Source organism: Podarcis vaucheri, assembly GCF_965113315.1.
Source record: "Podarcis vaucheri genome assembly, chromosome: 7".
Taxonomy (NCBI): domain Eukaryota; kingdom Metazoa; phylum Chordata; class Lepidosauria; order Squamata; family Lacertidae; genus Podarcis; species Podarcis vaucheri.
In genome coordinates, this window is record NC_138765.1 from 50,494,634 (window position 1) to 50,771,287 (window position 276,654).

Genomic DNA, 276,654 nt, shown 5'->3' on the forward strand with positions numbered 1-276,654 from the left:
TTAGCTGGGATTTTTATGTGGGTGGCTCAAGGGGCCTGAGCCCTGGATAGTTTGCAATGAGCCCCAAACTTTGGTAATAGGAGGCTGGGCATACTGCAAAGTGCAGTGCTGGTGAGATCCCAGTCACCAAAGGCATTTATACATGTACATTAGCATATGCCAATTTGTGCCATGGGTCTGTAGCCTAGCTCCTGCTAAGCACTGGCGGAGGAAGAGGAATGCAGGGGAAGTGCACTGCCCCCTGCAGCGTGATCCCAGTGGGGTGCCATTGTGGATGCCCCCCCCGCCCGTGCTGGGTGCCACGCCCCCAGGATGCACACCACACCCCGTGATGCATGCCAGCCCCGCCCCCACCTGCTCTCCGGTGCCGGAGCATGAAGCTCCACCACTGCTGCTAAGTAACTTGCACTGCCCCTGTTATTAATTAATTTATTATCATTTATTTATTGCATTTCTGTATCCCACTTTTCCTCCAAGGAGCTCAAGGAGGCAGACATGGTTTTCTTCCTCACCTTTTTATCCTCACAACAACCCTGCGAAGGAGGTTAGGCTGGGAGTGAGGGATTGGCCCAAGGTCACCCAGTAAGCTTCATGGCTAAGTGGGGATTTGAACCCTGGTCTCCCAGGTCTTAATCCAACACACTAACAGCTACAATGCCTTTCTACATTAAATTAAGATTAATTTGAGTCAGGTCTCATGATATTAGCCAGATGAGTGCCAAGGTTCAGGCTTGTAAGTTGGGGGTTGCCATAGTGTTGTATGTAGCTGCACATGTGCCTACAGAAGACTTCCTGGCTTTCCTCCTCCCTGCTGAAATGAGGCTTGAGGTTGTTGTAGCCTATATACGTAGTAAGTTACAGTGTTCTTGGTTTCCATGTGTGTGTGTGTGTGTGTGTGTGTGTGTGTGTGCAAATTGTGCCTGTGGACCCAATAAGGCTGCTAACCCTCCTCACAAATTAAAAACCAGGCAACTCTGATCATGTGCAATGATTCTTTTCCTCAGTGCACTTTTTTCAGGGCTTAGGTTTCACACAAGAGCACAACCCTGAAAAAAGCACATCTTTGGGGGCCACAATCTCACGTGGGTGACATGACTTGTGCAGAAGGATGTTCCCGGAAGAAACACATCATGGTTTTTCGCCTCGCATGTTAGAAGGTATGCATTTTGAAGGTCATCCCTGCTCTACACGTTTAGGATTATCATGCAAAAATTGTCATATAATCAAGGCCAGTAGGACCACAAGCATCTATCTTGTTAGAAACTAGTAATTGCTTATTCACTTGGATTTTATTTTTTAACCTAATCCAGTCCCCAGAGCTGCAGGCAGATAACAATATATTAAAAACACACATACAGCACCCTTTTCAATAGGAATGGAAACAGGCCAAACGTATTTAGAGTCAATCAAAAGCACAACTGTGCGACATACTTTTGGAGAAGAAGCAATGGCATATCAAGCTGCAATCTGAGAGCATGGTGTATCTCAATCCTCACAGGATCAATCCCCCTTGGGCAAAATGTACTCTTAAACCAACAGAACAAGTAGCCCATCATATTAGGCTAATGGATTGAGGTTTATTCTGTTTTCATGTTGACATAGGATGTACCACTGCATGAACTCTTAATGCTGCCCCCTCCCTGAATGCCTGGCCTGCTATTATTTCTAGTGTGTTTGAAATTATGTGCATGTAGGGAAAGCAAGTGAAGTGGGAATGTCTATCTCACTTTTCCTCTGCGCATCTGGGCAGTGTAGAGTTAACTTTTGGGAGAGCAAGGAATTTGTTTTTTTGCTGAGGCACTTCCTCTCAGCTAACAATAATAAAAAACCCAGAAGGAGGGATACACGTGGGATCTGTGCAGCAGATAGAGGCCGGGTGACCCAGTCCAGGCCAAGAGGAAGCCTCCTGCATTATCTGCTGTTCCCATTTGGTCTCCTTGGCAAACTCTCAATCTGCAGCGGCTGCAGAAATCAAGATGTGCTTCCTTCCAAACAAGGCCAACACTCCCCAAGGCTTGTATCTGCCATGGCAACCATCCCCCCCCCCCGACACACACACACTCAATATACGCGCATAACACATGCAATGCTATACTGGAGGCCAGATGGACACAAGTTCACACACGCTTGCATTCAATTCACAGGAAAGCCGTTTCTAAAGTGATACTCATCCCTGCAACTGGGGTGGTCCAGACAACAGAACTTGACCAGATGGAGCAGGGTTCAAGAGCCCCATGTGTTCATGCCCAGGAGCAACCTTGGCAGTCAAGTGTTCTCTCATATGCCCTAACATTTGACAAAGGAAAAAATGGGCACTGGTTTTATGTAATTAGGGAAGGCCAGCATGGGTTCTTACATGAAGGACAGTCAGAAGGTTCAGTTGAAGCTCCAAAATAAAACAGCAGAAAATAATTTGGAGGTGCTGAATTTGGTGTCTTTTCTAGGGAAAAAAATGTTTGTTGCAGTTCACGGATTTGTGATGTAATTAACAAACCGGTCTATAGGTCTGCTGTCATGACCCACCAAAGCATTATTAAACATATTCACAGGAATACATATTTTTACAAAACCCATAATATTAAATGCGCCACATCTATTAGTTTCTTTTGACAAAGACAATACACCCCACTTCCCCAAATGCCACAATGATCAGAATTCCTCACAAACTGGGAAAGTTGTGAAGTCAAGCTCCCAAACGTCAAACAGCAAGATAACCATAATGGTTATGAGAGAGATATATGCCACAGTAAAAATCAAAAAGTAAAAAATATACACCAACCACCTGTACAGATGAGGAAAAACAAATATGTCCTTTTTGTACTTTAAGGAAAAATAAACTATATCCTTTCAATAAACATCACTTTCATATATGTACATGAAGAAAATACCCCTCAGATAGCAACATTATGAACCCCAAACTATGGTGTTAGATTTAGGACGGGTTCAAAAATCTGTTCCACAATTGTTCCAGAGCAATTCTGTTGTACTTCACACTGTGCTCTTTAAGCTTCACTCCTATGGATACCGAGATGAAGATCCATTTCGGTGGCCCATGCCCCTGTGGTATAGGACCTATTCTTTAGCATTAGTGAGGTTTAATGACTGAGGGTTGGCACCTTCAAATCACATACTCACCAATCCCAGAGGTTCAACCCAGAGGCTAGAAATCTAGTTTAATCCTGAGTTCAGTCAGACCTTGATCAGCTGCCTTGTCTGGCCATCCGGAGCTCTTCCCTGGGCTGGGTGTGTTAGCTAAGAATTCCCTTCCCCTGATTAAACTGGGCAGGCTCAAAGAGTTTCCTTGCATACTTATGACCTGCCTCTCACTTGATGCTCCACCTCCCACATAGCGGCTTCGGCTTTGACCCTGTTAATATCAAAGGGACATTTCCTGTCAGGACTGCGTAGAGTATGCCACATTTTTAAAAATCCTTTTTTGTTCTCCCACATAAGCACATGTCCACTCCTAATACTTTGTTTCAGATTGCCTACTGCAAAGCACATCACACTTACAGGAGCACCCATCAAGCCATAGTTTGTATGCCAGTGGCATGCAAGTGAAATTTGTTACACGTAAAGGCAATGAAACATTGATAAGGAAAAATAAGAATTGCAGAGTGGATGTGATATGCCTTCTCCTGGAGTCACTTGGAGGACATAACCTCCAAGCTGTGTTGGGAGAGAGCTGGTTCATCAAGGAGCCACAATATAGTTGACTGTGGCAGCCACGTTTGCTGTTCACATGTTCTGTACTCTCTCCTTCCTTCCACCATGGTCAGGGGCGGAGCAAGGTGGGTGCAGTGGATGTGGTTTGCCCCAGGTGTCACCTCTGAGGGGAGGTGACAGAATGCTGTGCAGGACTCAACGTCTGCGAGAGACGCTGTGGCTTTGGCGCACGCAGGCCTCTGGCTCCCCCCCCCCAATATGAAATAAAGTAAAACCATTTTTGCCGGCAAAAAACAAAAATCAATGTGGGAAGGGGTGACAAGAAATTTTCCGCACCAGGTACCACCTGACCTTGCTACACCACTGACCAGAGTTACATCCTTGCTCACTGGTATGTGGCTGGGAGAATACTGCCTGAAGTGATTGGTCACAAGGAGGAAAGGCAAGGATAAGGACTCAGCTCATGCCATCCTTGTGCCTCATTTGATCTGACAATTAAAACTGCCTCATCTCTCTCTCTCCCCCCCCCCGACACACACACTTGTATGTACATGTACATACAGGCACATTTTAAAACAAAGTTAGCTTGGTCCAAAATGTTGCAGTAAAGACACAGGCCCAGGTCAGAGCTTTGTGAGTGTCATCTGAGGGAACTGAAAGAAGGGAGGCAAGAATCAAAAGGCAACATGGCTGCTGTGCCACTTCTGGTAGCAGAAAAATGGCCTCCTTGTCTGGTCCAGCAGAACAGCTATGTTGTTGTTGTTGTTCCTATATTAGAAATATAGATGAAGAAGGGCTGTTAATCCTTTAAAAAGCTGTATAGTATTATAGTACCCAAAAGGAAATGGTCAAGAGATGCCAGGGCATAGGAAAAGACTAGTAATTTCAGGTTTTCCCAGGGCAAGGGGCATCTCTGCTCCCATTAACTTATCTGATACGGTCTCAAATGCAATAGCATAAGAACTATTGTTACTCACAATGGTGTCATCAGGGCAAAAATCTTGGAGGCAGAAGTTGAGCTCTTCGCTCAGAAAAATTAGGGCTTCATTTTGAAATGAAGTAACACACATTACCATCTAAAGAAGAGCCCTCTCCCCAAGACAAACCAGTTTCCAAAATTGCCTAACAGCCCCACTAGTTATCCACTGGGATGTGTGTTCATGTTTTCCTAAGTTCTGAAGGTGTGACATTAAGGATGGTGGGAAGCCCCTTTCTCTGTTCTAAAAACAATAGAGTCATTTCCCTCCCATGTCCTCTCAGGATACAGTAATGTCAGCTGGGCCTAACTGTGAACAGCAAGTGGGGGTGGAAGGTCCCCAGTCAGAAAGCTAAGTTATTGCAAGAGAAAGAGAAATGCCAGTGTACAACATCAGACATGTGTAAGAAGAATTTGTTCTCAACATGCAGACAGTGTAAAAAGTGAGTCTCAAAGCAGCCATTGGAACACAATATTGCCCCATCCATGCTAGACATGATCAATGGCCACCATACCTTTCCAACATATTAGTTCTCCCTCCTTTATTTACCGTATTTTTCGTTCTATAAAACGCACCACACCATAAGACGCACCTAGTTTTTGGAGGAGGAAAACAAGAAAAAAAATATTCTGAATCCCAGAAGACAGAACAGCAAGAGGGATCGTTGTGCAGTGAAAGCAGCAATCCCTCTTGCTGTTCTGGCTTCTGGGATAGCTGTGCAGCCTGCATTCGCTCCGTAAGACGCACACACATTTCCCCTTACTTTTTAGGAGGGAAAAAGTGAGTCTTATAGAGCAAAAAATACAGTATATCAGGGATGGGAAGCATGTGTCCCTCCAGTCAGACCTATGCAAAGCTTGTGTAAGGTCTGTGAAAGGACTCTTGTTAGAATAAAGTTATAACAAAAAAAGCAGCTAGTCCCTGGCAGGCAGCCCCAACCAGCTTAGTCCTCTAAGGCCCAGGGCAAGTGTACCCAGCTGCCGCTGCACCCTCTGCACAAGCCTGCCTCCAGTTATTGATGGATCTCCTTGGACCCAGCCAGTAAAGCCAGTACTTGTAGTCTGGGATACAGCTGGGTGGCGGTAAGGTTGGAGCTGTACAGATGCACTGGTGGAGTCAATATGGTGCTCCCACCAATGAACCTGTGGTGTCTTGTCCTCACTGCCACCTTAATCTGGTAAATGGCAGTGATACCTCTATCAGGACCACAGCAACGTGCCACCCCACTTCACCAGCCACTCCTATTTGTAGTCCAGCAACATACAGAGGGTCACATGTTTTCCATCCCTGAATAGGGGCTCTGTTAATGGAAGGGAGGCACCAAGATCCCTAGCAGTATCTCTCATCTAACAAAACAGAATATGGTACTGTGTACTGTGTCTCTCTCTTTCTGCATACGATGTATACTACAAATCTTTACTTGAATTAGATGGGGAGAAATGAAATGGGGATTTTGTACTCCATATCTTGTTTCCAAAGCATCACAAGGAAAGTGGTGCAAGGAGAGCAGATACAGCTGTTGGAGAGAGTAAACCAAAACTTACCAGAAACTGAACTCTAGCATGTACGGGATTGCATTGGTAGACCTGGATGGCCTTTGAAACAGCTGCCAATAATACAACATACGGAGTTTTTAGTGTAGCATAGTGATGAAGAAGTGTAAACTGGCACCCTCCAGTGCAGATGCCTCTGGACCCCATCTCTAGTATGTGGATAACACTTTGCAAGATTGCGGATAATACTTTGCTTGCTTGCTTTGCAGGTTTGTTGCAATCAGAGCCGGGATCAGAACAGCTGCCAAGGCCCATTGGTGATGCCTGCCTTGAGCCTTCCTTAAAAAAGAAGAACTAGGCAGCTGGATAGCCACTTCTTAATTTCCTCCAATGTCAGTGACCTGGCATCACTCAGGCATTATGGGAAATTAGGATGGCTAGAGCCAGCCAGCCAGCAGTGTTCATAGTGCTGTCACCATAGCAGGGACCATTGACATAAGAAAACACTCACCAGAGGACATTTTGCCACTGGCCATGTTGGCTTGGACTGACTGCAGTTATAGTCTACCAACAACTGGAAGGTCAGAGGTTCCCCATCCATACTTTACAATACCCCAAGATGCCTCTGCTGTTTTTGCTATAACAGATTAGCAACATATGAGTAATTTATTTTGAAATTACTACGACTTGGAAATAACACACTCCCACTTTTGACCCAGCTGAGTCAAAAGTCCCTTTAGCAAACAGACACAGTCCCATTAGCAGACAGACAGAAAACACTACCTGGCAAAATTTCTACATCAGAATTTCCAGTCGCCTCCCCAATTCATTGAAGTGCATTTTATTTTGGGGATTTAAGGTGATATTGATACCACCATGTGGTAAATGTGTATATTGCAGTTTAAAACTTTATGCAAGTTTTCAGCAGAGACTGAAGCCTTGATGTAAGTCACTATCTATTTCTCTGGTCTCCATGTTGCCCAGATGTCATTAAAACACTGTCCTTAGTGAAAAGCTAGCAGAGAGAAAACTAGGCCCAGGAACAAGACTGGTGACCAGATAGCTCGTTTTATTTAGTATTTATTTCACAGATTTATAAACCACTTCAAAGTCATAGAATTGTAGTTGGATGGGACCCTGAGGGCCATCTAGTCCAACCCCCTGCAGTGCAGGAATCTCAGTGAAAGCATCCATGACAGGTGGCCATCCAACCTCTGCATAAAAACCTCCAAGGAAGGAGAGTCCACAACCACCCGAGGGACTCCATTCCGCTGTCAAAACAGCTCTTACTTTCAGAAAGTTCTTCCTGATGTTTAGTCAGAATCTTCTTCCGTGTAACTTGAACCCAATGGCCTACCCCCCAGAGCAGGAGAACTCAAGCTTGCTCCATCTTCCATGCGACAGCCCTTTAGATATTTGAAGATGGCTCCTATACATAATAATGGCTTACACCATTGCCAGACTTCAATAATATCTTAAAAGACATTCTAGTCTGTGTTCTGCTCATTTTAATGGGCTGCACTTTTTGCAGCTGCTTTTAAATTTCTTGTGAAGTTGATGGGGTATTTTATTGGTGTAAATCAAGAATGGGAAACTTCCAAGTCTCTGGGCCAAATGCAGCCCTCCAGGCCTCTCCTTCTGGCCCTCAGGAATCTCCCTAGTCACATCCCTCAGGAGCCCTGCTTTGCAATGTCCTTAACTGTTTTTGCCTGGCTAGAATCCTGCCCTTCATCTGATAGTGCTTCTTGCTTGCCTCTATGGAGGGTAGAGAGGGGTGTGTGAGTGTGCACATAGAAACCTTTGCTTCTGGTCTCACCCACCACTGGCATGTGTCCCTCAGAACACAAGGCAGCCCTCAGGGTGATAATGGTTCTCCATCACCATCTTGTGAGGGCACTGCATCCTGAATGGCAGGCTAGAAATCCTTTACATAAATGAACAGTTTGTTCTAGCCATAGCGTATTTCACTTCTGCCAACTTGCTTTCAAATAGCTGTGGAATTAAACCATTATGTTTGAAAGCGAGCTGGGAGTTAGCCAGTGTGGAAAAGTAAAGGACTCTAGTGCTGAAGTTGCAACTAGAGTAAACTATTGCATTTTTACAGCATTGGTGCAAACGTACTCCCAGATGCGTAAGTGAAAGGTATTCTCACTGTGAGAATACCCACTGTTACTGCGGTTTAGTACCTTAACTGAGTAAGCAATTGAGATGCAAAAGAGGTAGGGAACTGGATATTTTGAGCATCCAGGTCACCAGTTTTTTTCATCCCTTCCTTTAAACATTGTTGGCTCTTGTAACAGAGGATCTGGGAACAAATAGCTGGACGGATGACAGAGCAACTGCGAAATCCCACCAGAATATTGAAAACAAGTGTTTAATGGGCCTCCAGAGCTTAGATTAGGAATACTTTACTGCTGCATCCATTATTTCTTTTACATTTTTACATTTTCCATTTTCCACATCTTTTACATTTTCCTCTAAAATAATCCAACACAAATAACAATAACAAGATATTAAAATATTAACACAATTAAATATTAACGTAATTAAACACAACATAATAGCAATAATGCAACAGGGTGCTATTGGGATAAAATACCAAAGATACAGGCTCCTAAAACAGTAAAATCATATTTAAAAATTTTTAAATTAATATTTCAGTAATAATTAGGTTAGCGATACAGAGGAGGGAGAAATTAAATACAGGTTTTTTTAAGCCTACTCTATCAAATTCTCACTTTCTGAAACAATATAACAACTGAAACATGGCCATTTTTCAAAATTTTATCTCATCTGAATATTGAAATGCAGTTCTACAACCAATGCTTATATATGCAAATAATAATAATAATAATAATAATAATAATAATTTATTATTTATACCCCGCCCATCTGGCTGAGTTTCCCCAGCCACTCTGGGCGGCTCCCAATCAGTGTTAAAAACAGTACAGCGTTACATATTAAAAACTTCCCTGAACAGGGCTTCCCTGAACATGAAGTGGAAATGAATATACAAGTGAAAATAGCATACCAAAATGCATTATTTCAGGAGAAACTGCGTACAAAATTAGACTTATTTGCACCAAAAGAGTTGAAGAATTTCTATTAGGATTTCTTGGGAGGGGGGGCAGGGAATTACTAAAGGCTGCAGAATTGTGGGGAGATAATTTAAAGACTGGAAGAATGAGAAACTAGGATAACTGAAACTGAAAAATCTTTCCAGCCCAAGTGAGGGAAAGCTTTCATAATTACTTTATCACTACATAGCAGCAACTTGTCTACAAAGAAAAACAAACATTTCATTACAGAGGAAGGTATATTAATACAGTGAGAAATGGCACCCACCTAAAAGTGATTTTGGCACTCAAGCATTGCTGCCTTTTCAGAATTTCTTGGGCGTTTTGAGCATCTGCCTTGGTAACTAAGTGTAACATTGTCCAAATCTCAGCCTGTTACTGATCTATTGAAAGACCTTCACAAGGAAGTTAGTTTCCCTTCCAGTCAACAAAAGGACTGCTGCAGTGGCGTAGCGTGGGTTGTCAGCACCCGGGGCAAGGCAAGTAATTTGCGCCCCCTAACCCGTGGATTTGCGCCCCCTAACCCTAACCCCCAGATGTTGCGCCCGGTGCGGCCGGGCCCCCCTACACCCCCCACGCTACGCCACTGGACTGCTGTGTTCATCACCAGGATTGAAAAGCACATGGAGAATCCCTCACATGTTCTCCTCTACAGTCAGGTCAGTCTGCAAGTGATGAGCAAAAGCAGGGTGAGAGGCACAGGCAATGGCACTTCTCTCTGGATGGTTTTTCTATTCTCTCATTATTTTGATTTATAGCCTTCAATTTGTTTATAGCCTTCAATCAATCTGGTTCTATTAGGCCTGTTACGGAAAATCTGGGTGCATGTTTACCCTGCCACCCAGCCAATCGGACCGAGTCCGTGGATTCTAGCGGAAGAAAAGGAAGCTCAGCCGGACGCAGAAGCAAAATGCGAAGATCCAAGTTTATTGCGCAACAGGTTCAAGGCGAGATTGAACCCCGAGAATGGGGCGACATAAACTTTTAAAAGTTCCCTCCAAGTCCCATAACACAGTGCGCGAAACGTCATGAATACATTATGGGAAGGTTGGGTTTCATGGATTACATCATGAATACATCACACACGTCATGAATACCTCAGAGAAAGGTGGGGTTACACTAATTTACATTTGAGGGAAGGGAGGGGTGGAATATGCAGAGCGAGGGTCATACACAAATATACATTTCCTGAGTACCGGTGGCGGTGGGACAATGGGTTACTGATATGCGCCGTCTGCCACCTGGTATTGCCCGGAGGAAGGGCTGGGCAGAACGATCTGACGGGATTAAAGAGTTCCTGTGTACGTGACTTGCCGTCTCGGGGATCATGGAGTCCGGGCAGCATCACGGAGTCCTGGGGAAACTAAGTCGAATGACACCAAGAGCAAGAAAATCGGAGCTGTGGTTGATTTTATATGAATTTTGAAAGGTTCCGATGACTTTCAACCTGTTCCGTAGCTTAGATCAAAAGCGGAAGCAGAATGTATCCATTCTTGTAAAAATGGATACATTGTAACAAGGGTTTGACAGTTTTACGAGGTCAGGAGTTTCAGTTCTATTGTTCTCGCCGTGGGGGGCCGTCAGCAGCTCGTCAGGAGGTTAAATGAGGCGTGCAAGAGCTCCCTGAGCTCGCCTCTGCAGGATAAATGCATGACTGTGATTGGCTAAAACGCCGGCATAGGAATAGACGGAGAAACAGGGACACCCGGTCTATTCATTCTAAGTATAGAGCGTAAACAGGTATAGGGAAAGATAGAAGGAAATATTCATAAGCGAGCTTATTTCGCTCGTGATAGGAAGGAGTAGAAAGGGGTTACGGGAGAAGTGTGGTGCTTGTGTAACGGTGGGGGGACTGAGGGGTGGGTGCACCGCGGGCACCCTCGAGGTCATCGCCTCGGTTGCTCAAAGGAGAAGGCGAAAGGGGGTACCCCCCCTTTCGCGGTCCGTATCAGTCCCCCATTCGGAGATAGATTTGCATTAAAGTTCCGAAGGAACTTGCAAATCCTTTCTCCGCACCATAGAAGCGCTAGATTTCAGTGATCTCATATTCCCCTTCCCCCAGATGCCTCATCTGTACGTAGTGTGGGAAGTTAGTGTGTTGGGAACGGGAATAGGCTCGAAGAGAGAATGAGTCAGAAGGAGCAGAGTGGCGGAGGAGGGAACAGCAGGGGCTAATACAATGCACTGTACAACATAAGATGGAGACACAAAAAACAGCGGTCACGATTAAGAGCAGTACGACTTTCAATAACTGTCGGAGCCATCCCAACTTGGGTAACCATCCCCACAAGTCCAGATCGGATAGCCCCTCGTGTTGGATATTGTGTAGCCTCCCCGCTAACTCGTGAATGTTGTTTAAATGTCCGGTTATGTTCAAAGTCTGGTCGGTCACATATGTGCAGCATTCTGTACCTATTAAGGCACAGGTGCCTCCTTGACTGGACAAGAGGAAATCGGTCGCAATCCTCGTCTGTAGGCTCAACTGTCTTACCTCGGATAGTTCGGACATGAGGGAATCTGTGATCTGGGTCGCCTCCTGCATGAATTTCAGGAGGATGTCGGTGAGTCGGAGAATATCTACGTGGTTCGACCCAGCACCGTAGGCGGGGAAGAGTGCTCGGCCTACGGTCTCTCCATTCGCAGCAACGTCTGACAGGTCTGACAGCTCCCTTTGCTCCCTTTTGTTCCGTTGTCTTCCAGGGGGTAGGTGTGGTAATATTCTAATTCCGGGAACGAAGCAGGATCCGGACATGTGTGGGCTCACCCATGTATAAGCGCGGTGCCCACACACCCAGAATAGGCCGCTGAGGTAAGATTCCATTCGGCCTGAAGCAAAGGTTTGCAGCAGCATGGTGTCTGTGGGTTGTGGCTTCCAGTCCAAGGGATGTCCGACCGCAGCGGCCCAGGCAACAGTAAGGTTAGGAAAAGTTCGGGAGTCCCTTGTGTTAGAGACAGTGACCAGTCCAGTTGGTAGGATTTCCAGAGTGTTGGTGCATGTACTGGATCCGATGAAGGTTCCTTCCCCTGAGAAGCTGCGGCAAAGGGGTCCTTTCGTAGGGCCGGTGAGGTAGAGGTATTGATGTGTTAAGTTGAGTGCGGTCAAGTTCCAGGAGGTAACATTTCCGGAACGGAACTGTTCTAGGGTCACTGGTACAGGGACCAGTGGGAGACTCTGTTGGAGATGGCTAGGTGCGTGAGCGCAAATCCAGCAGTCCGGGTAGGGTGACTCCTTCGCCACCTGGCTGAGAAGCTTAATGTAGGAGTTTTGCTCCCAGGATGACAAGAGGTCTTCTCCCGGGAGTGCCGAGTCAGTGCCGAATTGTCGGGGTGCTGTACCAACCGGATGGAGGGGGTCGGTGGTGTTCAGTAGTCGCCTATCCCTGGCGATACCGCCGCATCGCAGGGGTCCGACGTGGTCCCATGAGGGGGAGCGCGAGGGGCGTAAAGGATGGTGCCACCCTTCGAGATATTCAGCCCCTTTCCACTCATAAGTGACCCCTAAGTCCCATAAACAGCAGAACCGTCGCAGGCAGAGTCCTTGGAGTTGGGGCTTCCGGGTTTCTGGGGTGGAGCGGAGGCACTGGAAGCCGAAAATCAAGTTTCCAGAGGGGTGGCTTGATTCCGTATAAGCGTGAGTAGCCCCTCCTGTCTCGACTTCGGTCCAGTTTGGGGTTTGCGAGACCTCTCCACTCTCGTAAAGAAGATAAGTCCCATTTCTGCAGGTCAGCCGGTAAGAGGAGTGGTCAAGAGTGAGAGCCGCAGAGCCGATACGGTGTAAATCCTTGTTTCGGATGAAAAGTTCCCAATATTCGTTTTCGGCGAGTTGGGGAACTAGGGAATGGCGCAGCAAGGTCCGGGACTCAGGAAGGCAGAAATCAAAGTCCCCCATTCGATCAGGGTTAGACCTTCCCGTCTCGACCTCATGATAGTCCAAGAAGTGGTAGTTCGTTCGCAAGCCTGTGCAGTGGTCTGATGAGGTGGACGTGACCCAGGATAAGGCGGCGAGGAGAAGGGCGGTGGTAGCCAGACGCATGGTTTGGATGCGTGTAGGGAGAGCGCAAATGGTCGAACGAACGAAGGTGTCAGATAGGGCGAGGTTGTAAAGCGAAGCTATCAAATGAAGCTGTTGAGTGGAGCTGTCAGATGGACTGTCAAAAGGCGAAGCTGTCAACGAAGCAAGCTGTCAATGGAGCTGTCAAACGAAGCAAGCTGTCAATGGAGCTGTCAAACGTGGCTGTCAGGTGATCTGTCAAAGCGAAGCTGTCAACGAAGCAAGCTGCCAATGGAGCTGTCAAACGAAGCAAGCTGTCAATGGAGCTGTCAAACGTGGCTGTCGGCGCGTCTGAAACGTAGCTTGATGGTGTTGGTATCTGGGATGATTTCGGACGTCCAGTTGGGTGTCGCGGTGTCTGGTCCGGTCTGTTGGGCCCGACCTTGGCCCCGATCTGCTGGTCCGGTCTGTTGAGCCCGACCTTGGCCCCGATCTGCTGGTCCGGTCTGTTGAGCCCGACCTTGGCCCCGATCTGCTGGTCCGGTCTGTTGAGCCCGACCTTGGCCCCGATCTGCTGGTCCGGTCTGTTGGTCGTCGTCGTCAATATATGAGGTCGGTGGAGCAGGTGGAGTCGAAAAGGTGAAGTCCTCGCCGTTGCTTTCTTCCATCTCCTGTGGAGGGGGTGAGGACTTGCACCTAGTGTGATGTAACCAAGAATTCTTCTCACCTATTTTCACAGCGGTTGGCGATGTCAAGAGTACTTGGTAGGGACCTTCCCATGCGGGTTGGAGTGGTTCCTTCTGGTAGACCTTGACGAGGATCCAGTCACCAGGGTGGAAGGAGTGAGCGTGGACGTCGATGGGCAGGTTCTGTCCCTCGATGGCCGCGTAGTGGTGGAGACGCTGTAGCTGTGTCTGGAGCTGAATAACATAATTAGTAAGTTCTGCCTCCCCCAGCTCCAGTTCTGATAGTGGGAATAGAGTGTTGTAGACGGGAGGAGGTCTCCCGAATAAGAGTTCGAATGGAGAGAGTTTCAAACGTCCGGTTGGGGCGCTGCGGATGTTATGAAGAACCAGTGGGAGTGCATTCACCCATTTTAGGCCAGTGAGCTCGCAAAGTTTGCCCAACTGTATCTTTATTTCCTGGTTCATACGCTCCACTTGGCCAGAGGATTGTGGGTGGTATGGAGTGTGGAGGTCCCATTTAATTTGGAGTGTTTTGGCCACTAATTGCACCACTTCTGCAGTAAAGTGGGTCCCCCTATCGCTGTCTAGGCGACGGGGTATGCCATAGCGGGGAATAATATCCTGTAGGAGGGCCCTGGCAACTACGGATGCGGTAGCTTTTCTGCAAGGGAATCCTTCCACCCACGAGGAAAATTGGTCAACTATAATCAAAGCATGTTTAAAGCCTTGGCATCCGGGCAGATCAATGAAATCAAGCTGCAAGTTCTCAAAAGGGACAAAGGCCCATGGTCTGGCTCCTGGTGGCCTCCTGGGTTCACGCTTGGGATTGAAGCGATGGCAGGTAATGCAATTCTTTGATGCTGCTGCTGCAGCGGCAGCTATCCCGGGTGCGTACCAAGATCTAATTACATGTTCCATTAATCTCCCTTTTCCCCAATGTGTCCGCTGATGAAGAAACCTCACTACTTTTGGAGTCCAGGCCTTTGGAAGGACGGTTCTTCCATCGGGGAGGACCCAGATACCCTGTTGTTCGGTGGCACCTATCGATTCCCACGTAGCCTTTTCATCCCCTGGGGCAGATTTGTAAATTTCTGTGAGGTCTAGGTCTGCTGGCAGTTGGAGGGCTTGAAACTCGGATTCATTGTTAGGGATGCGTAAGGCCGCCATCTGTGCGGCTTTGTCGGCTCGTCTGTTTCCTTTAGAAACTGAGTCCCTGCCCTTGGTATGGGCCTTGCAGTGGACAACGGCTATAGCGGCAGGTAGATGGATCGCTGTGAGAAGTCGCTCAACTAGGGCGGCGTGCGAGATTTGAGACCCGGCAGCGGTTAGAAAGCCTCTCTGGAGCCAAATTTGGCCAGTTGTGTGCACCAGGCCGAAACAGTATTTACTATCCGTATAAATGGTTATCCGCTTCCCCTCACCAATCTCGCAGGCACGCAGCAGCGCAATTAGCTCGGCGGCTTGGGCACTGTACTGAGAGTTGATTGGGTTTGACTCTAGTACTTCGAAGTCGGAGACCACCGCGTACCCAGTCTTCCTAACCCCGTCGATTACTTTAGAGCTACCATCAGTATATAATATTAGGTCCGGGTTCTCCAGGGGAAGATGATCTAAGTCTTCCCGGGGCTTTTCGGCTTGCCGGACTATAGTGGTGCAGTCATGATGCGGGGTGCCATCATCGGGAAGGGGTAGTAGGGTAGCGGGGTTTAGCGAGTTGACACGTTTAATGGTGACATTGGTTGGGGTTAGTAGGAGGGCTTCGTACCGGTTGAGGCGGGAGTTTGAGAAATGGTGACATCCCTTTAAGGTTAGGAGGGTTGATACTGAATGGGGAACGTGAAGGGTGATTTCGTGGCCCAGAACCGTTTCTTGGGCTTTCTCGAGGAGGACAGCAGCGGCTGCAATGGCTCTGAGGCAACTGACAGCCCCTTTAGCGGTATTGTCAAGTTGTAGACTATAATATGCTACTGGCCTCTCTTGATCGCGGAATGGTTGGGTTAGGACACCAGAGGCTACCCCCATTTGCTCGTGGATGAACAGGTTGAAAGGGATTCGGTAGTCGGGTAATCCTAGGGCAGGAGCAGATCTGAGTTCCCGTTTTAGTCGTTCAAAAGAGCTGTAAGCTTCTTCCTCCCAGACCAAGGTGTCTGGGTGGTCCTGACGCGTCATGACAGTTAAGGGCTTCGTTATTTCACTGTAACCAGCGATCCATGCCCGGCAGAAGCCGGCCATGCCAAGGAAGCCGCGCAGCTGTCGCTTTGTTTTTGGGAGGGGGATTTTAGTGACTGCCTCAATCCTGTCAGTGGCTAGACTTCTGGTCCCTACTCCCAAGATGTGTCCCAGATACTTGACCTCTTGTTTACAATATTGGAGTTTCTTTGGAGACACTTTATGTCCCTTCCTTGCTAATTCTGATAGGAGGTATTTAGTATCTATCTTACACGCCTCCTCACTGGTAGAACACAATAAAATATCGTCCACGTAGAGAAGCAAGGTGGAGCTGGCCGGTAGGTGGATGTCCTCTAAGTCCTGATGTAATACGGCCGAAAAAATTGCGGGTGACTCTACGTAGCCTTGGGGCAGTCTGGTCCAAGTTAGTTGTCCGGGCCCCCAGGTAAATGCAAAAAGGAATTGGCTGGCCGGATCCAGGGGTATACTGAAGAAGGCAGAGCACAGGTCCGCAGCGGAGTACCAAGTCGTCCCTGCTGGAATGGCGTTTAGGAGGGAGTTCGGGTTGCCAACTACCGGGTGTCGGGGTATCACGAATTGGTTCACTAATCTCAAGTCCTGCACAAAACGGTACCGTATAGGTGCCCCCTCCTTAGCGGGCTTCTTGACCGGGAGAACTGGGGTATTACAGGGTGAAGCGCATGAGACTAGGATCCCCTTTTCGAGGAAGTCCTCAATCATGGGTGTTAGGCCTTCTATGGCTTCTTTGGGCAGAGGGTATTGCTTGGTGCACGGGAAGGGTAGGTCGCTTCAGTAAGTGATCTTGACCGGAGTGGCGGAGAGTAAGAGCCCTACTGAGGTTGATTCAGTGCCCCATAGGGAGGGGGGCAATTCGTTTTCCAGGTCTAAAGGGAGTTCGGGAAACTGTCGGTCCGCTTTAGATTCCTGGATGATACCCTGGAACATGGGAATAGAGTTCCCTGGCATATGTAGGTAAATGCCATCCGGGGAGCATCTTATGGTGGCGTTAAGTTTGCAGAGGAGGTCTCTGCCGAGGAGGTTGACAGGGCTGCTTGTTAAAAGGAAAGTGTGTTCCGCTAGTAATGGTCCGAGGGTGACCTTGGCCGGTCGCGAGAGCGGGCAAGTGTGGGGTATCCCATCCAGTCCCATTACTTTCTTGGTCACTGTCCCTGGTTCCAGGTGACTGTCGGTTAGGGTGGAATAGGTAGCCCCTGTGTCCAGTAGACATTGGTAGGGGTGGCCGTCTATCTCGATAGTACAGACCGGGTCCTCAGGTGACAATGCAAGGACAGGGCAGATGGTTTGGGTCTGACTGGGATCCCCTTCTAATTGTCAATAAGTGTCCTGATCATCGGGAGGTGGTTGGTTTGGAGGGTGCAAGGGAGGAGCAGTAGCATTCGCCCAAGGGTGGGCAGGCTGGTCTATGGCCGGCATTTGGGTCCGGGGTCCCGGTTGTGGTCGGGTTTGAGGTATCGGGTTCGAGACCGTCGGTGGGGCATAAGCCGCTGGGTTGTGGTTGCTGTAGCCTGGAGTTACGTTGGCTTGCGGGGAGAAAGGGGGGTGGGTAGTCCGAACAGGGAAAGGCTTAGGGTCCTGTCCCCCGTAGGGTGTCGCATTTAGGTAGGGGCAGAATCTTTTTATGTGTCCCTCTTCCTGGCAGTAGTAGCATCCTCCCGTCCCCGGTCCCCATTGCCTATAGGGATTTGGGGTTCCTCCTCCACGGATCCCCTTTCCTCGAGGGAGTCCCCTGCCTCGATTAGGACCATAGGCAGTTTCCATGCTTAAGGCTAGTATTTGTTCGACCTCGGGTTTTGTTTCCTTCTTCTTTCTTTCATCCCGAGAGTTGTAGACAGATTTTGCGATGGACAAGATTTCACTTACGCTCTTTCCATCGTATCCAATTTGGAGATTCAGAGCTTTTCTGATATCTGGGCAAGCCTGATCCTTGAAGAACCCTTTAACGATTACTTCATACTGTGGGTTTTCGGGGTCTATTCCTCCCCATGTTTTAATGGCAGAGACCAATCTAGTGTAATAATCGGACGGGTGTTCGTTTGGTCCCTGCATGACCGACTGGACTTTGGTCCAATTAACGGTGCGTTGTCCGGCGGCCTTTACACCGTCCAAAATGGCCTTTTTAAATAGGTTTAAGCACCAAATACCGTTGGTGGTATTATAGTCCCATTCTGGTTCTACTCTGAGACATTGTGCTGTGAGCGCCTGCAATCCCTGAGGCCGTCCCCTTTGGTAGTCGGGTAGTTCTATGGCTTCCCCGGCTTTAGTTAGAATGTCCGCTTTCTCCGCCTCGTTGAAGAGGGCATTCAGAAGGACGTGGACATCTGGCCAGGTGGGATTGTGTGTGGAGAAGATAGCGCTGACCTGGCGGTGGCATTTGTCCGGGTCGTCCCTCAGTGAGGGCATCTGATTTGACCAAGTTACCAGGTCTGAGGTATAGAAGGGTTGATGCGTGTAAACCATCCGCGGGGGCCCATCAGGTTCGAGAGGAGGAATGGGCAGGGCCCTTAAGGGCATGTGGACCGCAGTAGAACTCACGGTGGAGCTTACTTGGTCAGAAGTCCCCTGAGTCTCTTTATCGCAGCCCAGGGTCCCCTTTACGGAGCCATGAGGTTCCGTGGGAGCGGGTTTATTCCCGATTTGGGTAGAGTCCTTAATGGTGTTGCGGTGAGTAGAGGAGGGGATTTTAGTTTTAGCTTGTCCGGGGTTTTTAACTTGTTTGGCGTCCCCCTTGTCCTTTTTCGCTTGTAGTCGTGTGACCCTCCTATTTTCAGTGTCTTGGGCCTCATCCTCCTCCCCCGTTTCCTCCCCACTACTAGAGTCGCTGTCGCTGGATGTCGGGGCTCGCGGCGGTGGTCCTTGATAGTAAAAGGGGACCAGGGTCTGTCGTACATCGTCATCTTCGTAAGGCGGGGGCATTGGCTGTCGCCCGGGATTTAATATAGGCAGTTGGTAAGAGGTTGTTCCCTTTGGGGCTTGGAGCATTCTCCTTACTGCCTCAAAGGTGGCCAGGTATTCTAACTGGCGGGGTTTTTCTTCTATCAGGGCTTTCCTTAGGTGGTTCAAGCGTTCTTCATTAAACGAACCCCCCGGTGGCCACCGCAGTTCAGGTTTGGCGGAGGCAGTACTGGCGGGCCAGGTTTCGGAGCAGAGGTCCTCTAATTTTTCCTTAGATAACAATTTGTGGCCAGGAATCGACTTCCAACACGTGATGACGAATTGAAGAGGAGAGTCGGGATCCTTCTGGGAACGGGATGGCTTCTGGGAAGCCTTCCTCCCAGAGTGAGTCCGCTCGTGTTTGGAAGCCTGGGTACCCATAGTATATCTCACGCGTGTCTAGATAGGAAAGAGGAGAGAGGAGGATTTGTGGGTCTAGGGCTGTCCGACAAAGGACTTGTAAAAAGAAAGGTCTTTAGTCGCTTGGCAACTTCCTAGGGAGGTTTTAAAGAGCTCTAGCTATCCGGTATTCCTTACTTCCTTTTTCCTTAACCATTCACCTGGGGTCCCTTTTCCACTCTGCCGGTCCCGCCCAATTCCTCATGGGCTATTCCCTCCTGGCAACCTCCTACCTATCGTCAAACTTCTCAGGAAAAGGGGCCCTACTGAACGCCCGCGCTGTGCGGTGCCAGATCGGGTGATCCCTGGACAGAGTTTTGGGTCGAAAATCCCCCTTGCTTTCGGAAGCGGGCTTACGATACACGTGGTACGTAGCCCGACCGGTGCGGCTGGGATTGGGATAGAAAGCAAGACCACTTCCTGCCCCCTAGAAAGGACGCTCGGGAAGATCGGAAAGAGAGCTCCAACCCCTTGCTTTCAACTGGGATGCCCGTTTGCGGAGAGTCGGCTATCTTTCAAGTCGGGTCTCTCCGTCTTACCCTTCGGGCTCCCAATTGGTGCGGCTGGCTGGAGAGTTTAGATAAAGAGATAGAGCTCAGAACCCCCCTTTCGGGTCGAGCAGTGGTCCACGATCTCTCTCACTGACTGGACCAAGAGAAAGGCAAGAAGGTACGATAGAGAGGAGGGCAGAGAATTCAGTTGCCAGGAGACTTCCACCCCTTCCCACCAGTGCACTGGATTTTCCTATACTCACGCGTCTTCCATGTCGATCCGATCCCGGGATCGATGAATAAGCCGGCTGGATCCCTTTTGCTCCCCGGCTGAACTCCTGGGGCTCCTGATTACCGCCCGGGAGATGGCCGGAGGTCCAAAAGGGTCTTCTCGGGCAAATTGGCCCGCAGCCGGCTGAAGAATTCGGGGCCTCCGGTCAGCAACCCGGGAGAACCGCTAAGCCCCACGTTGGGCGCCAAGCTGTTACGGAAAATCTGGGTGCGTGTTTACCCTGCCACCCAGCCAATCGGACCGAGTCCGTGGATTCTAGCGGAAGAAAAGGAAGCTCAGCCGGACGCAGAAGCAAAATGCGAAGATCCAAGTTTATTGCGCAACAGGTTCAAGGCGAGATTGAACCCCGAGAATGGGGCGACATAAACTTTTAAAAGTTCCCTCCAAGTCCCATAACACAGTGCGCGAAACGTCATGAATACATTATGGGAAGGTTGGGTTTCATGGATTACATCATGAATACATCACACACGTCATGAATACCTCAGAGAAAGGTGGGGTTACACTAATTTACATTTGAGGGAAGGGAGGGGTGGAATATGCAGAGCGAGGGTCATACACAAATATACATTTCCTGAGTACCGGTGGCGGTGGGACAATGGGTTACTGATATGCGCCGTCTGCCACCTGGTATTGCCCGGAGGAAGGGCTGGGCAGAACGATCTGACGGGATTAAAGAGTTCCTGTGTACGTGACTTGCCGTCTCGGGGATTATGGAGTCCGGGCAGCATCATGGAGTCCTGGGGAAACTGAGTCGAATGACACCAAGAGCAAGAAAATCGGAGCTGTGGTTGATTTTATATGAATTTTGAAAGGTTCCGATGACTTTCAACCTGTTCCGTAGCTTAGATCAAAAGCGGAAGCAGAATGTATCCATTCTTGTAAAAATGGATACATTGTAACAAGGGTTTGACAGTTTTACGAGGTCAGGAGTTTCAGTTCTATTGTTCTCGCCGTGGGGGGCCGTCAGCAGCTCGTCAGGAGGTTAAATGAGGCGTGCAAGAGCTCCCTGAGCTCGCCTCTGCAGGATAAATGCATGACTGTGATTGGCTAAAACGCCGGCATAGGAATAGACGGAGAAACAGGGACACCCGGTCTATTCATTCTAAGTATAGAGCGTAAACAAGTATAGGGAAAGATAGAAGGAAATATTCATAAGCGAGCTTATTTCGCTCGTGATAGGAAGGAGTAGAAAGGGGTTACGGGAGAAGTGTGGTGCTTGTGTAACGGTGGGGGGACTGAGGGGTGGGTGCACCGCGGGCACCCTCGAGGTCATCGCCTCGGTTGCTCAAAGGAGAAGGCGAAAGGGGGTACCCCCCCTTTCGCGTTCCGTATCAGGCCTTATAAGATCATAGCCAGAAGGCAGCCCTGCTTGGCTGAGGGTCCGTTCCCTTTCCCCCCTAGTGCTGCCCACTGGAATTTAAACTATTGTTGGCCTTAGGCAGCATTGCCCACTTCAGATCTTTGGTTTCTGCTCATAGCATTTGACCTAACTCTGTCCTAGACTGCACTGCTGATTTCCAGCCCAGTCTCTGCCTGGCAACTCCACCCCCCTGTACACCAAAGCAGAGATTGAGAACTTGTGGTTTTCTAGAGGAATTAGAATCCAACAACAATCATCCCTGACCATTGACCATGCTGGCTGAGGATTATCCAAAATGGATTCCAACAATGTCTGTAGGGCCATCAGTTCCTTATCTCCACCCTAAATTATGTCTGGAGCCCCATTTTTAAAAAATAAAAATCAGTGGACTCAGTAATGCAGGCCTAACATCTGGTGATTCTCCATTGCAGCTCTAGGCTAGATTGGCAGTTTCATGAGCCACCCTGTTCACCCAGCAGTGGTTGAGGTGTATTTTCTCACCCAAAATGACAACTTCGAGGGTGAGGTTCTATAACAAATCTTGGCACCATGTATCATGCAGCAAACATTAACCAGGGATTTAGGAATACAGTACTGTGTGTTGATACCACCATGTGGTCAATGTGTGTATTGCACTTTAAAACTTTATGCATGCCTTCAAACAAGCCTGCAAGCTTTGCTGTAGCTCCATCTGCATTTATTAAAACACTTTCAGCTATGGGCTTGTCCACACTGGAGTCTACCATGTATTTGCAGCTATTTGTGTTCCCATTTAATTTGCATAGTCCACATGATATTACCCTCAAACAATACCAGTCTCAATGCTCTCCACCTGTAGATTTGTGTTAATCCAACATGTGGACAATCCGAGAAACTAGGCTTCAAACTGCTCCACTTAAGTTTGCAGACGAATTGTTTTGATGTTTAGGTGAGGGTGGATCAACTGTCATTTTCTGCTATTCCCCTTTCCACACCCACTACTTCCTCAATGCTTTCATTTCTTTTCCGGCAGTGTTATTTCCAGGGTGTGCCTGCACAATACCAGAAGATTGCACAAACAATTTTACAATTGCCTGTGCCCCGTTCCACACTTCCTGGGTGGGATTTAAACAAAGAAACAGAAACAAAAAACAACAACAAGGCAGCACACATAGTTATCTGTATGCATGCTCTGTTGCTACTTAGTTGGCAAAGTAGAATTAACAAATTAGGACTTATGGGGAAAATACAAAAGCGAATTGCTGTGGGTCTGAACCAGAAAGGCCAAAGTTGCTCCCTGTACACATTCAAATGTGTGCAGGTCTAATTCAAATGGGGCAGGGAAAGTGGACAAGGCCAAAGAAAGAAATCAAATCAAAACTTTATTAGCAAAGCCAACAGGCCACAGCTGTACAAAAGTTAAAAATGAGAATAGGGATAAAAGGAAGAAAAGAACAGACAAAAGGAGGTCCGTCGGGTGAACAGGTCTGTCACTCAGATGGTGGCCCTCAATTTCACAGCTCTCTCGATGTACCTCGCGACCTTCTCTGTTATCTGACTGTTCGTATCAGATAATAGAAAATGCAGTGTAATGTCTGTTGAACGGCCGGGGTTGGAGAGAATGAGTGGAGTAATAATCTCATTCCTTAGGTCTTTGTAAAGAGGGCAAGAAAAAAGGACGTGGGACACTGTTTCCGTGTTACCATCTCCACATGGGCAGAGTCGTTTTTCAAATGGGGTCTTTTGGTAACGACCTTCGAGTACAGCAGAGGGAAGAACATCCCATCTAGCCAATGTAAAGGCACGTCTGTATTTTGGGATGGTTAGTTTAGACAAATATGAGGCTGGAGAGTCAAAATGAGAAGGGGGAAAGTAGGTATACCATGGGCACAGTTTCTTTAAGATAGTCAGGTTGTTTTGTCGTTCGATGTCTTTCAGGCGCTGGCCTATTAGACTCTTTGCTTTGATGAGGCCCATTGATAGTAGGGACTGTGAGTGCAGACCGCATGTAAGGAGTTTTTTATGCACAGTTTTAAACCACTTGCTTTCGTGAGGGTCTTGCATTACTAACGGCAGTAGACCAGGAGGATTCAGATTAAGACGAAGCCAATAATTAAATGTTCTCTGCCAGGTCCGAGTTTCCACAGATGGAAGGCAGGCCTCGAGTCGCAATGCTGCGTTTGGAACACAGGGGGGGACACCGAGTATTTGCCTTAGAAATTTGGACTGGACAGTTTCAAGACTGGAGCAATGGGTCCCCGTCCAGATTTGCGCCCCGTACAATAACTGCGCCAGAGGTTTTGCTTGATAAACTTCAAGGGCTGCTGGGATGTATCTGCCCCCCTTCGTATAGAAGAAGTGGGACAGCATCTTGATGCTTTGAGCAGCTTTTTCTTTGGCACATTTTTGGTGGACATCCCAGGACCCGGTCGACTGGAAAACGATACCCAGATATTTGAAGGCTTTGACTTGTTCAATTGTCTGGTTATCCATCCTCCAGCTGTACTGTCTGTGTTTCCTTGCAAAAACCATGATTTTGGTTTTCTGATAGTTTATTGCAAGTTGCTCTCTTCTACAGTATGCTGAGAATTCATCTATGAGCCTATTTAAACCTATTCTTGTTCGGGATAGGAGTATCGCATCGTCAGCGTACAAAAGCACTGATATTGCTTTGTCAGCCAGTTTGGGGGCGTGGAAGTCCGGAGATGACAAACAGTTAACCATATCATTGATGTAGATGTTGAATAGAACTGGAGCCAGGATACAGCCTTGCTTGACCCCCTTACTGACAGGAACTGGTCCTATAAGATGGCCATTTAACGAAGTTCTTACATGCAGCACCGTGTCTTTGTATAAACAGCTGATCAGAAATAATAGTCTTTTGTCTATGCTAGAGGTGCTCAATTTGTCCCAGAGTCTTACACGTGGAATTGAATCGAAAGCAGCCTTTAGATCAATAAAGGCTGCATATAACACCCCACGGGATTTTTTGGCATATTTGTCAATTAAATAGGCTAGGGTGAAGCAATGGTCTATGGTGGATCTGCCTTGCCTGAAACCCGCTTGCTCTTCCGCTAGAATAGCTTCAGTTTCCAGCCAGCTAGTTAGCTTGGTATAAAGATGTTTGGCATATAGTTTGCTGAGTATAGGCAGAAGGCTGATTGGTCTATAACTCGCCGGATCTGTCATGGGACCTTTTTTGTAGATTGGGATAATTATTGCCTCAGTCCAACCATCTGGGAGTAAACCCGTTGAGTCGATCCAAGAAAATAAAGACGCCAGCAGGGGGGCCCACCAGCCAATGTTGGACTTCAGAAGTTCGGCAGGGATGTAATCATTCCCTGGGGCCTTGTTGTTCTTTAATTGTACGATTAAGTTCTCAACTTCCTTCGGAGTTACTGCTGGCCAATGAGGTAGGTCCTCCAGTTGAATGCATAGTTTGTAATGTTGGGCTTCCTGGTCATAGAACAAAGATTGAAAATGGCGCAACCACTCCATTGGTTCCACTGTACAGATGGAATTAGTGCGCTCCTGGTCCAGTAGACCAGATATGGTTCGCCAAAAGCAAGTAGTATCTTTCTCGTGCGATGCCTTAACCAACCTGTGCCATGCGGCTCTTTCAGCTTCCAGTTTCTTTCTCCTTAATAATTGTTTATACGACCGTCTCAGATAAATATAAGCATTAAGTAGGAGAGCAGTCCCTGATTTCCTGTATCTCCGGTAGGCTGTTCTCATTTGTCTCCTTGATTGCCTGCACTCCAGGTCAAACCAGCTAGCTCCGTCCTTTGCCCTCTTTGTAGCGGAGCTATGTATCACTGTTGTTAAATGGGGTTTCAATCTTTCCAAGAGTAATTTAAAGCGTTCCATAATCGCAGCTGCTGAATTTCCTGATACAATAGCGGAGCGAATAAGCTTTAACTCCACTGACTGAAGAAGGAGGGTTAGGTTTACATTCAATATTGGGGACCATTTGAGTCTTTTGGGGGCTGGTATATCCAAATTTACAGAAGGTATATATTGTGGCTCGGCAATAGAATAGTCAAAAGGCCCGCCTGCAAGCTCTAAAATTAGAGGTAGGTGATCACTCAGAGTATTATGGCCCACTTGAAACTTCCTTATAAAGCTGTGAGCAAATCTTGAGATTAAGATATAGTCTATAACACTTCCCCCAGCCTTGGAGAAATGGGTATATTCCCCGGGGCGGTCCCCCTCTATATTGCCGTTTAATATCAGCAGTTCCCTCCGTCTAGCAGCCTGCACTAAGCAGAGACCTGGGAAATTACTTCTACTATCTTTGGACAGACGTGTCGCGCCAATATCCGTCTGTTCTTCAGTGTCCAAAAATTGGTTGAAATGAGTGTGTAGACTGTTGTCATCTGTTCCTATACGAGCGTTGAAATCTCCACACACAATGGTCAGGGCAGACGGGTAAATAGATTCGAGTGGCTCTAAAAACGCCTCTAGCTCAGCCCATGTAGCCTTAACAACGGGTTTTTTTTGGCCTGGGGGGATATAGACATTGACCAGCAAGAGAATAGTTCTCTTGAAGCTAAGTAGGGCGGCTGTTGCTAAAGAGTTGCAGCTGGGTAGGGCTGTTAGGGAGTGCGCTAGCTCCGTGGAAATGAAGCAAGCTAGGCCACCACTAGATCTGCCGCCCCTTTGAGATGGAGAGGCAGGCAGGTAGTGGCAGTTATACCCATTAAGAAATATAGGGTCATTCTGCCATGTCTCCTGAAAGAAGATGATGTCAAATTGCTTAAGGTAACACAAAAATTGTTGATTATTTTTCTTGGCGTGCCAGCCCGCGATATTCCAGGACAGCACTTTTAGGCCCCGGGCCCTTCGGGGGGCTGGATCTATGTCACCACCATGTCCAGCAATTCTTTGGTGTCTAAAAAAACACACCCGTTGGTTCTTTTCGAGGCTGGCTGCTTGGAGAGAGTGTAGTGATCCTCTTTTCTTGGTGATTTGGGGCTAGATTTTGGAGTTGGGGGGGAAGCTAATTCATTCGGAGACAATTTAAGATAGCTGTGCCAGGAGCTTTGAGGTTTCACACCTTGCTTTGGTCTTACTTTATTGTACATCACAGGGGGCTCTGATTGTAATTCCACGTCCACACATTTAAAGGTGCCTCCCACTGTCTTCTTATCCACCAGACATTTGGGAGATATAGGCTGCACATAAGGGTCCTTCATTGTCTCACCTTGATCATCCTTTTTTTCTAGTCTGCTTCGAAGTAAATCAAATCTTTTCAGGATCTCAGTTTGAGCTGGAGAATGCAGTGACCAGAATCGCTTTATCAGCGAGAGTTCTTCCTCCCAAACGGAGTCCTCACTGTCCCACGTGGGAGGCTCGACGCCAGTTGGGTGTGAGGCTTCCTTTTTTTCATTTGGTGCTGTTTGGTGGGGATGATCCTGCTGGAACTTATGCTTTCTATTTCGATGGTTTTGGTGGTTGGTTTTTTCCCTTTTGTGAACTTCCACTCCTATGCTCTTGGGCCCTATCAGAGGGGTTGCAGGTGCTCTATTTTCAAATATTCTTAACAGAACTATTCTTTCTTTTTTGAATAGGTTTTTAGCTCTAAAAATGAAACTGGCCAGATTATGATCTAAAAAAGTAATCAGTGCTCGTACCGAGCAATCATCTTGATGTAGATACTCTATAGCGGCTATGTCAGTTGCTTTTACTACCCCCGGTAAAATGCCACTTATAATAGACAAAAAGTGGTCTGTACGGTCCAACCCTGCGTAAAATCTAGGCGGTTTAGGGTAATTAGCAAAGACAAGCTTTTGTGGGATTAGGACTAAACTCCATTCTCTTTTGGGACACAACATCTGTCGAACTTGAGAGGAGTGGTTCCCCTCGATAGTTTGGGTCGCCTGCTCACCTCTGTCTACTGATTCTGTGCTGGCCATGAGAGGACTCTGGGGCGATATGACTGCAGATGGATCAGTTCCTTTGTCCCAGCTCGGTGTTGATTCTTCAGAACTTGATTTAGATTCTTTTATGGGAGTATCTACTTTACGTGTCTCTTTGATGGCACTCGACTTGGATTTGTTTTTTCCACTTGTAGAAAGGGATGGAAGAAGGTTAAAGAGCTTCTGCCAATATTTTTTACAGGTACGGTGAGTTGTCTTAAGCCGCCTTAGGTTTTTCATGTTTTTGCTTTTCTTCCTCTTAGGCTCAGCTTTTTTCCTCCGGGGTCTACTGGGGAGAGTTGGATCCGGGCTGGCTAGGGGATTTGTATTCTGGTCTGAAGCGCTCACATGTTGTTTGAAGTTATCCACTAGGGTCAGGAGCAGCCCGTTTGTTATCGCTAGAAATTTTTTAACGTTAAGGAGATCCTTAGAGATCTGGTATATCTGCTCCTGAAGATGATCACCCCACATTTCTGTTCCACAGTCATTGGCTTTCACCCAGTGGGATGAAAGATTACCTCCAAGTTCCAGCGGTGACAAATGAGGATTGGCATCGGATGTGTTGGCTGTGTTAGCCTTTGTAGCATTCTCTGCTATGGCAAGTTCTTGAGCCAGATTTGTTGGATGGTTTGTCCACTTGTTGTTTGTTTGCAAGTCCTTTAACTGTGTTGACCAATCCAGCACTGTAAGTGGCAAAGGCATAGCTACATCTAGGATACTCTCATTCAGAGTTCTCTTGCTCGAGTCTTTTTGGGGAAAGTAGCTGGTAATTTTACTTTGTCTCCTTCGTCGTTCCATCGGCCTCTGTGGTGAATTAGGCAGAATTCCTTGGTCCTTGTAATTTTTCCTGGTGAGGACCATAGTGGGTATATGGGTATATATGGATATATAGTAGGGGGGTGCTTGCTTACCGGCGGCTTATCTCCCGCTCCAAGCTGGAGCAAACAGCAGCAGAGGCGCCGATCCATGGAAGCCTACGGAAGTTGCCTCCTGAACCTCCCCAACCTCTCCAACCTGCCCAGCTCTCCAGCCACTCACATCGGGACCCGTGAGGTATCAATCATTTGAAATGTTAGAAAATATTACTGGTCTTAAGCTTCTATATTGTGCCTTGTTTCGTTTAAAGTTCAGCTAGGTCTTTCTCCCTCATTCAACAACCTCACGACGTAACCAATAAGGTAGCTAGGCAGTATAACGAAGCAGAAAAAAGAAAACAAAAGTCCCTTGTAATAATTATCGGGTTGAACTTGCCTTGTGTTTCTTGGGGTTATAGCAGCTTGACAAGGCCAAATATGGAGACAAGCCCTATTTGGGGAGGAAATTGGCTCTGCTTGTGTACCTTTTGATGCTTTGTTTATTGTTTATTGCTACTACTTATTACTACTTTATTACTACTTTCACTCTGGAAAGGCGACACACAAATAAAATGATTGATTGCAAAAAGTGGTATGCAGTCAGTGTATGCTGCATGACCGTAGGGACAATGAAATACCAGCAGGTATAAAAAGGTATGCATTGTTCCAAACTATAGTCTCTAATCTACTAAAAGCTTCAAAAACACATTCCAAGTGGCAGTTTGACTAGCAGAATTATCACTGGTGGTTTTCCCCACTCCCTCTCTACTAGATCACCCCATCCATATACTTCTCAAAGAACTCCAAAAGGTTAGACAGGACTTAGCTTTGCAGAAGCTATGCTGATCCTTCTTTAGCAAATCTTGTCCTTCTATATCGGAGTGGGGGACCTCAGGCCCAGGGCCGAATGCAGTCCTCTAGGCCTTCACGACTCTCCCCAACCATGCTCCATTCCACACCCCACCTTTCTGTAGGCCTCCTCCACACCCTCAGCTGGTTTTGCCGGAACTGTGTCCTTGAATTTCATTAATGCCTTTTGCTTGCCTTGATGGAGGATGGAGAGGTATGTATATGTCAACCTGTGGCTTCTGAATGGCTGGTATGTAGCCTATTGTACAAAGGGCAAGAGACACACCCATTGCTCTGCCCACTTTTGCCTCTTGCCTTGCCCACCACTGGCATGTGGCTGCCAGGTTACCCCTGAGGGAATGTGGCCCCTGAGTTGAGAAAGGTTCCTCCCACTTGTTCTACATGCTTAGTAGCTTTCCCTTTATTCATGCATTCTATCAGTTTTCCCGGAAGAGACATTAAGCCAACTTAATCTAAAGTGATGAAGTAAGCAGAGTGAAAATTAGGCCCAGGAACTAAGCTTGTGGTAAGATTGCTCCTGTGTTAGCAATGAATATCAACATCAGGTCTACAAAGTGATTCTGGCACTTGAGCGATGCTGCCTTTCCAGTATTTATCGAATGATCTGAGCATCTGTCTTGGAAAAAGAATGTCACCTTCTCTAACTCTCAGGCTGTTACTGATCTGTAGAAATAGCTCCACTGTAGTATCCCATGGGTTTGGGAAGGGTGTGAGGAAACTTAACAACAGGTCTGCCCTAAGATAAAGAAGCAGGAGAAGCCAGGAGAACTTCAATAGTTGTATTTATTTGTGAACAAATATCAACAATTCAGCATAGCAGATACATAAGCACGACTATGTTTCCACTAGTTCCCACTCACCTATGGAGGGAACCATACTCATGAGGGCAGAGAAGTTTCTACTAGAGACTCAGTACATTCACCAAGGTAGTTTCTTGCCCTTCCAGTCAACTAAAGTGCCATTGTGCTCATCAGCAAGGTTAGGAAGCACCTGGAGAATCCCTCGCACGCTCTCATCGACAGTCATGACAGCCTGCAAGAGACAAACAGCAGTGAGAAGCACAGCCAATGGCTCTTCTTTGTGGACAGCTGGATTTATCCTCCTACATGTTGGGTGGGAAGGAATCATTCATTCATTCATTCATTCAGTCATTCAAACATTTATAGCACCAGATTTTGCTCTCAGTTGTCTGACTCCAACGACCAATCTGGCTATAAGAGGATAAGCAGCTAGTCTCACTGGAAAAGGCCCTGCCTGGCTGAGGGCCTGCTCACTCCCCACAAAGTGCCGACCTCCTGCCAGCCTTTGACAATATTGACCACTTTGAGTCCTTTGGTGCACTTTTTCTGTGTCAAGAACTTGACCCTAACTCTACCCCCTTCAACCCTGAATCAGGGTTTAATGTTGGGTGTCTCTGAGTTTTGTACATACCTTGGATATATTTGATAATGTATGTATCATGATAAATGGTGCAGCTTTTATCATAGAACCTCACTCACAAGGTCTGTATGGGTGGAAAAATACACTTGTGGCTCCTAGACCACAGTGGAGAACAGAGCAGCCCATGAAAACTGCCAAATCTGGCCAACCTAGCCTACAACAGGCATGGGGAAACCACCAATCTGTGAGCCAGACCTAGTCTGCATCACCATTCCATCAGCCCACTGTCTCTTACTTTAGATCCTACCGCATGTAAGCCCTTGACTTCACATGCTTCTTCTGCCATGACAAACAAGCTCACATTTTACTGCCTGCTGGTCTTTCTGCTCTGGAAAACAACCTACCTGCACTATCTCTCCTTTTCCTCTGTGAGACGATGAAGAGAGAGACTGCCTGGCAGGTGCATTCATGAGCTTAGAGGTTCAACCATGGAATGTATCAGCTCAGCTAGAGCAGTCTCCTTGGAAAAGACCCTCTAGCTGCCATATCCATGGTATGGCCTTTGAGCCATCTGCTACAGTATGAGTGTGCATGTGTGTGAGAGAGACATTGACTAAAAAAAAAAAAGTTGAGTTTTGCCTCTGCTGGTTCCAGCCCTTAACCGGTTTGCATCAAGGGAATGCATCCTAAAAGGGGTTTTCTTCCCCCAGTGATCTAGACAACTGCCTCTCTTATGTGAAAGTAACACACTTTGTGAATACTTCCTGGGAGTGGGGGTGTCTAACAATCTTCAGCAGTTTTGTTTTTGTTATTTAACTATCTTTTAAAGGAGCTCCTCCCAAAAAATTGGTACCCACCTCCTGGGTGCCCATGTCTGTCTTCACCCACCCTGGGTGAACTGCAACACACAAAATCCCATCCTCTTTGTAAGTCAGAGACTGGCACTTTGTCAGCATGTTGAGAGCAGCCTGAAAGGCAAAGAGAGAGAAAGTGGGTAGCGAACATCACCATGGAAAGGTTAAAGCCCCCGTCTCGGAAGCTGCTGCAAATTATACATCCCTGATAATTCTGACTAGTATTTGCAAACCTGGGCTTCTTAAAATTCACATATATAGAATGTGATGTGGCCCAGTGTCCTATATTTGCAAAAGAAAACTAGGACAGTGAGCTCCCTTAGATACAGTCACTTATTTGGATAGGGAGTGTGTCCAGTAGCAGGGCAGCCAACCTATGACTTGGGTGCAAGAAATGTCACCTACCTTGCTGCAGCGGTAGGCAATTACAGGCTTGGAATAGGTTGCGGGAACTAACTCAATACAGCCTAACAGAGAGGAGATGTTGACAATAGCTGCCTTGCTGCAGCTCAGCCCTTTCTGCGAACTTCCTTGGGCTGCCTTCCTTAACAGAGGCAGAAAAGCCTGGAATGAGGAAAGAGAGGGAAGAGAGAAAATAATCCAGGAAAACTCAGTACCCACTTCATTTACCTTATGTATTTATTCTCGTGTAACAAGCTACACTTGTATTATAAGTAATGCCATTTTTACCCCACCTCCCCCCAAAGAGTTCAAGCCATTGTTAATGATTCCTCCCCCATTTTGTTCTACCTCCTTCTTGTTCCCAGAAAAGATGGAACACTGTTGTCTAGACGGTGCACTATTCTGCCATTTTATTCCCAGCAACACTTCATCTTCACTCATTCAAATCCTGCATAAAACTCAGGTGACACAAACTTCTCAGTTTGCACAACGTGTTACATCTGTAGAATCTGGAAAAGGGAGACAGAGCACCTGCAGGCCAAGGAGCTTGATGCTAATTTTTGTGTGGTTCAGCCAGCAGCAGTTCTCATGCCACTGTGGCTCCAGTACATTTGACATTTGTGGAGACTCCTTCATTAGGCAGTGGATTCAGTATGTCAGTGGTGGCCCCTCCTACCAGAATTTTCAGGAATCGTACATCTCTTTACATTTAGAAACCAGTGAAGAGTACTTTGATTACCCGGACACTCTACTGCCAACTTGAATGCTGCAGTTTGGTAGTTTTAGACCACAGACTTAATGTAAGGGGAGCTCTTTCAATGGCAACGTGCATTACTACACTTGCTTCAAAATATGGTAAGCCAGCCCCACTGACTTTTGGGTCTCTGCTGTTCCTTCTGCTGTCTGGAGCCCCAACGCCTGACCCTGATAGCATCCCTGTTAGCACAGTTGTGATGTTTGCATAGGGACAAATAAGTGCTATTGTGAATGGTCATCATGCTTATTTTACATATATTTAGGACAGGCTTGTCCAACTTCCAAGAGACTCTCACTATAAAAAAACTGGTAGTGATCTACCCACTGGATTGACCAAAGTTGTTGAGCTTTTTTGGAGGGGGGTAGGGGGGTCCCAAGATCTACCACAATCTACCACAGGCAGCACGCGATGTAGATTGTGATCTACCTGTTGGCCATCCCTGATTTAGGATATACCTAACTGATGTAGAGACGCGGGTGGCACTGTGGATTAAACCACAGAGCCTAGGGCTTGCAAATCAGAAGGTCGGCGTTTCAAATCCCCGCGATGGGGTGAGCTCCCGTTGCTCAGTCCCTGCTCCTGCCAACCTAGCAGTTCGAAAGCACGTCAAAGTGCAAGTAGATAAATAGGTACCGTTCCAGCAGGAAGGTAAACAGCATTTCCATGCACGGCTCTGGTTCGCCAGAAGTGGCTTAGTCATGACCCAGAAGCTGTACGCCGGCTCCCTCGGCCAATAAAGTGAGATGAGCGCCGCAACCCCAGAGTCGTCCGTTACTGGACCTAATGGTCAGGGGTCCCTTTACCTTTTAACTGATGTAGCATGCATTTCTTACTTTTAGTGATCTTTTGACCCAACTGTTTACACTCCCCACACCCTTGGATATATTTATCTGGAAAGGGCACTTCATGCATCACATGAAGTGAATCATTTGACTGCTCCAAGCCTGGCATTTGCACCCCCAAGCCCCTGTACCTTGCTCACTAGCAATGGCCCAGTCACATTGGTCTTGTATACATCTTCCATGTCTTCCTCGCTCACAGTGTCTAGCGTCAAGCCTTTCAAAATGCCAGCATTGTTTATTAGCACATTCAGCCCTGTGTCTTTCAGGTGGTCCCCAACAAATGCTGCAGCTTCCGTAATGCTCGCAAGATTTGTAGCATCTGCAAAAGCAGAAACAAAAGAGATGGTTAGAAGCAGGAAGAGTTGGGGAGCACTGGGAGCAACTGTGACTGTCCTAACACCACCTACAAAATGCAGGGACAAAGTATGAACTTCAGCTACAGCAATACAAAAGAAAGAATGGTTCTCAAAGTGCTCCCAATAAGTTCATTGTAGTTGTTAACGCCCAACTTCAGGAGGTAATCTAAACTACACAGAATTATACATTAAAAAAACCTGGAAATGGTCTTTAAATATTTTAAAAACACCTTAACAAACACATTTTAGAACAAGAGTGGCCCATGTGGTATTACAACACCTGGAGAGCCAACTCCCATCATCCCTGACAACTGGCTGTGCTTTGGGGGCTGATGGGAATTGAGAGTAGCACAGTATTCAGAGGGCAACGCATTGGAGACCCCTGCTTTAGAATAACCAACTAAACCTTACACCTCTATCTCTAATTCACATCTGTGCAACTCAAAACCATTATTAGTATAAATAAAACCCATTAACGTAAAGCACACAGTGTTAACGAACCCAGTTATATTCGGAACTACAAATATGCTTTTTTAAAAGGGTAAAACTTAGTTGGTGACAACTCTTTATCCTTTCTTGGACAATGAAGCACAAGCCACGGGCTTCTTGATGTTTATTGTCAGAAAAAGTGACGCAACAGCAATCTGCTTGTGATCAGGATCATCATCCTAATTTGAGGGAAGATCAATACATTGTTAGTCAGAGAACCGTGCGCTGTTAGTAACAGACTGGCAAGAAGAAATGGTTTTTCAAGATCCCTTGAAAATGCAAACTCCTGTATATAGTACGTAAACTCGTCTGTCTTCCTGTATGGGCAATATTCTACATTTTCAAAGGAGGCTGGAATTAGGTAAATGGTATTGTTTATTGAATCATATGCATAACAGTACCCTTATTTAATGCTACATAGAATCATAAGGCACTATTTACTTACACTGGTCTTCAGCTTTGTAAAGGATTTCGTGAGAAGCAGTGGCGTAGCGTGGGTTCTCAGCACCCGGGGCAAGGCAAGTAATTTGCGCCCCCTAACCCGTGGATTTTAGCACTCGAGTCTCTTCCGCGCGCCCCCAGATGTTGTGCCAGGTGCGGCAGCCCCCCTGCACCCCCCACGCTATGCCACTGCTCCCACCACAAGTCTTCAGGACAGCCATCCGAAGGCTGGCGCGGGGAGAAGGTCTCTCCGCCCCACCGCCAGGCTTCGGAGCAGCCTTCCGAAGGCTGGCGGCGGGAGGAGGTCTCTCCCGCCTTGGAGAGGTTCCCGCTTCCTCGAGGGGGGCCGGCCAAACGCGCCCCCCCAAATGTTGCGCCCGGTGCGGCCGGCACCCCTGGCACCCCCCACGCTACGCCACTGGTGAGAAGGAGTGATTATCTCTTCTCTGATTAGCCTATATCACTGGGTTTATCTTTTAAAAAATCAAGAATGATGCCTGGTGTTCTGCAGCAGCAGGTTAAAACCTCCTGTTCTAATATATGAAGTCTGGAGTACTCATAAAAGGGGTTTATGGCAGTGAGGGGGCACGATTGTGACTATCGTGATGGGACCCTGCACTTCTGAAGTTTCCACTGTACCCCTGACACTAGGTAACAGAATTATGAAGAACTACAAATTGCAGAGGGAGGATCTGCATTAAACTTCCTCCCTCTATAGCAGCCAATGCCATATTCTAGCTAAGATGCAAATGGCTGAAGAAATAGGGCACAGATCTCTAGCTACCAGGATCCAAACCAAGAGGCTATTTTCTCCATCCTTTGGGATGAGAAGATGGAATGATGCAGAAGGGTTTGCTGCAAAAGAAGGGAGAGGAGTGAAAGTGAGAGAGTCCCACGAACATATGCTGGCTGTATGAAGGCTAAAAGGTAGAGTGGGAGAGAAGGCATACCCAACTTCACCATCACAAGGTTTGGATGACTGGAAGCCAATTTCCTCAGTTCCTGGAAAGACATAAAGAGAAGAACAACAAATATTAAGAAGTAATCAGGTAGGCTGCTGTCGGAATATACACTATTACTTCAGGATATTGTTATTTTAAAAAAGAAATACTGAGCATGATCCAGCCACATTTAAGCACTCATTGGAATAAGTGGGAATTAAAACATGTTTAGACTTGTTCTGTCCCTACTGATTCTTCTTGAAGTGGGTCCAAGTGCTCTGAAAGGATTGGAAGACTGATGGGCATAGCAATCTTTTGCATTCAAATAAAATACTGATCATGAATATGGTAATTTATTTTGCATTGGCAGCTGGGAGGTCAAGACAATTTTAGTTTAACGTTGACATAAGAATGATTTGTGGATAGCCAACCCTTAATGATTTCACACCTTGTTTCATTACAGATTTGCCTTTAATGACGCTATACGTGTGAGACCAGAAGTGAGACTGATCATTATCTAACTCAGTACTGTTTTTCTCAGTATAATACAATTACTGACCAATAACTCTCTCTCCCTCTGTGTGTGTTATATATATATATATATATATATATATATTTGCTTTCGTAGATTTTCACGGGTACAGGAATGCAGGTTTTGGTGTCTTCGGGTGTCTTCCCGTGTAAGAGTCGGGGTGTCTGTGCGACGTTTCGACGAGGTCTCACTCGTCATCTTCAGGCTGGTGCTTTCGGCTTCTTGTTACTGGAACAGAGCAGAATCTGGTGTTTGAGTTCCTATAAATACTGTTGAGGGGTGTGGTGTATAGCCTCCAACGTTCTGGGCAGAGAGGAAGTTCCTAGATTAGTGTGCCTTTTCTTCTTTTGTTCCTTAATTACTAGAGGGATATCTTGAGTGATTTCATGAGTGATATTCTGAATACCACTGGGTGGGTCATTAAGTGTAGATTAGTTGCTAAAGCTTTCGTGTCTTGACCTCTTGAGCTTGTGAAGAGTTTTTCTGAGAAGATGGCTGTGCTGCATTTAGTTGTGCTCTGGCTTGGCTTCGTGTATAGGGGCGAGCTGTGGTTTTGTGCTTCGTGCCAGCCAGATCTGTGTAGGGATTGCAGGGGGGTGCAGCATCCGGAGGTGCCACTATAGTTTGGCTACTGGATGGAGTCTGTAATATGTCTGTGGAGAGGGTCTGGGTTTGGGTCTGGTGTGGTTGATTGGTGACGGCGTTCTGTGTGCCTCTGGTTCTGGTGTCGGTTTTTGTGGGGAGGGCTAATTTCCAGATGTCTGGCAGGCGGGACGTGTCGTCACGCTTGTTCATGTTGTGAGGGTGTTTCTCTATCTCGATGGCTTCCATGATTATTCTCTTGTGGTGATGTTCCATGTTAAAGAGCAATTTGGAATCTGCAAAATTAATTTCGTGTCCTGTTTCTTTCATGTGTTGGAAAAGAGAGGAAGTTTTTTCTTCTTTTTTGACGGCACGAAAGCTTTAGCAACTAATCTACACTTAATGACCCACCCAGTGGTATTCAGAATATCACTCATGAAATCACTCAAGATATCCCTCTAGTAATTAAGGAACAAAAGAAGAAAAGGCACACTAATCTAGGAACTTCCTCTCTGCCCAGAACGTTGGAGGCTATACACCACACCCCTCAACAGTATTTATAGGAACTCAAACACCAGATTCTGCTCTGTTCCAGTAACAAGAAGCCGAAAGCACCAGCCTGAAGATGACGAGTGAGACCTCGTCGAAACGTCGCACAGACACCCCGACTCTTACACGGGAAGACACCCGAAGACACCAAAACCTGCATATATATATATATATATATATATATATATATATATATATATGGGTTCTAATGAACTATGAAGATTATAAAACCATGGTCTACTAACAGTGTAGTTGTATGCACATCTTACTCCAAACAAAGCCTCATTAATTTAAATGAGACTTACTCATTGGTGAAGTGTATAACGGATTTCAGCCTAAAAGTGCTCTCCACCCTGGCTGGTTCTTGGCCACTTTCCTTGCTATAAATGCATTCAATCAAAGTCTCATGCCAGTGCTGATGAGACTGAATATTCAAGGTTCAAGGTTCATCTCCAGTTTTCTGCTCAAGCTCAAGGTCTGTACTCCAGAGCACTCAAAACTGATGATTTACTTTATACCCCTCTTCCTGAGTGAGCTCTTAGCTAACCTAGGAGTTTAAAGAAACACAATGAGTAGTGATTTCCTTCGCCTTTGGGGGTGAAAGTTCCTACCTAACACGCGACAGCAATAACTGGTGCAAAATAACTTCCTGACTCCTCCGCTTTGATTCCCAGAAAGTGCTGCTCTTCCTCCTTCCCTCAATTCCCAGTCACCCGACCAGCCCCAATCTCCACCCGTTTGCTGGGAAATAAACCCTGCTCAATTCCATGGGGCTTCCCACCGACCAAGGCTGCAATGCTGCGCCGGCTTACCGGGGACGAAGCCCCAGGGACCAGAGCGGGACTTGCTTCCGAGAACCCTCCTCCGTCCCCCAAGCAGCCCATGTTGGGGCTTGAGCCTCTCACCTGCCCGCGCTCCCCGTCCGGAGACCGGCTGCAGGCAAAGAGCCACTGCGGCGCGTTGGGCATCTCCAGGAGCTGGCGAACCAGCTCCAGGCCGATGCCGCGGTTGGCTCCGGTCACCAAGACGCTGCGCGCTCCCAAGCCCTCCATGAGCATCTGCTGCACCGCCGCCCCGGGTCTGCCTCTGACAGAAAACTTGCCTGTGGGGCAACACCCTTCGCACCCGCCACACATCGCCCCCCTGCGGCCGCTTGCGGGAACTGGAGCCTTTCCTCGCAGCCTGATGACTATGATTTTTTATAACAGTGTAAAAGTGCACTTTGCGGAAGGTCTGCCTCTGTGGCAGAGCATCTGCTTTGCACACAGAAGGACCCACGTTCAGTCCCCGGCATCCTCGTGTATGGCTGGGAGAGAACCTCTTTGAAATCCTGGAGAACCGCTGCTGCCAGTCAGTGTAGACAATACTGAGCTGGAAGGAGAAACACTGTAAGATAGTTTCCTGTATAGGCCCAGCATGGGTGAAACAGCTGCTCATGCCAATATATCATGGGTAGGCAAACTAAGGCCCGGGGGCTGGATCCAGCCCAATCGTCTTCTAAATCTGGCCCGTGGACAGTCCAGGAATCAGCGTGTTTTTACAAGAGTAGAATGTGTCCTTTTATTTAAAATGCATCTCTGGATTATTTGTGGGGCATAGGAATTTGTTCATTTCTCCCCCCCCCAAAAAAAAATATAGTCCACCCCCTCACAAGGTCTGAGGAACAGTGGACCGGCCCCCTGCTGAAAACGTTTGCTGACCCCTGCAATATATTATCTAAGGCTGTTGCTGTTTACTTGGACTCTAACCTGCTCCCACTGTTGGTGTTTGAAGTTGTAGACAATCGCTCTTTCCTCCTGTAAGTTTGTGAGATATATTTCTGTTCAGTGTGTATTCCTCAAACCAGCTTCCATGGGCGTAGCCAAGGGGGGGGGGTGCCGGGGGTGGCAGCTGCCCTCCAATCAATAAAAATCAATAAAAATACATAGCCAACTCAGGTCCCCCCCCCAAGAAAAGGCCTGCTTCCCCCCAACAAAAATCCAATTTGAAACTGTAACCTACATCTACTTTGAGGTTAAGGTGTGTACATTTGGGACCTCCATTGCAGGTATGTATATTTGGTTTTCCCTCCCCTGCAACACCTCCCAATAGGTAATTGAAGACACCTCAGCCCCCTCACTGGACAGCAGTGTTCAAATGCAACTTGAAACACAGCAAGCCCCCCAACCCCAACCGCCCCGAATAATCTCACTGTTTTAAGCAACCCATGTGTACATAAGCAAAAAGTAGAGGGAAGCATCTTCTAAGAATAGAAGGCAATATGATCCAACATCCTACTTGATGCAACCAACGGGGATTTGTTTGAAGATCTCCAATAATCATGATCTCATTCACCTCCTTTGGGAATAGGTTGCATCTATTGTCAAATGGCTCTTAACTGTTTAGAATGTGGGTGGGGAAACTGTTTAGGGAGGAGGAGGACACACCCATCTCAGCAACCTTCCAGAGGGCAAAGAGTATCTTCTTGTTAACATGACGTTTTCACAATAGATTTCATATAAGAACAGTATATCTGGCTTGGTTTTGTTTTTTTAAAAATAAGACTCAAAATGTGTTTTCTTTTAATCAGTGAACCCAACCCCCTTACACTAAATGTTTTTATCTTATACAATGATGTCATTGTAACAAATCAATTTAATCTTTCCGATCTTTAGCTTCAATTCATATTTTAAAAGTTGTTGTGTGCTGGAGATAATTTGTGTGATTAAATCTATGTTATAGCCAAGTATATAAAATGGTTCATAACTCATTTTGATACCATGCACCCTGAACAAATGGACACTTCATAACCATATCTAGACCTCCCCCATGCTCCTTTGCTCCTCACCATCTCCAGACCTCACTGTTTAAGAGATCACCATTTTACAACAGCACAACCTGGAGGCAAAACGTTTTTGAAGATGAATTGGTGAATGTTCCCTAAATGTAGTGGAGAGAGATGCTGTTAACAGGAATAAAAAGAAGTGAACAGAGAAACCTTCTTAACTAGAGACCAGAGGCAACCTCCCACTCACCCTACAAACAGTAAACATATATATTACAATAAATAAAACTGCCATTTTGCAGACAAAAGCTCAGCAGAGAATACAAGTATTAGTCCAAAATAACAAAGTATATTTTAACATCTGATTCTAACAAGGAAATTGCAATTTTCAGTTTTTATTTTACATTTCTTTTTCTTTTCTTGTCTTTTGGAGTGTTAAGTCTCCAGTCAAAAATATCTGCAGCCTCATCTTGTTCTTAGCAGCATGTGTCATGGAAGACCACAGCATAAAAGGAAATCCACATTTGTATCTGATGTTAGCCTCACTAAGTTTAGCTGTGCAGAAAAACAGTGGATGTCTTTTTTGCAGTCATAGGTTTCAAGTTTTGATAAAGTTCAATCTATGTCCCCTTCAGCTTTATCTGGTCAATTTGCCTAGTGAGTTTCAAGATATTCCTTTATAGCACTGTTTGTGAATGCATGATTATGTCCTATGTGGGAAATCCTTCTTTAGGCTTTGGGGCCAGGGCTCAATGGGTATGTTCAATTTGATCTACAGTGAGACGAATTTCAGGGAATTGTTTAGAGAACCAACTTGCTGAAAAGCCCATCATATTTTGTTTCTCCAGACATTCTTCATCCCATCTGGCCTTCAAATTTGGACTCAGATCTGTTTTCCAGTTACTCAAGCTGGGCATCTATTTAATATATAGCCTCTTCCATTTAAGAAAAGGCTTTTTTGGACTTCATGAACATATTAAATGCTTCAGAAGCTGTTTTAGTTCTTTTATCTTTCCTGTCAGTTCTGTCACTTTTTCTTCCAAAGATAAGTCATATTTAATTTCTATTTTGAGAGCTTTTTTTTACTATAAATAGCTGCAAAGTGAACTTATGAGGAGCTCTTGGCTATTTTTTGACAGCTTTCTGTATTTTTGGTGCCATTGCTAGGTCACTGTCAAATCTTTCAATGAAACAATCAGACTCTATCTGTCCTTTCTTTAAAATATATCTCTAGGCTAACTTCTTTAGAATTTAAATAGTACCTTGCATATCCTGGAACAAGTCAACTTGCTTTTCTTTTCTTTTCTTTTCTTTTCTTTTCTTTTCTTTTCTTCTCTCTCTCTCTCTCTCTCTCCTTTGTTCTGTTAGGCTGTGAAGAGTGAAGTCTGGGCAATTGTCCCCATTGATTCTAAATCTAAAAAAGTGGGGTAGCCTGTGTGAAAAGAAGCCTAAATCCAACCATCTTTTACCAGTCCTGTAAAACCCTACTAAACACACATGATTACCGTATTTTTCGCTCTATAACACGCAACAGACCATAACATGCACGTAGTTTTTAGAGGAGGAAAACAATAAAAAAATATTCTAAATGAAATAGTGGATATATGATTTTTGTGGTTCATGCTGTGGCCACAGACATGTGATCTGACAGTGAGTTTGGAGTAGCTCAATGCAAAAATCCTGAGGATCCATGTGGATCCATGCTTTGTAACCACGGAGGAGGGAAGGAAGGGGAACCATGGATCCTCTGCTCACGACTGCAGCAGATCCCCCCCCCCGCCACCCCTAGGCATTCGCTCCATAACACGCACAGACATTTCCCCTTACTTTCTAGGAGGAAAAAAGTGAGTGTTATGGTGCAAAAAATACGGTAAATATTTGCCACTTCACTGGTGGCCATAGCAACACCGTTCAAACCACCAATCTTAAAGGCAAACATTGACATTTTATACCTGTAATTATGATGGAAGTAGAAAGTAGATTAGCAGCAGAATCTTGCGCATGTCTGCTGAGAAGCAAGTCTTACTGAGTTCAATGATGCTTAAGTTATGCCTCAGCAAGTGGTTATAAAATTGCATCCATAGTCTCTTTTCATTATCCAAGACTGCAGTTAGCTTTTGGTTTTATGTCTTATTTTGTGTTTTGTGTTTTGTTTGTTTGTTTGTTTGTTTATTACTGGAGTGGGGAGTCAATGCATCACATCTCTGGTGCATGTACACATAATGCACACAAACCACTAAGGCACCTTGCAGTGTACACCTTGCTGTTTCACAACCTGCATTTGCTGGGGTATACATTTTAAATCATTAGCCTCTTGGAGGACATTCGGTTTTTCTAGTACTGTATGGTCTTCTTCAAGTTGGTGCCTTCCAGGTGGTTTGGAGTCCAGCTCACAGCAGCCCTAATCAGCACAGTCATGCACCTGCAGGGCACCAACTTGGCGAAGGCTGTTCTTCTTATAGATATTTAACAGCTCCCCTGGGTGTAATAGTTTTGCCTCCTCATACTGTTCATGCTACAGAATGGTCCCTACTTCTGCATCACATGCTAAAGGACCATTTGGGGCTGTTTTCTGGGCTGTAGGCTTTGTGTTACATCTGTTACAGGCATCCTGCTCTTTTTCCAAGACAACATGCTTTGATCCACATGATAATCCTGGGAACTAGTCAATGCCAAGAGAGTCTAGCCTTAAAGGCTCAGTGGGCATTTAATCCTAGGATTCCTTGATCCAGGTTCAACTCTCTGTCCAGTGCTGAAATAATGCAGGAAAACAGAAGTGAGTGTGTACAAGCCCTATTTGGCCAAATCAGAGTCCTGTGTAGCCTTCTCAAGAGAGGGGCTGAAGGGACTGTCAGAAAATATAATGGGGGCAGGCCCATTCTGCACCACCTGTAATTCAAGGATGGATTATGTCCACTGCACTGCAATGTCTCTTATGTATTTTGTATGCTTGAGTGACGGGGAGTGGATTTGTTAAAGCAGGAGCAGGGAGCAGAATCTGGCCAGCAGGGCCAGATCCTGTGTTCCCTCACTCCCTGCATGTCATGTTGACGGGTGAGTGGGAGGGTTCTGGTAATGCATACAAGGTAAATTGAAGAGAGGCAAGGCAAGAGTTCAGGACGCAAATAGCATTAAGCTGGAGGCTAAAATGTCGCTCCAGAAATAGGTAACCCCAGAATGAGCGTTAAACAGAGCTGCAGCTCCACCTGGGTGGCCAACTCTGCCTTTAATGAGAGAAACCTCTTCACTTAAAGGGTGACAAACCATAGACTCTTGATGGTGAAGAGAGATAGTGGTTCTGCTGGGCCTTCTGGTTTGGAGTCAGATGGGGGCAATGCAATCTTTTTGTTTAGAGAGATGCTGACAGAATGGGCTCCTGTTCTGTTGTTGCTTACAGTTGAGCAGGGACATTGAGGGCTGGCCCTGAAAAGTACCTCTCCAATCTGATGCCTCTTCCAAATGCATGGATTCATTTCCTCAAAGATGGGAAGTTGAACCACCGGATCATTACATCAGGAGGGAGTCTTATACCTATCTCATTCCTGGGGGCAACAACTGCCTATTCCTGAAGTAAAGCATTGATAACACCCTGGACCAAACTGCTCAGAGTAATCCACCTGGTAAACAGTCAAGTGCTCACATGGTTGGCTGAACACTTCCAACACTGCATGCATCTTATGGCTGGTACACTAAATCTCCAAGTGGGTGCTTGGGTAAACAATCTCAAAGGCAACAACTGAACTTTTATATCTCATTAAAAAGGAACAAAAGATGGTGGCAGATTAACCTGGGTCCCTTGCCTTGTCTAAAAAACCAGTTCCCAAACTCCTTTTCCACTTCAGAAGTAATTTAATCTATGAGTACTTTGGCATAAATAAGTGAGCAATGTAAGTCAAAAGTGCTAAACACTTATGCCCAATATCTTTCCAAAATGATTATAACACTCCTTTTTCCTTCTTAAGATAGTCTTATATGCACGTCACTGCATTAATTTGATCATCAGATTTCTCTGTCCTTAAAGATCTAGCAGCATTTACCAATGGCTTTTTGCTTCTTCAGCATTCTGCATCAAACTAGGTTTGTGTGAGAAATTTTGTTTTTTCTGATATCCAGGTTTTATGAAGCACGGCCTTAGGTTTTCTAGAATATATAAAATATAAAATATAAACTAGTTACTTTTCTTATTTATGAGTTAGCTTAATCATGGTCTGATTTCCTAAAATCTGCCTTATTTTACCTGCCACAGGTAATGTCCATCTAATATGTCTTCCCCAATGCAGACACCTTGCATAGGATGTGTGGCAGTGTACTGTTTTCTGCTCTTTATGTAGCCTACCTATACCACCCATGAAAGGTGATTACTATCTGCCTGGTCTTCTAAATAGAAAGATTGAACTTTTGAAATATATAAAAATTCTCAGCACTCAGAACTCCCTTGATCATTTAAAACTTTGTTGGTTCAAACAATTAAAGCATTTTTTTTATCTGCCTTCAGCCCTTTAAGGATTGTCTCTTCTTAAAACTAGAATGTAGCTCACACACCAGATGTAAATTTCAACTGGCAGACAGAGAAACCTCTCTCTGTTCCAAATTATAACCATTTCAAAGATAATTAGAGAAAGGGAAGCTTTTGTGCAACCAAAGCCCATTACAAGGGGTGTATAGGGGACAAGTAGGAACTCTGGTGACTCCCACCCTATGACGACATACAAAAGCATACCTTCAAGTCTACTTTGGGGGGGAAGGATTGTTACAGATCTAGAGTTAGAAATTAGCAATGTGGTAGCATTTAGATAATATTTGGGACATGGATGGGAAAATACAGGTTGTAGCAGTTCTCCTGAACTGTGCCAAACATGGAAATTCCTGGGTTTAGCCTATGCAAACTAGCCTGCCCAGAGTAGCTGACTGCAAGCTAATATGAAACAATGTCATCAACACATAAAATAAACAATCTTTGGGTCTAGGCAAAACAGAGTTGTCATGGTTCCAGTGGACAGAGGAAGGTTTGTGATTGAAAAAACGTCAGAAGGCAAGCTGTGCCAATGGGGGGAAAGTGTCATTTTACACAGAAGCTTAGAACAAGGAGTTCTGGGAATGAGGAGGAGGAGATAGGTAGCACTCCAAGTGGGGGCTGAGGGGCAGAATATTGGCAGGCTGGCTGAAGGCAGGCTGAGACCGAGGCATGGAGAACAAGCCCCCCTTGTGATGCAAATGCTGTAACCTCTGCACTCCCTCCACTGAAAGCTTCCAGTGCAAATATGAGTAAAAGAAACCATATTTCTTAAATACATAACAGTCTGTGCCACGTCTTGAATTCCCAATGGCAACACGACCCTGGGTAAATGCCTGTGTTATATACTGCAGTTCTCACCCTGGGACAGCAGGGGGATAATGTAGATAGTTCAGGTCCACATATGCAAATAAGGGGTCGAAAGTGACGTTCAGTGATTGGATAGTTACAGAATATGGTTACTGTTGCGTTCTAGTGGAGCTCTATATAAGCAGGCTGGCTGAACCCTTCAGTTCAGTTCTGTTCTGGCCTGTGAATAAACACGAGCTGTTTGAAGAATTGCTGTGTCATCTGATATGTTCACCCACAACTTAACCCTGGAACCCCCTGGATACTTGCTACTGCTCAGCAGAGACTGAGGTGGTGGTGCACAACCTTTGTATGTGCTGGGCATAGCACATTCATAGCACATACAAAGGTTGTGCACCACATTTACAAAAAAAAAAAAAAAACAAAAAAAAAAACAGCAACCCTGCCACTAATTTTATGGGAATTGTGCATATTGCTAGGGATCTGTTTGCATCCTGCTAGTGACTGTGGTAGAAGCTGAAAGATGTTTCAGCAAAATAGCACTCCTGAGAAACTGCTGTCATTCTTCTGCAGAACAAGAATGGTTAAGACATCTAGCAATTGAACCTGACTTTCCTGACTTACAGCTTTAGGAGAATGTTAAAGATGCACCTCTTTACCCTGGCTTTTGACCCCTGAGGTGTATGTTTTTGGGACCCACCTTACTTTTACGGTTGTGGGTTGTTCTTAATTGTTTTTAATGTTGTTTTAATGCCGTAATCTGCCCTGAGACCTTATGGTGAAGGATGGGTACTAATAATAATATTCATGATTTTCAATGAAAAAGGCCAGAAAACGAACCTGTTAATTGGTCTATTGAAAAAAATGTTTGTAGCCATGTTGAACAACAGTAACAACACTGAAAGGACAATGCCTTTAAACTGGAACCAACCAAAAGATTATAGAAGAGTCAGTAGCCTTTGTATTTGCCCATTGCCTCATAACATGAGAAACCCCCCAGCATGGGTCATCGTATAATTTCAGAAATGTAGAAAATAAAATTTCAGAATTAAAATAGAAACTTTTCTTTCATGACTCAGGAGATGGTTTGCATAGGATGGGATTGTGGCATATGTGTGTGGCAGGGGACTCAAATTACAATACTTTTACCCCCCCCACACACACAAAAAGCCCTATGATACAACCCATCATAATATTGGGAGGGACAATGGGTTTGGTTTTCTTTGGAAGAGAGATCACTGGAGTCTCACTGCATTTTTAAAAAAGTACTTACCGATGAACAAATTGTTATTTTCTCACGCAGATTGAATTTACAACATCCCAGCGAAGGTGGAGTGGGAAAGATGCCAGCTTCCAATTTTCTCTTCCAATGGGACAACAGTGACCACTTTTGAGCAATGAGCCAACAATCTCCTACCTAACAAAAGGAAGTTTATACAATACAATGTGATCATATATCATTTTTGCATTGAGATACCAGCCCATAATCCTTTACATTAAACCTTGACAACTTTGCTCAAAATTGCGAACCAGCTTCAGTCCTGATCTCTCCAGCTTCTTTGCACCTGTCAGGTCCTGGCTTTGAAACACACCACACACTCAGTTGGCAGCTGTAGCCATGATTCATATACTCATAGTGTATATTTTAAAGCATTTTGGATGTCTATCTCAAAATGTAGTGGAACTACTATGCCAACCCTAAAAAGCTGCAACTGGGCACAACAGGAGACATTAACCTCTGCTCTGTCCAAAGGCATCCAGGAAGCCAACACCAAAGGACTTCCTTCCTTCCTTCAGCAGTGGGCACATAAGGGATTTTGAGAAAGTGCCAATGCTGTAGGCATGCCCTTTATCAAGCGGGGGAAGACACCTACATCAGCCACCACTGCTCTTTTCACCTCTCCTTCCCAAAGTGTGGTCCACAGACCAGGAGTGCTCCATTACCTTCATTCAGGTGGCCTGTGGTGTGTCTGTATGAGCACAGTTAAAAACCATACAGCTGCTAACACAGTGCATTACAATTGCTACAACAGGCAGAATAATCATTAAGTGGTCCTCCAAGACCCCCAGCAATTTTCAAGAGGCCAGTACGGGGGGAAAGTTGGGAGATCACTGCCTTATATGTTGCATAAACTTGTACTACCCTACCATTTGAATAAGTGATAAGCAAGCAGGGCTCAATTTCCCCATAAGCCTATTATCATTTCATCACCCTTCCTTTATTCTAATCATTCAACCAAGTAAACGAGTCACATAGTCTCAAAAGCCATTCTTGCATAGAGGGTGGGTCAAACTTTCTTGTGGACCCAGTGCCCCTCCCGCCTGAGGATGCAGCGCTGCCAGCCTCAGACTGAGAGGACTCCATCATAGATACCCCACCAAGACCAGGATCTCTCCTGCTCCCTCAAAACTGCCCCTTATCTGATCTTGCTCTCCTTCAGTTCTTTTACCCAAAGGCATTTCCTGTCCCTCAATGTCTCGTCAGCAAATGTACCTTAAGAAAAACATACAGCAAGCAATGGTATACAGAAGCAGATAGTTGATGCTTCTAATTTTTGTAACAGTGTGCAACCTCAGTTTGCTGGTACTACCCTGGTAGAAACATGAAAAGTTTTACTTATGATTTATTCAGTCCTCATGGTGAGAGACAAAAAATCCAGACATCCCTCAATGATGGAGTTGTTCACTCTGGCTCCTCCCCCTTCCCTCTCTCCCAATAGCATCTGACCCTCTGGTGGCCACCTGTGGTCAAATGCATCTGCGTCCATTGCTCTTGCACTATTAACGAACACCAAGTTCTAGGAGACGGTGGATCATCTACGCCACGCATGGCCAAACTTGGAACTCCAGCTGTTTAGGACTGCAACTCCAATCATCCCTAGCTAGCAGGACAAGTGGTCAGGGATGATGGGAATTCTAGTCCCAAAGCATCTGGTGGGCCAAGTTTGGCCATGCCTGATCTATGCTGTCTAATGAAGTGTCTGCTGGCTGCCCCAGCCTCCCATCTCCTTCTCTTAACACCTCATAACTTGGCTGCTTGCTTGTCTCTGAACTGTTGTCTCCCTCATAGTTCCGCTGTAATTCAATACTGCTTCCCTCTTCCCTGGCAGCTACAGGAGAAATGGGGACGATCTCCACCATTCCTCCTCTTCCTCTTCATTCCAGTCTGTGGCAGAATGTACTGTTGCGAAATGCAGAACACGGACCAATACCAGAGCCAAGAAAATTATATAATCCTGGTTGGAGAAGCTGAGGGCTAAATTTAGCGTTTGGGTTGGCAAAGACCTTAATCAGTTTGGCACAGGCTAGGAAGAGAGATGGCTGTGCTGAATGTACGCAGTGTCCTGGTGACTGGGTCCAATCGGGGTATTGGCTTGGAGCTGGTCAAACAGCTAGTTGGGAAAAGCAACCGGCCAGAATGGATCTTTGCCACCTGCCGGGACCCAGAGGGACCACGTGCCCAGGTGAGCTCCAGGGTGGAACTTAGGGTGGGTTTCCCTTTGATGCCAAGGAGATTGTGCCCTGGTCAGTAGAGGTGCCTCACAAGGCTCTTTAAGTGCCACATTGCTGGGGTAGGTTAAGTGGCTTGGAGATAGTTTGCATGTCGGCTCAAGCACAGATTGTTTACCCCTTTTGGGGTGCCTTTGCTGAAATTTTTCCTTGCAGAGGTAGGAATGAAAAGCTGGAAAGAAGTTAATTACTCCCACCTGAAGAGCATTTAAACAGAGAAGTAAATATCCTGGTGGGTGTTGGAGATAACAAGAATAACTCCAAAGCTTCTGAAATACATATCATGGGATGGAGATTACTAAGGAGTCAATTACATTGAGCAGAGTGATTATTTTTTCTGAGTCAAAGTGTTTAGGATTAGAATATCACTAAACATAATAATTTGTATTGAAACAAGAGTGCCAGGAAACTGATTTGTGAGTCCACATATTAAAGTATAACACTCTGTTTTTCATCTGGGGAGTTCCTCTCCCCAGCTAAGCAAGAAGCCCTCTTTCTCCAGCTCCCTGCTAGGCAGTCCTTCCTAGGGACTTCACAAGAAGCCACAAACTCCTCTTTTGCTGTAAACAGCAGTGTAGCATTGCAACATAGAAATGCAGAACTGAGAAATGATTGCAAATATGTAGTTTTGTACTCTCCTGTTGCATAAACAATAAACAAGTTTATTTTTAATCTCTTGGTTGGAATAGTTTGTTCTTTTAATTTAGAGAAAGAAGTGGCTTGGAATTGATTTTTTGGTGGAGAACTGCATGCAACCAGAAGCAAGTGTTCCTTGCGATCTTTTCTGAAAATCCTACTTGGACCCTCTTACATGGAAGCTCTTTCTCTGTTCATATATTAGAGAATAACACTGTTTTTCATCAGGGTTACTCAGTCATATATAAACACATGCTTGGTAGCCAAAGGCAAGAAGGAATTGCAAGCAGGCAAGTGAGCGCTCTGTGCTCTATGCCTAACTGTTAGAGGATAGAAGCCACAAATTATATTGGGTTAAGACTTGTGGTTCTCTTGGGGGAAGCTTGTTTTATCTCTAGTGGTGAAATCTGCTTTCTCAGAACTGCATGTAAAAAGTTTGAGTTTGGAGATTGCTAAACAATTTTTTAAATATAAGTTTGTATATAAGTAGCACAAGGAAAACAAGAAAGTTGACCAATTAAATGGGGAAAGACAACAATGCTGCTCTGTCAAATGACTGAGTGCATGCTGTTTGCGACAAGAAAAACCTAAGATCATTACCGTATTTTTCCGCTCCATAAGACGCACCTGACCATAAGACGCACCTAGTTTTTAGAGGAGGGAAATAAGAAAAAAATCTTATGAATGAAACAGTGGGTGTATGATTTTTGTGGTTCATGCTGTGGCCACAGACATGTGATCTGATGGTGAATTTGGGGTGACCCAATGCAAAAATCCTGAGGACCCATCCTTTGTAACCACGTTTTTGCGCCATTGTGGCCCCACGCAACAGTGGGTGCATGATTTTTTTGATGCAGGCTGTAGCCATGGACATGCTATGTGATCTGATGGTGAATTTGGGGTGACCCAATGTAAAAATCCTGAGGATCCATGGGCTTTTACCTCCCCCCTCCCAGGCAGCCTCCGCTAGCGTCCCTTATCCCTCTTCCAATCCCACTGATCAACTGTTTCCTTTCAACACTCCCTTCCCTCTTGTTTGCCTTAGTGTCTTTTCCTTAGCTGGAGCAGTTTTTTGCTCCTCCTTTTCTTCTAATTTCTCTCCTTATTGCTTTAGTCTTCCTGTCCCCCCCCCTTGCAAGTTTGCTATCTCCCAGGCAGCCTCCTTTATCTCTAACATCCCTTATCTCTCTCCCCGATCGGCAAACGTTCAGCGGCTTTGTTTCAACACCCACTTCCCCTTTCAAAAAAGAAAAAAGAAAAAAAGCATGATCTGCTTTTTGCCCCTGGTTAATTCGGCTCCAGGGACCACACATTCACTCCATAAGACACACAGACATTTCCCCTTACTTTTTAGGAAGAAAAAAGTGTGTCTTATGGAGCGAAAAATACAGTAAATGATTCATATATCATGCAGACACGAATTCCATAACTACTGCACTGGTGCACTTAGGGAGTGTTGCAAATTGTTAGCATTGGTATAGGTGAAAAATATTGCTTTAAAAAATATGAAGCCCATTGGCCTGTTGGCAGATCAACTTCTGCATGACATGAAGGCTGGCAACATTAACCCATGCTATGTGAGAATCCCTTGGAGACAGTCAGGTTGTATAGCTACTGCAGTGACCAGAGGAAGAATGGCTGCTGAGAGGAATGCAGAAAGAAGAAACATTCATGGTACACCTGCATCAGCAAAACAGGATGCCTTCATTTGCCCCCACTGCAACAAAACATGTCTCTCCCATATTGGACTCTACAGCCACAGCAGGCGCTGTAACTCTCCAAGGGTCTGACTGCATCCTCGAAGGCGCACTCTTTCACCGACAGTTGGTAACTGTTACCAAACATGAAATTTCTATACTGTCCTTCACCCAAGGATCAACATGCAACTGTGAAAATTGTATTTTCTATCTGCAATAATTGATGACAGAAGAAAATTATTTCTTAAGAAAATTTGTGTGAGGGAGATTCAGAATTCTAAGTTAGTTTTAGGCTTTTTTCATTCTGGTTATACATAATTCTGTTCAGATCTGCATAAATTCATACTATTTCATTCATTTTTATATTTCCTTTCACTGTTTGTAAAGAGGAGAAACCTTTTTATAGGGGCATGTTGTGATTTGTCCAGGAAATTCAGCATTCTAAGTGTGTTTATTTTGTAGTTGATTTGCTTCCAAGTTCACTATTTCTATTTCTGCTACCTTGCCTTACCGTTAATCTTTGTTTTCTAATGATCTAATGACTGGGGACAAATAAATAAATCTGATATGGCAATCAACCATTTATTGGATTACTCTTACTGGTCCAGTTGCTCCTGTGGTTTATCGTGACTTAGAGTTTGAGTCCCAAATATCTGTTCTTTGCTGTCACACAGAAGGAAGAAACACGGTAACAACGTGAATGCCTAGTGGGAAATCACTCTCCTCTTCCTATCCTGTCTCAAATAATCCCGTATGCAGGACGTGAAGTTCTATTCTCTCTCTCCTTTTTTTTAATATTTCAGGAATTGAAGAATTTGGCTGCTAAGCACCAGGGAGTAGAGATTCTTGCATTGGGTAAGTGCCTGCTCTCTCCACCCACCCCACCTTAAATTCCCTCATCCTAAATTACTGTCTACAATAGCTAGAATTCAAGGCCATCTCATTCAAGGTATTTTGCAGGTTACATGTGCATTGTTTCTCCAGTGCTCACTTAGGGAGCTTCCAGATGGGGGCTCAATACTTCAAATCAGTCATTTAAATGTCACAAACAGGTTGTTGGCTGAAATAAGTATGGTTGGTTGTGTTTGTTTGCTTAATCACTTGGATTTTCCACAGAAAGGGGAAAATCTAGACTAAATCAGGTAGTAGCAGGGGGAGGGGGGAAATGCAGACTGGCATTCTGATGCCAACAATGTCATGGAGAAACTGCAGAAAAAATTGCATGTATGAGGAGTTCTAATGCCACAGTAAATGCCTTCTCAAAACTACTTTAGAATATAAGTGTTGGATCCAGGACCAAAGCAAAAAAGCTAATATTCTGCCAGGTAGATAAAAAGAGAGAGAGAATATGTTCCTCTATTTGGTATAAATTCAGTATGTTGCAGCAATTGGCATGCTTAGTAAGTAAATAGGCAATGTAATAGAACAAACACAGGGAGTACTGTAAGTACTGGCAACCGTATAGTCAATGCCTGGCCTTGAGCATTCTCAATTCAACACTGAGAGTTTCTCAGAACAACAAATATATTTTTTAATTATATAAAAAAGGGGAAAGCCCAATCACCCAGTGAGGACTGTAGTTGTAGAATGTTGTGTGTCAGTTAAAAGTGAATAACAATAGAAAAGAGACCTTTTTCACTTTCACAAGTATAGCAACGCCTATAAAAACACTGCTAATGCCATGACCCCTGAATCTAGTAGTAAGCCAGACACAGGTTGGGAGGCTGCAAAGATACCAGCTAAGGAACTGGACAAAGTTCAAGTCTCTGAGGGGCTTGTTGGGGACCAGGGAACATTGTGCCTAAAGCCAGGGCACTTATGAGTGTCTTTCCCTGAGCCTGAGGAGCCAAATGCCTCCCACCACACTTTGCTGGTCCAGCAGTGCACTAGGAGGCTATGGAACACAAGAGAAGTGTCCATCTTCAGGTCAGAAGGATAGCCCTTTAAGGCTCTGAAGTTGTTCACAATGGGGTGGAATGGGCTAGAAAAGGTAGTTTGGAGGTCAAGATTTAAAAGGTTTCAGTCTGGTCCTAACCTTCATCTGAGCAAGTAGGTCACCTAGAGCTATCTGTGGTACTATTTCTGTCCAACACATGCAGACAGAAGTTGTTACTTAAAAGTAAGAAATATCTTTATTCAGACAAATAATGGTGCAGGCTCAACAGCAGAAAAATTACTCGGGAGTCATGATTCAGAAGTTCAGGAACAACAAAATAAATTCAGAATTGGACGGAAGTGATGAAGATGTCCCAACAAGTTTCCATGCCCCACCTACCAAGCTTTTAAAGACTAAGTGTGGTGCATTTACTCATGGCACTTGCTTGCCTTGATAGAATGTTGGGTTTGCAACCATGTTTTCATTGGGCTGGGCGAGTATGCTCCTGTCTACAAAGGTGCCACACCTGGTTCTAGCCAACAAGACTGCATGCTCGGGTTCAACTGCTGCTTCCTCTGTCTTTGGTGGCTCACAACCCTCCCCAGCCTCAACTGGGAAGCAAGGGAGAGCCAGCACCCCTGCTTCCCCTTCTGAAGCAGCTGAGACTGGGGTGGAAAGGGGAAATCTCCCGTCCTCTAACCCAGGATCCCAGAATTCAGCCCCTCCAATTTTTCTTCTTCCCCTTGTGTCAGGGCTTGCTGTCCCAAGCTCAAACCCAAGGTGCTGCAGAGCTCATGACACCTTGTTGCCTTCTCTGTGGGACACCTGTACAGTTCTGGCAAACATGTGCTTGTCCATTACGTCCATTTTATCCGCTACACATAATATATATGGCATGTATGCATAAAAATGTGCCAAGTAAATTGATCCATAGTCTTCTGGATTTCCAGAGCAAGAAGACTGCAGGTACAGAGCAATAGGAGTGCTGGTGAGGTCTGCAGGGTTAGATCTTCATTCACTTTCATTTCCTTCAAAATATTTTTGCTACTGTAGATACTTCCGAGCCATCTAGGGTCAAGGCTGCTGCAACCCGAGTCACAGAGTGGTTGAAGGGAGCTGGGCTAAATCTTCTGATAAACAATGCTGGGATTTTAAAGCTAAGCACTCTGGAAACAGAGACACCAGACAGTATGGCTGAGGTATACAAAACCAATGTGATTGGTAGCATGTTGGTGACTCAGGTAAGACTCTTTGTCTCTTTGTTACATAAACTTTTTGTTGCAGAGCCCTTGACTTTGGAAGGTCATGATGCCATTGCTTTCTGGCTTTTGGGGTGATGGGTCCGTGTGCCTTTTGCATTGAGAACATATGAACAGCAGGAACTTTTTATAGCTGCATGCCACACCAAAATTTAACAGATGTGGTATTTGCGGTTATGGAAGTAAAGTGATGAGAGAAGGTTGCCCTGATGAACAGCTTCTGTCTGGGTGAGCTGCAAGAGAACTTTGGCATGCCACTGCATGCAACTCCTGGGCTTATGTTTGTCCTCACAGTGAGAACGTTGAACTGGAGAGGAGATACACTGACCTTCTCACTGACATAATTATCTAGATCTACTCCAATCCAAGTTCAGAACTTGATTTGCGACTGGATTAGCCTTGGTTATCAGTAGAGGGTCAGAGAGAGTGCAACCCTGCTGCTCCTGCTTGATCTCTCATGACCATAGATGGTCTATGGGAGATTGGTACCAGCAGCACTATTCTGCAGTAGTTGCAGTCTTATCACATTATTCTTGAGCTATGGAGTGCTGCAGGACACTACATGTCTCCAGAGTTATTTAACATCCATATGAAACCTTTGGGTGTGGCCATATGGAGATCTCGCACAAGGTTCAGCTCTATTTGTCTGTAACTTCAGAATCAGGAATGGTGGAGCAGGTCCTAGACTGGGGTCTGGATGTAGAGATAAGCTGGATGAGGGCTAATTGAATCCACTTTATTTTTCTTGCACCTAGGAGCCATAGCCACATGCCTCTTTGTTCCAGGAAGCAGGAGAGAGAGAAAGGGAGGGAAGCAAGGCTGCTGGAGCCACACCCACTGGCAACTTGTGCTCAGGGCTAAGGATAACCCTTTCATGCATACAGGCATGAGTCAATAATTGAATATCACAACAGAAGTCTCTTTCTTAAGTATACATTTTTTATTGGTTTTAAACCTGTCTTTTGCTAGTTGGAGGGGTGACTGTTTGAAAACCATTTTTATCTGTTTTTCTGGTATGTTTGTCAATTGCCTTTAGATGAATGGGAAATTAATAATAATCAACATTCATTCTGCCCTTCCCTTCTCCAGGCATTCCTGCCCTTGCTGAAGAAGGCATCTCAGGAAAGCTCCAGGAAAGGGATGAGCTGCAGCAAAGCTGCCATTATCAATGTATCCAGTGAGGCCGGTTCTATTAAAAATGTCCTTGTATGGAATGAAGGCCAAATCATTGGTTACCGTTGTAGCAAGGTATGGAGGTAACAGTGGTTGGCTCTGCAATCCAAAGTTTGAAAGTAGCTCTCAGTTAATTTCACCTTAGGGTGCTGAAAAGGTTCTTAGAAAATCCATGCTATCTTGACTGTACCCATTTTTGTTAGCAACGTTCAGAAACTTTCATCTGGTTAGAGTTAGTGCATGCTGGCCTATTTATTTAATTTAACAGAATATAGATTGATAGATTTAAAAAAAATCTCTAAGCACATTACATAAAACAATAGATTTAAAAATAAATATATAACATTTATTTAAGATACTGATAGCATACTTTTAAGACAAACTGACATAATTAAATAGTTGTATTTGAAAAAGAGTATAGATAATTTATATATTTTTAAAAAAGTATACATAATTAGGAATGGACATATGTCACTAATTTCTGGTTTCTCGTAGCCTCTCATTTTCCCAGCCTTAAATTCAATCATCTTCCTTTCAGCTGTAATGTGATTTTTTTGTATTAAAAATCCTCTTGAAAATATAACTCCGAATTTCTCTTAATAGACACATTCTTGATGCAGTTTTCACTGATACACGTTTGTATGTTATTTTTACAAATATAAGAATTTTATGTGCACTTTTCTATGTATGCTATATGCTTTTTGTACACATTGGTTCAAGAACAGAGCCACAAAATTTAGAGAAGTGTAAATTTCGAACAGAGATTGTTGTATTTCAGTTTGTGTATTGGTTTGAGTAGCTTCTCATCAAAATATAAACAGAATTGAATTTCTACCTGCTTCTGGTATGTCTCTCTCCTAGGCTGCTCTGAACATGCTCACCCGGTGCCAGTCCCTGGGATATGCCAAAGACAACATCCTGTGCATTACATTGCATCCTGGGTGGTTACAGACAGACATGGGAAATAAATTGGTATGTGATTCATGTATGGGATGTTATGAGTAGTACCTCTGGTGGGGGACATGTCATACTCCTTCTGGACTAGTTTGTCCACCTTTGCTCCCCACCCCACCCTGCACTAAACTCTCACCTGTGGCTCCTAGAAACTATCAGCATGTGACCTGACACATATAGACAATTGCAAAACAATAAGGTCTGTGCTGCCTTTAAAAGTTTTTTTGTGCTTCTGGAATTTGCTTCCTTGCTGTGGGTGGGTGTTTTAAACTTCTATTCCATCCACTCCTTTTACTTTCCTAACCAATTCAGCACTATAAGGCTTTCCATTATTAAGAATCTCACACAATGGCAGCCCCTCTCTCAGCCATTCAGATACCTTGTATTATTCACTTCCCTCTTTCCAAGCAAAATGAAGCAGCTAAAGGCTTGTCACTTTACAATTTCCCTATAGTGTTCTAAACCTCTTTTAAGCTTCATTATAACGTCCTTAGGAAAAGCAAAGCGTGCTTAAAAACAAACAAACAAACAAACAAACAAACAAACAAACTGTAAACAAATGCAGATTGCTTTTCTTCAATGCATTCTGTTCCTGGAGACCTGAGTAAATTCTATATTTGCTCACAGCAGAAATTTCCAGCATCCCAACTTCCTCCACCCTTTAGTTGCGGGAACTATCAATATATCCTTAGTCTCTGGTTCCCCTTAACCAGGTACTAATCAATAGGAGGATGTGTGCTCTCTCTTGACTTATCCATGTTTGTCTTTTTTTTTCCTCACTGTGCAAGACATTCATTTATTTTGCACAGTACAAGTCACTCATCTATTGTCTTTCCAAAGCTGCAATGACACTCATAGATTTATCTCCCATGAATTTGATTCCCCTGGAAAAACAACAGCACCTGTAACTGAACATCAAATTTTGAGGTCCAATATAGGTTAGCCCTAGGATCCTTTGGTGGCAGACTTTGTGAGAAACTTTTTGGACGTATGTAATGTCTATCAGACCAGCCTTATCAATGCATAAGTAGAAGAGCTATCAAGAATATTTCTCTGTTTTCCTCTCATAGGCTGTTATGACGGAAAGCTCAGGTAGACCAGAGGTCTGGTGGGGCAGTTGAATTCCCCTAGAGTGGTGTGGCTCGCAGAGTACTGGGCTGGAGACTCACTCTGATTGTCTGCGGGTACAGCTAGCCAGAGAGGATTGGAGACAGCACTTTGTGAGAGAAAAAGGAAAGGAGTGGAGACTGGGGTTTCTGGTTTTCAGCTGGATAAGAGAATAGTCTCTGAGCTTTGTGTGTAACATCCATTCTGAGGAAAAGATCTACAACCAGAGAAATAAGTTTCTCAGCTTGGATCGAAAGACAGTGATTAGTGTCTTTTGAGAGTATACAGACAATTCCTGCTTTTCTACTGGTGGTACTCAAGGGTACGCAGTACCCGCAACTTTTTATAGAAGAAAAGCACAGGTTAAAAGTGTGGCATTTACTGTAACAACTGCAACCTTTTTTTTCTAGAAGAAAAGCACTGCAGACAAGTGAGAACTGGGTAGCTGAATTTGAGACAGGAGAAGTGGAGTTGTGAAGGAACACTCTGCTTGGGTCTCAATTCAGTAAGAAGGGAACAGATCTTCTGGTGAGAGAAGAGTAATCCCAAAACCAGCTCGGAGGGGTGTAGTGGTGATCCTCTGGTCTGGTATACTAAAAGAGGAGCCTCAGGAGTGAGATTTATAGGAGGCTGGGAAAATGACAGAAAGTACCACCTTGTTTCAGAACCTAAGCTTTAAGACTTAAGCTGTAACACTTCAGTAAATAGTTTAAGAAATTGAAGGGGAGGGGAAGCTGTAGATATACCATCTTGATTAGAAGCCTGTAACATCCACTGAATTTAATATATAGAAGTTTACTGTTTCTTGGTAAACTTGGTAGTCTCGGTAGTGGTGCCCGCCCTATGGAATGCCCTCCCATCAGATGTCAAAGAAATAAACAACTATCTGACTTTTAGAAGACATCTGAAGGCAGCCCTGTTTAGGGAAGCTTTTAATATTGGATGCATTTTCATGTTTTGCTGGAAGTGCCCAGAGTGGCTGGGGAAACCCAGCCACATGGGCGGGGTATAAATAATAAATGTATTATTATTATTATTATTATTATTATTATTATTATTATTATTAACCAGTTTTACCAATTTTGTTTGTAAAATAATATCTTTTTCCTGTTTAATTGCAAGTCATTGTGTCACGTTTCCTATTCTCTTTCCAGGGGCAGCCCCCACTGACTGTGGACAACAGTGTGCGAGAAATCCTGAACACCATTTCCTCTCTCTCTGAGAAAGACCATGGCACATTTGTGAACTTGGATGGGAAAGTCCTTCCCTGGTAAAACACGAAACAACCTGTTTGTCTGCACTGCAGAAGGAACCCCTCACTATCACAGCCAACATAAACACCTGAGAAAATATGCCTTTTTTCCTACTTCTTTAAAAAATACATCTTCAGCTGAAACTCTCACCATCTAGCCTTCCTTTGAACTATTCTGTGTAATGAGGTTAATTCCTAGTGGCTTTTGCAGTCTCACTTGCTTGTATTTCTTTTTAACAGTGCAAGTCATCAATTAACTCATTTATTCACACTTTCAAGATATAGGCATCAAGGGTGCTAGTTAGCCTCCACTGCACACATGTTATGGATGCTTCCAGATGTGGGTGACCTAGCAACAGCCAGTGGTTGCTGTTCTGCTTCAAGCAAAAAGCAGAATAACAACTATTCACTGAGATCGCTGGAATCCAAATAACATTGTTTGGCTGAGTAGATAGTCTCCTTTCCCCCAGCCTCAAATGTTTGGAAAGGGTTATTTGGGTGGACTATGGCATGTGGAGGCTAAACCAGTCAATGGGGCAGTCTTCCTCTTCCCCCACCAAAGCATTTGAAGGGTCACAGCTAGAGATTTGCTATATCTAATGCATATATTTGGAGAAGCGCTGTAACAGCTCAGCGGCAGAGCCTCTGCTGTGCATGCGGAAGGTTCTGTGGTCAACCCTGATTCCTCCAAGAATATAGAATCATAGGAATGCCCCTTGTTTGAAAATCCAGAGAGCCTCTGCCAGTCAGTGTGGACAATACTCAGCATGATGGACCAATGGTCTGACACGGTATACCGCAGCTTCCTTCCTATGTTGCTCCCTCAGGGGCTGGCCCAACCGTTTGGCAGAGGGAGGCAGCAAGTAAACAAAGCTATGTGAGCAATTAAAATCATCAAAATGAATGCAAGGAAGAAATAATTCAAGTAGGCTAACTGTTTAAGTATGAAATGGTTGATTGCAGTAATAAATGATTTTTTGAATATTGGATAATTTTTAAATTTTAGTAACTGTAAAAAACATGATTGGAACTTACTATGATTTGCAATTTCCTAATATTGTAAGCTATTCTTTTTGCATTTCAATAAAGTAGGTTTGCCTATCTAATGACCTGGCATTTATCCTCATTAAGTAATACTAAACTAAACAATACATTTATTATGTTACTATTCCATGTAATTCAATATGCTATGTTTCCTAACAGCATTTGGGGTGTGGTGCAAGAGGAGGCCCCCAGGGCTATGTTTTGGCCATAGCCAAAGCTACTTTTGTTCAGCCCAGCATCATAGTTGTCTTTCTCAAAGTGGAAGGGTTAAAGTGGACTGCAAAGTATAAGAGCTATAGCTGAGCATAGCAGGAAGAGCCAGAAACTCCATTCTGTCCAAAGGTCACCCAGAAAGCAAGGTACAAAACAATGGCTTTTCCCAACTTCTCTCTTTAAATAGGCAACAAGCCAAACTTGTAAAGCCTCTTGCTAAGCCAGTGCATGAAGGGAGCTCCCAACAAATCTCTTTCTCATTATTTCTTGTCATGTAGTATCTGGGCTGCTGCCAGTCTGCCTGCCCAAGGAGCTGAGTGGTAGAGCTGCTCCATCCATGAGGCAAGGTTTGGTGACCACCTTGGGTAGCAGGGTCCACAGGGGCAGCAGAGCCAGACTTAGGTCTTTATCCTCTCCCGGCCCCCTTGTTCCTGATGTAGATCTTTACTCAATCCTCCTTCCCTGGCAGGGAGGGGAGTGCCATTTTGTCATTCACCTCAGGTGACAAAATGTCTTGGGCCAGTCCTGCTAAGTGGACTTAGCAGCAAAGCACTTCAGGGAAGAATTGCACACCACCCAACACTCCTCAGGTGAAAATAGGGACATTCTAGTCTACATCAATAATACTTCATTCCGCCCCCGCCCCCCCCCACTCCAGCACCAGATTTAGGATGGTGCAGGTAGTTCAACCACACAGGGTGATGAGCTCAGCCAGTGAATGATGATGATGATGTCTCTGTACACCTGGGATGAAGAACAGGGGTCAGCAACCTTTTTCAGCCATGGGCCGGTCCACCATCCCTCAGATCATGTGGTGGGCCAGACTATATTTTTTGGGGGAAATGAATGAACTCCTATGCCCCACAAATAACCCAGAGATGCATTTTAAATAAAACGACACATTCTACTCATGTAAAAACACGCTGATTCCTGGACCCTCCGCAGGCTGGATTGAGAAGGCAATTGAGCCGCATCCAGCTCCCAGGCCTTAGGTTGCCTACCCCTGATGAAGAAGGTGGGAAGCACTTCTACGGATGAGACTCTGGCACTTCCCACTTTAAAGGACCAAGGACTTGTGCACCCACTCCCAGCCCTCTTTGTCCACCCCCACCAACCCCCCTGGCATCCATGGCAATGCCTCCCCCCATGCAAAACACTGACAGGGCCCAGGAGGTGGAGGTGTGGGGAACACGCAGGCAGCCAAACACAAGTGCACACTCCGGGATCACTGGGCGGGGTGGGTGGGTGGGAGTCCAAAAAGCAGCAAAGGTTGTGGAGAAGGGCTTCTTGCAGTGGCGATCAGGGAAAGCCAAATGATGAATGAGAACAGGTTGAGGGAAAGGCGGAGGCACTTGGTGTGTGGCATGATCCGCTCTGGGATCTGGGACTTTCAGGACAAAGTCACGGAGTCGTGATGGCTGCAGTGTTTCCGTGGTGATCCCGGCAAAATCAGGGCAGTTGGATGGTATGGAACTGGGTGTCAGAATCGGCTATCCTTGGGTGCCACTGTGTTTTCTTAAATGACTGCTGTTTCTGCCCTGTCAGCTTCCCTTCCCCACCAGGCAACAAGACTTGTTAATCTGTTCCTGCCTGCTAGTGGCAAACCCCAGCTTCTTTCCTTTCTCCTCTGCATGAAGTAATTTGAACAACACTGGATTTTTGCCAAATGCAGAGCACACACTGATAACAGCCTTGCTGGAGAAACTGAGGGCTGGAGTTAGCACTGGAGCTGAGCCAACAGAGGGCATTGTCAGTTGAGCACAGGCTGGGAAGAAAGATGGCTGTGCTGAATGCGCGCAGTGTCCTGGTGACTGGGTCCAATCGGGGTATTGGCTTGGAGCTGGTGAGGCAGCTTGTTGGGAAAAGCAACCGGCCCGAATGGATCTTTGCCACCTGCCGGGACCCAGAGGGACCACGTGCCCAGGTGAGCCACAGGATGCACACTGGGATGAGTACAGAAATGAGGGTGGTGCCAAGACACTTGTGCCCCAGGCAAGCTTGTTGCACTTCCCATTCCCAGGGTCTGACTGCTTAAACACAATTTAGTGGCCCCCTTGAGTGCTTTGACAACCCTTTCTTTTACAGAATTAGGGAAGAATGAGTAGGAAAGAGATTTGTTATCTCTCACCCCTTGATCTGAAGAACATTTAAAGGAAGAAGTGATTATGCTATTGAGGGTTGGCTATTACAAGAACAGCTCAGATTTTGAAACAAATAACATGAGTTAAACATTACTAAATAGTCGCTTGAGTGAGGATTTTGTCTGTGTCAACGTGCTTACAATTGCAATGTTCGTTCATATGCAATTGGATTGGAAGAGTGTGGAAAAAGAGCCTTACAACTTGTCAAAGAAGTAATGTATCATTTAGCTTGCAGGTAGGTACTGTCTTCTTATAGTGGGGTGTGGGTTACGGATTCCAAGCCCCAAGATATGTCTGATCCCAAGGAAAGCCCCTGGGGTTAGGGGGTGGAGATCCACCCTCTGAAGGAGACTCAGGTAAGCTCTCAGAAATGCCTCCCTTTACCTCCCTTCCAGATATGCCCCCCTTGCTTCTCCACCTCTGTCACTTTCCCCTATTATGTAAAAGCCTCCCCCTTCAGGCAAGGCTGGAGGAAGTAAATTGGATACTGAGCCAGCACCCACCCTGCTTCCGTTGCCTAGGACAGAGACAGCAGTGCTGGCCCATCCCGACCTTCAAAAGGAAGGTGCACAAGGCATGTCCCTTGTTGGTTCATAGCTTGTGCTTAGCCAAGTCTTTAATCTCTTATGTAACCCACCGATCCTTGCAACCTGTGACTAATCTGAAAATAAAAGCTAAAACCACAAGTTGCAGTTAATTGGGTGGGGAGAGGCAAGCAACACTTATGCAATCAAAATCAAAACCAGGACAAAAATTATTCAGTAGATCTTTGTTTGTGGAACACATAGAAAAAACAAGTACAGTGGTACCTCGGGTTACATACACTTCAGGTTACAGACTCTGCTAACCCAGAAATAGTACCTCGGGTTAAGAACTTTGCTTCAGGATGAGAACAGAAATTGTGCTCTGGTGGCGCGGTGGCAGCAGGAGGCCTCATTAGCTAAAGTGGGGCTTCAGGTTAAGAACAGTTTCAGGTTAAGAATGGACCTCCGGAACAAATTAAGTACTTAACCTGAGGTACCACTGTACTCAGTTCCCCTTGATTCTTTAATAAAATGTGGGTTTGCAGCCTAAGCCTGTGTATACACTATACCTTTAAAGCACCTTGAAGTTCTCCCCCCCCCAAAAAAAAAAAATCTTGGCACTGAATTTTGTAAAGGAGCTGAGAACTGTGGTTCTGTGAAGGGTAAACAACAGCGGCCAGAATTCTTTGTTTGGTGCTTCAAATGCCTTTCAAGGGTATAGAGTGTTCACAGCCATGGCTTTATCACCACTTCCTTCTTGATTATCTAACCAAGGAGAGGTATTTCAAAAGCATATCTTGTAACCACCTCCACCTTTGTGGACAGCAGGATATAGAATCAATCTAGGCTAAGGTTACCAGATTTTTTTTCAATGAATCCAGGGACACTTTTCAACTTCCTGTTAAATAAATGGATTTTGTCAGGGGACTGATTTGTAAATCCTGGGACTGTCCCCGGGAAACGGGGACATCTGGTAACCTTAATCTAGACTGAAAACTGTTTGTTAAGAATGAGAATGAATTATTTCAGATTATGGAAAAACTACATTTTTGTGTTACGAATGGGTTAGTGTGTACACAGCCCAAATCATCTACTTTCTTCTCTCCAATTTTAAATATTCCCACCTCCAGGGCTTGATGTTGCATCCTAAATCTATGGTCTGTGCATCTTCCAGGTCTTGAAGGATTTGGCTGCCAAGCATCAGGGAGTGGAGATTATCCCACTGGGTATGTGTTTGCCCCCCACCAAATTGCCTTGCCCCCCCCTTCCCACATTGCCAGAGACAAGCGCTGAGATTCAAAGTCATTTCACAAGACTACTTTCCTGCAGGATATGTTCTAAAAAACAACTTAAATATATAAAAGTCAACTCCATTGTCAACAGTTGCTGAGGGGCATCCTCACACTGAGGATTCATCTCTTTTTCTTTAACTCTTTCATTTCCTTTCTGCCACATCAAATGATGAACCGCATGATGTGAGAAAGGGCCATTCTCCTCACGGACTGTAGGCAGAACCCCCAAACAGTCCGAGCACAATCCAGTTCAGCTCTAAATAGAGAGCAAAACTCAACATCATTGAGCTTTTCTATTTGCATTATAACTTTCAATTATATGACACACTATTCCATATCTAGGCACCTTTGTACTCCTGGCGATGACTCCACCTCTGATATTATGAGTAACTTGTAGGTGTTGCAATATTGACACAAATTGTTTTTATACTAGTTCAAAGAGTTTTGGGCCTCTGCCAGAAGACTGCACTTTAATCCTTCGTGGGATTGTTGCTATTGGGTAGCTGTGCATTGCCTTTAGGCAGCTACAGCTACTGAAGAAAAAATATGTGAATAAAAATGCTATTTCATGCACCCCAGTCTCTGAGCAGTGAGAGATTCCAGGTGTTCCAGTGCTTTCCTGAGATTTGCTTTTTTTGGAATGAAGGTCAACTAAAACTGTGGTGCCTTTAACAAGATTGGCTCCACTATTATCAAATAATGGAGGTTTTTAAACAAGACAGGAAAATTGGCTTCCAGGTGGAAAAATCAAAACTTGAGACAGAATTGTTAGAACCCAATACTAAGAATTTGTCAAGAATGTATAACCTGCTGTTGAAATGGAATACACAAGACGAAACAGTTAAATCAGTTATGATTAAGTGGGCACAGGACATTGGTCATAATATTATGTCTGCTGACTGGGAAAGGTTGTGGAACACCGGTATTAAATTTACGGCATGTAGTGCTTTAAAGGACAATGTGATGAAAATGATCTATAGGTGGTACATGACCCCAGTTAAGCTAGCAAAAATTTACCATTTGCCTGATAACAAATGTTGGAAATGTAAGGAAACTGAAGGTACTTTTTATCATCTTTGGTGGACATGCCCGAAGATTAAGGCTTTCTGGGAAATGATATATAATGAAATGAAAAAGGTATTTAAATATACCTTCCTTAAGAAACCAGAGGCCTTTCTCTTGGGCATTGTCGGCCAATTGGTGCCAAAAAAGGATAGAACTTTTTTCATGTATGCAACAACAGCAGCAAGAATACTGATCGCAAAGTATTGGAAGACACAAGATTTACCCACCTTGGAAGAATGGCAGATGAAAGTGATTGACTATATGACATTGGCGGAAATGACGAGCAGAATTCGTGACCAGGGAAAGGAGACTGCGGAAGAAGACTGGAAGAAATTTAAGATTTATCTTAAGGACTATTATAAACTTGATGAAGCTTAGAATGTCGAGATTTTATAGAGAGAAAGGGTTGCAGTAATATAAGATTAGATTAAGAAAGGACTATGATGAATTAGGACGGTGTCGCCGGAAACCCCCCCCCCAACTCACTGACACGTGTTACACAAGCACCACACTCACACACGCACGCAACTCCCCTCCCTGACCCTGGAGATGTCTCTTCTAGAGGGCCATCCCCTAAAGCCTTCCGTAAATAAGGAAGCGCTGGCTTGACAGCTTCCCACCATAGCGCTCCACATAGCCCTATTTTTATTGCGAGTAGACCGGCCGACCGAGCTCTGCTGTCAATCGGCGGCCGCCTCAGCCAATCAGTGTTACCGAACAGCGCCCCTTGCGGCGGCCACGCAGGTACTGCAGGCTACTGCCGCTCTCTTCCCTACCTTTGACAGCTCTTGATACAAAGTTTCCGGGTTCAATTGACCGTGACTGATTTAATCAAAATGTAGCAAGCCACTTCCTGGAGGCGAAAGTGCTTTGAACTTCAAGGACAATATTCTTTATAAATCCACTAAAAATCAACCGTACTTCGGATTTTCACCGGACCACTTTTATTCTACTGCATACTACAAGGACTATCAAAAGGGGGTGGCCTGATATCAAGCGGCCATAATCCCTTCACCGAGCAGTCACGTACTCTGTGTTCTTTCCTAGTGTACGTGACAACCTTGATAGCCATCGGTGATGGGCTCAGACAGAAGGCTATCAGGGACATAATGAACTGCATATCATAGTGTATTCCGCGCGGACTCTTACAAAGGACTGTGACCGGATTCCCCTCAGGGGGCAGGAAACTTCGCCCTTTTCCTTTGTTCTTGAATATGACTCATGTAGGGAGGGGGAAGGAGGCTCCGGCCAGGTGTCAGGACACTCGAGTTACCTGTGCAGCTCCTCCCCAACTCCTCCTATTTTTAATATAATCATGATGTAAATATGATGTAATTCTGAGGGTGTAGCTAAGGGGATTAGCAACTAATAAAAGTTAGGGTCTCCCTTTGTTCGGGGCTTCCATCTTGCTTCACATCGTGGGCGGTGGGAGTCCTGTCGCGACAGTCTTTTCTTGAATAAAGACCGAGCCTACTGGCTGCTGTTTTGCTCTGACTTGCTCTGGTCGGTGTCTTCATTTGCCCAAGAGGACCCTTGATTTTCCGTTAACAGTTGGCGACCGCGACTCAGGGACACTTGGTTCTCCTGTAAAGGTGAGAGGGGAGATAGAGGGGATCGGGCGCCACCGGCTACTTTAGCCCGGGGATCCTTTTCTTCCTCTCCCTGCCTCCTCTTTGCGGGCGGTAATCAACCGTCACCAGAAGCCCAACCAGAGAGAGCAAAGGCGAGGTAAAGCCGGCTAAGGAAAGATCCCGGGATCTACGAGGGACATCAACGGACGTGAGTATGGTACTGAAGAAAGTACATTGGGAGGAGGGTGGAAAATAACGTCTCCACAACAGCCAAATCTTTCTCCTTTATTTCCAACGTTGCATCTGCAAAATCTTGAACCTCCTTTCCCTTTTCTCCCCGTTTTCCCTTTCGGAAGTATGGCCAGGAAAACGTGGTGCTTATTGTTTCTCTGACGTCCTTTTTCGGAGTCGGCCAAAGGCGTCCCTTACAAATCTCTCTCTCTCCTTTTCTCCCCCGTTTTCCCTTTCGGAAGTGTGGCCAGGGAAGCGCGGTGCCTGTTATTTCTCTGACACCCCTTTCGGAGTCGTCCAGGGGTGTCCTTACAAATCTCTCTCCACCTTATCTGCCTGTGCAAATGAAGCCGCCCCTCCTGCCCGGCGACCTTTGTTAGGGATGACCCGGGTACGTGAGAACGCAAGGTCATTTGCTTCCTTTCAAACCTTTGTTTTTCTCGGAACCCGATCTGGCACTGCACTGCGCAGGCGTCCAGTAGGGAAGCCGAATTTAGTTTAAAGGCTAGGCAGGGGGCTGTTGTGGAGGATAGAGGGGAGGTTCACAATTGGGGCCCCACACTAGGATTAGCATTGAAACAGTACTGTGGTTTAGGTTTCCGGACAGAGACCCGTGGTTTAGGTTTCCGGGCAGAGACCCGTGGTTTAGGTTTCCGGGCAGAGACCCGTGGTTTAGGTTTCCGGGCAGAGACCCGTGGTTTAGGTTTCCGGGCAGAGACCCGTGGTTTAGGTTTCCGGGCAGAGACCCGTGGTTTAGGTTTCCGGGCAGAGACCCGTGGTTTAGGTTTCCGGGCAGAGACCCGTGGTTTAGGTTTCCGTTCAGGCTCGAGGTTTTAAGCAAATAGTTCGTGGTTTAGAAATAAGTAGAGATTACACTAAGATAAGGACATTCCAAAATACTGAAAGGATCTCTTTCTACCCCTTTCTTCCCAAACCCTCTTCCCTCTTCCCTTGTGTGTGTACGTTCATCCCTTTCTGCCTTTAGCATTCTTCGCTAGCGAAACAACAACCTGATAGAGAAGAGAGGATGGGAGCCCAAGCTTCCAAACACTCAGACTGGGCTCCTCCCGGCGACAAGGCTTCCGCGGAGCCTTTCCGCCACAGGGAGGACTCTGATACCCCTCTTCAATTCGTCCTCTTAAACTGGAAGGAACTGAAAGGGAGAAAGGGGCTCTCAAAGTCCAAGCTGAGGGACCTTTGTAACATCTCGTGGGTTGCCTTTACCCACCACCTAGAGCCAGCTTCTAGATGGCCATGCCACGGCTCTTTCAATCTTCAAAAAATGCAAGCACTTAAAACTTACCTGGCTGACGAGAGGCCCCAACAATTGTACTACCTAAACGCCTTTGCCGAAGCCCGCGAATTATTTCAACGGCAGCAAGCCCAAATTGTCCGCCAAATGGCTGTTTTAAAAACAAATGGACCCCCCCCCCATACGATGAGATTAGAGCTCAGGAGGAACAATTGGATCGAACCCTCGTCCCCTTCTACTACCCTGAACCCGAAGCACCCCGACAGCCAGGGCCCGGTGTAGGAGGCAGGACAGGAGCCGGAGGGGGAGGCGCAGCAAACCCACCAGGCGCAGGACCAAGGGGAGGCGCAGCAAACCCACCAGGCACAGGACCAAGGGAGGACGTAGCAAACCCGCCAGGCGCAGGACCAAGGGAGAATGTAATGAACCCACCAGCCACAGCCACTGCCCCTCCCCAAAGCACACCTAATACACTGCCATCCGATCCTTCCTCAAGCGCATCGAGCTCGGCAGTGAACCAGGCAGACTTGGACCTTGGGCTTTTGCTCAGTGGGCAGCTCCTAACTGAAGGAAGAGAGGGACCTGTTTCCAGTAGGACCAGAAACAGGGACAATCTGCTAAACGGAGAAATAGAAGGTGCCTTTCCACTGCGTGCATTACCTATACCTCCCGTCAGAGCAGGAGACCCTCCCCGTATGGTTTTTACCCACCAGCCCTTCCTTACCTCTGACCTAATGAACTGGTCCGATAAGATGCCCTCTCTACGAGACGACCCAGACAAATGCCACCGCCAAGTGGCTACCATCTTCTCCACTCACAACCCCACATGGGCGGATGTGCACATGTTGTTGGGAGCCCTCTTTAATGAGGCAGAGAAGAGGGAGATCTTAGCAAAGGCGGGAGAAGCCCTTAGCCGGGAAGGATACCAGCCAAACTGTCCCACCTCAATGACCCCACTGACCACTCAGACGTTACTTAACGACCCTGACTGGAACTATAACACTACCGATGGCCAATGGGGTCTAAAAATTTTCAAGAAGGCCATCCTAGATGGCATTAAAGCTGCAGGACAGCGAACTGTAAACTGGACCAAAGTCCAAGCGGTCCTTCAGGGACCTGACGAACATCCCTCTGACTACTATTCACGGCTAGTCTCCGCTATTAAGACCTGGGGTGGAATAGACCCGGAGAGCCCACAGCACGAAGTGATAGTCAAAGGTTTTTTCAAAGATCAAGCCACCGCCGACATCCGAAAGGCATTAAATTCACATCTCGGATACGATGGTAAAACCATAAACGAAATTCTTTCCATCGCAAAGTCCGTTTTTAACTCGAGGGATGAGAGGAAGAAGAAAGACCAGAAACCAGACCCTCCCCGAGTATTAGCTTATGCGGCCGCCGTTCCCACCTTCAAAGAAAAATTTAAATCAGGCGTACCGGAATTACAGGACGAACGCGTCTGTTTCCACTGCGAGGAAGTCGGACACATAAAAAGATACTGTCCCCTTCTGACCAAGAGGTCTGAATATAAAAATCCTAAACCATACAGGCCAGAATACAAAGAAGGTGCATATCCTAGGAGTAGGGAACCTATCTCTTCCTACGATGCGAACCGACCCCCAGCCCAAATGCAACCCCGTGCGGTACCTCCGCAACCGCGGCCCCGAAACCTACCCTACGGCGCCACCAACCCCTTTAGCCAAGGGAACCATCCTACAAACCCAACCCACGAAATGGTGATGGAAGAATATCAAGAACATTGACAATTAAAAGCAGATCCCGCCTCTTTCTCATTTCTCTGCCCAGTTTTGCAATTATCCTCAACAGACCCCATATGCACTATGCAAATCGATGGACAGTCCTATGACTGTCTCTTGGACACTGGAGCCACTTACTCCACCCTCACTAACAGCCATTTAACCCCAGGAGAGGAAACCAAAACCGTAATGGGGCTCGATGGGATCCCCCGAAATTGCCCTTTATCCAAACCTGCAAAGGTCTCCGTCGGACCGTTATCAGTTAAACATACTTTCCTATTGACCTCCAGCCCGGTCAACCTTCTCGGTAGGGATCTGCTATGTAAACTAAATGCTACTATTCAATGCGGCCAGGAAGGAATTTACTTACATATGCCAAATGATTCCATATTCAACTTCCAAGGAGTCCTGCAAGAAGCTAACAACACACCCATTGATCTTCCTCCTGAACTTCTGAATAGTGTCCCTTCTTGGCTATGGGGAACTGAATCGACCTCCGTTGGACTTCTAAAGTCTGCAACCCCAGTAAAAGTCAACTATAGGAAAGACCTGCCCTTTCCCTGTACTAAACAATATCCCCTACCTCCCGAAGCAATCGACGGTCTCACTCCGATGATCGATGAATTTCTAAAAATGGGAGTTCTAGTTCCCTGTGCCTCACCATGTAATACCCCCTTACTTCCAGTCAAAAAGCCGAATACCAACCCCGTAAAATGGCGCTTGGTGCAAGACCTTCGATTGATTAATTCCTTTGTTATTCCCAGGCACGCCGTGGTGGCGAACCCACACCACCTTTTAAGCACCATCCCGGAAGGAACTGTAGTTTATTCCGTAATAGACCTGTGCTCCGCTTTCTTCAGTATCCCCGTGGATCCAGAAAGTCAGTTTCTCTTCGCCTTTACCTGGCAAACAGGCCAATTAACGTGGACCCGGTTACCCCAGGGATATGTAGAGTCCCCAGCAATTTTCTCCTCCATATTACACCAAGATCTCCTTGATGTGAACCTTCCGGGTGGCTCCGCCATCAGACTTTACGTAGATGATATCTTACTCTGCGGGCGAGATTTGGAATCCTGTAAATCAGATACTATAACTCTCCTGACAATATTAGCACATAAAGGCCACAAAGTATCCCCGAAGAAGATACAATACTGCCAAAAGGAGGTAAAATATCTTAGCCACATCCTCGGACAAGGTACCCGTGCCCTCACCACCGATAGGATCGAGGCCATAACAAGATTGCCCCTTCCAAAAACCAAGAGACAACTCAGGGGTTTCATTGGAATGAGTGGATTTTGCCGAGCATGGATCCCCCGTTATGGCGAGTTCACTCGGCCCCTCACTGCAATGACGCATGATAGCGCCCCAGATCAATTGCAATGGACTGCAGAGGCACTCGAAGCCTTTGAATGCATCAAACGGGAATTAAGGTCTTCGCCCGCTCTTGGACTCCCAGACTATAGGCTGCCCTTCTCTTTATTTGTCCACGAAAATAAAGGGGTAGCCTCAGGCGTCCTTACACAACCTTTTCAGGGAAGGAATAGACCCGTGGCGTACTACAGCCTTCAACTAGACACCACCATAATGGGGACTGTTGGATGCCTTAGAGCAGTAGCAGCTGCAGCACTACTCCTAGAAAAGGCTCAAGAAACTGTACTTGGACATGAGCTAACCTTAAACGTCCCCCACGCTGTCGCTACTCTTCTCAGCTTGCAAGGGTGCCAACGCTTCACGATACAAAGACTCAACAAATACGAAGCCATCCTCCTCAGTCCGTCTAATGTTACCATAAAGAGGGTGAATTCCTTAAATCCCGCAACCCTCCTTCCCCTCCCTGATGACGGCACCCCACACCATGACTGTAGCCAAGTAGTACGACATGCAGAGAAACCACGAGAAGACCTCGACTATGTCCCTTTAGATAACCCCCACTTAGTACTGTACACGGACGGAAGTTCAAAAATAGTAGGAGGAGAGCGAAAGAGCGGATATGCGGTTGTTAGTGACACAGATATCTTGGAAGCGCGTCCTGTTCACGCCAAGTATAGTGCACAAGCAGCCGAACTCATCGCTTTAATTCGAGCATGCGAGTTAGCGGCAGGAAAAAGAGTCACAATCTACACAGACTCCAAATACTGCTTCGGTTTAGTTCATGCCACGGGACAAATCTGGCTGCAGAGAGGCTTTCTAACTGCTGCGGGCACTAAGATCGCCCATGCACCCCTAGTACAGCGCCTAATGGACTCCATACACCTCCCCGAGGAAATAGCGGTAGTCCACTGTAAAGCTCACACCAAGGGGAAAGACCCAATATCCACAGGGAACCGATGCGCAGATCACATGGCACAGGAAGCAGCCCTCCAACCACTGTCTTCAGATAATGAATTCCAGGGACCCCAAGTTCCATCTGACGTAGATTTTGACCTGATGTATAAAACCGCCACCCCTGAAGAAAGGAAAGGGTGGGAAGAACACGGAGCCGTCCTTGAGAATGGCATCTGGTACCTTCCCGACAAGAGACTTATAATGCCCAGATTATGGGTGCCCAAACACGTAAGAATTTTGCACCGGTGTACCCACTGGGGAAGGGACAAGCTTATAGACTCAGTACAGCGCTGCTGGTATGCCCCTGGACTAGCCCTTGCCGCGAAGACGGCAGTTAAGAACTGTCACACTTGTCAAACATTTAATCCCAAGCATACTGCCAGAAGCCCACCCGGGGCCAGACCATGGGCTTTTGTACCTTTTGAAAGTCTTCAAGTGGATTTCATAGACTTGCCCCCCTGTCAAGGTTACAAGCATGCCCTTGTCATCATTGATCAATTGACCGGATGGGTGGAATGCCTCCCAGCTCGCCGAGCTAATGCCCAAACAGTTGCAAAGACTCTATTGCACGAAATAATACCACGCTTCGGGGTACCGAGACATATAGACAGCGACAGGGGCTCCCACTTCACCTCAGAGATAGTTCAGCAAGTCGCCAAAGCCCTAGGGATCAAATGGAAGCTGCACACCCCATACCATCCCCCATCCTCTGGCCAGGTTGAAAGAATGAATCAACAGCTGAAGTCACAACTAGGGAAGCTCTGTAAAGACACCGGAATCAAGTGGATTAACGCTCTCCCCTTAGTTCTACATAATCTCAGGGCTTGTCCCCGGGGAAACTTAAACCTATCCCCCTATGAAATACTCTTTGGTAGACCCTCCCCGGTATATAATACCCAATTTCCAACTTCCGAGTTAGAGGTAGGCGAGTCAGAATTGACACAATATGTGATACACCTACAGAGGCAACTCATTCATCTCCACAGATATGCTGCCTCAAGCCAAAACATCCCTCTAGATGAAAACATTCACTCGTACCAACCAGGGGACTGGATATTAGCAAAAACATATCACAAGGTACCCCTACAGCCCACCTGGGAGGGCCCCTACCAAGTACTTTTAACCACTCCAACTTCTGTTAAGGTAGCGGAAAAGACTGCCTGGTTGCATCATACCCGCTGCAAGCCGGCTTTACCACCCGAACCCACACCAGACGAGTCACCCTACCACGTCCCACGCCAACCAGCAGACGACGACAGCTACAACGACCAGAAACAACAGACCGGACCAGATCGGGGCACGAATCGAGCCCAACAGACCGGACCAGATCGGGGCACGAATCGGGCCCAACAGACCGGACCAGATCGGGGCACGAATCGGGCCCAACAGACCGGACCTGACTCACCTCACACGTCAACGCTTTGGTCCTCCGAACTCATCACTGCAACAAATCCAAAAGGTCAACCCCCCATCCGTCTGAAACTCCGGAAAGCAACACCATCTCATCGCTCCCCATTTGACAGCTCTGCAGTTTGACAGCTTCACACCATCTCATCGCTCCCCATTTGACAGCTCTGCAGTTTGACAGCTCCACACCATCTCATCGCTCCCCATTTGACAGCTCTGCGACTTGACAGCCCCACACCATCTCATCGCTCCCCATCTGACAGCTCTGCAGTTTGACAGCTCCACACCATCTCATCGCTCCCCATTTGACAGCTCTGCAGTTTGACAGCTTCACACCATCTCATCGCTCCCCATTTGACAGCTCTGCAGTTTGACAGCTTCACACCATCTCATCGCTCCCCATTTGACAGCTCTGCAGTCTGACAGCTCCACACCATCTCATCGCTCCCCATTTGACAGCTCTGCAGTTTGACAGCTCCACACCACCTCATCACTCCCCATTGGACGATGGCCACCGCCGTACCGACCCTGCTCCTCCTTCAACTCACCGCCGTATTTTCCCAGAACGCTACGATCACACATTCCTATTGCCCTGGATTACAAACTGAATACAAACACCTAGACTATGGGATTGTCGACATGGTGAAACAAGGAAAATTAGACCGCCTTGGAGATTTTGAATTCTGCCTGCCAGAGACCCGCGTGCTCCTTCGACACTCCATCTCACCTATCCTCGCCACACACCAAACCTGGGAACTCTTTGTTCGCTCACCATCTTTCACACCTCTAGGGAAACTCGTCCTCACCAGGGACGGCCCCTGGAACCGTGCTCATTACCTCAATGGCTCTTACGTGCTTTTTTCTGACGGTACACCTCAACAAACACTAAACTGGACTGTCCTCGACAACGGTGGCGGAGAGTCAGTTTATACTGACCAGAACCACCCCACGGATCGGTTGATCCACGGATTTTACTGCCAAAGGGTAGATTCCACCCCCCGCCAAACCATTTTACAAGGCATCTGCCTCCGAAGGTACTGCTGCGTCTGGGATATTGGATTAGCCTCCAATTGGGACGGCAAGGCATACCTAGAAGGATGGCATTATTCCGTACCTCCAACAACAAAATGGGACACCACCGGCCCCCAGAGATGTGGAGGCCTTGCCACAAACTTAACCTACCTGTTGCGCCAAGACCCCCTTCATCCGGCGGGCACTGCACCTCGACAAAGGGGGGAACTGTCAACGTCCCAAGACCCCAACAACAACTACCTCTTGTCCACCTGGCATTCCAACACCTATGTAAAACTGATCTCCCAAATTGCAAAACGAACAACCGCCAACGAATGCTGGATCTGCGCCAATGCTCCTTCACACCTCCACAGTGGCATACCATTCCTTGGAGTGCCCCTCACTTTAGAACAACACCTTTCCGCTGATGTACGGTCCTGGAACCTGACCGCTGTGAACTTAACCCACCAGTACATCTACCTGACCGGACCCACAACAGGCGACCTCTGCCGGAAATTCAGTGGCAACGACAAAGTTATCGGCGAGAGCACCTGTAAGTACACCCTTGATATTACCTTAAGCGGCAGGATTACCCTATGGCACCAAGGCAAACCCTCCACCCACCCTACCCTATTGTCCGCATGGAAACGTGTGATGAACTTGCCTGACCCCTGGGACCCTTCCCCGATTTCCCAGTGTTTCTTCCGCACCTTCCATACCGGGCGCATAGACTCGTGCCTGCAGGGGCTGTTCTGGATTTGCGGCCACCGCGGCTATACATGGGCCAGCCCCCACTCCCGTGGCACCTGTTACCTTGGACTAATTTTACCTGGGGTCCGCGTTACCCAAGAACTCCCCCCCGGAAAGAGGCGCAACAAGAGAGCGAAAAGTTTGGCAGAACTCTCCAATGTTGCAGCCAACGGGGAAACTTACGGCCGGGCCCTCTTTCCCGCATATGGGGCCGGCTCCAACCACGTCGATATCCTCAAGCTGACCGACATACTGCTAAACTTTATGGAAGAATCCAACGCAGCTACCCAATCCATCTTAACTGAATTAACGGAGGTCAGGCAGAATTCGATCCAGAACCGCCTTGCTTTGGACTACGTACTCGCCTCAACCGGAGGGGTTTGTGCCCTCATAGGAACCGAATGCTGCACGCACGTCACTGACCAGACCTTGAACATCACAGGACACCTTAATAACATCTACAAACTGACCGATAAACTTAGGGATATCCAACATGAAGGTCTGTCGGACACTCAATTCTGGAACTGGCTGCCTGGGTCGACTTGGATAAAACAACTTCTGGGGAACGGCCTCTTAATATTGATCACTGTTGCCATCTGCGTTGTTTTCTTCTGCTGCATGATCCACTGTTTCCCGATGTGCTGTCAAACCTGCGGCTCTTGTCTTCCTATCCTACGTCCGCGATCGACCACCATCTACCGACCACCGACATCAGAAATCCAGTCAACCCCCATCGAGATGGGACCCTTGCACCACCTCCGGACCCTGGACTCTAGGTATGACATGTCAAGCCTCTATTGATTATGCGGAGAAAAGGATTGCGCGGTTTCCCTACCTTCGCAATCTTATCTCCGAAGGGGGGAACTGTCGCCGGAAACCCCCCCCAACTCACTGACACGTGTTACACAAGCACCACACTCACACACGCACGCAACTCCCCTCCCTGACCCTGGAGATGTCTCTTCTAGAGGGCCATCCCCTAAAGCCTTCCGTAAATAAGGAAGCGCTGGCTTGACAGCTTCCCACCATAGCGCTCCACATAGCCCTATTTTTATTGCGAGTAGACCGGCCGGCCGAGCTCTGCTGTCAATCGGCGGCCGCCTCAGCCAATCAGTGTTACCGAACAGCGCCCCTTGCGGCGGCCACGCAGGTACTGCAGGCTACTGCCGCTCTCTTCCCTACCTTTGACAGCTCTTGATACAAAGTTTCCGGGTTCAATTGACCGTGACTGATTTAATCAAAATGTAGCAAGCCACTTCCTGGAGGCGAAAGTGCTATGAACTTCAAGGACAATATTCTTTATAAATCCACTAAAAATCAACCGTACTTCGGATTTTCACCGGACCACTTTTATTCTACTGCATACTACAAGGACTATCAAAGGGGGGTGGCCTGATATCAAGCGGCCATAATCCCTTCACCGAGCAGTCACGTACTCTGTGTTCTTTCCTAGTGTACGTGACAACCTTGATAGCCATCGGTGATGGGCTCAGACAGAAGGCTATCAGGGACATAATGAACTGCATATCATAGTGTATTCCGCGCGGACTCTTACAAAGGACTGTGACCGGATTCCCCTCAGGGGGCAGGAAACTTCGCCCTTTTCCTTTGTTCTTGAATATGACTCATGTAGGGAGGGGGAAGGAGGCTCCGGCCAGGTGTCAGGACACTCGAGTTACCTGTGCAGCTCCTCCCCAACTCCTCCTATTTTTAATATAATCATGATGTAAATATGATGTAATTCTGAGGGTGTAGCTAAGGGGATTAGCAACTAATAAAAGTTAGGGTCTCCCTTTGTTCGGGGCTTCCATCTTGCTTCACATCGTGGGCGGTGGGAGTCCTGTCGCGACAGTCTTTTCTTGAATAAAGACCGAGCCTACTGGCTGCTGTTTTGCTCTGACTTGCTCTGGTCGGTGTCTTCATTTGCCCAAGAGGACCCTTGATTTTCCGTTAACAACGGGAAAAAACATTTATAAGTTGCTATAAAATTTGGACATGAGGATGCAGAAAGGGGAGGTATGGGGAAGTCCGAGGAAAGAAGTTTATGAAAGGACATTATGAAATTATATTTGTTTGTTTGTCTGTTTTCTTTATGTTTGTTTGTTATAAAAACTTTTGTAAAACCAATAAATTTTTTATTAAAAAATAAAAATAAAACTGTGGTGCCTTTGGGATATATGGTTTTATTTTATCACACATATATACAACTTGAGCATAGGATGGATGGGCTCGCAGTGTTAACACTCCACAGATCTGGCCTCCCCATTAGGTTTCCAGGAAGATTGTCAAGGCACATCTTTGGGTCCAGCGCAGAGCAAGGCAAGCCTCTGTCTCCAGCTTCCAGTATCAACCAAAACTCTCTCACACAAAGAGCTTCCCTTGGCCTATTGTTCTCCATCCATTACTGAATTGCAGCTGGCAGCCTTCTCAATGAAGAACCTTCCAGGCTGACTTTGCCTATCCTAGGCTCTCTATTGTTACTAAAGGTCAAGGGTGCCCAGCTGTGGTTTATTATGTTCATTATCTTTGAAAGTGCATGTTGTTCTTAAATCTTTTCCAACATGGGCTTCTTATATTTAACACAGGTAACTTGCACCTTATGTGTGCTTAACATGCACAATTTGAACTTTCTGTGATTGAAGGCCAGCTGGTTGAAATCACACAAATTAAATGCACAGAAGGCAGAGAGCTTAAAATCTCTTTTTGTGCAGGGTTTTCCCAGCATGGAAAGAGCTTTTAAGCTCTCAGACTTGCCTTCTGGGTGGAGGTTATACTGTTTAGTGTCCTGGCTCCAAATGTAAGGTTGCTTGCGCAGAGGCAGCTCCAAGGGTGTATATGTGTTTTTGTGTATACACATCATCCCTGGAATGTAACCCCTGCATAAAATGTGAGTTACCTGTATCTATTGTCTTCCAGTTTCTGGCAATTAAATCTCAGGGGGTGGAAATGGAACAATATTTGATGCATATCAAATTCCAATTCTTCCTTCTAAATATTATCATAAGAAAAAGGCTTATAACGTGTTGATTTGTAGTGAGAGAAAAAGTTGGACTTATGAAATTCTTCTCTTTGCTGCTGAAGACACTTCTGAGCCCTCTAGCATCAAGGATGCTGCAACCAGAGTCACTGAACGGCTTAAAGGGGTTGGGCTGACCCTTCTGATAAACAATGCTGGAATTGCAAGGATAAACCTAGTTATGGAAGCTGAGACACCAGAAGACATGTCTGAAGTGTACAAGACCAATGTGATTGGGCCCATGATGGTGAGCCAGGTAAGGCTACCTGGTGGTTTCCTCCTTCACAGAGATTTCTTGTCCTGTTGCAGATCCCTTAATGTTGGAGAAGTAGGTGGCCTGATGTCACTGCTTCCTGGTGATGGGGTGATCGGCAGCTGTGCCTTTTTCATGGAGAAAGGATATGGAACTAAGCTTGTAATAGCTGCATGAGAGAATATTTAACAGTGCAACCTTCGTGGTAATGGAGGTGATGGGGGAAGATTGAACCTGTTGAAGTAGGAGTTGTAGCTGTTATGTGCCCCCTTGGCTCAGTGACCTGTGTGGAGGGAACTGCCTGCACTACAATAAATTTGGCACTATGGCCAGTCTTCTCTACAGCATGTGCTGCTGTGTGCAATTCTTTTCTCTTCTTCTCCAGGCATTCCTGCCCTTGCTGAGGAAGGCATCTCTGGAAAGCCCCCAGAATGGGATGAGCTGCAGCAAAGCTGCCATTGTCAACATCTCTAGTGATGCTGGCTCCATCACAAATCTCTTCCTGTGGGAGAATGGACAAGTTGTCAATTACCGTTGCAGCAAGGTATCAACACATCACAGACAAGTAGTCAGTTTTGTGCAGTGTTCTTCAACCTTGGGACTTCAGGTGCTGTTGGGCTTACAGTGCCCTGTGCAACACTAATATCCAGCAGGCCCCACCACCTCTTGCCTTCCATTGGATGTCATTGCGGCGCCTAACATTCTGCACTCGGTGCAACTGAACTGGTCATGCTCCCCTAGATCCATCTTTGTCTCTGACAATTGAATAAGCAGGCTGAGGATTAAAGGAGTTGTGGTCCAATAAAATCTGTGCATCCAATTTAAGGAACACTGGTTTAGTGGTCAGTTATCCAAGGGGCATGTTTCTTTTGCCTTGAAGGTGCTGGCCAGGTAATTATACATTTTTATATAAGTATTTATACAGTGGTGCTGCGCAAGACGAAATTAATTCGTTCCACAAGTCTCTTCGTCTTGCGAGTTTTTCGTCTTGCGATGCACGGTTTCCCATAGGAATGCATTGAAAATCAATTAATGCGTTCCTAGGGAAACCGCCTTCAGACCAGGTCCGGGGACAGTCTGTCCCCGGACCTCTTCTGAAGGCTGGGGGGGGGGGGACAAGGGCTTTTCTTCCCACCCCCAGCATTTTAAAAAACCCCGGGACAGCGGAGGACTTCTCTGCTGTCCGGGGCGATTTAAAAGCCCCTGGGAAGGAAGGCAGGGTGGACAAAGACTTTCGCCCCCCGCCCGCCTTCAGAAGGTATTCCCTCCCCCCCCCGCCCAGCTTCGGAGCAGCGTTCCGAAGCCGGGCAGTGGGGGCAGGTGTTCCCTCCCCCCCGCCCGGCTTCGGAGCACCGTTCCGAAGCCGGTTGGCGGGGGCAGGTGTTCCCGCCCCCCCGCCCGGCTTCGGAGCAGCGTTCCGAAGCTGGGCGGTGGGGGCAGGTGTTCCCTCCCCCCCGCCCGGCTTCGGAGCACCCTTCCGAAGCTGGTTGGTGGGGGCAGGTGTTCCCGTCCCCCCGCCCGGCTTCGGAGCAGCGTTCCGAAGCGGGGCGGTGGGGGCAGGTGTTCCCTCCCCCCCGCCCGGCTTCGGAGCACCGGGAGAAGCGATCTCCCTGCAGCCCCTTGCTTCAAAAGAGGTCCGGGGGCAGCAGGAAGCGCTTCCCGCTGTCCCCGGACCTGGGGCTGCGGGGAGAAGATCGATTCTCCCTTCGCCCCTTGCTTCAAAAGAGAAGACCCGCTGTCCCCGGGGCAAGCTTCGTTTTGCGAAGCAAGCCCATAGGGAAATTCGTCTTGCGAGGCAACTCGAAAACGAAAAAACCTTTCGTTTTGCGGGTTTTTCATCTCGCGAGGCGTTCGTCTTGCGGGGTACCACTGTATATCTCCTGACCTTCATGACTACGGGCCAGTCTCCAGTTGGCTTTTTTTTGGGGGGGAGGGGGAAGTTTCTCAAGAACCAAGAGGCTAGACAACCTCAGAGACTCATGGATGAACATTATTATCTGGCCCATTTTTGGCCCATTTTGGGACACTGCTTTGGCTTTCCTGGCTGACTATCTTAGCAGGGTGACTGACAGAGTGACTATTTTGATGCTTCTGGATATTTCTGTGTTTTTTTATGATATTGTTGGTATTTTGCTTAAAAGACAAATAAGTTAAGGTATAATCATAAAAAGTGAATTCCCTGGATCACTAGATCCAGGTTTGGGGCAAGTACTCTTTGGTGAGAGAACCCCAGCATGGATTTAAAATAACAAAATATGCAGTAAGGTAAAGCAGGGAAATATAGGTTGTTAGACCTTTAAAATACCCCCTTCTAAGTGGCTTCCAAAGTTCCCCACTTCCTTTAGCATAGAAAAGACCAAACATTTGGTAAGTTAAAAATGGTTTACTTATAACCTCTTCAAAGGTCAGATTCATACAGCAGTAATAACACACAGGAAGTGAGAATTAGGTTCCTAAGTGGTGAGAGTTTCTAAATTATTTGTATAGAAACACAAAAGGTGGCTTGCTTAAGCCACACAGTCTGAGCTTGAAGCATCCATCTTAGACCTCCTGACTAGTAGGTGGAATGGGGGAAAGTGGGAGAACAAAGAGCTTGATAATTCTTCCTCCCAAGGAGTGACCTAGCTAAGCCTGGCAGGACAAGTTTCCTAATCTAGAGAAGGTCATAGCTGGTAAACCCTCTGTAGATGGAAAGCGGTACAACTAGCCACAGAAACCACCTGTGTCTTTTGTGAAGGATTACATTGCAAAATCTACAGAAGTGCAGCATTTCAGTTGAATATTGGTTTGGGAAATGGAAATAAGATTGGTTCAAATTAAAATACAAAAGGGGGGGAAATTATCCCCCATCCTTAGCTGTATCATTCAGCTACATGCTTCTGGTATGTCTCATTCTTAGGCTGCTCTGAATATGCTGACGCGGTGCCAGTCCCTGGGATATGCTAATGACAAAATCCTGTGCATTGCACTGCATCCTGGGTTTGTGCATACAGACATGACAGGTGGAGGGGTAAGTTATTTGTGTCAGAATCAGATCACCATACAAAGAGCATTGCAATTATCTAACTCGTTTGACCTACATTGAAATAAGGGTCAGGATGGATAATGAGTTTATTGACTTGTTTGTCGTTTCAAAAGAATTTTAAAAGACATTCTCTAGTAATATTAGAATAAAATTAAAAATAAGAAAGCCTTTGGTCTGGTGATCCAATCCAGCAAGAAAATAGTCACACACACTGGTGGGCTACAATCCAGCATTGTGTTAGGAATGCTTAAGCCATTTAAAAATTCAACTCTCTGCTGAATTGTGGCTGGATCCACAACTCTGACCAGAAAGATGCCCCCGATAAGTCAAGAATCAGTCTATGGACTCAGCTACATTCATCACAATAATGTGATTTGAATGTGTTTTAAACATGCAACATCAGATGGTGCCAGAGAGTGAGAATTGTTTAACTCTCATTGGAATTTTTTTCTTTTGGTGAAAACAATCTAATTTCTGACTCATTTACAGTGTTGTATTCCTGTGTTTAAAAGGGATGCGGGTGGAAAAGGGTGGCGCTGTGGGTTAAACCACAGAGCCTAGGACTTGCCGATCAGAAGGTTGGAGGTTCGAATCCCCGTGATGGGGTGAGCTCCCGTTGCTCGGTCCCTGCTCCTGCCCACCTAGCAGTTCAAAAGCACGTCAAAGTGCAAGTAGATAAATAGGTACCGCTCCAGTGGGAAGGTAAACGGTGTTTCCGTGCATTGCTCTGGTTCGCCAGAAGTGGCTTAGTCATGCTGGTCACATGACCCGGAAGCTGTACACCGGCTCCCTCAGCCAATAAAGCGAGATGAGCGCCGCAACCCCAGAGTCGGCCATGACTGGACCTAATGGTCAGGGGTCCCTTTACCCTTTACCTTTACTTTATTCCTGTGTTTAAATCCACCCTGTGAAAGGTAATGCCAATTCCCTACTATTTATTTCCAGAGCTAATTGTCTGGACAAGGGCTATTGTGGCTGATAGCAACTGACAAGCGTTAAAAGCATACAGTGTTTCCTGACTATCATCATTTTGTGGGAAGGATTCAAGCACATCCCAGAACTCTTAGTTCTGATTAACTAAAGCGAATTAAAGGGTTCTGTTGTTCTTGTGAAACATAATCACTTAAAAAAAAAAGAATCTGAATGTTTGTGGTTTGGAAAGTGATGGGGAGGTGTATTCAAAAGTGTGTGATGAATGAATGAATAACTGTTGGGAAGACATCTGCAAAGGAACAATATTACCAAGCTGAAGGGTTGGGCTTTGGTTTCAAAGTACAGAAAGTACAAAAGGCCATTTGATTTAGCATTTGTTTTTCAAGGTAGTTATTGACAGAAGAAAGTCTAGCCCGGTCTTGCTCAGAACTAAGTTCCCATTGCATTCAATGGGGCTTACTCCTAGGTAAATGGGGTTAGTGATTGCAGCCTGATTAGCTGGAGTGGGGATATTAGAAGTGCATTAAGAGGAGGGGAAGAAGACAAGGCAAGGTATGACAGATCTACTTAGGAGTATGCTCAAGTGAACACTATGGGAGCTGACTTTTGAGTAAAATAGTAAGGAAGGGAAGGGAAAAGAAAATTTCTAGTTGACTTCTAGAAGCCTTTGGTGTTGTTGTGAAATGCTTGTGGAGCTAAAGGTGGTATGTGTGGTTCTTCCTCTCCTCATTTAATCCCCACAATAACCTGTGACGTAGGTTAGGTTGAGACACAATGAGTGGTCCAGTGATCTTCATGGCCAAGTGGGGATTTGAACCCTGATCTCCCAGGTCCTAGCCTGACACTCTCACCATTGCACCACAATGGGTCATTAATGTCTTATTGGATTACCCTTATCCACAGATATAGAGAGCAGGCCGTCCAGAATGCTTCTCTGTTTGTGTTTGATGGACGGTGTGTGAATGTTGTCCCCTGTACTCTCAGTTGATGTTACTTATGTTTTTTGACACTCTTTTTTCTTTTCTTTTCTTTTACTCACAAGTCCCTGGGTCACTGTTCTTTCTTTCCAGTTACTCACAGTGAATGAGAGTGTGCAAAGCATCCTGAAGACCCTTTCCCATCTCTCGGAAAAAGATACTGGGACTTTTGTGAATTGGCAGGGGGATGTACTTCCTTGGTAAACCCAATATATTTAGCTGCCTGATGTGGAGTAGCAAAGTGCCTCAGGGTGCACAGTCCCAAAGCGGATCACATTATTTTGACACCAGAGGCAGAAATACCCACAAGCTCCTCTCTGTCTCCCCCAGCAGTAAAAATGCAACAATAATAATATCTTTTGCTTTTGTAGTTATATCAAGTTGTTGTTGGGGATTGGTTATTATCTGGAATGCTTGCATGGGCAGGTTATAAATAATAAAATTATTATTATCATCATCATACCGAATTGTTGTGAAGTTATCCTTTTATTTCTGATCTGTTAACAACAATAATTTATTCATTAGTTTTTCCAATAGAATGATATCCCACACACTTTGTACCAGTTGTCTACATTCCCCCCAGAGAGATTTTTCCAATGTCTAGCTGTAATAAGAGTAAATTCTACACAAATTCAGTGGGGAGTCCCTAAAGTGTTTGGATGACACCTTGGGTTACAGATGCTTCAGGTTACAGATGCTTCAGGTTACAGACTCCGCTAACCCAGAAATAGTACCTTGGGTTAAGAACTTTGCTTCAGGATGAGAACAGAAATCTGGTGGTGGCGCAGCAGCAGCGGGAGGCCCCGTTAGCTAAAGTGGTACTTCAGGTTAAGAACAGTTTCAGGTTAAGAATGGACCTCCAGAATGAATTAAGTTCTTAACCCGAGGTACCACTGTATGTCTTTTTCCAGAAAGTCCTGCAGCCAAGCTGGTGTTAAATCTATTGCTCTGACTTCCTTTGGACCACCACCAGTGAGGCTGAGAGGGGATCTTGTCATCTGGGCAGCCCAGAACCTCCATACACACTGCCCAGGTTTGCACCCTGAGGTCCCTTGGGCAGTAGTGAAGGGAGACAGAGGCAGGGTGCAGCAGGTGCTGGGGGATCTCAGGGTGTCATGCAGGGTATGTAGGGTGGCAGGGGAGCTGACACTTTCCGTCCCTCAACAACTTTGACTGATCTCCTTAAAAAAGCTCAAGAACTTTGGTCCCCTAAAAATCCCAACTCTGTCCAACATGTTAGGGGGGGGGTTGAAAGCCACTGCTGGCCTGGACGCTGCTGACTTCACCCCCGGAAGTGCGCTCGATTGTCTCTCAAGACAAAAAGATGCCAACAACAACAATTTTGCTGGATAATTCGCCGCAAAATTTGGAGAAGGGCAAATGAGCAAGAACTGTGAATTAGACCATTTATTCCCCATCCCTACCCAGCAACACACTTGAGGACAACCTAGCTTAGCAGGTGTAGGCAAGGTAGTTTAGTGGGCCCAGGGCGAATGGCAGGACTGCTGCCATCAACCCACCCACAGCATGTGCCACTTTAAGTGGCTGCCTCATCATGTCTAGTGTTAAGTCCAGCCCTGGATGTATCCCTCAGCAGATTACCGTATTTTTCGCTCTATAACACACATCTGACCGTAACATGCACATAGTTTTTAGAGGAGGAAAACAAGGAAAAAATATTCTAAACGAAGCAGTGGATGTATGATTTTTATGGTTCATGCTGTGGCCACAGACATGTGATCTGACAGTGAGTTTGGGGTAGCCCAGTGCAAAAATCCCGAGGATCCATGTGGATCCATGCTTTGTAACCACGTTTTTGCACCATTGCGGCTCCATGAAACAGTGGGTGCGTGTGCATTTTTTGGTGCAGGCTGTAACCATGGAAATGCTATGTGATCTGATGGTGAATTTGGGGTGACCCAGTGCAAAAATCCTGAGGATCCATGTGGATCCGTGCTTTGTAACCACGTTTTAAGTGGGGAGGGAAGGAAAAGCACTCAAGGGACAAGGAGCAGCGTGGGGGGGGGTGTGTGGAGAAGAAGCTTTTCAGGGAGCTGAGCGGGGAGGAGGGAGGGAAAGAACACTGTTGCTTTAAAGGTATACTTAAGGTATTTGCCCTGTGCCTGGGGTTTTTTTCCCATTTAACAGTTTGCAACCTTTTCCTTCCGCTCCTTGTTTTGAGGCAGAATAGATTTGAGCAAGTGAGGAGGACTTGGATTGCAGTGGATTCGCCATTAGCTGTGTAAAAGCGCTCCTCCTTGCAGCCTGAATGATAAGCAGCCACCAGCAGCAATAGAATGGAGCACAAAAAAGCGGTAGGGGCACTAGGACCCAGACAATGCTCAAATCTATCCTGCCTGAAAACAAGCTGCTCCGTCCCAGCGGATCAGCTGAGACGCAGGGGATTTGCGAAGTTCTCCCCTCTCCCTCATGACCTCCCCAGCCTTTTTTTTTTTACTTCCTGGTTTTCACTGCGCTGGCTCAGAGCTCAAGGTTGGTTTTATTTTGCTGCTGGTTGCTTAAATTTTATCTTTCCTGCTGTCCCTCTGCAGCCTCATTGCTCTGTTTAGAGAGCGTGTGGACTTTTGCTAGCGTCTGTCCCTCCTCCCGTGTAAGCAGCTGCTGCCGGCTTTGCTGCCATGGCTCTCCTTCCCTCCCTCCTTCCCGGCTCCAGGTCGCTTTAAAGCAAGCAAAGTGAGAGCCTCGTAGAGCGTGTATGCGGCTCCCACTTTGCTTGACTGATGGCAGCCATGGCTCCGATCCGTGCATTCGCTCCGTAACACGCACAGGCATTTCCCCTTACTTTCTAGGAGCAAAAAAGTGCGTGTTTTGGAGCGAAAATTACGGTATTTCTTTATTCAATACATATTTTAAGGCTGTCTTTTAAAGGTTGTTCATTATATCTCGTATCGGCAGCATGAAAAGTGTGTTATTCCATGCTGTCACAATGTAAATAATATGGAATTTATCTCATAACTGCCAGCATGTACTGTATATAATTTCTGTTGCTTATCCCAAGCTGCAGGTGTGAGCAGTAGACTGGGGAAAACCAACCCTGTCCAGCTGTACTGCCACCACCTTTGTAGTTCCCCAGTCCTAAGCCGGGGGAACTTAGGCTGTTCTGGACAAGACAAGACAAGACAAGAAAGACAAGAGCGAGACAGTTCACTCACTGTCTTTTGAGCCCCAAGCCACAAAGGAGTCAGTAGTGTGCAACCTAGAAGCCAAGGTACCAGATTCAGAGCTTACATCAAGAAGTCACACAAGGAATAAATGGAACACTTTATTAAGGAGGTTACAAACATAGAATAAGAACTCTTTATCAATAAAATACAGTTAAGAATGTCCAATATAAATATATATTTGGAAAGCCAAGTACAAAACGAAGTAAGAAAGGTAGCTTGCCTCATCCTAATACTTACAATCAGAATCACAGACTCCACAAGCAAGCTGTTTCCAGGCACACGTGGTTCTTGCAATGCATGATTCTTCATCTGAGCAGGGCCATTAGACCCATGTCAGAGACAGGTTTATATACAAAAAGGCCTGCATACAGAGGGGTGGATTTTCCTTCAAATCTGGCCAAGTAATGGAATCTTCTCTCAGCAAAAAATGACAAAAACTACAATATTCATGTCACAGTTGGCTGTGGTGGAATTTAGGGAAGTATGTCCTCATTACCATTTATTTCAATGCAAAGGAAATGCAATGCAAATGGAGAAAAAGTGTCATCCCCTGTGTATTGTTTGTGAAGTGAAAACTACAGTGAATACAGCTCAGATTTGCGGAAATGATTTCCTTTCCAGACATGAGACAAATAAGCAAATATTGGCCAATTTCCACTCCCATTTCCATTTCCATCATAATTATTCAATATCCTGTCTCATACTGTACATTTTAAAGCACCTTGGATGTGATGGTTAAAGAGAACTCCAGGAACCGCGTTATGATAAGTTGCCTATTCTAAAAGGGTTAGCTGGGCACAACAAGAGGAGCCACCTCTTTTCATCTGTTGGGTTGCAGATCCTTCCTTGCATTGTTTAGTCTGTAATCAGCAGGTTAGGCACTGCTTTCCTTTTGAGTGAAGACAGAGGCAAAGTAGGTGTTGAGCAGTTCCGCCTTCTCTCTGTCATCCAAAGCATTTCTCCATCTTCTCCATGCAGAGGACAGACTACTTGCTTGTTCTTCTTCTTGCTTCAAACATAGCTGAAGAAACCTCTTTTTAAAAATTAATTTTAACCTATCTTGCAAGCCTGGGATCATTATGAGCTTTGGCCTGCCTGACATTTACCCTGCAACTGTTGGCTAATCGTGTATACTCCTCCTTCATGATTTCTGCTTTCTTCCATTTCTTATACAAGCCCTTCTTAAATCTTAGCTTATCTGCAAGCTCTGTATGCAGCCACATTGGTTTCTTTAGATGCCTCCCACTTTTCTTTCTTATTGTCTGCAATATTTCACCCATCCATCTGGGATTCCCTCCTCTCTGAGTATTTCTGACCGTGGGATCTCACTTAAGCTTTTTGAAATCAGCCTTCTTTAAGTCCAGAGTGCATGTCTGACTGCACTCTTGTCTTTTTGTACCTGGTCTGTTGCCAGTTTGTCAGACACAGGATCTGAGCAGAGTCAGGGGGCAAGCACTTTATGTAACCTTTAGGGGGAGGACTGGAGTGCTTAAAATATCCATCCTTGGGTGACACTGAGCTTTCTTAGTCAGACACAGGAAGATGAGAACTTCTAAATTCAGTCTGCCAACTTCCCTCCCCCATTTATCCTGTTTCCTTCTATTACTGTGAGACTCAATAAAAACCAGTCTGCCAGGTGGGAACTTGGCAAGTTACTGGGCTGTTGCCAAATGCAGAACACGAGCTGACAGAAGAACAAGCAGCTTATGTAAGCCTTGCTAGATAAGTTGAGAGCTACATTTGGTGCTGTGGTTGGGCTGACAAAGGGATTACTCTGTTCAGCGTAGGCTGGGAAGAGAGATGGCTGCGCTGAATGCACGCAGAGTCCTGGTGACTGGGTCCAATCGGGGCATTGGCTTGGAGCTGGTTAGGCAACTGGTGCGGAAAAACAACTGTCCAGAACAGATCTTTGCCACCTGCCGGAATCCAGATGGACCACTTGCCCAGGTGAGCCCCAGGCTGTGCATTGGGATGAGCATAGAAACAAGGGGATTCCCCATGATGTCCAGAAGATAGTGCCAAGGGCAAGGCTTTTTATATTTTCCATTCTTAGAGTGAGGATGGTACCTTAAGCACAGATTAGTAACCCCTTTTTACACACACACCCTTTTCTTTGCAGAATTAAGAGAGGAGTTGGAAGGAAAATGGTTGATTCCTTTCACCCAGTGATTTGAAGAGCATTTAACAGAATTGTCTCAATGGGTGTTGGAAATTACAAAAATAACTCAGATTAAACATTCCGAAATACATACCATATGATGAATATCACTAAATAGTCAAACACGTTAACTTCATTTTCTGTGTCAAATTGCTTAGAACTGCAATATTTCATCTTAAATTATGAATGGGTGGGTGTGAGGTTTAAAGAAGTTTCATCTCAGCATTTTCTTGTATAAATCATATAATTGTACAACTGGAAGCAACCACGAGGATCCTCTAGTTCAACCCCCTCCAGTGCAGGAATCTCAACTAAAACATGCTGACAGATGGCTATCCAACCTCTGCTTAAAAACCACAAATGAAGAAAAATCCACTACCTTCTGAAGGAGTCCATTCCACTGTAGAACAGCTCTCACAATCAGAAAGGTCTTCGTGATGTTTAGTTGGAATCTCATTTCTTGTAACTTGAATCCATTGGTTTGGGTCCTACCCTCTGGAGCAGAAGAAAACAAGATTGCTCCATCTTCCATATAGCTTGTGTGACCTTAAACCCACCCAAGGACTTGCCACTCAGAGTAGATCTCTTTATAAAGCGCAAGTTTAAGCTGACATACTTTCTGCAGGACACTTTTGCAAATGCTCTCCATGCTGAAAACCAAAACCAGATGGGACTTGATCTTTTCCATTCCTATCCCATTTCAAATACTTCAGACTTCAGGACTTGCTGTTCCATCCTAAGTCTGTACTCCCTGCATCTTTCAGGACTTGAAGAATTTGGCTGCCAAGCACCAGGGAGTGGAAATCATCCCACTAGGTATGTGTTTGTCACCCCCTCTTCAAATTCACTTTTCCCACAGTGATATGGACAACAGTTGATATTCAAGGTCATTTCAAAATATTACTTTTTAGCAAATAAAAAGTGCATTCCCTATTTTTGTTGTTTTGTTAGATTTGTTTAAGGTTTTGTTGAATTATAAAAGAAAAAGAATATAACAAATAAATCCAAGTACTCTGTCATATTACAGAACCACTTATCAAGCTTTAACAGCTGAACAAGATCAACAGAGGAACACAATTTTTGTAAATCATAATTTTGTGGTCTAAATTCATGCATTGGTACAGGCAAAGAACATTGCAGGTCATTTGGAGTAGTGTAAGTGATAAATTACGCATAAGGAAGTTTCACTGAGTTCAATGGAGCTTACATCCAAGTAAAGTAACTTAGATACAAGTTAGATTGATTAGTGATAGATTTGAAAATAGTTTCTGAGGTCCTTCTCCAAGGGTCTTCTGCTGGTTCCCTCATTGTGAGAAGCGAAGTTACATGGAACCAGGCAGAGGGCCTTCTCAGTAGTGACGTCCTCCCTGTGGAACACACTCCCTTCAGATGTCAAGGAGATAAAGAATTACATAACTTTTAGAAGACCTCTGAAGGTAGCCCTGTATCAGGAATTTTTTAATGTTTAATGTTTTATTATGTTTCAATATATGCTGTAAGCCGCCCAGAGTGGCTGAGGAAACCCAACCAGAAGGGTGGAGAATAATAATAATAATAATAATAATAATAATAATAAGCAAATCACTGACTGATATCGTATCAAAACATCTACAGGACTCTGGCCAATGAAGAGACAATAACTATAGGAAAAGTTATAGATGGACTTTGTTTAATTCTCAAGAACTAAATATGAGATGTACATAAGTATTATAGAGAAGATCCTTCCTTCTAAATATTATCAACACAAAAAGGCTTCTGTTGATCTGTGACAAGAAGAGAAGGATCTTACCTAAAAAATGGGATTTATTCTTTGCTGCTGTAGATACTTGTGACCCATCCAGTATCAAGGCTGCAGCAACTAAAGTCACCAAGCGGCTGAAAGGAGCTGGGCTGAATCTTCTCATTAACAATGCTGGAATTCTAAAGCTAAGCTCTCTTGAGACAGAGACACCAGAGAACATGTCTGAGGTGTACAAAACCAATGTGATTGGCCCCATGATGATGAGCCAGGTAAGGCCATCCTATTGTACCTTCTTCACAGAACCTTCTGGCCAGGTTGCAGGGCCCCTAATGTTTCAAAACTGTACTGTTTTCATAGAGAAAGGATGCAGAACAGAACTTTAACAGCTTCATGAGAAACTGACATTAAAAGTGCATCCTTTGGGCTTGTGGAAATCATAGGGGAAGGTTGTACTTGTTGCAGCTCCCTTCTGGACGAACCATGAGAGAACTCTGGTATACCACCAGCAAGTAACTGCTGGGCTCACGGTTTCACTCACACGCTGAACTTTGAACTGGTGACAAGATGCCCAGTCTCTACATGAAGAATGCAACTGTGTGCAATTCTTTTCTCTCCTTCTCCAGGCATTCCTGCCCTTGCTGAGGAAGGCATCTCAGGAAAGCCCCCAGAATGGGATGAGCTGCAGCAAAGCTGCCATTGTCAACATGTCCAGTGAAGGTGGCTCCATCACAACTGTCTACATGTGGCATTTGGCACACGTGGTCAATTACCGTTGCAGCAAGGTGTGGACACAGTAGTACTGCAAGCTAGAAGCTAGAAATTGATTTTTCTGTTAATTTCACCTGATGGTGTTGACAATAGTCTTAAAATAATGCAGTCCACAATATGCCTCCCTGACCCTTGCCTATCTTGGTAAGTAAATATCTGGCCATAGGAGGGATCCAGCCCCCACTACGGAGGACCTGGGACCCTAGAATAGATGTCTGACAACTGCCCCCGCTCACGTGAGCACCTGAGATGTGATCAAACAAAATTATTTATTTAAATTAAGCAACAATGGCAGAAACAGGAAGACTATGGTACTCTCAACATGAAAATCTTCCTACATCCCCTCATTGTCTAGAGGTTGCAATGAATGTATTCGGCTTCACTCACAATTAACCCAAAGAGTCAAACTATTAGCTGGTGTTTGTTCCTTGCTCCACAGAAATGTAAAAAAGAAAGTGCATTAAAATACATTAGCCAGTAGATGGCAGCAAAAAGGCTTCCCTAGGTTCCTGCAGCATTATCAATAAGAACAGCAAACCAAGATCCACGCTATTAGAAACCATCCATGGTTGTAAATGGCGTTCAAAACAAAACAAAACAAAACAAAACAAGACAAAACAAAACAAGACAAAACAAAACAAAACAGGAACTCACTTGGAATTCAGTCAGAAAGAATGAGCCAACTTATTACTGATTTCTGCCAATAGAAATTACAGCATAGACTCTCTACTGCAAAGCTTATGTCATTCATTCATTCATTCAAAGAAAACAATATAGTTTCAAAAAACAAAACAACAAAATTAGAAAATACAATATCAATGTTAAGATTTAAACAAAAAATAAAAACAACCTGTTAATAGTGAGAGCATTAAAACATATCTCAGTAATACAGAAGCCCCCTTTTTAAACTCATACCATCCTGTGGCACTGGGTTGCATTCTAGGAATGGACGAATCTTTCCATGTCGGCTTTTCTCATTCTTTCATCTTTTTTCAGTTTCCCCCATTTAATAATAATAATTATTATAATTATTTATTTATACCCCGCCCATCTGGCTGGGTCTCCCTAGCCACTCTGGGTGGCTTCCAACAGTGGTCTGTTAAATATTAAAAGCTTCCCTAAACAGGGCTGCCTTCAGATGTCTTCTAATTTCCCATCAGTTTGTGATTTTTAATATGCATTTTTGTGTACGACTTCCCAAGCAATCCCACCTAATATAACACACTTTTATACATTATTTTCACCACCAAAAGCATTATTGTATGCATTCTCCCTAATATATGCTTTATGGTACTCATGCTTTCATTGGACAACTGCATCACAAAATTCAGAGAATCACAAATGTCAAAGGATTGCTGCATTCCAGTTAAAATATTGGTTCAGGAAATCAGATAGGTTCACATTAAAATGGAGAATGGGGGCAAAATTCTCACCAATCCTTAGCTGCATCTTTCAGCCCCTTGCTTCTGATATGTCTCTTTCCTAGGCTGCTCTGAATATGCTTACACGGTGCCAGTCCCTGGGATTTGACAAAGATGAAATCTTGTGCATTGCATTGCATCCTGGGTTTGTGCAGACAGATATGGGAAGTTCAGTGGTAAGTGATTTGTGGAGGAATCTGAACTCTAGGCATATATACTGTATTTAACTTATTTGGCCTTACATTGAAGTAAGAATCAAGGTGTATAATTAGTTTCAAAATCAGCAAGGAAGACATGAATGGGAATAACCCCCCTCCCTCTGGTGCTTCAAAAGAATATTTTTTTAAAAAAAAAAGTTGAAGAAAGCCATTGGACCAATGGTCTACTCCAGGAAGAAAATAGAGTGGCTACACACTGGCTACAATCCAATATGTTATTAGGTGTGCTTAAATTCAAACTCCAGGTCTCTGCTGAATTCTGACTGGATACCCAAGCATCGTAGAAGGATACTCCAGGTAACTTAAGGTTTGCAGTGCTCTACCATTATCTGCAGATGTTGCTCCCTGGGCAAGGAGTTTATTCTTTTAGCTGTTGTGGCTGATAGCTATTGCTAGATGGATAAGCCTTGTCCATAAAAACTAGAGGCTATCAAAACATCCTTTGCCACTGAATTACTATGTTACACTACATTCTGCTTTATAGATGCCTCCAGAAAATCAGCAGGGAAGACATGAGGGGCAATAGCCTTCTCTTTCTGTTCCCCTCCCTGCAAGCAACTGGCATTCAGGTTAAATTGCCTCTGGACATTGTCACCTGCGTAATCATAGACATGTTGTTGTTGTTGTTTAGTCGTGTCCAACTCTTCGTGACCCCATGGACCAGAGTACGCCAGGCACCCCTGTCCTCCACCGCCTCCCGCAGCTTGGTCAAACTCATGCTGGTAGCCTCGAGAACACTGTCCAACCATCTTGTCCTCTGTCATCCCCTTCTCCTTGTGCCCTCAATCTTTCCCAGCATCAGGGTCTTTTCCAGGGAGTCTTCTCTTCTCATGAGGTGGCCAAAGTATTGGAGCCTCAGCTTCAGGATCTGTCCTTCCAGTGAGCACAGGGCTGATTTCCTTCAGAATGGATAGGTTTGATCTTCTTGCAGTCCATGGGACTCTCAAGAGTATCCTCCAGCACCATAATTCAAAAGCATCAATTCTTTGGCAATCAGCCTTCTTTATGGTCCAGCTCTCACTTCCAATCATAAACGTATCTCCCATGAATTTGGCTCCCTGGGGAAAGAAAATCAGCTGCTAGTGGGACAAAGAAAATGGAACAAGAATTCTACCTGTCCCCTAGGAGACTTTGGTGCCAGACTTTGTGATGATGATACCCATGCTGTTTGTCACTCTTTTTAAAAAATATACTCACAAGTCCTTGTGTCACTCTAGTCTGTTCTTTTTTCCCCCAGGGACAAGCCCCACTGACATTGGATGAGAGTGTGCAAGCAATCCTGAAGACCCTTTCCCGTCTCTCTGAGAAAGACAATGGCACTTTTGTGAACTGGGAGGGAAACACCCTTCCTTGGTGAGCCCAAGATATTTTGCTGCCTGAAATGGAGCAACCAGGTGAACAGTCCCTGAACTGGGTCAAGTTATTTTTGGCACCAGAAACAGAAAATCTGACCTCTCCTCCTGCCTGGAAGAACAAAAGCAATAAAAATAAATTACATAACTAACAATCTGCTGCCCTTTCATGACACCCCAAATCAATTGCCTGAGATGACCACCCCCACTCAACCTAACTGCCTGCTTATTTACATAGTAGGGATGATGCAGAAATTAAATTCATTTCACATTTAAAGCCAAATCTATCTAAAACCTTATGAAACAATGTGAGAATGGAAACACAGCCATCCTTCAACATTTGCACTTATATGTATTTTGTGATGCTGTTCTTCAAAGCAGTTTACAAAAATGCATATACACCTACATACATATACACATAACAGTGCATATATTGTGAAGGTAACATACAAAAATGTATATATTAGTCAAAACTCAGCTTAACCCACCCCACAAAGTTGTTGTGTGAATAACCTAGGGAAAAGGAGGCCCACAAATGCCACCTTGAGCCCACCTTGAACCCCTTGGGGAAAGGTTGGGATGTGTGTAAATGTAACACTGAAAAATAACGAATACTAACAACAACAACAATAATAATAATAACGCATCTCTTCTATCTGTCTGTGCCCAAATTTCAATTGAGGGAGCAGGGCAGGTTTGGAATAATGAAAAAAGCCCAACTTAAAAATCAAAGAAAAATGAAATTGAGACACAGTCAGGATATTCAGGTGTATAAACATTGGGCTTTACTTGTAGATCCTCAGCAAATCCCACATGTAGCTGTTTGCTGAGACAGGCTTGCCTGGGTGGGGTCAGGGGCAGATTTAGGGCAGTGTGAGTGGTGGGCATGCACTGGGCACTGAGCTGAAGGGGTGTCCTCTCAAAGCCCAGTAATTGTGGACACTGGACTTTGGGACAGAAGGAGGCATGAGGGCTCTTGCAGGGCTCTAGAGTCCTCCCGTATTCTTCTCAAAGCCTAGTTCATACTTTCTCAGCTTTGGGAACAAGGTGGGAGGGCTCTAGAATGTGGGGGAGGGAGGTTGCGTTACAAGATTGTATTGGGTCCCATATAAAATAACACAAGCCCAAACAACTTTGGTAAAAAGTGTCAAAACGGTTAGAGCTTAGCCACACTTACCTTTCCTCTGCTTTTTCCAGCACAGTCTGCAATATAAAACTGTGTGTCCAATTGCCCCTTTTTCTCCAGAGCTTTCCTCACAAAAGCCCACTCTTTAAAGCTCAGTCGGAGAAAACAGGAATCTGTGGAAAATCCGAATTGATGTTTGCTTTAACTGAACACTAATGAGCAGGTTTTTGCAGGGAAAGGTCAGGGCAAAAAAAAACAAACAACCCCAAACCCCAAACAAATGCGCAGACATGGAGTATTGAAGCACAGACTTCTGCCTGGAAAGAGCGGGGTAAAAGGTGGTTGTGAATAAGCCCTTAATGAACTACAGTACAGTACTCTGTTTGCCATTACAGTGGTAACTTGAGTTACATACACTTCAGGTTACAGACTCTGCTAACCCAGAAATAGTGCTTCAGGTTAAGAACTTTGCTTCAGGGTGAGAACAGAAATTGTGCTCCAGCGGCATGGCAGCAGCAGGAGGCCCCATTAGCTAAAGTGGTGCTTCAGGTTAAGAACAGTTTCAGGTTAAGTACGGACCTCCGGAACGAATTACCGTAAGTACTTAACCTGAGGTACCACTGTATTACCTAGCTTTGGGTTGTCTTGCTCTTGCTCTTTGGGGGGGGGGTGACTCAGGGCCATTTCACACATTGCACTGATCAGGTCAGGGCTCCTTGACACGCATACCTGTTTTAAAACATTTTATTTTAAAACATTTTAAAGCAGAGGTGAGGAACCTATCTAGCTCCATGAGTCAGATCCTTATCAGGATTGGTGTGACAGGCTGAATTTCACAGGTGGCTGGCCACCTGTCAATCACCTTTGTGATCAGAAAGGGGTTTTCATCAAATCCTGCTTAATGCAGCAGCATTTAACACCCCCAATCATCAGCTCATGAGTGGGGGGAATTAAATCCTACTGCATTGGTTGCACACACCAGTATCCTGCCAATGCAGCTAGTGCCAAGTCTCTGAGGGACTTGGTTAACCTTTGTCAAACGTGCTCTGGCCCAGGAGTGAGAAACCTTTGGCTCTAGTGCCTACATCTGATGTGCAAATGACAGTGGGGATGGAGGGAAGCAAAAACTGCCCTTCACTGACTGACTTCTTCCAACTCCTTTCATTCTTTTCTTTTTATAATGCATTTTCATACTGCCTTTCTTCAAAACCACAATTTAAAAATATTAACACAAATGAACAGTACAAAATATTTTCAGGTCTACTTCAGGAGCTGCCAGTACCAGCTTTGTGGCCTGGACTTCTCCACCTCTGTCTTCCCTTGGGACACACAGGTCTTAAGGAGCCCCAGGGACAATGGTCTTAAGTAACCATGACTGGTCCTAGACATTTTACTGCTGGCGCTGAAAAACTAAATGACTCCCCTCCCTTCCATTCCAAATACAGAAGCTGACTGTGTTGGCAACTGAATCTTACTTCAGCACTGGGGATGGGACAGCATCTTCCACTGCATCTGAAGGCAGCCAAACACAGTGAGGTTAAGCTGGAAGTTGGAAGCCAGTTTGGCATCCCTACAAGCAGGTCTGTGCAGAGCTTGTCTGAAGCCCTAGTCTGATGCTACACACTAGTATGCTGTAACACAGGTCCAGATTTTACTATCAAAGACTTGCAGTGCATACGGACAGGCATTTCGCCCATGGTCGTTTCACCCATTAAGTCCCTGCTTGTTTGAGGGGCACATTCTTGACATGACAGTGTAAGTCCAGCAGGCCCTAGCGGGGGGCCCCATTCAAATTAGCCCTCCAAGGCTTGGGCCAAGCATACCTAGCTGCCTCCCACCCCTCTTCATGGGCCTGCCTCCAAAGTCAGCCTGTCCAGACTGCATCACTTCAACTGTGCATGAGAACTCCCCAAACATTTCCAGACTTTCCAAGTGTCCATATTTTCCAAAGATGTCCCCGATTTAGAGAAGCCATCCTGGTTTCTGATTTGATCACGGAATGCCCCTTTTCCTTAGGATGTCCCTATTTTCATTGGAGAAAGGTTGGAGGGTATAGTTATCCAACCCTCGAGCCATCTGAAGGCAATTCTATACAGTATAGGGAAGTTTTTTTTAAATGTTTTATTATGTTTTATATATGTTGGAAGCTGCCCAGAGTGGCTGGGGCAACCCAGTAAGATGTGTGGGGTATAAATAGTAAAATTATCATTATGAAATGGGGCGTCCCTATTTTCATCAGAGAAATGTTGGAGGGTATGCATTCCCCTACACAGAAAACCTAGGCTGTCAGGGAGGAAGCCTAGCTGTAACCCTTCCCTCAGACTCTGGAAAAATATTGTGCGTATAGGTCTGCCCAGCTGGCTATTGTGCTTTGCGAAGGACCCCTGTTGATGTCAGAATGGAACTGTCCAAGTTTTAGGCCTTGTGTTGTTACTAAGTTGTGGGCCTGGTTAACACTATCTGCTTGGGGATAAGCTGTGAAAGGAAAGAGTGTTGATGGCTTTAATATGTATAGAAGGGGGTATGGATCAAGTAACACCATTTTGATTGGGCTGGGAAGCAAGAGGCTCTGATTGGCTGGAGATGCTAATCAGTGAAGAAACGGCAGTTAACTGTTGGGAAAGTCAGTTGATGAGGGAGATTTGAGCAAACACCAGAAGCAACTGAGGGGAGAGCAGGTAGCTGAGCTCTGGAGATGAAGCTATTCTTACCCAGCTTGGTAGCTATTCTTTGCTGGTGACATTCAGAAGAAGGGAGCTGGTGGCTGTAGTAGGCCAAGTGGCTGCCCTGTGTAAATGTCTTAGCTGAAGAAGGCTGTGGAATCAGGTTTTTTAAATCAGCAGCCAGAACTACAGCCAGAGGAACTTTGGGGCCACAGGCAGGTTGTCCCCAGCACAGTGCCGGATTTATGTATAAGCTAAACAAGCTATAGCTTAGGGCCCCATTCTCTTGGCCCCCCCCCAAAAAAAAATGAAAGGAAAAAAACCTGTATGTACATTTCCAAAATATAAGATAAAATAAAATAAAACCTGCATACAGCAACAGTGTTTTGTGTTGTGTAGGTCCATAAATTACCATATAGCATATATTCAACGCAAAAAACAGCAGCAATTTGTTGTTGACAAAGGACATATAAAGGGCCTCATTACCTTCAGCAGCTTTTAGGGCCTCATCAAACTTAAATCTGGCCCTGTCCCAGCAGCTGGACTGGGTTGTGACGTGTGGATTTGGCTGGAGTGGAGACTTTGGGAAATTGGACTGAGATAAAAGCCACTTAGAGGCTAGTGTCAGTAACGGTATCTTAACTGCTTAGAAATTGTAATTGAGTGCATTTAAAATGCCTTTATAAATATCAGTATCCTGTTATGTATCCCTTTAGTAAACATAATTTAGTTCATCCGATGTTGGTGTCCATCTCGTACCTACCGTAATTGTATTTTATCATGGTTGGAGGCAGCTTCAAAGGCATTCTAAGGAAATGGTAGCAGTAGAAAAGGGTCACATTGAGGAACTCTTAAATTTTGGTGGCAGGGAGTTTGATAGACCCTGCAATATAAAAAATTAAGATGCACAAATTCCTAAACTGAGACTGAGGGGCTACTTTTCTTTTCGGTTGTGGCAGCAGATGAATCAGTTCTTCCCATGCAGACAAACTGCATTTTCTACACAGGATTTTTTAAAATGGAAGATAATCAGGTCAAGTGAAGCCTTGATTGTATTATTTTACCTTTTAGCAAACCGCTCACCACTCTGCGCGGAAGCCTTCTGCGCAGAGTGGGCGTGCCAAGCGGTGGTCCTCCACTCTCCTCACTGACTTCACTGGAAGAGTCTCGGAGCTTCCCCTCCGAAGTGCTCTCTCCCTCTCCCTTCTTCCTGGTGTCACCTGGACTTCTTTCCCCAGAGGACGTCCTCTCTCTTCCCTTACTCGTTCCCTCTCCTGCAGAATCTGGGAGCCTAGCCTCTCCACTCTGCTCCGATGTCAATTCCCTGACAAAAGCCTTCTTTAAAAACAAAACAAAAAAATCAATAGCTGCCTAAATATCAAAATGTGTGGCATTTGTCTAATTTTAGTTGGTAACTCAGATTAGTTACGTTTCACTATTCTAATTAGTGTTGTGTGTAATTTTGTTCATAGATCAACATTAAACTTATATTTTTAATTCTGTGTAGATCTCCCCAGAAAAAGGAACCAGTGTTCCAACACACATTGACCTGTAAGAAATCTGCTTAGCTAGCACTTTAGAGAACAAGTTTTTCCCTTTTGCATTTTTTTCAGGATTGAGAAGACCCTTACATTGTGTATCACTCTGAGACTGTGTTTGTGAGAAGGCACAATAGTGACACAAGACAAAAACAACTAACAGACAGGCTAGGTCATATAAAGCAACCAGAAGGAATCTCTGCCACACAGAGCAGCTAGAAGGAAGTTTTAATATTTTCAGCAGAACTTGTTGCATTTATTGAAATTGAAGTTCATCTATTCAGGTATTTGGATTGCCCGTGGTGCTGGTTTCCCATTGGAGTGAGGACAATAACATTGTGCCTTCACCAGGGAAGGGTTTCCCCATCGAGGTTTACAAAAGTGCCAGTGTTTTTCTCTGAGAGACACGCAAGGGTGTTTAGGATCTCTTTCACACCCTCATCCACTTTCACTGGGGCTAGTATACCCTGGAAAAGGAGAACAGGTAAGTGATATATCTCTTGCACTGTGCAAATATGTAATGATGACAAATGGGTGAAAGCAACACACTATTATTTATTTTATTATTTGTTCATTTCTATACCACCCTTCATCCAAGGATCACAGGGCAGTCTGCACTTGCACCAAGTTCACGTATCAAGGGCAACCAGAGAAGCATTCTCTTGACAAATGCTCCAACATTCAAACTCTGGGCATTTTGGAAGCAACGGATATCTGCCACTGGGCTGGTGTTTGCCAGGCACAGAGTTTAGAACATGTGTGATCCGCTGCTTCTTGAAAATACTGAAGTGTTGGATTTTGAAGGTTTTAACAATGTATTTGGATGGCATGCATATTTGTGGTATGATAAGGTAAAAGCACATAAAGCATTTAAAAATCATATTGTTAGAAAAGCATTGTTTAATGTTTGGATAAGATATAAGGATTTGTTAGGGGGGGGAAACCCAAGATGGTTGTCACCAATGGAAGCGAAGGCACAGAAAAAACTCAATATGGAGGCCAAATGGCCGAAATACTGGGAAATTCTGGAACAAGATGGAGAGAGAATAAAATTGCAGAGCTTTGAAAAATTGAAAAACAAAGTGCGAGATTGGCTCCATTACTATCAAATAATGGAGGCATGCAAATTGGACAAAAAAGTTGGTTTCCAGGTGGAAAAATCAAAATTGGAAACAGAATTGTTAGATCCAAAAACTAAGAATTTGTCAAGAATGTATAACTTGCTGTTGAAATGGAACACTCAGGATGAAACTGTGAAATCAGCTATGATTAAATGGGCACAGAATGTTGGACATAACATAATGATGGCTGACTGGGAACGGTTATGGACCGCAGGTACGAAATTTACGGCATGTAATGCCTTAAGAAAAAATTTAATGAAAATGATTTATAGGTGGTATATGACACCAGTTAAGCTTCAAAAAAATCTACCATTTGCCCGATAATAAATGTTGGAAATGTAATGAGACTGAAGGTACATTCTTTCACCTTTGGTGGACGTGCCCAAGGATTAAGGCATACTGGGAGATGATTTATAATGAAATGAAAAAGGTATTTAAGTATACCTTCCTTAAGAAACCAGAGGCCTTTCTCCTGGGCATGGTCGGCCAATTGGTGTTAAAGAAGGATAGAACTTTTTTTATGTATGCAACAACAGCAGCAAGAATACTCATCGCGAAATATTGGAAGACACAAGATTTACCCACCAGGGAAGAATGGCAGATGAAGTTGATGAACTACATGGAATTGGCGGAAATGACTGGCAGAATCCGAGACCAGGGAGAAGAGTCAGTGGAAGAAGACTGGAAAAAGTTTAAAGACTATTTACAGAAATACTGTAAAATTAATGAATGTTAGAAAAATGATGGAACGAAGTTAAATGGCTTTAGTAGAAATGTCATAAGGAATTAAGTATAAATAGATTAATAGAGCATTAAAGGGAAAAATAAGGTTAGAATGTGTTAAGACAATTATAGGATAGAAAACAGAGGATGATGGAAAGGAATTGCTGAAACAATTAATAGAAGTGGAATACAAAAAGGGAGGTGCGAGGAGGTCATGGAAATTAGTGAAAGAAAGATAAGATATTGAAATTAGACTGTGTTTTAAATGGTTTTTGTTTTGTTTTGTTAGTTGTATGTTAGTGTTTTGCAGTGTGTGTTTTTTTGTATTGTATTGTATTATTCTATGTTTTTTCTTTTTTGTTTTTTTGTAGCTGTAATGGTTCTAGGGGTTGGTCGTGCGTAAATCGGCACCACCACTGGCTGGGTTACCTGGGTGAACTCTCACTGTCCGGACAGCCATTCACCTGTGGCTGTCTCAATCGCTGGCAGAATCCGTCGGTGGGCGTTTCTTGAACTTCTTCCAGCATAAAAGTTCTTTGACGCCTAGTCGCCGCCTACTCTCCCTGCGCGGAAGCCTTCTGCGCAAGGAGGGTGTGGGCAGCGGAGGACCAGTGCTCTCCCCGCTGGTCTCTGGCGAAGAGTCATGGAGCCACCTTGCCGATTCCCCCATCTGCCCCCCTTCTCCACTGGTGCTACGCTGATTTCCTTCCCCAGAAGATGGGCTGCTTCTCTCCCTCCCGGGAAGCTCTCCGGAATCCCTCTGGACCCCTCCCTCTCCCTCTGGCTCCGATGGCAGTTCCCTGACAGTAGTGTTGTGTTCAATTTGTTGGAAAACTAATAAATATTATTATAAAAAAAGAAAAAGAAAGAAAAAAAGTAGAACATGTGTGATCCTAGGGTATAGGGAGGGAACTGAACCGTACAAGTAAGTACAAACTTTTGGGCTGCTTGTTCTTCCTCTACCGCCACCACAGGTGTGTGGTGTGGTGAACCAGCTTATACCCGAGTCAATAAGTTTTCCCAGTTTTTTGTGCTGAAATTAGGTGCCTCGGCTTATATTTGGATTGGCTTATACTCAAGTGTATATGGTATTATCCATTCTGAGCCTCAGTTGGAAGCAGGCCCAGTGTTTCAGTGCATTTGATGACCTCTGGGAAGTGGAGGGCACCATGAACCACTTACTTCAAAATTTCCCATGTCTGTCTGTAACCACCCAGGATGCAGCGCAACACACAGGATCTTGTCTTCAGCAAATCCCAGGGACTGGCACCGTGTGAGCATGTTCAGAGCAGCCTAGGAGAGAAATATGCCAGGAGCAGGATGTTATAGGAATTCTAAGGTATTATATATATCAAATAAATGTTCATAAATGTACAAGGCAAACACATACATAAGTATATAAACCATGTGTCTGAAATAGTACAGGAGAACAACCCTGAAGCCATTTTGATTCTCCCAAATTGACCTCAGATATATCTCTGCAAGGAGGAAGGAAATGGGGAAAGCTTCCCAATTGTCTTTGGACTGTAGGTGCTTACAGTCTGGCAAGTATCTGTTAAGCTGATATCAGTATGTGTAAGAGATTCAGGAACTAAGTATTTACCATCTCAAAGGAATGGCCAGGCTACCCAGAAAAAGGAAAAGGAGCCCATGATCGACTGGAACTTCCCGGGGATCAACCAGTCAATCCTGATCGACCTGTTGGACATCCCTGATTTAGATGGATGGGCCTAGGCCAATTTCCTGTACATGGGGGGGGGGATTTAGTCTGCTCATAGCTGAAATGACTAGGAATATATTTGAAATTTATGAATTCTGACTGTCTGGCCATTTCAATCATACATGTGAGAGCAGGTGATTGTTCTGCTAATGACTGGGGCGGGGGCACACAAAATAATGATAACTCACATTTTTTGAATAGATATCTGTACCCCAATTTCCTGTAGATAAAGGAGGCATGTAGCTCCCAATTTTCTTTGCCTGGGGTACAGATATATCTGTTTAATACAGGAAACAAGATCCATGAGCACTGAGGCTTTAGTAGAAATTTAATTTAGCCAACTTTGTATTACAGTACAGTGGTACCTCAGGTTAAGTACTTAATTCGTTCCGGAGGTCCGTACTTAACCTGAAACTGTTCTTAACCTGAAGCACCACTTTAGCTAATGGGGCCTCCTGCTGCTGCCGCGCCGCCAGAGCACAATTTCTGTTCTCATCCTGAGACAAAGTTCTTAACCTGAGCTACTATTTCTGGGTTAGCGGTGTCTGTAACCTGAAGTGTATGTAACCTGAAGCGTATGTAACCCAAGGTACCACTGTACTGGCTTTTGGTGAAAACCTTTGAGTTTCTGCCCTTGGGAAATCTGATTTATTTTTTTATTGACCCCTTACCTTCCTTGAGTCCCTGGTAAGAAAAGCCAATCATGGCTTTATTCAAATGGTAATTAAGCCAAGAGATGCAACACTTTAATAGGCATAATAGATGTGCTGAATCATGAACTTTGTATATGTACAGAGGCTATACTAGTTGTTTGACAAAGTTATGCCCTGCACTGGAAACCTTATTCAAATTTATTTATGTAAAATTCGGAACCATTGAGGAAAATGCAGTGAGAAGTACTCCTTTTGTGTGTTTGTGTAAAATTGTAGGTTGCCCTAAATACTATTTTTCTTACAACAATGATATATACATGTTTGTATGCAGTTTTGCCTAATATACACCTTTTTGCACAGCAATATCCCCTAATATAATGTACGTTTATGTAATTCATGAATGTATGCATTTTTGTGCATATTACTTGGCTGGAGACCTGCATTGCAAAATGTGGAGAGGTATTAATTTTGGAGGGTGGCTGTGTTTTGGTTCATGCATTGTTTTGGGAAGTGGGAAGGGCTTTAAAAACAAATTGAACTGATGTTCTGCCCCACTGGCAGGAGTTAGTTAACAGGAGGCATCTGTAAGAGTAAGACAGGGCCACGGAACCTGTGATTTTCAAGATATTTCTGGACTGCAACTCCCAATAACCCCAGCCAGCATGGCCAATGGTCAGGGAAAGGGATTATAGGAGCTACAATCCAACAACATGTGAAGAGCTAAAGGTTCTCCAACCTTCGGCTATGTTACTTTACTTTTTAAAGTAGGAGTGGATCTGGTTAGTGTCAGGAGCTCGTCCTACACTCAAGTAAGATCTGGTAGAGTCACATGCCCGACTGGCATGTTCTCTCCCTCCTGGTCGATCATTCGGGAGCTTCAAAAGCTTTCTTCAGCCTGAACATCACAGCGACCGATGCCAACAGACATCGGCACACTTAGGGATCCACAGAGTCTTCGCAGCTTGCATAACAGACCTCAGCAACTCAGCATTTTGGCTAATCTACTTTATTTACATATAAACACACACAGAGCACTGCAACATGGCTCCCTCTCTCTCTAGCATCAGGCAGCAAAGAGAAAAAAGACAAAGGACAATAGTCCCACTTCATGGAACACAGTAACACAAACATCCTGTCTCCATCACTTCCCACTCTGTGGAGTCAAAACATACATGATCATGTGATAAACAACAATCCCATGACTGCAATCATGGAGCAGGAATTCTAACAGTTAGTGCCTGGATGGGTGACTGCCTGGGAATAACATGGACACTGCCTCAGCAGCATATAACAAATGTAAGAGAGAGAGAAAATACTGGTAATTATTTCTTAAATGTTAGAAATATAAGTTAACAGAGGCTTCCTGTTATTTCAGATTCTACAATGCTGTCAAGGTATGTTTTGATAGTTTGATATACAAAAACAAACAAAAAGGAGGAGGAGCATGGAGTATCTGGCCTCCAACAAGCTGATATCTTTGAGAACAAATGGAGGGCTGTGTGAAAAGCATGATAAAGTGACACTTTCTTCCTACATGTTAGCACAGCTGCCCTTCATTGTTTGCATCCAGAAGCATACCTAGGATCCCTTGTGCCCTTCATGAGGAGCTGTATCGGAAGTGTTGATTGTGCACTTCAGAACTGAAACAATACAGGCAGCCATGCTGGGGGGGGGCATTGAAACTATTAAGTCCAGGTTCTAAAATCACCTGCACTACTGGCAGATTCAACAGAAAGGTTCACTTCTTGGACTTCCGGGTTAGTGCCATCGGCTAATGGCGGAGTTCCTCTGACCGGAGGAACCCGCTCCGTGAGAACTGGGTCTTCCTGCCGCGGCGAAGGTGGGGACCCTTTAGAAATCCCAGGTGGAGGAAGCCTGGGAACGTGGGATTCGGCAGGGCACCAAGAGCGCCTCCCCTACTCGCGGGGAATCCCATTTTGGGGCTCCGGAGTGAAGTGGAGTGAGTGGCGCGGTGCTGCGAACTGACTACTACTTTCACGGAGTGAAGCCGCACAGCCGTTGCTGGAGAGCGCTGACTTTTTCCTGTGGACAATTGGACTTAAAAGTAACTACCCATGAGTAAAGCGAAGAATTGGAGTCTTAAAAGCTGAATTTGACAACGAACGGGGGAGGCTTAAAACAGGAAGTCTGCCTTCCTCTTTTTGTAAATAGTCGGAAGCAAATAGGTTTAAGCTAAAGCCTGGAAAGTCTACTTTAAACGCCCAAATTTCCAGCACAAAAATAGTGAACCCCCCCCCCTTGGAAGCAGGGGAAAAGGGGGGGAGTTTTTGGACGTTATTTGCCTGCAAAAAGAGAGGGAGAAGCTAAATTTCCATTGCTCGGAACCTGGGAACGGCAGCCATTAAAATCGCTGCATTTCAGAGCTCCGCATAGACTGTGAACAGACCGCTTATTTGACTGTCAGTGAAATAGTGAAACTAGAGTGATACATTGTTTCAATTACTTTCTCCTGGCTCAAAAGTTTCAGTTACCTTCTATTGACTTAAAAGTTGAGATTTGATACTAAATATACTGGTGCAATTGTAACTTCAAAAAAAGGGATACTTTGGACTAACATAATATAAACAATAACTATTTCCCTCTAGAGGAGGACTTTGAAATTGCTACAAGGAGTGGAATTTCCCAACTTTAAAGATAAGACTCTGGGACTGTATTTGACCTTGAAGGGCTTAAGTGTTATGGCAGATGGGAAAGAAAAAATAGATCCCCCAATCCAAGAAAAAACAACAAGGTCTGGGAAGTCTTTTCAAAGAGCCTCTACATCTGGCCCTCCTGCCTCATCTGCAGCCGCATTAATGCATTCTAAACCAAAAGGAATGATTTCAGAAGAAGCTCTGGCACTTGCTCTGAGCAAAATTAATAATTCATTGGAACAAATGAATAAAAAATTGGGTCAAAATACACAAAGTAAAAATAGTTTGGGACAAAAAGTTAACTCCAATACAGAAGCTATTGAGAAACTGGTTAAGGAGTCCAATTACACCCGACAGATCGCAGAGGAAGTTAAGGAAAAGGTTGTTGCTGTGGAAGTGAAGGTAACTCAACTGGAAACAGAGAGAGTTCCAGACTTGCAGAAGCAACTTGAGGACCATAAGTCGATGCTTTCTATGATTGAGCTCAAGGAGAAACAGACAAACCTGAGGATTAGAGCTGTACCTGAACTAGAAAAAGACTCTCTCGTAGACTATCTTACAGAGGAATTTGCAGCCCACTGGGACTTGGATTTGGAAAAAGAGGAGTTTAAAATTGTGAGAGCCTTCAGACTCGGAAGAGGAGGGAAGAAGGAGAAGAACAGAATAAGAGACTGTTTGATTACCCTTCGCTCTAAAGAAGAGAGGGATAAATTTTTGGGTTGCAACTACGAGAAGACTCTGGTAATACATCAGTCAAGAGTGGAAATATTTAAAGATATCCCCAAACACCTTTTGGACCTCAGGTTCAACTTTGGAGATCTGGTTGCTTTGTTGAGAAGGAACAAAATCAATTTCAGGTAGGAATTCCCTCAAGGCCTATCCTTTAGTTTCAAAGGAAGGAAAATAAAAATAAGATCAGTAGAAGATAAAACAAAGTTCCTGTATAATCACGAAGAAGATCTACAGAAGGGAATTGGAAAAGAGCCAACAACATTGGACAGAGGATCACCAGACAGAGGACCGGAGCAAAGAGCACTGGAGAGAATACCACCAAACAGGGGAACCCTGGACATATCGACATTATCTTTTGGATTGGACCCCCCAGTGAACACACCAACACTACTACCAACAGAAGAGGAACAAGCTTTGGGGGCAGTTGGGGGGGTATCAAAGTAACCACAGGATGGCGCTGCAGGTCTTGAGCTGGAATGTGAATGGACTGAACAGCCCAGAAAAAAGGCGGAGAGTATTTCATTTATTGAAAAAAGAGCAATTGGACTTGATTTGTTTACAAGAAACACATGTGACAAGGTTACATAGGAAGTTATTGAGTAACAAAAAATTAGGCCAAAATTTATTTCATCGGATAAAGTTTAAAAAAAGTTCCCTGACATATGGTTTTAGCAGAAATGTAATTAAGAATTAAGTAAAAGCTGATTGATAATGGGCCAAAAGAAAAATTCAAGGTTAGACCGTTAAGATAAATTATAGAACAAAAATTGAGAAAGATGGAAAGAATTTGCTGAAACAATTAACTGAACTAGAATACAAAAAAGGCAGGTGTGAGGAGGTCGATGAAACAAGTAAATGAAAGGTAAAGATATGGAATATTGGATGTGTTTATGAGTGTTATTGTTTCTTTTTGTTGTATTGTTGTATTGTCTTTCTATGTTTTTCTTTTTATGTATTGTAATGTATGTTTTGTTAAATTTTTTATTGCTTTCTTTTTTCTTTTTTCTGTAATTTTTAAACTTCTAATAAATATCTTTTAAAAAAACAAAACCAGAAAGGTTCACTTCTTTTTTGAAACAAGGAGCATCAAGTGGATGCTCCAATCCACAAAAGCTTTTGCCCCTGCACCCAGAAGTGCTGGAGGCGTGCTTCTCTCCTTCTCTCCTCGACCGTTGCTGCTGCTCCCGAGTCAGGCAGCCTCCCGTTGAAATCAGGCAGCTGACAGGGACAACCCCAGCAAAAGCCAGACCCCGCCGCCACCGCCCAGTGCCACGGCAGCACTGAGTGGCTGAGATGTGCTGCCACTGGAGCCCTGGAGGGGGATGGGGAGTGTGAGAGGTGGAAGAAGAGGAGAGAGGTGCATCTGCTAAATCCTGCCTGGAGTTTGAGTCCTTTCTGGTCTGAGTGTGCCCCTGGCAGGGGTCAGCTTTGCCAACTGCTCAATGCACCCCTCTTTGCATCACCATAAAATACCTCTGTACCTTGCTGCAGCGGTAGTTGATGGAATGTCCCACTTCCCATCCAAGTAGTTTTGTAATGGAGCCACCTTCACTGGACATGTTGACAACGGCAGCTTTGCTGCAGCTCATTCCTTTCTGGGGGCTTTCCCGAGATGCCTTCCTCAGCAAGGGCAGGAATGCCTGGAGAAGGAGTGGAATGAAGGGACAACCTTATACTATGTGGGGAGACCTGGTCCTCCTTTATTATAATTATTATTTAATAAATTTATATACCACCCTTCATCCAAAGATCACAGGGCAGTTTACACTGTAAAACACAAAATTCATAATATTAAAATCCTAATAAAACTAATAAAAATAATAATAAAACACAAACTTAAAAGGCCATAGATTGTTTAACAGCCAAAGGCCTGGTTGAAGGAGAATGTTTTCTCCTGGCTCCTAAAGGTATGTGATGAGGGCGGTGGGCAAGCCACCCTGGAGAGATCATTCCACAAACTAGGAGCCACTACAGAAAAGGCCCGTTCTGGTGTTGCCACCCTTCAGACCTCTCGTGGAGGGGGCACATGAAGAAGGGTCTCAGATCATGATTGCAGAATCCAGGTTCATACTGAGAGGCAGTCTTTGAGGTATTGCTGGCCTGAGTCATTTAAGGCACTTTGAATTGGGTCTGGGAACTAATTGGCAGTCAGTGCAGTCAGGGCAGGATTGGTGTTATATGCACTGGCAAAGGAACAGGGGTGTGGGGCAAGTGCACCACCCCCAGCGGCACGATCCCGGTGAGGTGCCATCATGGCTGCCCCCCCACACTGGGTGCCACACCCCCGGGACACGCGCCACACCCCCGGGACACGCGCCACGCCCCTGTGGGCAGCATGCCATGCCCCTGGGACATGCGCCACGCCCCTGGGATGCACACCAGCCATGCCTCGTCTGCTCTCCGCCCCCCCACCGGAGCTTGAAGCTCCACTACTGATTATATGCTGAGACTGTCTTGCCCCAGTGAACAAGCCAAATGAATTCTTCAACAGCTGAAGTTTCCAAACTGTCTTCAGAGGCAGCCCCACATGAGCCTCAAGTGACAGCAATGGATCAAGGAGTACCCCCAAGCTACATACCTGCTCCTTCCAGAGGAAGTGTAACCCCATCAAGAGCTGCCCCCCTCCCATTCTTCTGGTCTAGGGAATTGCCCACTAACAGTGCCTAAGTTGTATCTGAATTGAGCTTCAGTTTGTTGGCTCTCATTCAGTCCATCACTGAAGCAAAACAATAGACCAGCCCAACCACTGCCACATCAGTGTCAGTTGAACATCTGTCTTTTGTTCAGCTGTTAAAGGTCCTGTACATTCGAGAAATCAAGCCAATTTATTTCATGAAATTTCTATACTGCTCAAGTGTAAAAACTAAACAAAAAAAAAACACTCTGCACACAATGAACTCATCACCAGAAAACACTTGCATAAATCATTCTGTTCTCCATAACTTAAGAGCTCTACAACATGCTGAGGAATGTCTGTGAAGAAGCATGTATCCAGGGATAGCCTTACCTGAGTGACTACCATGGTCCCAATCACATTGGTCCTATACACCTCAGACATACTCTCTGGTGTCTCATCTTCCATAGAAGCTGGCCTTACAATCCCAGCATTGTTTATCAGAAGATTCAACCCGGCTCCTTTCAGACACTCAGTGACTCTGGCTGCAGCAGCCTTGATGCTGTTAGGCTCACAAGTGTCTATAGTAACAAAGAAATTATTGTAAAGGTGATTCTGCTGAACCGAGTTAACCAGTAACTAGTAAGGTCTAACAAGGTTGAACATCCATCTTAAGGGCAGAAATGACTCAGTAATATACAATGGAACCTCGGCTCCCAAATGCCTTGGGAGCTGAATGTTCTGACTCCCGAATGTGATTGTTCTGGTTATCGAACGTTCTTTGGAAGCCGAACGTCCAGTGCAGATTCCAATTGGCTGTTGGAAGCTCCTGCAACCAATCAGAAGCAGTGTCTTGGTTCCCGAACCATTTTGGGAGTCAAATGGACTCCTGAAATGGATTAAGTTCAGAATCTGAGGTTCTACTGTACATGATTAATTAATAGCTGTTACATTTTATTTTATTTTATTTTATTTTATTTTATTTGCTAAGTATGTTAGTTGCATTTGATATGTCAGGCCTGGATATGTTTGCTAAATAAAGCAAACTTCCAATTACACTTCTGTATTTGTCAATATCCTCAAATTATTTTTAATCATCTTGCTTTTGATATTTGAGAGTCATTGGAGTAGCAACTAGATTACATTTATCTATGCCATTTGACTCTAGCAGAGCCTGAATTTTACTGCTTTGACTAATCAGAAAGAGCCTAATTCATCTCTGTCTATTTGCATGCCTAGGTAATTGTTCACTGTATCTAAATTTTTAATTTCAAATTGTGTTTTCAAACCTTTTTCAAACTTGTTTTTCTGCTTATCTGAATCATAAATCAATAAAAGATCATCAACATAAACCACCAAATAAGTAATTCCATCATTGTCTCTACAAGTGTACAGACATTGATCAGCTTTGCTTTGCTCAAATCCAAGATTTTTCAACACACTGTCTAATTTCTTGTTCCAGCATCTAGCTGCCTGTTTCAAACCATAAATGGACCTTTTCAGTTTGCATACCAGATCTGGATCTTTCACAAAACCCTGTGGTTGAATCATGTATATTTCTTCTTCAAGTTCACCATATAAAAATGCAGTTTTGATATCAAAATGTGAAACCTTCATTTTCTTTTTTGCTGCTACTTTTAACAATAGCCTAACATTAGGATATGTTACAGGAGCAAAAATTGATTCATTGTCTTCATTGTGCTTTTGTGCAAAACCCCTTGCAACTAATCTAGCTCTAAATATCTGTATTTGAGCTTCTTCCTTTTTTAAAATTTTAAACACCCATTTGGAACTGATGGGTTTTCTCCCTTCAGGTAAAGGCACAAGTTCCCAAGTTTCATTTTTATGCGTTGCCTTCATTTCTTCCGTATCTCTTTGTTGTTTGTGCAGGAGCATGAATAGTGGTTGACTGTGTAGCAGCTTGTTTTAAAATTCCATAGATTTTAATTAGGAGGAACTGCATTTAAGAAGAGGAGAAAGGTTGGTCTATTTCATTGTCTCTCGAGGCAGATGGATCCTGCCCCCAAAAGAGAGCAGGAACCTGGGAAAGACATGGGAACTGCAAACTACAAATGAGGAACCAATACAAATGAAACAGAGATCCTGTAAAATGGCCTTAAATGACAGCACCTTTCTCCATTAAGGAGAGAGAATCAAGGGGATAAGAGGCACATACCCAGTGGGTTGATAACCACTCCCTCATGCTTGGCAGCCAAATTCTTCAAGGCCTGAAAGATAACAAAACACAGCAATGTGGACTGAATTGTTTGAAACAATGTAGGAAGTGTTACAGAAATTACGGGGGTTTGGAGGGGCACATCTTTAAAATTGTTAAATGTTATAAATATTATGCCTGAATCTATCCTTTCGACAACAGCTCAGGGAAGATACCTAGCTTTATAAATCATATAAAATCAACCCATTTGCCAATTTCCTCAATTCCAATGCCATTTTGCCCTTGGAAAAAGGACCCTTTTCCCTGCCACCTCCCGCCATAATTCCTCAAGCGTGAGGACATGTACAAACGCCCCACCCAGGGGTGACAATTGCTGAGCTGGTTGTTGGCCAATGGAAACCAAATCTCATCACCGAACTTGCCCCGGGATGCAGACATGCAAAGATAGTTCTACAGTGGTACCTGGGGTTACATACGCATCAGGTTACACACTCCGCTAACCCAGAAATAGTGCTTCAGGTTAAGAACTTTGCTTCAGGATAAGAACAGAAATTGGGCTCCGGCGGCGCGGCAGCAGCAGGAGGCCCCATTAGCTAAAGTGGTGCTTCAGGTTAAGAACAGTTTCAGGTTAAGTACAGACCTCCGGAACGAATTAAGTACTTAACCCGAGGTACCACTGTATTGTGCTTTGGTGAAGGGTACTTAAGAGGTGTTTGCCTATGCTAATCTTATACCTGGATCTTGTCCTGACATGTCTGCTTATGTTAATCTTGTAGAACCCTCCCCTTTCTGACATTTTAGTGAGGTAGTAATGATGTAGCAATGTTACTGTACGAACTGTATTCTGGGATATGGTGGGAAAGTTTTAAAAGTCAATGTCGCCCCATGTGTGGGGTTCACTCACTGCTGTTTGAACCTGTTGTGCAACAATAAAGGATCTAAGTCTACTGACTGCTGTTTTGCTCCAACTTACTTGGCTGGAATTTCCTTCTTTTACTGACCACATGGACCCGTGGGGGATGTAGCCAGAATTTTCCTTATCAGAAGCAAAGAGTTTAAAAGCACTTCCTAGCAGGTGTCTTTGTTGCTGTTGTAATGGATTTGTATTGAGCTGTCTGCTTCTTCTCCTAGTACATAAATGTTCTTCAAAACTCCCACACTATTGACTCTGCACTGGGAGAGTTCTCTCAGGCTACTGTCTCTGTCCTGGTACCCATTTTTCAACAGCAGAATTTAGTACTTTCCTCTATGGAATGGGGAGGTTTCCCACTCCGTACCTTTCTGATATCATAGAATCGTAGAATGGTAGAATTGGAAGGGACCCCAAGGATGATCTAGTTCAACCCCCTGCAATGCAGGAATGTGCAACAGTCCCATATGAGGATTGAACCTGCAACCCTGGCATTATCAGCACCATGCTGTAACCAACTGAGCTACAGAAGCTGCCATGCCGCCCTGTGCTTTTCCCAGGCTCTTGCTGGCAAGGGTTGCTGCTCTTCTCTCTCCCTTGCCTGCAGTAAGAAATCTAGTCTCTTCCCCCTTCCTATGCTCCATAGCTAGATAAAAATGCAAACCCTGGAATAAAAGAAAGACAGGGATAGTGTTGTAAACAAAAATCTGCCCTTTTTTCCCTTATGGGGTATCCAAGAGCCCATATAGAGTACTTACATAGGTTCCCTATTGGTAGGAGAAAATAACAGAGGTCAACCAGAGAATATTGAGAAGCAAAGCAGCTAGTAAGCCTGATCTTTATTGATCTGTTGCAACAGGGTCCTCACTCACCACATGCAGGAGGGAGGAGGAACCCAGAACAATGGCGCTCAAGGCCTTATATTGTTATTTAGTCGTTTAGTCATGTCCAACTCTTCGTGACCCCATGGACCAGAGCACGCCAAGCACTCCTGCCTTCCACTGCCTCCCGCAGTTTGGTCAAACTCATGCTGGCCTTATATAGACATTTTAAGGCCTTATATAGACATTTTAAATTCCCTGCCCTGGAGCTCAAGACCACCCCTCCATACATCATACATACATCACAGAAGGGGTGTAACCTAAGACCACCCCCCAGATACATCATACCTACATCCCAGAAAAGACGGTCTACAGCAGAAATCTGAGTGACTTGTTTATCTAGTCTGACAGGTTACCTGTTTAATGGTCACTTGATTGGATTGCCTGGGGAGCCTGGCCAGTCTTTGGTAATAATAAATACTTAATTCCTGAGCCAGGTCATAGGCCCACACCATATTCATATCTTAAATGTGCCCTTAAGACAGGATTTGTGAAGGAAAAAGACAATGGGGAGGTTTCCCACTTTGACCTTGCAGAGAAATAATTGAGGTCAATCTGTTCAGGACTTTTTTTCTGTGGGGTTTTCAGACATATGGTTTATATATTTATGTACAGTGGTACCTCGGCTTACATACGCTTCAGGTTACATACGCTTCAGGTTACAGACTCCGCTAACCCAGAAATATTACCTCAGGTTAAGAACTTTGCTTCAGGATGAGAACAGAAATTGTGCTCCGGCAGCGCGGTGGCAGCGGGAGGCCCCATTAGCTAAAGTGGTGCTTCAGGTTAAGAACAGTTTCAGGTTAAGAATGGACCTCTGGAACGAATTAAGTACTTAACCCAAGGTATCACTGTACGTGTTTGCTTGGTACATTTATGAACATTTATTACATATCTAAGACCTTAAAATTCTTATCACAATAGAAAAAAACTACCTGACCTGGTCTCTGATACACACACCATCCAAGTTTTTTCTCTATGGGGATGTATATCTTGATTTGTTGTTGCTCTGCAGAAGTGCCTGAACAACAGGAAGCTTAAGAAATCTTATCAGACAGCTCCACATAAACCCTAGGCACAATTTCCCTGGCATCAGAGGGAATTCACTAGTTTAGGCACCCATTCTACAGGATTGCTGGCCCTTCCCTGGAGCTCACCTGAGCACCTGGTCCCTCTGGGTCCCGACAAGTGGCAAAGATCCATTCTGGTCTGTTGCTTTTCTCCACCAGCTGCTTGACCAGTTCTAAGCCAATGCCCCGGTTGGACCCAGTCACCAGGATGGAACGTGCATTCAGCATAGACATCTTCTAATGGATGAAATGTTTTGCTTGCAGCTCATCTGCTGCAGTTCACACAAATGATTGTCCTCCTAAACCAGGTCTCCTAAACCAGGTCTGCTTTGCCAGCTGCTGGCAGCACAACAAAAAGAAAGAGAAACCAGTTTAGCGTACAATACCTCTATAAACAAGTCAAAGCAAGATTATTCAGCAGAATTGCTTGCCCAAAGGGGATTTGATTTGGGAGAAAAAGAAAATGGGGGGTGGGGAATGTATGTGTAAGAAAGCAAGAGACAGGAAGAGACTGCCTGAAAACTTTGGAATTGTACAATGTGCAGGTTATTTGCCTGCCGTTTGGAGTTTAACCCTCCATTCCACCCCCCAGCAGATCTTGAGTCAATTCCTTGATTTCTGAGCCTAATGGAAAAACAATATTCCTGCTGTAGAGATCTTCAAGGGCTCTTGCATAGCTTGGGGGGGGGAATAAGCAGCTCACTGCAAATTTCAAGAGGGGAGATTTGGTAGGGTTTGCCAGAGCTGTGTGCTAAGGAAGGCTTGGCAACAATGTGTGAGATCAGTGTCTGCTCACCCCCCCCCTTTCCTTTCCCTCAACTGGAAAAAGAGAAGGGGGCTAAAGGACAACAACAACCCAACTGCTTCTGTTTTGGATTTGCAGCTATAATTAGGAGCAAGTATGATGGCCCTTCCACACCATCATGATTTTATGAGGGAGGATTCAAGTGGGTACCTGGAAATTTAGGTGTGGATTAAAGCCTTTATGCAACAAATTCACCTCAAATTGACTTTACAGTTAGAAAAGTTGAAGGGAAATGCACTGAAAACCATGAAATGAATGAAGTATAAATGTCCTGCAAACAAATCAGGATTAATGCAGGATGAAAGTTCATTATCCTATAATGTCCTTGCAAACAAATCAGAACTGCTCAATAAAGATCAGATGTACTCTAATCTCTGCGTAAACTTTATGCAACCAAATCAGCATGAATGCTACTAAGTAGGTCATTTGGAAGAGCCCTTAGTTAACTGAGGCAGATCTTGTTCTGGCTTGTTAGAGATTAAGCATTTCTGGTTAACTGGCCAAGTAGGGCCAGGGAGGTAGATAAAAATTCCATAATGCTCTCAAAGGGAGTTTCTTTGTGACGGATCTTCTTAACTAGGTCTACTTCGCCTTGGCTACTCCCATGGCTTGGCATACTTTCTTTTGGTGAGAGAATGGATGGTCAAGTGCAAGTGAGATGTTGGCACAGAAATTCAATAACTGGAGATCCTTCTGAACCCCCTTCTTCTCTAGCTGGAAGTGATTTCATCAAAGTATCTGCATGTGAAAAAGAACAAAACTGTCAGCCTTGAAATGAGGGTGTTAAAAAGGAGCACAGAGGTCTAACTTGCTTTTTGTGCGGAGCAAAATCCTAATAGGGGAGGCTGATCTGTTCAAGTGTTAATTCTGTGAGTCTTCCATCTCTTGCTCAGCCCATACTTTTGTGTGAATAAGCTTTGTGTGACAGAAATGCCAGCAGTCTCACAGGCCTACAAACACACAGACGCCAGCCCTGCTGTGTATGGGCAAGGGGTCCTCTCGGATTGCTCCGTCCACCCACCAGAAATATTTCTGGACTGATATATAGCCACAACTGGAAGAGGAGTTGGCTCCATGCTGTTACACAGTGTAATGGGATTGTGATCATGAAGACACTATACAGGGTACAGATTTTTTTTGGGGGGGTCAAATAAAAAGGAGGGAAGAAATGCTACCAGATTCCAGCGACCTTCAATCCTAGGAAACCAAACCCATGGGATGTGCTGGGACTCAGTGGGTCTCTCAGTGCCTGTGGACGTGGTGCCACAGCATTGAGTGTGCAAACCTGCACCACCAGATCTCTAATACCCTCCTGGAGTGTGGTGAAGCAACTGCCACCTCTGGCCACATGCACCAACCAGCCTCCTACACTCCACAGTTGCCACAAAGAAACAAGACCTCAGCGACAGCCCATGGGATGTGCTGGGACCTGCATAACCTTTTACAATTAAGAAACTGGTCTGTTATGAAACACTTGTATTAGAATTTAACCGTGGGATTGTGCTTCCTTGAACTGTAGAACAAGGTATGCCTGAGCTAGAATGCAGGGAGAAATGGCAGCCTCTGTTCTGATTCATTTATGGAGTGGTTACATGACAATGAGGATTGCTGTAAACAAAAATCTGCCTCCCCCCCCCCCCTTATGTTGTATCCAAGAGCGCGTATAGAGTCCTTACATAGGTTCCCTATTGGTAGGAGAAAATAACAGAGGCCAACCAGAGAATAATGAGAAGCAAAGCAGCTAGTAAGCCTGATCTTTATTGATCTGTTGCAACAGGGTCCTCACTCGCCACATGCAGGAGGGAGGAGGAACCCAGAACCAAGGTGTGCCTGCCCTTTCATCTCAGAGAGAACATACTGTACAGTGGTACCTCAGGTTAAGTACTTAATTCATTCTGGAGGTCCATACTTAACCTGAAACTGTTCTTAACCTGAAGCACCACTTTAGCTAATAGGGCCTCCCGCTGCCGCTGTGCCGCTGGAGCACGATTTCTGTTCTCATCCTGAAGCAAAGTTCTTAACCCGAGGTACTATTTCTGGGTTAGCGGAGTCTGTAACCTGAAGCGTATGTAACCTGAAGCGTATGTAACCCGAGGTACCACTGTATAGACATTTTAAATTCCCTGCCCTGGAGCTGCTGACCACCCCTCCATACATCATACATACATCACAGGAGGGGTGTAAACCCAAGACCACCACCACACACACCTACATCACAGAAAGGTGGTCTAAAACAGAAATTTGAATGTTCTTTTTCCTGTCTGCCAGGTTATGTGTTTCCCTTTCCTGATAGTCTGTCACCCATTAAAATGATGATTACTCAATTCCTGAGACAATGGGAAGGCTCCCTGAAGGCTGCCTGACCCCCTCCCTCCTTGCAGAGAAAACACCTGGTCAGTTTGGGAATCATAAATGGTTTCAGGTTGGTCTTCCTGTGCTGATCTATGTACGTGCTTGGTTGGTACACTTATGAACATTTAACATATATCTAAGACCTCAACATTCCTATCACAGGATTCAAACATTCATCCTAATTCGCTTGCAAGGAATTCACTCATTCACTTTGCAACACATTTCCCTGTCACTTTCTTAAAAAGCCCTCAAAAGTGGGCTTGTTGTCCTATGGCAGTTCTTCCACTTTAATTGCACAAAAAGTATGTGCTTGAATTCCTACCACAAAAAATTGACAGTCTGGAGGTTCCCATAGTTAAAACATCCACACACTGAATCTAGCAAAGGGTTCCGTCTACAGGGTCAAACAAGTAGGAAAGCTGTCGTCTCACCAGCAGGAGTGCCATGCAGCGTGTATGGCCCTGGCACTGAAATTTGTGGGTGTCTGATGCCTTCATGGGAATGTTGTGGGTGCTCGCGTACCCAGGGCCCCAGGGAGTTGGCACCTATGCTCACCAGAGAAGAGTTCTCTCCCTTCAGTTCACCATCAAAGAGATGAGAAAGACTGCTCAGATGAGGAGTTGCCTCACCAGGAGAGAATGTTCCCTTCTTGTTCCTGAAAGGCTCCTGTCAGTGGTAATGATCAATTATCCAGCACCTTGAGGATGCTCTGCATACCGTATTGCAGAAAGATATCTGTGAGATAAGGGAAGGCAGGAAAATGGTCCTGAGAGAGAACTTTAAGGCCTCACTGACACAGTCTTCAAAGTGAGCGCAGAGAGGTTTCACTGCCTGAGGGATGTTAGCAATATTTGCCCCTCATTTACACAATTGTATATGAAATTGTAGTCCACAATGCTGCCCTCCTCATGTCCTCCTCAGGTACTGAATATTCTTCTAGAATTTATTCAGTCAAACGTGGTGCAAAACAAAAAGTTCAGGTTTAAAACAAAAGCAAAAGCCAGACATCTCCAGGAATAGAGGAACACAGGGATATGCCTTTTACTCAGACTATTGGTCCATCTAGCTTTGCGCTGTCTGCATTGACTGGCAATTGCTCTCCATTGTTTTAGGCAGGGAGCATTCCCAGCCCTACCTGGAGATGCTGAGCATTGAATCTGGGACCTTCTGCAAACAAGCATATCATCTAATACTGTGTTATAGGCATTTCTGAAATTGGGAGGTATAAGATTTCTACTGTATTAAAAGGTTTGGGCCCAGTGCAGTGGAACCAGTCATGCTGCCCTAAGGTGTTAGGAGAGGTAGCAAGAGAGTGAACATGTGAGAGTGTCTATGCGTGTGTCAATTGAAGAGAGGCAGATTTATATTTTTTGTTTACTTTGATATTTATATTTTGTTTATTCAATTTTTATATCCTGTTTAGTCATACTTCATATGTTTGTAAATTTGTTTTAGATAGATAACTCCAACGTCTCATGCCACCAGTGGGTTGGAATATGCGGCAGCTACACTATTCTGCCACCAGATGGCAGCAGAGTGGGTAGAAACAGGCTACAGTTAGAGGAGTTTACCACACTATGCTTGCAGTGGGCAGAAAGAGGCTGCAGTTATACTTTTTGTCACCAGGTGACAGAAAAGTACTATTTAAGGACTTTACTGACTTAAGTTTTAATACACAACAGAGAAAGAGGGGAACTGCAATTCCCAGAGACCCCAGCCAACAGGGATAAAGGCAAGAATACTGGGAGTTATAGTAAGGTTACCAGACCTCCCCATTTCCCGGGGACAGTCCCCGGATTTACAAATCAGTCCCCTGACAAATTCTATCATTCCTATTGAAGTTGAAAGTGTCCCCGGAATCATTGAAAAAAAATCTGGGACCCTTAAGCTATAGTCTATATTATATTAGCGACTCTTTCACTCTATTAGTTTAATAGAGTTAATTTTATTCTGTTTTATTCAGAGGGAAGTGTGCCTGTGTTGGAGGGGTGAGGCAGGGGGAATCCCCCAAAGAGACAAGCAGACATACCATGGAACCAGAGAGCACAGTGCAAAAAACTGTTCCTTATTGACATGAAAGAAACAATTAAGCAACATACCGAAGGAGAAAAGGAGTTCATAGTAGCAAAGATTTCTGCAATCCTCGCTCCCCACCAACCCCCAGTGAGCACCCCATAGATCAGTGGTCCAGACACGACAAGGAGCAGTCAAACGCCAAGGGCTTGGCAGGCAGATAGAGCTGCATGAGCAGAGACAGCTGGGGGCAGGAATGCAAGCCAGATCGGACCTGCTGTTGGTGCAAAGACCACCTTGCAAGAAGAGGGCATAACCAGGGAGATCCACACAGGCAGACGTGCCAGCGAGGCCACTGTGATCACCAGCCACTTGCGGCAGCTTATAGAGAAGCAGGGAGAGTTCACCAAATTCCTCTGTGATGGAGACCCCACATTTCTTACCACATGCAGAATCTGATTGCTCCAGCTCAAGGAGGCAGCAAAGAGTCTCCCAGTGCCTGTGGACGTGGTGCCACAGCATTGAGTGTGCAAACCTGCACCACCAGATCTCTAATACCCTCCTGGAGTGTGGTGAAGCAACTGCCACCTCTGGCCACATGCACCAACCAGCCTCCTACAGTCCACAGTTGCCACAAAGCAACAAGACCTCAGCGACAGCTCTGGGTGCAGAACATACACATGTGGACAGCTGGACAGTGACCTCCACCACCAAGACACCCACATTCTTCACTACAAGTGCATGATACACTAGCACCAGAGTTTCTGCCCTACGGCTCCCACCACCTCCAATCTCCTTCTCCTCCTTGCCAACACTACTTGCCAAGGACTCCGTCTGTGTCTCTAACAGGGTAGCAGCATCACTCGCCCCGTCATCCTCAGCAACTAGGCAGGGCTGACCTCCAAAATTGCTAGGAGTGGAAACTCCCTTCCCCCAAGACTTTCACACACACTGGAGGTGGCAGCTCCTCCAGATTCTCTTCCATTATCCCAAGGCCCAACTTTGAAGGTGGCCTTGGGGGCAGCAGAGGCACCAGTTTGGGGTGTGCTGCAGGTTGGCGTTGTGGCACTTCAGTATCCTATGGAGGGGTACTTGTGGCATGGTGGAGATGGCACGGAGAGAGGCAGCTGTTGGGAGGGTAAGCACCAAATCTATGGTGGCTGCTGATCTGCAGAGGAGCAGCATGTCTGTATGCACAGAGAAGAGGAGCAGGACTGTCGACACCATGGACAGCTCACAAGCTCATTGTCCTGGAACAGTGTCCCACATACCCTTGGAGGGCCTGCCCAAAAGTGCTGGATGGAGCTGTCACACACAAGGGGAGCACACCCACCTCCAGGGCTCAAAGATTAATGGGAGAGAAGAAGCAGCCAGCCACCACAGCAATGGCACAGCTGTTCCCCACAGGACTGGGCTCCTTTGGGAGGATGTGCAAGATAAAAATTAAATAAAGGAATAAATATAAATAAATCTCTGCAACCTCAACCCCTTGACTGCACAAAGACAGCATTCCTCCAAGTTTCCCTGATTTCCTGTCCCAGATGCTATCCAAGTCGTGGCCGCAGTGCTTCTGCCAAAGCCCAGCAGCTCAGGTGGACAGGCAGGAAGGCAAAGCCTCAGCTAACCCCGCTGCTCCATCCTCTTCTAATGAATATCTTGTTCTGCAGCATGAACTTGCTTCCACATGCAAGACCTTCTCATGAGTTTTAATCTAGGAAAGGTGAAACTGAAATGTTTTTATTACTCTTTAAAGCAGAAGTAGCTGGCTTGTGACTGGCTGGTTCCGTCTACAGGGTCAAACAAGTAGGAAAGCTGTCGTCTCACCAGCAGGAGTGCCATGCAGCGTGTATGGCCCTGGCACTGAAATTTGTGGGTGTCTGATGCCTTCATGGGAATGTTGTGGGTGCTCGCGTACCCAGGGCCCCAGGGAGTTGGCACCTATGCTCACCAGAGAAGAGTTCTCTCCCTTCAGTTCACCATCAAAGAGATGAGAAAGACTGCTCAGATGAGGAGTTGCCTCACCAGGAGAGAATGTTCCCTTCTTGTTCCTGAAAGGCTCCTGTCAGTGGTAATGATCAATTATCCAGCACCTTGAGGATGCTCTGCATACCGTATTGCAGAAAGATATCTGTGAGATAAGGGAAGGCAGGAAAATGGTCCTGAGAGAGAACTTTAAGGCCTCACTGACACAGTCTTCAAAGTGAGCGCAGAGAGGTTTCACTGCCTGAGGGATGTTAGCAATATTTGCCCCTCATTTACACAATTGTATATGAAATTGTAGTCCACAATGCTGCCCTCCTCATGTCCTCCTCAGGTACTGAATATTCTTCAAGAATTTATTCAGTCAAACGTGGTGCAAAACAAAAAGTTCAGGTTTAAAACAAAAGCAAAAGCCAGACATCTCCAGGAATAGAGGAACACAGGGATATGCCTTTTACTCAGACTATTGGTCCATCTAGCTTTGCGCTGTCTGCATTGACTGGCAATTGCTCTCCATTGTTTTAGGCAGGGAGCATTCCCAGCCCTACCTGGAGATGCTGAGCATTGAATCTGGAACCTTCTGCATGCAAGCATATCATCTAATACTGTGTTATAGGCATTTCTGAAATTGGGGTTTGGGCCAGTGCAGTGGAACCAGTCATGCTGCCCTAAGGTGTTAGGAGAGGTAGTAAGAGAGTGAACATGTGAGAGTGTCTATGTGTGTGTCAATTGAAGAGGGGCAGATTTATATTTTGTGTTTACTTTGATATTTATATTTTGTTTATTCAATTTTTATATCCTGTTTAGTCATACTTCATATGTTTGTAAATTTGTTTTAGATAGATAACTCCAACGTCTCATGCCACCAGTGGGTTGGAATATGCGGCAGCTACACTATTCTGCCACCAGATGGCAGCAGAGTGGGTAGAAACAGGCTACAGTTAGAGGAGTTTACCACACTATGCTTGCAGTGGGCAGTGACCTTCCAGATGTTGTTGAGATTCCCAAATCCCGTCCGCTTCAGGCAGCCAGCATGGCCATTCCAGCAATCAGGAACTCTGGGAGTTGTAGACCAACAACACCTGAAGATCCACAGCATAGCTAGTCATGCTTTAAGGTGTCCCCCAACATTGTCATTTGAAGCAGCTTTTCTTTATAGATCACTCAGAGATGTAGAAAAAGCACAACCCTGAGAGTAGCCTGTGATATTCCTGGCTGCATTTTGCAATGCCTTGTCTATTGAGGCCACTGAAAGACCAATTTAATTCTCTTGGAGCCAGAAATGATCATCATCATCATCATCATCATCATCATTTATTGAATTTATATATACAACATTCAGTGGCAAACAGTTCCACAGGCGAATTGATTAGTGTGTGATGGAATTCCCCGTGTCTTCTGAAACTGCTATAGATTGTGTTGGATGTCCCACATTCAAATATTACCAGAGTGTTAATCATTTATCTCTGCAGTATCTATGATTTGAGAAGCATCCCCCCCTCCATTCAGTCTGGGAACCCCCCCCCCCAATTTAAGGGGGGGTCACATCTACTTGGCCTTCCTCATGGAAACCTGATTAGCAATTGGTTCTCTAAGTGAGAATTCACCACAGACATATGGAAATAGAACTTTTATTAGCATACAAAGGTACAAAGCAGTGAGATTCAGCCCCAATGCAAACCTGAACTGGAAGGGAGCCCCAGAGCCCATTCTAAGGGCAGAATAAATGTGTGAGGGGAAAAGATTACTTCCCCTCCCAACACAACCTTCCCCACACACCCCCAACCCCCATCGCAGCCTGTGGTTCAGCTGTACAGCTTCCAAATCATGACTTGTTGTGGGGAGCGGGGGCTTCCAGAGGCAGAACTGATTCCCAGTACTCCACTTTTGAGAAACTATCCACTGCTCTTCCCCCCAAACACTTATGGATCCTGGGTGGTGGGACCCATTCCCACATCTCTGCAATTTGGATTCTGGATTAACAGCACAGGCTCTGCACAGCGAAGTGTGCCTTTGGCTGAGGAACTCCATTCATGGGGAAGGAAATCTCCAATAGGTGCAGGTTCTCTCCTCCTGGGGAAATATCTGAGGCCCATGGTCAGCTCAATGACATTACAAACAGATGCTAGGACCCCAGCCAAAGTTAGAAAGAAAGCAACCAGCAAGTGCCTCTGGAGAAATATTCCTGCATATGGCAGCCACATTAAGAAGCATTGAACAATCTTTGCATAGTCATCTGTCCAATTTGCATAGTCTTTGCATAGTCATCTGTCCAATCCAATGGCAGTATTTTAATTTTGAAGAGAAAGAAGAGAATAAGCCCCAAGTTTCTTCTGTGTATCTCTAGCAGAATCCTTCTTTTCTCCCCACTATTTTTTTAGCAGCTATGAAGCACAAAAGATTACATGTTCAGTGATGGCCTTCATTAGAAGTGAGCATTCAGTACTGCATACAGAGATTTCTCCCACACGTATATATAACACATATATAATGATTTTAGGGACCAGCCCATTGTCTGTCACCAGAGCAGACAGCAGCCAAATGGTTCATTTGAACAGCAACATTGGGCTTTCTTTCAACTCCTCCACCCTAAACAAGGTGGCCATTCAGAGGGTTAGCTAACATGAGCAAAGAAGACCAAAGCTCATTTATCAGTAATTTGACAGCCCAGCATGTGAACATATTTTGTTTAAAAAATAATGCAGAACCCAGAATACCATAGTTACTTTCTTGCCCTTTTCTCAGAAGCAAAGGGAAAGTATTTTGTATTGAAGAGTTATGTCAAATATAATGCAGTTTCTGGAAGTGCTACATTGTTATTAAATTAAAAAACGGCATTCCTGATACCTACAAATATAGCAGGACAGTGTGGTACAATGACTGATCCAATAGGATATATTTCTGCGAACTACCGTATTTTTCGCTCCATAGGACGCACCTGACCAAAAGACGCACCAAGTTTTTAGAGCAGGAAAATAAGAAAAAAAAATCTGATTCAAATGTTGTACTATACTATTTAAAACAGCAAAGTGGGTGGCTCCTGTCCACTTTGCTGCTTTAAAGCGAGCCATGGTATGAAGAGATTGGAAAAAGGACAGACATTCCATTATAATGTAGCTGTTTTCATTATCATTGGGAAGTCAGTATTGGCAGCAGTCACAAAAATTAAAATTTGAGCATTTTACTGTTATTAATCAAGAATATTAATAGTCAGGGAGAGAAACCAGAGCTGTGCAAATGAGAAGTGCTTGGAGTATGGAGGAACAGCAAAGAGATCAAATGATTGTGCTCCAGTTCCTAAATCTCTTAAGTTTTCTCAAAACAGGCATGGTTGTTTTGAAAGGAAGATTCAAAATGGGGTGACTCAGCAAAGAACTGAGGAGGAAAAGAGGGCCGATAAATAGCTTCCATTCAATAACAAGAGAACACAATGTTTTTGGTTTGGTATAGGTGGACTGTACTTAAGAATTTGTATAATGAATTATAGATTTGGAGTGGAATATCAGTGCCTCTTTTCAGCAATAAAGATTAGCTGCTCGGAACATGGTCCACACACAAACACACAGGATGTCTGGTTATAGTTGTGCAGTTTAATCTGTTCCTGAGCCAGATGCCTGCTCGGTTTTAGCTGAGCTCACTATTACTGGTTTGTGGAGATGCTTTGCATGTATTTATGACTATTTCTGCAAAACTGCTACTTGAAGACATCCCCAAACTTAATATTTTTAAACTTCAAATGGAGCTCAGAATCCAGTTAGGCAATCCTTTGCAGTTGAATTAGGAGGCACTGAGAGACAGCAATTTGCTGCTCCTCACCCCCACCCCCACGAGCATCCCAGGAACACACAGCCTTCCCTCTGCTTGCAAACCTTGTCGGGACTTCAGGGGAAAGCAAAGGCTGTAGGCAGAGAGGTGTGGCTCCCCCCCCCACCCCCAAAGAGCAGCCCAGGAACATACAGCCTTCCCTCTGCTTGCAAACCTTGCCGAGGCTTCAGGGGAAAGCAAAGGCTGTAGGCAGAGAGGTGTGGCTCCTTCCCCCCCCCCACCCCCAAAGAGCAGCCCAGGAACATACAGCCTTCCCTCTGCTTGCAAACCTTGTCGGGACTTCAGGGGAAAGCAAAGGCTGTAGGCAGAGCTGTGTGGCTTTCCCCCCCACCCCCAAAGAGCAGCCCAGCAGTGCAGGGCAAAGGCGCACAGCCTTCCCTCTGCTTGCAAACCTTGTTGGGGCTTCAGGGGAAAGCAGAAGCTGCCCGCAGAGCCGCGTGGCTCCTCCCCCCACCCCCAAAGAGCAGCCCAGCAGCGCAGGGCAACAGCAATTTGACTCCAGGGACCACACATTCGCTCCATAAGACGCACAGACATTTTTCCTTCCTTTTTAGGAGGAAAAAAGTGCGTCCAATGGTGCGAAAAATACGGTACATATCACCCCTTTATTCCATTTGCTCTAGTTTATGTAAATGGCAAAAGGATGATAACTAGAAGCACAGAATTCAGCAATCAAAATAAATATTTTCCAGTTACCTGGGGTGGGGGGGAAGAGATTACAGATAGTCATACTTCCCCTAATTTTCACTAAAGGATGCCCAGCTGAATTGACTTTTTCGATGTGGCAACACTAAATCGAATGACAAATCTTTCTGTTCTTTCTCAGAATCTACAAGTTGGTATCCGAGTATATTTAAGGCACCCTTGCAAACCTCTTGCACTTGCTTGACTTTCTGAAACGAAAGAACAGTCCTCCATGCCTGAGAGACATTGACTGCATCTCGGGAAGTGATTTGGAAGGCCTCCCTCTTCCTACTTGGCCCTTGTCCATGGGTGATATTATAGATCCAGTTTTCAAGTTTGCTGGTCAGCTGAAGACCTGAAAATTTATACATTGCTGTAATTTCCACTAAAGGATCTCGTACAAGATCTTCAAACCGGATCATCAAGTAACGATCTTTCAGAAAACTTGGAGGTTTCAGGGTTGCTGTTTCATAAATCTGAACGTGGCTTCTACAGATCTCCTGCAGGACTTTGTACTGGCCATCTTTCACTTTTGTGCCATTCATGCTCAAGACAATCCCATTGTCACGGGCAAGAGCTTCTGCTGATTGCTCCCGGGATTTCACAACAGCTCTGGGGTCACGGACGAGGTGGATGACTTTGAGGTTCAGGGAGGGGTCAGTGAGGAGAGGATAAAGCACCTTGAGGTCAAAGATCCGGACTTCCTTCAGGACAACGTGGCTATAGCTCTTGCAGGCCTCTTCCACTTTGCTGAAGGGGGACTTCCCACAGACAGCCTTGCAGGCACTTTCGCTGGTGATATCAGTGCGGTGGAACAATTCACAAACAGGATCTGTGCACAGGGCACGACTCACTGCCCACTGGAAAAGATCTGACACATTTCTCTTCCATGGCAGGTAGGCATCGAAGACCGACATGTCACACTTGAAGACTGACCGGATGAGGTCCCGCACTGCCATATGCAAGACCTTGGCACTGTTTTGGTACATGGTTACCCACACGTGCCAGGCTGGCTCCATCAAGTAGAAGACATCAGGGTGTTGGCTGAAGAGCTGCCCGACAAAGGAAGATCCTGACCTCCAGGAGGAGAGGATGAGAATGTGCTCCTGGGGTGGTTTCTCTTCAGACTGAGACATAAAGCCACCATGACGAACACACAAAAACAGTAGAAATCCTGTCTGAATCACAAGGAAGATTGCAACTGTAGTGCTGGATATTCGGATCCTCACCATTCTGGCTGAAGCAGAGCACAACTGGAGGAAAAAGAGAGGGGGAGCTGTTCAGTTTTCAGTAGGATGACGATGACACACAAGGACCTTGCATGCAAACAAGTAACAGCCTGGGTTGCCATACATATTGTATTGATAACGCCCGGAAACGACTAACCAGTTCAGATATGCATGTCAGTGAGAGCCATGAAAAACAGCAGGCTGGAGGATGAGACAATAGTGATGCTCAGAGAGTACAAAAGAGTTTGGAACAAACACACTGCTGTTCGGGTGGAGGGAAAACAGGGCAATGGAGGCAGTCTTTATTCCACATTGATTGTATTCTGCTGTGTGTGGAAGGACAGAATGCAAGACCCAAAGCTCAATTTAGCATTCTGAAAATCTCAAGTTATCTTTTGAAAACAGTTAGATGTGTCTTGTCTTCTAATCTGCAGGGGAAAGTGTGCAGGGACTAGTGGACTGCAGCAGCTCCCATCAGCCCCAGCCAGCATAGGCAAGGTGAAAGACTTGTAGTTCAAAACATCTGGAAGGCACCACCAGACTGGCAAAGGTTGGTTTCCAGTTTACTAACAGGGGTCTTTCTCAGCCTAATTTTGGAGATGCTGTGGGGCGGAGACAAGAGCTAAAGGTCAGCCTCGTCTCCTTTAGCTTTGAAGTAGTTATACTAAATGAGTATAAAGGCAAAGGTAAAAGGACCCCTGACCATTAGGTCCCGTCACGGACGACTCTGGAGTTGCGGAGCTCATCTCGCTTTACTGTACAGCTTCCGGGTCATGTGGCCAGCATAACTAAGCCGTTTCTGGCAAAACCAGAGCAGCGCATGGAAACGCTGGAGCAGTTCCTATTTATCTACTTGCACTTCGTGCTTTTGAACTGCTAGGTTGGCAGGAGCAGGGACCGAGCAACGGGAGCTCACCCCATCACGGGGATTCGAACCGTGACCTTCTGATCGGCAAGTAAATGTAAAGGTAAAGGGACCCCTGACCGTTAGATACAGAGATGGACAAATCTGTTTTTTAAGTATTTATTTGTTGTCCATAGCTCTATCCCACCTTTATTCCAAGGAACTCAAGGCAGAGTATAGGGTACAGTTCTAGCTCATTTGCACAATCTGTGCAGAAAATGCAAGTAACCATCACTCCCCCCCCAAAAAAAACAAACTCAAGTAAAGCATAACTTCTCCCGTGACATATGACCCACTCAGAGTCAACTTCCAAGCAGAGCCTGTGCAAAAAGATACCAACTGCAACCAGTGCCAGGAGGAGGAAGAGACCCCGGAGCTGTGCCCAAGTAAGCCATCCACCGCCAAGCAGCGAGGCAGGCAGTTGCAGGAGGAAGCCCAGAGCGATGCACGTTTCTCCCGACCCGAGAGCTTAAGGGCGGCTGCTTGAGATGCGCCAGGGCTTCAGCCGCGCCGTCCGCCAAGAGGACGCTGCTTGGATAAGGGCGCACTCTGCACGCGCTCAAAGGCCGTCGCGGCTTCTTTCGTTCTCTGAGTTACGCCTGCCGCGCCTCCAAGTCCGGCGGCGTACAGACCTCGAAGCCCTCGACGCCGCGCGGGCCTGACTCTCCGGTCCCGCACGAGGTGAGTGGAAGTGGAGGAGAGCGAGGGCGGGCGCGGGGAGATGGCCAAGCAGAGGGAATCTGCTGCTGCCCCCGGGAGAAGCCGGTGGGGGAGGCAGAACCCCCAGCTGCCGTCCTGGGCCGGAGTCCCCGCGGCTGCCCCGTTTCGGCTCCTCACCTCGGCCAAGACTCACGAGCGCTTTCCTCAGAGACGTGGGGGATTTGGAAAACAGGGGGCAGGCGGGGCCTGGGGGCTGAGACCCGCTGGCTGGCTGACTGGCTTGCTGCCCTCGCCGGGTCGCTCCAGGTGCCGCCGCCGCTGCTCCGCAGACAGACAATGAGCCGCTTTCAGACGTGGCCTCCGCCTCCGCCGCGTCCCGGAGCGGCCGCCGGAGGGAGGCGCCAAGGAGGGGCCGGTCCAGGGCGGGAGGCCGAGCAGCCCCCTCTGTGGGAGGTGGGCTCTGCGCCCAGGCCAGCCCCCTGCAAGGTGGTGCGCGCCGTCCAGGCTCCGCCATCCTCCATCTCCGCCCATCAGCCGAGAGCTCCAAGGACGACGGGGGCGCTGCTTCTCGCTTACTACGCGTGGCCGGCCTTTCGGCCCCCCAATGCTTGGCGAGGGGGTGCCACACCGGGGGAAGGAACCCGACGGCGCTACCAACACGCGGGGAGGCGGACTCCGCGTCGGTGCGCTCCCAACAAGGCTGCTCGACTCGGGATGCTGATCCGCCTTTCTCGCGCACGCTGCCGCTCAGGAGCCCGTCCCGCGGCTTTAAGGGCAAGAAGGAGCCGCGTAGACCAGGCCCGCTGCTTTGTGCAGCCTGCGGCCGTAGCCCCCGCCCTGTAGTGGACTAAGAAGCAGACTCGACACTGATCAGGTCTACCTTGCAGGGCTGCTTGTAGACCTCCTAAGGGCCTCCTGCATGCGAAGGCCTTAGGACGCTGGGCCAGCGCTTTGGCGCCTGATTTGCAGTCGGTGAAAGGACGGGGGCGAGGCAGCAATGCAAAGTGCAGCCTGCCGCCTCTCCCCCCGCAATGTAAACGCAATGTAGCTGCCCATCACTCTCTTCCTGCCCCCCACTGCTTATTTATAAAAGTATATAAAATACTTTCTCGCAGGGGTGCCAACTTGAATAAAATAAGGGGGGGAGGTAAGTCCCGCCCCACATACACGCAATTGAACGGCAATGCCCTTCAACTTGGGGGAGGGGGGACGCCGGTCATTTTTTTTTTTTTACATTCTATGCAGTCCTGAGCAGCCTTTTGGCTGCAACCAATAAGAGCAGAGACTGACTTTTCTCATAAACTGCCATAAAACATTAACAGCAAAATGGCCTAAAGGCAAAGGGGAAATGCTAAACCATAGCACAGTCTAAGGATGTGGCATCACACATGGTTTTGTACGCAAAGCATCAGTCCCCAGCCTCTCTATGATAGGGTTGGGAAAGATTCCAGTTGATATTACCAGGCTAGATGAATCAGACTCAATATAAAGCAGCTTCCTATGGTTCCTAGAAAACACCACTGGCCCCAATCAGAACCTGCCTCTTAGGCTTGGATGGCTGGTTTTACAGAAGACCCAATTCTGCTCTATGGTGCAGTGCTGGCTGATTCCAGGAATGCACAGTTCTAGCCTAATTGAGCCTCCATTACATTTTAAGGCTGTTTTACAAACACTGCCTGCTCCCCCTCTAATTTTTTCATTCTAGTGGCAAATGACTTTGTTGCAGAAGACTTCTGGAAAACTCACTACTTTGTACTTTTTTTGTACTTTTTGTACTTTTAGTCGATTCTAATAAAAGTTATGATGCTTCCCTTGCCTACTGGAACAATTTTTTTACAATTTCCACAGTTGCCTCCTTTGCACTATTTAGCTATGTATAGGAATCTTCTGGGGGATAAGAAACTGAAAATACCTCACCAGGATACACCGTTTTATGTCCAGGCGCAAGTTTCCAGGATGTCATTTTGACACCCAGGGAAGACAGTTTTGCTAAAACAAAAAACAAAAAAACCTAAACAAAATCCAGGCTTTTAAAATCTTCTGTTAATTACTTTCATGATTTGCATTTGTTTTATGTCTGCTAAATGCTTTTAATTTGTGGTGTTTCACTGTTTATTTAACATTTGTTTTAACGTTAACTTTTTTTGTAAGCCACCCTAGGAACATGCTGGAGAGTGAGAACTAAACTGTACAAACAGGCATGCTTGCTCTGCTGTGGGAGGTGGGCAGGCTTCTCCCTACCCTTGTCCTCTCAGACTGAACAGACCAGCTAATGCTGCCTTCTTGGAAATGCAATTTTATTGCTGCCTTTTCATACGGCTGTGTTTGTTTCTATGTTAAAATCCCTATGTAGGATTACAACAACAGGGGATTAACCAAACCTGCAAGCCTGAAATTCAGTGCAGAAATAACAAAACACAATCCATTATAAAAGTATTAAAGAGAATGAATTTACTTAAAACAGTGTATCTCATTATCAACTGAAGCTCCTTCAGCCACTATATGGGTGTGTGCAGATAGTGTTTCATATACAACTGAAGACAAAATGTAAGGCAGCAAATTAGGTTCCCAATGTGCTGCTCACATAGCACTTCAAGTGGAAATACTTGGCTCAGAGAGAACTGAAATACAGAGTTCTGTTCACTCTTGCAATAAGCCTTGATCACAAACACACAGGTGCCTCCTCATTTAGGTATTTTTAGGAGCATGTTCAGGACTGGTGCTCTTTATATGACAATCCAGGGGGAACTGGTGTCACTGGTACTGTGCTTAGCACTTGATTCTGGAAAAGGAAGATTTTTATTCTTTCAAAAATCCAAAGAAAGATCAGCAGGATGGCAACATACTGAATCCAGGCAAACTTAATCATCTCCCAGAAACCTGGCTGATATGTAGCAAGAGTCAAGGAAAATTTGATTTTCAAGTGTCTTCACACAAGTTCAGAATACACACCTCAAACACGTATGACCAGCAAAGTGAGAGATTAGATCTGCATCTAGAAGAAAGGTGGTTGAGAACACTCAATAAACAATAGGAGACACAAGGAAAACTCCCATCCCTATGTAAGTACAAGTTACGAACATAAGATGAGCCTTCTGTAACAGGTCAACAGCTTATCTAGTCCAGAATCCTGTTCTCAAAGTTGCCAAGCAGATGCGTGTGGGAAGCCTGCAAGCTAGACAGCAGTGCAACACGCTGCTCACTTGTGATTCCCAGCAATTGTATTCAGAGGCATAATGATTCTGAGAGTGGAAGTAGAACATAGTCATCAAGGCTACTAGCCACTGATAGTCTTGCCCTCCATGAATCTGCCTAATTCTTTAAAGCCATCCAAATTGGGGCCCATCACTGCCTCCTGTGGGAGCGAGTTTAATGATGTGCTGCGTGAAGAAGTATTTTCTTTTATCGGCCGTGAATCTTCTACCATTCAGCTTCACTAGATGCCCATGAGTTCAGGCGAGAGGAAGAAAAACTTTCCTCTATCCACTTTCTCCATGCTATGCATATGCTGCACCTTTCCTCAGCGGAGTTGCTCCATCCTCTCTATCATTTTGGTTTCACTTTTCTGAACCTTTTCCAAATCTATACTATGCTTTTTGAGGTGAGTTTGTCAGTTCTTATTTTGTCTATTAAATTTACATCTCTCATCAATGCCATCTGCCTCAGTACCTAAGATTTAATTCATACCCTAGGATCTCTCCTATACTTCCTCTACGAAGATATAAATAATTTATTCAACTTCTCCACCATCTCATACTCTTTTGACATACATTTGACTCCTTTGTCATGCTGGCATACTCCTGTCCCTCAGGGTACCTTTCCTGATCTGTGATATACACTCCAGTTGAACTTCTGATATAGTGCTTTTAAACAACTCCCAAGGATTTTGGAGTAATTTGACCCTCTTGACTTTGCCTATCAGCTTTCTTTTTACCAATACTTACATTTTAGGGACATTTCCTTTTTTGAAGTCAAAAGTGACTGTGTGTTGGACTTTCCTGGCAACTGACTAATAGCGCTATGGTCACTGTTCCCAACTGGTTCAACAACACTTACATCTTGCACAAGGGTGCTGGGCACCATCAGATCCCAGGTCACTGTCCCCTCTGGTTGATTCCATGACAAACTGTTTAGGGCACAGTCATTTAAGGTATCTGGAAATTTTATCTCTTTGTCAAGACAGGAATACATATGTAGCCAGTCTATGTGATGGTAGTTGAAGTCAACCACAGCTACAACATTTCCTATTTTGGATGCTTTCTTGATTTCATTCCTCTACACAAGATAATCTTCTTTCAATCAACCACCTTTGGTGGTCTACAGTGACACCACCTTGCCTCCAGGCAAGTTTCATGGAATTCTTCATCAGGCATTCTTCTCTATGGGTCCAAGCCAGCAGCTACATTCTCCACATTCAGATTGTAGCACACTACCTACCAAGTGCCATGATTGCCAAGCACAGCTCAAAACAGCTTCCACCACTTTCATGCCAGACTGAGACCAAGCGGGCCAAACTACAACCACCTGGTAGCCAAAGGATATAGGATCAGTTCCACTGGGTAGTGGATGGTTGTCTGGACCACAAACGGTGCATCAGGTGCTCTTCCAACCACCCAGATAGGGCCGGGACCAGACAAAATTGTTGTGACTGCAAAGGAAACAACAAAGACCTTGTAGGCATTTGGTCATAATTCTGAAGTAGCTGGTGAAAAACAAGTATCAGTAAACCTAGAAAAGACTGTGCATAATGCAAACTCACCATTCCTCTCCTGATATGCTGCAACAATGTTCACAAGATCATAGTCCTGAGCAAAAGGGCTTGTACCATTGATCACAGATACCTGTCACAGTGAGAACACTTTGTATTAAAAAACAAGAACAGACATGTTGGGGCAGACAACACAAGATAAGTCTCAGGCAAGAGATAAGAGTTATGCAGACCAGAAGGGCACGTGCCTGCTTCAGCCCTAACAATACCCCTTCCTATTCAGGTTAGACTTGAATAAAGCCTCAGCGCCTAGGGCTTGCCGATCGAGAGGTCGGCGGTTCGAATCCCCGCGGCGGGGTGCGCTCCCGCTGCTCGGTCCCAGCGCCTGCCCACCTAGCAGTTCGAAAGCACCCCCGGGGGCAAGTAGATAAATAGGTACCGCTTACCAGCGGGAAGGTAAACGGCGTTCCGTGTGCGGCTCTGGCTCGCCAGAGCAGCGTTGTCACGCTGGCCACGTGACCCGGAAGTGTCTTCGGACAGCGCTGGCCCCCGGCCAATAGATGTGAGATGGGCGCACAAACCCCAGAGTCTGTCAAGACTGGCCCGTTCGGGCAGGGGTACCTTTACCTTTACCTTTAGGGACGCGGGTGGTGCTGTGGGTTAAACCACAGAGCCTAGGACTTGCCGATCAGAAGGTTGACGGTTCGAACCCCTGTGACGGGGTGAGCTCCTGTTGCCCGGTCCCTGCTCCTGCCAACCTAGCAGTTCGAAAACACCTCAAAGTGCAAGTAGATAAATAGGTACCGCTCCAGTGGGAAGGTAAACGGCGTTTCCGTGCGCTGCTCTGGTTTGCCAGAAGCGGCTTAGTCATGCTGGCCACATGACCCGGAAGCTGTACACCGGCTCCCTCGGCCAGTAAAGCGAGATGAGCGCAGCAACCCCAGAGTCGGTCACGACTGGACCTAATGGTCAGGGGTCCCTTTACCTTTACCTAGGTGAACGCTATGTGAAATTAGTATCTCCTCTGCTGTATAACCTGAATATCAAACAGTGCACATTTCACTGGCATGATCACACTTTGCAATTAGTGCATGACTCCAGCAGCATCAGTTGCAGTGGAAAAGACATCACAAAGGGCAACAAAACTGCTTGAAAGGACTGAAATGTAAAAGGCCACTCACATTATATCTGCTGTCCAGCCCAGTATGGCTAAGCGGCTGCCTTTGGTGAAGCTTCAGGTCTCCGCTCACAAAGACCTTTGACCCTGGCACAGGGGAAGAGGCCTGCCAAAAGGCCATGCACTGCATCACCAATGTAGACATTCTCTGAAATGGGAGCATAGAGGGGGAGAGAGAGAAAAGGAAAGGTTTAGGGCTCAGCCTTAGTCATTCTACAAGTGATACAAACACAACAACACTCAGAATACCAAAGCTTCCTATTTGGTAGGCAGAGCATTGGGCGGGATGTATGTAAAACAAATGATCAAAACAATCAAATATAGAAAAGGAGGGAATAGAAGAAGAAGAAGAAGAGTTTGGATTTGATATCCCGCCTTTCACTCCCTTTAAGGAGTCTCAAAGCGGCTAACATTCTCCTTTCCCTTCCTCCCCCACAACAAACACTCTGTGAGGTGAGTGGGGCTGAGAGACTTCACAGAAGTGTGACTGGCCCAAGGTCACCCAGCAGCTGCATGTGGAGGAGCGGAGACGCGAACCCGGTTCCCCAGATTACGTGACTACCACTCTTAACCACTACACCACACTGGAATACAACTTTTTAACTGATGGCCTGCATTATGTATTGCATTATGCATTAGGACAGCACCTAAAAAAAAAAATACTTATAGCATGAACTTAACCAAGCAATAAAGAACACATGTAGTGTCCCAAGCAAGTCCTTCCATGAAATCGCATCTCTTCCCTGAAGCGTGTGGCCCAAAGTCCTCTTCCCCTGCTGCTGAGAGTCACCAGTGGGCCAGCTGCAGCTGCACATGACCCATCAAGCCCTTTCTTGGCACATGCAGCATCCCCGCCTCCACAATAGCCAGCATAAAACTTCTTTCAAGCTTAATTGCAGTTTGTGTGCATGTGTCACAGCTGGGGAAGGGAGGCTTAACTCCTCCCAACCATGACCTCCCCTCACCAAAAAACCTGCATAGAAAGCTGTTCTACTAGCTGAGCATGAGATACTGAGTAAATGAAACAGCAGCCGCCATCATCACAGCAAATAAGAGGATTAGGCTGCCTGTCCTCAAACACTGAGTGGCACCTAGAAAGCTATGGCTTGTGGCACTCACCTGCAACTGATAGGTAAATGTCAGAATGAGCTGGATCCCAACTATTTGCTCTGTAGCTTGAAGTGGAAGCTCCAGGCGAAAATTTAACAGGTCCATCATTCCATCTTGATTTGAGTCTTCCTCTCTAGCCTAGCAAGCATAACAGGAACTTTTATTAAAGCAAACTTCTTAGCAATAATTTCAATTACATGTCAGCTACACAGATACGACGCCAGGTAAAGAGGAAACACGCACCCCAATACAGATGCTAGATTCAATAGAGGCCAAGGTGCCTGCACCAAAGCACCGTTGCAATGGCAGAATACAGCCACCTACAGGATCATGCAAAACTGATGATAAGCCCAGGTCAGATGGGAGATGCTCAATACTCTTTGCCAAAGGTTTCCCCTTTGCCTTTGCTAGGGAACTTGGAGTAGGCCCCCACCTGCCCAGACCCTCTGTTCTGGCCTGGCCACAAAAGGCTCAGGTTCAAATTGGTCTCTGAGGCAGCCTTCAAGTCATCCAGTTTAATGCTGGTTGTTCAGAGTAAGTTTGGGATTTGGGGGCCTCCATAATCATGTCAGATTTGCTGAAATCAGTGACCTAGAAGCCAAAGACCCATGGAGCAAACTGACTCTCCAGATGTTACAGGACTCTCATCAAGGGGTGATGCCAGCAACATCTGGAGAGTCACTGATTTCCCATCAAGATCTATGGCCTAATTAACCAGTGGCATGACAGCCATGAGCCCATTTGCTCTCAGGTACTTCCTCCCACTGCTTCATTAGCAAGTCTCCTGCTGTAGGCAGACAAAGCAGAGCACAGACACTTTTTGCCTCACACCAACAGACAAACAGATTCATTTTAAAGGACTATGTTGTGGCAGCAACCATCTCCGTCTTGGCTCACCCAGTGCAGTCATCCTAGGTGGTGACTGCCCTAGGAAAATAATAATAATAATAATAATAATAATAATAATAATAATAATAATAATAAATTTTATTTATATCCCGCCCTCCCCAGCCGAAGCCAGGCTCAGGGCGGCTAACAACAATCAAATAATCAAAACAGTAAAATAGTTACACAATCTAAAAATATTTCATTATAAAAATTAATTAAATCAAATTGAAGGCAACCAATTAAGCAAAATTCTGTGCAGGTTGCCAGAGGAGGGAGTCAGGCTGCGCCCTGACCAAAGGCCTGGCGGAACAACTCTGTCTTGCAGGCCCTGCGGAAAGATGTCAGGTCCCGCAGGGCCCTAGTCTCTTGTGACAGAGCATTCCACCAGATTGGAGCCGCAGCCGAGAAGGCCCTGGCTCTAGTTGAGGCCAGCCTAACCTCTCTGAGGCCTGGGACCTTGAGGATGTTATTATTTGCAGACCGTAGGTTTCTCTGTGGGGCATACCAGGAGAGGCGGTCCTGTAGGTACGAGGGTCCTAGGCCGTATAGGGCTTTAAAGGTTAAAACCAGCACCTTAAACCTGATCCTGTACTCCACCGGGAGCCAGTGCAGCTGGTATAGTACCGGGTGAATGTGATCTCGCAGCGAAGACCCCATAAGGAGTCTCGCCGCGGCATTCTGCACCCGCTGGAGTTTCTGGGTCAGTCTCAAGGGCAGCCCCACGTAGAGCGAGTTACAATAATCCAGTCTGGAGGTGACCGTCGCATGGATCACAGTGGCTAGGTCAGGGCGAGAGAGATAAGGGGCCAACTGCTTAGCTTGGCGGAGATGAAAAAATGCCGCCTTTGTTATAGCTGTAATCTGCGCCTCCATAGAGAGGGAGGTATCGAAGATTACACCCAAACTCTTAATGGACGGTGCTGGCACTAATTGCACCCCCGCAAGAGATGGGAGTTGCCCCCTCAATCCCATATCGTCCCGCCCCAGCCAGAGGACCTCTGTCTTCGAAGGATTTAACTTCAACCAGCTCCCACGTAACCATCCAGCCACAGCTTCCAGACATCTGGGCGAGAGCTAGCGGATGCAATGGAGGCCGAGAAGTAAGACTTCTTAGCGGCCTTCACTGCCATCTCATAGGTTTTCATAAAAACCCTATAAGATGTGCTTGAGGCTCCGTCACGGGCACCCCGCCATACTCGTTCTAGCCGTCTGAGGTCCCGCTTCATTTTCCGAAGCTCCTCAGTAAACCAGGGAGCCCGGTTTCTGCAGGGTCGCAGAGGGCGCTTAGGTGCGATCTCATCGATGGCTGCCAGGAGCTGGGTATTCCAGCCCTCAACAAGCTCAGTCAATGAGTCGCCAGGGGGAGCAAGGCTTGACGGAATCTATCAGCCTCTGCGGGCGAGCGCAAATCGGCTCGCCACCTAAGCAGGGTGGGGGTGGAAAGTCAATCCTGGCTTTCAGAGCGTAGTGATCAGACCATGGCACCTTCATCGAAGGAGACATGATCACATCTATACCGGCGCCAAAGATCAAATCCAGCGTGTGGCCTGCTTGATGTGTGGGGCCCGAAACAAACTGGGAGAGCCCTAGTGTCGCCATGGAAGACACCAGGTCCAGAGCCTGTGAGGAGGGAGTGGCATCAGCGTGGAAGTTGAAGTCTCCCAATACCAATAGGTTAGGAAACTCCAAGGCCCAGCCGGCCACCGCCTCCAGCAGGCCTGAAAGGGTGGCTGCTGGTGCGCTAGGTGGCCGGTACACCAGCCAGAAGCTCTCCTCGGAGCCCCACACTAGGCCAACACATTCAATGCCGGGGATCGATGGCGATGATAGAGCCCTGAAAGAACAATCTTCCCGGATTAATACTGCCACCCCTCCCCCCCGGCCCACAGTCCGTGACTGGTGGAGGACGGAGAAACCCGGGGGCGCCATCTCTCGTAAAGTGACAGTTACCCCTTCGCGCACCCAGGTCTCCGTCACACAAGCCAGGTCAACCCCCTGCGAGATAAAGAAATCTCGCAGGGTAGCGGTTTTGTTGCCTATAGACCTGGCATTGCACAACACCAGTGAAGGAGGTGAGTAATCCTTGCTCACCCTACCCTCGTCTCTCGGGATGGGGCGCAGATTGGAAGGGGTACGAGCATATCCGTATCTCGATCCCCTTCGCCTATAACATCTGCCCCCACCGCCATACTTGAACCCCACTTGAAGCCTCGATTACCCACTTCCATGATTTTGCAACACACTCTATGGATAAAATCACTCATCTATTCAACTTGCGAGCCACAGCTTTGACCACAGAGCCAGTCTGAGGTGTCAGAAATTCAATCATCTCCAACTTCAATCAGTGTCACTTTGTTTCATCCTCTGATATGGGAAACGTGCACTCTGATTCAAACAGGAGAGAACTGGCACCAATGAACTGGCTACCAGCAGCAAATTGGGCAAAAGTTTACCCTCAGCCTTTCATCGTAGAGAGAACATACTGTACTGGGAGGTGGGGCGGGGGTTCCAGCTGGGCAAAGAGTCACTCTTTTGTGGCTGTAGTTTCTGTCAACTCCTAGCCCGCAGAGAGCCTGAGCTCAACAGTCACCATCGTCAACGCTGCTCGTGCCCGGCTCCTATTTACCGGCGGATCTAAAGGGCTACTGGAGGGAGGGAACCCGTCCGCGGCCGATGCCCTTAGATGCCCACTGGCCGCCCCAGCAAGAGGCACTTTGCATGCGCTCAGAAGCGCCTACCGAGACGAGCGGGACGCGCAGGCGGTCGCCTAGGAGGCGGTTGCAGGCGGGAAAGGAGCTCCAGCCCACGAAGTCGCCGCCCTTCATCAGCCCCACCAGCAGCACCTCGTGCCGGAAGCGGACGCTCGGCTGCTCCGCGTAGCTGCTCCGCTTCAGCCAGAAGCCTGGAAGAGAAGAAGCAGCAGCGCCGGTCAGAGGGAAGGAGAGAGCAGGACCGGGAAGGGACGCCCTGGTGCCCCTCCGCTACCCACCGTGGCTCCGGTAGGCCACCAGCAGCGGCGGCACGTATGTGAGCACGCCCAGAAGCAGCAGCCCGAGCGCCGTCAGCGAGCACAGCGCGACCCGATGCCGCCGCCCGCCGCTCTCGGAGACCACCTCTAGCCAGGCCATGGCAGGCGACAGCCCGTCACCCGGGCAACGGCCGCGAGCCGCGCGCCACTGCGGGTCAGGCGCTGTCAACCAATCAGCGCGGGAAGGGCGCGAAGATGTATGCGCGGAGGGCCGGGCCTCGCGACGTGACCACTGCGCCGTCCCGCTTCGCCCCACCTTCTGGAAGTCCTGGCTCCCGAGTGGTTGCCGGGAAACGGTGAGCCGGAAGTCCCGCCCGCCGTGCCGTAGTGGTGGCTGCTGCTGCTCGTCGTTGTTGTTGTTGTTGTGACGGTGGCACTACGGGCCCGACGGACCGAGAGGAAGACCGACAGGCCGGCCCCTCCCTTCCTTCCCCCGCCCGCCCGCCGCACCGGCGCCATGAAGTGGATGTTCAAGGAGGACCACGCGCTGGGTGAGGGGCCAGGAGGAGGGAGGCTGCCGCCGCCGCCGCCTTCTCCAGGGATGAGGCCTGGCCTGGTCCCCGGCCTCGGGGGGAGGGGCGTCTCTCTCGCCACACGCGCAGCGCCGCGGGGCGGGGGGTGGGAAGGGCGGGGCGGGGGCGCCGGGCTCTGGCGCCGGCCGGAGTCTCTCTCGGCCCCTCCTGACGCGCCTCCCTCGTTTGTCTCCGCAGAGCACCGCTGCGTGGAGTCCGCCAAGATCCGGGCCAAGTACCCTGACCGCGTCCCGGTAAGTCTCTCGCGCCCGCTACTTCGCCTTTCGGGGAGGAGGCCGGAAGGTCCGCGCGGGGTGGGGTTTCGGTGGGCTGGGCTTCTTCAGCATCGGTGCAGGTTGGCTCCCGTTCGAAATCCGCCCTGCGGAAACGAAGCAACAAACAGCCTGTTTGGCCCGAGCATCTTTCCCATTTTCTGTCCGCCCAGTGCCTCGCCCGGTTGGTAGGAATCTTTGATTTAGGTCTGTAAAGCGGAGGGAGGGAGCGAGGGAAGACATTCCCCTGGATCTTCCATTCCCGGCATGAGCTGGGGTATTCAGTCATAATAAGAGCAAACAAGCAAACGGGTTCCCCTTTATGTGGATGTATACAGAAATTCAGATATTCTGAGATTTAGTTGTACCAAAAAGGGGGAACTATAATCCTCCCAAAGACCATATGGTAATGTTGTTTGATTGTCTTAAGGATAACTTATCACAAAAAGGCAAGGGAAATAATAAATTGTTAACAGCTGCTAGAATAATATGCTAGAATTGGAAAAATATCATTTACTTTTCCATAGATTCTTGGCTACTCAAATAACAGTTTGCACACTGGCCAAACAGATGCTCCAGTAGGAAGCCCAGGACAAGGATATGGGAGCCATAGTCCTCTTCCCACTTGTGATTCACCATATCTTTTAATCAAAGGCCTAAGGCCTGTGCTCCTGGTGATACACATAACCACTGTGGCTAGTAGCTATTGATAGCTATATTCATCATCAATTTGTCTAAATTCCATTTAAAGCCAGCCAAGTTGGTTACCATCATAGAACTGCAGAGTTGGAAAGGACACCAAGGGTCATCTAATCAAACTCCCAGTGATGTAAGAATCTTAACTAAAGCATCCATGACAGATGGCCATCCAACCTCTGCTTAAAAACCTCAAATGAAGGAGGATCCGCCACAACATATTGTGGGAGCAAATTCTATCGCTAAACTATGGATTATGTGCAGAAGTACTTTTTTTTTTGTCTGTCCTATATCTTCTAGCATTTAGCTTCATCGGATTACCCCTACAGGTTTCCAATATTGAGAGAGTGGGAAACAATGGAAGTTCCAAACACCTCATAGAACACATGGCTATGATCTAGCCTTAATGTCATCAAGGATTATGTGACACTGGCTGTATCAGAGCCCTCCAGGAAAGGATATGGTTGGGGCAGCCACTGATTGAAGTTTGGGAAAAGGCCCTTGTGGCTTAACCTTGAGTGCCAAAGTCCTCCCTCCCTTTGCATTTCAGAGAACTGAGAAGAGGTTGTGACATGCTGTGGCTGGCCTTGTCTCTCATTTTTTCTGCTGAGCCTCTCCAACTGCCATTGTGTATATTGTCCTGGTGTTAATGTTCTGATGTATCCTGTCCCCCTCCATTTTATCCCTCTCCATTGTCCTTTGGGCAGGTGATTGTTGAAAAGGTCTCAGGCTCTCAGATTGTTGACATTGACAAGCGGAAGTACCTGGTTCCATCTGACATAACTGTGGCTCAGTTTATGTGGATCATCCGGAAGAGGATTCAACTGCCATCTGAGAAGGCAATATTCCTCTTTGTAGACAAGACTGTCCCGCAATCCAGGTGAGGATCTTCCTTCTTCAAGGACAACAGCTGCCGTTTCTCATGGAAAACAAAGCTGATGGCCAGCTGTCTAAAATGGCATGGTCCTCCAGGGCACTTTAGCTTGTGTCCTGAAATAGCTGTTTCCAGTCTTTGCAGTTGTATGTTCAATGTGAAATTGGCTTCTTCACTCCAAGGGAAAGGAAGTGGTTTGCAGCCTCAGCTGAGATGATCTAGGGCAGGGGTGATTAACATGTGGTCCTTCATACATTGCTAAATTGCAATTCTTATCACCCCTCACTCTTAGTCATGGTGGCTTGGGCTGAAAGGAGTTGTAATCCAGCAATATCTGGATCGCTAGATATTTTCCATCTCTGATGGAAGTATGAATGGAGTATGAATGACTATTCATTCCTCAGCGGAATCATGGGTGGGGAGAGTGCTGTTGCATCCAGGTCCAGCTTCAGAGCTTCCCATAGGCACTTGGATGCTAGGCTAGATGGGCTTTTGGCCTGATCCAGAATCAGAGTTGAAATGGACAATGAGGGTCATTAGTCCAATCCCCTGAAGTGCAGGAATATTTTGCCCATAACCCTGAGATTGAGAGTCTCATGCCCTACTGACTGAGACAGCTCTTATATTCATATAATTGTTTGTAAGCTGTCCGGTTCCTGGCGAGCTATGCTTGTATCATACACTCATAGCCAAGCAGTGAGAGATTGCCCAGGCATCTCCTGAATATTCTGCTTCCATTAAGAGAGGTGGGGAACTCTTGGTCCAAAGACTGGATCCATCCATCCTTAGGACCTCTGTATCCAAGTCTTGGTGTCCTTTCCTCATCCTAGCCTTGCCCTTCCTGTGCACTGTGATACCCCCACCCCATTCAAGAAACACATTCTCACTGCAATTAGGCTTTCAGAAAGCTTTATATTGACTCTAATAGAAGTCTGCTGCCACCACTCCACAGCCTGTGTGGGGATAAAATCTTCATGGAATGTGCAGCTTGTCAGAGAAGGAGTTAACCTTTTCTGCTCCTTCTCCTTTCTGGTAACTAGGGTTGAAATAAAAGCTTAAATCTCTATTTCTAGCTAATTGCTACAGGTGGAGGGAGGAGGGCAAGGTGGTTCTCCCCGCTTTTGCCTTGGCTGCAGCTTCCGCTGGCTAAGAGGGAATGTAGAAATATGCTCCCCAGTTTTAAGAAAACAAGTAGTCTTTAACCCTTTTACTTTAGTCATCATAAGGGCAAGAATTTCTTTTGTTGTGGGTTATAGCAGCAGTTTTCCTCCAGTGGCCCATGGCTGCAGCTTATACTGGGCCAGCTCTGTGTGTATGTGGTTTTCTTATTCATGGATATCCCTCCTGCCTTTCTTCTGTTCTGGAACCTGAGGCATCATACAGGTGGGCTCATATATTGATTTTCCTATGGGGGTGCTACTGTAGTCTAACTATATCAGGCTATGTATAGCTGAGTTTTGTTGAGTTGTGGTGTTCTAATCTTCCTCCTCAACTCTCCAACAAAGTGTCTGATTATAGAATTAAAACATTTAGTGCATTTTCCTCAGACAAGATACTTTTTCTAAACCATTTCTGCTCCTTTTCCTGTTTTGCTCCAGCCCTACCCCAGCAATCCATAACTTTTGCTTACTGCAGCCAATGTCTGTTCAGAGACAGAACTAGTGTTAATTACAGTCATGAAGAAAAGGAAATTACTGTGCTAGTTTAGAATACACAAATGTTCCTACTTTCAGAGCAGCGTGAATAGCAGAGCTCAAGTTGTGTACACAGGAATATGCAAGATCACTCAGGTGGACACAGTGCTTGCTATAGAAAAATCTGTAATGCTTGTAACTGATTTGGGGAGTAGAAATGTTTACTCTTTTTCTTTAATCTCTCTGCCATTTTTTCCTTCAAAGTTTCCCTTACTCACATGGAATAAGGCTGAGGAATACATCTTCCCCAAACCCTAGTATTAAGTCAGAAGTTAACCCCTTATGCCAAATTCATGATGTTAGAGGATCAGTATTTTATGGTTTTAATTAATTCAATCCTATGCCTGCCTACTCAGAAGTAAGCCCACTAGAATTCTGTAGGCATAACTTCCAAGATTGCACCCCAAGTATAGATCTAATGTGCTTCTGTTCATTTATTTTTGCCAGGCTTTTTTTTTAACCTTCATATTTTTATTAGATTACAGATTGAATTTCTCAAGAGGTAGATAACATTTTAATCTTTTGTCATGAACTTCAGTCTTTGTAAAATGTTGCAGCTTAACAGGAATTTATATTGAGCTTAATACCAGAACAGTCTCTAAGCAGTTTACAAAAAGACAGCAAATTATTTACACACACAATATAAACACCAGAAGATAAAATACCCATAACCTCCTGAACCAGAGTGCTATCCCTTCCCCTCTCTTGCTAAGGGATATTCTGATAACATTCTGCTACCAGAAATTCTAGAGGCTGCAACTGGTTATAGTAATCATTACAGACACACATGGTACAAGTAGAAAAGGTCCTGTTTAAAGAATTGCCTGGGCTTCCATTCAGTTTGCATTCTGTCTTAGTTGCTATGTAGACTCCTTTGATACCTTAGCAACTTCCTCACTGTCTTATCTTCTTACCTTTAGCCTGACAATGGGACAGCTTTACGAGAAGGAGAAGGACGAGGATGGCTTCCTGTATGTGGCCTATAGTGGAGAAAACACCTTTGGCATCTGATTGCATCTCCTTCCCTCTTGTGTCTTGTAAATAGCCTCTTGTTTGTGATCATGACCCCGGGGCACATCCTGCATCTGTCACTGGGTTGATTTAATATATGGATAGATTTTTGTTAGCCTGGTAATTTATGAAAGTTTTATTTCCCCATTGCACATTGTACTCATAGCTGTAAATTCCATAGACTCTCTCCTCTGGGACACATATACTGACATTATTTAAATACTGAAGCAAGGTAGTTGAGGGATTAAAGTGAGGGGGGGAGGGGGATTTTGAAATGAAGGTTTGGCTAATTATTAATTATTACAGTTTCATAGTAAGGGCGCTTCTAGATTGTTACAGACAGTCTCAAGATGCTAATATGTTGATTTTGGCTAGTGTCTTCCTCTTGATGAATTTTGCTAGAGGAAACTGATTAAAATTCCTCTCACAAATGTGTTTCAGTTCTATGTTACTTCAGCCTCACTTTCTAACACACAGTATTACGAGGTCAAGTTTTCAAGGGGTGAGCCTGCGTCTGTCCTTTGGCATAAGCTGTGAGCACTGAAGCAGCTGCTTTTGCAGATCTAGGCATTTCTCAGACTGTGAGAAGACCTCCAATAAGTTGCTTCACACTCTTCCTCTTTAGGAGCCAGATAAGTTTCCTTGAGCTTTTGGTGAGGGACTTTGAAGAGTGATCGGACAGGACTTCCCTTTGTAGGATTATTTAATATCTGGAGACAGGTCCCTGCATTCCTTTCTTTAACAAGGGGTGGTGGAGGTGGACAGTCTTATTTTTATAATAAAGGTAAAGGGACCCCTGACCATTAGGTGCAGTCATGGCCGACTCTGGGGTTGCGGTGCTCATCTCACTTTATTGGCCAAGGGAGCCGGCGTACAGCTTCTGGGTCATGTGGCCAGCATGACTGAGCCACTTCTGGCGAACCAGAGCAGCGCACGGAAACACCGTTTACCTTCCTGTCGGAGCAGTACCTATCTACTTGCACTTTGACGTGCTTTTGAACTGCTAAGGTTGGCAGCAGCTAGGGCCGAGCAACGGGAGCTCACCCCATCACGGGGATTCGAACTGCCGACCTTCTGATCGGCAAGCCCTAGGCTCTGTGGTTTAACCCACAGCACCACCCGGTCCTCATTTTTTTTTTAAAAAAAAATATGTAACACAATTTTGCAGCTGTCAGCTGAATGCTACCCATGCCCAATTATTTGGCATTATGGAACAGTCTTATTTCCATTTTATTTGGAAATAAAATGGAAAATACATGGATGTATCTTTCAAGGTATACAATAGGCATGAGGCTTGCTCTGGCTATAATTCTTGATTGACAAAGGCTAATCAATAACCATGTTGTGGTGATAGTATTCAGAGTAAAGACAGATATATCCAGCTACAGTCATGGAGGTGGTCATATTTGCTCTCCACATCCAAAAAGCAGGTAGATGCCAGATGTAGCCAATTCTGTTGTAAGCACACCTTAACAATGTCATGGAAACTAGCATTACATCACATGTTATTAGTCATCTATCCGGCTTGGTGGGTACCTTGTTTATAATTAACAAGGAGGCAGCCAACTATGGCAGATTGGATCAATTAATTACGTTGGTTTTCAGTGAATAAGCAGGATAGGCATGAGGAAGTTTCACAAGCCCTGTGACATTCTTCACCTCCCCCAAGGCTGCATTTACAATGATGGCTGGCCCCATAATCCTATGCAGTAATATGTTGGCACTCATGAGAAAATCAGGCCGCTCTTTAAATCTTTGAGGCGTGAGCTGGCCTCCTTCCCCTTCCTGCAACAGCAATGGACTTCCTCTCCTTGGTGTTCATCCCCTGGTGCCTTTGTTGCACAGGTCTATCAATTACACTCACCTCTATGAGCCATACTAAAACACAGCTGTGTAATCCATTGCTGTCACAGGATACATTTTCAATAATGCATTCATCCTCACAATCCAGTTTAGACAGTTGCTGTGCTGACCTCAAAATTCTCTAAAAGCTGATAAAGCTAAATGGAATTGTTTAGTATACAAAGTAGCCTAGCTTGCTTCAGTAGAACAACTCCTAAATGGCTTATTTGAACAGCACTAGGCTCTTGAGCCAGAGAAAACAAACATGGGACCCTCCAGATTGTTGCACTACTACATGGTCAGTGGTAAAGGATGACTGGATTGGTCCAGCAACATCTGAGGGCACACTGATGACCCCTGCTCTAAGCATTTATGTTTGAGCTCCAACCAGTTCAAATAACCAGCATGCAATAGTCACTTTCAATCTGTCCTGTACAGTAAGACCGCAATCTATGCTGGGGTTATGTTCCAGGAATCACACCTAAAGCCAAAAATCCTGTACAATCAAAACACATTGGGTGCAACAGTGGGTGGGATTGCCAAAGTCTTTTTTTTTTATTCATTGCAAAGTGCATAAAGCTGAATGCACACAAGTTAAATGTGCATAAGTTGCAGGCTTACTGTACTTAATAAGTTTCTAAAACTTCTGTCAACAAAAGCCTAAATAATAACTTCTTAAAATGAGTATACAATTAAAATTATTCATATCGAGCACCAGAACTGCAAACATTACACAATTGGAGATCCCACTTTTTGTCTACTACAGTTAATTAACAATAGATTTGCAAAGAACTGTTTGCAATCTCAGCCTGACTTGATAACCTCAGTCACACCCAAGTTACAGAAAGACAATAATAATAATAATAATAATTTATTATTTGTACCCCGCCCATCTGGCTGGGTTTCCCCAGCCACTCTGGGCGGCTTCCATAGAAACCAAAAAAACACTAAAATATCATACATTAAAAACAGAAAAGACTATGCTGAGACAATTAAGTAACAGGGTTCATGGGCTGCTACCTTGTTTTAGTACAGTGGTACCTCGGGTTAAGTACTTAATTTGTTCCGGAGGTCCGTTCTTAACCTGAAACTGTTCTTAACCTGAAGTGCCACTTTAGCTAATGGGGCCTCCCGCTGCTGCTGCACCGCCGCCGCCACGCAATTTCTGTTCTCATCCTGAAGCAAAGTTCTTAACCCGAGGTACTATTTCTGGGTTCGCGGAGTCTGTAACCTGAAGCAAATGTAACCTGAGGTACCACTGTATGCCCTTTTGTTAAAATGTAAAGGGTGGTGGTGGCTAAGTATGTAGCAGTCGTGGTGATTTAAAAATAAGTTTCAAGAATATTTATCTTTCAAGTTTCAATCATTGCAGCGCTCTGCCTGTCAGTCACAGGGAGGGACCAGTAACACCCCACCCCCTAGGTGAGGCAGTCTTGCCTCTGAGCCAGGTGTCACAGTGCAACTTCCTCCTCTCACGTGAAGTGCAGGTAATCACGACTGTTCCTCACCCAGCAGCCCAAAGCTTGGCTGTGCAGTGCTTTCCAGGCTTCTTGGTAACTGGCAGCGGCTTCCTTATACTCCCAGTAAGTCTTTAATTTCTTCTCTCTGAGGAGAAACAAACAGTCCCAGAATGGGTCACTGTCCTGCCTTGCTCCCCCCTCCCAGCTCTTTGTAAACAAAGGATATCATCACCACTCAGGCCACGCTTAGCCCAACAAATAGCAAACATTCAACAGCCACACCAAAACTTCATGGCCAAGGGCTGCAATAAAACGTTTTGGTGTAGAAACGGTCACAAGCAGCTCTGCCTGTGTTTGCCTTGCAAGGGAGAGGCCCGGAGGAGGCCATATGAACACCCACAAAGTGGGACACTCAGCTTGTGCACATACCACCTACTTGGCAAGTTGCTGAAGGTGGAGGGTAGCAGGATAAAATGAAACTTGGTGTTTTTGCAGGGACTGGAGTAGGCTGTTGACAGCTTTGCCTGTGTTTTGTGGGAGGGGATATCTGCGGACATCTGAAAGGCTGTGAGGCAGGCTGAGGCCAGAACAAAAGCTTTGCACTCAGCCAATGTGTATTACGTAACCATTTTTTATTTATTTTTAAAGCCATGCAGCTGCTGCCCACCATAGAGTATCAAAACACCAACTGTATCCAGCACACAAACTTGTGTCCAGCCCTGCTCTTGCCAGCAACTTTGCTGAAGAAGGGCAGGTTTTGCTCCTCTCTGGGCACTCTGTGGCTGAACAAGAAGGGAAGTTAAGCACCCAAGGTGAACAGGGCAGAGGCCCACTGTCCTCAGCAGCTCCTGCCCCATCAAAGTGTGCAGGAAGAAGACCAAGCTACCTGAATATAGAAATACTGCCCCCTCCTGCCCACAGGGAGGGACAACCGTGTCAAATCAGAACCAACTGCCTGGGCACCAGTCTCTGCCTCAAGGGTACAGAGAGACAGGAAACAGGCAAAGTGCAAACAAAACCCCAGGAAATTGCAAAACTAAGCAAAGCCCAAAATATGTTTGAGGAAGGAGAAGTTATGCAAGCAGCATGGGGGCCAGCATTCCTCTTAGTACACACAGCACATCTAGGCAGCCCGCAGAAGCAGGTGCTGGCTGGAGTGTGGCAGAACAGGGAAGATGAGAGCCTGGCCCTGGAAGTGTCTGCACGCAACCTCAATACAGCCAAAGCAAACATAGCATTAATGCAAAGATTGTAAGACACCGCAGGGGAAAGCCATTCAGTACAGGGAGATGCAGCTAAACGGGAAGTGGGTAGCATACAGGAGGGAAAGCTTGGGAAAGAACAATGATATGGTGTTTTCTATTAGAAAGACAGGATACAATCCCCATAGAACTGAGTTGCAAAACTGTGGCTCATAGCCTTGCTGCAGGCGGCCTAAAGGGATGGAGCAGTACAAGGCGAGAGATAAAGAGCTAAACAAACTCAGCAGTCCTCCAAATGCCAGCTGCTTTGGACTTTAGCTCTGTCCACTGGCTCACTTTTCCCATTGGTCAATTTACCTTTCAAAGGAAAAAGTTGCCAACCCCATGGTGGTACAGGGAGAACATGGGGCCCTCCTGCTGTCGGAGAAGTGGAGCATGGAGCAGTTAAAAGAAAGTGGGAAATTCCTCACCTGAGAGTTTTTGGCAGTTTTTCCTGTGGAATGCTGGCCGCCAGCTTCAGGAATGCATGAAAGAGTTCCACCTTGCAGATTTGAGACCTATCGGCAACAGAAGACCAAATTCTGATCATAAGTCTCATTGCAAAAGGAGACAAGGGTGCCAGCTTGTTGGTTGAAGTGCTGCTTTGACAAGTTTCTGTCCCCAAAGGCCACTGCAAAAAAGCTTCTTGCAAGACCTCTGCTTTTTCAGAAATTGATATCTGCAGGTTGACAGGGATTCGTAACACCTAATGCCCAAAGGAGACTGGTGCAATTGGCAATCTATGAGGGAATCTGCCATAATAAGGCTTTTTTCCTTGTGTGAGTGTAAGAAGAGGCTCAAGTTCTTATGATAGTTATATTAAAAAAAACCTTTAAAAAATAGAGGCATGCTGCCTAAGGATTGAGAAATTTAAGTAACTAAAACTGCCTGGATTTATCTGTTGAATTAGCACAGCATCCCGCCTCCCCAAAATCAGATGACTGGGAAAGGTACACAAATAGCATCATGAGGATGATGAGTACATTTATATTCCAAGGAGTTCAAGATGGTGTACATCAGGGGTTCCCAAAATGTGGTCCATTGGCCTCCAGTGGTTCCGTAGCTTCATTCTGGTGGGCCTGTGGATTTGTGGTTGATGATGGGAGATGGCACACCAGAATGGGCTTTTTCTGTGGTGGCTCTCTGCTTGTGGAATGCTCTCCCCAGGGACGCTCACCTGGTGCCTTTGTTACATGTCTTTAAGCCCCATGCAAAACCAGTCCTCTTCTTCCAGGCCTTTGTTTAATTAAACCATCCATGGCCTTTTAAAGTTTGTTTGTTACTATGTTATGTTTTTTGTTTTTGTTTTTATGTTGTAAAGTGCCCTGTGTTGGTACATCATCATCACCATAGTCTCCCAAGTCTTAGTCCAAGGCTGTGCCCACTACAACACACTGGGTCGTATTTCCCACTTGCTTCTCAACAATGTTTATGTCTAAAATCCAGGAGTTGTAGCTATCCTGCCTCATAAGACTCCCATTTCTGACTATGCTTTCTCACGTGGGGCTGCCAAAACTGAACATGGTATTGATTCTTGATTCTTTTACATGTCATTATTAATATAATTAGTTAAGTAACTTATTTTTTATCTACTACCAAAAAAGTATCTAAGCAACTTAAGGAAAGATTAAAAGCCAAAAAGAAAAATTATAAAACAATTCCAATAAACTACAAACAAACCCAGCAGAAAAGCAACAACAAAAGCTTCAGCAACAATAATTTTTCATTCAACAGGCGATCAACCAGCTTGTCACAATCCATCAAAAGCCTAGGAGAAAATGACTTAATTTTTAACCTGGTGTCAAAAGGATTTTAATGATGGTGCCAGGACAGACCTCCATAGATGGAGAAGCCCCCCCAAAAAACTTTGCCCTTGTTGCCACCCACAGGTGAAGGCCAAAGGGTCTGGAAAGTTTGTATTGAGAAAGGAGTTCTGAAGGATATTGGGATCCTGAGCCATAAAGGACCTTCCAGGTTAAAAGCAGCACTTTGAAATGTGCCAGCAGCCGCTGCAGCTATGCCAAGTGTTATATGATCAGCCTGTCTCAAGCCTGTCAACAAGCCTGTAATGAAATTACTCTGGCCCTTAGCAACACACATGCCCCTTTTCACTGGGGCCGAGATTCCCTTCTAGGATGACTGCAGGTAACTCAGCCCCCTGGGACAGATTGTATGTCTTGGGGATTATTTTCTACTTCATGTATGTTAAGCGTGCCAACTCTGTTGCCTGGTTCCTACGCGCACACATACCTCATGTGTCTTGCTTGGAATGCTACTGTCCTGAGCAGATTTGAAGAAAACACCGCCCTCACTCCCTCATTAATCATCACCATCTCTCAAGGTTATGTCGCCACTCCCAGTATAGATCCTTGTAGGGCCAAAGTGCTACACTCCGACACCTCCCCTCACCCTGCAATGACAACTGTCCACCCTCTTCTCCTCAGAGGATCTTTGTCTCCTGGGAGGCTGTAAGCTGATCAGCTGCTGACTAAAAACTTTCCCTTGAGATGCCAAGCCTCCTTCCCCATTTCCTTAGAAGCTGCCCAGTAATAAATGGTCTCATTGTCTATGCAGCTGGTATTGTTACGATTACAGCTGCAACACTTCAGGCTCCTGCTCCACACTGTGGAAGATTTCTTTCCAGGGTGATTCCAGCCAATTTGGGCCACCCTCCGTGTTCATTTGCAGCTCATGTAAACTGTGTGTCTCAGGCATTATTTTTCATTTCATGTATGTTAAGTGTGTCAGTTCTGTTGCTTGATCCCAGCGTTTAGACACACATACAAACACACACACACACACACACACACACACACGGAGAATGCTTCACAGCCCACTTGGCCACAATGACTTTCAACAGCGGGAGGCATGTTGATGGCATACTACTAGACAAGATGGCAACATGCCTCTGATTACCAGTCGCTGGTGGGATCCTGAGTGGGAAAATGCTCTGTTTGTGCTTGGATCCTACTTGTAGGCTTCCCTTTATGGCATCTGGTTGGCCACTGTGAGGACACAGCGCTAGATGGGCCATCTTTGGCCTAATCCAGCTCTAGGGCTTTTCTTACGTTCCTATGGCAAGACCAAGCAACTGACCTGAATCATTTATCACTAATGATAAGGAAGTTAAAAACCGGACAAAATGTCTGCTATGAAACCAGTTCAGAAGAAGCAGGGTGGGGGTGGTACAGAATGAAGTCAATTGAAAGAGTCAGGCTCTTGTGGTTTGAGACTCACCTCTTCTCTGAAATTCAACAAGTCTGGCTCACTCAGCGCGCACACAGAAATCATCCGAAGGACTGCATCTGCCTCTCTCTCACACACACCCCACTACCTAGCTGTGGCTCCTGCCACCTGTGACACACACCTGGACTTTGGGCTTCCAATCACTTTCTTGGTTGACCCCTGCTTGAAGCCATGTGAAGTGACATCGAGTGGATGCTCCGGAACAGCACTCCAGCTGATAGCTGGGAGGAAAGAGAGGAAGGAGGAGTCACTTGCCACAAAATATGCAAGGGAAACACTAAGTGCCATCCTGTAAAGCCCCCAACTCAGATGGTTATTCTTTTGCAGACAGCCCAACAGACGGTGGCCTTTGCTCCTACCACTGTTACCAGCTGTGGATCACCAGCTTCGCCTTTTGCTGCCCCAATGCCTGCAACCCTATCACTAGGCAGTAACACAATGGCATCTTTCCCCCTCCCTTAAAACCCCCAGCTCATAACCAGCCATCTAAACAAGTGCTTTGGCCATATCCCCGAGAAGGCGGCGGTGGCCCAGGTATGCGCTGACACCAAATGCGCACACATTGGTTAGCTACTGCCTCTCCTTTTCCTCCTTTCCCTTTCTCCTACCTGGTGATTTTATTCCCTCCAGTGCAGCCTTCTATTATTACAAACTGCAATTTTATCAGTAATGTTTATTTGCTCTGCCGATAATATCTGTTTATCCATCGTCAGCCAAAATACCCAGGGAACTTCCAGAAGGAAATCTATTGCTCCCCACTCTACCCCCACCTCCAAGTTTCCTTCTCATAAAATTTTAGAGTTGGAAGAGATCCCAAGGGTCATCTAGTCCAACCCCCAAAATGCAAGTTGGTCTCTTTGGTTAGATGGCAACATTGGAATTGCCCTCAGACTTTTATGGCTCTGGTAATGCATACAAACAATAACAATTCCCACAGCAGGGTCTCCCTGCTGCCACCTCCAAGCAAGGGAGGGGGGGGCGGAAAGCCCAAGCACCCTCATAAACACCCCTGGAGACACCCACCTGCCCCACAGGGCACCACCTTCCCTTGGTTGGCCTGGACTGCTTCACGGCTGTGGATGAAGCCCAGCTGGGACTGCAGGATTTCCACCTCCTGAACTCGGAAGCCATCTGGCAAACACAAAACAGGCAGACCCCTGGGGGGACAGAAGAGCACAACCACCATTCAGCAACACGGCACTATCCAGTGTTTTGAATAAGGAAACAAGCATGATCCCCAGAAGTAACTGCAATGGGCTGCTCCACCCACCTAGCTAATACCCTCCCCATCCTCACAACTTGCTCACCTTGCAACGAGGGCCCTCTGCAGGGCCTCCTGGCTGTAGGGACAACGGCCCACAACCATGGCTGAAAAGTAGATGGGCTGCTGGAGGAAATGCATCAGGAGGGCTCCCTGGCAGCCAAGGACATTCCAGCGCAACAGCTTATCGCTGCAAGACATGGAGGCTGTCTGGGCCCCACGGCCTGGCTTGATCCGTAGAAGCCCCACGGTGTGGTAGTCGCCACCTGGCCGCTGGGAATCCCCTGCCTCTCCCAGGACACACTTGGCCCCAGTTCGGTGGACATCCACCACTTTGGTTCCTACACGGTCCTCAGCAGGGAGCTCAGCACCACAGACTTTTTGTCTCTTGGGGAAATGGTCAGCTGCCATCTCTTCAGACTCCCTTTCAGCTGCCAGAGGCCCACAGTCACTGATGCCCCTCTTAGCTGCCTTTGATGGCTTCAGGGGCTGGCAAGGCTGTGCTTCCACTTCCAAGACTGGGATAATTGAAGCATCCCCACCTAGAAGAAATGGGGGGTGGGCTCTTAAAAGACAAAGACAAGCAGGGGCTCTCTCCCACAGAGGAAAAATTCCCTGGAGCAGAGAACCCATTCTCTTTTGGGGTGAGGCAACCACAGCTGTACAGTCTTCCAAGCATGCTCTCCTCATTAATTTGTATAATGGCATTAAGATACTGTCCGTTTATTTTCAATCCCTTTCCTAACAATGCATAGTGTAGCATTCACCCTTTTTATAGCTTACCCACAGTGAGTTTCAGTTACCTTTATATCCAGCCCAGTGGCTCAGTGATATGCTGGGCTATTTGGCAGCCAAGCTCTTTCACAATTTCACTGCAGGAACTTACCCCCTCCACCTCCACCAGGCTACCACCTAGCTCCAAGGGAGGCCACCAAGGGCAGGGGAGAGATTCCCCCAACCAAAAGAGCTGTTCTCGCATACTCACAAGGTGTGTGGCTGGAGAAAAAAATAAAGGTGATGTGTGGTTTGAGAATCCACTTCCCTTCCTCCATTCCTGGATGGAAGATGCTGGGCTCTTGGCACACAGCTGCCAGCCACAGCTGGTGAAGGAGGTACCTGGGGGCAAGAGGACAGCTGCTTTACAAGAGACATCACCAGCAGTACCCCTTCTGGGGGCACCTGAATCTAATGCGATCCTCCCTGGGACTGCTGAGAAAAACTGCCACTTCATTTGCGTGTTTTAATTTGCATTTATGAGAGTTCTGCAAGAACCTGATGTTAGAGGGCACTCCTTGGTGAGAGAAGCATTCCTATGGGGAGGCTGTGCATGACTAACCTATCTTCTGATGAAAGCTTAAGTTAGGGGAGGACAACCTAAGCAGGGTGAGCTGCTACCCTAGAATGCAGGCTTATATCATTAGGTGGGTCTGCTAGCATACTGTTGGACTCTGTCATTGGGATGTATCTGGAAGATGGTCCAGGATGTGTCTGGAAGATGGTCCAGATACTCAGCAGAGATGGTCTACTCTGGTTCTTGACGACTATCCCCGAGTTGCCAATCCCCCTATTTTGGAAGGGTGATTGAGATGGTGGTGGGAACACACCTGCAGGCACTGTTGGATGAGATGAATCTGCCAGACAGAAACACTTTTTTATGTCCATTGAAAACTTATTTCTCCCCACAAGCTTCCCTCAATTAGTCCATTCTATTTCTGCAACTTTTAATTTTGGTTGACTTTGTGTTCTTAACTTTGCTTTGTAATTTGTATACCGTTTACAAATTCTTAAAATAATTGATCAGCCAATTCAAGCAGGTCCTGCTCTTTTCTCAGATGCATTGCAGGTAGGAAAAGTGCAAGGTTTAGCTGGCTTAAAGGGCCACGGAGCTGGAATAAGCAGGCCCCCAAAGAAGCTGCCCATTCCAGGGAATCTTCCAACCCCTGCCCCCGAGTCCACCCTCAAGCTCATTGCTCACCTCTGGAAGCTCCTCTTGGCCACCACTTCGGCATGGCTGTCATTGAGGATGTCTCCTGTAGAAGCACCACCACCAAAACCAACAGAGTAAGCCTGACACGGTTCCTCTCCAGGAGGAAGCCAAGCATGTAGCCACACCAGTGTGCAGCTGCCCTTGCTCCATCCCAAGGGGCTTGTGAGGAGGGGGGGCCTAGCTCAGTGGCATCCAGCAGGTGGGAAGGGGGCTGCTTACCAGTCTTCCTCATTTCTGACTGCCCAATGCATTTCGTTCCAGTTCCCATGGCAACAATCGCCTTTATTTCTGAGGGGGGAAATATTGGTAGTTGGAAGAGGGACAGACAATGTCCGCAGCAGGGTAGAGAAAATTTTGGGTTGGGCTTCACCCATACAAAGCCAGGCTCAGGAGCAGCAAGGCTGAAGCAACGACAGTTCCGCAGTTGCCTCTGCAGTGTCTTACCCTCATTTCACACACGCACTTCTTAAGTCCCAATAGATGATGGTCCCATGAAAGTTATTTCTTGTTATTCCTCAGGGTTGGAGGCACAATGGGACAGTCTACCCAGCCTCCCTAGGAAGGGAGTTCCAGAGCCTGGGTGCTGCCACTGAGTGCAATCCCCTGATCCCCTTTAGGGAAGATACCAAATCACCCACAGCTCTTCTCTCTCTTCTTTATTCTAGAACCAAACACCCTGGCTTCACAGAGAGGCTCACTTATTTTTTGCAGGGGCCGGAGGGGGTGGACAGTGAAACCCCTCTCCTGAAAGTCTTAATGCTGGGGGGGGGGGTTGATATTTATACGGGATAAAGTAAACAGGTCCTAATCCACTGAAAGCTTTAATGGCAGTAACTGGCACAAGTGTTCTGAAACAGACAGGAAGCTCTTGAAGCATTGGAATCAACACCCTAATCCCAAATGGAACTCTTCCCCCCAAGTATGCCATCCTCTCCAGTCAGGGGGGAGGCGATCTGCCACATAAGCCAGGGACACAACTAGGGTGACTCACTTGGGGCAACCAAGTTCTGCTAGGAGGAGCTGAAGGCAGCAGCAGCCTCCTCGGTTATATCCAGCAGCACAGCTACCCCTGCAAGGCATATCGGTGCATCAGACAGACCCATGGAAATAGGCTGGGATGCTTAATAATCAAGAACGGCCACAGAAAGCTGGGACACCAAGGCGCCCCTTTGGTCAAGGCGCCTCCTCCCGCCGCAGAAGCCAGAGCCCACCTGGTCCTCTCCAAGCCTCACCTGCGCTCTCCACCTGCAGCACCGCCGCCAGCAGAGTCCACTCTCGACCAGCCGCCGGCTTCCCTTGCTTAGGCAGCCGGGCCTCGTAGTGGCTGTAGCACAGGGCGGCCACCTCGTCGGCGGTCCACATCCTTTGGGGCGGCGAGACGGACATCTGCCTCACTCCCTACCGGGGACCTACAGAGGTCGCGGGGCTCCAACTCCCAGCCGCCGCCGGGGATTGTGGTGCGGGATGCGAGAGAGAGACCGTCCAGCAGTCCCAGACCTGCCGAAGCGCGAGGCGGGCTCCTCCTGCTTCCCCTGCCCGGCCGAGCATCCCCGCTAAGAGCCTCGTCGCAACAGGCACCGACCGTCCCCAGGACCCACCAGGCAGAAGCTGCTACCGGCCAGGAAGTCAAGAACCGGCGGAGGCCGCCGGGAGCAAGACGGAAGAGCTCTGTGGCGACGGTGCCCCGCTCCTCTCTAGGAGCGCCGGGATCTAAGGAGGCGCCCTGCACACGCTAAGAGGTGCTCTCGCTCGGGGAAAATCAGAGCCGGTATGCCTCCCGCCGTGCCTTAGCGGCACTTCCGGCTCCCAGAGGGCCACGTGGGGCGACACCATAGAGACAGAGCCGGACAGAGCGGCTCTTCCCTTTAGCCGACCAGAAGCGGCAGGTGAAGGTTGCTATCGGGAATCCTAGAAGCAATAAGGTATAGAGTGACCGCTCATTTACCTGCAGGGTGGACTTCCTGGTTATTTTTTACATCACCTCGGGCGACCCAGGCATTTCAGAAGAGCATCACGCGCTCAGCTCAAAAAACTCAAGCAGCTAAGCCCCGCTCCCCTGTGCTTTGAAGGGGCTACCGTGTGGCTTTCCGTTTATTTCCCAACTATTAAGTATAAAGGAATAAATCACTACCTGAAGACAGGGGAAGGCTCATGGGTTTTGTTAAAAGGGAACAGTGCTCATAAAATGGCAACATACTAACACCACAGGCCATTTCTCAGAAAGTAGCAACAAATGCAAGACAGCTGGAGGAATGCAACATAATAATAAATGCAACAGAAGGCGTCTGGAAAAGGCAGGTGACCTCAGCAGGGTGGACGGCCACTGCAAACTAATCGATGTTCTCTCTTGACATCCTGCCCCTTTCACTATATACTGGTTAGCAATCAACAGGGAGCTGAGCTGTGACATTTTACTTCTGATGTTTGCAACCACAGTTATGCTCATTCACCCAGACACTGAGCAGATTCCCTAATGTCCATCATTCTTCATATGGCTCCGAAGACAGCATGACATTCCCAAGTCACTTCATGCTTTCAAAATAACCATTAAAGACAAGTAGAATCTGAGGGGAGACATAATGGCCCAGGACAGTCACAGCTGCTGTGCCCCATATGCAGGGGAGGGGGCCTTTCTATGCTCCCCCCCCCCGAAATCATGAAAGGACAAATTCATAGCAAACAGCAATAGCACAGCTCCTTTATTCACGATTGTAAAATATAGAAGCATGCCCTGGCATGTTCAAAGGCCCAGGACAGCCTCTGCCCTCTAATGTAGCCTGTTGGGTCACACAGAGGTCCCATCAGCAGGAGAAATGGATTGTGCCTCTTTCTTCTTTTCTTCAGGTTTCATGGCTGGAAATAGCAACACCTCCTGCAAAAGAAAGGGGCTTTTTTCTCAGACCACCAACACCTCTCCTCACCCCCCACAATTCCTGCATGAGGAGGCCTAAGGGCCACTGTAGCAAGATCTCTAGCACTTTTTAATGATGGATTAGTTGAGAGTTCCAAACTAAGACCACTTGAGATGCATGAACCATATTTTCAGTCATTTACATCTCACACATACTTATTGTAATAGGCTACCCTTTATCACATGGTGATCCCAGGCAGCTTCCAACATATAAAATGCACACGTATATAATACAGTGGTGCCCCGCAAGACGAAATTAATTCGTTCCGCAATTTTTGTCGTCTAGCGAATTTTTCGTCTTGCGAAGCACGAAATCCCATAGGAATGCATTGAAAATCAATTAATGCGTTCCTATGGTCAAAAAAAGTCCAAACAAAGCCAAATTTGGTACAACAACAGTTTATTAACTGCTCTTTAAAGTCACACATACTGTAAAGAGCAGTTCAAAAATTTAAGGGAAAATAAATTAACTTTATAAACAAAACATGTCTTTGTTTTTAGTCAAAGAAAAAAAGTCGTGAGACGTTTTCGTCTTGCGAAGCAAGCCCATAGGGGAAATTCGTCTTGCGAGGCAAATCGCGAATGGAAAAAAATTTCGTCTAGCGAGTTTTTTGTATTGCGAGGCATTCGTCTTGCGGGGCACCACTGTATAGCTAAAAACAGTAATCAGTAAAACCAAACATATGTCCTCAAATGGTATATAGCACAGGCAGGCCTTGGCTTGGTGGAAGGAACTTGCGAAGAGTCTGTGCCTACCTTAATATTGTTTGAGTCAGTCAGGAACATGGTTAGGCGGTCGATGCCCATGCCCCAGCCTGCTGTAGGGGGGAGCCCGTACTCCAGAGCCGTGCAGAAGTTCTCGTCAATAAACATTGCCTCATCATCACCTGCACTTTTTGCCTAGGGGAAGGGGGTGGAAATGAAAAGCTGGACCAAAGGGTCATCCTTGGAACTAGAGTCTGCAGCCATAGAACTCCCTTGGGAAGAGATTTCAAGAGGCCCCTGGAGATGGGCTGCTAAGGCTTCTCTTTGGCAACTGGGTCTACAAAGTCAGATGACAATGGGACAGGGAATGTGGTTGGGTCCACACCTGCCACTCCAACAATATGCTCATGGAGCCTCTTATTTGGCAGCTGGGGGTTCATGTTGGCTCTGTGTGTCACAGTCAGAGACATCACACTGGAGTTAAGAAGGCATTTGGGGGGCCAGGCTTTGCCAACCTGGTGGCCATACAACTCTACAAAACATCTGGAGGGCACTAGGTTGGCAAAGACTGCTCAGAGCCAAAGGATCAGGGAAAACCATGTAGAGCACAATGAACTACAGAGAGTCTGACAGGACGCCCATCTAGCCTAGTCGTCTCTCTTATCTACATCATCTCAGTCCAAAACCCTTTAGCTGGATCCCATCTGGAACCTTCTAAATGCTAAGAATGTGCTCTGTTCCCAAGCTTCCCAAGCTCCTGAGACTTTCTCACAGTTTTCTCTCTGTTTCTCCTCTTAAGTGAGATGACATACATTTAACTAACATATGAGATAAGGCAGCCACAGCCAAGGTTACAAAGAGAAAAGCAGGAATTGCTCTGGGGAAGGAGGGAAGAGAGGTGATGCCACAGAGGCGCATTACATCTACTGCAAATCCAGGAGCTGGCTGAGGGAGGCAGACACTGCATCTAAGTCTTAGGGCACTAAGTGGATGAGGCACATAATACATGTTATAGGCTTTAAACTAGTGAATATTATCTCCTAAGACATGGTTCGGCAAACTAAGTCTCGTGAGCCGGATCAGGCCCAATTGCCTTCTAGATCTGGCCCGTGGATGGTTTGGAAATTGCCGCGTGGATCACCAGCACTTGCATTCTTTCCCTCTCCCTCACACGGCCGCGCTTTTCTCCTTAGGGACGGCTCAATCTTGTCCCACACTGGGTGTCGTTGACCGTGGGAGTCGGCTTGCCCGCCTGCCCACCTTAGCAGGGTGGTGCTGTGAAGCCTCCTACTCCGCCACGGCGCCTGGCTGGCTGGCTGAGGCCCAACTGCAGTTATTGGGACGACAACTGGGACAGGGAAAGCGAAGCATCTTCAGGTCTCTTTGCAGGCAGGCAAAAATGGTTCATTCTCCCCCCCCAAAAAAAAAAAATATAGTCTGCCCCCCCAGGGTCTGAGGGACAGTGGACAAGCCCCCTGCTGAAAAAGTTTGCTGACCCCCGTCTTAAGACTCTGTTCCTAGAATTCTTCCCATAAATTGAAGCACCACATCCTAAAACGCACATGGCATCAAATTTATCCAACTATTCTTCCTCCAAGGAATTCAAGATGATGCTTGTTGCTTCACTCCTTTTTTTAGTCTTATTATTTTCACAACTGCCCTGTGAAGCAGGTTAGGCTCAGACAGAGCAACTGGCTCAAAGAAACTCACAGAGCTTTGTGGGGATCTGAATCCAGGGCTCAATAGGCAACACACATTAGAAATATTGGGACCATGGGTGAGGGGAGAATGCGGGGAAGGAAAGGCCAACTTAGCTGCCCATGGGAGTTTTATGGTGACACAGTAAGCATGATGGCTATCTGAAATACAGCTGATCCGCACCCAAAGTCCGATGGCTCTATTTCAGCCATCTCCCCAGTTTCTACCTACATCAATTATTTAGATTTGACAGGACAAAGTATCCATTGTTCATTCATGTGCTTGAGGGCGACATTGTAGAAATCAGCACCTGCCCTCCCACCCAACACTGGGTGATCCATACTCCTGCTACAGGGCCTCATCACAAGGGAAAAATCACCAAGGGGCACCTCCAACCCCGGTGGGTTCCTGCAACATGCAGGCCCTCCCTTGACAGATACAAATCATTAGCATTACACAGGGAAGGAGGCTGCAGCAGCCAAGATGACAGAGAGCCTCACAGAAAAAAGCACAGCTCAAATGGCCACCTGTGCAAACTTCACACCTTAGCCTGATCTTCAAAAAGCTGCCGCTGCAGAAAAGGATCATTCAATTCTGTGTAGGCATTGCAGATCTCCTTCTTCATCACAAAAAGCTCAAAGCGTTCTGTCAAGCCCGGCCGAAGGCGATGCCTGCAGAGGGTCAACAGGAGACCTAAGATCTAGACCCGCAAGCTACCCAAACACACCTGGATAGCAGCAGGGGAAAGGTAATGAAAGATTTTGATATGGTCTACAGACTAATTAAACAAATTCTACTCAATAATGCATGTAACATTTCTGCATTTACTCTAGATTCTACAATCTGATTATCAGGTCTGCGTAGTTCATTCTATTTTATAGGACATGGCAAGGAGCACAACACCCTTATTTCCCCCAATCCAGCTTTCCAAAGACACTCACCAAACTAGAAAACCATAAAAAGAATAAAAACATGCCTTAGCAAACTACATTTCTGCGAGCTTGCAGAACACACAGAAAACAGATGAGCCATTCAAGACATATGAGTGCGCACACACCCTTTCTCCCTGCTTACCATTTCGCCAGAGGACTCATGATCTGAGGGTGATCACAGATAAATGTGGGGTTAATGCACGTAACTTCCAAACATTCCCCAACCAGCTGAAAAACAAGAGGGGATGGAAGAGAGAGTGAGCCTTCACACTGTTGCTTTAAACAATTGTTGTCTTCGAAAGTGGCATAAGATGGGAAAACCCTGCTGATCCTTTTCATCATCTGATTAACTTAGCCAGGTCCATAGCAAAAAATAAACTTTCTGAGGACACACTTTCCGGGCTGACCCATTTCCCATAGCAGGCAGTCCACTTTTTAAATTCACTTTGCACATAGAACATCAGGAAGCAGGACCCTTCTGTGTTCAGAAGCAAAATGTCACAAACCTCAGAAGAATTCCAAAAAGCTGCCTGCCTCTGGGCTTAGTAGAACAAGCTCCACCTCCAACCATCCATCCCTCTGGGCTCTGCCTCACATGCCTTTGGGGTGCAATACACTCCTTCCTGTGGCACTTTGAGAATTTTGACTAGGCCAAGTCAAGCAGAGACAGAGAACCCAAAAGTTAACAGAGATTACAAAGGACCCTTACCTTATCAAGGAGCCTGGCTGTAGTCCGGGGGGGCGGGCATTCAATCCCCCTCTCTTCACAGATAGCATCAAAGAATTTACGAGTTTCTGTGTGCACAGTATGGAGATATTAGTGACGCCCCTGCCTAAATCCCTTACCTAGATGCATGAGGAGGGCTGGAACCACTTGCATTCTCCCATCACTGGGAATGGTAATGGCCACCAGCAATTACAAAGCAAACAGTATGAAAGCCATTGGCAAAAGTAGTATCAATTCAGAGCTAGAATAACATTAACCCCAAAAAACTACCCATCCCTCTTAGCAATCTGCTACACTACCCCCCCACCCCACCCTAAGAGCAGCCCAGGTGAGGCAAAGATACACTCCAAGCCTGTTCTCATACTCAATATAAGGACCTTGGTACCTGGTGTATTTTACTTCTCTTGTATGTCCTCAACATAAAATGAGCTGCTACAAACAAATCAAGATTTGTCTTCTTTTACCTTCTGTATTAAACTGATCTGCAGCAGGAAAAGTCACTCCCAATATTTTCTCCAGCTCATCCACCATACTAATTTTGCGGAAGGGTGGTGTGAAGTCTATCTCATAGGACTGACCATCTGGGCCTTCAGGGTGGTACGTTACCTTGTAGCTGCCAGTGATGTGTTTCACCATCCCTGCAAGAGAAGAGCTCCTCTTTATGCTTATCCATGTCTGTTTACTGCTCAAATTCTCATAAAGATCTTGTCTCCACCCCCTTCTTCAATATTGTGGCCACCAACCTGAGAGCATTTGTTCTGTGATCTCCATCAAGTCATGGTAGTCTGCATATGCCATGTAAAATTCACAGGTTGTGAACTCTGGGTTGTGAGTTAAATCAATGCCTTCATTCCGGAACTGGCGCCCAATTTCATAGACCCGGTCTATTCCGCCAACCACTAACATCTACAAAACACGAAGACAGTTGGACCTACCTGCTTTGTGAAGGGGGATTTGTTCTGTACCTAAAGTGGTCTTAGAAGCAAACCCTGTGACTAAGACCACCTCAGGGCCCACTCCACTAGGACTCTCCTAGCTTCCCCCAACCAGGGCCAATAACTAATCTGTGAGTAAGAAGGAGCCCAGGAGATTGAGAGGAAACATGTAAATAACTTTTTTTGGGGGGAGAATATAATCCAGTGTTACATGGAATAATTTGCATTTCAATATGAACAGCAGAACATTTAACCTGACCCAAATATTTCAACAGAAACCAGTGGAGAGGACAAGTGTGCAGGGATGGTACCAATAACATGATGCAAATGTGTTTTCTGCAGTTCATACAAAAGTAATCAAACGTGTGCTGTTATAATCAGTGCAAGTTGGTCTCCATGTCCAACCAATGGTCTGACACGACTCAACTGCTTGGGCAGTTCAATAGTCCCATCAATATGGGAGATGCACAGCCTTCAAAAACCTCCATCCTCATGGCATTCTTATGCAGAACTTATTCCTCTGAACTTTCTGAAACATGTACTTTAATCAGTTCTGGCCTCCATTTGCACATTAAGCACAAAGGGGTTACTATGAAATATTCAGACATTTTTCGTGCATCAGACCAATTTTATCCTCTTTGTCTGCTTGCTCTCTCTGACAGTTCACCTTGTGGTAGAGTTCTGGTGCTATTCTCATGTACAAGTCCATGTCCAGCTCATTGTGGTGGGTGATAAAAGGCTTTGCCACAGCCCCTCCAGGTATGATGTTCATCATGGGAGTCTCAATCTAATCAAAGAACAAGCAAACAAACTACAAATGATTCATTGGCTCTCTCGTGCCACACAGTAGCCCCCACCTTCAAAGTTGATTTTCTCACTTCCGGAGGCGGCGCGTTCGGCAATGGCTGCCTGCTCCTTGTAAGGAGAGGGAAGCTCCGCTGAAAACGGGTCGTCCGCTACGGCGAAGCGGAGACCCATTCAGGAAAACCACAGGTGGCAGAAGCCTGTGGTCCCGGGACCCGGCGGGCGCCAGAAGCAGCCCCCAAAACGTTGAAGGGACCCCGTAACGGGGCTCCGGATCGCGGAGGGGGCAGCGGCGCTGTGGGTCGTTTCGCAGTCAACGGAGCAAAGCCGCGTTGCTGTTGCCGATCAGCGCTGACCTTTCTTCCTGAAACCTTCAAATTCGGAAAGCTACAACCCGTGAGTAATTTGGACTTTACAACTTTAAGACTTTTAAGACTTTCAAAACCTGGAATTTGGCTGAAAGCGGAGTGGCGATAAACAGGAAGTCCGCCTTCCGCTAACACTGAACTTGAAAGCAAAGAGCAGGAGGAGTGGAGATTAAGACAGAGGCTTTAACCAACTGATCTGGCACCCATTTAAATTATCTTTTCTGTGTGGAAAAAAGATTTTAAGCGGCTGTTTTTTGACTTATATGGAGACAAGGATACCCTTCTTCTGCTGAACCAGTGGATTACAAATTAAATAAGAACTCCCAGTGCTGGAGCTGCCTGAGCAACTGAGCACCAGTCTGTAAACCTGGATACTTTGAATTTAGACTTTGAGACATTCTGAGCTCGAACTTGCTACTTTGAAATAACTGTTGTTTAAGCACTTTTAGAAACATTGTTCTGCTTAAAGAATTAACTCTGCCAACTTTGCTTAAAGAATTAACTCTGCCAAAACTTATCTTTGTGGAGGTTTTTGGACGCTGATTCTGATATATTAGATATATAAAATTGAATTGGATTTGATTTCTACATAAAGTTATTCCTAGCTCCCCCTAGAGGATTTTGGAACTACAGCAGTGACTTCTGTTTTATTTTCCTTTCTTGGCCTCCTGTTTGACTGTTGCACCTGGGCTGCTGCTTTCTCATGGGAACAACTCAGTTGACCTTGGTTTTTTGATAACTTTGGAATGAGTGGAACAAGAAAAAGGGGAAGAACCAGACAAACAACTTTAACTTTATCTGCAGCCTCACAGCGTAGATCATCTGTGCCTGCGTTGCCTTCCACTTTGCCTCCTGAGGTAGAGGCGGCTTCCCTGTCACAGGCAGGGGAGGGAGAAACAGAGGAATTACAATTGGAAGATATGGCCTCAGGAGCAAGTGGCTCTGTTTTAGAGAAAATTTTTGAAAAATTGGAGGCCCTGGATAGAAAGGTCGATTTGCAAACAGCTAAAATTGACTAAAATACAGAAAGTTTGAATAGACTAACTGGACAAGTTGCACAAAATGTTCAATCTATTGGAGAATTGAAGGAGGCTGCAGGTGAAACTCGGAAATTGGTTGAGGAAACTAGCCTAAGGCTGGGGGAGCTTGAAAAAGAAGTAAGACCACTCAGCAAACAAGTTGGAGAACATCAGATCTACTTTTCTATGACAGAACTGCGGAACAGGGAGGCCAACTTGAGGATACGGTCAATACCAGAAGTGGAGGAAGACAACTTAATTGAGTTTCTGACTAAAGAATTTTCCAAGTACTGGAATTTAGAGGAAAAAGACTTTAAAATAGTATCTGCTTTCAGGCTTGGAAGGCTTAGAAGGAAAGAGAAGCCCAGAGACTGTCTGATAATATTGAGATCTAAGGAGGAAAGGGATAAGATTTTGGGCCTACACTACGGAAAGTCACTGGACATTTTGGATAAAAGAATTGAAATCTACAAGGATATTCCTAAACAGTTGCTGGACCTTAGATCTGACTATTCGGAGCTAGTAAGACTGCTGAGGAGTAATTCAATTATCTTCAGGTGGGAATTCCCTCAAGGACTATCTTTTACTTTCAGAGGGAGAAAGAATAAAATTAGAACACTGGAGGATAGAGACAAGTTTTTGGCGGTACACGGAGAAGATCTTCACAAAGGACTTGGAGTACCCCCAGGGCCCGAATCTCCGGGGGAGCCGGCACCCTCGGATCCTCAAGAACCGGAGAGCAAGGTACCACCCCAGCAAGAATAACCAGATTTATTCAGGATGTCTCTGCAGCTTTTGAGTTGGAACATAAATGGCTATAACAGTCCGGAAAAAAGGAGAAAAATCTTTCATATATTAAAAAAGGAACAATTGGACATTATCTGTTTACAAGAAACACATGTGATTAGGCTCCATAGAAAAGTGTTAATAAATAAAAGACTCGGTCAGGAATTTATATCCTCGGACAAAGTAAAAAAGAGAGGTGTGGTGATTTACGCAAAAGAGAGCCTCTCACCTAAATTTCTGTTTAAAGACGAACATGGAAGAATTTTGGCAATAGAAATACAACATCAAGGAGAAAAAATTCTGATATTAGGAATTTATGCTCCAAATGAAGGGAAATCGGAATTTTATAAGAAGTTGCATGAGACTATGCTGGATTACCTGGACTATGACAACATCATCATGATGGGAGATATGAATGGGGTTGTATCAACTAACATGGATAAGTCACAGAACCAAAAGGTTACTAAAGACGGAAGACTACCAAAGACCTTTTTTGAAATGACAGACAATATGGACTGGATTGATATTTGGAGAGTGAAAAACCCTCTGGGAAGGGAAGGAACATTCTTCTCTGAAGCCCAACTGACCTGGACAAGAATCGACCAAATATGGATAACTAGAGGTCTGGCACCCAAGATTAGAAAGGTGGAAATCTGCCCAAAGACATGCTCCGACCATAACGCACTGAGAATGGATATGACATTGATCCCAACCGGTTCCTTCAGGTGGAAGATGAATGATGGCTTGTTTAGAGACCAAGAGATTGTCAAGAAGGCCCAAAAAACTTTAAAGGACTATTTTGAGATTAACATGAACACTACGGTGGAAAAAAGAACTATCTGGGACGCAAGCAAGGCCGTGATGAGGGGGTTCTTGATACAACAGAATACTATAAAGAAAAGGAAACAAAATGAAAGGAAGGACAAAATTCTGGAAAGAATTAAAGAGTTAGAGAAGAAGTTAAGATCTAACCCGAAGTCTCAGCCGACTCTGCGAGAAATCAAATTTCATCAAGAGCAATATTCTAAATTGATAAACCAGGAAATAGAATGGAAGATTAAAATAATGAAACAAAAAACTTTTGAATCGGCTAATAAATGTGGAAAACTGCTAGCTTGGCAGTTGAAGAGAAGACAAAAATTAAATACAATAACAAGCTTAGAGATTGAAGGAAGAAGTATTCAGAACCCGGGAGAGATCAGAAAGAGTTTCCAGAGATATTTCAAAAAATTATATACTCAAGGGCCACAAGACGAAACAGAGATGAAACGATTTTTGGAGAAAAATGGACTAACAAAGTTGTCAGAAGAAAACAGAACAATCCTGAATGGTAAAATAACACGACAAGAGATTGAGCAGGCCATCCAGAACATGAAACAGGGCAAATCGCCAGGGCCAGATGGGCTGACCTCCAAGTACTACAAGATACTGAGAGACTACTTGATACAACCATTGTTGGAGGTCAGCAATGAAATTATGGAGGGGAAGAAGGCGCCGGAATCGTGGAAGGAAGCCTTTATCACGCTGATACCAAAGTCGGAATTGGAAAAGACACAACTTAAGAACTACCGTCCCATCTCCCTTTTAAACGTGGATTACAAAATATTTGCAGATATCTTGGCAAGTAGATTCAAGAAAGTTTTAAGCGAAGTAATTCACAAAGACCAGGCAGGCTTTCTCCCAGGCAGACATATGTCTGCTAATACAAGGAACATTATAGATATATTGGAACTTTTGCAAACAGACATAAATATTAAAGCAGTCTTAATTTTTATAGATGCGGAGAAGGCCTTTGACAATATATCCTGGAAGTTTATGAAGGGGAATTTAAAGGAAATGGGAGTGGGCTCGGGGTTCGAGAATGGGATTAATGCAATATATTCAGAGCAAAAGGCCAAATTGATAGTTAATAATGTGGTTACAGAAGAGTTTAAAATTGAAAAAGGTACACGACAAGGCTGCCCGATTTCCCCGCTACTATTTATTTCGGTTCTGGAAGTGCTCCTGAATATGATTAGAGGGGACGGGCTGGTGGAAGGGATCCGGGTTGGAGGGAAACAATACAAACTCAAAGCGTTTGCAGATGACCTAGTTTTGACACTACAGGAGCCAGAATCTAGCACGAAAAGAGTATTACAACTGATCCAGGATTTTGGTCGAGAGGTGGGATTTAAATTAAATAAACAAAAAACTAAGGTCTTGGGAAAAAACCTGACAGATACTGAGTCGGGACGGTTTCAGAGAGAGACAGAATTAACTGTGGTTAAGAAAGTGAAATACCTAGGGGTAAACATAACAGCAAAAAATTTGAGTCTATTTAAAGATAATTATGAGAAATGTTGGTTGGAAATTAAGAGAGACTTGGACAGTTGGTCAAGATTAAAACTTTCATTGTTAGGCCGAATAGCTGCTATCAAGATGAATGTATTGCCAAAAATGTTATTTTTGTTTCAGACTTTGCAGATTGTAGACAAGACGGAGTGCTTCCGGAAGTGGCAGAAAGATATTTCTAAATTTGTCTGGCAGGGCAAAAAGCCCAGAATTAAGTTTAAGATACTAACGGATGCGAAGGAAAGAGGGGGCTTCGCCCTGCCAGACTTAAAATTGTACTATGAAGCCGCAGCTTTCTGCTGGCTAAAAGACTGGCTACTTCTGGAGGACACGGATGTATTGGATCTGGAAGGTTTTAACAATGCATTTGGATGGCATGCATATCTATGGTATGATAAGGTTAAGATCAATAAGGCCTTTAAGAACCATATTGTCAGGAAAGCACTATTCAATGTCTGGTTAAGATATAAAGACTTATTGGAGAATAAAACTCCGAGGTGGCTGTCACCCATGGAGGCTAAGGCCCAAAAAGGAGCCAATATGGAGGCCAATTGGCCAAAATATTGGGAGATATTAGAAAGAGACGGAGAAAATTGGAAACTGCAGAGTTTAGAGAAAATAAAAGATAAAGTGCGAGACTGGCTACACTATGCTCAGATTAAAGAAGTATTCAAGAATGATAAAAAGTTAGGATTCCAGGCGGAAAAATCAAAGTTGGAAACAGAACTGCTAGAACCTAAGACTAAAGTACTTTCAAAAATGTATAATTTGCTGCTGAAATGGAACACACAAGACGAAATGGTTAAACCGGCAATGATAAAGTGGGCACAGGATATGGGGCATAATATTATGTTTGAGGATTGGGAAAGGCTGTGGACCACTGGGCTGAACTTCACTGCATGTAATGCTCTGAAGGAAAATGTAATGAAAATGATTTACAGATGGTACATGACCCCAGTTAAATTGGCTAAGATATACCATTCGTCTGATAATAAATGTTGGAAATGTAAGGAAAGTGAAGGAACATTCTTTCACCTCTGGTGGACTTGCCCTAAAGTGAAGGCCTTCTGGGAGATGATATATAACGAGTTAAAAAAGGTGTTTAAGTATACCTTTACCAAAAAACCAGAGGCATTCCTTTTGGGCATTGTTGGCCAGAATGTGTTAAAGAAGGATAGAACATTTTTTATGTATGCAACAACGGCAGCAAGGATATTGATCGCTAAGAATTGGAAGACCCGAGAACTACCCACCCTGGAAGAATGGCAGATGCAGCTGATGGACTACATGCAGCTAGCTGAGATGACCGGCAGAATCCGAGATCTGGGAGAAGAGAGAGTTGAAGAAGACTGGAAGAAATTTAAGACTTATTTACAAAAACATTGTAATTTGGCTGAATGTTGACAGGGATGCCAGAATAGAAAGAATTGTCTATCACTAAACTAGATTTAAGTTTAATCATATTTTAATGTCTGAATCTAAAGACTATGAACAAAATGATAATTTGCTTGGAAATAACTTCACAACGATGCAAGTGTGTGGGGGAAGCGTGAGGGAGTCCAAAGTGATGATGAAAAGATGTTAAATAATTAATGTTGTTTTACTGAATATGCCTTTTTTGTAGTGAAAAACCTTAATAAATATATATTGGGAAAAAAAAACAAAGTTGATTTTCTGAGGCATGTACTTGAGAACTGAGACTCCTGACCCAACCTCCAAAGGTTTCAGGTTTAATGGAAACAGACAAGCAAGAACAAATGGCTGACAAGGGTCAGAGATTATAAGCCTTTTGGGTCACACTAAGGTAAGCACACCAGCCCCTTCTGTTTTGTTTTTTGACTCTATGGGTATTATGCAAGGAAGACAAATGATTGAAAGCTGGGTGTTCCAGAGGTGGGAATGTGCAATCTTACCCCACTTTTCAGTGTGAACTTCAGTGAAAGTGCTGCTCCTATCTATAAATAAATTATTTTATATTTTGTGGGTGGGGTTGGCTCTCTCTGCTGTATTTCGTTTTCCTTTTGGATCTGCCAATCTGTATCTACAACACAGCATTAATTAAAAAACTGCATCTCTCAAACAAAAACTCTTCAGAATGCCTTTTCTCTAGTGTTAAGGCCAAGGGACCAAGTGTGTGTGCATTATGGCATAAATGCAAAGTACACAGTGTTGCTATTTTGTTCTTCCCTCGAGCCAGCTGGGAGCAACAACCCATGAATCACACCTTATCCAGCACTCATGGGTTGTCTCTCGCAAACAAACCACAACTGGAAAACCAAATACAATTATTGGCCTCACAGTGTGGTTTTTCTACATTTATTTAGAAATGAACAAATCAAGAGCATAAATTCAGACACCATGCTAGCACACTTTTTTTTTACTCCAACTGAACAAAGGAAGTAGTAAAATGTGAGATCTCAAACTGTGTACACATTATGGTGTAGATTCAAACCTCAGTTTACTGTTACATGTGAATACAGCCCAACACACACTATATCCTTTTCTACATTTCATTAAATAGAAAAGGTCATCTTGTATGCTCTTTCAACTCAAGGAACACCAAGCTTTAAAAGAATATGTAGCCAAAAGAGGCATCTTTAGTCCAACATCCCACTTTCAGAGGAGCCAATCAGATTTAAAAAAAAAACCCACACTAATAACTAGGAATACGACAAAAGCGAAGTAGTAGGAGTAACATATAGCACTATCTATGCACACAATGCTTACCTCCAAAAAGCCCAATTCATCTAGGAAGCTTCGAAGGTATGTTATCATTTTTGCTCGGACTATGAATTTTTGCCTTACAAAGTCATTAAGAATTAAATCCAGGTATCTCTGCCGAAATCTGGTTTCCTGCAAACAATGGCTAGATTTAGAGCATAAAACATACCAAAGGAAAACCAAAGTACACTGGATAACCTCAGAAGTTATCAACTGAGCTACTGAAACAGCAGCTGCAAGTAAGATACCTTGTCTCTCAGCCCAAAATGAAGATGAGGTAGCATGTGAAGGCATGGAGCTAGGAGAGTGATTTGATACGGAATGATGCTCAGTTCCCCTTTCTTTGTCTTGCCAGGGTTCCCTTGGACCCCAATAATGTCCCCACGACGAAGCTTGTTGTTAATGTGCATATATTCCTCTTCAGATTTGTAGTTTCTGGGGTGGGGGAGGATTAAAAAATATTTTACTGAAACAACTCTTTTTGGCAAGCATTTCCCCAACCCCAGTTAGTCATATGTAGAGCAGACCCTTTGAAATGAATGGATATGGTTAATTTAGGTCCGTTAATATCAATGGGTCTAATACAAATTAAAGTTAGTTAGAATATAACCCATTGTAGGGGATTTCTAGAATGTGTAAAGTGAGCCAGAAAGGAAGTTCCCTTGGGACAATATCCTCAAGAACAATTCGGGAGGCCCAAGGACATCATACTTTCATTTTCAGTTCCTTTCTGCCCCACCACTGGGACTCACAGAAGGCAATAACAGACAAAAGCAGTTAAATGTTGTTTACCTGGAGTTTGCCATAACTTGCAACTTAACTCCCTCCCCACGAAGATCATAAAATATCAACTTTCCTCCAGAGGCTCGTTTGGCATGAATCCGGCCTAAATGACAAAAGTGACAAAGAAAAATGCCTCAGATGCCATCAGTTACAGTGAAAAGCCTGGAAAACACATACGAGTTCTGGATGGCAGCACATAACATACAACCTTCCACTGAGACCTTACCAAAGGTCAATTGCGCAGAATTTGTAGCAACTGAAGGGCAAAGCCACCTTGCTTACTTCAGATTCCACCCTATATCCTCAACTCCATGAAACTTACTGCAGCTTCACTGTTCCCGCAAGAGGAGCAATCAGTGACACTCCTCCTTTTGCTTAGAAACTACCTACAGAGCACTGCACTAAGTCTTCACTGTAAAAAATAAATAAATGTGGGGAACGTGACAATCACTTTCATTCCCAGAATCCCAACATGAACCTTTACCTGCTAGTCTCACTGTAACATCAGTAAGATGATCCCCTGCCTGTAGGTGATTGTACTTTTCTATAAAGTCTGACAGTGAGATATCCACATGGAACTTGTGTGGAAAGGGGTCTTCAGAAGTGCCTCTCAGTTGCTGGATGGCCTGACTGCGGATCTTGTAGTATTGCTACCAGTACAAAGGAGACAAAGATGTTTGACAATGTACAAATTAGTACATAACGATTCGGCCCCAGAAACTTGTTTAACATAAGACAAGGAGCACCTCACAGTAAGCATCAGTATTTCCAGTGAAAGATCTGGAAGCAGCAAGGGAAGCTCTCAGCCAGATCCTTGAGAGGATCCCCTTTGGAAATAACATAGGTGCAATTTGCACCAGGCCACCCAAGCAGTGCCTTAACCGTGGGCGCAGATCAGGGAGCTTTATTTGGCAGAAGCTCTGGCCCAAGGGGCCCACTTTTTTGCCCAACAACCAGCTGGGCGAAGCCCCAGGACGGAGCCACTCGCAGATCCCCAACCCACAACGGCTTCCTCTCCGTCAAGCCACCCACTTAGTCCCGTCCCCCCCGCCCGGCTTGGGTAGCATCGGCGAAGACAGCTTCTCACGTTGGGGTCGAGGTTTTCCTCGTCCTCAGCCGCGCAGGCGGCGGACTTTGGCGGCAGCTTCTCTGCCTGCTCCTTCTGCTTCGCCTGCTTCTCGGCCACTTTCTTCTCGGCCTTCAGGCGCCTTTTCAGCTCGCTGAAAGGGAACCGAGAGTCAGCGGTGCTTCCCTTCCCCGCGGCCCTTTCCCGCAACCAACACCCCACCCAGCGGGCCAGACACCGACCTCGCCTGCCCGCCAAGCGCCTGCCTGCTCCCGCAGAAGCTCCGCAGCGGCCAGGCCGGGCGGAGACCCAGCAGCCGCCGCCACGTTGCCGCCGCCACGCCGAGCATAACAGAGGCCGCGGCGGCCGGCTCCGGCACTCACTTCTTGCTGAGGCGGGGCTCGGCCTCGCCGTCCAGAGGGCTCGTCGTGGCGGGCGCCGCCATCTTCAGGGCCGACAGGTGCTTCTTCCACCCCCACAGGAAACAAAAGCGAAAGCACTTCTGGGTCAGCAGCCGCTTTTACCGCAAGCGGCGCCACGCCCTTCCTCAACGAAGCACCGTCTGCGTCTGCGCAAACTGGAGCGCGGCGGCCGCAAAAGGAAACTTTCCGGTACGTTGCCGCCGCCGTTGAAGGGAGGAGTGGGCGGAGTGCAACGGGTCAAAGTCGCCCCGCCCCTAATCTGAGGACGCAGGTGCCCCTGAGCGCGTGCAGAGTGCCATTTCCTTTCCGGGCAGAGCAGCCCGTAGGCGGCGTCGGGTGGGAATTGGGGGGTCCGAGCAGCCGGTCGCGGGGCTCGTCCTTCCGCTGCAGCCCCAGCTGTCCGGACGATGCTGGGCACAGCGGAGGCCGAGGGTGAGCCGAATGGCTCTGCCCCGCAGCCTCGGCTGTTCTTCCAGCGGGAGGATGGCAGCCCCCTGAGCTTCTACGTGCGCCCCGGGGCGGCCAAGGTGGAGCTGGCCCCGCTGATCGTGCGCCACGGCGGACGCCTGTGCCGCGTGCAGGAGCCGGGCGCGGTGCTGCTGGCCCGGCCGGGAGAGGTGCCGCCGAGAACCTCGGGGGTCTTCATCTCCGCCAGCTACGTCGCCGACTGCGTGGCCCGCCAGGAGCTCCTGCCGCTGGAGACATACCGCCTGCAACCGCCGCCGGTCGCCGCGGACACGGGCGCTGCCGAGGGCCGCCTGCCCTTCAGCGAGGTGGAAGACCAGGCCATCCTGCTGCACCTGCGGAGGAGCAAGAGAGGCAGCAGCGGCAGGCAGGCAGCCGGCAGCGGCAACGCTGTCTGGAAGGAGATGGAGGCGGCCCGGGTCACGCGGCACTCCTGGCAGGCCATGCGCGACCGCTACCTGAAGCACCTGCGGGGCAAGGAAGACCTCTGCCTGCCTGCCCAGAGATGCAAGCTCAGAAGCTCGTCGGAATCTGCAGCTGGTAAGCAGGGCTGCTTTAGCTGGAATGGGCCAAAAGGCCTCCTGCCGCAGCACAGGATCAGAGCACCTGCTTGCAGTGGCGTAGTGTGGGGGGTGCCAGGGGTGCCGGCCGCACCGGGCGCAACATTTGGGGGGCGCGTTTGGCCGGCCCTCCTCGAGGAAGCAGGAACCCCACTGTCCTCGGACCTCCTCCGAAGGCTGGCGGCGGGGCGGAGAGACCTTCTCCCCGCGCCAGCCTTCGGAAGGATGCTCCGAAGCCTGGCGGTGGGGCGGAGAGACCTTCTCCCCGTGTCAGCCTTCGGATGGCTGTCCTGAAGACTTGTGGTGGGAGCAGTGGCGTAGCGTGGGGGTGCAGGGGGGCCTGCTGCACCTGGCGCAACATCTGGGGGGGCGCGGAAGAGACTCGAGTGCTAAAATCCACGGGTTAGGGGGCGCAAATTACTTGCTTTGCCCCGGGTTAGGGGGCGCAAATTACTTGCCTTGCCCCGGGTGCTGAGAACCCACGCTACGCCACTGCCTGCTTGGCATGCAGAAAGTGTCCCTGGTTCAGTCCCTGGCATCACCCCCATCTAGGGCTGGGAAGGAGTCCTGCCTGAAGCCATACGGAGAGTCACTGCTGCCAGTCAGGAGCAGTAAGGCCTGGCAGAAGGATGATTTCCTAGCCAGAAGGCAGCAAGGTTCAGCTAGTCACAGTGGCGTAGTGTGGGGGGCGCAGGGGGGGCCGACCACACCGGGCGCAACATCTGGGGGTTAGGGGGCGCAAATCCACGGGTTAAGGGGCGCAAATTACTTGCCTTGCCCCGGGTGCTGATAACCCACGCTACACCACTGGCTAGTCACTAGCCAGCCATATCTGGCATCACTGCTACATTATGGTGAGGCAACTTGTCTGGGGCACCCTGGCCCACCTCCTGCTTCCACCTTCCTGGTTGTCAAATACTGCCACTCATCTTGCAGGCTGTTGTCCCCTCTGGGCTTCTATATTGCCCGGAAATGAGACTTTGGCCAGGTGTTGGCCAAAGGAGCCCCCATGGGCAAAATTCTCCCTTTGGGGTTCTTTCCTCCTGCCTTCTCTTCACACCTTTTCTGCCTCCAAGCCCTATCATGGCGACATAATTCAAAATCTATTAAAGTAGCTCCCTCCTTTCTTCTTAGTCCTGCCTTTGGTCAACACTGGGCTTCTGCCTGCCATTTCCTCATGACATCTCATGCTTTCAAGCTACTGCTTCTGCCTGCTGGTGACTTGCCAAGTACTTCCCCTGTGAGTGTGCAAGTGTTTCATGCACACACACTCCTTTCACTCCTCTCTTCTTCCCCACTACCCTTGTTCAACTCCCTACTGTCTTTGAGTATTTCCCCCCCAGGCTCCAGTTTCCCAGTCCATGATTGCCTTGCCTCTGGATTGCCTGCCCCTTTGGAGGGGTATCCACTCTGCCCTTAGGATTCTTCAAATCCTCGGGCTTCTTGCCTGTTCAGTGCTGCTCCTTCTGACTTGTGTGAGGGTCTTACCCAGCCAGTGTTCAAAACTCCCATTGTTTTAGGTGCGTTTTGCGACAGGGAATTTCATTAGCGTGAGCAGTTTCTGAGCTCTGGGTGCAGTACTGCGCCTAAAGATTTCAGAAAGGAAAGCAGGACCATTTTCTGCCGCCCCACGTCCAGTTACTCTCTGAAGACTGGAGAAGAGACCCTCATAAGAATATTAGGGGGGTAGGCAGGGGAAAGACTAGACCATGTGAAAATTGAACATAATATTTTAGCTGTAGTTCATTCATTTTCAGCTTTGTATTCTTGTTATTAAAAAACATACCTAGACATTCTGTTGTTGGACCCATAACCTAGGTTTAAGGTGCCATTTAGCTCCTAGCTTTCATATCTCAGTCCCCAGCCTAACTGACCCTTTGTTTCCTCTGGAAAAGAGGCCTTTTTGCAGTGCACTGGGCCTGCAGCTTATACTCACTTTAGCTACACAATCACAATCTTACATATGGGGGGGTGGGGTGGGGAATAAATAAATCAAGAGTGAGAAAAACCCATAATTCCCCACTTCATTAGCTAGCTGAGGCCAGTGGGGCGTCAGGACCTGAAGCTGCCATTTCCTCCCCCCATTTTTCAAGGGCCCATGGCACCAAGGTGGTAATTGGTGCATCATCACAAGGGTGGGAAATGTGGCTTGGATGACTTTTGTCACAGTGAACCTCAACATACCTTTGTCTTTAGCAGCCTCCCAAAGTAAGGAAGTTGAGGATGTCCCCCAGCCAGAGGATCAAAGTCACACTGCAGAAGGATCAAAGGTAAAGAGCATTTTTCAGACACCTAACAAAGAATTTGAAGACAATGGGGTACAGATGCCACTGAGTGTTTCAGCATAGCTTATAGAATGACTAAAAGCAGAACTGATTACATTTATTTGACATATTTGGCCTTGGACATTGGCAAATGTAACTTGTTTGTCACTGACTATTTAGCCTGGAATTGCTAGGTTTCATTAAGGCACTTTTTTCTGGGTGATATAGGCAGTGCTGTGTGCCAACCTGTTCATTCCAGTGTTGTCCCCTTATATTTTTCAGGCCATATATGTAGCAATCCAACCTACTCCCTCCATTGCAGTGTCAGTCTGTGGTGTGTGTGTGCCAGTAAACACCCTTGAGGCATTTCAGGATTGCCATGTGCTTTTAATTGGAAAAATTTTCCTTGCAGCTTCAGAGAAGGAACTAGTCATTAACCTCCCCGCATCCCGCACATGGGGAACAGGGATTAACCAATTAACTAATGAAGCAGCCTGCTAAACAGGAACCATTTTATAGGTAGAAGCTGCTGAAGGAGGCTTCTGATTAATGTTTCTATTTCACCTTTGCTGATTGCTAGACCATTCTGCACTATAGGAAGTGTGTGTTGTCTGGTGTTGCAGTCATGGAGTCTCTCGCTCTTCAGAGTTGAAGCAGCTGTTCCTTGCTGCCTTCAGGAGCAGGGCTGCACTCCTCCCTCTGCCTTCTTTCAGACCAGAGAAGCCCTGCTCAACTGTGGGGGTGGGTTGGGGAAAATATAGCCCACCTCTGCCACACTCTGGTACAACTTACCATATTATATGCTCCCAAAAGAGGTGTGCTCTGGCTCCTTTTCCTGACTCTCTCTAAGGCTTATAAACCATTAGTGGGAGCTTTGAGCCTCGATGCCCACCTTTACCTGCAGCCCAGCCTGACTCATTACTGGTGGGGCTACTTGTGAGTAAGACCCAAGCAGCTTTTCCTTTAATTTGCTTCAAGCTGATTAGAGAAAAGCAGTGTCTCTGCAGTGCCGAAGGACTCTAGTGGGGAAGGGGTCCCTGGTCAACTTTGTCCACCTGGCAGATTCAAAAGCCTCAGAGGGAAACTTCTCCAACCCCACTGTCATTTTTCCTTTTTCTGTACGTTCTCTAACCCTTCACTATCTCGTTTGTGATGGAATGACTGAAACAGAATTGCCCCATCACCATCAGAGTACCAGGCCCCAGAAACTGACTATAATCTGCACTTTTATAGGCTTACAAAATTTAGAAAGAAACAGTGATCTTGAACTGTCCTAATTCACCTTCCTTCTAGGGAGACAGTGAGAGCCCCAGCTCCATAGAAGACACCTTTTCAGAACACCTGGAGCTCAAGACCTCTGAAGAGGAAGCACCTCCTAATCCCAAAATCAGGGTGCTTGAGTTTGTATCTGGTGGAGATTCTGCTGAGCCCCCAAGCCAGCCCCCAGTGGCAGAGCAACAGCCTGCAGCTCCCTCAGCTGTGGAGGTGGCCACGGCAGTGGAGGACATAAAGCATTTCATGGAGAAGTTTGACGTGGACCTGACAACTGTGACACAAGCTTTTTTGAAAAACAGTGGGGAAGTGGCAGCTGTGGAAAGTTGCCTGCAGACGGGGCAGTCCTTGGGTGGCTGCCCTCTTTGGAGCAGGCAGGATGATGTGGACTTGCTGAAGGGGGATGACGACCTCAGAAGCAAGCTAGTGGCAAAATACGGAGCGGAGAATGTGAACAGGCGCATGGCATTCAGGAAAAGTTAGCTTGCAACAGCCATGGTTTACTGTAGGAGGGCAGCAAACTTCTTTCTCACATGCATTTCTTCAGAGGGAGTTTTCTGAGCGTCAGGCTAGAGGGAAAGTCTCTGGAGGCCAGCAACCTGCGGTTGCTGTCTTCTGTGGCTGAAAGCACAGCAAGCTGTTGTGATGGAGACACCGTTCTTTGAGACTTTCCTTCTCCTCACTTCCATTTGTACACAAAGCCTTTATTTACTTCACAGAAGAAATCTGTGGACCTAGCACAATCAGCCTCTTTATTCTCCCTTCACCAGCTTGCCTTAAGTTGGAACTTAGGTGTGGCAGTGGCTGATTTTGAGGTACTTGGCAACAGACAGCCACACATTTTTGGCTCGACTTTAGCCAATCCCCTAAAGTTGGAGCATTGCTTGGGTCTTCCTGTGGGGTCATCCCACCCCCCATCCCTCTCTCCAGAAGTGCTTCCACCCAGTCAATAATATTCAGTAGCACTGATGCACTTAGTCACTGTAATGATTTCTGGAGCCAGAACACCCCCACTTAGATAGATACGCATACACCCCACCCCCATCATTTAGGCTAACAAGAGGGCTGAGCACCTACATGCATAGTATTTCTCATCATCTTGGCTATTCAATTGTAGAAGAATGTTTCATCATCATCCTCATTATATAATTTGTATGCCGCCTTTCGTACAACATGAACATGAAAAGATTTACATAATTAAACCATAACAAAACTAGTCATAATAAATAAAACACATCCATAATTGAACAATTTCCACACAAATCATTATAAGATCTAAAAATAAAGATTCAAAAATTGAAAATCAGTAACAGCAGCAACAACAAAAACCCACCTAAAAAGACTCCACCTAACTTTTAAAGGTGGTTTATCTGGTTAAAATAAGGTAGCAGATGACACAGAGACTGCAGACTTAATTAAAAAAAAACAGATGTAGAGAAGGGCAAACAACTTGTATGATGGTATTGGAGTATGTGATAAATTTCTGCCACATCATGGGAAATGCACCTTGAATAGAGGTGCAGTAAATATAGGTATGTATTCAGGTCTTGTGTGTGTGGCACTGGCTTCCTTGAGTTGGTAAGGAAAGAGAAATCATAGCTGAACAGCCAGGTATGGAACAAATGAGTGAACAGAATCTGTCTGTGCTCCCTTCCTCATTAAATGCCACATCCTCTGAATGTTCTGTCCAAATCACGCGGCAAAAAGGTGTTATAGGTGCCAACAGTAACTTATCTCTTTGACAGGTTTTTCAAGAGTTTTGTGAAATACAAACATCCAGGAGCTCTAAAAGATCAATGCAGCCAGATTAAAGAGGTTTACACAGCTGACTAGAGCCACACTGGCCACTGCCAAAGTATATACGTTTTCACATGCTCTTAAACTTGATCACTCATCCATGAACTGGCCCTTAAGGCATCATCAAAGGCTCCTGCTATGAATAGATGTGGCAATCGCCAGCCTCAAAAGGTTATGCTATGAAATGAATACATTCTATCTGACCATCACTTTTGGCCATCCCTGCCCCTGTATGATGGTGATGGTGTGGAATCTTCATGAACATTCTAACTTCTCAAAGAAAATGTGGGAGCAACCAGGGTGTTGACATTCAGTGTTGTGTCTATGAGGCAGGTGGAAAACTGCTGTAAATGGTAGAAAACATCAGCAGAGATGGAAGGAGATGGCAGGAAACCATGACAAAAATGGTCTTTAATGGTAGTGGAAAACAGAAAAAGGGAGCACTGTTAGGATTGATGCTAGTCTCCACTACAAAATTCATCTGGACTGTAAAAATCTTATATAAATACTGTAAGAGCACATGCGGATCGTCATAAACCCTAAAAGGAAATGGCTAATTTGGTCATCTTGTATCCAGCAATACCTCGCTGAAGCAAGTAGAACAGCAACCGCATTGATTGGAACCAGGCTTGATGTGAACTTGGTTATTGAAACAGATCAGATGTGTGAACTTCGTTAGAGGGCTTTTCACACAAAAGCTACCCATGAATTCTTCAAGACTAAATTACACTTCAACTCCTTTGCAGAGGTCTCAGGATTAGTGGTTTAGGAAGTGGGTGGCAGTGGGGGCAGGTCGCCCCGGGTGTCATCATGAGGGGGGGTGACAGAATGCTCAACGCGCCCGCTCCCGGCCCCCGAAAGAAAGTGACTTAAGGGCAAACAACGCTGCCACGCTCCTTCTGCCGCCACTGCTGGTTGCTCTGGTGGCAAAGTGGGGGTGGAGGCTGAGGGTGGAGAGAGGTCAGTGCAAGCCCGAATCTCCAGGACACCGGCCCCCCTCCTCATGGAGGCCGCATGACGGCCTGGCTGCACATGCGTCGCCTTGGACTGGGAACACGCCTCCGGTTTGGGCTCAGGCAGAGGCAGGAGCAATGTGCGCAGGAGCACACTGTTCTATTTCCCACGCCCCTCCCCCCCCGCCTTCTTTCCCCCACCCAGGGAGATTCAGGGGGGTGGCGGGCAGGCATCATCTCTTCTCTTGAGCAGCTCGGCTAACTGCAAATCTCAGTGGGGAGGAAAAACAGCCCAGAAAATGGACTTGTTCTCCTCTCACGTGCGCTAAAGCCAACTTCCTTACATTTGTTCCTGGTGTTTATGCAGCAACATCATGCATACCCTCCAACATTTCTCCCAAGAAAATAGGGATGTCCTATTACATTACTATTACTATTACTATTACTACTACTACTACTACTAATAATAATAATAATAATAATAATAATAATACTCTGGTTGGCTTCCAATATGTATAAAAAACCATAATGAAACATTTAACATTAAAAAACTTCCCTATACTAGGCTGCCTTCAGATGTTTTCTAAAGGTATGGTTACTTATCTCCTTGGCTCGGGGCTCCCATGACTTTCCATGGCCTTTCTCCACTGAAAATAGGGACGTTATATGGATCAAATCAGAAAATGGGGTGGCTTCTGTAAATCTGGAACTGTCACTGGAAAATAGTGACACTCGAAGGGTCTGCATCCTAGGCACCATGCATTGTTTATGGGCATCAAGCATAATAGAGTAACAAGATAATTTTGCCCTGCCATAATGCGTTTGCTGTCTATATAGTAGTTTGAAGTAAGGGAGGCAACAGAAAAAGTAGAGGAAGTGAGTGCAAATGGGAGTAAGCCCCAGTAACTCTGTAAAAATCACACCAGCAAACATGCATAGGGCCAGACAGGCTCCTGTTTCCTGGTCCTTCCACAAAATCCCCATCTCGGCAGCCTTTTCCATTCTCATAATCATAGCATGAGGAAACATGAGCCTCTGTACAACATTTCCTGTATAAGCCATTTTTTGCTTCCTTCCAGCTGGCCACTATTGGAACCAGTATTCTGGGCTAGCAAGACTGACGCTGGCTGATCCAGTCATGAGGCAGTGTGGTGTAGTGGTTAAAGTGTTGGACTAGGACCTTGTAGCTCTGCTTAGGCATGAAACCTGCTAGGTGACTTCAGGTCAGTCTCTCAGCCTAACCTACATCACAGGGTTGTTGTGAGGATAAAATGTAATTATTGGGTTACTGTAATATGTAATTGAGGGTCAGAGCCAAAAGGGGCACACTCCCAGTATCTAGTTCCCAGTGCAGATAATCCACTAGGGGGACTGAAGCCATTTCTAGTTCCAGCCAAGCTGTGGATTTAAAATCAATTATGAGCCACCTAGTAGATTTTTCAGATCAAAAAACAGACTATGAATATACAAAATAAAATATTTAAACAATGTTTCAGACATTGACATGCATAGATTCCAGGTGTATATATCTTGTAACTTAAGTCCGCCTTCTGGGATCCTTCTGTGAACAGAATGTGAGTAAACTATTTTATATACTTTTATACAAGACTGTGTCCAGTCTATTCTTTTAAGAGGGAAGAAAGGGGAATTACCAGGAAACTTATTTTAGAGGCTTATGCAAGCCTGGCAAATCTATCCGCTGTGTAAGTTTAAAAGGGGAACGTTACTCTGTTAAATCATAGAACTTGTTAACACAAATTGGGAAGGATATAATTAAACAATATATCCTCTCCTGCCTCCCTGAACATTCCCACAGGGAATGGCAAAGCTCTCTGGCTTAGCCATCTTGCCAATTGAAAACAAAGTAGCAAAAGGAATTGATTTTAATGATGGGATTTCAAAATTTGCAGAGAACAAAGTTGGGAAAAAAATATTTTAAGTTCTTATGCTCACAATGTTAAATAAATAAACCAGAAAATAACACTTTCAACTGTAAGTTATCTTATTTTTTCTTCTTTTAAGAATTTCAATGGGGGGGATGACAATAAATTTTCCGCACCGGGTACCATCTGACGTTGCTATGCCACTGTTCAGGGTGAGAGCATTCTATGGATAATGAAAAGAGGACTAGGAGAGGGGTAGCGGTTAGAGAAAAACTGCACACAAGAAATATTTTGTTTTGGGCTGGCACTTAGTGTTTACTGTCAAGAAAGGAGTGGTTTGGACTCTGGGATATTTGGTTAGAAAAAGGAATGAGTTTTTGTAAGCACTGACTATTGGTCTTAATTAGTTTTTACTAGTACAGTTACTTTAAAATATATACGTTTTGCTATAAGAATGAGGACCTCATTTTGCTTTGCTCATGTTACTCTGTTAAGGGCCCCCATTGTGTCAGGGGCTTTACAGCTTTGGGAAATCTGAGGCCTCTTTTTGCTTCACTGGGAGGTGCTTCAAGAGCTACAATAAAGGCTTCTTTTCCTCACACAAGAGGTCAACAATCTCTTGACAGCTGATTCCCCAGCCAAGGGGATCCATGCACTTTGGCATTTCCTTTCATCCAACCACAGACTCCATACTCTTTCACACAAACAAGCCATTGAACCAAACCTCCTTTTGCCATCACCCAGCGTGGCCAAGGAGTCTCATCATCATGGAAGACACTCTTGACTTGGTGCTTGTACTTTGGGCCAAAATTTTATACCCTGCTTCTCTAACCTTCTCCTGGTCATTGCATTGTGAGAAATATACCAAGGCTTTCTGTAGGAACTCTTTCAGTAGATATGCACTTTTAAGAAGGCTTGATTTCTTGGGAGTTAGCAATAGCTCTCCGTTGTGGCTTGTAAGGATGCTCCAGGTGAGTTTGAAATTTGCAGACACTGAACTGCTAGATTGGACGAGATGAAGATCCACAGAAATCCTCTCATTTGTAGCCCCCCACCCAATTTTCCTCAGTTATTCTCATGAGTTGAAGGCATTGTGGGGGCTACATTTCTGCACTGGCCCCCGCACAGAAACGACCCTTGACTCTGCCTTTGTAGGATCTGGGAAAGTCTCTGGGTGCCTCTATGCTCAGGTTTGTATGAGATGTCTACCAGTTAGCCAGATTGACAGTTATTGAGCTTATTTCCCACAGAGGGTTTAGGATTAGTTTTATTAGTCTCTTATAGCAGAACCAACAAAGAGTCTTCTGGCACCTTAACAACTTAGAAATTTATTTTGGCATAAGCTTTTGTGAACTGCAGTTGGCTTCATCAGAGGCACAAGGTGTTATCCTGAGTTACAGGTGCAAACGTACACAGCTCAGGAGTAGGAATTGTCAACAGTTAAGTCAGAAGGGAAGAAAATGCAGAAAAGTACAGAAATAGATTTTTATGTCATTTACACTGGCCATTCCCACAAAACCTAGTTACCACACAAACATTCTGGCATTGGTAATCCAATTAACACAGCCTATGCCTTAATAAGTGTGCTAGTCTGCAAAACAGACCATATTACCATTAAGAGACCATATTATGAAAGGGTGTTTGCTGGATTCAGGGCCTGAATGTAAGGCAAGCCCATCTGTCCCCCCCAGCTTTTCAAACAGAAAGGGAAGAGGTGATTCCATTGCTGTGTCCAGATCCTTGTCTCTGGGGGAAATTTCAGCTGTAACATGCTACAAACTTGCAGAAATGGAAGTGACAAGATTCTGTGACGAGCTGGGCAGACTTCTCCCTTGTGGGCTGTTGCATCTTTTTTTTTTTTTTTTTTGCATGACTGCTGTATTTCAGGAACAGTTCAAGTCAAGCTGCCACCTTGCTGGCAGAGCCACTGCCAGTCAGTGTGGAAAATAGTGAGCCGAATGGAACAATAGTGTTAGGAAGCTTCTGATGTCTCATCTGGTTCAAGTCCAAGAAATTGCAGGTGATGCTTCCAGGCTCCTTTTGCTTTCCTGATTGACAAGAGGTGTTTGGGCATAAAAGAGGTCTAATGCCATATTCTTCTGCTCTTCCTCAGACCTAACTAGTGGATAGCCCAGTAGCTTCAAGGCATCCTTACAGACCTCTTGCAGCTTTGCTATTTGGAGATAAGGAAGGGCCTTCCTCCAAGCCTGTGACACATTCACTGCGTCCCTGGAGTCAACATCAAAGGCCTGCTTGCCAAGGCCCTGCCCATGGGTGATGTTGTGCACCCAGGACTGAAGGTTAGGAGAGAAGGGCAGTCCTGCAAAACTGTAGAGCTGAGCAGCCTTGGCCAAGGGATTGCTGGCAATATCTTCATACCGCACCAAGAGGTAGCGATCTTGGAGAGTGCTGGGAAGGGCCTGCCTGCCTTCAGTGTAAACCTCAACATGACTTTTGCAAATCTCCTGCATGGCAGCGTAGGGCTCGGTATCCATTGCATTCCTCTTGTGTCTCAGCACAATCCCCGTGTCCCGGGCCAGGCTACCTCCTGTGTTCTTGCGAGAGTGGAAAACGGCTCTGGGGTCACGGACCAGGTGGATGATTTTGAGGTTCAGGGAGGGGTCATTGAGAAGAGGATAGAGCACCTTGAGGTCAAAGATCCTGACCACCTTCAGGACAACGTGGCTGTAAGACCTGCAGGCCTCTTCCACTTTGCTGAAGGGGGATTTCCTACAGAGCGTCTTGCAGGCATGCTTGGAGATGAAGTCACTGCGCTGGAAGGAGTTGCACACTGGTGGGGAACACAAGGCTCGGCTGACCTCCCACTGGAAAAGATCTGACACATTTCTCTTCTGTGGAAGGTAGGCATCGAAGACTGACATGTCGCACTTGAAGACAGACCGGATGAGGTCCCGCACCGCCATGTGCAGGACCTTGGCGCTGTTTTGGTACATGGTTGCCCAGACGTGCCAGGCTGGCTCCATCATGTAGAAGACATCAGGATGTTGGCTGAAGATCTGCCCGACAAAAGAAGACCCTGACCTCCAGGAGGAGAGGATGAGAATGTGCACCTGGGATGGCTCCTGTGCCAGAGGACATTTCCTGCCATGAAGCTGAGACCAGAAGGTGAGGGCAATGAGCTGTATCGCCAAGATCACAAGAACCATTAACCTGGTCAGCTTCAGCATGGCAGCCCAAAGCCTTGAGGGTGGGTAAAGAGAGAGAAAGAGGGAGAGAAAGAGAGCACATTTCAGAGAATTGAACCACTATGCTCCTAGGGCCAAGACCTTTCAACACCCATCCTGTATTCAGAACTGGAGAGCTGTTTGAGTGCTAACTGGAAAAGCACTTGTCTAAGGGCTCATAAAATCCATTGGTTACAACTTGGACAAATCCTGGCTTTTGCAAATAAGTTGGCCAGAACAGATAATGTTCTTAGGTCCATGATGTTTTCTAAATTCTAAATTCTAAATATACGTATGCATATTCAGCTGTCACTTTGAAAGGGTCTGTTGTCAGTCATATAAAGAATGGTTAAATAGGAATTGTAGAGAAACAACTGACCTGATGGCAATCTGGGAATTGGGTCTGGGCAGAAGACAAAATGGCAGGGGATATGGGTCTAGGCCAGTGTTTCCCAAACGTTTTTGGGCAACGGCACACCTGTTTACCGGAAAAAAATCTCGCGGCACACCACCATTAAAGCCCCGCCCCGTGACGTCAGCGCGCAGCGTCACGCCGGGAGGGACGCACAAAAGTGAACGTTTTTTCCCTTCCCCTTGCCGGGGTGGGAGGAGGCAGCAGAGCGAGGGACTGAGGGACGGCGGCAGCTGAGGCGGCGGCGGCTGTTGTGGTGGTGGCGGCGATAGCGGGCGGAGGAGGAGCCGTCGCCGGGAGTTGCTGCTGCTGCTGTTGCTGCTGCTGCCTGGACATGCCGGCCTCCTCCTCCTCCGCTGTCTCGCGCTCCTCCCTTTTGCGCGCGCTGCCCTGCCGCTCGGCACCACCACCGCGGAGCCGCCCCCGGCTCGACGCGGATCCTCGCCGCCGCCGCCTCTCGCCGCCCGACTCGCCCGCCTCCCTCCCACGGCACACCAGCTGGTGTCTCACGGCACACTAGTGTGCCGCGGAACACCGGTTGGGAAACACTGGTCTAGGCAGCCCCTGAGAGCCCCACTTCATAAAGACGTGCTCAAAACAGCATATTGACGGTACTGCATCCCAAGCATCCTGATTAACCCATTATGGCACATCAACAAAAACCTTTCTCCACAATGCTGGAGGGGTGGCAGCAAAATGAGGACATTCTGCTACACATGGTGGCATTGCCCCTGGATCTGTGTGCTCTGGGCAGGGAGTCTTGCTGAAATTGCAGGAATTATGAAGCAACCAATAGATCCTGATCCCACTGTAGTCCTTTACTACCCTATTTTGTCATAACTATCTCATGGTATTTCTTCTGGATCTTACCCGTCTGGAAATTGCTCATCAGTGGGAGTCTCAGGCTGGATGAAGTATGGCAAATTGCACTATCATAAAAGTAACACAGAAGCAGTAAAGATGCAACAACACAGTCTATGCAGAGCGGTGCAGGGCGACCATTTTGTTGACACGTGGTTTCTCTTCACAGCATATATGGGAGGGGGAACACAAGATGAGACTTTGGGAAAGCCCTTCTCCCACATTTATATCACTGCAATCCTTAGCAGGGAGTACTCCAAATTATTACTCTTAAGCTCTTGGAATTGCTCAGAAATTATTCATGGGCACCATGTTCATTTCACTGGTTTTGAAGAAACTTATACAAACCGCTAGTTCCTAAACTGAGTGAGGAGTTGGCAGGGGAGGGGTCAGAGCTTGGCAGTCTCTGAGGTTTTTGGTGGGAGCTGTCTCAGAGACCAGGGGAGCAAATGCCTATAGCCACTAATGCTGCCATCCCCAAAGGGAAATCGATGCCCTTGCGCTTTTAAAATAGACATCCTTCTGGGAATTCCATACCTGTGGGGTGGGGAAGAGGCTGCATTGTGGCATGCAGTGCCAATCCCACCGTGTTGCTTGCCTTATAGATGCCACCTGACCTTTTTAAAATGGGAATGCAGGGGGGAATTACAAGCTGGTTAGCATAATGTTGGTTCTGAGTAAACGGGTGGAAAGCATTATCAAAGATAAAATTATTAAGCAATATAGCACAGAACAGGCGCAAGAGGCACTTTTGGGAATCTAAGAATCTCTTATGATCATCACAAAATATTAGTGTCAAATAATAGGAACTGGTGAGCCTCAGAATCAACAATAGGCAAGCACCTAAACACCCCCAAGTGCAAATAAAGCATGTGTTCACGCACGCACAGGCGCACACACACACACACACACTACATCCAAAAAACCTCACCAGAGGCTCCTGAATCACTAAAGGCTTCTGAGCTGCTTCCAGAGAAGCAATAGACCTGCTATCTCAGCCCTTCAATCTCAGAAGCCAGTCTCGTGCAGCCAGGGCAAATTAATACCTAAGGCATCTGGGAAGGCAAGCTAGCTAGCTAGCAGTGCCTCTTCTGCACAGATGAAAACATCCAGTCAAGAAAGCAAAACCCCAGGTTGTCGGCAGCCTCAACACGGGAGCAGAAACAGAGCCTCTTGAACAGACGAACCATGCAGGGTGTTCCCACCCCTATCCACACACAAGTCAGTTTCACACACTGCCAGGTTAATTCCAAGAGCGGCAGCTGTGTCAGGACAAGCTGCAAGAGCATATTCTGCCCAGCCGGCTCTCAGCAGTCCGGATCTGACACCTGGGAGTTTTAGGAAGGTCTATATGACTGTATAGGGACGCGGGTGGCGCTGTGGGTTAAACCACAGAGCCTAGGACTTGCCAATCAGAAGGTCGGCGGTTCGAATCCCTGCGATGGGGTGAGCTCCTGTTGTTCGGTCCCAGCTTCTGCCAACCTAGCAGTTCAAAAGAACAAAGTGCAAGTAGATAAATAGGTACCGCTCCAGCGGGAAGGTAAACGGCGTTTCTGTGTGCTGCTCTGGTTTGCCAGTCATGCTGGCCACATGACCCGGAAGCTGTGGACAAACGCCAGCTCCCTCGGCCAATAAAGCGAGATGAGCGCCGCAACCCCAGAGTCAGTCACGACTGGACCTAATGGTCAGGGGTCCCTTTACCTTTACCTTTATATGAATGTACCCACAATATTTTTGTGTGGCTGGGAACAGTTCCCTCCCTGCTGCATCTTCCACTGGGCTCCCACCCCGTTACCCTACCTTGGACTTCTCCTTCTGTGGCCACTGCATTCACCAGCTGCTTAAGCAGAGGACAGCCCAGGGCTGCACACAGCTGGTGGCCAGCTTATAGCTTCTCTGCAGTGAAGGAAGCAGCTGCCCTCTTTGCCTCTCATCTTCCAGGGGCCGTTGGGGCAACGCCTTCCATCTTATGGGAAGAAGGGTGGGGTTTCATTTCACTTGTTAAGCAGGCTGTAAAATACCCTGCAACGCACCCCTGGGCCTTTACCTCTGCTGTTCCTTATGCCAGATCCCTGGCAGAGTTTTCATCCGATAGGGATCACTTGTAAATGCAGGTCAGTGTCTCCCTCTTTGATCCTGGGCATCCAAGCAGCATGGCGGAAACAGACACATGCTCTCCCACTGGCAGGCGCACACTTTTCTCCCACAGAGCCTCCCGTCTCACTCACCTCCCGTTGATCCAGGGGCCTCCTGGGGTCGCAAGCCCAGCTTCCTTGAGGAGCCACAAGCAACAGGAAGAGCTGGTTGTTCCCTGGCAGCAGATCTGCCCAGTCCTGCACTGCTGGGTGCTCTGTGCTGTGAAGGCTGCTGTCAGGAGGAAAGGAGGGAACACACAGGAGAGGCACCTGCTCCAACCTATGGAGGTGTGTGCTGAGAGGGTGGGGGTGGGAAGGAGCTATTCGGCCAGCACAGCTCTTCTGTGTGGAGGAAACAAAAGATGCCTGCAGGAAAGAGGGTTGGAATCCCAATCCCAGGGCAGTGTGGCACAATGCCCTGAGGTGCTCCTGCCCACCTATGCCAGCCCAAAGCTTCACTGCAGCCTGATGCAGCATCCAAGGCATGGCAGGCTCCCCTCTTGACTGCCACCACCAGAGCTGCAAGACCACCTTCATGGCCAATGTCCACACCCTCTCTGGCAACCCTTGGTGCTCCTTCTCTCTGGGTCACAGACTTCCAAAAGAGCAGCTCCAGAGGGTGCTGCCCTACTGCTGCCCTCTGCCCAGGTCCCTCCCAGCAGGGTGGGAGCCGGGCAAGCTGCAAGGGCTGCTACATTGAGATCCAGGGAAAGGCCGTGCCTCTTGTTCCCTGGAGAGGTAACCTTTCTGCTGAGCATTTGCCTGTGGGTCTCTGCATGGGCAGAGAAATGCAGAAAAGGTGGAGGGGGCACTACATAGGCAAGTGCTCTCCCTTTGCTCACTGGTTGGGTAACTTGGTACTGTAGCCTAAAATTCTAGGAAATGTAAACGCTAAGAAGCTTTCCTTGTCCCCCTCCCCTCTTTGACTCTTGTGATCTCTTTTATGCGGGCATGCCTCGCCTTTTGATCTAGCAGAGTCTGTATAGGGCAGGAGAAGGCTTGGCCTTGGAGGGAGAGGGATGGGAAAGGGAAGGGGCAGGAAAAGTGAGCAGCCCCTGAACTTGGCAACAGCCAGAAGCTTCTATAGGAAGGTTAAGACTGACTCTGTGGGGATCTGGCACACCCTGTAAACCAAACCCTTCCTGCTAAGACATCAGTCTCCGTCCAACAGTAACCTTCTGCTGGGAGACTGGAAAGCAGCCAGGCCTGCTCCAGGAGGCTGAGAGCCCAGGGGTGGCTGAATGGGCACTGATGGATGGGCAGGAAGGGCTGGGCTCCTTCTACTGCCAAGCACAGAGGCTGAGGCTTCCTCCCCGCACTTGGTTTTTGTTCAGCCATCCAGCTGGTGGCTACTGATGTATGACAGGCATCCTCATTGCCTAAGGATTTGCCCACACTTTGTTTGTCCTGTGCCTAAAAGGTGTGTCCAATAGGTTTTCATCATCATCATCATCATCATCATCATCATCAAACCTTTTATTGGCATCACATACAAACATCCATAGCAAATCAGTACAGAATTACCGCCTTCCCAGTGACACAAAACATTTGTCAGATGAAAGAGGCAGAGCAGTCTAACATTACATGTCTCCAGGGAGATCAGACGTCTGCAGTGTGTTTCGACAACAAAAACCAGATAAAGATATTTAGCCACTAACCTGGTGAGCTCCTGATTATTCCCCAAAAATAGAAAATATATGACCTCTAACTCTGGTTTCCATTTGGGGATGCAGAGTTGATCTAGGAACTGCTGCCGGAGATCAACATATACCGGTAGTTTACATTTAAGAACCATATATGTAAGAGTTTCCACCTGATGGTCTTCACACGGGCAAATTCTTTCTCCTTCCACCATTCTCGAGAACCTTCCTCATAGGAGGTTTGAAGGATTTGAATTAAACCTGGCCAGCAAAAATGCCCTTCTTTCTTGAGGATTAAGCAAAAATTCAAGATAATTGTGGTTAATTTCATGTGCCCAAGAAAGTTGAAAGTTAACAGGGGAGCATGTTTTCTCTGCTGCTGCTGTTAGTTCCTGGTATTCAATGTCCCACAACCTAGTTTTTATTATAGCCCTGGCAGATGGTGGGGACATCGATTGCAAAATTCCACTGACAGCCCAAGTTGCTGTACCTTTATGTTAAACCGTTTTAGCCCTAAGGAAAGAAAGGGATCTAGCAAAACTTCACTAAGGAGAGGATCTTTATCTGTTGTGAGGCAGATGTTTAACCAGCATGTAAGAAATCTCGCCCAGCTATGGTCTCTATCTTGTGTTGACCTCCCTCTAGACACAAGGCTGCAAAGGCTACACAATGTGGGATGGCAAAATTCTTAAAAAGGAAAGCTGCCTGCACTCGTTCTACCCTGGCAGCCAGACTGGAATGCCGTAGAGCAATTGAGCTATAACTTTGGTGCTGAAGACCTTGAGAGCAGAGGGGGTATGTGAATTACCTCTTGTTATAAAGAAATGCATTATGGCCTGCATAGACATCTTACTGTTGCACGGTGCAAGGACCATAGAAGCCCATGATGGAATGTGATTCCCAGGTAGTTGAATTTGAATACCTGCTGGATGTGTTTTCCACCAAATACCCAGCTATAGCTTTTGCATGAATTCCCCAAAAACATTATTTTGCTTTTATCAAAGTTCATGCACAATTTCATTCTGGACAGATAGTCAATACAGGAATTTAACAAACATTTTAGGCCAGTTCTTGTCCGTGAAAGCAAAATCATATCATCTGCGTATAGAAGGATGGGAAAGCTTGATGTCTTGAGTTTTGGGCTGTGGGCATCCAGCTGTTTTAGTAGAGGAGGTCGTTAAGAAAAAGATTAAAAAGAGAGGGAGGGAGTACATAGCCCTGTTTTACACCTGTTTATAATGACAGGATCTGTCATTACATTCTCTGGTATTGTTCTTATGCGACAGATGTTCTTTGTGTAAAGTTTTTTGATCAAGTAAAGTAATCTAGGTTCCAGGCCCATTGTCTCCAATTTGGACCATAACAGCCCCCTAGTGTCAAAAGCAGCCTTGATATCAAGGAAGGCCACATAAAGACACTCTTTATGAAGTCACGTGTACGTAGTGGCTAAATGAGATAACACCAAACAGTTGCGTAAAGTAGATTTCCCCGGCCTGAACCCTGCCTGCTTTGGACCTATGATGTTATTCTCATCAATCCAAGTAGTTAGTTTATTTAACAGATGTTTAGCATACAATTTCCCATTGTTTGACAGTAGACTTATTGGCCAATAATTTGATGTCAGCTTTTTGTCACCCTTTTTAAAGATTGGGATAATTATAGATTGCTGCCATGAGTTAGGTATGATACCAGATCTATCTATCATAGTGAATAGTTCCACTAGTATTGGAGCCCACCACTCTGGCTTGGCTTTGATCAATTCAGATGGAATAGCATCAGGGCCGGCAGCCTTTCCTGCGTTCATCTGGTCAATTAAAGTTATAACTTTGGTGATGGAGACAGGGGGCCCACTCATCCACGTAAGTAAAATTGGTATGGTCCTGACTATCAGGTGGAATACAGTCATTAAAGAAAACCGCTTTAAAATGCTCTACCCATGACAATGATGGAATCAACATCAGCGAATCATTCTGTGTCTGTGGGGAGTCTGCTACAGCCTTCCAAAATTTTTTATGATCTTTCTTTAGGATGGTTGAGAGTAGCGTATCCCAACATGCCTGACTATATCTTATCCGGCTGAGCTGGATAGTTTCCCTAAGTTGTCGAGATCTGGAGAAGTAAATGTCAGGCAATCGAGAGCTGCCTGTCTCTCTGAACTCTCTATAGATTCTCCTGACCTCGGTTTTAATTGCTATGATTTCTTTGTCAGTCCAGTCGTCAATCCCCCTCTTCTTAGGTGGCCTGTGCGAGTGTAAATGAGACAGTTCAGTTGTTAAAGTGTCAATAAATTCCTCAAACCGAGTGACTCCAACAACAGAGGAAAGTTCACCTTTCTCTACCGAAAACAAATGAATCACATGGTCAGAATTCACCAAACTTTGGAAAAGAGATAGTGTATGCTCGTTAACTTGTATCCTTGCGTGCTGGAGACTCGGTTCCTGGGGGGATGGATTAATTAATTGTTCTGACTTCCTCAATGGAAAGACAAGTTTGCAATGTCACTGAGCATAGGATCACCTATGTAAAACTCAGCCACCTAGGGCATCAAATTAGTGGGTATCAGAATATAGTCCGCCATACTATTTCCCTGCAGGGAGATATAGGTAAAATTCCCAGAGCCTTCCAATCAGTTAGCCAATTGAGCCGCGTCAGGGCCCTGGTGGTGGTCAGCTTGGTGAGTCGCAGAGCAGCCAGATTAATTACTGGATCCTGGGATCTACGTTCCCAAAAACAGAAGACTGGAAGAACAGAGGTATCCAAGATCTCCCATGCTTTTGTATACACTTCCCACCCTTGGCCTAGGTTTTCCACTAGGCTCATGCTTTCTAGGCACAGGTCTGAGTATTTTTCTATTTGCCCTGCTGCTTTCCCTGAGAAAACCCACTGTTTTGGAGCTGAATTGGAGTAAACATCAACCTGAAGAAAACCCAGTTGCCATTTGCTATGATTCAGTGGTAAAGAACAGGTTTCCCTGGGGGTAAGCGGTGGAGCAAGCAGAAGTGTGGACGAGCTCACAGTGGGGTGAGATCATGGTGGGGCGTTGGACAAAATGACCCAATGGTTTTCTTCTAGTCCTTATGCTTGACAAAATTCCTCCTCTAACTGTGATATTTGCGAAATGGATTATCTGACATTACTGGCTTTGTGAACACAAAGTACAGGAAGATTAACTTCTTGGATCAAATGACAGAAAAAGAGATTAGCGCAAAGCTAGGGACCCAAATACAAGCAAATTGGTGGGAGGAGAATGAATGAAATCTTCAACGGCTGCTGCTTGGGGGAGAGCTGTTCATAAGGGTAAGCTTCTCTGGGCAAGTTCATGGATGGTGGATGAAATATACTTGGAGTCAAGTGTGAATTTCACGCTCTTTATTCAGTTCATAGTAGCAATGAATGAAACTTTCCCCAAAATGTCTAGCTATATATACATTATTTACACAATGGGCCTTGCGTGATTGGCTGATTCCAGGCTGCTCCTGTAGGCCAATCAGGTTTCGGATTCACCTCCTCCAGAAGCCTGATTGGCTGCTCCTGCAGGTCCATCAGGTTGCTGATTCACTTCATCCAGGAGCCTGATTGGCTGCTCCTGCAGGCCAATCAGGTTGCTGATTCACTTCCACCTGGAGCTGGATTGGGTGGCTCCTGTGGACCAGTCAGACTGCTGTATTCTGGATCCTATTGTTCTATGATTCAGCTCAGTACATAACAATGGAAAAGCTTCCACAGTGCTCCCCTAATTCATGCCCTCAAGTGAAACCAGAATCTCAGTGCATCTCAGTGGCATCATGTGGGGGGCGACGGTGGCCATGGCCCCAGGCGCAGAATTCTGAGGAGGAGGAGCCCAGCTCCCCTACAACAGGCTTCCTTGCCAAGGCTGTGTGACTGCCACCTTCCAGACCTGTGAAGAGGTGAGCCACGCCCAGGCCTCCATCTCCTTGCAGCTGGCAAAGGGTCACCAACCCCTGGGCAGAACTCCCACCAGAGGGAGCTCAGACTTTTTCCAGTCTGCACTGGTCCTTCCCCAGGGTCTACCTCCCAGCGTGTACCTTTGGACGAGGCATGTACCCTGCAGGGGGAATGCAGAGAGGAGAGCCACCCATTCGCCTGGAACCCGCTGGTGCTTGTCCTCATGCCTCATGACCAAGAGGCGGCGGCTGGAGAAGGGCTGCGCTTGGCACCTCAGCCTGCTCTCCTCCACCCTCCTCCTAGACCTGATGCAGCTGTGGCTCCAGCACTGCTGGGATGCCACCAAGCCTGCCAAGGAGCGCCAGCCACCACTTCCACCAGACCTCGCTGAGCTGAGAGGGCAAATGAGGCTACCATCCAACGACCTCTGCAAGGAGCAGCCACCGTAGGGGCACAGCAAATGAAGTCCACTTGTTGCCTCCAGTGTGATGTCCACAATAAGGTTAGGGGGAGTCATTCTTGCCTTGCCCCAGGCGCTGGCAACATGTGGTACGCCCTCATCTCACCCAGCACTAGACAGGATATGCAAGGGCCCTTGGCCGTTTACCCAGGAATTTTATCTTACCATCAAAGGGCCAGGAGAGCAGAAGAACAGCCCAGAAGTGACTCTAGAGAGCCAGAAATTTTGGAATGGAGAGGAACACAGTGCAATTGGACTGGGCTGCTTTGCAGTGCTGGAAGAAGCAGGAGAAGAGCAAGCCAGTGGGAAGGTCCTGTGCCAGGGCTTAAGAGAGATTCCTGCTAATGTTTGATGGAGCCGAGTTATATGTTATTTACCAGGGAGTGCCACCAGAGCCCCTGAATAAAATACGTCAACATATAAAAAAAGCACATAAAGAGTTATAAACTGACTCAACGTTTACAGCTGTCAGTAAAATATGACCTTTTGTAAGAATATTGTCTTCTTTTAAACAGGAAGTTTCTCTTCGGAGGAAAGACTGTAGCTCTGTGGCAGAGCAGCTGCGTGGCATGCAGAAGCTGTGCCACATTCAAACACAACACACCTTCCCCAGTAGCATCGCCAGGTATGGCCAGGAATGTCCTCGTTTTGAAACCCTGGAGAGCCACACTCAGTCAGTGTAGACAACTGAGCTAGACACTGTGTACAAGGCAGCTTCCTATGTCACTGTGAAACAAATGGGGAAAATGCAAAGATCCCTTAACCTTTTTATTAGCAGGAGGAAGGGGAACCTTTGTGACTCCATGGGGTAGATCCTTATCCAGATCAGCCTCACAGGCCAAATTTGGTGGGGTGGGAGCACCAACTTGTCAATCACATGATGGCACAACAAAGTCATGTGCAAGGTACTTTGAAGTCCCAAAATCAGGATGTCAAAGTGCTTCCAAAAGAGATGGTTTCTTTTCTCATCCTAGTAGGTGTAACTATAGATCCCCCGCTAAAATGATGGCTTAAAAAACCATCCGTTTTAGTACGAGATTCTGATGCACACACTTTCCTGATTCAGGAATGGGTGTGTCTCAGAACTCCCTGCTAAAAAAGAGAGGGTTGCCATAGTTTTAGCAGGGGGTCCTATGCAAGTTTGCATAGAAACATCTGCTAAAACAGGGCAGGGGGGAGGCCTCTGTTTTAGCAGGAGGTTGCAGTGCAAACCATTTCCTGAATCAGCTGGTGAGTGGAGATTATGTCCTGCTCAATTTGGCTGTTCACTGCTGGAAACGGGTGCTCAGTCAACACAAGAGATTCCACCCAACCTCCCTTTTTTGCCATTGCAGTCCCAGTTCACCGAGAAAATGTTTACACTAGACCAGTTCGCATTCTGCTTTAGATGAACTTTCCCATAATAATATCCCCATCTCCAGAGAGGCGAACATGCCCATGCTAGGTTGCAGGGCTAATACTACTGCAGTAAAGGGCTGCCCCAAAGCACCTCCTCATTTTGGAGTGAAGTACAGATGGCCAGGAAAGGACCTTTCAGGATGTGTGGACCCCTGAAATGGGACTGCTCTCCCTCAGGAAACTCTGACACCTGGTGAATGACTTTTTATTTGCCTTTCTGGCACTACCTTTGTTTATTTTAACTGCTCAGTGCTGGTATATCTTGTTGTACACTATACTTCTCATCTGCTCCTATACATTAAAAGTAGCATCATCATGCCAATTTAAACAGTCGTGGCTTCCAGGAAACAATCTAGTTTGTTAAGGGTATTGAGACTTGTTAGGTACAGTGGCGAAGCAAGCTGATTGGGTGCCTGGGGTGGCAGGCGTGCCCTGCGCCCAGAGGCAGGGCCAGCTACCTGTGGGGCAAGGCAGCTGGGGCAGGATGCTCTGCGGGGCCTCCGAGGAGTCTGCCTGCCTCCTCCCACTCAGCTGCCCTACAGCTGAGGGGGAGGCAGCGGGCAGACCATTTGAGGCAGCTCGGAGCCTGCGGGTGCCCAAGCCACCACGTCACTCTCAGGAGAGACGCGTGGCTCAGGCACGCTGCAGGCCCTGCGGTGAGTGCTGCCTGGCATTTTGCCACACACACCCCAGTGGTGACACTTGGGGCGCCCCGCCCCCACTGCCCCCCTTCCTCCACCCCTGGTTAGATGACACCCATTCCCTTCACAGAGCCACAGTTCTCCGAGTTTCCTGGGAAGAGGGAATTATTATAATAAATATTATAATAAATATTATAATAAATATTATAATAAATATTATAATAAATATTATAATAAATATTATAATAAATAAATAAATATTATAATAATTATTAAACCACATTGCTGTTTATAGGTCTGAAGGTGTGAAGGACACTCAGAAGAGGAGACGGGTATGTCTCTGGGGCTTCTTCCCTTCTTCCTTCCACCCTGCCCTTGGCCAAATTGGAAAAGCGAGAAGCAGGTGTCACTCCTACTAGGACTCCATATCAGGTCAGGAGTCCCAAGAACTCCTGCAGTGCCCAGGCCTCCCTGAGTCTTCCCCTGGCTTTTGCTTTGCTTGCAGCAGCGGCTGCTGCTGCTGGAAGAGAGTTTGACACACAGAGGAAAGAAAGCCAGATCTTGTCACAAGGCCAGGTATTTTTCATGCATTTATTCATACAAAAGGTATAATAACTTATGAATGTCAAACAGGCACAGGAGGACATGGGTGGGGGAAAGGGGGAGACGGGTGCCCACGGTGGCCTGTGCCAGCCCAGGACTCAGCACGGTCTCTGCAGAAGGACAGGTTGGGAGGGCTGGCAGGTCTTTCTGAAGGGCATCTGGGAGGCTCCAGCAACACCACACCACTGCAGAGGCTGCCGGGAGTACCCAGTGCCAGCAGCGCCTGCTGGAGTTCTTTGGCTGCCCTGGGCACAGGCAGGAGGGGGCCTGCAGGGGAGGAGTGTCTCTGTGGGGATCTACTTCCAGGCAAGTGTCATGGTTGTGCGGGGGCTTCAGAGGCTGTGGCACACAGAAGTGGTGTTGAGCCAGTGGACAGGGGCTGGCGAGGCACAGGCCCTGTGAGCCCAACTCCCTGCAGCAGGAGTGGAGGCTGGCAGGCAGGAGGGCAGGCGGGCAGGCAGGGACCCTCAGCTACTTGTCACATTCCAGGTCCTGGGATCCTTCGCCGCCTTCGTAGTGCCTCTCGCAGAATTGCTGAATGCGTCGACAGGCCTCCACCATCATCTCCTCGGGCACTGTGATCACCACACGGAAGAAGTTGGGGTACTCAAAGCACTGTCAGAAGAAGCAGAAGAGGACCATTGAGATGGCATCAGGGGCCAGGGGCCACCATGTGGATCCTTTACAAGGCTGACTCCCTAAGGAGTGGCAAGAGAGCCTCGAAGGACCACCTCTGGTGCCTTAGAAATCCTGCACACACCAGACTCTGACATCAAGACCGGGTAGGATAAATGTGAAGGAGTTTGGGGTGGGCATGTTAAGGGGAGGGTCAACACCTCCTGCTTTGCATGCAGAATATTCCTGGCTGATCTCCCTGCCTTTCCCAATGGAAGAGTCTGGGCAAGGGGACACTCTCTCCAAGCGAGATTTGGGAGAGCTGCTGCTAGTCGGTGTAGAGTCGACCAAGGGCAAGCAACGTGGTGACAGAACCTGTCTTGCTTGTTGTTCCACACAAGGAGTGCTGAGAAACCAGCTTGTCAGTTTCGCACAGACTTCTGATCAGCCACTGTGAGAACAGGATGCAGGACCAGATGGGCTATTGGCCTGATCCAGCAGGCTTGTCTCAAGGAATGGTGCTGCCGGCAAGTGCAATGGCCATTCTCCAAGGCCCACGTAGCAGGAGGGAGCAAGCGGCTGGGGATCTGGGGAAGGGAGCCTCGCGGCACCTCACAGGGTGCCATTGTTCAGCAGCCAGGGGTGTGGGCGCTGAGCCAGCTGGCACCGAGATTGTGAAATGCAAGCAATGTCCCCTCATGCCATGCATGGTGGCAGTGCCTTGCCAATCACAAGCATCTAGAAGAAAGACCAGCTAAAGGAGAGGAAAGGCAGGTGGGGGCCAGCTGAGCAGAAGAGGCCCAGGGAAAGTGGAGCTGAGCCGAGTACCTCTTCTCTGCCAAGTACAGCTCCCGGGGCTCCAGTAACTCCCAGGGCCTCCCATAACTCTCTTGCAAATAAAGATCCTCACCGTGGCCGGCAGACAGAAGACGGACTGCTCAGCAATGAGCCTCTCTGTGAACTCCACATCATTCTCAAACTCTGGAAAGTGTTCCATCTGAATGCCCACCTGCAGCAAGGAAGAGGAGGAAACACAGAGTTAGGGATGATCTGCCTGGCATTTGCCCATCTCAGGGGCAAAGCTCTGCAAGTGAAGGGAAGCCACTCACCATGAGGTACATGGCCCCCGACGGCCGGACAGGCTGCAAGCCACAGACAGTGGAAAGGGAATCATAGCAGAGGTCAGCATTGGACTGCAAAGGGAAGGAGGAAGGAGGAGGAGTCAGGTCAGATTGCAGGCACAAGCATCCCAGGGTCCCTGCTGGGACCACCCAACACTATGGTGTTCACCATGGATAAAGGCTTAAAAAGGTACATTGTTGATGAATTAAAACCTGCCTACCCTGGGAACTGATGGGACCACAAAAAAGTGACCTGCTTGCCAGCCCTGTCCACACTTGCACTGTGTTATTTTCCCAATGCTCCAGGTGTGTGCATTCCACTAAGTGCCCCCCATCCCGCAGCTGTCATTTATTTCCATGCTCACTGCCATGAATATTGGGCAAAGCTTTTGACACAGTGTTTGGCTCTGATGTGCTATGTGGTGGGGAATAGTTGAGAGTATATATTACTACATTGGATGAATATAAAATAGGGACGCTTAACATTCACAAGGGCATAGGAAACTGCCTTATACCATTGGCCCATCCAGCTCAGTATTGCCTGCACGGACAGGCAGCAGCCCTACAGGGTTTTAGATAGAGAGTCTCACCAAGCTCTGCCTGGAGATGTAGAACCTCAGACTTTCTGTGTGCAAAGCAGATTGCTCTACCATTGAGCTGAGGTCCATCCTTCCGAACTAGCATATCAATGGAATCTCAAAAAGGAATCTATGCAGAGATTTCATTAATACGCACATTCCTTTAACTGTAACAGTTTCACTGACCAATTCATGCCAAGCTGGATTATTAAATGAACCAATCAGTTCCAACAGGGAGGGGCTGTGGGGGCTGTGCTGAGCACCTCCTTGCCCCCTCCGGGCCAGTGCAGCTCCCCAGGGTGAGAGGAGTCACATTGTCCACTCCCACCAGGCAAGCGGTGTTTATGGGCTGGGGAGCATCCCTGTTGCCCTCCAAGGAGTTGGGAGAGATAAGCAAGAGGGGCTTTGAGAGGCATGAGCACTCCCTGGTGCTCCCCACCCACTCTGTTTCTAATAGCTCTTTTGGTCTAGTCCTGCTTTTACTTATATGTTTGTTGTTCCTATTTCTTTTCTCCCTTTCCTTTCAAAGAGAAGGGATGTACCTTGAGAAAGCTGAGGGTGTTGTGGTAGAATTCCGGGGACGTCTGGCGAAGGATGCGGCTGAGAGCTCCCTGGACAACTGTGCAGGGCCCCAGGATCCTCTGGCTCAGCCTCAGGAGGCCGTCTCTGATCTGAAAGATGCACAGGGGAGAGAGAGCTCAGTAGGGAGGGGCACGGCTTGATCCCCAAGCTGATCGAAGAGAGTGAAATTCCGCAGTCACAGCAAGAGCCCTCTTGTGGCTCAGGGTGCCCCCAAACCAAAGGCAGAGCTGGGAAGGTGGGAAAGAGAGTCTGCATCCTACCATGGATGCTATGGAGGGAACCCGTGCAGAACTCGCACCGGTGTAGAGGGCACAGGAAGTGGGGGAGGGATCTCCTCGCCCTCTCAAGAAGCAGCTGCTACTCAAACCAACTTGTTCCTGTTCAGAGCCCATTTGGAGTAGGGGGCATCGGGCAGCCTTTCACTGACCAGACCCAGGAGGCAGGGAACACTGCCTCCTTGACATCCTAGCACAGACAGTGGGCATTGGGGCACAAAGGCTACATGAATCAGGCTCAGAGGGTGGCTGTGAAGCGGTGGGGGGCATGAACTCTTTTCCTCCATCACACCAGCTCCTGGACCGGGTGCAGAAAGTCAGGGCAGCACCGAGTTCTGCCAACTTACCTCCTTCCCAAAGATCTCCCTGCGATCATGTATGAGAATCCAGCCCATTCTCCAGCCAGGCACCAGCCACCGCTTGGCGAGGCCTCCACATGAGAGGATAGGCACGTTGGTGCTGAGCTTTGCTAGGGACTCGTATTTGCAGTCTTCAAACACCTAGTGGGGAGGGGGGAGTGAAGAAGGAGGAATACCAGAGTAAGTAGTGATAGAAACACCTGATGGGCGTGTGAAGCAGGTAAGGGGGATGCTAGTGCAGCTGGCTGTGATTGCGGAGAAGACCAAGCCACCTCAGGCAGACCCATCTCACTCCCTGCTTTCCCAGCCATGTGTCAGAAGATGGGAGGGAGCTTTTCCCGGGAAGAAGGGTTCCAGCTGCTGTGCTTGGCCTTCCGAGGGGCCAGGGGTGCTTCTGCCTCACTCACCATGTCAGCGTAGATCTCATCGGCCAAGATGGGGACACACTGCCTGGAGGCAACTAAGAGAGACAGACAGAAAGAAATCTAGTCAGCCCCCTGACTCTGTTTCCTTCTTTCTTCCCCAGAGCAAGGCCTGGGATAAACACACACACACACACACACACACACACACACACGGTGGGGGATCCTCACCTGCCAGGATCTTCTGGAGGTGGCTTTTGCTGAAAACGGAGCCACAGGGGTTAGATGGGTTGTTCACAATCAAGCAAGCTGTCTTGTCATCCACCAGCGACTCCATTTGCTTCAGGTCAATTTCCCATGATTTCTCTGGCTGCAGGGAGAAGAAAAGGGAGGAAGAGGTGAGGAATGCCCCCACTTCAGGACCTCAGCCTGGTACCCATGAACCAGGCTTCCTGCCAGGGTCAGGGTGGGCCGGAGGTCCTGGGCAGGTGAAAAGGGATGGCGGTTGGAGCAACTGTCGACTGGTCAGGATACTGACCCCCCTTTTCTCTTCCAAGAGCCCTGCAACACCTCCCAGCCTGGGTTTGGGCCCAGTCTAAAGAAGGGGAGATGGAGAACAGGTCCTCAGGCCTTGAACCCACGTCAACAGGCAGCCCTTCTTTATAGCTGAGCTCTGTGGAGAGGCAGGCAGAGCCCTGCAAGGGAGCTCCAGCTTGTCTTCCTGCTGGTGCCATGCCTCTCTGCTGCGCCACCTCCTGCCCCAGCTTACCAAGAGGTTGTAGAATTTGACCTCGATGCCCAGGGACAGAGCCAGGGTTTTGTAGAGGGAGAAACCAGGCCGTGGCACCAGGATGTTCTGCCCGGGGTTGGCCAACACAGCCAGGGCCAGCTCAATGGCCTGACTGCAGCCGCTTGTCAGGATCACGTCCTGCAAAGGAAGAGGGAGCAGAGTAGGCAGCCGTGAGCCTGGCAGGTAGCAACCACCAGGAAAGACCAGCCCAGAAGAAGCACAGGAGGGGAGGGAGGTGGGAGGGAAAGGTTTCTTCACTGGCTCTTTCTGGAAATTCCTGGCCAGGAGCCTGGAATGAAGGGGGAGGGGTCCCTGCTAGCATACAGAAGGTCCCAGGTTAAATCCCCAATGGCATCAACTTAGGCTGGGAGAGACTCCCTGCCTGAAACCCTGGAGAGACAATGTTGCCTGTCAATGTGAACAATACCAAGCTAGGTGGACCAGTTGTCTGACTCAGTATAAAGCAGCTTCCTGGGTTCCTAATAAAGATTCCAGGCCCAGGATCTTATCTGGGCAAGCTCCAGTTCCAGTACAGTGAGTTGTGGAGGTGCTGGCCAGGGTTTGCAAAAGCTAATTTTCTCAGCATCAAGGTCAGATGGCAATGCATGCAACAGTCAGGGTCAGTTACCTGGGCTTCCAAGGGGGCTTCTGGGCAGGTGTAGTAGCCTGCGACCACCTCCCGGCAAGACAAGTAACCTGTGTAGAGGATTCCCAGAAGAGTTGGCATGTTAGACTTTTGCAGCAAAAGCAAAATAGGGGCTGCATATATTGAAAGCATCTCCCAGGACTTACCTACTGAGGGGGCATAGCCATTATACTGCCCAGAATCCAGGGCCTCCTTCATCGCTTGGATGACCTCATCATCTACTGGGAGGTTCCCAAACACAGTTGGGTCCCCTGTGGGGAAACATGAGGGGAATCCATGTCACTTGAGGGTGGGGCATTGGCAGGAGCCCCCACCTCGTGGCCCCTCCATAGCCCACCTGCTTACCTATGGACAGAGAGATCAGGGGCTTCTGGTGGTTGGGCTCCACCTTCATGCTGTCCACAATGGCTCGGATGGGGTTGAAGGTCCTCTTGGACATTTCGGAAGCCCTGACGGCCCAGTGGGCCTTGCGGTTTTTCCCCTTGCCCAGAGAAGGGCCCTTCCCACCATTGAGGCTGACATGGACATCGAGGATGGAGGGCGGGGACGTCTTGCCATTCACGTGGATCAGGTAGGATTCCATCGCTGGAAAGGAAGTGCAAAGAGCAGGTGGGCCGACATCCATGATTACACAATCCTCTCTTCAAGGCTGCTGTCTGTTCAAGGCCACTGCCATGGCAGAATTGGGTGGAGACATGGGCACAGCCAAGGGGCAGCGGTGGGGGGGAGCTGCCCCCCCCAGATAAAGTAAAACAATAGAAATACTTAACTGACCAATCATGCCGATTCTGCCCCTCCCCAACAAAAATCCAAGCTAAGTCCATGGGTGGAAGCACCAGTCCTGAGCAGGCAGCTCTTAGTGCAGGAGGAGCCAAGTCAGCTGCCACATCCCCCTAGCAGGACCCTGATCAAGCCTCACAGCAGGGAAGCTGGTAAAAGGGGGTGGAGATGTGCGGGGAGTGGGGCAAGAACTGCAGTTGGGCTGGAGGCCAACTTGGATGAGGGAAATGTGTTTTCCCTCTATGCCCTCCTTCCCACAGAGGTAGGGACAGCATGTACTTGGCATGTGAATGACAAGACACCACTGCGTGTGTGTGTGTTGGGCAGGCTTTGACCAAGTTCTCTTTCAAAATATATTTGTCTAGTTGTGCCTAAGTGCTGGGGGTAGGAGGACACCCCCATTCTTCACTTTGGAGTTCATCTCCAGTATAAATTCACTGGGTGGTCTCAGGGAAGCCATTCTCTCCTGAACTACCTTTCAGGGTTGCTATTAGGATGAGTGAGAGAGTATTGTTGAAGCACTGTTAGAACTCAAAAAGGGGCATATAAATGAATTTTGGTCTACTATGAAAAATCTTGTAAAGTGTTTTAGGCTGTTTGTCTTTAATCCATGATTTTTTAAAAAGTCAAATTGATTAATTATAGAAACAGATTTAAGAACAAAAGGGAGTAATTTGTCAGGGATTTCAAATGCCATTTGAGAAACCCAAACAGTGTCGTCGGAACCTGAGAATCACCACCAAGGGATCTTATGGGCAAGATCCAAGGGCTGAGTCAGCCACTGTCCTTGTAAAACACTGAGGGGAAACCCAGCAAACATTGGACCAGGAGAGAAAGAAGGGAAGGAGCCCTGCACTTGCCTTGGGAGAAATATGACTTGCATTGCCCCCTTCCCTCCCTCTGTCCCCCTGTCTTGCTCCAAAGAATCTGGCACAGCTGGAGAGAGCTGAGAAGGCAAAGCTGGTGGGATGTGGCAAAGGAAGCAGCAAGGTGAGTGAGAGGCAGCTGGTGGCTCCCTGGGCAAGAAGGGCACATGAGAGCCAGGGGCACAACTAAGAAGTCTCCAGTGCCAGCTGCAAAAGTCCAAGGAACCTCTTCACATTGGCTGAAAAGTCATTTCCTCTCTGTACTCCCAGAATAAAACAATAATCATAATATGGCAGTAAATTTGATTGCAGGTGTGGTGCCACCTGCCTCCCAAGATAAAGCCAGCCTGCACCCTCCACCCCGAGCCACCTCAAGTCCTGGCTCCTTCTTGGAACAAGCTACACAGACATCAAAACCACTCTCCACAGACGCCAGAATTCCTCGGTTCCTTGTTCCAGAGCCTCCGCTGGCCCAAGAGGCCAGGCCAGTCCCTTTGCAATTGTCCACCTCCAGGTTCTCTGTTGTGTCTGCTCAGGTCACTCCTGGTCTCCGGAGGGTGTACATGCTGGGACAGGGGTGTCCCAGGAAAAGCACCTGAGTTCTGCCTCCGCCACTTTGTTGCAGCCCTTCATGCGGTGCTTGTTCCCCGCAGAGGACTCCATCCCAGGGACCGTGGACACCAGCTCAGACCCCGTCAGGCTTACAGGTGGCACCTCAAAGAGCCTCTTACCTATGTGGCAGCAGCTGCAGCTTTGTGTGGTGGCAAAGGTGGGCGAACGAGGCACCTCTGATGAACCTGGCAGGCCGCTCTGCCTGCTCTGGAGCTGCTGAATGGGGAGATCAGAGCCTTCCCTGGGCCCTTTTATGTGGGATAGGCGGGCAGGAGCACAACAGGGCCCCACTGCAGATTCCCAGCCAAGAACTGGGTGTCAGCTTGGAGACCTTTAATGATTGGCTGATAGGGAGGGCTGCACTCCCCCCCCCCATCAGGACACACAGACACACCAGCTCAGTAATAGTCTAGCTCCAAACATCTGGAGCAAACACTGCCTGACTGTTAACCCTTCAACTGCCATCTACACCCCCCACAACTCCCCGATCCCGTTTGTGAAGTGCGAGCACAAAATTGGGGTAGGGCCCCTCCCAGTCTGGCCTTGGCAGGTCAGGTGAGTATGCCACCCCTCCAGTACCAGGGGCAGCCATATTGCAACCCTCATTGCTGGAGAATATTGGGCCTGCAGAGGCTGGGTGCCCACAGTGGAGAGGGGTGTGTTAATTTCCTCAGTGCCTCAGTGGTCCAAGGCTTAGCCTGGCAGTCTTGGCCTGATGCAATCAGCTGCATTCATCCCATCATCTCCAGCTCCACGTTGCAAAGCACTAATGAGTCCCAAATGTTCCCCCCCACCCACATCCACGCACGCAAGCAAGCAAGCGAAGAGGAGGTGTCCCGATAGCAACAACAGTCCTACCGCCCTCCTCCAACCACAGGCAGCCAGCCCCACCACACCCCCAGCAGCTGAAGATCAAAGGGTACCTGCCTGACAGGGACCCCATTAATCTCCAGCAAAGAGGCAAATCTCATTTCTGGAGGGGGGTGGAGAGCTAGCCTAAGCAGCTAATGGATGTGTATCTACCTCGGGCCTAGAGGGAGAGAAAGAAATTGGTAGCTTCTGAACAGCCTGGCTCAGAAAGCACCCATGAGCAAACAATGCCCACCAGTCAGTATAGCTGGTCAAGGTATAGTCGCTGGCATTGCAAGGCACCCTTAATTACAGGCTTTGCCTTCTCTGGCTGGCACCAATAGTGTTTCTGTGCCAAGGAGCCCCCCTCCCAGCTTTGCAAGTGGCACAAGGTCTCTTCCACAGCCAGAACAACACTGAGGGCAGAGAACAAGATGACTGGCAATGCCAGGTCAACACCTGTCCCTCAAGGCCAATTCTAGGGCCCCATCAGGCTCACCCTCAAGCGTCAGGCTCCGTGAGCCCTTTCCCCATTGCCCGCCCTGAAGCGTCGCTGGTGCCAAGATGATCTGCCCAGTTCTGCAAGCTGTAGCTGCAGCAGAGCGAGGCTGGCCTTGAGACATTTCTCCCCCACCATAATGTGCCTGTCTCCCTCCCTCCCTCCCAGTTGATGCAAGCAATGACTCTGCCTGTCACCTTGCAAGGTTCAGTCGACAGGAGCCCTTTGGTTCAACTTTGCATCAACTGATAGCCGGAGTTACGTAAGGCTGGCAGTCTGCAGGCGCGAGGGAGGACTGCTAAACATTTGGGACCTAACAAGTGCTGGCCAAGAAGCCTCCACAAAGTGCTCCCCTCAGAAAGGCTGGGCGGCAGGCATGCTATGGGGGTAACACCACCTGAAAGCTCTTTTGTGGGGCGGAATCCCTGGACAGAGCACAGAGAATGGTGAGGGGTCTATTTAGCACAGTGGGAGGAAGATTCCCTGCAATGCACACAGAATGCATCAGCAGCTCTTCCAGTAACCCATCCCAGATGCTCTCCTTTCCTTCGGCCCCAGAAGTGCAAAACCAGCAGCAGACTCTCTGGCACCTTCCTACTCAGGCTCCATCCTCCATCCAGTCTCCTCCATCCTCGGAGGTTTTTTTTGCGCACAGCACAGCCGGCAGCATCCACAAACTCTCCCCTTCCCCTTCTGCCTACCAGGAAGGCACCTACAGCTTGGCAGGGGCCCTGGTGATGCTGCTGCAGGAAGCAGAAGTTGGGCAAGTGGGTGTGGCCCGTGCTGCCTCTCTGCTCTTGAAGGGGCAAATGGGCTCTTTGCAAGGTCTACCTTGTGGAATTCCCCCCTCCCCATCAGGCTTTCAGTCACCACAGCATCCTCTGACTGTTTGGTTCACTTTCTGGGGGGTTTGCCTCCATCGCCTCCTTCCTCCCCAAACATGAGGACTAGCTCTAGGGAGGTTCCTGCTTGCAGACCCAACAGCAGCATCTCCAGCCTTTTGTTTATCAAGAGATGCCACTTCATAGACTAGGGCGGGGGGTCCCCCATTCCTCCTCTCTCCCCTTTGCAGTGCTTGGGTTTCACTCTCTTTTAGCTGGATTTAACTCCCTCCTCTATCTGCCGTCAAGCTGCACCAGTAAGAGACCTTATTTCTATCCAGCACCAAAGATCTGCACAGGGCCCCCCATGGAGGACAATGAACTCCGTGCCTTGATGGGTGGGGAAGGTTACCATGACTTGTGTTATGAGACTCTCCGCAGCAAGCCGTTGTGCAATGGGAAGGGAGGGGAAAGGAAGGCAGCAGGAACCACTTTCTCCCATTTGTGGAGAGCTTTCACCCCCCCTCCTGCCCCCCCTCCTTTGAAGCCAAGTCAATATTGGCTAATTTCATCACCAATGTTTGGTTAGTGACTTCACATTCTCATCCTCTTGCATGGCCTGTTGTGTAGCGGCCTCTGCCCTCTTCACCTCCATGGCCTTGGAGCAGCCAGGTGCCAAGCAAACAGGAAGGCTCTCGGATGACTTTAAGGGGCGTCTTTTCACATATGTCACCCACTTTTTCAGGTGTCATTCTTACGCAATTGCCAGGAACAGGGCAGGCACCAACCACCTCAGGTTCCCAGCCACTCCTCCGGCTCCACACAGCATAGCAAAAACAATTGTATTCCACATAGTCAGGGATAAAACCCACACAGCCGGTTGCTTGGGTGCAGCTAAACACATTCCTTGAATTAGGCACACTGTGTGTATAATTTTGAAAACACAAATTTCCCATGTCGCAGGATGTGTACTTTCCTCAGAAACTCACAGGCTGTTGGCAGAGAGCGGGGAGGACAGTGCTCCACTGAACTTGGTTCTGGACTCTTCTTTCTGCTGTGGTCCCTGCGACTCTTGCTTGGATTCCTTCTCCCCAGTTTACATAACTGCAACTCTGCTCTGCTCCATATAACAGTCCATAGTGAGTTTCCACTGGCTGGAAATTATTTCTAATGTGGATGGTGTATCTGGATCCTCATTAAAACCATCTGCATTTCAGAGGCTTGTTCCCCACATAGCCAAAATATTTCCCTAAGAACTTTATGCAAAAACCAGGACAACTACTGGGTGTCATTATCATGGTTAAAGGACCGCTTCTGAAAGTTTTGCCCATCAATTCCTTGACTGACCCATCTCCCAAAACTTTGAAGGCAGAGAACCACCACCACCCCCGAAACTGGAATACAGATCCTCTGTCAGAATGGACCACCCTCATATTAGATTGTCCATATTTCCTTTCTTCTTTTTTCAAGTTTAGGAATGGCTAGTTGGTGGAAATTTCCTCTCACAGTATGCAATTGCAGGAAGAAGAAGAGTTTGGATTTGATATCCCACTTTATCACTACCTGAAGGAGTCTCAAAACGGCTAACGTTCTCCTTTCCCTTCCTCCCCCACAACAAACACTCTGTGAGGTGAGTGGGGCTGAGAGACTTCAAAGAAGTGTGACTGGCCCAAGGTCACCCAACAGCTGCATGTGGAGGAGCGGAGACACGAATCCAGTTCCCCAGATTACGAGACTACCGCTCTTAACCACTACACCACACTGGCTCATGCTGTTGATTGCAGAACAGCCAAGTGTCATTGCAGCTCTTCAAGGCTACTAATCAGAAACTTCCTTCTTGCAGGATCTGCCTCTTATGCTTCCCATTTAGGACATTTGGATCATGTGTGGGTAAAAGCCTCAGCGCCTAGGGCTTGCCGATCGAAAGGTCGGCGGTTCGAATCCCTGCGGCGGGGTGCGCTCCCGTCGTTCGGTCCCAGCGCCTGCCAACCTAGCAGTTCGAAAGCACCCCCGGGTGCAAGTAGATAAATAGGGACCGCTTACAAGCGGGAAGGTAAACGGCGTTTCCGTGTGCGGCTCTGGTTCGCCAGAGCAGCGATGTCACGCTGGCCACGTGACCCGGAAGTGTCTTCGGACAGCGCTGGCCCCCGGCCTCTTGAGTGAGATGGGCGCACAACCCTAGAGTCTGGCAAGACTGGCCCGTACGGGCAGGGGTACCTTTACCTTTACCTTTTATCGCTTCAGCTCCATATAGGTACCAAAGGCTGATCCAGTTGCCATTTTATTTATTTTAATACATTTACACATTAACTTTACAAAAGCTAGCAAACAATAAAATATTTTTAAAGGAGCATTTAGTTTAAACCAGTCACCACTAAATACAGTAAAGCAGCAGCAACTACATTACTAACTCACATAGAAAGTCAATAAAAGGCCAAACAAAACAAGAAATGTTTTCAAGAGCCACTTAATGTTAATGACTGAAGAGGCCCCCTGTATGACGGCATCATATGTTGAACTGACAACATCATAGTAGGTAAACATCAGCAAGAATGCCTGAAGCCAATTCCAGACAGGTATTGGGAGAGGAACCTGAAACAGAATGAAAAGTGCAGATTTGCCATGTCAGAAATTAAATCCTGAGGACATAGGTTAACCAAAGATGGCCTAATACCTGATGCAACTAAAATCAAAGCCAGCTTGGAATGCCTGGTCCAAAGAATAAGGTTGATGTACAAAGATTTCTAGGAATGGCCAGGATCTAGCAAAGTTTATTCCAGACATGACAACAGCAATCACAACAGCACAGAAAGAGTTATTGGCTCATGACACTGCATTTCACTGGATGCCAAACAACAAAGGAACATTCAGGCAGTTCAAGGGGCTGCTAGAAAAAGCAAAGTGCCATGATTTGAAAGAACCAGCAACAGGGATCCTTCTGTGTTGCTGCAGCTGAAAGTCTTGTCTTTTGTACCTGCTCCCCTTCCCAAGCACCAGCAACCACCTTACAGGACTGCAGTCAAACATTTGGGTATTAGAAGAAGCATCCGCTGCTATTTCATCACCAAAAATGGTAAGTCTGGGGGAGCAAACAAATACAAAAAAAGGAATACATAATGCTAGAGCAGTATAAACACTAGCAAAAATCACAGCAAGGAGAACAAAACGAAACAGGTGTTCTAAGCAAGTACCCAATGAAAGAGCAATATTTTCACTCGTCATTGGAACATGGGAAGCTGCCTTAGAGTCAGACCATTGGTCTATCTAGCTCAATACTGCCTGCAGCTACTGGCAGCAATGGCTCACCAAGTTTCAGGAAGGGAGGTTCTCACCTACCCCTGCCTGGTGATGCTGTGAGGCAGGCTTCCTTTTTTTTCAATAAAGCTTTTTATTTATACAACAAGAAAAAAGAAAAAAAACCACAAATACCAAATTACACACAAATTACAAAAATAACCATAGACACATAATTTTCTTAGCAAACAATAAAACATCTATTGGTCTTAACACTAAAGACCCAACCTCCCATCTATTCCATATTTCAAATTCATATTACTTATTGCCAATACACACTTTTATCATAATTAAACTTATTCTCAATAAATCTAATTTATTATATCTACCTTGCAACTATTACTGAAGTTCCTCAAATGCTGCAACAGAATTTAAACTACTATATTTATTTTTCAGATATTCTTTGAAAACCTCCCATTTAGAAACAAATTCCTGTTTTGATTTATTCTTTATTTTTTCTGATAAACCATCTAATTCGGCATATTCTGTCAGCTTTTGGATCCAATCTTGTATAGAGGGGTTTTCATTACTCTTCCATTTTGCTGCGATCAAAACTCTTGCTGCCATCGTCGCATATAAAAAGATACCCTTCCTCTTTTGTGGAATATCCAAATCTGTTATTCCCAGGAGGTAGGCCTCTGGTTTTTTATTGAAAGAGATCTTTAGCATTTTTTGCAGTTCTGCATGTATACTCTCCCAGAATACCTGTATTTTCCTACATATCCACCACATATGGTAGAATGTTCCTGAGTCGATGCTGTAAGGCAGGCTTCCTCAACCTTGGCCCTCCAGATGTTTTTGGCTTACAGCTCCCATGATCCCTAGCTAGCAGGACCAGTGGTCAGAGATGATGGGAATTATATTCTCAAAACATCTGGAGGGCCAAGGTTGAGGAAGCCTGCTGTGAGGAATTGAACCTGGGACATTCTACATGCAAAGCAGATGAAAGAAGTTGGGATGGTGTTGGTGGTAGCTGAATTCCCAGGAAGTGTGTTCCTGAACTTGATAGCCACTACCAAGCAGGTCTTCCTCACATGACCTTCCATCACCTTGAATGAATTTAAGTTAGTTATGACCATTAGCTTCAATGGGTCTGCTCAGAGTGGAACTAGCATCAAATACCAGCCATTATTTTTGTGCCTTCCTTACTTGCCCTGCAAGTATAATACCAATACCAATACCAATACCAATACCAATACCAATAAATACATTAAAAAGATGGAAAAATATGATAGAAGCTGATGGACTCAAAGGAAGCTGATGTTGTTACAATAACATTGTGCCAATTGCCTATCTCAAAATCAAAACTTGTGGAATTTCAGAAAGTTCTGCAGATTCTAGGAAGTGTTGTTATGTGTAACCCAATCTCCAAGCGGTAAAGTTTCAGGGGTCCCAACACATACCATGAGTTTGGTTTCTTTGGAATGAAGGCTGCTGTGTGAAGGCTTGTGGTGTCTTTGGGATACACAATTTATTTGTATGTATGTGCAGGCAGAGCATAAGGCAGAAGGACTCTAAGCATAAACACGCCCAACAGCTCTTGTTCCCCCATTAGGTTTATAGTGTCTGTAGAGATAAATTAAGTCTCTCTCTCTCCACCCCAGTTCCATGGCAAGATTGGCAGACTTACTGCCCCTTTCATGAACATGCACCTTACTGACCCTACCTCACACTAGGGCAGGTCATGGAAATCTAAGAAGATGCCCTTTAAACAGGCTGACTGCTGCCCTCCCTTCACCTGCTTGCTACTGAAAGAGTCAGCCAACTTCACACGAAAGGACACTAAAGTGAAAGGAACCATGACTAATTAGGAGAGCATTCTGCTATAAACATGTTTGCTGATGTTTTGATGATTTTGCTCAGCCTATAGGAAGTAATGTTAAAGTGAAACATCCCATTCACGGTGGCTGAAAATGCTGCTTGTTACAGCAAACGAGAACTAATGTATCTTAAGAACCCCACAGAATGAACAAAAGTATTTCCAGGGGTTGTATAATCGAACACAGAAGTCAATACTAGACACCCCCCATCCCCGTGCACAATGCACTCACAACATTTTGTGACAATCTTGGCAGAGCTGGGAAGGGGCTTATTTGAATGCAAGAGAATATTTTATTTCATAAAGAGTTATGGGAAATGTAATGACAGGAAATGGGAATGTGTTTGTTAAGTGGCAGCCTGGAGGAATGAGTGGGGGGGGCACCATCTGAGAATGGAAACCAAGGGCAGCCAACACTTCCCAGAGAGTACAATCTGAGCAGGAGTTGCACAAATCATGTTTGCTTTATGCTTCAGTATCATTCAGGTTTGGAACAGCAAATCTTGCAGGGAGCTTCCCACAATGACATTGCTACAAATATGTCCTGACATCCTTGCCACGTGGCACTGCTGCCCAGTCTCCTCCCACTTCCTAAAATCAGGTGCAAGGATGCCATCTATGCGGCACACAAGTTCCTTCTGGCTTTGTGTTTTCAGATCCAGATAACGGCAAAATACCCTGTGCTTCGGTTATACTGGTTTCCACCTTCCCTCTTACAGTTTCATGGAAAATCCCAGCAGCAATCCCCATCAAGGCCCAGAGGGAGGGACAACACAGCTTTGTTTGTCCAGAGAACGTGATTCATAACTTTGGCTCCAGGCTGCCCTGAGGGTCCAACTAAAGTATCTCTTTCTTGTTCAAAGCCATAGGCCACCACAATTCAATACAAAAATGGTGATATAGAATACATATGGAAACGCAGGTTTCTTGACATACATTAAAAAAATCCTCATGCTTAATTTAAGTACAACTTCTCTCAGAAACAAAGGGGTCATGGACCCTCCATATAAACTTGTGCCTATACACTACAAACATAACAGAGCAAAAGCACATCCTATTCACACACAGCCCCCTCCTTTTTTCTGGCTCTTAATTTTCTAGCAGTCAGAGTACATATTGCAACCTAGATGGTAATCAGTACACCCCTGCCAGCTAGCAGTGATGGTGTTCCAACAGGATACCAGTAATTATTTTATCACAGAATCTGTGCTCTTAAATGAAGGAGGTTTTTTTTTGTTTTCTACACGTTGCCAGGCTGGGGGCCCCAATCCGAAACATGACCATGGTGTCAGGGTAGAGCAGCAGAGCAGCTTTATCTGTCTGCTCCCTGCTATGGTTCCAATTTGGATTTGGGCCTTGGAAGTTCCCCTACCCAAACACAGGCATGCAGACTGCTGGCTTGAGCATGTGTGTATGCAAATACACCATCTTAATCAAGTCTATACAGGGGACAAAATGGCTAAAGCCCCATATTCCCCACCCACCCACAAGTCCAGGTGGGGCTGGCTGAGGGCAGAGTGAGGTTGGTAGGGTTGCACTCCATTCACCCTAATGGAGCAGCCTCCACCATTCCACTTGGACCTTCTCATTGTGCAAAGCAAAAGTTCTGCCTCTAGAAATGTTGCTTAAATTACTTTGGGCCCACAAGTCTCCAAGAGATACCTAGATGGACAAAATGCCCCTGAGCAGAAATACAAAGAGTATTTCTTAAAATGCTGAATCAGTGACCACGAATTGCTATGGAGGAGGCCTCCATAAAATGCCAGTACCCAAAATCTAGTACCCAAATGCAAAAGAACCCCTCTTCCTCCCTCATCAAAATAATTCAATGAAGGATTCAGAGCTAAGGGAGAAGTGTATCAGAGCCAAACCTTGCCAGCTTCACCTGAAGTGACACCATCTGGCTAGAAAAATGCAACGGGGGGGGGGGAGGCAGAAGCACTGGCTGGCCACTAGGTTAGCATTTCCCCAAACCCCTCAGAACCCAGATACCAATGGCCAACTCACACACCCCTGAGCCCATGCTTGCCTCACCCTCACCATGAAGGCATCATGGAACTTCAGGCCATGGAGAGGAGGCAGGCCTTTGGCATGGCAACCACTTGAAATATAAAGAAGACAGTAAGTGAAAGATTCCTCCCATCAAGCCATAGTGGCACAATGCTCTCTACTCATGCCTACCTTTGAGAAACAAGGTGCCTTCAGCCAAGATAGTGGTACCTGCGGCTGAGAATCTCTCAGGAGAGCCTTGTTGAAATTCCGGCTGGAAAGCAGAGGAGGAAGGTGGTGAAGGTGGCAGCCAGGTGGAGGAGAGAACGCAGAAAAGGTCTCCTCCTTGGATGAGCTTCAGTTGCTTTCTAGAGTTTGGCCCAGCTGCATTTGGTGAGAACCCCTGGGATACAAAGACTAATTTTTTTCTAAAACCAGCTTCTGAAATCATGGGACACAGTTATATTGCCCAGATTAGCAAGTTATGTTTGTGTAAGAGAAGACAGAGAGAAAGTAAATCCCTTCCCCTTGTTACTTGTGGGTAGAGCAAATGAGCAGTAATAATGAAGGCACCAAAAGTAATTGCATTTTTTGCAGACAAGACAGCTTAAACAGGGTCATAAATGAAGTCATGAGGGAGTAGAAGTCTAGCAACTGCAACTACCCATGAGCACTGAATTAAACCTCCATGTCCAGAGGCCAAATCTAAGCTGCTGTAGATGGGCAACATCCTGATCCTGCTTGTGCGACTCTCAGTGGTGTCTGACTGGTCATTGTTGGAAACAGGATGCTGGGCTAGAGGGGCTCACCTTGGCCTGATCCATCTGCTGGGCTTCTCTGGTGTCAAGATGGACTCCAACTCCTATCACTCTCCTCTGGCCAGCATGGCTGATGATGACAGGGATTTTGTGGTGGGCTGTAGGTTCCTCATCCCTGCCTCCTGCTTTTAGCTGAACAGGTGAATGAATACCGTAAGAACAGAGGATCATCTAGCCTCTACTTTAGCTGGCAGCAGCCATGCCCTTCCCATGGGCATAGGCTCTTTCTCTAGTCCTGCTCAACTAGGCGTGCAGAGGGTGAGCCATGGATGGACAAGCACTGAGTGGCAGTGGTTCTATTCCTTCCTGTCCTGTGGTTTCTGTGCAGTCCCACAAGAATGAGGAAGGGCTGCACCGGGTCCATTTCTGCACCCCCTGATGCTCAGAATCAACACAAAGCCAGTGAGGGAGACCATCCAAGGCTGCAAAGGGCAGTGCCATCATCAGGGTGCTGAGAAGGATCTCCAGTTCTCTCCTTTCCCTCTAATTCTGGATTGTTACCAGAGTCAGGTATGGCCAAGAATGCCAAGAGACTGCTGCTTAGTGAGGCAATGGGCGAGCAGCCGAGTTGGGCGGGAGAGGGAGGGGCGCACCTATGGCGGAGAAGCCCTGGCGCCCTTGGACATCTTTTCCCGCTCCATCAAAAAAAAAGCCATCTTGTGGTGTGACCAGGAAGGCCAGCGACCACCAGGACCACCGAACATCGGGCCTGGACGGGCAGCAATAGCGGTTTGTCCAGGGACTGCCTTGGGCCTTTCCAGACCCGCCCTGACTTCCTCGACGGCTGCTGGAGAAGCGCCCCTCGGCAAGCGCCGGCAGCGACGAGCCCCCTCTGTCGGGCGGCGGCTCCTAGGCGAGATGGACACCTGCCTCCCACCTACACCAACCCCGGCCAATCTCCGCCCAGGAGGTGGCGCCGCCGCGCTCACCTGGGACGCCCCACCCAGTCCTCCCTGCGCGCCACCAGGCTACGAGCCATGGCGGACGCCGGGAGGAGACCAGGGGAGCCGCAGGACTGGCGTCACGACCGGCCGGCGGTGGTGGCGGTAGGAGAGCAGCCGTGGCCGTGGCGGCAGCAGCACCAGCATCGCCCCCCTCCCTCCCGAGGCACCACACTGGCCTCTTTGGACGCCCCTGCCGAGGCCCGAGGCGGAGGCGGCCTTCTGGACAAACCGCTATGTCGCGCCCTGTGCACGGCCAGAGGTGAGGGCCCGGGCCGGGTTAGATGTCCCTACTGGCCCGCGATGGGGTGGGTCAGGGCGGTACGATGTCGACGACACGCCCCCTTCCCTCGTGGGATGAGGAGCCCGGGCTGCGATGGGGGTGGGTTGCGTTTGTAGCTCCTCCTCCTCCCCCCCGCTGCTGGTGAGCTCGGTGTGGGCGAGGCCACTGGCAGCTTCCCTGATGGGGCGGGCAAAAGGGCTGTTGCCTCGCGGGGGCGGGGTGCTTGCCAGCCAGACGCTGCCACCCCCCTCTTCGCAGGCTGCCCAAAAGTCGCGAGGGGCAGGCCTGTGGCCCCACAGCTTGCTGGCAAGGGGGGCAGTGAGTGAGTGCTGCTCAGCCGTCAAGGCAGATGGGCAAGTCCCCCCCTCCCGTCTTGTCTGGCAGGGCCCACTCCAGCCGCTTGGCTTGCGCTGCTGCCCACTCACGTCCTGAATAAGCCTATGGCCTTTCCCTACCTGGACTGAACCACTTTGCTCTTTCACAAGCCTCAGGCCTCTGTGGTCAGCACAAGCTCCCTCCAGGGAGTGGGGTGGCACCCACGAGGCTGCCAGGTCACCCCAGTTTCCTCCCAGCCTAAAACAGGGGTGAATAAACTTTTTCAGCCCAAGGGCCATATTCCATTCTAGTCAACTTTACAGGGGCCATATGGCCAGTGTGAGCGGGGCAACAAATGTTAATTTATTCACACATCCCTCTCTCCCTGTGTCTCCACCAGGGGAGCAAGATAAATTATCAGAATCCAAGGGGGCATTCTTGCAGCAGGTAAAACATTGCAGGGGCATGAGGTGAGGCTTGCATGGGGTATGGCCTGGGGAAGTCCCAAAAGGCATGTAGAGGAACCCAGGAAACCATACTTGATGCCTGGGGTTCCCTATCCCTGGCCTAAAACTAAGGGTGAAACATGAGGGGAGCTCTGAGGTCACTAACCTCAGGTATGAAAAGTCTTTCAATGTGGTTTTGGGGCAGAAGATGCCCTGGTAGAAACAGGGAAGGAAGGATAGTCGCTGCCTGCTCAGATATGCTCCCTTAACCCCAGTAAAGTTTGGGATCCAATCTACCCACAAAGCTGACCTCTATGAGTGGACCTGGAGAGGCCAAGTGCCTTCCCCGTTTCTCCATGTTCCACACAGGCTGAGGGCCCCACAGCACTAGAGAAATGGCACTAATAGCACCCCTCTGCCCTTGCTTCTTCTTAGCCTGCTGCCAACAGCTCCAGCTCCTCCTCTGCATGCTGATTGTCATCTGCAGCTCAGTCTCCTACAATTCGACAGGTGGCTACACTGGTCTTTTCAGTCTGGGGAGCATTTACTACTACCAATACGGCGGGGCCTACAGTGGCCTTAGTGGAGCTGATGGGGAGAAGGCACAGCAGTTGGATGCCCAGTTCCACCAACTCAAGGTGCCACCAGCCCAGGTGGCCATGGCAGTTGGAGGGGCTCTGATGGCTTTTGCCTGCTTCCAGATTGTGGCTAGTCTCTTCCGAGTGCCCTGGCATTGCCCAGCCTGGCTGATAGCGGAGGCCATTCTGGATGTGGCCATTGCAATTGGTCTTGTGCCAGCTTTGTACTTCTACTACCATCACCTTCACGAGATCTATGCCTCCTCTCTGTGCAAAGAGCGAGAGAACCTCTACCAGAGCAAAGGCTACCGGGGCTTTGGCTGCAGTTTGCATGGAGCAGAGATCGCTGTGGGCTTCTTTGCTGGGGCAGCCATTGTGGCCTTTGCTGTTGCTGTTGTGTTGGCTGTCCGTGGCTTCAAGATTGTCCGGACCCTCCAAGCAAAACCATCATCACACAGCTATGAGCCCTAGCTTGGCCTCTGCTGCCTGAGTTGAAGGGAGAGCAGGATGGAGCAGCATATTAAGCCAAGCTAAGCAGTGCCTTTGAACCATGTACAGTGGTGGCAGTGATCACTTTCTGTCTAAACCCTATCTTCACAGTTTTGTAAACATTCTCCAAGCTCCTCTTTCTTTCCCATCACACATACCTATGCAAAGTCTAGCAAGACTACTCCCTTAATATAGAACGTCACCTGTAATGGCAAGAAGACCATCACCAACCAGCACTTGCTTTCTTCCCTCTGCATTCCTTTTTCCTTTCAGATCATGCCTTTAGAGTGAGACCGTTGACCAGAGACTTTCAATATATGCCTTGGGGCAAAGTGCCATCTTGTTGGTACCCCCAGAAAAAACCCCAGTCCTCTTATAGAAAGCAAAATCTGTGTCTTTTTCCACCCACCCCTTCTTACAATGCCAGAGAAAACGTTTTTCATTCTTTCTTCCATTCACCTCATCGAGCTGCTTCCTTGATGAGGAAGTTACACATTTGCCTTGAAGGCAAATGCTTCCACTAGATGTTCTGTGCAGTCTTGTTTCAAATTGTTTTCATTATGGAATATAGTACTTTTGTACAACAATAAAATCACTACCTTGGTAATTCACTTTAAATGTGTATGTCAAAAGACACTAGAGATCTTGGACTTCCTTGCTTTGGGTTTGCTGCATTTTACTGCCTCAATGTAAAGAAGCATCTCCTCCCCCCCCCTCTCACACACAAAAAACACCTGACAGTGATGTGCAGTGATGAGGCGGAACAGGGAACTCATTCTCCAAGCAAAAGCCAGCTCACCTCCAAGGGGTGCATTTAACTGCATTTCCAGCAATACACACAGAAGAACTGCAACACCTTGGAACACCTACATTCCCTGAGGTCCTATTTAACTGAGCATTTAGCACTCTCTTCCTTGAAACTCTAGAGCTTTTTTGGCACATTACACCAACATTCTCTCAACAGCTTACAGAAGGCTGTCTCCCAAAGCCTGGCAGTTACTGTGGTCCCTAAAGGACAATTTGCATATCCAAAAACATTTGTCCAATGAAACTTTTTCTGTAGCTTAGTCCCACGCCCACCCCTCAGAACGGAAGGCAAGATTTGAGAAACCTTTGAAGGAAGAGCTGGAAAACAGGGGCCCACCAAATGTAGTTCGCCTATCAGCCCCAGGCAACATGGCAAATGGTCAAGGATGATATTCTAGTACAGCAACATCTGGAAGGCCATTGCTTTAATGTGACATTTTTTTGAGCAACACCCAACCCAGTAGGACTGCCACCCTCTGCTATGCCTACTTTAAGGGCTAGAAAGCACAATTATTGTTCAACATATTTGTACCCTGCCTCCTGCAGGCATAGAGGTATCCTATACTCAATGTGCAACACCTCAAGTTAGACTGGGGTTTAGGTACCAGCCTGTGTTAACAAAAGCACAACATAGTTACCGTATTTTTCGCTCTATAAGACGCACCAGACCACAAGACGCACCTAGTTTTTGGAGGAGGAAAATAAGAAAAAAATATTCTGAATCTCAGAAGCCAGAACAGCAAGAGGGATCGCTGCACAGTGAAAGCAGCGATCCCTCTTGCTGTTCTGGCTTCTGGGATAGCTGCACAGCCTGCATTCGCTCCATAAGATGCACACACATTTCCCCTTACTTTTTGGGAGGGAAAAAGTGAGTCTTATAGAGCAAAAAATACGGTAAGTTATTCCACACAGGCCCTCCCTTCACAATAAGTCTGGACCTTCCACTGTGGGAAATGGAGGGAGAGGAAGATGGGCCACTGTGTAAAAAGATCCTTCAGTTGAGGGGTGGGGATGCTCAACTCCCAGCGCCCATCATCCTTAAAACCTAGATGGATACAGGTTCAATTGCCTCAGACAGCACAGCCCATGATAAAAGCAGCTGTAGAGTTCGCAGGTGGGTCATATCTCATTTCCAGCACAGTCATCAGAGCTCCTGGCTGCCTCTTACAAGGGAAGGAGATGGTGGAGTGGTTAAAGCAGTGGTTTTCAACCAGTGTGACATGGCACCGTGGGATGCCTTGAATGATGGTAAGGGGTGCCATGGGCATCACTGGCCTTTGTCCCTCTTTCCTTCCCTCCCTCCTCTGATGCCCTCTTGCGTCTCTGCCTCCCAAAGCCGTGCACAGCTGTTTGTTGCAGGTGAATGCTGCCTCTGGGGCTAGCTTGGGGGTGCTTCCCTGTGGGGCAGGGTGAGGCAGCGCTTCTTTTGGGGGCGGGGGGGGGGGCAGCTCAGAGACCAGAGGTGGTAGCTGCAGATGCCCAGAGGACTCCCAAGGAGAGGGGAGAGGAGGGTGTTCAAAAAAAGGGCGAGAGGCTGCCAGCTCTGCAGGCAAGGGGTGACATAATTGGGCTTCTGAGCCCCACAGGGGTGCCACAGAAAGAATGTAGTTGGTCAAAGGAGCCGTAGACCCACAAAGGTTGAAAACCTATGGGTTAAAGGGTTGGACTAGAATCTGGGCTGAAATCTCCACTACAACCATGACTTAACTTTGGACAGTCACTCCAAAGTCTTATCCTTTCCTTCAGAGTTGCTCTGAGGACATTGGGGGGGGGGGGGAATGACACCCTTCAGTACTACTTTGAGCTCCTTGCAAGAAAGGTGACCTTACTTCAACTCTGTGTCCCCTGAAGGGATACTTGTTTGTGCAAGGCGAAAGGACTTGCCAACCCCCAACTCCCAGCCATCATTAGTTGCGGGGGGTGGGGGTGGGTAAGGGAGGGGACAGAAGCCATCATCTTACAGGTTCAGATTGCAACAGGAAAAGAGTCCTCGGTGCTGCCCTCTGCGTCTTGCCATACTCCCAACTCTGCTCATCCTATGAGGAAGAGGACGCTCAAACCAAATACATTTCTTAGTCTTTAGGGATCCCCAAGGCTCTTTTTGCTGTGGTGGTGAAGAGCAGACTTCTTCTGAATCTTGTTTGGACTCCACAAGCTCCATCTCCAGCAATCCAGCTGGTGAAGTTTGCATAATAATTGTTGGCTGGAGAATCACAATAATCCCATTCCCCACTGCCCTGATTTCATCCTGTCCTCTGTGAGAGCGTAAACACCCCATTCCCCACTGCCTCAATTTCATCCTGTCCTTCATGAAAGCAGCATTGCCAGCTGGATGCACATCAAGTCTCACTGGGGGGTAGATGAGAGAGGCAGCTGACCACAGCTCCAGTCAACAGGACCTCAGCAGCGAATCATTTGCTAGGATAGTATATGTCTAGAGAACTTCTTGTGGCTCTCGAAAGTGCTTCTGCCTGGCTCCCCCTCTCCTGTCACGCAACCCAACAGCGGGTGCAGACACAGCTTCTGTTTCTGTAAGGCAAACAGGCTGGCAATGAGCTTCAGGAACTTTAGCCAATCATAGATGGGAACTCTAAAGTGTTTCCCCCCTTCTTTGCTGCTCCTGGAATCCTACACATGCCCCCCTAACCCACTGACCTCTGCCCTAAAAACTTCTCTCTTAGGGACTTGTCATACTTTGGAATCTTGGCCTTCAAAAACAGGAATGTCCTCTGCTCAACGTCTATGCAAGGAGCTGCAAAACCAGCTACTAAAAGCAGGAAAGGTCTCATTAAACCGCATGGTCTTTATTTTCAGTGCCAATATTACAGATACAACACAAACGTCCCAGGAGGAGAACGAATTCAAATGGAATCCAGGACTCTGACAGACTCAGGAAATGAAAAGGGCTGAGGGGGGAAAGCAGCTTTGCAGTGGAGTCTTGAGATGAGTCTTTCTGCAGGCAAATGGTGCCCCCCCTTTCCATCTTTAAGCAACACACATTTCCTTTCTACCCACCTACCACAGCTGACAGCCAAGGATCAGACAAGAGGAGTTCCAAGATTTGGGGTGGGGGCACACTGAAGAGCGACTTGCTGGAGGGAGCAGCCAGTCTCGTCCATCATGATGCTTTCTGAGAGGGAGGCACTGGCCAAAGAGGGCTTGACGTTGCTGCCTCCACCACTGAATCCTCCAAAGCAGAGCTTCTGTCCAGAACAGCAGGTCCACCTATCCATCCCCTTCTCAGACTCAAGCCACTGCCCTCGGGGTGTGCAGTCAAGCGTAGAAAAGGCCCCCCACGTCAGGGAACTCCAAGGAGAAAGGGTCACCAGCATCCTTGGAATACATTTCCAACATGAACTCTGGATGAAAAGTGCCTGAAGGTGGTAACCCGGCTAGCAAGGAGCCGAAACAAAACTCGCTTCACTCACTCACTCGCCCACGCCCACCGGAGGAGAGAAGATGGCAGGCGGGGAGAAACAGTCGCACATGCCACAGTGCACCTCCCCTCCCCCCCTTCCAAAACAAGGGGAATGTGGCTTCTGTGGCAAGTGTGGCTCAGCAGCCAGGAGAGGAGAGAAGAGAGAGCGAGCCAGCAAGTGTCTTAAGAGATATGCTTCATCAAGGTGAGCAAGGCCAGTCCTCCTGCTCTGCAGCAGCCGCTGCTCTCGTCAGCTCCCCTGGCCATGGTGCAAGTGGGGGGATTTCTGGAGTCACAGCGCTCTGCCCAGCGTTCCTTCGGCCAACCAGGTGGGGTGAGGAGGGTGGGGCCAGAGCTCACTGCCAGGACTGAGTGGGAAAGTTGTTGACTTCTGCCAGGTCCTGCATTGCTGAGCCCTTGTGATTATATGTCAGCTTGATCCGCATGCGGAGCTGTTGCTACAAACGGGATGAAACAAGGAGAGGTGAAGAAGATCTGGGCAGGAGGGGTGAGGGGATCACTCTTGCAGAAGCTGCAGTGGAACCACCTCAATTTCGTTCAGTTAAATGGGTGCCAAAAGGCACAGAGTTCATCCAGCAGGACTATGAAGCTAAAAGTACCACACAGCTGTTAAGATCCTGCCCCTGAGGGTTCAATGCCCCCCCCACCAAACAGAACAGCCACAACTAGAGGCCTTCAGAACCAATGCATGACCTGTACCATCAAGCACTCAGAGGCTGGGCACCACTCCCAGCCCAGCTGCTCCTTCAGCCTCCATGCTGAACATGGCAGTAGGTCACTCACTTGCTCATTTGCTCACCTTCTGGGGGTTCAGGACTTTAATGACTTGTGTGATGGTCCCTGTATTAAATGCTGGGATGACGCTGCTACTGGGAGACAGGAGCTGCAGCTGGAATGTCTGGAGGGAGGCAAACAAAAGGAAGAAGGGGGCACACTTTCACCTGGTTTTTCTGCTGCAACTACTGCTGCTGCTGCAGGAGGCCCAAAGCTCAGGCTCAACTCCAAGTACAGTGAAAAATGATGCACAGCACCTAGCCCTCTGCCTCTCATCAGAATGTGCTCCTTTTTCCTGCCACAGCAAGACACTTATGACCATATCAAAGGCAAAGGGCTGGTCCTAAGGGTCCATCTACAGTTTTGGAGCCCAGCCAGCCACAGGAGCTTGGAAGTCTGCCTGGAAACACTGTCTGTCCCACTGCAGCTAGGAGGCCACCAAAGCAGATGCTCCTGCCCCAAAGACCAGCCTCACCTTTGGTACCGCAGCCTGGAAAACAAAGTCTGTCATGTCCAGCTCGGTGCTGTTGGAGGCCTGTATTGTGATCACGGTGACGCTGGGGTTGGTGTTTGAGCGTTCAAAGGCAAAGTCAATCTTCAATCCATTTTTGTTGTAGGCCGTGATTGGGGGAATGCCTGTGGAGATGCAGTACTGGTCAGAGTCCTGGAAGGTGCCCTCTCCAACTGGCCCTTACAAAGTCTATAGTACACATTCCCCGCCCACCTCAGCCGCTGCTCAAACAGCGAGGTTCTACAGTCCTACCAGCAGTTATGTCATTGAAGATGGGTTGCGAAGACAGTCCGTCCAACAGAAATGGGGGTTGCGATATCTGTGGGGCAGGAGCTGGAGGTCCTACAGAAGCAGTTATGAAAGAAAGGGCAGGGTTAGGCTGAAGTTCTTCAAGGCAAGGACCAGTGCCAGTGCCTCCAACAAGTAAGAGATCTTGCCCAGTTTCTTCCCCACACCCTTGAATCTCACTTCCACATGTCCAGCACCTCACCTGTTGGGTTGAGATCCCCCAGGAGATCCAGCAGCTCCCCACCAGCAGAAGCTGGTTTATTTGGAGGGGCTGTTGAAATGATGGGAGTGATGTCATTACCTCCCAACAGGTCCAGCAAGTCGTTTGCCTGGTAGGAAACACCAAATCAGACTGTTAAAGGCACTTAGCCAAGGAAGCCATCTAGTCTCAAAACCTCCCTGAGCAACATTAGCTTCTGAAGGGGGGCAGCAGAGAAAGCTGCCTCCTGTTCCTGTGGGGGCTCCACAATTGCTCCTGCAGCCAGCTGTGGGCTGCAAAGCAACAGTTCCCAAAGGAGTCTTTGATGCTGTCTAAGAAAGCAGCAACCCCATGCAATGTTGCTCTCTTGTTTGCAGGAAGGGAGGGAGGAATAGCTATCTTGAGTTTTGCACTGGCAGCACCTTCTCTTACCTGGCTGGTGGGCTGGAGGCCAGAAGGGGGAGGTTTGGTCTCCAGCACTGTTGGCTCTGCCTCCCCATTGGGTTGAGTGACATCTGTGGGGCCATTGGTGGTCAGTTTCTCCATAACTGGCATTCTCTCAAGCAGGGCTGACCTGCAAAGTGGCAAGGCGGTTATCTCCTGGGCAACTCACAGGCTAGGAGGAACAGGGTTACTCCTCAGATCTGGTGTAGAGAGGGAGTGAGCTCCCAACCAGTCAATGTCAGAGGCAATCTATTTTTAGTCAGTTCAAGTCCTCTATTTTTGCTATGCAAATAGGTCCAGCTGAGACAACCAGTAGCTTCCCCCAGTCACATGAACCAATGTAAGAGTCTCTATGATGTTTCTTCTATGGGGCTAATGGTTTGGGGCCTATAGAGGTCACGTACTAGAAATGGTTGGTTGCAATCAGCACTGTCCCCTGGTAGCTCTTGTGAAATGTTCACCAACAGGTGTCAAGCCAGGCAGAGGTCTCCTCCTCACACTAACCAGACACCAAGAGGTCTTCACCTTCTTCAGGGTTGGGACCCACTTCTTAATTTACCACCATATGTTTTTAAGGTGGTGATACTGATACTACTGCAACCCTGCAGGTTTCCAACCCACCAGGCTGAAGGTCAAAAGGCATGGGGACAGCAGTGTCCTCTAACACTCACCTCATGTGATCGTACTTCTTGAACAAGGCATTGTACTCCACTGCCCTCTGCTGGAGCTCCACATCAATGCTGCTGCCGTATATGGACACCACTTTCTTAATGCGGCTAGAGATGTAGGAAAGAAATGGTGACAAGTGGCAGCAGGGCAGGGGCTGCGGCTTAGCAGGAAGCAAGTACTTCTACCAGCTCTGCAACTGTAGCAGCTATGTGTGTCTTGGCCTAGCCTTTGGGGTCCTTGGGAATCAACTATGTCTCCTTGGACTAGTGGCAATGCCTGGCTTCTGTAACACAGAAGTACAGCTGGACCCCTCACCAGGCACTTCCTTCTCAGGATGAGATAACATGGAAATATGCATGTGGTTAGTTTTTTTTTTGGGGGGGGGTGCTGGTTAAGATCCACAAAGTAAGGGTTCATGAAGCTTACACAGCAGCAAGCAATGGGATCCAGTTATCTCCTGATTATTTCAAGGACTGCAATAAAGATCAAGCAGTATAGGCAGAGCCCCCCTGCCCCACCCCTGAAAATACTCACTTGACAGTGCAAGTGAACCGAGTGGACAGCTTCATGATGGCAGTGAGGGCATAGCCTCGTGTGACAGACACAGACATGTTGGAGACTAGGACACTTTCCAATACATCAAGGACTTCATCCTCCGTGACCTGAGCAAGCCAAAAGGCAGAGGTAAGAAGGATGGGCCATGAGACAGATGGGAGAAAACTTCACCAGAGGTCAAGTAAAATCTTTATCCCTTTCAGTAGGCCTACCTGGATTGGCTCCTCCTCCTCACACTGACCAGACACCAAGAGGTCTCCATACTCTCCTATACACCAGGAAGCTACCTGCACCATGGGCTGCTACCAAGGAGAAGGAGGACAGGTGAACTCAGCAATGCCATCTTCTTTCCCAAAGTAACAGGTTCATTGACACAATGCCTCCCTCCCTCTCCCCTGCAACCCAACCCACCACCAGCATCACTCTGGGGACTTACTTGGGAATAGTCACCCATGATGGCTTTGTAGAGTCTCTGCACAGTGTAAGCATGCATCTCCATGCTGTTGGTGATTAGCTGGATAAGGTTGGGTACAGCATCGTCACGAACATAACTCCCTGCCTGGAAAGAGGACCCAGAGAGAGGTTTACAAGCCATCCACTTTATGTTTTATTGTGCTTTTAATTCTGTTGGGAGCTGCCCAGAGTGACTGGGGTAACTCAGCCAGATGGGTGGGGAATAAATAATAACAATACTACTAAGTTATTATTTATCATCATCCAAGAAAGCCAGGGAATGGTACTCAAAAGCGGATTTCTAGACACTGCTGTAGTCAATTAGTTTTTTTATATACCACTTTTCTTAGGGTAAAGATGGCTTACATAAAAATGCAGTAAGATTTAAAGCTACAATTAACTGCACCACCATTGCATATTTGGCAAGACCCCCTCCCCCCCCCAAATCAAACCAGCTTCCAAAGGCTACAACTCTTGCAAATCTTTGGCGAGCCCTAAGTGGGGATGAGCTACTCTTGACTTCCCTCTGGTGATCAGGCCAGAAAGAATTGTGGCAAAACCCCCACTCCTGGCTGCCAATGACTTTCCTTCATGTGTCAAGGATCAATAGAGCAAGGTTTGATCAGAAGACAGTCTTTATAGAGGCTGGTCCTGGGCTGCCATTGCTTTAAAGGGTGATTTTAACCTGAAGCACCAGCACCGCGAATTGGGCCCAGAAGAACTCAGGGAGCCCCTAGAACTAATGCAGCCTCGTCCTTCATTCATTAAGTCAGCAGCAGCAGAAGCAGCCTGCACTTGTAGTGTAAGCTCCCACCTCATTTTCAGAGGCAACCCCATGCAAAATACATTGCAGCAGTCAGTCCTCAAGAGTTACAGAACTATGTAAAAATCCCACCAAACAAGAACCCCTGGGTAAGTCCACCACCTCCATTGGTGGCTCTTGGGACACACAGAACTGACAGGTCCTAAGGCTCAGAACAACTGTTTGGGGATACAGGAACAACAGACAAGGTCAGCACTCACCGTTGTCAAGACTCGCATGATTGTGTCTATGTGCCAGCGCTTAGAAGGAGCATATCTGAAAAACACAGTAGATGCAAAGCTGTGAGGACATTCCTTCTCCAAATGTTCCTTCAGTTCCCAAATGTACGGCCGTTTTGGTTTTCCAGACATGGATTAGTCAACTGCGTAGCTTGACTGCACAGGAGAGAGGCTGAAGCTAAATCCCTGCATTCCACCAGGGGCGAGTGACAGGACCACTACCGCCGTTTGGCTCACAGGGTGATGGTATCCAGGTAGCATTACCAGAAGGACTAGCATTGGCAGAGATGGGTCCAGCCTGAAAATGCTCCTCCCCAGCTGTAGCTGTGAGCAGCAAGTGGGAATGAGTTGTGGCCTCCCGAAGTTGTGACTGCAGAGCAGGGGGGGGGGGAGGAAGAGGGCCACAAAGGATGAAACAAACACAAATTATTTGGATTTCTTACTTCTCTGCTGCAAGAAATATTCCCGAGGCACAGTCCGCCTTGAACTCTGGCTCACAGGAATCCAGGAAATACAGTAGTTCCTTCATCATTCCCCGGATGTTGTTCCCATTCACGAGAGCAAAGCTCAGCTCCATCGCCCGTCTGGAGAAGGGGAGAAGAAGAGATTCAGAGGAAGGGGAGAGGAAGGGATGCCGCTCTGCTGACCTGGGCCTGAGCACCACCAAGAGCCTACACATTTGCAGCCCCTATACAGACAAGTCCCCCCATCACCCCAAGGAGCTTTCCAGAGGCCACAAACGTGCTTTGTCAGCTGCTTGAGTGTCATCATTGCGCCAGGCGCTCTGTTGATGGATCACTCTTAGGCTTCATCCTACAACAGCACCAGCCAAGCCAGAAGGCTCCCACCTCTCATCACTCCAGGGTCCCAGTATGAAACCTAAGGGGTGGCCAAGTTCAAAAACAAGTAGTAAGACAGAGCAGGAGTTTGCAAGGAGAAGCAAGCTTCTTGGTTGCAGACCCAAACCCTTTAAAGCTAGCAAGTAGGTTACTTTAGGCGGGAATAAGTATTAGGGATGACAGCAAGATGACACGAGCTATATAAAATGATGCATGGTGTGGAGAAAGTGGACAGGGCAGTATTTTTTCTCCTTCTCTCACGCTAGAACCAAATTGGGTTATCCAATGAAACTGAATGTTAGATGATTCAGGATAGACAAAAGAAAGTACTTCACACAGTGTATACTTAAATGATGATATTTACTCCCACAAGAAGCAGTGATGGTTACCAACTTGGACAGTCATAAGGGAGTTCCCTGTGGGGAAAGGGACCATGCTTTAAACAACAATGCCTCATAAGTAGCTTCTGGCTCACAGTGGCAGGCAGAGGAGACAGGTGAGGGGTGACAGAGAATGAATCCTAGATGGTTGGGCCACCTCGACCCACAGTCCTAGCATACCAATCTGACTCACCGTTTGATGGAGACGTCCAGATCTTTTAGGCAGTCCACAATGGTGCTTCTGTGCCGCTGTACAGCATTGTGGTCAGTCTGCACAGTCTTCAACAAGGATGTTAAAGCTACATATCTGAAAAAAGAGACCTGTTGCTTTAGACTATGGCAGCTGTTCTGTGTTACAGCACACTAGAAGGCTTTTGAAGACAGCACAGCCAGGCAACCAAGGGAGATGGAGCAAGCAGGTTGAGTGACTTGCAAGGGCAGCCAATGCAAACCTCCAGGCAATGGATTCTAACCCTCTCATCTGTATCAGAGCACCTGGGAAGTGAAAATGAATTTCTCTCAGAACCAATTCTAGCCAGGTAGCCTGCTAGACTAATAGGATGTGGAAAAGAGAGCCCAGAATTTCACATGGTGCATATGGTTGCGGCAGTACAGACCCAGGCAGTAGAAAGGACTGACCACTTCACCTGCAATGGCTGCCCTGGCCACGCCTCAAAAACAACCAATATTGCTACAAGAGACCTGGAGAAAGCTGTGCCTGCTCCAACCATAACATGTTTTCCATCCTGGACCTGTACTCTGACCTACCTGATATTTTTGTCATTATTGAGCAAGAATCGGCCTAAGATGTTAATGGCCAACACCTAGAAAGAGACAAGCAGAGAGACATGGGTCAGGAACATCTACTTGTTGATACTTTTCACTCTCCAGCCAAAAAACTCCCAAAGGGGATTGGATCTATGAGCAACCTCAGTGACCCAGGTTCTTCCTTGTCAGCTGGTCTGCTTCCATGCAAGAGCCCTGAGCTGCTTTCATCTGACTCAAACATCATTTAGAGGTCAGGCCCCCATGGGAATGCTTGGCTATGGCTGGAGAAACTATGATGGGCCACAAAGCTTTGTTTTGCTCAGTGTCTCTCCTAGGATCCCACAAACCCAAGATTACGTACTCGCAGGCCACTCTCAGACTTGATGTCCATGATAGTTAAGACGGTTTCGTAAAGAATGGCATTTCCCACATTTTTACTCGTTTCAGTATTCGTGGCCACCTGGAACACAAGACAGACAATCTCACTTTCTAGCTTCCTGCCTCTAGACCAATGCACCACCTTCCCTTCCACCTCCCAACAATGATTTGGCAGGCTGCACCCCTCACCTGGGCAAGGATGTCATTCATAGCTTCACTTGAGTCATCATCATTTCGGCCTAGAATTCTCAGCAATCGTAGGATTCGCACCTGAAAAGGACAAAGTTCTCCTTTTGAGCTACAATGGACCCAGAAGGCTCTGGGTCTTGAAGTCAGTCACTGCATGATCCTCTTCATACTTGAGGGAGGAGGCTGGGGGGGGGCCTCCATTCCCTGGCCAACATTCACTCCTCTCCCTGCCCAGCACGTGCCTGGCCCATAGCTGTGAAGTGTCCCTTATTTGAAGGGACAGTCCCTTATTCCAGCGCCATGTCCCGCTGCTGTCCCTTATTGATGGATGACCCTTAAATTTCAAAGGAAGCAGCTCCTCTCCCTCCCTCCCTGCCGGCCAGGGAGGAGGAAGGCTCCAACTGTGTTGCATAGCTGTGTTGCTCACCCAATAAGAAGTCTAAGAACGACTGGGGGGTGGAGCTTGCATGCCTTGTGTGTGGCTAGTTAATGCAAGCTGAGGGGTTTTTTGAATGCTGGACACCATTTTGTTGCACGTGCTGCTGCAAACTTTGCAGTGCAAAGCCAGGCCGGGGGGCCATCTTAAGTTGAGGCTGCATAGGCCTTGTGGTGCATGTGATCTATTCAGTTGAACCTCTGGTTACAAAGTTGGTTGGACAGTGTTCTCGAAGCTACCCAGCATGAGTTTGACCAGACTGCAGGAGGACAGGAAGACTGGAGCGCCTGGAACAGGTGAGGCTGCAGGTCCCTTATTTTGGCTGTTGGTCCCTTATTTTCAAGGCTGCTGGTCCCTTATTTTCAAATCTGTAAGTTGACAGCTATGGCCTGGCCCCAAAGCCCTTACCTGCAGGAAGGGGTCGCTGATTCCAGAAACATCATGCTCGGGGGAATAACCAGACATGATGAGGTTCTTCAGGATACGGACTAGCTGGGGCACAAGCTGCAGAGGACAAAGAGCCATCAGCCATCTGATCTACAGCCCTGCTGTTGTACCTGACATGAAGAAGGGGTCCAAGGAGGAGTCTCTCACAGGAAAAAAGGGTATTAGATTCACCATCTGCAGGTGAGAGCTGAAGGGGCTCTCATTGCTGCTCAGCCCAACCTCACTGACCTTTCCACAGCACAGAGCCAAATAAGCCTGCTGGCCCTACACAGCCATGCTGCAATATACATATGAGTAGTCTGGTGGGCAACTGATGCCTCAAACTACTAACAGGAAGCAAATGGCTTTGGCCTGGCTCCCACTGGCTGAAGCTGCCTCCAGTATCAGATATAGTGTGCCTCTGAATACCTTATGCTGCAGAATATGAATGGGAGAGAGGGCTGCTGCCTATCACATGCTTATGTGTGGGATTCCCACTCTGGTTGATCATTGAGGAAAACAGGAAGATGAAACTATATAGTTCCTCTTTGTCCTGATCCACTTACAGCCAGGCTCTAACAGTCAACCATACAACTTCCAGAACCCTGTAGGTTCTTTCCCTTGCCTGTCTCCTTTTACAACCCTACTAACCTTCTGTGGTTAGTAGAAAGCACACCAGCAGACATCCCCCTGCTCTTGGTGCTCACTTATGTGGCCGCAAAGAGGCATGTGGGCGTGGCAGGAATAAGAGGGAAGTCTCCAAGCTTAGAATGCTGATGTGGTTCCCCGAGGGGAGAGGCTCTGTTTGGATGAAGCAACCAAGCCTGACACAAAATCCCAGGTCAACTCTGAATCCACCAGAGGCCTCCACTATTTCACTCTCAGCCTATCCCTCTACTTCTGCACCATTTGCTGTTTTGAGCACGTTAGTAAGAATTGTAAATATTTGGCATAATTTAAAAACTGCTAAATGGATGCATTATACCTAAATGGGTTGTTTATCCAAGTCCTATTCTTGGTCCACTCACTGAAATCAACCAACTTACTTTAATCATGTCAATTAATTTCAATGGGTCTCCTCTAGCATTGGCTACAACCCAATAATTTTAAATTGGTTAACAACTTTAACTTGGTGCCAAGACAGGATAAAGCCCCAAAGAGGATTTCCTTCTCAGTGCCTCAAGTTGAGGGGCAGAGAGCGAAAGGGCCTTTGTAAAATGAAAGACTCTGCTAAGATATGGCAGCTGGCCAAATATACAAACTTTAGACAATCTTTTAGGAAGACAGAGATCTTGCTCAATCTCATTGCAATATCTCATCGCTTGGAACCCTGCTTAGTCATGTCACTGAGGCTTCCCATACCCACCATTATTTTGCTCTAACCATGCACAAGTCATAACCAGTGATGATGGGACAAGCATGGGGGAGCAGAAACAGCTGTAGAGATCAGTCTCCAGCCAAGCAGAAGCAAGTAGGGAAGGAAGAGGAGTATCTCTGCCTTCAACAGCTGCCCATAGCATGAAGGCAAATTGCTCTGAACAGGGGCGGTTCACTCTTCCACCTTCTCTGCTTACTACCCGTCCCACACCTTATAGAAGCCTTGTACCAAGCCAATGGAAAACACCCACCATGAACAGCACAGATGCAAACCCCCCTCACATCCCTCAAAGATCCATCCAACTGTAGCAGAACCACCTGAGTTTCAAGAGGACTGTAACAAAGATCCATGGTTGCCTTAGGCATTAGGTTTAATCAGGGCATTAATAAACTCAACTACAAACACAATTAGTCAAGCTGCAGTATTAGTGCAGTAAGCGATGGATTGGCACAAACCTCAACAGGCTCAATGAAAGCATGCATGGGGGGCATAGGGGAGGAAGAAAAAGTGAGTGACTCTTACCTTTTCATTCTAACCCACCACAGCAGGATTCCAAACAGACAAAAGGGACAGAAGAGATGAAGCAGGCGTTAGGGAGAGGAGCAACAGCTCACAACATCAACCACCTCATCCACCTCCACCAGCAGCAGCGGCAAAACAAAGGGCAGGAAGGGTAACCAGGACAACAACACCTGAAGCACAACTGCACTCAACTCTCCCCAGCTGGACCGACAGCTTCATCTACCTCCCTGGCCAGGTCCCTTCTGTGTTGGGCAACAGTTCTCCACGCACAGCCCCAACAATGGGAGGCAGGCTGGCAAGCAGAGGTGGCCCTCTCCATGGCTAAGCAGCTGGAGAAGCAGCGGCTCCTGCTTTGCTCAGGTTTTGAGGAATTTTCGGCTCCCTCCCCTCAAATCATTGCTGAGGTGGTATCACTTTATAAAATGGAGAAAACAGAATGTGCTCCGCAAGAGCAGCAGCTGGAGTGGCCTGGCCCAAGTGCACCACCCTGCCACTCAGTTCCACAGGAAGGGTAGAAAAGACATACCCTGGCATAAGCACAGGGGCTTCCCAGCTGCAGGGCTTCCATTCAACCAAATGGATATTTTGCCAAGGAAGGACACATGCTTCTCTCCTGCAAGGCCAACCCATCAGCGACTGGAAACTGACACCCACGTCAGTCCCTCAAAGGTAGGAGCCAAGCTGCCTCAAAACTCTGCCCAGAGGGGCACATGCAATAGGGTGACAAGTCAACAAGGACTTACCTTTCTAAAATGGGCTAGCATGTCTGGGCTTCTCTCACACATTTCCGTAAGGAGGACCACAGAGGTGTGAAGAACACCTGCCAGGAAAAGAGAAGAAGGAGCCTATGCTTTACATGGCCATCACCAAGGACTCGCCACAGCTGAAGATGGACTATGAGAGACTGCAAGCTTTTAAGGCAGCAGCTTGGCAGCTTCTAACCAGCAACCTGCCCTCTGAGCCTCAGCACTTCTGGGCCAGGATCCTCAATACACAAGATAAACCTCTGTATGGAAGCCAGAAGTGGTTGTGGATGAAAAAGCAGAGAGACTTCAATCCTAGGCCAAAGCAGCCAGGCCTTTTTACTTTTCCCTATGAGAAACTGCTGATAAAAGGATAAGCTGCAAGGAACTCTTTAGACCCCTCCAAAGGCAGCACTGAACTGAGCTCTGTAGCCTGTAGAAACATGAGCAAAGCTTGGTGGCAAAGGGAGCCTCAGACGCCTCTCTCCTTCAACCCCACAGCCAAAATGCAAGCAAGGCAGATGCTGCAGAGTAGGCTGAAGCCGGCTCCCCCCATTGCCCACGTTAATGCCTCCTTCATGCCAACAACACACACTGCAGCAGGCTGGAACTCACTAGCTCACAAGATACCTCAAAGGGCCAAGCCCATAAGGCTTGCAAGCCCACTGCTGGATACTGTTACTACTTCAGAGGGGTTATGCCTCTAAATACCAGTTGCTAAGAATGCAATGTTGTGCCCTTGTCCTGCTTGTGGCACCAGGCTGGCCACTGTGAGAACAGGATACTGGAATAGGTGAGGTTTTGTTCTGACCGAGCAGTCAAGAGTCTCCTTCCATTAACCCCACTCCCCTCCCTTCCTGAGCTTGACTGCACTCCCTGTTATGGGATCTGGCTTCCTTCACTCCCTTCATTCCCCTGACCAAAAGTACCTCAGTGGAAGGTGTCCCAGGTTCAATCCCTGCCACCATTAGGTAGGACTGGGAAAGCTCCCTGTTCCAAACCTAGTTAGTCACCTGAGATAGGTGGCCCAGTGGGCCAACTCAGTGAAAGGTAGCTTCCACGGTTCTAAGGGAAGGAGGGTGCAAGCAATGAGTCCACCAGAACTGAGTTTCAGAGCATAGAAACACAAAAAGTATGCTTGGCTCCTGGCCTTGATGCACATGGCATTTATCTACATGAGGATTTCTATGCCATTCCAAACTGCCCAAGCTTTCTTATCGTAGCCCTTCAGGTCCTCATATTTCTTTAGTCCACCCCAAAAATACATAGTGCCTTGGCCTTCCCTTGCCACAGCAGGCCTTACCATGATTCTTCTCATTCAGCAGGTTCTTTGTGGCTGGCAGGAACATTTCCATGAGCTCAGGCACCTTCCTGATGACGTGAACAGCACACAGGGCTGCCTATGGAAGAATTGGGGGGTGGAAGGGGGAGTGGTCAGCAGATGTGCAGGCAGCCCTCTACACAGAGACCCCTAAAAGGGGATCTCTCTCAAGAGAAACACTATGTACTTTATTTGCATTTTAACTCTAGTCCTGGTAAGTCTTAACTGTGGGCACAAAGAGACCACCCTCTGCCAAAGGCCAGTCAAAAACTCCTTGCAAAGATCTGGGCAGTGCAACTTCCTGCTGACATTTGAGAGGAAGCAAAGCACAATCTTAATGTAAGAAAAGGGAAGAGCTTACAGTTCAACAGATCTAGAGGACTCCCCCTCCTTTTGGGGAGGGGGTCTCCTAAAGTTGTACCTTTGTCCAATAAATAAATAAATACCTTTTTCCTCAAGTAAGAATTGGAGGTTTTCAGGAGCTTCTCCACCTCCCCGGCTAGGTCACGACACATTTCAGAGGAGCCCATGCAGCCCAGGGTGCAGAGTGCCAGGCCTTGCACATACTGTGTGCTGTGATTAAGGTCACTGGAAGAGAGAGAAAGCAGCAATGCAAGGAATGGCTGGGATAAGGCACTCCCAGATACAAAGCAGTCGGCCTCAAGCTGACAGCGTATCAGATAACCCTGGGGATAGCAATGGGCTAGAATGCTTTCCAAGGAACAAAGAACAACCAACACTTGTCTCAGTCAATGACAACGCAACTGTGTCCACCACACTAACTCATCTGTGGTCAAATGCCCCACAAGTTCAGTGGCATCTCTACAACACCAGAAAAAAAAAAATGACTTAAGTGTCTACTGAAGTCATATTACAGATACTCCCACCCAGATGCCTTCCATAGCTCTCCAGATCCAGGTCCAGAGACACACAGCAACAAGGATGAGAGCTATCTGCAGCATGGTGGTGCATCTTAACTGCTCCCATAGAAGGTAGCTTCAGCTCTACAAGGCAAGCAGCTTATTACCTGCCTTCCTAAACCTCCACCACCACTTTCTGGCTGCGATCCTCAGAGGAGGGTGCATGACTAAGGTGTGCTGAACTTCAAGGCTCAACAAGAATATTCCAAGCCCTGCCAGCAGGTCCACCTTTGCAGAATAGCTCTCTTCCCACTCTAGAAATGAAAAAGGCCTTACTTCTTGATGCAGTTGGTCATGAGAAGGTGGACGTCCTGCCTCTCATCCAGCAGCAACATGGCTCCAAGGTAACCAATGCGTTTGTCCGTGAATTTCTGAGAGGCAATCAGTTTGAGGCACTCCAACTGCAAGAGGGGGCAGAGAAGCCAGAGGGAGTGACTCTCCCCAATGCTTCCAACATTTTTGTCACACTCACCATGGCAACTGTGCTACCTCATCCTGGTGATTGATTAGCCTTACTACCAACTCCCTCCATGACTCTGAGGCTGGAAAGAAGACTGACAGTTGTTGGGTTGCTTCACTGTCAAGGTGTCGAGCACATCTCACCTCCAAGCACCAAGCTGGCAAGCTGCTCTCCTGCACTCCCCTGAGGAGAGACCAGCATGAAGCTTCCTTGGCAGTGGCTGCTGCTGGCTGGAGGCACCCTGAGCAGTGACCAAATAAGTGGCCTTTCTTGCAGGGGGTGGAGGTGGCAGCAGGTGCTGGGTGGAGGAGCTCAGAGCACCTCTGTCCAGCAGTGCCTTAGCCAGGATATTCCCACTTGCTTTTCCTGCAGGAAAGACAGTGGTGGGTGTTAAAAACCTGGTGGCAACAATTTTTGGCTTCGGGTTGTGAGGGGTGCCAGATGAGAAAGGTTGAAAGAAAAGAATGAACTGTAGCTGTGGACAACTGAGTCTGTAATGAAACCTGAGGGTTCAACCAGGGCTCAGCACAGTTACTACAATGCTCAGACACACCATTACTTAAATCCCCTTCAGTTCATGGGTTCAGCCATGAGAATGAAATGGACCCTAAAACTGAGCACTTCTGTGGCAGCTAAATGCCTCACAGGATCTGAAATATTTCAATGTGATTTAAAATCAAGGTTTGACTTTGCTCGCAAATCCTTGCTAAAAGCAAGTCCCAATTAGCCTTGGGGCTGTCTGTAGGAAGAATGTTGGTGCTGGTCTAAGTTTGCCTGTAATTAAGGCTGGTGGGGAAATGATGGCAAGATAATGCTTCACTCACAATCTCTTCAGCACCACAGCATGAATCTATACAGATCTGTCCAGTCTTTACAACTGCAGAAGAGCAATGGCAAAGCTGCTTTTAAATAATCCATTCGTTCTGCTTTCTAAATCCAGTTATTTCCCAATCACGCAGCACCCAGCTTAGGCTAAAGTTTCAGGTTAGGTTGATAAGCTCAGTTGGTTAGAGTATGGTGCTAGTAACACAAAGGTCACAAGTTCCTATCTCCATATGGGATAGTTGCATATTCCTGCACTGAAGGGAGTTGGACGAGATGATCCTCAGGGTCCTTTCCAACTCTACAATTCTATGAAACTCCTGTATGAGGTCTAGCAGAAAAACACATCTGCTGAAGAAGAGGCAATTATGCCAAGAGCTTGTGGCCCACCCCCTAGGCCTTCCTGGTGTTCTGAACGAACTCTCCATCATGCTTTGCAAGGCAGACAAGGCACAGCAGCAGCACTTCAGGCTTGGAGGGAAAGGAGAAAGGTTTCTACCTGTACACAGCCTGTTCAAATGCCTGACTGCTTCCTACATGCAGAGCTCAGTTCAGTAACCTGATCTGGGTGAACTGCTCCCTTGATCTAGCTGAGCAGAGGAGGAGCAACTTTGACACCAATATATCCCATTTCAGCTGGAGCAAGAGAAACAAGCCACGCTTTTCCCACGGCCCACTCTTTCAGGCCTTTTTACTTGGTAGCTTGGGCTCAGGAAGGGCCTTTTGCTGGTCTGGTTGCCTTTCCAGTTCTCAAATGAATGGCCCAGAAACATGGCAAAGAAGCAAGAACACAGGACTTCCGGGTTGACGCGATCTGGAAATGGCGGATTCCCTCCGAGCTGCGGAGGGAATCGGCCCTACCGAGGACGGGTCTTTGCCGCGCCGGCGACGCGGGGACCCTTAAAAAACGCAGGCGCGGAAGCCTGCGGACTGAAGACTCGGCGGGTGCCTTAAGCGCCCCCCCCTGATTCGCGAAGAGCCTTTTTAAAGGCTGCGGAGGGGATACGGGGGTGGCGTGGCACTGAGAGTCGATCGCTACCTCGGTGGAGCGAAGCCGCGAGCCATGACCAGAGAGCGCTGACTTCCTTCCTTGAAATTTGGATCGAAAGAATCACCCGTGAGTAAGACGGAATTGGACTTTAAGAATATTATCCTGTGAATTTGAGACGACCGGGGGGTGTGCTAAAAGGAAGTCCGCACCCCCCCCTTGCAGACGATCTAAGCAACGACACAAGAGCTAAGCTGGAGAGCCTACCCTTGGTGGGGTGAGTTAAAAAGGACACTAACTTTCAAGATTTAGCTAAAGAAAATTTTGGGCTGGAGAGTGGAGTTTTGGAAACCTTCTTTTTGTTTTAAACAACCCCCCCTCCCGGGCTCGGGAACGTCCTGCCTTTCTGCCTGTGTAAGAGCTGCGGAGTTTGACAGCTGTCAAAGCTGCCAAACGGGCGGTTTAAAGTGGAAAAATTGCTATTTAAGATCCCTCTGGACTAAGGCGAGTTACAATTGAGTCAAAGCTGTTGGAAACAAAGTAATAATAATTAGTTAAAGGATTGTTGGTGAAAAAGCTAATAAGTAACCAGATTCCCCCTAGGGGGAATTTTGTGAAACTACAATGGATACAATGGCTGTGGAAGGAAAGTTACTAGTGGAAATCGAAAGGATGTTTCAATTGGTGGGAATCTTACAAGAGCAGAGCTTGGCCATGAATAAACAACTTGTGACTATGACCTTGGGAACAGGCAACTCTGCTCTTTGTATTGAGGACCTGAATGAGAAAGAATCCACAGCTGAATGGGAAACAATATCTACAGAGGTGGAAGAGACTAAACAACAAGAAAAAGAAGAAGTAATCTTGGGAAGCAACAACCAAAAGCTGACATCTGTGGAACACAAGCAAGGAGACGCTGGGAACATACCCACCACAAGTCTGCGAAAGACACAGAAGAAGAAGGAGGAGGTTCCGGGACAAAATGGAATACAGGAATTTAAAATAAAGAAATATGGTTGGGGCCTCCGTTTGGACTTTGATTTTGAAGATACAGGCTTTGTGGAAATTTTTCAGCAGTTACTTTTGAATCTCCTTGTGGGAAGAGGATATACTTTGATGGTGAAAGAACTTTTTCCAGACCCGACGACTGACATAAAGGACTACCAACAGGACAGGCGGAGAGGGACTGAAAGAGACTTGAAAGCCTCGGACGTGAGGAACCCAGGCTGAGAATCTCGAATTTGGATTTTTATTTGGAAGGGACATAAACCGGGGATGGGAGGGAGGGAAGAGGAGATTCTTAAAAACTCTTAAGACTTTTAGGTTTGGTCAATATGACTCTTAATTAAGATAAAATGAAAATCGATGGAAGAGAACTTAAGTCCAACTTAGGAAAATCATTTTTTATTATAAAAGAAGTAATAAGATAAATAAGATGCTTAAGAGGAGAAATACCAACTTGCTGATATAATCTTGAAACTGGGATGCACGAGGGGAGGTGGGGGGAAGTCAGGGAACAAGGTTATGAAACCGGGATTTGCTGATTTTATACATGTCTTTGTCTTTTGTCTTTTTTTGTGTGTGTTTTGTTTCTATAAAAGCAGAAAACCAAATAAAAATTTTATTAAAAAAAAAAGAAGCAAGAACACAGCCACACCTTCCCTACCCATAGCAGAGCTGCCCATTATCCCTTTGTCCCCCTAGCCTTGTGCCCTTGCACAGAGCCCAGAGGATTGAATGGCCCATTGGTTTTAATTCCCAACAGAGGGATGATGCACTATGAAAGAGACATGCAGTGTGGCTGGAGAGCTCCATCATGAAACTTCTGCTCATCACATGCAGAACCAGCATCTGGAAACTAAAACCTCTCATAAGTCTTCCTGTGAACCTTCTATCACACCACACACACCAGTCAATTTACAAGCAACTTAGAAAGCAAAAGTTAATGCCATGAGATTAACTCCCTGGCAACAAAACAGAGTAGAACAGCTCTTGGGAAAAGTTAAGGAATGGCTTGGACACTTTAAAGATCACAAAATATATCCTTTGCTACAATAAAATGATGGAATAAAACCACGAGGATTGTGATATGCTCCTCCTTAGGTTTCTGTGAGGCACATGAAAATATTTCTCTTCCACAAAGGATTTCCAGCCTAAGAAAGAACTTGAGTTAGTAATACGCAGCAAGAGGAAGACAACTGTGCAGTTTCCTACAGGTTGCAACTCTGAAGGCACTTTGCCAGCATAATGAGCCTCCCCCAAACATCCAAAGCTAGGAATTTGCAAAAGGGCTGCTGCCACTACTGATGAAAAGAAGAGGGCCTACCTGTCCAAAGTGTGCAGGGTAGCCCAACATGTGCATGTAGAGCAACTTGGCCACATTCCGGCAGCGGTAAGTGTTGTCCTCTTCTCGGAAAGACGATCGGATGGCAGCACATTCTTTTTGGATCATCTCCCTTTCTTCTGCCTGGGTCCGTGCTGTCCGGATGGTCCGGATCAGCTCCCGGAGTCTGATGGGGGCTGGCATCCTCTGAGAAAAAAGATAATGGGGGGAGGGAGAGATAGTGAGCAGGGAATTAAACCTCAGCAGTTAAGTCTTTAAAACAGTACCCCATGAGAAACCGCAGAGAGAGGCTGGTAGGGTCTCCAAGCTGGCATTGGTTATACTGACAGAACTCTCTATGGTTCAATCCATGGTGTTTATCCCAAGTCAGCTATCTCTGCCACAGCTGGGACTCCAGAATACTTCAGCCTCAAAAAGTCTGTCTTCCCTGCCAAGTGGCTTAAGATATCTGTAGTAAGGAAAGATATATGGCTCTGTTGCCAAGGTATGTAATGATGTATTCGCTGCAGCTCTGTCTCCACTACTGCATGGTGGAATGGGTGGCAGACTAAGGCTGGTGATAAACTGACTGCATGTGCTCTTTACAACACACACAGCTCACCTCTCATGCCAAACCCAAGAAACTGTTTCTTTCTTTCTGTGGCTGGTCCCTAATCACCAGGAATTTCTGCCTAAATTTGCATACCAGCACAGATAGGAGCCTCCTCCCTCCTTCTGCCATCTTCAAATAAGGCAAAAGTCCTAGATTAATCAGCGACCCTACACAACCTTCCTGAGCCTTGGATTAAGCCCTGCTTGTGAAAACAAACCTGAGATTGAAGCAAACCATATTATGCAGCCATAAAAGCATCTGAATCTGCCCGCCCCAAGGTGAAGGCTTATTTACAGGATCTAGCAAACCACAGGAACACCTCTGGCTCAAACCCAAATATTCTACTTCACTCTGGATTTGCTTTTCAACTAAAGGAAACTCCCATTATATTTCAAAGCAGCCTTTGGCCCCAATGCATGGGTCACTCTCTGCTACTCTGGTCTGTTTATCTGCCAAACAAACTGAAATAAATTATCCACAAGTCAGGAGGAAAAAGTATTATTTTCAAGGCCCAGCATACACTACTGCATAATACTAATATGTACATTACTTTTACGAATGAGAATGGTCATTCTGATATTGTACAGTTGGTTCTCAAATGCCTTGTGACTCAAACGTTTTGGCTCCCGAACGCGCAAATACAGAAGTGTTCTAATTTACAAACTTCTTTGGAAGCCAAACATCCAATGCGACTTATGCGGCTTCCAACTGAGTGCAGGAAGCTCCTGCAGCCAATCAGAAGCCGTGCCTCAGTTTTTGAACGTTTTTGGAAGTCAAACGGAACGGATTCTGTTCGAAAACCAAGGTACAACTGTATCGTTCTTTGGAATTTAAAATGCATGTGTCTGTAAATACATCTCATACAAAGTAAATCATATCCAAGTTTACTGTTACCATGATGTAATAATACTTACAGAGTGGACACATTTTTAGACCAGTCAAACATGCAAACCTAAGTTTCAATTAGCACAGCTAAACATGAGCAAGCAAGTGTCATTAACATTGTGAAGACAATTTTCATGCCGACGTGACATCTTACTCCTGAGGACCTGATGGAGACAATCAGGGTTTCATTCAAGTCCTTTTCGTCCAGACAGCTCTGCCCCTTTCAGGCTCTTCATTATGGCTGTTTCTCAGGCTTTTTCAAAGCAAGGACAGCGGAGCCTGAGTGGGACAGTTCCAGAAGGGTGGGACATCCCCTCCCCCACTTTCCCAGTACAGCCTTAAGCAGACTACTTCCAGTATACTCCCAGCCCAGTGGTTGCCTAAAAACTGAGCCCAGCACTCAATGGACACCAGCACTGCTGCTGCTTCTCACATGTGACCGAACCCAGAGCTGATTCCAAATGCACTTGCAGGCCCAACAGGTAGCCACTGAGCCCAAACGATGAAACCCAGGAAAAGTCTATGCTGTTATTTAAAACCGTGGGAAGAAGCTAGGTAGCCCAACTCAAGGCCTCTTCTAAAGGCGCTTCATCAGTACAAGTCACATTACAGTGGGCTGTGGCTCTCTTTTAGTTGAGCATTCAAACTGTGACTACACCAATCCATTCGGAGACTTCATTTGTTAAGGGTTGTGCAATAAATAACGGACAGAAATTCTAAATTACGCAGCTCTAGACTGAGCACTCAGCATCTGTAGATGCCTACATTTTTGACTGATGCATTTCATAAAAACTACAAAATGTGGTTAGATGTTCAACCAGCTACAGAAACCACTGCAAGTTCTCTCTTATTGCTTGTGAAATCCACTTGTGCCAGCCCATTCGTTTCCCAAGCTGATTTTGTAAGGGCCTCCTCACATCCACAGGTGGCTGTCAAGTAGGAGAAACAAAAGAAGGACACATGCCTTTCAGGTCATGCTGCTGCTGCTAGCTACAGAGCTGGAAGGGGACCTCACAAATCATCCTAGTACAACCTCTTGCAGATGGATGGAGGAGACCTATTACTACACACACCAGCCCCAGAAGGTTTTAAAGCAGAAGCTGGATGGCCACCATCTTCCAAGGTATTCTGAACTGCCTCTCTTTGGTAGGCTGAACAGTCCTACCTGTCAAGGAAACTGTAGTCAGCAGGTGGGTGAAAGACATGGTCTCTGATGAACCTTTCACTTATGAAGACAGCCCTGTATCGGGAAGTTTTTAATGCTTGACATCTTATGTTTTTATATGCGTTGGAAACCCAGCTGGATGAATGGGGCATTATTATTATTATTATTTGAAAACTTCAGCATTAATTTTTTTCCTTTAACATTGATTTCCCACTTTTCCATCCCAAAACAAAATGTTCAAACCACTGAACCACCATCATAAATCCTAATATTGCAGCAGCAATATAAAAATCCAAGGCACACACAGAGGGAAAACATCTGAAAAATGCATGGCTCAAGCCATATTGTTCTGAACTGTTGCCTGAAGAGAAAAAGGAGGCCATCGGCTGAGTCCATGGAGAAGAGTCTCATAACCAAGGGGCCTCCACCATCACCAAGAAAGCCTAACCGCATATGTCCACATGCCATAGGTGGAGCCCAGGGCAGGGCTTCCCTTCAGCAGCATCTGCAGCAAGCAGGCAGTCACCTACAGATTAACTGATTCCATGGAGTTCCAAACCATCCAGGTAGGGACTGACTCTGGGTCAAGTTTTCTTGAACTCTAATAATGTGCTCTCAAGCCCATTCTTGGGATCAAATGGCTGTTTTCATTCCTGCTAGCAGAAATAGTTCCCCTATCCCGATCCTGTTTACTGGGTGATTTTACATTTATCCAACCAACCTCATTCTATTAACTATATTTCTGGACTTTGCTTCCAAATCAACATGCAAAAATGATTCCCCTTCTTCAAAAGCCTCCCTTTCTGCTACTGAGAACAAACATGCTTCCCAAGACACTCCTCTAACACTGCCCCCCGCAACACAATATGAAGTTGACAAGAAGTCTGCAGCCTCCCTTCACAGATGGGTCCATGTGCTGGTTGAAAGCAGAGGACTCTGTTCAGGCAGAGAGATCTCATCAAAGCTCTCTATAGCCACCAGTCTCCAAACTGGAGGCTTCTCATTAAGGGAATATTTACCGTTATATATTCTTTCATTCCACAATTTACATTTGCCACCAACATAGCGACATAGTAAATTGCCTTCTGTTTGTGTCAGACCACTGGTCCATCAAGCTCAGAACGGTCAACACTGACTAGCAGTTGTTCTCCAGGCTTTCAGGTAGGGGGTCTCTCCCAGCCCTACCTGGAGATTGACCCTGGCACCTTCTACTTGCCAAGCTGGTGCTCCACTACTGAGCCGAATTCCTTCCCCATGCCATTATTCATTCATGCATGTTATTAGATTATTTATGTCCCTCCACAGAGTATCCAAGGTGGTTTATGGAAAATAAACCACAGCACAAACTGCAGGTGTTGCAGGATAATGGAGACTGACCAGACTTCCAGGGCTGATCTTCTGGCGACAGAGAAGCAGAATTATTTCCCTTTCCCCAAGTGCTAACCAGGGTAGACCCATGCCTGGTAGAGAGTCTTGTTCCATCTTGTGCCTTCCAACCTTACTGCCAAATCTGTGTGGATTCCTTAGGAAAGGAAGCTGTTGCCATAATTACACAGGAGGATCCTGGTGGATCAGAGCAAGCACACAACCCACAGTGAGCCAGCTCCTTCCATGTTTCATGAGCCAGCTTGAGTCTCCATCCAAAGCTCCCAGTTAAGAAGGAGGCTCTCAGGCTGCTTCTAAGATCCAGAAGTACTCATGATCTAACTTCTACTAAGACGCTTTGGAAGAGCTTCTTAGTGAATCACAACCTTCCAGAGTAGCCAACATACTATGACATTTTAAAAATAATCTCTGGTAAACAGATGTTTAGTAAGAAATGCTCTGATAGCTATCTGTCTAACGTGGCATTCACTCACCAGGATGGAATTTCTGGTTGCCTATGACTACCAGGTGAGTTGTTACATGCAAGGCTGTCCTAAAGCTCATCTTGCTATACTAAAGTTGACCCCACCTCTCTTCAGGTACTCCAAGGTATGAGTCACAAGATAAACCAAATATAAGAACTCTTTCAAAGTAGCAACACTCTTAACGGAACTTTCACAATGAGGGTGGGCCCTGATACATAGCAGGATGAAGCAGCGCACTTCAGGCAGCATAATGGGAGTGGCCAAAGCTAGAGGGAGGCTGTACTGCTGTTTGAATGGTACAGGGTTAGCCCTACAGAACAGAAATTTGAGATCTACCTCAGGCAGCAAGAGGTCTCAAGACAGCACTGTTCAGATTTCAAACAGTTTCTGATTGCAGGTCCCAAAAAAACTCTAAGATGCCCAAGCTGAAGAAACAATAAAAAACAGGTCTTTGGTTCAAAAACACCTGCAACTACTCCTAAAATCCAACTCTGCCATAAGATGGTCAACATGCAAGCCAATGCACAAAGTAAAGTTTATTAACTATGTTTGGGAGGAGAGACACAGAACGCAATTCACCGCCTCAATGCAGGTACACCCTGAATTACCAGCCAGACATTGTTAACAAAAACAGTGAAAGTGCAACCATACTGCTGGAAAGAAAGTGTACTACAAATACAAAAACATCCAGAATAAGCTCACAGCAGTGTTAGAAACTATGATATGTAAGTTAGGTGCCAAAGGGCTCCTTAAACCAAGGCTACAGTCACCAAAACAGAATATCTAGTTGCCATTTGAGGGTAAGATGGCTCTAAAGTCTTATTTTTCAAATGATGGACTAATTGTGATTATCAGTGAAACACCTGGCTAGTTCAGATGACTACCTTGAACTACCGGTAGGTTAAGAACTTTGAGATCTTAAAGAAGAAAAGTCACTTGATGCAGTCCACATACATATTGGCCTATTCCTACATCTTTTTCTAAATGGTGACACTGACCATTCATAACATAGGAATGTTCTTCACAACTGTGACAAGGTCAGTGGGGTGGGGTAAGTGAAGACAAACTACAATAATTAACTAACGTTGCTCCTGCTTAGGCTGCACAGAAAAAGCATTTTGGTTCCTGAAATTCATTCTGATTGTGCAGATAAAATATCTCATGGTTGCGAGTGGTCAATCGTCAGGTGCAAAAGGCACCTGGCTAATTTTGGACACTTGCCCATAGCCAACAGAAATTCAACAAAGATAAAGACCACTGTATTCAGACAAAAGACAAGCATACTCCATCTGCAATACTATTTAAAAGCAAATCTTCTATCTCATGATATATCTTTGAACTACACCAAACTTAGTCAATGTAACAATTCTGCCCAATTGTCACAATTTCTTTCAAGAGACACAGAGGATTTTCAGCATACACTAGTTAGACATTTTATAAAAGAGAGGCCCTCTGTCAGACAGGTTCTGTTAATCATTAGTTATAAGGTAGCACCATCATTCCACATGATGCTTTGCAGAGAATCACATCAATATGAGCTTACAGTTTCTAAATTTTAAATGGCAGATGAAGGAGAAATGTGAGCAAATACTCCATGTTGCAACTATGAAGGTGAAACCAAAGGCATTAAACAACAGGCTTCAAAGTGAAAATGTGTTTTGAGGAAGTGTTTGAAGAGAAGAGAAAGAGATTGTCACAAAGGGTTTCTTGCAAGGAGTTCCAGTCTAGGGGACAGAAAACTGGGCAATCAAGCTGCAGCAACTAAAGATATGGGCAGGACTATCCATATTAAAATAAAGTTAAGTTTCAGGAGGTCTGCAGATGTTGAGTAACCCTCTTCCAACTGTTACTCATCTACAAGAGTACTGCTAGATAACTCCTTCACAATCATTAACCTCAGTAGGAAAGCAGCTTATCTCATTTGTAAGACCCTTATAAATTCTTACAATCAAATGGAATAAAACTTTCGTTAAATAAAAATAAACAAATATTTCCCTCTCGACAGGAGGGCAAGAAAAGGAACTGCAATGGCTTCTTCAGGTCAAGTTGACAGGTGAGCCAGCTGGCTGGACTGCCCTCTCACTTCCCCGCACCCACCCCTGGTCTTGGCCTTTCCTTTCCCCAGCGCTCACTGAACAGCCATTCTTTGCAAAGCGTCGGAATCCACATCCAACAGCCTTGAGCCTTTTCCTAGTGTCGACCCTGCCGTAATCGGAAATGACTCTCAGTCTCTTTCCCCGACGAGGTGTTCCTAAGCCCCTTGCTCACAAGACCTGTCAAGGGGCGAGTCGAGTCTGTTTTCTTCAGGCCTCGGATAGGAGCCGATCCGATCGTCGGAGGCCCGGGCAAGCTGTACAGGGTGAACCGGAGAAGACTCTCCTCGTCTATAACATAAGAGGCCACAGGCACTTCCGCCGACAGCAGAGACAGAACTGGCCGGGCGAGGAGAAAAACGCCTCGAATAGCGGAAGGGAAGTCATGGGCTAAGGAGCGCCGCCTAGGCTGGCCTTTGCTCGGGACGCGGCGGCGCGGAGAAGGGAAGCGGACGGAGGAACAGCCACCTCTTGCCCGGGAGGGCGAAGGGCTGCTCCGGCAGGGGCAGCTGCCCCGCCAGGCCTCACGAGCCAGCTGGCGAGTCAGACGGCAGCAACCCTCAAGGAACACGGTAGCGCGCTCCCTTCTTGCGCTAGGAAGCGGCGCCTCTCCCCTTAGCCAGCCGACCCACCCACCGACCGGAAAGCGCCCGGGCCCACGGCGGCCAAGGCTCAGTCCGTCCCGGGAGGCGGGGCGGGAGGCGGCGGCGGCTGGGCCTTGCCCCGGGCGGCGGCGGCGGGCCCAGGATCCTACCGCCGAAGTAAAAGCAGCAGCAGCAACACCTACCCTGCCTGGCAGTGCCCCTCCTCTCTCCCCGCGCGGCACTCACCGGGCCGGATCCCTACGGCGAAGGCGGCGGCGGCAGTAGCTAGAGCCTGGCATCCAAAATGGCGGCGGCGCGGCCTCAGCACCGATACCGCAGGCGGAGGAATCTGGAGACCGGGACTCACTGACTGCCCTCTCTCAGAGCTCGGCGCGGCGATAGCCTGCTGCATCCATTAACGTTGCTGCGTCCTCCGTCGCCGCCGGCCGGCGCGTTTCGTGGCCAGACAGAATGCTCGGCGCTTGGAACCGCGGTAACTGGCCCCAGAACTCGTTTCCTCCGCGGAAGTATCTGTAGCGGTGTCACACGATTAGCGGTGAGACTGCGCCGTGGCAGGTAGTGATGACGTCAGACGCCTGCCTAGTCACCGCTGCGGCTGTGCTCACGACATGCGTCCGGCCGGGTCGTATTAGCGAACTTTAAAGTTCCGTTCTGGATACGAAACTTGCCCACAGCCCAAGAAGCGAAGCGCCTGCCCGTCCTTCGAGAAAAAAACCAGCTGTCAGGGCGACTGAAGCGTCTTCGCCAATTGCGAATTGCCGGGGGCTAGCCTGACAGTAGCGGGGCCAAGTCCGTACAGAGCACGTGCTTTCCTAGCAAGCTCGATCTTAAGCAAGTTTACTCGGAAATATATCCCAGTGCTTTGGACATACACAGGACTGCAGGCTTTGCACGGAGCTCCAGTGTCCCGTTTCTGAGGCCACAGAGAGACGAAGAAGCTTGCTGGCAAGCACCTTGTTTGAACGTGGAGAGCCTCCCGGCTCAACCTCCTCTGATTTGCGTGAAACAGTTTTCGCTAATGTGGCCGATACATCCATTTCAGCTCTGGCCTCTCTTAGGGCTCTACAGTTCCGCGGCTAGTATTAAGGTTTGGGGGCTAGAAAGCCTCGCCACGGAATATATATTGGTCACTTCAATCGTTATCTCTGATAGTCAACGTCGGCGGCTTTTTGTACTGCTTCCGCATTCCATTAGGGCATCTGGCTAATCGCTGGGAAACAGATGGGGATACTGTAGGAAGCTGTCTTAAATTGAGTCAGTCTCTTGGTCCACCTAGCTCAGTATTGCTTACACTGGTGGTCAACAGTTTTTCACAGTTTTAGGCAGGATTCCTCACTCTGGCCTACCTGAAAGTGCCTGCCAGGAGTTTAAGTCTGGTCCTGTCTGCAAGCAAAAGCACATGCAGCCCTTCCCTTCCCTCCTCTACTTAGTTTGATCTAACGGACAAGCAGAGCTTTTCCTAGGATCTCGCCAGACAGCGGCTTTTTTTTAGTTGCAAATCGATGGGCGACAGAAGCCCCACTGAGAGCATTCCTCTCTTTCTCACAGACACAAAGGAAAAATAATTAAACAACTCAACATCGAGTGACAGCTCTATCCCATCCCATCTACCTAGCACCAGCAAGCTGTTCCTGTCCTGGCCAGTATAAGGCCAAGGCCACTTTTATGCTTGAAGGTTGGAAAGTGCTTCGAGAATTGTTGCCCTTGTAAAAGGAACTCGTGCCGTGCAGAGGCTGTGACTGAAGCGGCCTGGCTCTTTGCGGTTTTGGAAACACTTACTGGCTGCCTACCCACACAGAGACCGGTTCCTTGCCAGGATAGCGTGAGGCTCCTATTAAAGGTCTCTCCTCTCTGCTTCCCCTTCCTTGATGTGCTTAGCGTGAATTTGACTGCGGCCATAATTTACGCATCTTCTCGGTTTAAGGCCTAGAATAGCCAGCCGAGAAGCAACGCTAGCTTACTCGTTCCTTTCCAATCCCAGTTTGATACCAGCAAGCCCCGTGGGGGCGCTTCGGTTTTCCTGCCGCAAAGGCACGAGGCTGGCGGCTTCATCATCTTAATAAAGACGCACACCACACAGTGGAGAGACCGCTTCAAGTGCACAAGCATCGCTTATTATTTCTCAAGCCAGACCTCAGCAGTCCTTACGACAACCCTACAGGTAGGCCAGTTATGGCTCGACTGAGTAGAGCTCGGGGGGATGCCGGGGCGCGACGTCACGTGCAGAGGGGAAGGGCAGGTGCGTTTGTCGCTATAGCGATGCCGCCGCCGCCGCTTCCTCGGCTGTCGTTATGGCAACCGCAGGCGGCGATCACGTCATCGCTGTGCGCTGTGCGCGCGCCGTCCTAACGTCATGAGCCTCGGCAGTTCCGGCGCGCCGTGCAAGGCGGCGGCAGCGGCGGCGGCGGAGAAGAAAGAGGGCGGGGTCAGGCCCGGGGTGGCTGCGGAGTCGGCGGGCAGAGGGATGGCACTCAGCCGTGGAGGCGGCGGCGGTGGCGGCGGGTGAGCGACAGGAGTGTCCGGGGCTCCCTTCCCCCCGCCGGGCGGAAGCCGCCCGCCTGCCCCCCCCCACCCGGCTGACCCCTGTGCTCTTCTCTGTTTCTTTGCAGGTGATCCCGCCCGGAGACCCCCTTGAGGAGGAGGAGGCGACAGCAGCAGCAGCCCACCTTGCAGCTTCCCGAAGCGAGCGCCATGAGAGCGGCTCAGGAGCGGGGCCAGGAATTCCTCCCCCCCAAGAAGCGCGACCTGCCGGTGGCTGCCAACAACGAAGAGCCAGGGCGGGTGGCTGAGTCGGGTCTGGTGGGTGGCGGCGGCGGCGAGACCTCTGTGGAATGGTCCCGGGGCTCAGCAACAGGCAGGCAGAGCCAGGCACCTTCACGTTACTCGGAGGCTGGTGGCAGCTCCGACACAGTGACCAGTCTTACCGTGGACCAGTACGGCTTATTGTACAAAGTGGCGATGCCCCCGGCCACCTTCTCACCCGTGGTGAATGTTAGCCCGCTGCCTCCAGCCTTCAGTATGACCTCGCAGCTGATCCCGCACCCTGGTATCCCCTACTCACCTATCCATTACACTCAACTTCCTCCTGCTCCCTTGCAGTTTGTGGGATCACACTACTCTGTACCCTATGCCGCCGCTGTGCCTCCTGGCTTCCTGCCCAGCCACCTTCTGTCCTCTTCAGCCAGCCTTGCTGCCTCTCATATCCCACACTTTGTGCCCTATGCACCTCTCCTGGCTGAAGACTCTGCTCCTTCTCCACAGGCAGCCCACAGCTTTGGCAAGACCAGTGCCTCAGTTTTGCCTTCAGGCTCTCTGCAGCCCCATGTTGGAGGTCAGCCACTGGATGTTACACAGGGCCGAATTCCAGTCTATTATCAGATGTCCCGTCTGCCAGCAGGCTATTCATCATTTGAAGCTTCTGTTGCTGGCCCAAACACTGAACAGTCTCTGCAGGAGAATCAGCTAGATCCTAAAGTCACAGCAAATGGGGTGCAAAGGTCTGCCGTGGGGGCGAAGGAAAGTGAGGCTGAAGGGCAGTGGCCAAGGACAACAGTAGAGTGTAGCACTGAAGGTACCTTCTTGACAAGCAGTCAGATTTTGAGAACAGAGATCTCTGTGCCATCTCAGCGGAGCACCCCAGATACAGACCTGGAGGTGCAGAGGGTGGTTGGAGTGCTTGCTTCCCAGGACTACCCTGTTTGTTCTGCTCAGCAGAAGGATGGCTTGAGCCCTCTAAACCTTTCCCATCGTAATCCCCCTGAGCAGAAGGCAGAGTCAATGAGGAACCCAGTGGAACTTGTGGTGGCTGCTACTGCTGAGAAAAGCCACTTTCGGAGACTGTCGGCAAAGTCCCCTGAGGAGCAGCTCCGCCATCGGCAAATACTGAAAGGCATTACAATGGCCAATGGTCGGCCAGTCTCAGGGTCCCTCCTTCCTGGGGCTCAGGATGGCCTGGGAGGTGCAAGTCCTGAGGGAACAGCCCATGAGGGACTACCTGACACGGAATGTGCCCATTCCCAGAGCCACTTACCCTCCCACTTCATGAAAGGAGCCATCATCCAGCTGGCCACAGGAGAGCTAAAGAGGGTGGAGGACCTGCAGACCCAGGACTTTGTGCGCAGTGCAGAGGTGAGTGGTGGCCTCAAGATTGACTCCAGCACTGTGGTGGACATCCAAGAGAGTCCCTGGCAGGGTTTCGTCACACTGCATTTTGTGGTGGGGGAGCAGCAGAGCAAAGTGAGCATCGATGTGCCCCCTGAGCACCCTTTCTTTGTGTATGGACAGGGCTGGTCCTCATGCAGTCCAGAGAGGACAAATCGGCTCTTCTCACTCTCCTGCCACAGGCTGCAGGTGGGAGATGTTTGCATCTCCATCAGTTTACAGAGTCTGAATGGGAGGCTTGTGCCCCAGGCAAGCCCCCAGAGTGCTACCCGAGAGAGACCTGGGCGGGGTGGGGAGAGTCTCCAGGAGCTGCAGAAAAACCCATTGGAGAAGGGTGGGGTGGCAGTGGGCTCCCCCCAGGAGTCCACCCACCATGATCCTGTTTCTCTGCATGGTTGGGCAGGCCCCAGCTTCCAAAGGTCTGGGGAGGAGCCCCGGCCACCACTCCTCCGCCCTTCATTCATTCCCCAGGAGGTCAAGTTGTCCATCGAGGGCCGTTCAAATGCAGGGAAGTGAAGCCCCAGTGGTGGGCGAACTTGTGTGCCACGCTTAACTGGGTTCCTTCCAGTTTGGCCACTGCTCAGATGCTCGGCCCTTCCCCCAGTTGTGTGCCTAGAATCATTCCACTGACAGAGGCTCCTTCTCTCCACCCCCTGTAGGGGAGGTCTGAGCCTGGGTAGGGTAGATTGGGGTCAGCCAAGGGGAGACTCTGAAGGAAGCAGTGACTGCGCTGCTTCTGTGAGGAGAGGAGCAAGGGCTCAACATCCCCCACCACCTCACTCAAGCACTTTATTGGACACTTGCTCACGCATAGCAGGAGGGTGCTTTTACCAGGGCAAGGAACAGTGAGGGAGTTTGCCAGGTTTCTTCTGTTTGGGTCCCAAGTTAAGGATTTTTGTCTGGGCCTCCCAGCAGCCCCTCTCCAGGCACCGAGTCAAAGGAGCCTGGATTTCTCCTCAGGGAGGTAGTATTTGTATGCAATTTCCTCACATGTGTTAGATTGAAAGGAAATGGTTAATAGTCTGTTAAATTGCAAACCTGGCAATGTGTTGCCTCACAGCTCTGCAGCCAGGTAGAACTCGAATCCCATAGGTGGGAATGGTGTAGGTGTACGTGTGAGAGGATGTTCTAGCTCTGGCTTCTTCAGCTATCTCCATCCTGCTCTTAAGCCCCCACCTCCATCTTCTAGAAAGGCTGCATCCACTTCTGTTGCAGATGCCTTAGATGTTCACAGCTAAGCCAGCTCTGAATGGCCTGGGCTGACTAAGGCTTGTCACAGTTGTGGATGCCTCGAGTTACAGCCAGCTCCTTTGAAAAGTGCAAGGCAGTTTGTATATAAGAGCATGCTAGTGCACATACAGACACTCCTGCTTCTCCTTGGGGTGATTAAAGCATTTCCTATTGAGAGTATGGAGAGGGGACATTCTGGCCACTGTAACCAGCTTGAATGGCCCCCACTACATGTGTAAGATTTCTTTGGATATTAGAAAAATGTATTCAGGTTCTTCTGATAAAGATAAAAATTGCTCTTCTGTGTGCACTGGTGACTCAGACAGAATGAAAGAAGATAAAACGTGCAAGTGGTTAACAGTTTTTGAGCCGAGAAAGCTGTAGAACTGCTTGGGTTCAAGAAGCTGGCTGAGTACCTTCTCCTGCACTGGTGCCCACAACTCGGCAGGGGTGAGCTCTAGGGCTCTGAATCATAGCTGTGACTCTGCATCAGTGCCATCCAAGTCCCACTCCAGAATAGCAGCCAGGAAGCTCCTCCCACTGCTCCAAATGGGCAGCCTTGGCTTGTTTCCCTTGGATGTTTTGTCTACAGTTGTTGCTTTTAGGCCATTGCCTACAGGCATTCCTGGCTCACAACGGGAACTGCTTTCCTGTCTGACCAGCCACCTCATCCACTCCAAGCCCTCTCTATATGAAAGGTAGAAGACTTTGCTGTTCTCCTCTGGAAGGCCCGGCACTTTGCACTATTCCGAGCCAGGTTTCCCCGCAAACCACCCTCTGCCTTCCTTACTTGCTCTTGGGCTCCCCTGGATTGTGTGCTTACTAGACCAAGGCTCATTTCCATGTAAATGCTGGCCTAGGTTTCTCCTTTGTCCTTCAGCTCCCCTGCCACCAGGGAGGAGATGTCTGCTTCATGCCATTAGGGCAGAGTGCCCTTCTACTCCCAGGGCTTCATGGGAGCTGGATCACTTGCACAGCATCACAGCAGAAGAGCCTGAATGGCCACCTCTTTCATTGGCACCAACTCTGGCCCTCCGTGGCTATTGAGGGTCAGTTCCCCTGAGTTCATCTGGACCGCCCAACACTACTGCCACCCTGGTCCAGTGCTGTTTCAGGATAGCTTGCTGCACAGCCCTTAGGGCCCAGGACCGAGTTAGGAATAGAGCTGCAAAATATGGAAGTGTCTTTGGGCACTACTCCATCTGGGGCCGCTGGAGGGTTGGGAGAACCAGCTTCCTAGAGCAATAAGCTATTTCTCTCTTGTGACACTACAGCACGACCCCTTTCCAAGCCCTAGTAAATATTTGGGAAGGGCTCCCTAATATGCAATACTGTGGGAGTGGCAGCTGCACAGCTGTGTCCATTTGGCCATTCCATGGGGTAGGATGGGGGCTGCTAAAAGAGACACGTTTCAGTGTGGGGTGCCAAACTAGGGGGTGATGAACTGGGGTCCTGCTTTTCAGAAGGGCACCAACCAGATACCCTTTCCAGCTAAAACGTTTCCCATCCCTTCTTGCCAGCTGTTTCTGTAGCCCTTGCCTGCAAGAGCAAACATCCGCTTATATTAAGTCCCACCTCTGCCCAGAAACACTGAGTGATGGCCTGACCCAGTGGCTTGTTGCAGAGAAAGTTCCTTTGCTATATCTCAAGATGCACCGAGGAAGAAAGCAAACAGAGTCAGCCTGCCACCCTTCAATCCTTTGCATAGCACCTTAGTTGGGGTGGGTCACCTTCCTGTATGCAGCTGGCAAGGGGCAAGTGTGTAGCAGCCCTGCAACCAACACCAGTCATCTTCACTCCGAAACCCACTGCATCGTATCTCTAAAGCCTTAGGACTAGCCGAGTGCCCAGCCCCTTTTCTCCTACCTGATCTTTAATGAAGCATTACCAATCTAAGGAGGATAATCTATTTTGTTGTGCTTTTTTTGTACCTGTTTTAAATAAATCAATTTGTACTGTATATTTGTATTTTGGGTGAGATCCTTTTTCCTGTTTTACCATTTAAAGTCTCTGTACACACAGATTGTATTTTTATTGTTAATGCTCTTATGAATACTGCATTTAACTTGTTGACTTATGTAAACAGTATATATACATATATCTATATCTATATATATATCTATATAATTATAAGCCAATAGCTTTTCCTTTGATGTGTCTGTGTCTTACTTGTCTCCTGGAGAAAATTTTGGCAGAAATACCAAAGCTCATAAAGGAAACTTCCTTACATTCATACAATGGTCACTAAAGCCCCAATTAGCAATCTTCACACTAGCACAATTAGCTCTGTTCTGTTGTGTAAAAAATTTAACAGGCTGCACATAGGTTTTATGATTTAAGATTAATAGAACAGAACAGACCTGGCTAACAAGACAGAGATAACTTCTCCTCGCTTGTGCAGCCAAGTCTCTCCCTTTTACCTAGTTTGGAAGTTGGGCAAGAGACGACACAGGCTGCTGACCAAGAAAAGAAATATACCCCTCAGCAGGGTCTTCCTCTAGCCTTTGTTTAGAAGTCTGCCTTTCACTGGTGCTCCTTCCACCACCATCTCTCTATGCACAAAGGCAAGAAGAACATCAGCAGCACTCAAATCTAGGAGCTTTCTCCCTCCCCAACATATATCCCCCCAGAATGTCAAATTCTTCCACAAACCTCCCATTTGGTGCTGCTGTACCTAAGTCTAGCAGCCACTATGATTAGGCCTAATACACCCCTGTGGGTAACTTGTGAGGCTCCAAGCCGTATTATACACCTCCCTCTTCAGGACTCCACCTTCTTTGCTAGTCCCCACTTAAGAGCTCCAGCGTGATGTAGTAAGGGGCAGGCCACAGAACTGCAAAGTTCCAGCTGGATCTTGCCCAGCAAAGAAGCAAGCTGGGCAAGGCAGAAGCAGCAGCTGCCTCTCAAGCTGCTGCAGTGAATTGGCCAAGCCCAAGAGGCACAGACTGAGGACATGTACAATTAATTTATTTCTGATCACAGCCAGTGCGCCCGCCCCTTCCTCCCTCCCTGCCCCTCTCAGACCGTTGTCACACTCCAGTTCCATGCTTCACTGGCGGAGCAAGTGGGGCCTCAGCAGATAAGAGCAGGTCCTCCTTTTTACCCTCCTCAGTGCAGGGCACTGGGACTCGGCTCCTCAAAGGCCATTTTACCAAGCAGCTGCCCCTCAAGCTCTAGCCCACCCACTGGCAGTGGGAAGAAGTTCATCTCGGCTGCCAATGCAGCCATGGCCGAGGGGTCCTGGCCAAACTGTGCCCGCAGCATCATGTCCATTTTCTCCAGCCGCCGCTTTAGCCTCTTGGCTTCACGCTCCCGGATGAGCCGAGCCTGCCGCTTCTCAGGGGTCTCGTTGGCCCGCTTGAGGCGCATCGCTTCACGGTCCCGCTGCAGGCGGCGCGCACGCTGCTCGTCCGTCTCCTGCATGCGCTGCAGCCGCTTGGCCTCTCGATCCCTCATGCGCCTCACCTCCCGCTCCTCCGGCGTCTCGTTGTCTCGACGGCTCTTCTTAGCTGTGCGCTCTCGCTCCAGGCGCTGCAGCCGCACCTCCAGGGGCTCGTTCTGCCTTCGCAAGGCCCACTTGCGAACCCCTGGAGCTTGAGCTTCCAGAAGCTTGCGGTAGGCCACGCAGCTGTTGCACACCAGGAGGATGCCAGCAGGATACACTGTGGGGCTGACAGCAGCAGCAGCAGCAGCACCACCTGCTTTTTCCTCAGCACCAGAAGAAGCCTCAGGGAGGGGAATGGGCAGGGCATCTCCACACAGCACCTCTGACACCTTCTCACTGTGAAAGTCAAAGAGTAGAAATGACGGGTGGTCGGCACAGATCTTAAGAAGCCATTGTGTAGGCTTGCAAGCTACTGCCTTAGCTGTAACCCTCCCCCTCCCTCTGGCCATGCTTACAAGCCACCCCACCCACATGAATGCTGGCCTGCAGAATGCTTCTGGCTGGGGTCACCTATTCCAGCTGCCTCCAGAAATTGCCAGGTATAACCTCCATTGCTTCCATTTAACAGGGCCCCTCCAGGACTTCCAAAATGCGGCCTGGGCCACGTTGTCCCAGTCCCACCGTCAGAGATGCCCACTTCTCACCTGTTGAAAGTAGCATGGCTGGTGAAGCGAGCCCCACACACCGCACAGTTGGACAGTTGGTCCTCGGAGTGGATGAGGAGGTGCCTGCCCAAGGAGCCCGGGGAGCTGAGTGCTCGGCCACAGACGGGACACAGGTAGCTCTTGGCACTGACCACAGCTGCCGTATGCTGCAAACGAGGCCGGGCTGTGAGGCAAGGGCTCCGCCGCCCTGTCCCCCTCTCAGCTGTCCCTATGAGGGCTGGCAGCCAAGGCCAAGCCACGGAAGAGCTCCCTCTTCTGTTAGGGAAAGAAGGAGAGAGACCCGCAAGGCCTTCCCTGGGATGTGGTGCAAACCCACCAGGGGGGATGATTCAAATTGCATCCAATGCCAACAGCCCCTGCCCCCATCCCCACCCTTTCCCAGTCCAGGATTACTAATTTCAGCCTGGAAGGAAAGGGGGAGCCAGGGCAGGGATGGTTTAGCCTTGCGTGATGGTCTCATCAAAGCCCCCTCTAAGTACCTGATAGACGTGAGTGACAAGCTGCTCCCTGCTTCCACACTCTAGCTGGCAGAGGGGACAACGGGAGAGTCCCATCAGGGTATCTGGGCTGGCATTTAAACCCATCTGCAAGCAAGGAAAAGCAGGCTAAGGAAAGAGCAGAGGACAAGACCCATACCTGGTATTCTGCCACATGCATACACATACCCCTCCCCCCAATTGATGCTGCACCAGACCCTTTAAGACCATGTTGACGGATTCTCTACAATGTAAGATTAGCCCTGCGCAATCAGATTGAGGGTCTACCTAGTTGTGTATTGTCTTTCTAACACACAGCAGCCAACCAAATGCCTCTTCTGGGAAGCCCAGAATGAGATAACAACAGCTCTATCACTCCCCTTGCCCCCATTACTATTAGGGAACTCTAATGCCAAAAAGTCCAGACCCAATCACTTGAGCCTGCTGTAGTAATCACTTAGACACATCAATGGACCAGGCGCAGGAATCCCAGAGTGGGCTATACAGTCCTCTTTCTCCATGCTAGGGCCATCCAAGAGTCTGCTATTGCTATTCTCCCTTCCACCGAGTAACCACAGCAGTGTTGCACTTTTGCTTTAGTATGTGTTGACTACGGCCAGTGTGATGCACTTGCCTCATGGCCTCGAGCGACCTGCTTGCTGCAGCCCAGCTGCTCTGTAAGTTCCAGTTCCTTTTTCACTGTCGCTGATGCTCCATCCTCCTCAGAAGCATGGGAGGAGACCTCATCTTGTGTTGTCTCATCCCCCTCACTATCACCTAGAATACAGAACAGCTTTAGGCCTCTGCCACAGACCAGCTGACAGGATTCCAAAGCAGCATGCAGGTGTTTGGTCTCTCCCAGGTGTCCCAGAGCTGCCCTTGTGTACAAGATGGGGAAACTCACTGTTGCTGCTGCTGCTGCTACTGCTGCTGTTGGAGTCTTTTTCTTGTGGTGGAGGTGGCAGCTGCTGCATGAGTGGTGACTGGGCTCCAAGCAGCCCAGGGAAGTCTCTTCGCATCATGGCCTGACGTGTGTGCTCTTCTAACCCAGCAAAGACTTGCTCCCCTGGAAGTACAATGGGGGAGGAAGAAGCCGCATTAGCCCATTGCCCTTCCCAAGCCCAGTCATTCCTTGCCCCCTCCTCAGATGCCCAGTGATGGTCTCCCCTACCTGAAGATGGCCCAGAATGGGACTAATGCCTGGGCTCCATTCCCCAAAACAGCTTTCCCCAAACCCTTCCTGCAAAGCAACGGTGGCCTGACCAATCCGTCCCTTCGCATCCTTTCCAACATGACCTGGAAATACAAATGTCTTCAGCAGCATTAAGCACACAGGGAGGGCTCTTGCCTGCCCTGGCTCCGCCCTAGAATTTGCATGTGCTCTCCCACCCCCAGGGCCCATATTTTGGAAGAGCTTGTCCTGCCATACAGGTTCTCCTCCAGGGGTAAAGCTGTTACATGTGTGTAAAAGATGCTTTAGTATAGGCAATAGCAAACCTACTAATCTACTTTTGCAAGCCAAATTTGTGGTGGGAGACTTCTGTGGATTTTGTAGTCCAGGTTTAGTTATCTGCTTTAGTTCCTCCTTGATATGTTTTCTCTTAAGTTGTGCAAAGTGGGCAGTGCTTGCCTAAAATTGCCAGACTCTTTCCTGGGCCTTTGCTATTTCCATTCTGATCCTAAAGCTATCATGGTGCCTGGAAGTCCCCTGTTCCTCATTGTGCAAGGGAGACTAGCCTTCCATTCCCAACTAGTGCTGAAAAGCTGTTCATTTGCAGAAGAAACATCAGTGGGTAAGGTGGCCCAATGAGAGACAGAATGCCACTAGAATGGCGGAGAGGGGTTCTGAGCCCCCAGAGTACCTAAGGAGCCCTTAGGCTCTAAGAGGTGGTACGTGGACATGTCTCAGCTCAGCCAACAAATCCTCGATGCTGGGCAGGGAGTCCCCGCCAGGGCTATGGGAGAAGAATGCAGCAAATAGTGGAGGGGAGGGCTGTCCCCCCCCCATCATTTTGCGGATGGATGCCTCGCTTGAGCGGGGGAAGGGGGTGAAGGTGGAAGTGACAACAGCCCCCCTCCCCTTATTACTCACAGTGGACTTTATTGGGGGTGGTCTGTTTCCGACGGGACATGGTCCCCCCCCCGGGGGGGCGCACCTGCGGAAAGAAGAGCCCTGTCACCATGCGGGGGATGACCAGGGTAGGCGAGCGGGGGGCGTTTAGAGATCAGCCCCCACCCCGCGCTGGAGCAAATCCTCGGCCCTTACCTGACTCCGTCGCCCGGCCTGGACTTGCCCAGCAGCGCTGCAGGAGGACAAAGGGCCGCCCGGGCTGGCAGACAGACAGACAGAGGAAGATGGCGGCACGGCGGGAGCGCCCGGCTCGTGCACGGCGGGACCGACGGACAGACAGGCGGACGGGGGCGCGCTGCGCTGGAGCCCTCCCCTCCCCTCCGAGCGGAGCGCGCCTCCTGCCTGGCAGCAGGGGCGCCGATCCCGAGGCCGGCGCAGGCGCTCAGCCGGGAGGGGGTCCCGCAGCCATCAGGCCGGCGCCTCCGGGGGCTTCACGCACCCAGACCAGCCAGCAGGGCCAGAGTTGTGTCCTTCGGCGCTCTCCACGGGCCCAGCGACCGAGGAGGAGGAGGAGGAGGAGGAGCAGGAGCAACTGCTGCTGCTGCAACCCGCCTCCCTTGCCCCGAGTCGCCTCCTTCCACGGGGCCGCTTCTCCTCTTGTCGGAGCGGCAGCGCCGCGGTGCTAGTGGCGGGGCTGCCGCCGTCCCCGCCTCTTTTCAAGCCACGAGCAGGGGGACCCAATTGACGCCCCCGCCATGCCCTGCAAGGTGCCCGGCCATTCACGCGAGCGCCCCTACAGCGTGAGGGCTCCAGTCTGCCGCGCGACGCCCCCGGGGATGTGAAGCAGCTCGGAGGGAGGGGGGCAGTGGGCGGGGCCGCCGCCTCTTCCTCCTCCTTCTCCGACGTCGTACCCGACGAGGCCGGAACTCTCCAGCCGCGGTTGAGGGCTATGGAGGGACCTCAATGAAGGTAACGCTCGCTTTAGGAAGTACGACTTTTATTGAGGTCCCTCTTTCTCCGGCGAGAGATCCCTCCGCCCGTAAAGTAGTTCCGTACCAACACAAAGCGCCCCGTGCGTCGCTGCACTGTATCTTGGAGAAGCCGCGTCGCAGACGGAGGGCCGGACGCTGCTAGGAACTACGACTATTGCTTTTGCTACTGTCGCTGTCGCGCACCTCCTCCTGAAAAGCAGAGAAGAGACGTATCCCTCCGCCTTCCCAGCTGAGGCTGGACCCGTGACGCCGCCGACGCCACCTTCGCTGCCTGCCGGGACAGACGGAGACAAAAAGACCCCCCCCCCGCCCCCGGGTAAGGCCGTCCCGGCTGACCGCCTTCGCTCGGCTCTGCGTTTTCCGGGGAGCGGGGCCGTTGCCCTCCTTGGACGACTCGAGGTCCTGGTTCCCGCCGCCCTCACAAGCCTCCCCCGCCTTCCCGGTCGCCTTTCGCCCGAGGAACGGGCCGAGGCAGGGAAGGGCCCCGGGAAAGGCGAGAGAGGCCCGGAGGGGCCGCCGCCTGAAGCTGCCTTCGGCCAGCCGGTGGCGGGAGGCGCGGGCGAAGAAGCGGCGCTTCCTGGTCCGCGGCTGGCGGGCTTGGCCTCTGCCCAGCCTGACCGCTCGCCTTCCCTTCCGCCTCTTGCTCCTGCCGCTGGCCGGGAATGGCTCCTCCTTGGGGCCTGTAGCACATCGAAACTGGCTGTCTGGGCCACGGGTCGGGCGGCGCTCGTGTTTCGCCTTTGGGGTCTCTGAACCCGGAGCGGGCAGCTGCCTGTGTCTAGCCGAAAGCGAAGCCGTTGCCGGAAGAAGAGTTGAGAATTGCCTTCGTGCCTCTGTAGTTCAACTACCTGCAAACTCCCCCACCCTTTTGGAGCAAATCCTCCACCAGCTCCCACATAGGTGGGAGCTGAGCTCTCTACCGCTTCCAGTGCTGAAAAGCGGGGCAGGTTTGGCCTCCAGGGATCCAAGGTTGTGAGCTGCCCCTTGTGCTGTATATGGTTGGGCCTGGCTGATCAAATCATGTACAAAAGGCGGGGGGAAACCAGAAATCTGTTGCTTGCACAGATGAAAGTGCTCTACACATACATACAGACACACACACACACACACACACACACACACACACAGCATTTCTTAAATAGGTTTTGGCATACTATACTGTTACACACACTTGAGTCTGTATGGGCTCTGTTTAAAAATGGCTGGCATTTATAGTCTATTCAACCATTTATTCTTGCTGTATACGAAAATTTGCATTAAAATTACTTATATTTGCTTGTTTGCTTTATTATATATTTGCAGCGGAGATAAAACATTACAGCTCGCAACCTTTCCACATTCAAACCAATCCAGATCCTGAGATCTGAGACCATTCACTGTCTGCCTCTCCAAAAGATGTTCAGCAGGTAGCAACAAGAGAACAGATCCCCCCCCCCGCACCAATTGTGAAATGCTCCAGCACCATGCAAAAAATAAATTGATTAATTTAAAAAATGTCCAGTAGCACCTTAGAGTCTACCTAAGTTTGTTCTGGGTATAAGCTTTCGTGCACATGCACACTTCTTCATATACCTACGAAACCTTATACCCAGAACAAACTTAGCTGGTCTCTAAGGTGCTCCTGGACATTTTTTTTATTTTTTATTTGACTTCGTTAGACCAACACAGCTACCTACCTGAATCTAGAACCATGCAAAAAAGTTATTCTCAGCATTTGGACAGCGCTGATGATTGAGATTTTTGAGAATACTGGTGTCCTGCTTGTGTAGAGCAGGGAATATTGTGTTTAGATTAATTTTTGAGCACTTTTGGTGTTTTATATCACTTTTTTGAATTTTAAATGTATTTTGTATTTTATTCTAAATAACTCTGGAATGGCTCTGAATGTGCAAAGCAATATATAAATATTACAAGTAGAATATATCTACACAGGAAACTGCTAGCTGTCTGCCTTTAACACACATGACAGTAGGCTTTTTCTCTGTTGTATTCTTGGCAGGAATTCTACACCATGTTAGGCTCTGGGTTCAAGGCCGAGCGCTTGCGAGTCAACCTACGTCTTGTCATCAATCGCCTCAAACTGTTGGAGAAAAAGAAAAGTGAGTGGACTTTCCTACCTAATTCCTTGACCTCATCACCAGAGCAGTGATTCAGGAGGTTTCTGGTAGTCGTGGTGTCCCACAACACCATGTGCAGACTATAAATTAAGAGATGCTTAATTTGTAGCCTGCACATGTTGTTTCAGTGTATCTGAAGAAGCGTGCATTCACACGGAAGCTTATACTACTCAGTTGGTCTCTAGGGTGCTACATTATAATTTTTAAATTCTTTTGGAAGGGTTCTTTTAAAGACTTTCTTAGATCATATAACTTTTTTGAAGACTTGGTTTTTTAAAGGGAGTTTTTAGGTTTTTAAGAAGAGTCTTTTTAACTATCTTTTAAAACAATTGTTTTAATTTATTTTGACATGTCAGAGTGTAAGTGTGGAATTGCTTGGGTGTGTGTACTGTATTTATAAGATGCTGAGAATTGTGGTCATTGGGATGGGGATGGGGATTCTGTGAAGAGTTCTTAGGTTTGTGGACTTGTGTCCAGTTCTAGCCCCACTATACTCATTGAATGGACATGGTTACTTAATTTCAAAATGTCTATACAATAATTTCAATATGTCTATTCTGAGTATACCGTATTTTTCGCCCTATAGGACGCACCATCCCATAAGGCGCACCTAGTTTTTTTGGGAGGAAATAAAGGGGGGAAATTATTTTTTTTCCCCCAGGTGCGGGGCTGGGGCGGGGGAAGCCCGAGCTTCCCCCGACCCCAGCCCCCAGAACAGACAACTCTCCGCAAGCTGTGGGAGCCCAGCGCGCCCAGGCTTCAGCATGCAGGCAACTCTCCGCAAGCCGTGGGAGCCCAGCGCTGGGCTCCCGTGCTTTGTGGAGAGCTGTGCGGAGCCTGGAGAGCGAGAGGGGTCAGTACGCACCGACCCCTCTCACTCTCCAGGCTTCAGCGAAAGCCTGTGTTCGCCCCATAGGACGCACACACATTTCTCCTTCATTTTTGGAGGGGGAAAAGTGCGTCCTATAGGGCGAAAGATATGGTAACTTAGTTGGAGGCAACCCACAGTCCTTATTGGTGGAGCCCCTCTCTTTGCATACACAAACACCCCAGGCAGGGCCAGGGCAGGCTTGTAGGCCTCCCCTGCTGCCCCATGATGAACCCTTTTCTTGCAGCTGAGCTAGCCCAGAAGGCACGGAAGGAAATTGCTGACTACCTGTCTGCTGGCAAAGATGAGCGGGCTCGCATCCGTGTGGAGCACATCATCCGGGAGGACTACTTGGTGGAGGCCATGGAGATCCTGGAGCTCTACTGTGACTTGCTTCTGGCACGCTTTGGCCTCATACAATCTATGAAGTAAGGTCTTGGCCTATGGGGAAGAGGGTGCTGGGTGCCTGCCACGTGTCCCCTCCCCTCGGTCTGCTAGGTCTGGGACCTATTTGTCCTCCTTGTCTTTCAACTACTTGTTCACTCTTGCCTTACTTTGTGTCCCTTCAGGGAGCTGGACTCCGGCCTGGCAGAAGCTGTCTCCACCCTCATCTGGGCTGCCCCCCGACTGCAAGCGGAGGTGGCTGAGCTGAAAATGGTGAGTAGTGCCAGTTGTGTCTTGGCAGGCTGCTCAGCCTTCCTGGACATCTGAGGGCAGCAGTTGGGAAAAGACTTTGATCTATCCTCACAGGATGCTCAGAGAACTTGGTGACTTTCTTGTTTGATCTGGGAGTTTAGGTTGGCTCCAGTCTCCAAACTCCTGAACCTTTTGTCCAGGGGTGCTGCGATAGTTGCTGTGCCCTGTCTTAAATAGAGGGGAGTCAGTGGTGCCTGGACTCTGTTTTGAGTGTGCCATTTCCATACTAGGTTGCTGACCAGCTCTGTGCCAAGTACAGCAAAGAGTATGGCAAGTTGTGCCGGAGCAACCAGATTGGGACCGTCAATGACAGGGTGAGTGGAATGGGAAGGGCATCATGGGGGTGAGATGACGGTAAGGCTCTCAGGAGCTACTAACCACAATGGCTACGTCTTCCTCTGCTGTCAGAAGTGATCTGCTCCTGAAGTCAGTTGCTGGGAATCACAGGTGAAGGAGAGCACTGCTGCTGCTCCACTCAGGGGCTTCTTGTTGGGGCATCCGTTTGGCCACTTTGAGGATAGGATGCTGGGCTAGACAGGCGGATCCAGCAGGCTGTTCTTATGGGAGGGAACGATATCAGTGCTTCATAAAGATGAGTTGTTTGCAGCAGGTGGTCCTGCCTGTGGTGCTTCACCAGGCAAGGTAGAAATTTATCTTTTTTCTGGCTTGGATATCTCTTAGCTAGGTAAGTGTTCTTGACCTGCCCAGCTCAGTGAAGGGCTCACTCTTCCCTCCCTCCCTTCCAGCTGATGCACAAGTTGAGCGTAGAGGCACCTCCCAAAATCCTAGTGGAGAGGTACCTGATTGAGATCGCAAAGAACTACAACGTGCCCTATGAGCCAGACTCTGTTGTCATGGTGAGTGACTGGGAGGCGGTTCCACTCTCAATTCCCTCAGTAGCAGCTCCCTTTCCCACATGTGACATCAGCTTCTTCCTCTTCCCAGGCTGAGGCTCCCGCAGGCGTGGAAGCTGACCTGATTGATGTGGGATTCGTGGATGATACAAAGAAAGGTGGCCGTGGAGGTGGTGGTGGTGGTGGCGGTGGCTTCATGACCCCAATGGCTGGTCCTGATGGAGTTGTGCCAATGCCAATGCCCATGCCCATGCCGTCTCCAGCTCCCCCTTTTGCATACCCACCTCCAAAGGGACCAGTAAGTCCTATGTCTTGCTTGAAACAGGAGGGGAATCTGTAAAGTTGGGATTGGGGGTGGTAGTGGGGGGGGGGGAGGAAAGGATAGCAGTCTACTGTGGTGAGTTAGCATCTTAGCACACCTCACTACCTGCTGTGTGAACAAGGTTTTCCAGCTGTTCTGGCAGGTATTGCCTATCTGATTCTGCCATTAGGAAGGGGCGCTGGTCTGACTTAACAATTTCTCCCTTTAGGAGCACTTCAACGGGCTACCGGTGGGCACCTACCAGCCTTTCACCAGCCTTCACCCACCTCAGATTCCAGCAACACCTCCAACATACGAGTCTGTAAGTACTGCTGATGAAAAACAAAAGCTGAATTGCTGGGAGGGCAAGTCCTCTCTGCTGGGACTGTTGCTGTCCCTAGTCTAGTGCTGGGTATTGGCAGGCCTTCCCACTTGGACTGACTGAGGAGTTGCCATCCACTGGATTTGGGCTTGCAGCAAACTTCATGCACTTTTGATATGATTTTGATTTATTGCATTTCTATGTTGCTTTTCATTCATTCATTCTATGTTGCTTTTCATCTCAAAGCAGCTTACAAACAATAAATAGCCATAACATAATAAAACATACTAGCATGTCGCAAATACAGCATACATCATATAAAATAATCAACAAATTATCAATAAAACATCAGTAAAACAGTGGCAACAAAACAGCAACTAAAAAATAAGCTAAACCTCACAATTACAGCAAGTCATGTGATTAACAAATCAATTCGGCATTTAGAATCTATAAAACAATATTAAAAACATTAACAAAATAGCAATTAAAAATATAAGCTAAGCACTAAGTTCATTCACACAGTCTCTGTACCCCCATGACTCATAATCTTTCACTCTGTTCAGTTCATTATAATACACATAAATGCACATAATGCCAGATGTTGCCCTGGCTGGGGTCCTCGAGTCGTGGGCCATGGTGGAGATGATGGGGCTCTTAGGCCTACCGCCAGTGGTAAGGTGGATGTTGACTGCCTAGGCATTGTTGAGGAGAAACTTGCCCAGGTCACTTTCAATAATCAGGAGTCCCATTCCCACTTGAGGAAGTCCAAGACAAGCCTGTCCCTCTGGAGCAGCGAGTGGCAACTGCACTTGGTTTAGAGGACGACCAGGAGGTCCAGCAGTGGCCCTGTAGCCTGTCCACCAGGAGCTGCTCCAGCTTCTTCAGCCGCACCTTGGTTGACATTGTGGTGGTAGAGGAGGCAGCCGCTGAGGGAATCGAGCAGGGCAGCTACTTGAGTCTACCAGGCAGGAGGGAGGGGCTGTGATAAAGATACCAAGGGAGCTTAGCATGATCTCAGCAGCCTGGATGAGCTTGCAGGCAGTGACTCAGAGGTCACCTTGGTCTCAGAGACCAGGCTGCTGCCCATGGAAAGCATGAGCGGAGGACATTGACCAGCAGGGGTAGAGGATGAGATGTGGGGGTGGGCTGAGCAGCTAGAGAGTGTGGAAATGGGGATGTGTCCACCTTCATGCCCTTTTGCTTGTTCAGCTACTGCTCTCCAGACTTCTGTGGTTGCTGGTGGTGGTGCTTCATGTCAGGTTGAAGGTGAGACCGCCAGCGATGGTGAAGAGCTACTGCACCGTCAGGCCATCCTTGGGGGACATAGCCAGGGCCGCTTGCTAGTCAGGTAGTCAGCCATGCTGAGCAGCTCTCCCTCACCTATGGCACCACCAGGCCAGGCTCACCACCACTGCTTCCTCCTCCAGATCCCTCATTTCCTTCTTCCTTCTGCTGTCTGGTCAGGCTGCATGAAGAAGATGGAAGCACCAGATATGGTGCTTCGTCTGTGCATGTAGGCCTCTAGGGAGTTGTCAGGTGGTGGTTCTGTGTGGGGTGCTCCATGCAAAGCCAGCTTTTTTCTGTTTCAGATTGATGACATGGGTGCTGACAAGGAATTGCCATCCCCACAAATGACCGGTGAGTGAAGGGCCGGAGAGGGAGGCTGTGGAGCTGGCAAGGCAGTGAGGAGGGAGGGAGGTGGTGATGTCAGGGGAAAGCTGGTGTTTATTGTTGGTCCCCTTCACTCTTGTGTTCGCTCTTGAGTTGCTGAGGTAAGCATGTGCCCATGTGTGTCTGTGTTGGGGCAGAGACTGGGACTCTTCATGGCAGAGAGCTTGGGCCCCTTTAACAACTGGTAGGAGCTGCAAGGCTCAACTGAAGTGCAGCAAGTGCTCACTTCTGCAGGACATATACTAACTGTAGTACAGCAAAAAGAAGAATGGTCCTACCCCTGCCCCTACTACTGTTAGGTAGACTACTGTTTTCGCTGCCTTGAGCCTGCCCACTGCTTGTAACCAGTCACTCTTGTCTGCTGCAGGACCAGCCCCAAAGCCACAGCCGAGGGGGAGGCCACCAGCTGCAGTTCCTAGTTCGGGCGATAATTTTGTGCTGCCAGAGTTGCCATCTGTGCCAGACACGCTGCCTGCCGCTTCTGCTGGTGCCAACACTTCCGCCTCAGAAGACATTGACTTCGATGACCTCTCTCGAAGGTTTGAGGAACTGAAGAAGAAAACTTAAAAAGAGCCCCTGAACAGGGGGCCGATGGGCCTGATTGCTGCCTCCTCCTTCCCTCTTAGCACGGCCAAGTGCTTGTTCCTCTTCCTCCGCTTGGCCTTTCTTCCTTCTGTACTTACACCAAATGCCACTGCTTTTCTGACATTCTGCTCCAGGAGTGGGGGACTGCACAGCCTCTTTGAGATGGGAGCAGGAACAATCCCTCCAAATGCATTGCTCTGCAGTCTGCAGCCGGGCATTAGAGGGGAAAGGGAGTGATGTAGGTGGCCTCTCATTTGGACAGACAGTGGTGTAGGGACACCAACCTGAAGATTCTGGGCAACGTAGTTGGACAGAAGCGCGCCCCCCCCTCCAGGCATGTGCTGTGGAAGGGGAGCTGCTCTGGGCCCCTGATAGCTTTGTTTTGCCTGCCGCGTTCTCAGGGAGCCCTCCGGGGCCATTATGACTTTCCTTTGGGGAGGGATGCTGTGGGGCACAGGAGTTGACCACTCTACACTCCTTGTGGCTCAGTGATCCTCCTGCCTCTGGCTTGCAGAGCAGCAGGCACATTTTCCTAGCTTTGAGTGAGCCCAGTTCTGCCTTAACGTGGCTCTGCATCAGGCTGGGTTCAGGGCCATTGCTTGACATGTGCCATCACTCCTGGTTCTCTAGCCTCTTCCCTTGCCTATAGGGCAAAGCCATGGGTGGTGGTGGTGACAGCAGCAGCAACAACACATCCAGCAACTTCTGCTGCTCTTACAGACCAGCTGCAGTGCCAGCAGCCAACCTCAGCTCTCCCATGTAACACTCTGTATGTAACTCTTTCATGTGGCTTTTCTGGGACAATTTGATTGGTTTGTATCTTCTCTATTCTAAATAAAGTTGAGGAATAGCCTTGACTGGATCTGTCTCAAGTGAAACATAATATTTCCTGGCTTCTGGCAGTGGTGGAGGGGAAGCAAAGGAGGCATGGTATGTTTACAACATGGAGGGGCAGCTGCCACCAGTTCTTATCATGGCTATTCCTTCAGACTGACAGTCACACTTCCAGTCAAACAAGGAGTACTATTTATTGAGGGAAGGGGAAATATTGGCAAAAAGGAGCATGCAAATGTGTTGCCTTTACTTTGGCTTCGCAGTTATATTTTGGAACAAGTCCTATCAGTTTGGATCGCACACCTGAGGATCTGCAGTGCAGCCCACAACCACCGCCCACAGGCGAATTTATGAGGCTCCCTTTAGACTTGCTTCCCACAAGACATTGTGGTTGGTGGCAGCAGGGGCAGCTTCAGAAGAGCGGGCCACCTGTCCTGCAGGGCACGGGGAAGTGCCTGGGTGCTGAAGCAGCTGTCCTTCTCTGCAGTGATGTGATAGAACTGTCAAGCTATCATTCTTGAGAAATTAGCCCTTGTAGGATTTATGCTGACCTTTACAGGTTGGAGCAGGGGGACGAGTGCTTTCTGCTTGGGCCAGGCTGAAGGGTCCCCTCTGGATTAAGGTAAGGGCTGCTTAAGGATCCTTGCATCTTGGAGGTTGGCTGCCTTTAAGGAAAGGCAGGATTGGATTCCTTTCATGGATTTGATCTCTCCCATTGGGCAAACTGAGCTCTCTGGGTGGGGAGGGGCAATAGTCACTCTTCTTCCCCACCCACCCTTCTATCTCCTCCCTCTGGTTCACCTTGAAACAGTGTATCCTTTGTGCATCTCAACAGACCCACCTTTGTCATATGAGTTCTTCAAATCTGTGGCTGGGTAGAGGAGTATAATCTACAATTCCCTGTTTGTCTCCTCAGGGGTTAAGCCCTGCAATAGGTAAAGAGTTCCTCAGCGACATGAAAAATAAATTGATTGTAAGGCTTAATTGATGTGCACCACTGAGTATTTGGGATTGGTTATAAATAAGAACAGCCCTCCTTTGCTCTGCCTCTTTGGGCAGAGAAGAAACTGGCTCCTGCTGTTTAGGGACTTGACCGGCCTTTGGGCTGGAAGCCAGTAAGATTGGCTTTGCTCTTCAACCTGCAGCGCTGCAGCAGGGGATTTCTGGGCAGTCAGATTTGTTCTGCCTTGGTTAGTCCCAACAACTCAAAGGCGTGTCAAGGATAAAGGAAGTAGGATGTAGCATGAGGTAATGTTGAGTCAAGATCACATGGTAAATTAGCTGAAGAGTGGGAGGGGCAGCTTAAAAGTGGGAGAAAAGCCCTATAGATTTTCTTGCCAGCCCAGCTGACCTCTGATATTCTTAAAGATAGCATATACGTTAGTGATACTTGGAAAATGGTGACCCTTCCCATTTTAGAATAGAAAAGAGCTGTCCAAATGGGGAGGTGGGATGATGCCACTTCAGTCCTGTGGCTCCTTTCGGGAAGCTGCTGGGATGCGCAGCTGTTTCTTGATTCCAAACAAGGTGGAAATCTTCAGTTGAATCAGCTGCAACATGGATTCCTCCTTGCTGGCCTGTTGTGATGAACCAGGAGAGAGAGAGAGAGAGAGAGAGATGCCTTATATGTGAACTCGGATCCTGAGGGGTGGCTGCGGCACAAGCAGCTTCTCATGAAGGCTTAATTGCTTGAAGCTTAGCTGGTGGCTGGTGATGAGCAGCACCAGCTGCTTGGGCTTACACCTACCTTGGCAGCCTTCATCTCCCGACTGAAGGTCGTCAAAAGGGCAGAGACAAACAGGTTGATGATCACAAACACCATGGAGATGACGCTGGTTACAATCAGCACAGCGCCAAACACGGGGTCCACAGCAATGACCTAAGCATGAAGAGCACAGTTATGTCCCCTGTGTCTACATATGCACATAGCAGAGAGCTGTTGGCCGTGCTGTGCTTTGCAGGGCACAGGGAAGCATGGCATTCTAGACCCAGAAAGCTGAAATCCATGCAGGTCTCTCTGGGTGCTGAATGGGGCTGGGGGTCTGTTGCGATCTGTGGTGTCCTGGAAGGGCAGCCTGGCAGTGTGCCTCGGCCTAAAGTGGGGCTGCATGGCACTCACCTCTTCATAATTAAAGATTCCAATGAGAAGCCCTACGATGGTCACAGCTGAGTTAAAGAAGGTCTTGTAGTCATCTACGCTCCATCCAAACATGAGGTTGCACTGATGGCAAGAGAGTGAAGGTGATGTAGGGGGAGGAGTATAAGGACACAGGAAGGGGGGGCTCTTCCCTCCGCCCTTGATTGGTTTCCCTGCAGTTGGCAGGTCTCTTCTTACCACAATGGCGTAACCCACAAGTAGCACCAGAAGTGTGAGCAGGAAGCCCAGGACCTCATCCCAGGCTTTCTGCAGTGTCTGTGTGATGAGGTGCATTCTGGGATTTAGGCGCAGGAGGTTCCACAGCTTGATGGTTGTCAAGGCCACCAGAAAAGCAATGAGGTATGTCAGAGCAGAGTCAACTTCCACCATCTCATAGAAGCTGATGAACCTGGCAGGGGTGTGGAGGGAGATTTGCTTTAGGGTGTGTGAAAGCCGCCTCTGCTGAGTGGGGGCCTGCCCCTGCCCCTGCCCCTTGTTTCGGATGGTAGACACTCACTTGTTGCGGTCTTGGCGATGCTGCTTCAGGATGCCTTCTGCCAGCACGCGCCTCTTCACATAAAGGCCAATAGCTGCCACACTTATGAGGATGGTGCTGGCATCCAGCAGGTTTCTCTTGCTGCTGAAGTACTTCCACTTCTGCTGCTTCAACTGCCGGCCCTGCTGGCCCCATGGAAGAAGCAGGCTTGACTCAGGCAGCCACATGTTTTTTTTGGGGGGGAATGCAAGTGGAAGGAGCAGTGGTGGTGTGATGCTCTTTCTCTGGCAATACAGCAACCTCCACAAACCACCACCCTCTAAAACAGCCTTTCTCAACCTTGGGTCCCCAGATGCTTTTGGCCTACAACTCCCATCGTTCCTAGCTAGCAAGGCCAGAGCTCAGGGATGATGGGAGTTATAGTCCAACAACATCTGGGGACCCAAGGTTGACACTGCCCTAAAACAAGGGTGGGATGACACTCCTGCGGCACTCCAGGTGTTGCTGGAATCCAAATGCCCAACTGCTCTAGGCAGCCAATGGCAATGGTCAGGAATAATGGGAGCCTAGCAGCACCCAGAGGGCCCACCGCAGGTTCTACATCTCAGCTCCCCTGAGCTGGTACTGGCTGATACCTCCCACTAACCCTAGGCACCTTGAGAGTGCTGTCTAAAGCTGATGGAAGTTGTAGTCCAGCAATATCCAGAGGGTGCTAGGCTAAGGAAACTAAGCTGCCTCACAGAGGCCCTGCTCACCTGCACAAAGATGTAATATAGTATGAGCAGGAGAAAGGTGATCTGGGCACAGATAAATTGGAGGACGAGCTGGAGGTCTGGATAGAGGCGCAGAATTTGCAGCTCCGATTTGCTGAACAAGGCCCCTGCCACAGAAACAGGCACAGGGTCAAGCATGGAGGCTGCAAGCAAGGCTGGCTCCCAGGGAGAGGGAACGCCTTTTCTCCTCCTCCTCCCTCCCCAACAGCCCCAGGACAGCCATCCTGCCTCTGAGGCCCATTGCAGGGCTAGGCCCCCTTTGTCTCTACTACACGCTCTTGCCTATCCCATTGGCCTCCAAGACGAGCGTGACTGCGCAGAAGAGGTTGACATTTGCATTGTAGACAACAAACTCAATGAAGACGACTCGTGTGCTTTTGTCCAGCCAGTTGTTCCGTTCCAGATAGCGAAGGGTTCTGGTGGGAATGGTGCAGAAAAAAGTTGTATTGTGTATCCACCTTGCAGTGGGAGAGAATTCTAAGGGCTGTACCTAAATCTACTGGCGGCAGGGGAAGAGAAACACAACTCTAGTTTACTATTGCATGCCCTGCCCAGTTGATCAGTTCTCCCCCAAGTACCACCTGCCAGACTTCAGTAGCAGTGCCATATTCACTACTGTTAGCCAGGACTGTGGGTCTTTAGCTTTCACCTACCCTCTTCCACAGCTTCACCAGATCAGGAGATAGTGGGCAGAGACTGAGATACACCTGCCCAGAAAGAGCCCCTGGAGCTTTCAGTACCTGATGCCTGTTCTGCAGCTCCCTCAGTCCACATACCTCCAGGCGTAGCTTTTGTTTCTGCCAAGGTTTGCCAGGTAGCCGCTTCCCGGATAGAGAGCAAACTTCCCCCAGATGGGGTACTCTTGCAGGGTGCTCTCATTCTGGAAGACCCAGGCACTCGCCTGACCTCTCCCACCTGCAGCAGGAGGCCCCCAGCTGGCCGTGGGACCCTGCTTTCCCTCTTGGAGTGGGAGAAAAGCTGGCCCTGGCTTTGGTGGGGCTCCTGTGGCTCGGATCTGCCGTAGCCGCACGCTGCCCACAAGGAAAGAGTTTCCATCCATGGCCAAACCTGGAAGATTGAGAGAGAGGACAAATGTGCTGCTTAGAAGCAAAACACACAGACACACACCTGTTTGTACAGATGTGAAAAGCTGGGCAACTTTCAGGTTTCAGCTTTGGCAACACTGAAAAAGCCTAAAGAGGCCATGTTTTTTATCTTTTATACAGTGTGTGCTGCTGGGGCCACTGCCCGGCACACCTTCCCTCACTTGAGGCTGCTGCCTTGAGCCTTCCCCACAATCCCTCCCATTGCAGCGAGTGAGCAGCAAAAAGAGACTTCCAGGCAGCAGCCCTGAGCAAGGGAAGGCACACTGTTTCAATTTATTCAGTCATTCGTTTTGTGGTGACCCGCATAAAAGCAGTCACACACAAGTAGAATGCCCATAAGCAGAGGGCTGCCTGTATACAGAAAGATGTCTCTTTTATCTCTGCTCCTTGTGCTGCTCACCTTCAGAATCGCCATGGAGGCCAGGCAGCAGAATCACCCTGATCCACCTGTACAACTCCTCTGGAGTAAGGATGTCTTCCAGGTAGGATGTGAAGGTCTTCTGGAGGGCGTTGTTAAAGTAGAACTCATTGGGGCTTCTCTCAGTATAGCTGAGGACCATCAGCACAGCCAGGAACACAAGCTGCACTGGGTGTCAGAAAAGGAAAGTGGATTAAAACAGTTTGTCCTGTTGGATTTTGCATCCCTACAGCCAGAAGACGTGGGGGGAACAACCTCACAGGCCAAATTATAACCCCTTCCAGGTCTAAGCAACCCGCCCGCTGCAGGTATGACCGGGCGTAGCTAGCTGCTCCGGCACCTGGAGCGGCAGGAGCAGGGGGGCGGCAGCGTAGTGATCTGTCCATTGAGTCCGCCTGGTGGACGCAAGCCCCACGCTGCCATTTCAGGCAGCACAGGGCCCCAAGCCACCGCCTCACTCCCAGGAGAGACGCATGGCTTGGGCGTGCTGCAGGCCAGGCCCCACGGTAAGTGCCACCCTCCCGCGTGCGCCATTTTGTCACCCCTTCAGAGATGACACATGGGGCAGACCGCACCCCCCTCTCTATGCCCCTCGGTATGATGTTCCCTGCTGGTGGTTTAAAGGTTGCAAATTACATCTGAAGATTTGTCCTGAGCAGATTCTGCACCCACTGAGTTATGTATACATTGTGGTTTATAGCAGTGGTTCCCAATTAGCTAATTACAGTACTGAGGACCCCCTATTTTTCAAAAGCCAAGCCATGGACCCCCTACTTTTGAAAATTTTGATAACTCTATGGTAGTTACCTGTGCAAAGCAATTTTTTGATGAAAATGTAAGGTAAGCCCAATGTTCTGACATGGTATGTGGCAGTTTCTTCCTGTGTTCCTAGAGGCAACTGCCGCTCCCACCATTCTGACCTTGGCCTCAGTATCATTCTCTGTCTTGCTTGCTTCCCTAACCACTGATGCTTAGGAGTGTGATTGCTGAGCATATTTCACCCCTGCTTGGTGTGGGGAGGGAGCAGGAAGTGTTGCACAACCCATCCACACCCTTACTGGCCTTCGTGCCTGGTCTCACCTGCAATCTCTCTGATCAAGGAGTACAACTTCTTCTCTTTCAAGGCTCGTTCCTTTGGCCGCACCATTGGCTGGAGGGCAGGGGGTCTGTAAGCTGGGTCTGCCCAGTCTCTCTGCCCATAAGCTTCCAGTTGTAGGCCCCTTGCTAGAGGGAGAGGA

General features: G+C 47.5%; 20 protein-coding genes and 1 long non-coding RNA gene across 38 annotated transcripts in view; 9 read left to right on the plus strand and 12 right to left on the minus strand.

Annotated features, from left to right (window-relative positions):
- Nucleotides 1–3,322, minus strand: part of RIPOR1 (RHO family interacting cell polarization regulator 1) — a 110,649-nt gene extending 107,327 nt beyond the window's left edge. The window contains exon 1 of one of the 2 annotated variants that reach the window (XM_082229292.1): nucleotides 3,196–3,322. In XM_082229292.1, coding sequence (XP_082085418.1) covers nucleotides 3,196–3,307 — 112 coding nt within the window. In that variant the 5' untranslated portion in view covers nucleotides 3,308–3,322. Of the gene's footprint in view, nucleotides 1–3,135 lie in introns of both variants that reach the window. The other variant, XM_082229297.1, reaches the window with a different exon arrangement.
- Nucleotides 3,323–29,963: 26,641 nt separating this feature from the next.
- Nucleotides 29,964–89,558, minus strand: LOC309535868 (C-signal-like). 4 transcript variants are annotated; one of them, XM_082229377.1, is made up of 8 exons: nucleotides 89,384–89,558; nucleotides 46,684–46,827; nucleotides 38,602–38,694; nucleotides 35,670–35,721; nucleotides 33,565–33,752; nucleotides 31,838–31,996; nucleotides 31,436–31,546; nucleotides 29,964–30,230 (listed from the first exon to the last, which is right to left on the minus strand). In XM_082229377.1, exons 1-8 carry the CDS (start codon nucleotides 89,534–89,536, stop codon nucleotides 30,117–30,119), a joined length of 1,014 nt encoding a protein of 337 aa, XP_082085503.1. In that variant the 5' UTR covers nucleotides 89,537–89,558; the 3' UTR covers nucleotides 29,964–30,116. The 4 variants fall into 4 exon arrangements, with proteins under 4 accessions (XP_082085503.1, XP_082085504.1, XP_082085505.1 ...); XM_082229378.1 differs by lacking the exon at nucleotides 38,602–38,694 and having other exon boundaries at nucleotides 89,384–89,554; XM_082229379.1 differs by lacking the exon at nucleotides 46,684–46,827 and having other exon boundaries at nucleotides 89,384–89,552.
- Nucleotides 48,675–59,980, plus strand: LOC309535883 (C-signal-like). Its single transcript, XM_082229399.1, has 6 exons — nucleotides 48,675–48,874; nucleotides 52,057–52,108; nucleotides 54,183–54,370; nucleotides 55,478–55,636; nucleotides 56,423–56,533; nucleotides 58,777–59,980. The coding sequence occupies exons 1-6, from the start codon at nucleotides 48,728–48,730 to the stop codon at nucleotides 58,894–58,896; spliced, it is 777 nt and encodes a 258-aa protein (XP_082085525.1). The 5' UTR covers nucleotides 48,675–48,727; the 3' UTR covers nucleotides 58,897–59,980.
- On the plus strand, nucleotides 61,659–84,128 carry LOC309535885 (C-signal-like). 3 transcript variants are annotated; one of them, XM_082229403.1, is made up of 7 exons: nucleotides 61,913–62,055; nucleotides 62,217–62,350; nucleotides 63,971–64,022; nucleotides 78,539–78,729; nucleotides 79,112–79,270; nucleotides 81,626–81,736; nucleotides 83,755–84,128. In XM_082229403.1, the coding sequence occupies exons 2-7, from the start codon at nucleotides 62,297–62,299 to the stop codon at nucleotides 83,863–83,865; spliced, it is 678 nt and encodes a 225-aa protein (XP_082085529.1). In that variant the 5' UTR covers nucleotides 61,913–62,055; nucleotides 62,217–62,296; the 3' UTR covers nucleotides 83,866–84,128. The 3 variants fall into 3 exon arrangements, with proteins under 3 accessions (XP_082085527.1, XP_082085529.1, XP_082085528.1); XM_082229401.1 differs by lacking the exon at nucleotides 62,217–62,350 and having other exon boundaries at nucleotides 61,659–62,055; XM_082229402.1 differs by lacking the exon at nucleotides 61,913–62,055 and having other exon boundaries at nucleotides 62,077–62,350.
- On the plus strand, nucleotides 88,377–94,659 carry LOC309535884 (C-signal-like). Its single transcript, XM_082229400.1, has 6 exons — nucleotides 88,377–88,793; nucleotides 89,769–89,820; nucleotides 90,827–91,014; nucleotides 91,369–91,527; nucleotides 93,000–93,110; nucleotides 94,390–94,659. The coding sequence occupies exons 1-6, from the start codon at nucleotides 88,647–88,649 to the stop codon at nucleotides 94,507–94,509; spliced, it is 777 nt and encodes a 258-aa protein (XP_082085526.1). The 5' UTR covers nucleotides 88,377–88,646; the 3' UTR covers nucleotides 94,510–94,659.
- A 5,368-nt stretch (nucleotides 94,660–100,027) lies between these two features.
- Nucleotides 100,028–115,509, minus strand: LOC309535882 (C-signal-like). Its single transcript, XM_082229398.1, has 6 exons — nucleotides 115,173–115,509; nucleotides 112,225–112,276; nucleotides 110,442–110,629; nucleotides 108,916–109,074; nucleotides 102,858–102,968; nucleotides 100,028–100,298 (listed from the first exon to the last, which is right to left on the minus strand). The coding sequence occupies exons 1-6, from the start codon at nucleotides 115,317–115,319 to the stop codon at nucleotides 100,176–100,178; spliced, it is 780 nt and encodes a 259-aa protein (XP_082085524.1). The 5' UTR covers nucleotides 115,320–115,509; the 3' UTR covers nucleotides 100,028–100,175.
- LOC309535855 (carbohydrate sulfotransferase 5-like) lies at nucleotides 106,024–130,189 on the minus strand. Of its 3 annotated transcripts, none has more exons than XM_082229346.1 (3): nucleotides 129,731–130,189; nucleotides 126,655–127,997; nucleotides 106,024–106,034 (listed from the first exon to the last, which is right to left on the minus strand). In XM_082229346.1, the coding sequence occupies exons 1-2, from the start codon at nucleotides 130,049–130,051 to the stop codon at nucleotides 126,798–126,800; spliced, it is 1,521 nt and encodes a 506-aa protein (XP_082085472.1). In that variant the 5' UTR covers nucleotides 130,052–130,189; the 3' UTR covers nucleotides 106,024–106,034; nucleotides 126,655–126,797. The 3 variants fall into 3 exon arrangements, with proteins under 3 accessions (XP_082085472.1, XP_082085473.1, XP_082085474.1); XM_082229347.1 differs by having other exon boundaries at nucleotides 129,715–129,850; XM_082229348.1 differs by lacking the exon at nucleotides 129,731–130,189 and adding an exon at nucleotides 129,218–129,586.
- Nucleotides 130,190–132,230: 2,041 nt separating this feature from the next.
- Nucleotides 132,231–140,564, minus strand: TMEM231 (transmembrane protein 231). The gene is made up of 7 exons (XM_082229385.1): nucleotides 140,410–140,564; nucleotides 140,159–140,322; nucleotides 136,542–136,670; nucleotides 135,427–135,570; nucleotides 134,297–134,378; nucleotides 134,075–134,185; nucleotides 132,231–132,423 (listed from the first exon to the last, which is right to left on the minus strand). Exons 1-7 carry the CDS (start codon nucleotides 140,546–140,548, stop codon nucleotides 132,248–132,250), a joined length of 945 nt encoding a protein of 314 aa, XP_082085511.1. The 5' UTR covers nucleotides 140,549–140,564; the 3' UTR covers nucleotides 132,231–132,247.
- Nucleotides 140,565–140,771: 207 nt separating this feature from the next.
- GABARAPL2 (GABA type A receptor associated protein like 2) lies at nucleotides 140,772–145,938 on the plus strand. The gene is made up of 4 exons (XM_082229418.1): nucleotides 140,772–140,939; nucleotides 141,159–141,214; nucleotides 142,636–142,808; nucleotides 145,417–145,938. The coding sequence occupies exons 1-4, from the start codon at nucleotides 140,906–140,908 to the stop codon at nucleotides 145,505–145,507; spliced, it is 354 nt and encodes a 117-aa protein (XP_082085544.1). The 5' UTR covers nucleotides 140,772–140,905; the 3' UTR covers nucleotides 145,508–145,938.
- A 2,740-nt stretch (nucleotides 145,939–148,678) lies between these two features.
- ADAT1 (adenosine deaminase tRNA specific 1) lies at nucleotides 148,679–158,626 on the minus strand. Of its 2 annotated transcripts, XM_082229354.1 has the most exons (9): nucleotides 157,777–158,626; nucleotides 156,764–156,832; nucleotides 156,533–156,587; nucleotides 155,543–155,673; nucleotides 154,604–155,099; nucleotides 154,320–154,453; nucleotides 153,418–153,517; nucleotides 150,482–150,568; nucleotides 148,679–148,954 (listed from the first exon to the last, which is right to left on the minus strand). In XM_082229354.1, the coding sequence occupies exons 1-9, from the start codon at nucleotides 157,928–157,930 to the stop codon at nucleotides 148,822–148,824; spliced, it is 1,359 nt and encodes a 452-aa protein (XP_082085480.1). In that variant the 5' UTR covers nucleotides 157,931–158,626; the 3' UTR covers nucleotides 148,679–148,821. The 2 variants fall into 2 exon arrangements, with proteins under 2 accessions (XP_082085480.1, XP_082085481.1); XM_082229355.1 differs by lacking the exon at nucleotides 156,533–156,587 and having other exon boundaries at nucleotides 157,777–157,912.
- A 591-nt stretch (nucleotides 158,627–159,217) lies between these two features.
- Nucleotides 159,218–174,927, minus strand: KARS1 (lysyl-tRNA synthetase 1). Of its 2 annotated transcripts, none has more exons than XM_082229326.1 (14): nucleotides 174,714–174,927; nucleotides 174,352–174,484; nucleotides 173,749–173,914; nucleotides 173,274–173,367; nucleotides 172,730–172,916; nucleotides 172,488–172,613; nucleotides 165,120–165,239; nucleotides 164,261–164,423; nucleotides 163,982–164,155; nucleotides 163,500–163,585; nucleotides 162,933–163,018; nucleotides 162,403–162,529; nucleotides 160,212–160,355; nucleotides 159,218–159,416 (listed from the first exon to the last, which is right to left on the minus strand). In XM_082229326.1, the coding sequence occupies exons 1-14, from the start codon at nucleotides 174,773–174,775 to the stop codon at nucleotides 159,330–159,332; spliced, it is 1,755 nt and encodes a 584-aa protein (XP_082085452.1). In that variant the 5' UTR covers nucleotides 174,776–174,927; the 3' UTR covers nucleotides 159,218–159,329. The 2 variants fall into 2 exon arrangements, with proteins under 2 accessions (XP_082085452.1, XP_082085451.1); XM_082229325.1 differs by lacking the exon at nucleotides 174,714–174,927 and adding an exon at nucleotides 174,573–174,706.
- A 192-nt stretch (nucleotides 174,928–175,119) lies between these two features.
- Nucleotides 175,120–183,669, plus strand: TERF2IP (TERF2 interacting protein). Of its 2 annotated transcripts, none has more exons than XM_082229370.1 (3): nucleotides 175,120–175,757; nucleotides 177,974–178,047; nucleotides 179,335–183,669. In XM_082229370.1, the coding sequence occupies exons 1-3, from the start codon at nucleotides 175,160–175,162 to the stop codon at nucleotides 179,794–179,796; spliced, it is 1,134 nt and encodes a 377-aa protein (XP_082085496.1). In that variant the 5' UTR covers nucleotides 175,120–175,159; the 3' UTR covers nucleotides 179,797–183,669. The 2 variants fall into 2 exon arrangements, with proteins under 2 accessions (XP_082085496.1, XP_082085497.1); XM_082229371.1 differs by having other exon boundaries at nucleotides 177,977–178,047.
- Nucleotides 183,670–185,666: 1,997 nt separating this feature from the next.
- LOC309535916 (carbohydrate sulfotransferase 4-like) lies at nucleotides 185,667–190,762 on the minus strand. The gene is made up of 2 exons (XM_082229423.1): nucleotides 190,633–190,762; nucleotides 185,667–187,147 (listed from the first exon to the last, which is right to left on the minus strand). Exon 2 carries the CDS (start codon nucleotides 187,132–187,134, stop codon nucleotides 185,947–185,949), a length of 1,188 nt encoding a protein of 395 aa, XP_082085549.1. The 5' UTR covers nucleotides 187,135–187,147; nucleotides 190,633–190,762; the 3' UTR covers nucleotides 185,667–185,946.
- An 8,399-nt stretch (nucleotides 190,763–199,161) lies between these two features.
- TAT (tyrosine aminotransferase) lies at nucleotides 199,162–216,510 on the minus strand. 2 transcript variants are annotated; one of them, XM_082229353.1, is made up of 12 exons: nucleotides 216,276–216,510; nucleotides 204,861–205,100; nucleotides 204,662–204,766; nucleotides 204,498–204,565; nucleotides 203,849–204,007; nucleotides 203,311–203,449; nucleotides 203,125–203,177; nucleotides 202,706–202,858; nucleotides 202,044–202,172; nucleotides 200,912–200,995; nucleotides 200,713–200,811; nucleotides 199,162–199,802 (listed from the first exon to the last, which is right to left on the minus strand). In XM_082229353.1, exons 1-12 carry the CDS (start codon nucleotides 216,493–216,495, stop codon nucleotides 199,659–199,661), a joined length of 1,593 nt encoding a protein of 530 aa, XP_082085479.1. In that variant the 5' UTR covers nucleotides 216,496–216,510; the 3' UTR covers nucleotides 199,162–199,658. The 2 variants fall into 2 exon arrangements, with proteins under 2 accessions (XP_082085479.1, XP_082085478.1); XM_082229352.1 differs by lacking the exon at nucleotides 216,276–216,510 and adding an exon at nucleotides 206,893–207,051.
- Nucleotides 212,023–215,853, plus strand: LOC309535913. Its single transcript, XR_014221433.1, has 2 exons — nucleotides 212,023–212,287; nucleotides 212,988–215,853. It is a non-coding gene; the product is annotated as an uncharacterized lncRNA (long non-coding RNA).
- Nucleotides 216,511–217,792: 1,282 nt separating the features above from the next.
- Nucleotides 217,793–220,525, plus strand: MARVELD3 (MARVEL domain containing 3). Its single transcript, XM_082229386.1, has 2 exons — nucleotides 217,793–218,065; nucleotides 219,283–220,525. The coding sequence occupies exons 1-2, from the start codon at nucleotides 217,840–217,842 to the stop codon at nucleotides 219,894–219,896; spliced, it is 840 nt and encodes a 279-aa protein (XP_082085512.1). The 5' UTR covers nucleotides 217,793–217,839; the 3' UTR covers nucleotides 219,897–220,525.
- A 2,979-nt stretch (nucleotides 220,526–223,504) lies between these two features.
- Nucleotides 223,505–249,723, minus strand: AP1G1 (adaptor related protein complex 1 subunit gamma 1). 2 transcript variants are annotated; one of them, XM_082230904.1, is made up of 23 exons: nucleotides 249,381–249,723; nucleotides 241,991–242,194; nucleotides 237,671–237,795; nucleotides 236,921–237,062; nucleotides 236,457–236,553; nucleotides 235,154–235,230; nucleotides 232,493–232,588; nucleotides 231,649–231,729; nucleotides 231,443–231,541; nucleotides 231,082–231,137; nucleotides 230,507–230,620; nucleotides 229,538–229,678; nucleotides 229,077–229,131; nucleotides 228,037–228,159; nucleotides 227,813–227,902; nucleotides 227,580–227,707; nucleotides 227,048–227,152; nucleotides 226,365–226,506; nucleotides 225,936–226,062; nucleotides 225,698–225,787; nucleotides 225,410–225,570; nucleotides 224,960–225,058; nucleotides 223,505–224,597 (listed from the first exon to the last, which is right to left on the minus strand). In XM_082230904.1, exons 2-23 carry the CDS (start codon nucleotides 242,189–242,191, stop codon nucleotides 224,496–224,498), a joined length of 2,451 nt encoding a protein of 816 aa, XP_082087030.1. In that variant the 5' UTR covers nucleotides 242,192–242,194; nucleotides 249,381–249,723; the 3' UTR covers nucleotides 223,505–224,495. The 2 variants fall into 2 exon arrangements, with proteins under 2 accessions (XP_082087030.1, XP_082087029.1); XM_082230903.1 differs by having other exon boundaries at nucleotides 249,424–249,722.
- Nucleotides 249,724–251,558: 1,835 nt separating this feature from the next.
- Nucleotides 251,559–256,736, plus strand: ATXN1L (ataxin 1 like). Its single transcript, XM_082229316.1, has 2 exons — nucleotides 251,559–251,700; nucleotides 251,808–256,736. The coding sequence occupies exon 2, from the start codon at nucleotides 251,890–251,892 to the stop codon at nucleotides 253,873–253,875; it is 1,986 nt and encodes a 661-aa protein (XP_082085442.1). The 5' UTR covers nucleotides 251,559–251,700; nucleotides 251,808–251,889; the 3' UTR covers nucleotides 253,876–256,736.
- On the minus strand, nucleotides 256,603–261,694 carry ZNF821 (zinc finger protein 821). Of its 4 annotated transcripts, none has more exons than XM_082229361.1 (7): nucleotides 261,442–261,694; nucleotides 261,268–261,331; nucleotides 260,080–260,241; nucleotides 259,810–259,952; nucleotides 259,179–259,283; nucleotides 258,679–258,845; nucleotides 256,603–258,370 (listed from the first exon to the last, which is right to left on the minus strand). In XM_082229361.1, exons 2-7 carry the CDS (start codon nucleotides 261,305–261,307, stop codon nucleotides 257,698–257,700), a joined length of 1,290 nt encoding a protein of 429 aa, XP_082085487.1. In that variant the 5' UTR covers nucleotides 261,308–261,331; nucleotides 261,442–261,694; the 3' UTR covers nucleotides 256,603–257,697. The 4 variants fall into 4 exon arrangements, with proteins under 4 accessions (XP_082085487.1, XP_082085484.1, XP_082085485.1 ...); XM_082229358.1 differs by having other exon boundaries at nucleotides 259,810–259,945; nucleotides 260,076–260,241; nucleotides 261,442–261,571; XM_082229359.1 differs by lacking the exon at nucleotides 261,442–261,694 and adding an exon at nucleotides 260,347–260,471.
- Nucleotides 261,695–262,263: 569 nt separating this feature from the next.
- IST1 (IST1 factor associated with ESCRT-III) lies at nucleotides 262,264–270,509 on the plus strand. Of its 2 annotated transcripts, none has more exons than XM_082229375.1 (10): nucleotides 262,264–262,554; nucleotides 264,238–264,337; nucleotides 265,471–265,651; nucleotides 265,793–265,880; nucleotides 266,150–266,233; nucleotides 266,666–266,776; nucleotides 266,865–267,071; nucleotides 267,304–267,396; nucleotides 268,986–269,034; nucleotides 269,435–270,509. In XM_082229375.1, the coding sequence occupies exons 2-10, from the start codon at nucleotides 264,250–264,252 to the stop codon at nucleotides 269,632–269,634; spliced, it is 1,101 nt and encodes a 366-aa protein (XP_082085501.1). In that variant the 5' UTR covers nucleotides 262,264–262,554; nucleotides 264,238–264,249; the 3' UTR covers nucleotides 269,635–270,509. The 2 variants fall into 2 exon arrangements, with proteins under 2 accessions (XP_082085501.1, XP_082085500.1); XM_082229374.1 differs by lacking the exon at nucleotides 262,264–262,554 and adding an exon at nucleotides 262,883–263,185.
- Nucleotides 270,510–270,661: 152 nt separating this feature from the next.
- PKD1L3 (polycystin 1 like 3, transient receptor potential channel interacting) overlaps nucleotides 270,662–276,654 on the minus strand; it is a 32,365-nt gene continuing 26,372 nt past the window's right edge. Inside the window, exons 44-53 of the mRNA XM_082232552.1 lie at nucleotides 276,497–276,640; nucleotides 275,399–275,584; nucleotides 274,669–274,960; nucleotides 274,175–274,308; nucleotides 273,875–273,999; nucleotides 273,141–273,301; nucleotides 272,822–273,032; nucleotides 272,606–272,707; nucleotides 272,234–272,365; nucleotides 270,662–272,063 (exon numbers count right to left, since the gene is read on the minus strand). Coding sequence (XP_082088678.1) covers nucleotides 271,950–272,063; nucleotides 272,234–272,365; nucleotides 272,606–272,707; nucleotides 272,822–273,032; nucleotides 273,141–273,301; nucleotides 273,875–273,999; nucleotides 274,175–274,308; nucleotides 274,669–274,960; nucleotides 275,399–275,584; nucleotides 276,497–276,640 — 1,601 coding nt within the window. The 3' untranslated portion in view covers nucleotides 270,662–271,949. The remainder of the gene's footprint in view (nucleotides 272,064–272,233; nucleotides 272,366–272,605; nucleotides 272,708–272,821; nucleotides 273,033–273,140; nucleotides 273,302–273,874; nucleotides 274,000–274,174; nucleotides 274,309–274,668; nucleotides 274,961–275,398; nucleotides 275,585–276,496; nucleotides 276,641–276,654) is intronic.

Excerpts from the sequence above, each read along its gene's own strand:
- TMEM231 (XM_082229385.1), bottom strand. The coding sequence starts at position 140,548 with ATGGCCTGGCTAGAGGTGGTCTCCGAGAGCGGCGGGCGGCGGCATCGG. Across the intron at positions 140,323-140,409 it reads GGTGGCCTACCGGAGCCACG|GCTTCTGGCTGAAGCGGAGC; the intron begins GTGGGTAGCGGA and ends CTTCTCTTCCAG. Across the intron at positions 134,379-135,426 it reads GGCTGGACAGCAGATATAAT|GTATCTGTGATCAATGGTAC; the intron begins GTGAGTGGCCTT and ends TCACTGTGACAG.
- LOC309535916 (XM_082229423.1), bottom strand. The coding sequence starts at position 187,134 with ATGCTGAAGCTGACCAGGTTAATGGTTCTTGTGATCTTGGCGATACAG.
- ZNF821 (XM_082229361.1), bottom strand. The coding sequence starts at position 261,307 with ATGTCCCGTCGGAAACAGACCACCCCCAATAAAGTCCACT. Across the intron at positions 259,953-260,079 it reads TAGCAGCAGCAGCAGCAACA|GTGATAGTGAGGGGGATGAG; the intron begins GTGAGTTTCCCC and ends TCTGTATTCTAG. Across the intron at positions 258,371-258,678 it reads AGCCATGCTACTTTCAACAG|TGAGAAGGTGTCAGAGGTGC; the intron begins GTGAGAAGTGGG and ends TGACTTTCACAG.
- TAT (XM_082229353.1), bottom strand. The coding sequence starts at position 216,495 with ATGATTTCAGAAGCTGGTTTTAGAAAAAAATTAGTCTTTGTATCCCAG. Across the intron at positions 203,450-203,848 it reads TCAAATTCTACAACCTCTTG|CCAGAGAAATCATGGGAAAT; the intron begins GTAAGCTGGGGC and ends TTCTCCCTGCAG. Across the intron at positions 203,178-203,310 it reads CCTCCAGAAGATCCTGGCAG|TTGCCTCCAGGCAGTGTGTC; the intron begins GTGAGGATCCCC and ends TGTCTCTCTTAG.
- LOC309535868 (XM_082229377.1), bottom strand. The coding sequence starts at position 89,536 with ATGGAAGATGGAGCAATCTTGTTTTCTTCTGCTCCAGAGGGTAGGACC. Across the intron at positions 35,722-38,601 it reads GAGGATGCCGGGGACTGAAC|GAACTGAGGAAATTGGCTTC; the intron begins GTGGGTCCTTCT and ends ATGTCTTTCCAG. Across the intron at positions 30,231-31,435 it reads CAGACATGGGCACCCAGGAG|GCTGTCATGACTGTCGATGA; the intron begins GTGGGTACCAAT and ends TGTCTCTTGCAG.
- LOC309535883 (XM_082229399.1), top strand. The coding sequence starts at position 48,728 with ATGGCTGTGCTGAATGTACGCAGTGTCCTGGTGACTGGGTCCAATCGG. Across the intron at positions 48,875-52,056 it reads CAGAGGGACCACGTGCCCAG|GAATTGAAGAATTTGGCTGC; the intron begins GTGAGCTCCAGG and ends TTAATATTTCAG. Across the intron at positions 52,109-54,182 it reads AGTAGAGATTCTTGCATTGG|ATACTTCCGAGCCATCTAGG; the intron begins GTAAGTGCCTGC and ends TTGCTACTGTAG.
- LOC309535885 (XM_082229401.1), top strand. The coding sequence starts at position 61,909 with ATGGCTGTGCTGAATGCGCGCAGTGTCCTGGTGACTGGGTCCAATCGG. Across the intron at positions 78,730-79,111 it reads GGCCCATGATGGTGAGCCAG|GCATTCCTGCCCTTGCTGAG; the intron begins GTAAGGCTACCT and ends CTTCTTCTCCAG. Across the intron at positions 81,737-83,754 it reads CAGACATGACAGGTGGAGGG|TTACTCACAGTGAATGAGAG; the intron begins GTAAGTTATTTG and ends CTTTCTTTCCAG.
- GABARAPL2 (XM_082229418.1), top strand. The coding sequence starts at position 140,906 with ATGAAGTGGATGTTCAAGGAGGACCACGCGCTGG. Across the intron at positions 140,940-141,158 it reads CAAGGAGGACCACGCGCTGG|AGCACCGCTGCGTGGAGTCC; the intron begins GTGAGGGGCCAG and ends TTGTCTCCGCAG. Across the intron at positions 141,215-142,635 it reads AGTACCCTGACCGCGTCCCG|GTGATTGTTGAAAAGGTCTC; the intron begins GTAAGTCTCTCG and ends TCCTTTGGGCAG.
- IST1 (XM_082229375.1), top strand. The coding sequence starts at position 264,250 with ATGTTAGGCTCTGGGTTCAAGGCCGAGCGCTTGCGAGTCAACCTACGT. Across the intron at positions 266,234-266,665 it reads TTGGGACCGTCAATGACAGG|CTGATGCACAAGTTGAGCGT; the intron begins GTGAGTGGAATG and ends CCTCCCTTCCAG. Across the intron at positions 266,777-266,864 it reads AGCCAGACTCTGTTGTCATG|GCTGAGGCTCCCGCAGGCGT; the intron begins GTGAGTGACTGG and ends TCCTCTTCCCAG.
- TERF2IP (XM_082229370.1), top strand. The coding sequence starts at position 175,160 with ATGCTGGGCACAGCGGAGGCCGAGGGTGAGCCGAATGGCTCTGCCCCG. Across the intron at positions 175,758-177,973 it reads CTCGTCGGAATCTGCAGCTG|CAGCCTCCCAAAGTAAGGAA; the intron begins GTAAGCAGGGCT and ends CTTTGTCTTTAG. Across the intron at positions 178,048-179,334 it reads ACACTGCAGAAGGATCAAAG|GGAGACAGTGAGAGCCCCAG; the intron begins GTAAAGAGCATT and ends CCTTCCTTCTAG.
- KARS1 (XM_082229325.1), bottom strand. The coding sequence starts at position 174,679 with ATGCTCGGCGTGGCGGCGGCAACGTGGCGGCGGCTGCTGGGTCTCCGC. Across the intron at positions 173,915-174,351 it reads AGGAAAACCTCGACCCCAAC|CAATACTACAAGATCCGCAG; the intron begins GTGAGAAGCTGT and ends TTGTACTGGTAG. Across the intron at positions 164,156-164,260 it reads CACAGAACAAATGCTCTCAG|GGATGGTGAAACACATCACT; the intron begins GTTGGTGGCCAC and ends CTTCTCTTGCAG.
- ADAT1 (XM_082229354.1), bottom strand. The coding sequence starts at position 157,930 with ATGTCCGTCTCGCCGCCCCAAAGGATGTGGACCGCCGACGAGGTGGCC. Across the intron at positions 154,454-154,603 it reads CAGAGGGCCCTCGTTGCAAG|GGGTCTGCCTGTTTTGTGTT; the intron begins GTGAGCAAGTTG and ends CTGTCCCCCCAG. Across the intron at positions 150,569-153,417 it reads ATTGGAAGCCCAAAGTCCAG|GTCTCAAATCTGCAAGGTGG; the intron begins GTGTGTGTCACA and ends TGTTGCCGATAG.
- LOC309535882 (XM_082229398.1), bottom strand. The coding sequence starts at position 115,319 with ATGTCTATGCTGAATGCACGTTCCATCCTGGTGACTGGGTCCAACCGG. Across the intron at positions 112,277-115,172 it reads CAGAGGGACCAGGTGCTCAG|GCCTTGAAGAATTTGGCTGC; the intron begins GTGAGCTCCAGG and ends GTTATCTTTCAG. Across the intron at positions 109,075-110,441 it reads GGACCATGGTAGTCACTCAG|GCATTCCTGCCCTTGCTGAG; the intron begins GTAAGGCTATCC and ends CTCCTTCTCCAG.
- MARVELD3 (XM_082229386.1), top strand. The coding sequence starts at position 217,840 with ATGGCGGACGCCGGGAGGAGACCAGGGGAGCCGCAGGACTGGCGTCAC. Across the intron at positions 218,066-219,282 it reads CGCCCTGTGCACGGCCAGAG|CCTGCTGCCAACAGCTCCAG; the intron begins GTGAGGGCCCGG and ends GCTTCTTCTTAG.
- LOC309535855 (XM_082229346.1), bottom strand. The coding sequence starts at position 130,051 with ATGGCGGAGCCTGGACGGCGCGCACCACCTTGCAGGGGGCTGGCCTGG. Across the intron at positions 127,998-129,730 it reads CGTCTCTGAGGAAAGCGCTC|TTGTGCTCTGCTTCAGCCAG; the intron begins GTGAGTCTTGGC and ends TTTTTCCTCCAG.
- ATXN1L (XM_082229316.1), top strand. The coding sequence starts at position 251,890 with ATGAGAGCGGCTCAGGAGCGGGGCCAGGAATTCCTCCCCCCCAAGAAG.
- AP1G1 (XM_082230904.1), bottom strand. The coding sequence starts at position 242,191 with ATGCCAGCCCCCATCAGACTCCGGGAGCTGATCCGGACCATCCGGACA. Across the intron at positions 229,679-230,506 it reads CTGGACGTCTCCATCAAACG|ACGGGCGATGGAGCTGAGCT; the intron begins GTGAGTCAGATT and ends CCCCTTCTCCAG. Across the intron at positions 226,063-226,364 it reads GCCTCCAGCCCACCAGCCAG|GCAAACGACTTGCTGGACCT; the intron begins GTAAGAGAAGGT and ends GTTTCCTACCAG.
- LOC309535884 (XM_082229400.1), top strand. The coding sequence starts at position 88,647 with ATGGCTGCGCTGAATGCACGCAGAGTCCTGGTGACTGGGTCCAATCGG. Across the intron at positions 88,794-89,768 it reads CAGATGGACCACTTGCCCAG|GACTTGAAGAATTTGGCTGC; the intron begins GTGAGCCCCAGG and ends TGCATCTTTCAG. Across the intron at positions 91,528-92,999 it reads TCAATTACCGTTGCAGCAAG|GCTGCTCTGAATATGCTTAC; the intron begins GTGTGGACACAG and ends TCTCTTTCCTAG.